The sequence below is a fragment of the Carassius carassius genome, chromosome 24, assembly GCF_963082965.1.
Source record: "Carassius carassius chromosome 24, fCarCar2.1, whole genome shotgun sequence".
NCBI classification, from domain to species: Eukaryota; Metazoa; Chordata; class Actinopteri; order Cypriniformes; family Cyprinidae; genus Carassius; species Carassius carassius.
The window spans coordinates 14,438,750-14,706,570 of NC_081778.1; the positions used below are offsets into that span (position 1 = coordinate 14,438,750).

At 39.4% G+C, this 267,821-nt stretch overlaps 12 protein-coding genes and 1 pseudogene across 20 annotated transcripts; 9 read left to right on the forward strand and 4 right to left on the reverse strand.

Moving 5' to 3' along the window:
• Positions 1-28,883: 28,883 nt before the first annotated feature.
• On the reverse strand, positions 28,884-37,923 carry LOC132102878 (uncharacterized). 2 transcript variants are annotated; one of them, XM_059507580.1, is made up of 7 exons: positions 37,811-37,923; positions 34,306-34,431; positions 34,065-34,167; positions 30,945-31,057; positions 30,692-30,760; positions 30,280-30,411; positions 28,884-29,933 (listed from the first exon to the last, which is right to left on the reverse strand). In XM_059507580.1, the coding sequence occupies exons 4-7, from the start codon at positions 31,002-31,004 to the stop codon at positions 29,574-29,576; spliced, it is 621 nt and encodes a 206-aa protein (XP_059363563.1). In that variant the 5' UTR covers positions 31,005-31,057; positions 34,065-34,167; positions 34,306-34,431; positions 37,811-37,923; the 3' UTR covers positions 28,884-29,573. The 2 variants fall into 2 exon arrangements, with proteins under 2 accessions (XP_059363563.1, XP_059363562.1); XM_059507579.1 differs by lacking the exons at positions 34,065-34,167; positions 34,306-34,431; positions 37,811-37,923 and adding an exon at positions 31,236-32,813.
• On the reverse strand, positions 33,130-41,302 carry LOC132103486 (folliculin-like; annotated as a pseudogene).
• A 1,938-nt stretch (positions 41,303-43,240) lies between these two features.
• Positions 43,241-45,516, forward strand: LOC132103603 (uncharacterized). The gene is made up of 3 exons (XM_059508704.1): positions 43,241-43,357; positions 43,563-43,693; positions 44,440-45,516. Exons 1-3 carry the CDS (start codon positions 43,272-43,274, stop codon positions 45,447-45,449), a joined length of 1,227 nt encoding a protein of 408 aa, XP_059364687.1. The 5' UTR covers positions 43,241-43,271; the 3' UTR covers positions 45,450-45,516.
• Positions 45,517-47,879: 2,363 nt separating this feature from the next.
• On the forward strand, positions 47,880-81,393 carry LOC132102879 (protein tweety homolog 1-like). Of its 4 annotated transcripts, none has more exons than XM_059507582.1 (15): positions 47,880-48,593; positions 52,980-53,130; positions 60,882-61,111; positions 64,886-64,997; positions 65,510-65,850; positions 66,222-66,317; positions 66,572-66,644; positions 68,225-68,300; positions 69,045-69,100; positions 69,893-69,985; positions 70,119-70,211; positions 70,950-71,089; positions 72,429-72,596; positions 74,845-74,923; positions 80,339-81,393. In XM_059507582.1, the coding sequence occupies exons 2-15, from the start codon at positions 52,996-52,998 to the stop codon at positions 80,360-80,362; spliced, it is 1,716 nt and encodes a 571-aa protein (XP_059363565.1). In that variant the 5' UTR covers positions 47,880-48,593; positions 52,980-52,995; the 3' UTR covers positions 80,363-81,393. The 4 variants fall into 4 exon arrangements, with proteins under 4 accessions (XP_059363565.1, XP_059363564.1, XP_059363567.1 ...); XM_059507581.1 differs by having other exon boundaries at positions 80,344-81,393; XM_059507584.1 differs by having other exon boundaries at positions 72,429-72,489.
• A 1,034-nt stretch (positions 81,394-82,427) lies between these two features.
• LOC132102880 (josephin-2-like) lies at positions 82,428-85,506 on the reverse strand. Of its 2 annotated transcripts, none has more exons than XM_059507586.1 (5): positions 85,261-85,506; positions 85,031-85,162; positions 84,411-84,536; positions 84,115-84,309; positions 82,428-83,110 (listed from the first exon to the last, which is right to left on the reverse strand). In XM_059507586.1, exons 2-5 carry the CDS (start codon positions 85,150-85,152, stop codon positions 82,999-83,001), a joined length of 555 nt encoding a protein of 184 aa, XP_059363569.1. In that variant the 5' UTR covers positions 85,153-85,162; positions 85,261-85,506; the 3' UTR covers positions 82,428-82,998. The 2 variants fall into 2 exon arrangements, with proteins under 2 accessions (XP_059363569.1, XP_059363568.1); XM_059507585.1 differs by having other exon boundaries at positions 85,031-85,159; positions 85,261-85,504.
• A 1,459-nt stretch (positions 85,507-86,965) lies between these two features.
• On the forward strand, positions 86,966-91,586 carry LOC132102881 (ubiquitin-conjugating enzyme E2 S-like). Its single transcript, XM_059507587.1, has 4 exons — positions 86,966-87,449; positions 87,872-88,019; positions 88,108-88,298; positions 90,045-91,586. Exons 1-4 carry the CDS (start codon positions 87,447-87,449, stop codon positions 90,390-90,392), a joined length of 690 nt encoding a protein of 229 aa, XP_059363570.1. The 5' UTR covers positions 86,966-87,446; the 3' UTR covers positions 90,393-91,586.
• A 655-nt stretch (positions 91,587-92,241) lies between these two features.
• On the forward strand, positions 92,242-108,638 carry LOC132102882 (protein shisa-7-like). The gene is made up of 6 exons (XM_059507588.1): positions 92,242-94,140; positions 99,740-102,039; positions 102,132-102,283; positions 103,317-103,382; positions 103,464-103,652; positions 104,948-108,638. Exons 2-6 carry the CDS (start codon positions 101,306-101,308, stop codon positions 105,865-105,867), a joined length of 2,061 nt encoding a protein of 686 aa, XP_059363571.1. The 5' UTR covers positions 92,242-94,140; positions 99,740-101,305; the 3' UTR covers positions 105,868-108,638.
• A 2,959-nt stretch (positions 108,639-111,597) lies between these two features.
• Positions 111,598-119,076, forward strand: LOC132102883 (zinc finger protein 865-like). Of its 2 annotated transcripts, XR_009423301.1 has the most exons (3): positions 111,598-113,801; positions 113,901-117,312; positions 118,360-119,076. XR_009423301.1 is itself a non-coding variant. In XM_059507589.1 (2 exons), the coding sequence occupies exons 1-2, from the start codon at positions 111,737-111,739 to the stop codon at positions 116,300-116,302; spliced, it is 4,455 nt and encodes a 1,484-aa protein (XP_059363572.1). In that variant the 5' UTR covers positions 111,598-111,736; the 3' UTR covers positions 116,303-116,512. The 2 variants fall into 2 exon arrangements, 1 of the variants encoding a protein (XP_059363572.1); XM_059507589.1 differs by lacking the exon at positions 118,360-119,076 and having other exon boundaries at positions 113,913-116,512.
• A 1,974-nt stretch (positions 119,077-121,050) lies between these two features.
• On the forward strand, positions 121,051-130,425 carry LOC132102884 (hepatic leukemia factor-like). The gene is made up of 5 exons (XM_059507590.1): positions 121,051-121,711; positions 121,976-122,226; positions 123,707-124,162; positions 126,321-126,574; positions 128,317-130,425. Exons 2-5 carry the CDS (start codon positions 122,034-122,036, stop codon positions 128,530-128,532), a joined length of 1,119 nt encoding a protein of 372 aa, XP_059363573.1. The 5' UTR covers positions 121,051-121,711; positions 121,976-122,033; the 3' UTR covers positions 128,533-130,425.
• Positions 130,426-137,574: 7,149 nt separating this feature from the next.
• Positions 137,575-153,450, forward strand: LOC132102885 (beta-2-glycoprotein 1-like). The gene is made up of 8 exons (XM_059507591.1): positions 137,575-137,710; positions 138,801-138,947; positions 139,064-139,255; positions 150,589-150,727; positions 150,820-150,896; positions 152,089-152,268; positions 152,468-152,665; positions 152,761-153,450. The coding sequence occupies exons 1-8, from the start codon at positions 137,644-137,646 to the stop codon at positions 152,841-152,843; spliced, it is 1,083 nt and encodes a 360-aa protein (XP_059363574.1). The 5' UTR covers positions 137,575-137,643; the 3' UTR covers positions 152,844-153,450.
• Positions 153,451-153,762: 312 nt separating this feature from the next.
• On the forward strand, positions 153,763-158,890 carry LOC132102886 (transcriptional regulator Kaiso). The gene is made up of 2 exons (XM_059507592.1): positions 153,763-153,847; positions 155,819-158,890. The coding sequence occupies exon 2, from the start codon at positions 156,058-156,060 to the stop codon at positions 158,716-158,718; it is 2,661 nt and encodes an 886-aa protein (XP_059363575.1). The 5' UTR covers positions 153,763-153,847; positions 155,819-156,057; the 3' UTR covers positions 158,719-158,890.
• Positions 158,891-164,461: 5,571 nt separating this feature from the next.
• On the forward strand, positions 164,462-182,333 carry LOC132102887 (myocardin-related transcription factor A-like). 3 transcript variants are annotated; one of them, XM_059507593.1, is made up of 14 exons: positions 164,462-164,785; positions 165,984-166,131; positions 174,293-174,349; positions 174,580-174,635; positions 175,240-175,306; positions 176,891-177,069; positions 177,420-177,563; positions 177,704-178,008; positions 179,128-179,266; positions 180,181-180,618; positions 180,775-180,888; positions 181,059-181,196; positions 181,336-181,390; positions 181,592-182,333. In XM_059507593.1, the coding sequence occupies exons 2-14, from the start codon at positions 166,077-166,079 to the stop codon at positions 182,014-182,016; spliced, it is 2,172 nt and encodes a 723-aa protein (XP_059363576.1). In that variant the 5' UTR covers positions 164,462-164,785; positions 165,984-166,076; the 3' UTR covers positions 182,017-182,333. The 3 variants fall into 3 exon arrangements, with proteins under 3 accessions (XP_059363576.1, XP_059363577.1, XP_059363578.1); XM_059507594.1 differs by having other exon boundaries at positions 164,463-164,785; positions 177,423-177,563; XM_059507595.1 differs by lacking the exons at positions 164,462-164,785; positions 174,580-174,635 and having other exon boundaries at positions 165,991-166,131.
• Positions 182,334-216,265: 33,932 nt separating this feature from the next.
• On the reverse strand, positions 216,266-227,949 carry LOC132102888 (cytoplasmic phosphatidylinositol transfer protein 1-like). The gene is made up of 10 exons (XM_059507596.1): positions 227,518-227,949; positions 225,547-225,695; positions 223,866-223,954; positions 223,689-223,696; positions 223,492-223,563; positions 220,747-220,839; positions 218,211-218,366; positions 218,053-218,116; positions 217,805-217,891; positions 216,266-217,212 (listed from the first exon to the last, which is right to left on the reverse strand). Exons 1-10 carry the CDS (start codon positions 227,563-227,565, stop codon positions 217,052-217,054), a joined length of 927 nt encoding a protein of 308 aa, XP_059363579.1. The 5' UTR covers positions 227,566-227,949; the 3' UTR covers positions 216,266-217,051.
• Positions 227,950-267,821: the final 39,872 nt, after the last annotated feature.

Below are 267,821 nucleotides of genomic sequence, written 5' to 3' on the forward strand. Positions count from 1 at the left end.
AAAATATATAATCATGTATTTTAGAAAGAAAGAAAAAAAACACTGCCAAACACCAATAGCACTAGGTTTTGCCTTATTAATCTGTGCTGTTGTACATTCACAGGGTACTATTTTAAGAAGACTATTGATCCAACAATGTTTTCCCATACATGCGTGGTGTAAACCAGTTCTGTATTTTTGTCTTTTTTTTTTGCAAATAACTAACAAATAACTGAAAAATACCTCTGCTATATTAGCAATCCAAAAAAAAAAACCAGCTCTCACAAACTTACGAAAACTAACTAACTAAAGATATCTGTATCTTTAGTTTCCTTCCTCATCCTCATTTTCCTCTTCATCCTGTTTTTCTTCCTCATCCTCCTTGTTTGCCCATCTATATTTTGCTGTAGAGCTGATCTTTCCCAGCAGTTTTTTGTTGCTTAACAAATAAGAATGAAAGTCTTTGCAAGAAGTGTTTTTGAAGTTGTACTGCACACGGTGCACGCAGCCTGCACTTGTCCCGACCGGGAGAGTAAGTGGGGAATTTCTTCTGTTACTCATAGGTAAATGTGCTTTTGCTCTTCGACATGTTGCAGGCAGAATTGCTCAGATGGCTGTCTGCTTGCTTGTTGTGAGTGTGGAGTGTGCCCTATTGCCAGTCCATTAAATGGCCCAATAAAAAAACAATGAAAACCATCATCACTTTCATCACTTTATAAAAAACAACCAGGATGGCCAGGACAGGACGTGAAAACAGGACATGTCCTGGGAAAACAGGACGTTTGGTCACCCTAGGATAAAGCAAAGTTTACATGTGTCCACTGATTATTGACAATAGACACTCCCAAAACATATGAAGAAAAGTACCTGATGGTATTACAGATATGGCAGTTGTAATTTGGTTGTAATTTCATTTTGAATCTTTTTTAAGGAGTTATATATGCTCTATGAATAACTTTGAAATGTATAAGACGATGAGCCAAGTTTCTAGAGGTTAAACTGAGGTTAGACTTCACCCTCTCCCAGTCGACAGATAAATTAAGGTCAGATAGTTCCCGATTCCAAACATATTTGATAGAAAGAGATTCCTCTTCAGGAAGTCGAGCTGCGTCGAGAACGTTTGGGGAACGCGTCCAGCGTGACGTCTCTGAATAATGTGTATAATCAAAAAAAAAAAAAGGTAGGGACACATGCAGCTCGTGTGTTGTCTGCTTAAGTGTGAAGCGCGCAGTGTCCGCTCTCGAGGGAGTTGACGGCTGCGATGCGAGCCTTTGCTTCACCCTCAGAAGGCTCTCTTTGAGGAGAGAGCTTTCACTGGCATTTCTCGCGGTGCCAGCCCCGCTTTTGTCGATGAAAAAACGGAGCGGTGGTTGTGCTCGCGGGATTTGCTTTCGGATCTGCTGGAAGGAATGTAAGACGGGCAGCAGTCCCTATCTTCTTTCTTAGCCACCAGATCCGGCGCCGCTCTCGGGGGTTCGGAAGCCCGCGTTTGCGGTACTTTCTCCCTGATGAGAGGGCGCGACGCACTGCCTGTCTTTCTCAGAGGAGATTGATATGGAAAGGCGTCGATGAGCTCGTCAGTTGTTCAAGCACCACTCACACAAGCACCAGTAACACACACATATTATGCCTAATATTATAATAAGCAGCATTAATGAAGAGTGGAGCTCGCGCAGTCGGCTCTCGGGGGGCTGATTGTGCTTTTCTCGCTGTTAAGCGCTCCGCTCTTGCCGGGCACGCTCGGAGGAGTGTGTCCGTGCATGCGATCTTGCAGTTGCGGTCTCGCTGGGGCTGATACACAGCGGCGACCGCGATAGCAGGAATCGCACATGATCTGGTGAACGGGTTGGAGACGGCTCGTCCTATCTCCACCCGTGTTTACTAGATCTAGAGCCCGTTCTCGAGGCTTGGAAACCAGCGCTGCGGTTTCTTCGCCCTCTGAGACAGCTCGCTGCTGCTGCTGCATGCTCTCTCGCCGGACACGCTCTGAGGAGTGTGTCCGTGCATGCGATCTTGCGGTTGCGGTCTCGCTGGGGCTGATACACAGCGGCGACCGCGATAGCGGGAATCGCACATGATCTGGTGAACGGGTTGGAGACGGCTCGTCCTATCTCCATCTGTGTTCACTAGATCTAGAGCTCGGTCTCGAGGCTTGGAAACCCGTGCTGTGGTTTCTTCGTCCTCGGAGGCAGAGCTCGCTGCAGCATTCATCTTTTCTGAGGAGATTAATGTTGTCTGTGTGACTGAGTAGCATATATAAAAGAAAAAAAAAATAGACATGCATGATGCCGAGGCAACGCATGTATTACATTGTTTCATCTTTATGTGAGTTTTTTTTCTGCACCAGACCGTGTTGACTCGTCTGGTTGTTGACTACTATATATTAATATTTATCTGACTATGTGAAGTTAGATGTGCAGGGGCTCTAGGGATGTAATTTCTTATGTGAGAACACGTGTGTACCACTCTTCCTCTGAGGAGGTTGAGGCGGTCAGGGGCTGCTGGGCGGAGCAGTCCCAACCATGTTCCAGTCCCTCGTGCCGGGGGTGTCACTTTTGTACTGCGCAGATGCTAGAGTCAGAGTGGCGCTCCCAGGCCGAAGGCTTCTAGTGGAAAGCAGTTCTACGGACCGTTGTTTTCGCTGGATAGCCTTCATCATAACGTCCTGACGCTTAAGGCCTAGGACGTTTTGAGGGCCAGCTCCCTCTGGGGAAGAGTGGTGTACACCGCATTACACGGTGCCCGTCTCTCCTCAGTGCCCTCAGGAGATCGATCTGCCAACCCTGCCGGTGTTCCAGGGCACAGCGGTCTCCAGCGAGCGCTTCTCTCAGTTACCGCCCGGAAACGTAGCGGTGCTGAGAGGCTCGCCACCTCTACGGAGGTCTCTAGAGCAGCTAGTATGGTCGTCCCCTGCCGGTCCGCTGCTTCAGGACACCGAGCTAGTGACTCTAGGCACACCAGAGGCCAGTCTCGCGAGACTGGTTCCCTTAGGAGGTCACATGGCGGTGTGGGAGCCCCTGCCAAGTGTACTTCACGGGGTCCTGCCTCGAGCAGGCTCTGGTCTAGTTTTCCTAGCAGACGACGTGGGTCTGAGGACCGTCGTTTTAGGAGACTTCAGCTACGAGAGTCCTGATGCTGCGGCTCAGGACCTCAGAGGGCAGGCCCCTCTGGGGAAGAGCGGTATACACTGCATTACACGGTGCCCATCTCTCCTCAGCGCCCTCAGGAGATCGATCTGCCAACCCTGCCGGTGTTCCAGGGCACAGCGGTCTCCAGCGAGCGCTTCTCTCAGTTACCGCCCGGAAACGTAGCGGTGCTAAGAGGCTCGCGACCTCCTGGGAGGTTTCCAGAGCAACTAGTTTGGCTGTCTCAGTGGGTCCTGCACACAGTAGTGAGAGGCCACAGAATCCAGTTCTGGTGGGCCCCAAGCAGGCTATGGTAATGGAACAGAACTAGACTCTCTCTGAGGACGGAGACCATCGATGTGGTCCCTCCTTGGGTTGCAAAGTCTGGGTCCTACAGCCGGTACTTCACTGTTCCAAGGAAGGATGAGGTGTTGTGTCCTTTTCTAGATCTGTGCTTTTTGAACCTCTCAGTCAGGGGACTGAAGTTTAGCACGCCTGCACAGGCCAAGTCCGAGGACTGGTGTGTCACGATCTATCAAAAGATGCACTTATCTCCATCCTTCTTCATCGGAAGTTCCTGAGGTTTGCTTTTGGGGGCAAAAACCTACCAATACGGATCATCCACTGGCCTTGCAGTCTCACCCCACACTTTCACGACTCAACCACATTGACGATTGGTTGATATCAGCTCAATCTGAGCAGATGACGGTTCTGCACCGAGATGCCATTCTCGCTCACATGAAAGAGCTGGGGTTAAAACTTAACGCCAAGAAAAGTGTGCTTTCTCCAGTTCAGAGAACCACTTATCTGGGCATGGTGTGGGATTCGACCACGATGCAGGCACGTATGTCACCTGCTCGGATCGAGTCGATCCTCACTGCAGTCGCGAGAGTGAGAGAAGGCCGGTCACTCACTGTCAAGCAGTCACGGAGATTGCTGGGTCTGATGGCAGCTGCGTCCAACGTGAATACTATTGGCCTGCTGTACATGAGACCCCTGCAGTGGTGGCTCAAGACCAAGGGGTTCTCCCTGAAGGGAAACCCACTTCGCATGCTAAAGGTCACGCGGCGCTGCCTACGTGCCCTGGATATGTGGAGGAAGCCTTGGTTCTTGTCTCAGGGCCCGGTGCTGGGAGCTCCTTGTCGCCGCGGAATGCTAGCGACAGAAGCGTCCCTCACTGGCTGGGGTGCGGTCATGAGATTGCCACCCTGCCCGCGGTCTGTGGAGTGGTCGCCATCCGACATGGCACATCAACTGCCTGGAGATGCTGGCCGTGCTTCGTGCACTTCGTTATTTTCTCCCAGACCTAAGAGGTCCCCATGTGTTGGTGCGCACCGACAACACAGCGGTGGTCTCTTACATCAACCACCAAGGAGGTCTGCACTCACGCCGTTTATACAAATAGCGTACCAGATCCTTGTGTGGGCCAAGGACAAATTCCTCTCGCTCAGAGCAGTTCACATTCCTGGGTATCTTAATATGGGAGCAGACATCCTGTTGAAGCAGGGGCCAAGGCCCGGGGAATGGCGGCTTCACACCAAGGTGATGAAGCAGAGTTAGAGAGTTGGGCCAGACTCGGGTGGATCTGTTTGCGACCCGAGACACATCGCACTGTCCCCTCTGGCTTCCTCTGACTCATCCAGCTCCACTGGGGCTGGACGCCATGGTACAGACGTGGCCGAGGCTTCATCTTCATTTTTTCCCCCGATTGCTCTGCTCTCTAAAGTTCTGGAGAGAGTGCGCCGGGACGGAGCCAGCTGCTGTTAGTAGCCCCGTTCTGACCGGGCCGGGAATGGTTCCTGGGCCTGATTTCTCTTTTTGACGGCACTCCATGGGAGGTTCCCGTCAGGAGAGATCTCCTCTCGCAGGCGGAGGGTGCGCCCCCGCATGGAGCTTAGAGACTGTAGGTGTGGTCTCTGAAGAGGCACAACTCTTAGCTTCCCGTCTCTCAACCAGGTTGTAAGACCGTTCTCCAATCCAGAGCTCCCTCAATGAGGAAACTGTATGCCTTGAAGTGGAAGCTTTTCACTTCTTGGTGCGGAGACCGCCAGCTCGACCCAGTTAACTGCCCGTATAGTACAGTGCTGGAGTTTCTGCAGGCTCTCCGCAGGGTTGACCCACTCCACCCTGAAGGTCTACGTGGTGGCCATGGTGGCCTACCGGGCCCCTCTCGGTGGCCAGTCAGTGGGCAGAAACCCTCTGGTTACATGTTTCCTCCATGGTGCGCTGAGGCTGAGGCCTCCGGCCAGAAGAAGCTTATGCTAAGCGGTGATCAGGATGTTATCCTAAGCCTCGAGATCCTCTGATCTCCCCTCTCCTGGGGGTCAAGACTCACTTGTCCCCGAATTCTGTCAGGCTCCTTCTCTTGCTTTAGCTGTGCTCTTCCACACTAGGCAGAGATTTGAAAGTCTGGCGGCGTGGGCATTCTCGTTCCCCAAATGTTCTCGACGCAGCTCGAGTTCCTGAAGAGGAACGTCTGGGGTTACGTATATAACCCTGATTCCTCGAAGGAACGAGACGCTGCGTCGCAGTGCCACACTTCCGGCATCTCTGGCTGGCGCTTGCTTCATCCTTTGAGGCTGGTTTCCGGCTTCGCCGCTCATGCTTTATGCTTCCTGGTCTCTGACGTCACCCGGCTATGACGTCTCGCCCTTCCTTTTGACTGATTATACACATTATTCAGAGACGTCACGCTGGACGCGTTCCCCAAATGTTCTCGACGCAGCGTCTCATTCCTTCGAGGAACCAGGGTTACATACGTAACCCCAGACGTTTTGTAATGGGATCAATTATTTTACTAAATATTAAGGAAACAGATGATAGACCAGGAAATGGTGCAATCCAATCTCACATAGGATGAAAGGAAATAGGACATGTCCAAGGAACTCCATATGCTCTGAGAGCAGAACGTAACTGAAAAATATAAAATATGATGATGCTGGTAAAAAAACTAAACAAATAGGTGAAAGAATTCTTAATAGGAATAAATGGTGGAATAGAAGGATTAAACATAACATTGGTAATTGACATTAAACCATATTTGGTCCAAATAATCTTGATAAATCACTAAAATGATCCAATTCCTTAATTATATCAGAAAATTAAATATCAAAGTGATCTAAATACAAAACATGGATCTTAATCAATGCTACTTCAGACTTCCTGATGGCTTGTGCTAGTAGTTCAAGAGACAAACAAAACAATAAAGGGCAAAGTGGAAATCCCTACCTCGTTCCCCATTGTTTCTAATAATAGAAATTAAATGTTGACCGAAGCCAAAATATTGCAGAACTGCCCACATACAGTTCCACTCTAGGCTGTCAAAGGCTTTTTCTGCATCAAGTGAAAAAAACGCACATGGGTTCTTGATGAGAGTCTGCAAAATCTAGTAAACAGTCAGCACATATGTGACCTTGAACCACAAAACCAGTCTTAATTTGCTGGGGTATATCTTTAGCAATAGCCAAAAAAAAACATTATATGGGTCAACATGATAAATTTGTCTTTTATACCAAAAATCATTAGGATATTAAGTAAAGATCATGTTCCATGAAGATATTTTGTAAATTTCCTACTGTAAATATATCAAAACTTTATTTTTTATTAGTAATATGCATTGCTAAGAATTCATTTGAACAACTTCAAAGGCGATTTTCTTAGTATTTAGATTTTTTTGCACCCTCAGATTCCAGATTTTCAAATAGTTGTATCTTGGCCAAATATTGTCATATCTTTAACTATACATTAATTTAAAGCATATTTATTTCAGATGATGTATAAATCTCAATTTCGAAAAACTGACACTTAAGACTGGTTCTACCAGAAAGACTCGGGAGATAAAACGTACGAAGCATACATTTATTGACAACTCAGCAAGCATAATTATAAATTTCTTTGGCGGAAGGCCCCGTCCATGGTTCGTAATCCGAGGGTAGCGGACCTGCATTTCCTGCCTGAAGACGAAGGCAGGGGCGCAGCCGACCCCCCCCCTGGAAGGTAAGGACAGGACCATCCTGGTGGTGGTGGGGAGGGTGGAGGTTGTTATCAAGTCTGCATCTGTGAACTCAAACATGTGTAAGTACGATCTTTTATACCAAAGTATAAAGACGTGATTGGATAATGAGGAAGGTAATTAGTGACGAAGTAATTGAGTCTTCCTGGCAGAACTTAGGCTAAAGCTTTCATTTCTACCAGAAAGACTCGGGAGATAAAACGTACGAAGCATACATTTATTGACAACTCAGCAAGCATAATTATAAATTTCTTTGGCGGAAGGCCCCGTCCATGGTTCATAATCCAAGGGTAGTGGACCTGCATTTCCTGCCTGAAGACGAAGGCAGGGGCGCAGCCGGCCCCCAAAAATAGGTGGATTATGAAACCACCAGACGGGCCGGCCTTCCCCCCAAAATAATAGATGAAAGTATACAAACCAGTTGTGAATCCTAAGGTTACTGGAAGATAAGGAGAGAGCGTTAGCATGATCAGTATGATAACCTATGTCTAAATGAATTTTTTTTATTATTATTATAAATGTATATTATATAGGTTTTATTTCAGACATGTACAGGCCTTGATAGACCATACAGAATAGCCACAATAGGCAGACACAGACAGGCCTCGATAGACCATACCAAAAAAATAGCCATGATAGCCAGACACGGACCTCGATAGACCATACAGAAATAGCCACGATAGGCAGACATGGACAGGCCTCAATAGACCGTACAGAAAAATAGCCATGATAGCCAGACACAGACAGCTACGATAGGCAGACATGGACAGGCCTCGATAGACCGTACAGAAAAATAGCCATGATAGCCAGACACAGACAGGCCTCGATAGACCATACAGAAATAGCCATGATAGGCCAGATGCAGACAGCCACGATAGGCAGACACAGACAGGCCTCGATAGATTGTACAGAAATAGCCACGATAGGCCAGACGTAGACAGCCACGATAGGCAGACACAGACAGGCTTCGATAGACCGTACAGAAATAGCCATGATAGGCCAGACACAGACAGCCACGATAGGCAGACACAGACAGGCCTCGATAGATTGTACAGAAATAGCCACGATAGGCCAGACGCAGACAGCCACGATAGGCAGACACAGACAGGCTTCGATAGACCGTACAGAAATAGCCACGATAGGTCAGACGCAGACAGCCACGATAGGCAGACACAGACAGGCCTCGAAAGATTGTACAGAAATAGCCACGATAGGCCAGACACAGACAGGCCACGATAGGCAGACACAGACAGGCCTCGATAGACCTTACAGAAATAGCCACGATAGGCAGACACAGACAGGCCTCGATAAACCGTACAGAAATAGCCACGATAGGCAGACACAGACGGGCCTCGATAGACCCTACAGATATAGTAACACCACCACCAGTAATTGCATGAATTTACTTGATTTGTTACTGGAGAGCTTGCTGAGCTTCAAGAATGGTTTTAGAATCAGGTCTGATGTATGATTCGAACGCTGAGGAAGACCATCTGCCCATGATCTTAATAGCTGACGTAGAGATTCCTCGTTCAGCTGCTGAAGTAACTGGCCCAATTCTGAATGAATGGCTGGTATAGAGAGAGGGGGATAGACTGAAGCTTTTGAGAACAGTGGTTAAGGGAGTTCTAAAACAGGCCTTGGAAAGGGGTGCTCCAATAGGTAAAATAAGAGCGGTGCGTTTTTTAGAAGTTCTAGGCCGGATTTTAAGGAATTTCACCATGGCTGAGAAGGGACAGAAATTATAGATTTTTGAAATTTTTAAGGTAGCACCAGAACCTTGCGCATCGGTTTTTGAGTGCTTAAGGAAGAGTGTGAAGAATTTAGGTCCGAATCGTAGATCTGAAAAGGAAATGCCACGAGCAGGATCAAATTGATTAGTTTCTGAAGTGAATTCCCCTGGACGCATAAACCTGTAGAAGGCAGATAAAAACACTGCCTCGAGAAGAATATTGAGGTACTTGGAAAGAAGGCCATGGCGGACGGAAGTAATTAATTTTTGCAATATAGGCAGGATAATAGGCAGACGTTTGCCTTTAATTTTGTTGGAAGATTTAGCTAACCCTTTAAGTAGTAATCGAACGGAATATTCAGAAAAAGGGCTTTGAAAATTAGGATTATAAAATTTAGTGTAGAATTGGATGCCGGCGAGGAGTCTGCAAATAGAAGAAATTTTAAGATTGCGATTTTCAAAATTAAAGACGAGAAGGAGCAAACGGTCGAAATTAGAATAGGAAAAACTGAATTTTGGAAGGAAAACGAAACATTAGAAAAGCAGACCATGCTGACGTGTAGACTTTGCGTGCAGAGGGAGCGACGCCTTTAGAAATGTAATTTCTAGCTGACGTAAGCAGGTTGTTTAGTTTAGTATTATGTCTGCTAACGGAGGGCAGAATGAAGGATCCAGGTTGGCTGAGGGGCACAGCTGTCTTAAAGTTTGAAATCGAAATTGAGAGAGCGCATCAGCAATAACATTGGAGTGACCAGGTATGTTTTCAGCTTTGATAATAAAACAACGGCCTCTTGAGGATTGACCACGAGTTCTCAATGGAATTAAGATCTAGGGAGTTTCCAGGCCATTGACCCAGAATTTCAACATTCTGGTCCCCGAGCCACTTAGTTATCACTTTTGCCTTATGGCACGGTGCTCCATCGTGCTGGAAAATGCATTGTTCTTCACCAAACTGTTGTTGGATTGTTGGAAGTTGTTGCTGTTGGAGGGTGAATTGTTATCATAAAAACCTAAGCAGCAACTTTACCAATTTCCAACATCCATGCAACTCCCAAAACTCCCGGCCGCGACCGTAGATGACCACGATAGGCCATTGTATGTGAAGACCGTGATTGACTTAACATGAGGAGCATGTGAAAAGGACCACCACCCTTAGTTTGCGAAGAGTATTACCTGTACCTTGAGTTTTATGTGAAATAGTTAAGAGACTAATCTTGACAGAAATATGGTGGGGACGATCATGTACATAGCAATTGATGCGGATTGTGATAATTTGAACCACCGCATTGAGTGAGAGAGGCCATTAGTTTAGGTAAAATGATAGAGGTAGAATTAGGATCCTAACAGTGACTTAAGAGCATATACGATACATAACATTCCTTAGGCTAGACTCCTGTGCACGCTTGATAGAACTCCATCTAACTGAGAGAATCTGCAGAAGAAATGGATCCCCTCCCAAAAATAGAAAATTAGCCAGATCAGCAAGACCATAAAAAAAAACAAAAAAAACTCAATGTTAAGCGAAGACCTCGATAGACTATAATATGTGAAGGCCAGATAAGCCGAATTTCATGAACCATAATTGGAAAAACTTACCTGATAGACCACATGGTAGGAGTTATACAAGGTGCCACAACAGTGCGTGTAATGTGAAGCCGCAACAGTAGTAAGACTGAAGTCGATGGGTATGAGAGACAGAATGAACCAACACCAGTAGATGCGCGAAATAAACAAGCCTTGATTGTAGCTTAAAGTCCTTATAAAATCGAAATTGACTTAAACTTACTAGCACACATTGCTAATCTTGATGTAAACAATTAATCATTGTTTGTCTTCGTAATCTTTGTCGAAATCTGAACATTCCACTCTGTAATGCATAGTTTTTCTGATGACGTCAGTTTGACAGCATGTGCAGACCTCCTTAACACACCCCTCCAGCCGTTAGTTTGCTATGAGTGAGACTGAGAACAGGAGCGCAAACAAAACATGCCCGCTGATTAATATTCGGTTTAAACTGGAGATATGTCACTACTCTGAAATAAAGTCAGCAGCAACTCCGTGTCACATGGACTTGAGATGCATAATGAGCATTGAGCCGAATCTTACCTACGACTCAAATGAAAGGGTCCATATACACATCAGCTTGATAGATCCAGTGTTCATAATAGCGCTAGTCCAAGAGTAAGCCGTGTAAAGATGAGGTGAGAGCACCGGTTCTCTGCATCTGCAGCCATAGAATCCCATTCCAGAACGAAGCATCCAGGAATAGACGAAAATGAAACAATGACTGAATAAACAAAGATAGCATAGGATTAAAACCACAATTTTAAGTGTGCTAGACATAGCATATTTTTACAGAAATGCGAACGATCCTTATCAGTATAAAAGATTGTAGCTTTTATTACAAGCCTTAAAATGTCTCATTACGAAGGAGTTATTCGAAACATTGCATGCACTATGATCAACATCTTAATTATGCAGTGCGAGTCTGCTAGATAAACAAGCACGAAACGCCCAGTGCTTTATCTTGAACGTGTGAGTATAAAGCCTTGCAGAGAATAAAATGAATGCCCAAACGCCGCAAGTGCATAGAACAAAATGATACTTATAATGTTGTAGATTGATGAAGTAATGGAGGCGAGATGCCGAAGAGACCGGCAGCCTTGATTCTGTCTGCTGGTCCGGAGAGACTTCATTCGTGCAGGTTCACGTGCATACGGATGAAATATTTGTTGATTGAGACCAAAATCCTTTCAGGTGTTGAGACCCAAGCAGCACTGACGCGACATCTCGGAAAGCACCGGCGTTGCCAAGACCGGTGTTTTTTTTTTTTTTTTTGCTGTGGGTTGCTATTCTGGTCCGGGATTTGAGATGACCCCAATAATGTCATACATAACCCCTAGAATGTGAATTCTTTCGAGAAACCCCTTTTTGAACGCGATTGGGCTATTTTTAGTAGTAACTGACGGTTTTGAGAAAACCTGGCAACCCTGGAAGCACACGAAACTCCGCCGAATGTTTCACATCCTCTGCCGAGAAAAGCCAAAGCTTGTATATCATCCGACACGAACGATAATCACCGCGACACGGAGCAAAGCCAACGATCTCGTGTGCATCTTAGAGGAACGTCGAACTCGCTATAGTTTGCAGGACACAAACTTAACTATAGCGAGTAAATCAATAATGCGACGGTTTGAGCAAGGAACAATCGTGTCGGAATCTGCGGTTGTTATCACGTCGGCATCTGTGAACTCAAACATGTGTAAGTACGATCTTTTATACCAAAGTATAAAGACGTGATTGGATAATGAGGAAGGTAATTAGTGACGAAGTAATTGAGTCTTCCTGGCAGAACTTAGGCCTAGTCCACACGGACACGGGTATTTTTATAACCGGAGTTTTTCCTCCTGCGTTTAAAAAAAAATCCCGTCCACATGAAAACGCCATAACATGCGATCAAGCGCTGTCAAGAGCATGCCACACCAGCAGGCGGCGATATAACCCAAATTGTAAAGTCACCTTGGCCAATCAGAAGCAGTCAGCAGCGCACAATCTGACATCAAACACAGCGGATAACGGCGCACACTCTGACGTCGCAAGGCAAAAACCCCGGTTATACTGTCCACACGACAACACTGCAACCGGCGTTTCAGAAAATGCTCACCCTGGCCGTAGTTTTCAAAAATGTTCGGTTTCGGTGCCCTGAAACTGCGTTTTTGTGTGGACGAAAGGCCGAACCGCGTAAAAAAAGTGTGGACAGGGCCTTAGGCTAAAGCTTTCATTTCTGTGGTCCAGGGTCACATATTGTCAGATGTGTGGAACCCCTTTATAAAACCAGTTTTATCCTCCTTAATCAAACCATGAATTACATTCTCCTTGCAAGAACTTTAACATAAACTTTTAGATCACCTGGGATAAGTGATATTGGTCTGTAGCTGGAACAGTCTAACAGATATTTTTTCTGTTTTTAAGAAGTAATAATATCAGCCATGTGTTTTGATCTCCATGAAATACACCATGTTAAATTGCAAAATTAAATGAGTTAACCATGAGTGTCCCTACCTACTCCCAGATTTCTAAATATAATTCAGGGGGAAGACTATTGACTGTCTAGGCCCAGCGATTTGCCATTTGTAGACTTTTTAGTGGTTTATAGAGCTCCTCTAAACTTAATGGGGCTTCCAAATAATCTTTATTGATCTGAGAGATCTGAGGTTATTCTAACTTAGCTAAATACTGTTTACAAACTGATTCCTCAGTCCTCCCTGTTACAGCTTTATAAAAATTTATATAAAAATCTTTGAATATGTCGTTGATCATAGTAGGGTTCATGTTGACCTGACCATCTGATGATTTTATAGTGCTGAAATATGCTTTGGACTCACATTCCCTCAGCCTAAGAACCAGTAAGTGGCTAGGTCTGTCCGATTCAAAATAATATTTTTGCTTAGTCCTATGCAAAATAAATGCCGCCTTTGAATGTAAAAGTAAATCATATTCTTCTGTCAAGGAGGACAACTGTGTGGCCCATTGATCAGTAAAATTTTGTTTTTGAAGGTTTTGTAATGATTGGATTTTACATTCTAATTGTGTAAGCTGATGATTTTTTTCTTTTGCAAAAGTGAAAGAAAAAGCTATACAGAATCCTTGTGTTGTACACTTAGTTGTTTCCCACAATATTTGATGATCACATTTTGTATTTATTTCAAGAAATTCCTTTATATGTTTTCTTAGGGGAAGTCGTGGCCTAGTGGTAAGAGAGTTTGACTCCTTACTCTAGGGTTGTGGGTTCGGATCTTGGGCCAGCAATACCACGACTTAGGTGCCCTTGAGCAAGGCACTTGAACAAGGCACCCCCAGCTGCTCCCCTGGCGCCGCAGCATAAATGGCTGCCCACTGCTCCGGGTGTGTGTTCACTGCTGTGTGTGTGCACTTTTTATGGTTTAAATGAAGAGCATGAATTCTGAGTATGGGTCACCATACTTGGCTGATTGTCACGTCACTTTTTTTAGCAAATTGATGAAAGTCTGATTGCTTATTAATAAAATGCCATCTAGGGGCTTTGGCTTTAATATTGTAAAGATTAATTTTACACAACACAGAAGAATGATCAGACAATAAGATTGGTAATATAGAGATGGAGGAATTAGACTAAATTAGAAATGGACTGAGAAATATGTTATCTAAGAGAAACTATTATGCCTGTTAGTAAAAAAAGTAAAGTCCTTATAGGAGGTATTCTGAATTCTCCAATGATTGATTATATTGAGTTCAGTGATAAATTTATTAAGCAACTTAGAAGATGGATTGGCTTTTTATATCAAAGTGAAATTTATCCAATCAGGATTTAAAACAGCAGTAAAATCATCACCCACCACTTACAAGCAATCAGTCTGCTCAAACAATGTATTGGAAATTTGGTCTGCCTCATTCGGACCATAAATAGAAACCAATGCTATATTGTAGTTATGTATTTTGCAACAGATATAAACAAATCTACCCTAATCACTTCTGGTTTGTTCAACTGTTATCTCCTGTAACTTCCTGTTAACGAAGATAAGCACATCCTTAGTTTTATTAGATTGCAGGAAATAGTTGAATACTTGTTCTGGAAACGTGCCACGTCAGATTGTTTTAGATGCGTCTATTGTATCAGTGCACAAGAAATCAATTTACGGTGTAAATATTCTAATATACGGGTATCTGTCACTCATATAATGGAGGTCTATGGTCACCACCACAAAGAGCATGCAAAGAGAAGTCCAAATTAAACAATTCCCCATCGTAAGTACACATTGATGGTCTAAGACATGAAACGAGCGGTTTGTGTGAGAAAACGAACAGTATTTATATAGTTTTTACCTCTTATACACAAACACGTCCAACTGATCTGAGGGTGCACGTGCTTCCTGATGTGACATGTGCGCGCATTCTGGCTTAGTCTGCGCAAGCACCGGAAAGCGCCGGAAGTGATCTCTTGCGCGTGTACGTCACTGATTGTTTACACAGAGATTTTGGAGATCTCTGAATAACGTTACACAGATCAAGAACTCAGAGTGATGGAGGTATATTTTTAGCAATAGCCAAAAAAACATTGTCAAAATTATTTTTGACCTATAAAGTCTTAGCCGGCAACGGTGAATTGCACAGTGGATTGTGTTCACCGACAATGTTTTCTGGAAGTATTCCTGAGCCCATGTTGTGATTTCCATTACAGTAGTATTCCTGTATGTGATGCAGTGCAATCTAAGGGCCCGAAGATCACAGGCATCTAGTATGGTTTTCTGGCCTTGACCCTTATGCACAGAGATTGTTCCAGAGTCTCTGAATCTTAGGATGATGTAGATGATGATAGCTTCAAACTCTTTGCAATTTTTCTCTGAGAAACTCCTTTCTGATATTGCTCCACTATTTTTCACCACAGCATTGGGAGAATTGGTGATCCTCTGCCTATCTTGATTTCTGAGAGACACTGCCACTCTGAGAGGGTCTTTTTATACCCAATCATGTTGCCAATTGACCTAATAAGTTGCAAATTAGTCCTCCAGCTGTTCCTTATATGCACATATAACTTTTCCGGCCTCTTATTGCTACCTGTCCCAACGTTTTTGGAATATGTAACTCTCATAAAATCCAAAATGAGCCAATATTTGGCATGACATTTCAAAATGTCTCACTTTCAACATTTGATTTGTTTCCTATTCTATTGTGAATAAAATATAAGTTTATGAGATTTGTAAATTATTCCATTACTTTTTTGCTCACAATTTGTACAGTGTCCCAACTTTTTTGTAATATGCATTGCTAAAAATTCATTTGGACAACTTAGAAAGGCGATTTTCTCAGTATTTAGATTTTCTGCACCCTCAGATTCAAGATTTTTAAATAGTTGTTAAAAAAAAGATGGAGAATCAGAAACTACAGTCTACAGTTTTAAACATGCATCGAGAAATGAGAGGCGATACTGCGGTTCCATTGCACCATAGGTCAGTGCCACCATCACATGACAGAGCCCCTTCTCAATCATGGCGGCTACCTCGTGCCAACCTGCCATACTCGGAGCAACCAACTGATAGTTTCCAAATTCAGCCTCACAGTAAATAGACATGGGATGTTAGTAGAGCCCCTATACCACACAAAGAAAAGGATTGGCCACCCCCACCTCTACCAGTAGCTGATGATGTCCCACTTCCTCGAACTGCAGTGAATAAATCACTACCTCCACCTCCAACAGCAGCTATCCCAGACTTAGTAGGGGAATCAACTGCATGTTTGCATAGACTAGGCAGGACATCACTCCCACATTCGTGTCAAGCAACGCCTGAGTACTTTGAAGTTACCTCAGGACCTGCAAGCTGATTTCAAGAGCTACATGTATCCCCTGGGAGTCTGCATCCCCACACCTCTGAACTTTGTAGAGTAGCAGGAATACGAACTGACAATTCAAGAAAGTTGTCACGGAGTGACTTTGTAAGGGCGGAACTAAAAGAACGGAGATTGGTTCCGCCCAGACCATAATCCTCAAACACCGGTTACTTCCGGGAACTCCGGGGAAGGAAATTAGGGTTTCATTGATCGCAGGTGGCTAGATGAACGGGGCGATCGCGGATTGGGCAGTGTGGAGAGAGGGAGGAGTATAAAGAGGGCCTCAGAAACTGCAGAGAGGAGTTGTTTTTATTCCAGCCGATACGGCGAGTTAGTTGGAGTGTTTGGGCAAGGGCAGCGGAAGGAAGGCGGAGGAATATTGTTGGCTGGGCGAAGACGGAGACAAGGGTTTGGCAGAAACAGAAACCGGGCTGAGTATATTGGGATGTCTATCTAACTGTGAAATGCTCTATGGACATGTGTAACGAATTCTGAGTGGTTGAGAACAGGAAGACTCACCGGAAATATCGCTGAAGGAGGCCCTTTTTGGACAGGTCACGTGGCAGCAGGAGAAGTATCCAGGAGCTGGAAAGAAGAGGGAAAAGAGACCTCGTGTTAGTAACGGTGTGAGTACTCCAAACCATCGTACAGCAGCATAATTATCTGGAGTGAACTATCTGTGAGCCTTTTTGTGAGTTTTTGGCATAGTAAGTGAGCGGCCCCACCTTGGAGGAGGATTGTGGGTGAGCCGGGACCAGGAGTGAGAGATGTTGGTGTCGTGGTGGCGACGTTTAAATCTGAATATTCTTTGCATCGGTGTTCTCACGATTTCCAGGACGAGTCTTTGGTCAGACGGGGGGGTTTGACCCTAAATTCACCAAGAGTGTGTGGAGTGCAGTGGGTGAGCCTTTGTCCTTTGCTGTGAGTGTATACACTTGAAAATTTGCAGTGTTGTGCTGTATTTGTGTCGTCAAAAACCACCCTTTCAGGCCCGACGAAATCCTGTGGAGGAAGTGAGTACTGAGGCGGGCGAAGAAAACAACATCTCTAATTAGAGGCCATCAATGACATCCTGACCCTTCTACCCCACGTAACGGAGGTGGGAAACAAATTCAAGTAAGAACAGTGTGGATATAGTGGGAAGTATTAATGGTGAGGAGTTGGCTGCTGGAGGAGGAAATCAGCTGTGTGTGTATTATTACCTGCTGTGGAGTTCTTCAAACGTTCGCCCCTGTCTAGAAGACTCCCTCTGTTGGTTGGCAGAAAGGAGAGGGAAGCGTTCGACCTACCCAGTGTAGCACACCCTGGGTGTAACAACTTACCTGTGTGTGACATCAGCGGAGGCCGTGTTCGGCCCAACGCAGCAGCTTTCGACTCTCATCCCTATCAGCAGTTGGTAAACCTCAGAAAAGGAAGGCCTGACGTCTATTTCCCCAAAAGGTGTGAGTAACATCCCTTTCTGCTTCCCTGTATATTCACCGTAAGCTATTGCCCGAAGCTAAAGCCAGCATATTGACTTGTACATTTGCCTGAATGCCCAGAGTGAAGTCCCAGTTACCTTTGATGTACTTACCTTATGCCTAAAGCTAAAGCCAGCATATTGTGTTGTACATTCGCCTGTATGCCCAGAGTGAAGTCCCAGCTACCTTTGATGTACTTACCTTATGCCCAAAGCTAAAGCCAGCATATTGTGTTGTACGTTCGCCTGTATGCCCAAGTGAAGCCTCAGTTGTCTTTCCTACGGACTTACCTGTGCCCCGAGCGAAGAGCCAGTGGCCCCTCTGTCCACCGTCCATGTCCAGTCCTGTCATACTGACTTGTATGTTCTTGTGCAGATCTAGCAGGTCCCTTTGAAGTGTATACCTGCACGTCGACCCGTTACTCAGGATACAGAAACTGCGAACACCTCCCGTACACTTACCAGTACGGTCTCAGTCGGGTCCCGACAGCCATTGTGCAGCTCCACCAGCATCTGGACGACTGGGAGTCCAACCCGCTGGGCCGCCTTGGAGTTCGCCACGGGAAGCAGCAGGTATACACCGTGCATTCAAACTCTAAATACTTACCACTTGTATCTGATACGTCCAGGAAAAGGAGAGGGCCCTGGGCAGCTGTCCTGCAAGCTAGACCAAAGGGGCACTTGTGAATAAGCCGATTGTCGTCACATAGCCAGAAGGAAAGAGGAGTGAAGGACTTACCGAGATCTCCCGTGACGGAGTCTAAGAGATTTGAGATTGATACTCTCCCAATTGGAGAGTTGGATTTTAGCTTCCCTCCCTTCCTTATACCTTTTTTAGTAATTTAATAAAGCTGTTTTAATACTTACCGTCTCTCGTGTGTCTGGTCATTGGGGTGTTCTTGGGACCTCCTCGAGGTGGAAATTAGGGAGGGGCGTGACTCACGACATCTGTGGTCCGCTCCGACTTGTGACAAAGTGGTTTTGAGTTTATTGGAGAAAGAAGGGAATGCCTTGATCAAAGGAAGGACAGACACAAGGACGTCAAGTCCAGTAAGACAATTTCCATATTTCACAGCTCAGACCCATCCCCCACTAATCCACCAACAGGGTTGTCTTTCTTGGGTTGTCACTTGTGAAAAAAAATCTTGTTTGATTTGAGTGACAAGTGTTCATTGAATCGATTGTAAAATTGATTTAGCATGTCTAGATGCATTTTATACAACAAATAACACCAAATATAGGTTAATCCATGGACAACAGGCAGGACGAATGTAAAGATTCAATATATTGGTGAAGACCAATATTTCTGATGATTTATTGGCGTTAAGTTACGTGCACTATGACAAACAGGAGTGCAACATTCTCAAAAAACAATAAGCAGAGTGGACTGCCATAATGCAAAACATTTACTGCAGGCTTCAACATGGCTGTGTTTATGATTAGAAATTTCTACAACAAAAAAATCGCATACGTAGGCGATTCTAGCCCGAATCTGTATGCATGAGACTGTCTGAATACTGGCAGGATTCACATTTCTGTTGTAAAAAGAGAAACATTGTGCAGAAGTATTATTTGCCGTTATGCGTGTGTGTCCAAAGCTGCAGTTGCAGCTGACGCGCACCCCCCCCCCCCCCCAAAAAAACCTAGCGCGCTCCGAGAGAAGGTCATTAAAATCAATTTACTATTTTCGTTTTCGAAACTTGTGTTTATTGTTCCAATCGTTTCATGCAATAGATTTTCAAACATAAAGTGACAGTCGACACGGTCATGGTTTTAGACTAGACGGGAGAAGGGATGGGAAAAGATCTGGGCACAGTTTTTCCAGAACTTCGTGCGAAGTTAAAGCGGTGTCGAGCTGTTTTAATGAATGTTTTAGATGTATTATGGTGCCCGAACCTGTATGACTTTGAACAGTGACCATGAACATTTTGCTTACTGCAGCCGCAGCCATCATTACCAAGCAAGAACCGTTGACTCTGACAGAGAATGAGAGGAGACGAAGCGAACGCACAGGCCCTAGTGTGACATCCGTGTAAACATAGATGACGTCACAGGGTTTTTTTTTTTTAAAGAAAGAACGTTGCCTTCGTTTGTATGTAGGCCTAGGCAATTTATAAATAAGTAATTTTACAATACTTACTAAAATATAATTAATACTATTTTATTGCTTTTTTATTAGTTGTTTGAAGCGTAAAAAATTTTTTGTCGGTCTTAACGCAGATGTACAACCGGCAAGCCGGTCGTTTTTTTTAACAGGGTCGGTCGGGTTACGGCAAACAAGAATATTTTTAAGGATGGCCCAACTGTGGCAACTGGATGTATTGCCTTACATGAATGAGAAGCTTATCACTAGATCTAAGCAAGATCAGGATGCAGTTAACCTGTTAGAGACAAAGTCCAAACGGATTGACATCAATGAGATCCAGCGCTATGCCACTCCTCTTCTCAGGGTAAAGCATATGCCAAAACTACAAGCCACAAAGGAAGCGGTAATGGCCAACCTCCGCAGCATAGAGAATCACTTAATGAGAGACACTCAAAAGGCAGAAGACTATCATGCTGAAATTAGGAGGCTAGAACAAGCTGGCTATGCAGTCAAAGTACAAGAGCAGATACTGAGTGAGTCTGATGAATCTTGGTTCATCCCTCGTCATATGGTGTCACAATGGGAAGAACAGAGTTGTCTTTAACTGCTCATTTTCCTACAAAGGAAAAAACTTAAATGATCTACTCCTGCCGGGACCCAATTTGGGGTCTTCTTTACTTGGTGTACTGCTGAGATTCAGGGAGCACTCTGTCGTTATCAGTAGAGACATAAAGGGAATGTTTCACCAAGTTGAGAGAGGTTGCTGCCGGAAGACAAGCCACTCCTCCGTTTCTTATGCCGCAATTTAGACAGAGAGAAACAACCCAATATCTATGAGTGGCAAGTGATCCCATTAGGGACAACATGTAGTCCGTGCTGTGCTACATACGCTTTGCAGAGGCATGTATTCGACCACAGCCAACAAGGAGACCAGGTACGAAACTCTATTGAAAGATCTTTCTATGTAGACAACTGTCTACAGAGCTTTGCTTCATTGGATGAAGCATAATTGCTTGTGGATTCATTGAGAGACAAGCTGGCTACAGGTGGATTTGAGTTACGGCAATGGGCAAGCAAACTTCCTGAGGTCATTTGTCATTTACCAAAGGAAGCCAGGTCAGAGAGCAGTGAGCTTGGGCACAATCAGACTGGGGGAGATCCTCAAGAATTTGCACTGGGGCTACGTTGGCTATGCCATTCAGACACTCTAAAGTACAAGTGCCTTCTTCTAGACTGCCCGAAACCAACAATGAGAAACATATCCAAAGTGGTAGCAAGTCAATATGATCCTCTCGGGTTCATTGTTCCCTACACAGCTAGGCCCAAAATCCTCATTCAGCATATTTAGGCAAAATACAGAGAATGGGAAGATCCGCTACTGCCAGAAGATCTCCTTCAAACTTGGAACTCTTGGCAGAGGGAATTGCAACACCTCTCCCAGATCAACTTAAACTGCTGCTATGTAAGTGCAAAAATGGATGTTCCTGACTGAATTTGGCAAATCTATGTGTTCTGCGATGCCTTCAGAAAAAGCTTATGGTTCTGTTGCGTATCTATGAACAGAAAACCCTGAGGGAGGTGCTGAAGTGTCATTTCTCACTGCTAGATCAAGAGTGGCCCCTAAGCGACAGCTATCCATGCCTAGGTTAGAAGCCAAGGAGAGCTTACATTAGACATCTGTTCCTGTTTCCTCTGGACTGACTCCACCACAGTCCTAACATGGCTACAGTCCATATCCTGTCTCTTTAAGGTTTTCGTGGGCACACAAGTTTCCGAGATTCAGGAATTAAACAGTGATCACACCTGGCGTTATGCTGATTCTACCAATAATCTTGCAGACAACATCACCCATGGAAAAACTGGTAGAATTAGCAACAGATAATCGGTGGAGACAAGGATGAACATTCCTCTGGCAGCCACAGGACCACTGGCCCATTACCCCAGGCCAAGGTATCATTGATAGTTGTGAACTGAGAAAATCTATCTGCTGCAATCATGTAGCTGTCGCTGAAGATCATTTGTTCCCAGATCCAAATCAGTACAACAGTTTTAAATATTTAATTGAAGCAGCTGAACTCTTACGCCATGGGGTGGCTGGGAAACAGGGAAATCCAAAAGGTGATGACTACAAATTGGCAGAAACAGATCTCCTAAGAAAATCTCAACAAGATAGCTTCCATGAAAACTTTGACTGTCTAGCAATGGGCAGACCAGTATAGCGATCTAGCGGTTTGATCACCCTCGCACCTGAATATGACCCTGTATTCAAACGTATACGAGTCGGAGGGCGACTCCGCCGCAGTAAACAGCTAGATCCAGATACTATCCACCCATTGGTTCTAGACCCAGCTCACAAAGTAACACAACTCCTTATTCAGGATATGGACAACCAACTCTGTCACCCAGGTTCTGAACGATTTTTCGCAGAGCTTCGCCGCCAATACCGGATTCTGCGAGGTAGAGCAGCTGTTAAAAAACAACAACACTCTTGATTTGATTCCCAAAAATGGAGAGCCAAGCCAGTTGTGCCCCTAATGGCAGACATACCCCAAGCTAGGCTGCAACTGTTTAAGCCTGCCTTCTTTTCTATTGGTATGGACTGTTTTGGTCCCTTTACAGTGAAAATAGGAAGACGCAATGAAAGGCGATGGGGCATCCTTTTCCAGTGCCTAACAACTGGTGCCATCCACATAGACTTCCTACACAGGATACAGACTCCTTTCTGATGGCACTGCGTCATTTTATTTCTCGTAGAGGTAAGCCTTCTGAGCTACTTTCAGATCAAGGCACTAATTTCAAAGGTAGGGAAAGAGAACTCCAGGAAGCCTTTAAAGTTTTGAATCCTTCGTTGCAAGCACAAATGGCGAAAGAACAATTCGGTTTAAATTCAACGCCCCCAGTAGTCCACACTTTGGAGGAGCTTGGGAACGAGAAATATGATCCATCAAGTCTGCACTATATGCCACTTTGCAAAGTCAAAGCATGACAGAGGAGGTATTAAGGACAGTGCTGATAGAAGTGGAAGGAATCTTAAACTCAGCTGATGTTGCAGACCCCAATCCCATCACACCCAATCTTCTTCCCATTGGGCGGCTCGATCCATCGCTCCCCCAGGCTGTTTACCATGAATCAGAACTTTTAAGTTGTCGCAGATGGAGGCACACACAAGTCCTTGCGGATCAGTTTTGGAGATAATTCATCAAGTATTACCTTCCTAACATACAGACCCGTTCCAAGTGGCAGAAAGACACTGATTCCTTACAGCCTGGCATGATTGTGATGATCCTAGACCCTCAACTACCCAGACCTGTCTGGCTAGTAGGACAGATCACCAATGTCTTTCCTGGAGCTGATGGACGGATTAGGACAGCAAAGGTCAAAATAAAAGACAAAGTATACACCAGACCAGCAGCTCATCTTATTCAATTACCATCCATCCATAACGCTTACAAAAAAACAGATACAAGTCCTTCTACATAAGGACGAATTTGACTGTGCAAATTCTGGGGTGGCTGTTGTAAAGGACTGTGATAACAAACAATGGACAGTGAATGCTATTGGTGGGTTTTTTAATTGACAGTTGCAACTACAAATCAGTACAGCTTTAGCGTCATCTGAAAGTAGTTCCGCCAAAGGAAAAAGAAGTGCGTTGCATCAGAAAGTTTAGTGCGGAGCTAATGAGTGTTCTCTACAAATTTATTTCAAGTTTGTGCGTACAACTAGATGTTAAAATGTTCTAATCTTTGTTATTAATAAATTTTTGTATTGTTGCTGTTTAAGTTAACCACAGATTTCAGATGTTAATGTTAATACTGTATGCTTCTGTACAAAGATTCAGCAATTGCTATTCCTTTATGTGAATTAATGTGATTATGATAGTTTCCGACAGCTGTTTACATGCTTATTAGACCCGTTATGTGGATTATATACTTACTTGCATTCGTACCTATAAATGCCTCAAGATTAACGTTCTAAAATTGCACCGTCATTTGTTTACATAAGACCGCCGGAATGGCGCTAATGATGTTACGGCCGCGGGTTCAAGTCCCGCTCAGAGCAAGGCTGTACATAATGTTGATTATGATTATTGAAATTATATAGTGGATACAGTTAATCATAGAAATATTTCAACTCCTTTGTAACTCCTTAATTTTGTTGTAAATGTTTATTTTTGTTATAATTATTATTGTGTACCCTTTATTTACCATTATTGTATGTATACTTTCAGAACCACACATATCCACAGATCTAAAGTGGAGAATAAAAGCTGAAGAAACATTATTGTCCTTGCATTCTAACCGTATGTGCCATAGTGATTGCAAACCTTTACTAACCACCTCCACCTCCTAAACAATTCCCTTAAGTCAAAAAGAACGTAAACAAACTAAAAAACATCATTAACATTAAACAAAGATACTCAAATGATTCTAAACAGCTCAGTTTCTGCTCAAAAACAAAACAAAGTCCTGAGTTCACTTACTCAGACCTAGCCCAACCAGAATCAAACAACTAGTGAATCTGGTGAATCAGGATAGCCCTGGCCGAAAGAGGGCTCTCTCTGGTGTCTCCACAGATCCACCACTTCTTATTCCCTACTCCTTCCCGTCATCATCCAATCACCCCTGGCAACCAGATTGAACACAGCTCATGACGAGAGAGAGAGAGAAAGCAAGCAAACAACCACATCCAACACACACGTAAATGGACTGCATTTATATAATGCTTTCAACAGACCCATGGTCATCAAAAAGCGCTTTACAAGTTGCCTCACATTCACCCATTAACACACTCATTCATACACCGACGGCGACATGTCAGCCATGCAAGGCGCCATCCAGCTTGTCGGGAGCAGCTGGGGTTAGGTGTCTTGCTCAAGGAGCCAGGGACTGAACCACCAACCTTTCGGTTTTGTAGACAACCTACATGAACCACTGAGCCACTGCTGCCCATGATTATAATACATCCTTGGACGTAACATTTGTAAATGGTGCTTTGCATGTAATGTCACGTCTTTGTATGCAATATTGACATTCTCTGTACTTTTATCTTTGGCACCTTGGCATTAAAAATATAGAAAAATGAACTAATCAATTATCTTTCCGGTTTAGACTGCATTGGTTTCACTTATGGGTGTGTCACAGGATTAAGGAATGACACGAAAACCCAAAAGACTCATGAGATGAACTAATCAATTCTCTAAACTGCACTGGTAACGCTTATGGGTGTGTCACATGATTAAGGAACGACTCGAAAAGCTGAAAGACTCATGAGATTAACTAATCAAAACTCTTTCTGGCTCATACTGCATTGGTTACACTTATGGGTGTGTCACGTGATTAATAAACAACTCGAAAACCCAAAAGATTCATGAGATGAACTAATCCATTCTCTTTCTGGCTCAAACTGGATTGGTTTTGCTTATGGGTGTGTCACGGGATTAAGGAAACGACACAAAAACCCAAAAGACTCATGAGATTAACTAATCAATTCTCTAGACTGCACAGGTAATGTTTATAGGTTTTGATTTTGATGATTTTCCGGCTCAGACTGCATTGACTGAAACAGGTGAACTAGACTAATTCCAGAACGGAACCTATAGAATTTTGCGCTTGCGCGACTGAACGATTCACTCCCCGAGACGACTCGTTCTTCCCGAGTCACATTAAATATTTGTTTAAAATGAACGAATCGTTCAAGAACAACCCATCACTAATCCTCATTTTCAGCTGCCTGAGCGGAATCTACCTGGTTGCGAGTCTGTTTCTTCATGCTAGCTAACTTTTCATGTTCTGCTCTTAGCACTTTAACAGAATTGTTCACCACCTGTATGTCCATATGTACAGTGGGTACGGAAATTCAGAATCCCTTAAATTTTTCACTCTTTGTTATATTGCAGCCATTTGCTACCTTTTTTTGTGCATTTTTTTCCTAATTAATGTACACACAGCACCCCATATTCACAGAAAAACACAGAATTGTTGTCATTTTTGCATATTAAAAAAGAAAAACTTAAATATCACATGGTCTTAAGTATTCAGACCCTTTGTCTTTTTGGGAAAGATGCAACAAGTTTTCCACACCTGGATTTGGGGGTCATCCTCGCCATTCCTCCTTGCAGATCCTCTTCAGTTCTGTCAGGTTGGATGGTAAACGTTGGTGGACAGCCATTTTCAGGTCTCTCCAGAGATGCTCAATTGGGTTAAAGTTAGGGCTCTGGCTGGGCCATTCAAGAACAGTCACGGAGTTGTTGTGACGCCACTAGGGTCATTGTCTTGTTGGAAGGTGAACCTTTGGCCCAGTCTGAGGTCCTCTGGAAAAGGTTCTTTGTCCAGGATATCCCTGGTACTTGGCCGCATTCATCTTTCCCTCGATTGCAAGCACTCGTCCTGTCCCTGCAGCACCCCCACAGCATGATGCTGCCACCACCAAGCAGTGCCTGGTTTTCTCCACACATACCGCTTAGAATTAAGGCCAAAAAGTTCTATCTTGGTCTCATCAGACCAGAGTCCTTCAGGTGTTTTTTTTAGCAATCTCCATGCGGGCTTTCATGTGTCTTGCACTGAGGAGAGGCTTCCGTCAGGCCACTCTGCCATAAAGCCCAGACTGGTGCAGGGCTGCAGTGATGGTTGACTTTCTACAACTTTCTCCCATCTCCCGACTGCATCTCTGGAGCTCAGCCAGTGATCTTTGGGTTCTTCTTTACCTCTCTCACCAAGGCTCTTCTCCTCTTCTTCTGATAGCTCAGTTTGTCCAGACAGCCAGCTCTAGGAAGGGTTCTGGTCCTCCCAAACGTCTTCCATTTAAGGATTATGGAGGCCACTGTGCTTTTAGGAACCTTAAGTGCAGCAGAATGTTTTTGTAACCTTGGCCAGATCTGTGCCTTGCCACAATTCTGTCTCTGAGCTCTTCCTTTGACCTCATGATTCTCATTTGCTCTGATATGCACTGTGAGCTGTAAGCTTGATTTTAGCAAATGGCTGCAATATAACAAAGAGTGAAACATTTAAGGGGGTCTGAATACTTTCCGTACCCACTGTAGGTCACGCAATGCTGGGGTCAGTACAGAGTCTATCGCATCTCTTACTGTTGAGGCCAAAACCGAATCCAAAGTGCTCTGTTGTTCTTTAAATGCTAGTTTGATACCGTTAGCGATGGCGCCGTCAAGGTCCTCTTGGGAAATGGTGGAATCTTTGAATTTTTTCTTTATTGGTGATAGCTAAATCTCTTTTTTACAATTGTCCTTGACCGTTGAAGTACTCATGATGGGTAAAATAGAGAGTGGGTCAAAATTTACTATAAGGATTATAGAATATTTAACAAAGTGAGCAGAGCAAAAGACTGTGTGTGCATCGCCGTTGAAGGGTCACATGATCCTCCCTCAGTTTTGTTACGTCTTGAATTTAGACTGTAAAAATCTGGGCATATTTTGTTGCCTGAAATATACTGTATTACCAGCCTAACCTGACTAGATGGTCTCGATAACACACTTTACAATATATTCCATTTGTTAGCATTAGTTAACTACATTGCATAAATTCACAATACATATAAAGCATTTATTAATCTTAGTTAATGTTAGTAGCAGCCTTTAATAATATTTAAATCTTAAGTTGTGTCTGTTAATATAGACAGTTGTTTTTAACTTACTTATAGTAAATGTTGTAACAGATGTTTTGCTAATTGTTAGTTAATGTTGGTTAATGCGTTAACTAACTTTACCTAGTGGGACATTACCTCTTGGTTTAGGGAGGTTTTCCAAGATGTGTGCTGGTTTGCATGGACTTTGGCTCAGTTGTGCATAATCCAAACAAAATTTCTTATATTAACAAGGTAAAATCCTACAACGTTATGAACAATATCCTTCAACAATATGTTGCTAAAATGTAATTTATTGCATGTGGACTTGTTAATTGTGTTATTATGTGTGTTTTCGAGATGTGCCAGCTGCAGGCTATATTTTGGTAGAACAGCAAAAGTGTGTGAACAAAAGGTCTCTGTGGTGCTCTGTTGTTGTTTGTGCCATCATCTGCAAGTCTCTCCATCCAGCTGATACTAGAGAAAGTCCTCATACTCATACACACACTCTGACAAACAAAAGAGTATAGTCAGTTCAAGGGATATACCGGTATCAAATTTTCATGTTGCGATTAATTGCTAATGCTTTTATCACGGTACACAATATTATCACAATAATGAAATTTAGTTTTAAAAAAGTGGCAATAATACAGTATAACAGGTTTAATAACTTTTTTCTTATATCAAAAATAACTATACAATAAAGTAATAAAGAAAAAATACATAAAGTTAAAAGCTTTACATAGATTAAAGTGCAAAGAACTATAAAGACCTATAGGTATCACTTTTTCAATAAGATCTCATTAGTTAACCTTAGTTAATGCATTTACATTTACCATGAGCAATAGTTACATTTGCTACATAAGTTATTAAGATTTGTTAAAACAAATACAACTCTTAGTTCATGTTAAATCATTAAATGACACAGTTGACATTTTTGATTTTAACAACGTGTTATATATTGGAATACCTAAGATTAATGAATGTCCAGAAGAACTTTTCATTGGAAGTTTATGTTAAGTAACGAATTAACTAATGTTAACTAATGAAGCCCTAATCTAAAGTGTGAACAATAAAGAATCAAAACACTTTCTAACAATATCTAGGGTATGTTGTAGTCCAGATTAAAATGTAAAAAAAAGTTTGAAAATAAATAGCCTAAGTCCAAATATTTAAGTATTTGGCACTGTTGACGAACAACACAGTAAATCCACAAATCTCAATAGCTATTTAAATACGTTTTTAGAAAGTAAAGCAGCTGCTTTATTTTATGGGGTTTCCAGGGTAAGGGCTGCATTTTCTGCAGTTTAGCGCCATCTGCTGTCAGTGAGTGAATGTGCTTTCATTCTGCGCCTCTCTCACACATTCCCCCATGTTTTTTTTTTTACCAGTTGATGGGAAAATTATTTTTAAAATGCATTCCGAATTCTGAATAATTTGTAATATATAATTTAGAAGTGCCCATGATAACAATATCGTGCATATTCATTACCGTGATATATCGCATTACCGAATACTGGTATGTCTAGTCAGTTCATACAAACACTGAATTATTTTAAGAAGGATTTATTTATATATAAAAATCTACACTTAAAAATAGACATCATATGTACACCAAAAACAGAAAGATTGTTAAATTCATTTTAGTAAAACATTGCATGTAGTAACATTCTCTAAGGTGAGACAACAATACTTATGACTTATGTAATCCATTAGCAAATGTCTTAAGCTTAAACTGGTTCCTCCGCTACAGTGTTATTTAATATGGCTTGAATTTACTGTAGCTATATGAGTGTAGTCGTTTCCTCTTGAACACCGAGTGATAAGTGGAGACTTTTGGCTTCATGTATTCTTTACTTTTTCACTACATTCAATGTTAAAACGTTCAGTCAACAGGTTAAACCTGAATTATAATGGATGACACATAATTCATTGTATAAGATGATAGAAACACTGGACAATCAGTGCAAAGACAAGATGCACAAAAAAACTCATACACATTCATAAAAGAGAACATCATATTGGCCATGTGTCTGTTTCCAAAACATCCCTTTTTTCCAACATGTGGATCCATAACTGCATCTAGAAATCTTGAACCATATCCAGAGAGCAACTTCTCTGAAATCTCATACAAATGCTAATCAGTGTAAAACAAAAGTGAACTACAGTAGCTGTCCTTTCAGAGGGAAGCCTCATTTTGGCCAAGTTTCGTGGCATATTTAAAACAGATCTCTCAGCTTTCACCAGATCAAACTCGATGTTATCCATAGAAAAGAAAAAGTCCAGTGAGACCAACCTGGGAAAAGTGACTCTCTATAGCCATTAGTCGGACCTGGGTCAAGCTGACTTTTACCTGTCTCTCCTTCTATCTCAGGCTGCTGCTCATCCACAGGTTCATGGTTCTCCACATTCTGTTCCTCGTTTAAAGGTGGATTTTCTTGATCCTCTTCACTTGGTGTGGGGAAGATGCAGTGATGCTCTCCAAAAGCACAATCCAGATCGAGCCATCGTGTGAAGAGGGATGAGGTGAAGGAGAGAAGACCTTCAGGCGACGACTGAACAGATGGGAAAGCAGAGATATCTAGACGTTCTGGAATTTTCTGTTTACAAAAAGACAGAAATAACACTAACCACAAGAGATAAATCTATCAAACCTACAATTAAGAAATGTGTTGATAGAACATCTGAGAAGTAGCAAGTATAGTATAGTAACAGTATAGTAGCAAGAAGTATGGTATGAAAAAACCTTGTTACAAACATTTTATATACAAAGGTATACATTCTGTCACTGTATGTTTCTTTTCTTTTTTCCCAAATGAACCATTTAGGTAACAATATGTATACTTTAGGTAGGCCTACTGATGTGTACCATTAAGGTTGTAATATGCACACATTAAATGTAAATAAGGTACAAAAGTCTTTTTCTAAACGTGTATGACAATATACCTCTTTTGCTATGTCATCCAGTGTGCCAATCAGCTCCCTGATGAACCTGAATTTGAGGTGAACTTGACTGAGGTGCTGGAAGAGCTGACTCCAGGAATTAGACAAGAAAGCAGCAGCACTGAACACACAGCACTAATGTCACACACAGAGAGAGACACAAGACACATTTTTAAGTTTAGCTACTAGGAGAAAATTAGTTACTAAATGTATTGGTATTTGGGTCAGTGACAAAGGATGGCTGAGATGATAAACCTGAAGAAAATGTTTAGTTACACGTAATTTAGTTCTTAGAAATGCAATCTATCTAATCTTGGTGTTTTCATCTGGGGAAAAGGTTTAGGTTTATTTAATTTAAAAAGGATCAGAAGAAAGAGCCTCACACCACACTGACCCGCTGAACTGTCAGTCTTACCGGCTCATTGCACAGCGCGCTGTCGTTGAAATAGTGGGACACGACGTAGTTCTTCGGAAACACTTGTGGCTGCAACAGAGAGATATTACATCGTCAAATTTAACAGCTTAAATTTAAGATGCACGGGCTTCTCCCACGTTATCAAAATGGCTAAACAACAATAAGGTCAGTACAAAATTTACACGGGACAGATAAATGCTAAAGCAGGCTTCTTAATCGCGAAGTAAAAAAATAAATAAATAAAAAAACTCACGAATCCGGACGTTTTTTCGATGTGTATAGAGTCTAGCAGATTTCTGACTGTCGTCTTCATAAAATCATCGCACCCACTTCCTTGAACAGTCAATGTTGATAGGAGTAAGAGAACTGAAAGGCAAAGGTAAACAATGTGGTTTCAGAGCATTAAAAGCCGTGACATTTTCAACACACCCACGCGGTGCATTCTCTTAATGTCGCAAACACCACACACACACACACACCCAAATACAACTGTTTAATCATTCATTGATAGACCTTCGTCAGTGCTGGACGTCTATAACGTTACCTGTTGGTGTCATGCTTCTACCGGTCAATGTGGGACAAATTCCCCATGTTCTTCTTAATCAAGTCGTTTTGCATGACAGATTGCTGCAGAAGGGTTATGGAAGAATCTCAGCCTCAGTGGGTTTCCCAGCTGTTTCTTTCAGAATCTACTAAACAACGTGTTCCTCTCACTGCTGCACTTTCTCCTTGATCCCACGGCTGCTCCCCATTCTGACCCTCTGGCTCAATCCTAGGCTGACAGTTGGAAACTCCCAGCCTTCTGATGGACAACAAGATATTCCTCTATTTACAGTGATTTTAGTGTCCTGTGTCTTTCCCTCTAACTTTCCTTCTTCCTTTTCAGTCAGTTTGTTTTGAAGCTTTCCAGCTGGCATGCAAGTGAGCAAGACATTTGATCTTTTGTAGGCTTCTTCTGAAGGATCAAATAGTGTGGAGGCAGTTTGATCACTGAAAGTGAAAGTCCTGGCGGTTCAATCTCTTTCTCCTCTCTTTAAAGCTCCCCACCCTCTTCTCCTCTCTTTATCAGTACTCTATGCACAACCTTTTCCGGGCTTAGTCATGCAATCTGGCAGTGTTTTAATTTTATTTTTAAATTCATTGTTCTTATAGTGCATATCACTTTTAAAAACTTTTTTTTGTACTGAGAAAGTGTAGTAAACAAATTTGGAGAAGCTATATGATGAATAAAAATTTATTGGGTAAGAGAGGCTTATGGTGGAGGTACATATAGCACAGTATTAATTGCATTATTTTAAGTCTTGTAGCGCATTGAAACAAACTATAAATCTGTTATGGGTTTAAGAGGATTTCTACATAATCCAGAAACACTCCCACGACAACAATTACAGGGAAGATCTGTCAAAAAACGATTTCTTTACTAACAGATGATCCTGATAGTGGTCAGTAGCTGGTATAATCATCTTTCTTTTTTTATGGTTTACAAAAAGCAGACAGACTTTATTTAGAATGTGTGAAATTAAAGTAAAAGTCATTTATTTAAAATAAGGATAAATAAAATGACAAATTCAGATGGAAAGAAAAAAGTAATGATGAATTTTAATAGACATATAACAGGCAAGTCTCAAACAGTATAATATCAACTGATACTTGGCCTCGTTCCATTGAAGTCAATGGACCATGTGCTCTATTAGACACATAGTGAAAGGCAGAAAATGGACATGTCTAGTCATGATGGTAAAACAACGTTCCATTTAAATGCATGTGTGTAAGTAAACGTTTTTAGGCTCCAATCTAGACATGTGTCGGTATTCGGTAATGCGATATATCATGGTAATGAATATACACGATATTGTTATAGTGGGCACTTCTAAATACCGTGAATAATTATATATGACAAATTATTGAGTATTTGGAATGGTTTTTAAGAATACTTTTCCCATCAACTGGTCAAAATGCACAACACCGCTGTATGCTGCTTGAAAGACATGTGTGCCGCTCTGATGTAAACAAGTACGCATGATTAATAACGTCTGTAGCAAATGTAGCTATTGCTCATTGTGAATGTTAATGATTAACTAAAGAGGTCTTTTTGTAAAGTGATACCTATGGGTCTTTATAGTTCTTTTGCACTTTAATCTGTGTAAAACTTTTAAGTTTATATATTTTTCTGTATTGATTTATTGTATTCAAATGTTCAGTTATTTTTGTTATAAGAAAAAAGTTAATTAACCTGTTATACTGTATTATGAACTAAATATAAATACTGTGATAATATTGTATACCATGATAAAAGCAATAGCAATTAATTGCAACAGGAAAATTTGAATATCCCTACTCCAATAACAAAGATAGCTTTTACTTTCTCTCTTTGTAATGCAGAAAAACCCATTCTCAGACCAGATCCCTTTTCCCGTAATTAACACACATGCACTCACTCACACATTCCTTTCATCTAACTCTGGCAATGAGTCCATTGTCCCTTTTTTCTCACTCTCTCTCACTGGCTCAGAGTTCTCTCTCCTCCTCTGATTGCTGTTATTAGATGGCTCTTGCTGTAACAGAAAGAACAAAAAGATCATGTGAGAGGAAGCACAGAGTTTTAGCAAAGAAACAATAAACGGACGAGAGGAAATCAGGACAAAGGGACAATTTGGGAGAAATGAGTGATAGAATTATGGGAAAACAGGCAAAATATTTGACTTTCATGACTGCTGCAGGACTTTCCTAAACTGTCTGAAATAACTATAACAGCAAATTCAAGGAATTCTGTATATTTCGGTGTCTTCTTGCATTTCTAGATTTTGGATCCTCAGATATATTAAAAGCTAATTAAAATTATACATCATTTTGACACAATCTATTAACTTTCTATTATTCATTGAAGTACAAACTATGTTTAAATAATTTTAACCACCAATAATTTAGTATTTATCAGTGTTCCCAGAGTCCCGAATTTATGACAGCGTTGCAAAAATGGCTAACCTCATGCACAATAAAGAACAGAAAAAAATACAGTACTAATATAATATTTTTCATATAATAATCTTCTGAGGGTTGATGGTCAGCATTTACTGAAAGTTAAAAAAATATTACTTCTAATTAAAATTTGTTTTTGGGTCCTGAATTTTACGGCCATTTGTGGAAAGCACCTTATATGGTCACTGTAACAATAGTTCATATATTATTCATAGTTATTCAGCATAGTTTAAACTGTAGTTTTCATTTTATAATACCATTACAAAACATTTTTTTTTCCTGCTATCCAGCCAGGATGCGTTAAATTGATCAGAAGAGACAGTAAAGACATTTGCAATGTTACAAAAGGGGTCTAGTTAAGATTTTCTATTCTAAAGACAAAATGCAAACTTACTTTATCCACTCTTCTTTCAGACAGAGCAAGCAGAGAGAGACCACCTCCACTGACAGATTCTCATAAGAAAGAGCCACTTCAATCTTATTCAACAGAGTTGGACCTGAGAGAAAGACAGACCATGAGAAAGGCACATTATGGAAGAATTCACTGTGTACAAATGCAAAATTCAATAAATAGTGTGTGTTTGAAAAGTGGTATAAATCTTCAGTCACTACAGAGTTCTGTTTCCATGCGTTACCTTTATCTGTTGGCTGTGTGTTTGCTCTGCTAATGTTGAACTGATAAAGTGAGAGAATGTCATCATCCGAAACAGGATTTACACAACCGTGTTCAACATTAACTACATCCACCAGCATGGAGATCTCTGGAAGTTAGATTGAGAAATAGAGAAAAAGAGGGAGAGGGGGTTACACTATGTATATATACAATGAGTGTTGAACTTTGAGATGAACCTGACACTGAGTTTTGAAACAATTTCACTGTTTAGAAAGAAAACAGTCACACATAAGTTGCGAAATAAGATGTAAATCATACTATGACAAAGAACACCCCAAAAAACTCTGAGGCCTCTGTTAAATCTATGTGTTTGTCTCGGCATGTTATAAAAACAATATGTTCCCTTAAATTTCTGAATAAAGATTATGAGATCACTGCTGTCATTTCTAAATGTGACTTATTTAGAGTGTTAATGTTAGTATATTTGACCCAAAGCATTCTCAGCTACAGCAACACCGCATGTGATCACAGGGGTTAAAGCAAAAAAAAAAAAAAAAATAATAATAATCATTTTGATTTAAACTGTTTCCTCAGCCAAACCCCATTCCACAGCCATACCTTTTTCACACACCCAGTTTAAGAGCAGTATTTTCTTGTAATTAGGAACGCATGTCCTCCTAATGTAAAAAATGTAGGAGCACCTTCTGATTAATAATAGAAAAAATTCTGATAAAAAATTATTTCCTCATAACATGAGTTGACATTTGACTCAAAATGATTAATCCGGCATTTTCTTTTTAACATTGTAATGGCATTTTTCTCATTTTATTAAATGTATGCAGCGTTTCTTAGGATGTTTTTCCGGCTGTGGTGGCAGGACTATTTCCCATGGACCCATTGGAAGAATCACATGCAATCGGAATTTAAATTATTTTAACAAAAAAGATAAGTAAATAGTAAATGAATGAATGACAATCAATAGCACAAACAAAAACAATAACAAGATACAAATTAAATTAACTACTTTATTTTTTATAAACTATTTTTTATTAACTATAATCTCTTCAACTGTAAAATAACACTGGAAGAGGTTAATTTAGGACGCTGTCTCTTTAAGACCTCATGGACAAATCTAATATACTGTTACACATGGCTGTATGTTACTTTTCTTTTTAGAAGCACTTGTCCTCCTAATTAAAAAAAAAAAAAGAGAAGTACCTTCTGATCAATAATCAAAGACTCCTTAAAGTGACTTACAGGGGTATTTTCTTTTTTACCTTTACCTTTGGTTCCCAGCAGTCAGCAGAAGTGAGAAAAAAAGGGTTTATTATGAAATCTGGATATCTTACAGAAATACATACATCTACAATTAGACAATAAACCAAGAGGAGTATGAATTAATTGTAGCAAAACTAATGCGGTAAAACCAATCAGAGGCAGAGTTGTCATTTTTTGGTTGAAAAGACTGATAAGAACGAGGTATAAATATGGGTGCCCGGACAGACAAAGACTCAGATGCGACAGCTGTCATCTCTGCTTGGTTGCTATGTATAGTTTCTGTCAGAGGCAACTCACATATATTTCAGTTCATAATATGCACTATACAGTTAAAAGGTTAATAAATGATTAAAGTGTTCAGAATAAACATTAGAGTACATAAGTAATATATTTTTTATAAATACATGTCAATGAATTTCATATTATTCAGCTAAAACCATAGAAAACATTTTTTTTGTTCAGTTTGGGAACTATTTAATTGTTGCTATCAGGATAGTTTTACCGGTGCACTACAAGTAGAAGAGCCACACGAGGTGCTGCACTAGTTACATGTCTTTAAGAGTTACTGTACGCCTGTAAGACGTGCTAAGAGGTTATTATATTGTCTTTTTGTTTAAGAAGAAGAAACTGTTACCCTCCAAGTTCATTCCTCTTGAGTTAGAGAGGCCAATGAGGTATGTGTTTTATCATGTTAACTGCTTTGCCGTATGTGAACATGTGTAAGTTACATGGCCGTATGTAATGTATAATTAGCCAATTAAGTGTATTTTCTTTTGTGTTGAATGTGCACTTTATTTATTTGTTTTGTATGCATTTTTTTGTTTATTATTATGTGTAAAACACCACTTTTAGAGGGTTAATTTAAGTTTTATGTATTTCCTTTCGTATGTCTGACGGCATTGTTGGGGCATAAAAGGGCTACAAGACTAGCATGTACAAGACACGTTGAAGACTCGTGTCCAACAAAGAATGACCTGAGCCTTTGTTTCAACTCGAGTGGAGTAACACTATGTTCAATAAAGAAATATTTTTGCATTTGGAACTCAGTTTCTGGAGTTTTATTTTACGACTTTGAGAAGACCATTGTTTGTTCTACAACAAAATCCATTGTAGACTTGCTGCAATTAACAGAAATCTGTCGTAGCGACTGAGAACTTTAATCCCTGGGATCAGAATGCGTTAATTAGATTAATTAATGAATGTTGAACCATTGGCCATAGTCGCGTTGGATTTGAAGTGCGCTGGACAGACCGATTGGTGTATGACATCAAAGTACCGCGAGAGCGATTCAAAAGCACAAGGAGTCGTCGGCTCTCTAAAGGAGGACACAGAAAAGCATACACACCACGGTGATATGATGTGACAAAGGAGACTGTTGACGAAGCAATTATTGAATAACGGTGTCATTTTTGTTTCCTTTGCTTACAAAACGTGATTAATAACAAAATTTTCATTTTAGGGTGAAGTATCCCTTTAAATGTCAAATTTTTTTAATTTTTTAATTTATATTTATACATCATCAGAAAGCTGAATAAATAAGCTCTCCATTGATGTATGGAGATATATATATTTGGCCGAGACTTGGCTGAGGTTAAAAAACCTAAATACTCAGAAAATCCCCTTTAAAATCATCAAAATGAAGTTCTTAGCAATGGATATTACTAATCAGAAATTTTGTTGAAGTTTTGATATACTTACTGTAGGAAATGTACAAAATGTTTACATGGAACATGTTCTTTATTCAATATCCTAATGATTATTGGCATTAAAGAAAAAATTATAATTTTGCCCCATACAATGTATTGTTGGCTATTGCTACAAATATACCCAAGCAATTTAAGCCTTTATATTATATTATATTATATTATATTATATTATATTATATTATATTATATTATATTATATTATATTATATTATATTATATTATATTATATTATATTATAACAAAGAGTACATATTTGTTTAACATGTAAAAAAATTTTTTTTAATATATATATTTTTAATGTTTTATTAAATAGTATATAAAAAATAAACAACATCTTAAATTAATATTTAAACAAAATTTATATTTTTCTAAAAAACTATTTTTGCCCAAGCATTTAAGCGCAGGCATAATCAAAATCTTCAGAAGATCAGGAGAAACAAATTCAATCAAGTTTGTCCAAACTTTTGAAATGTAGTTTGTAACACAGATGTGCTTTTATGATGTAGACCCGCATCATATTGTATACACAGATTTTCAGCTGACCTTCAGCACATTGAAAACTGACTGGATAAGACCAGGGTCTGCACCTCTCCATATGACTTGATTTCCCATGAGAACATGCCATACCAGCTGTTGGAAATCAATGGCACCCAGGACCTGTCATTAAACATATATAACATTGTTAAATTTATATTTTTTAAACAAAATCTGCTGTTTGCAACAGAGAAAAAAATATTGATTTACTTGTCTTAAATGTCTAAGAGTAATTTGAACTGTGGCCCAAGAAGGTCTTGTCTTCCATCATCAAATTGAAAATCTGATTGGCTGGGCTGTGGGTTAGACCCACCCCCTTCAGCACCATCCCAACCACTCATCTCTTTCTCTTGCTCTATGAGAGAATCATACATAATGTTGCTGTGAAAGTTTTTTTCATGCTGAACTATACAGTATAACATTACAGTGTAACCTCTGTTTATGGCAAGTTATTGTTAATTCCGATAATAAAAGCTGAACAAAGTTGAAAAATCACTGGAGAGATGTTTGTTTGTCAGTATCATGAGCAGAACCTTGGGAAAGGTCAATTTGTAAGCAGACACAATAATTAAAATATTCCCACTGAATCAATAGTATCTCATGATTGAAAAAACATTTCAGTTTAACTCGTTTCATCTGGCTGTATGCATAAAATCTAATTTTAGCACATTTTAACACAACAAAATGTAAATCTTTATTATTTTACTCATAAGATTGATTTTGCCAGTTTGTCTTTCAATGAGAACGAGTGTGTCTTCTGTGGGTGCCCCCTTTAAAAGCTTCTCGGTCAACTGACTGCCACAAGCTTTCAGCAACCTAAAATAAAGATAATTAACAAGATGAGAGGAAGTATAATGATTTTTAAAAAAGCAGCTAGGCCTATACTGTAAGTGTGTTGCTTTGCAGTTTGCCAAGAAAAGTATCACTATTACTTTTGCTCAGTTGAGACAAAGTCACAATTATGAGATATAAAGTTTTAAATTGTGAGATATAAATATCAATTATGAGATAGTCCCAATATAAGTTACAAAGTCATAATGAGTTACAAAGTTATATTAATGAGAAATATAGATGCAATTATGAGAAAAATAGTCACAGCTGTCTCAAGGTCACAACACTGCACAAGGTCATAATTGCGAGATAAAAAGTTCCAATTGAGACAAAGTAGCAATTGTAAGACATAGTCACAATTATGAGATCTTAATTAGCTAAATATGAAAAATAAAGTCACTAATGTGAGATATAGTTTCCATTGTGAGATATAAAGTTGCAATTGTGAGATAAATCCACAGTATAAGTTATAAAAATTATAATATGCATTATAAAGTCACAGTTATGAGAAATAAGGTCACGACTACGAGATAACAAGTTCCAGTTATTAGAAATAAAGTCACACTGTGAGATATAAAGTCACAATATGAGTTAAAAAGTCAAAAATGATCAGAATACTGCTTTTTCTAACTGTGTTTTACATACCAGCTGAATGAGGAGTGCAGACTAGCCCACAGGTTGGGGTGCTGGGTTAGGGACGTGAGAGAGCGGGCTGCATTGCCGCTTCGCTGGTGAGGGAACACTGCCGAGAGAAGGTGCTGTTCATATGCAAAGCCCTCTGAGGACACACACACTTTTCATTGTCAAACACCTGCAAGGCAATAAACAGGGCAAACCGTAATATTATCAGCACTACAAGGAACTCCAAGAGGTACTCTGTTAATCACGGTACAAAAGTGGTGCATGCAGTCCAGTACCTTGAGTGCTGTGTTCTGTAGACTCTGAATGGTTAGCAGCAGGTGGCGCAGTAGGAATGGCCAGGAGTTGATGAGGTAGATCCTGTCCATGGCTACCATGAAAATGTGTCTTAGATGAAAAACGAATGAAAAAAAACAAATCTGTGCTGTTCATCTCCAAAAAAGATGGGCCCCTCTCAACCAGGACAAACCGGCAATAGCAGATAATACATAAGCATAACATGTTAATGCAGTTTTAATCAAGTTTAGATTAATGCAAACATAAACGTTTACATACCTCACAGCTGAGGTTGGGCACACATGCTTGTCGCACCACACTGAAGAGCTGTGGCTGGTCTGGATGTTGGTGGCTCAAATAGCGGATTCCCTTCTCACTGTCCACACTCACAAAGCCTGGGTGGGACGCGGGGAAAGAGCGACAGCCCTGGAGAGAGAAAGACAGATATTAAATAAGACATCAAAGAGAAGAACTTCTTGGATTTGGGATTTGAACATACATTTGGGATATGACAAGATTACTTTCTCACTTACTTCATACATGTCAGCTCTCTGTGTGGCAGAGCTGTTGGCTCTCATGGTGAGCCCTTCACCCTCTCTGTCCGCCTTTCGGTCCCTTTCCCCAGGAAAGGCTGGACCAGGCTGCGGAGGAGATGGGGACGGAGGGTGGACGGCCTCTGTACAGAACAGCATCAGCGGGCCATGGAGTTCACAGAAGTGGCAAAGGACAAGTAAAGCGTTCATCTGGAGGTAATTAAAAGGTTATATGAGAATATGCAAGATTATTGCACTTTTTTTTTTACATTTCAAAAGAATGAGGGTGAGTTTTAGAGATGGTTTAAACCAGAACAGGCATTCAATGTATTGTGCTAAACAAACTTAAGGGACATTATAGTTGACTCTGTCAGTAATTATTACTGGTATGTAGTCAATTTAAATATAATGGGCTACTTTGGATCTTTTTTTTAGACTAGAGGAAAGAAAACTACCGAAATACAAGTCTTTGTTATATTTCAATTATTATATTATGTGTAGATTTCAACTGCAGTGCATTAATTTAAAGGCTGTTTTCTCCAAAGGCGTTTCAGTACAACCACTTCAGTAGCATTTACAGAAACCAAACTTTCCAGTTTTATTCTTATCTATGTTTTGAAGGTTTTCACGGAGGGGTTTCTTAAAAACACAATATGTTTACCTTTATCAGCTGGGTACCGCTGACTGGTACTGCCAGTAAACTAACAAGAACAAGACATTGCGATGGAGTATTGATAACGTTACAGGTTCTGCACTGTTGTCGTTGTTGTTAACGATGTCATTTTTTTCAAGTCAGCATAAATGGTACACTATCCTCACCGATGTGATTTACTAATACCATCGTAATTATTATTTTGTACTTTGTTTACATTGTTCGGGTAACCCTTTTCGGTCTTTTTAATCATGTGTCGTGTCATGGGGAAGTCAGGCGCTTAGATCACAACAACATGTGCGTGACTCACAGCTGCTCTTGTCTTTCACGCCGAAAAGCCATCGATACAGTCGAAATAATCCATTAATATGTTTTTCTTTTGGTGTACGCACTATGTAAATATTTGCAATTTAATTTATTTAGATTCTTTCGTAATCCGCTGCATGCCTTTAGCGACCACTGATGTATGAACGAATCTTCTTAAGAGTCGAATCCTTTCGATGATTCGATCGAAATATATAGGTCTATATTTATAAATATAGATCATGAATCCGGTCTAAGTGAATCAGACACGAATCACGACTCGGTCCAAGCGGTTCTCACCCTAACTGCCGCTCACTGTAAAATATTTAAAAGCCTTTCTCAGGCGAGATATGTCAAACAATTTAAGTTAATTGTTCATTGTAAATGCAAATGACATGTAACAAGCTATGCTTGTACTTAAGAGACCACGTGAATACATTGAACCAAGCTGTTTGAAAGATCCGATTCGCGGAAATGACTCTAAATCGGACTTCCTCTTCCCCGAAAACTACTGTTTTTTTTTTCTTCTTTAGAGTGTGTAATGTATTTGGTTCTCCATTATTCGCGCAGTTTGTAGTCATTTGAACCAGACGATGTCATCTTGTACATGTTTACCATTAACAGTAAAGGGACTTGGACAGTAACCAGTCAAGTTCGAAGCTAACTTAGTTGTCTGATTGTGACTTGAGGTAGATTGATGCTCTGACGTTACCGTGTTATACCAAAATGGTTTTTACATAATATTTCTTTTGTTTTAGCGATTACAAGTATACACAGTATAACAAAATGAATGTGGCAAAGATGGTTTATAAATGACTCTAAATGGGACATGTTTGTTTCAACTGAAGCTCTTGAAGCTGTCAAATATGGCATGCGAGGAAGACAGAACTCAGGAAAACCTGACGGACTCTGACGGACAAATCCACATAGGTAAGACATCAGTGACTATATCTATTTACAAGTAAATTAGTTGTTAACGAAAAATTAATTTGGTAAAATACAAAAAGCTGTATTTTAATTCTAAAGCTTATTCTTCACAGCTTATGAGTTGTAGGCCTATTGCTAGTTTAAATTGTTTGTTTATTTCGTAATTTTAAGTAGTTTGAAATACATAACTTGAAAATTAGCTGCAATTTACAAAATTATCTACTTTGATAAGAAATGTTTTTGGTCACCGCCTTTAACAAGGACTGTAGCGCTGGAGGCTATAATGCAAATGACCTGAAGATGGCAGTGAAAATCCTTTTCATAAAATTGTCCATAATTTCTGGCCTAGTATAGGTTCGTTTTGTTCAAAACTGTAAGTGCAGGGTAGAGAATATAAAATTAACAAAAAGAGGTCTGCGTCCACACCAATAGTCCTTAGAGCACTTACAAGCCATTATTGTGCTTTTTTTTAGTTAAAACCTCCTCGTCCAAGAGCTTTCTACAGGGACTTTTGTTAAGTGTTGAGACCCCCAAACTGTCATTTGTTGTTACATTGGGAGATATAATATGTACCTACCTTTCAGGGAAAGGATCCCTTCGTATAGATTACATGTAGCTATACTACCATTCAAATATTGGAGTTGAAAAAAGATTTTTTTTTATATTTGAAGTCTCTTATGCTCACCAAAGGTGCATTTATTTGATCAGAAGTATAGTGGAATACAATTATGAAATATTATTACAATTTAAAATAACAGTTTTCTATTTAAAGGAAATCATTTTAATATGCTGATTTGATGCGCAAGAAGCATTTCTTATTTTAAACTTTGTGGTGTTTAATATATTTGTGGAAACTGTGATACATTTTTTCCAGGAATCTATGATGAATAGTAAGTTCAAAAGATCAGCATTTATTTGAAACAGAAATCTTTTTTAGGGTTGTAAAAGTGTGTAAAGTTATTTATTTTTACAACTTACCCCAACCTTTTGAATGGTATTATAAGTTGGTTTATTATGCCACAGCAGATACGTAAATGTGTAGGTGGTGAGTGCAATTGAAGACATGAGTTGAAATGTTCTGCACTGAAACAGATATTTGCCTCAGACCTTTATTTTGTCCATCGTAAATGTACCTGTTTTGAATACCTCCATTTACATCTTCACACTATGCTACATCACGTCTGCCATAACCGATCTGGGAGGACTTTACTTTTACTGTCCCAGTAGTTGTAGATTAACTTTGTCTTGTGTTAACAGTCAGTGCATGAATGCTGTTGTTTTTCTTCCCTTTCCCTTTGTACCAGATGAGATGAAACCAGAAACTAGCCAAAACATTTGCCAGGACTTCCTCTTGGGCAGATGTGGTTTTGGAGATAGATGTCGACTGTCTCACAGGTCTGTCATCACTCTGGATGGTAGAGACTCAACTAGCGAACTAACCTCATGGCAGACATGATTTATTATCTGGATATTTTCATTTCAACAGCAGTTGGCACAGTGTTTTGTAGTTGCTGTAAAAGATGGGAAATTTGTTAGATCTTGGGTATGTTCATTGAAGCTTAGTGGATAAATAATACATTGCTCTTTTCTGACTTCACAGTGTGCTTGACGTCCCTCAAACCACACACTCAGAGGAAGATGATACAGCCGTCACAGAAAAGCAGAGCAAGACCCGAAAAGATGGAAAAAAGACTCATTCTGAAAAGCAGCCTCTAGAGACTGAGAAGGACGGTATGTTCATAGATTTATTGCAGAGGCACTTTACCTTCCAGATTTACTAACTTTTGGCAGTGAGGAATCGCAACAAGGAGAACGACTGACAGTATTATTTTGGCCCAGTAAAACTTTTGTTCTGTAGTCATTGTGAATAATTATAATTGTAAGTGTAAATTATAATGAAATAAATAATCCTAAATAAATAATTCATAAATATCATTAAGGTTTTTCGGAATTGTGAAGGGCTGGGTGTGGGGGGTTGTTTCCTAGGGTATCATTTACACTTTCTTTTACTTCAATGTGTTCAATGTTCAATACGGTAATGGTAATAAAAATAATAATAATAATAATAATAATAATAATAATACAAATATAATAAAATAGTGTAATAATAAAAGAGTATGTCAAACTAATTAATAATGTTTTATTTTCAAGATTTTCTAATGAGGCTTTTTTTCTTCATCAATATATCAGGACTTATGCCTCCAAAGTATACATCCAAATTAACTTTAATACAGAAATTAAAAACACCAGAACACTCGTCAGAAGAGGCATATTCGAGATGCATATATGAATTACATATTTTATGTATTGTTTATAACTACACAACAAAAAATAGCATCATGCCATTGATCTGTAAATGCATTTCAATATTCTTTAAATGTTATTTTATTATATTATGTAATGATTATAATGTATTATTAATACAGTATTACATTATTTCTTTTAATCTTAATATGCTGGAATTATTCAATTCTCAGACAATTTAACAACTGCCACTGGACAACATGAAGAGTCCATCAACACAGGAGATGTTTCAAATGACCTAGAGCAAGTGACAGAGTTTTCTGAAGAACAGGATGATTTTGTAACTTCAGGTATAGCAACAAAAAACAAACAAGAGCTAGGAGATGGTGTAGATCGTTCCTTTACCGAAAATGCTGAGAAAGGACCCAGAGACAGCATCTTACTTTTGCAAAAACAATCTGCACCAGAAGACAAAAAGATGGCAGCTTCTAAAGAACTGAGTTTGAATCAGTTGGCAAAGGAGTTATCTGTCACTCCAAAAAAAGAACAGACTGAAATAGTGGAAGAATGGAAGGACAGCTGGAATGGAGTGAGTGGTTCAAAAGCAGAGCTGGTATCATTCCATCTGCCAAAACCACTTTTAAGACATCCACCATCAAACAGACCCACACACTTCATCTGCTTCCGCGTGGACTCTCCCGCTGCTCTCCAGGCTTTCCAGCGCATTCAGAGAAAGGTTCTCTCTCTCCTCCCTCAGTCAGAGCCGCTATGGGTGGACCCCGCAACTTTACACGTAACTCTTTCCTTACTTGTCCTGAAGTGCCCAGAGGAAGTCAGCGCTGCTGCTCAGCTCATGCGTACCACAATCAGAAACGCCCACAAACCCGCTATTTCTGTGTCTTTCACTCCAAAACTAAGGCACTTTAATGGGACTGTTCTCCATGTGACCCCACAACCCCTGTTCCATGTCCAGTGCCTGAATTCCCCTCTTCAAGAAGCCTTCAAGGAGAAGGGCTGGCTACACCGTCATTCCCGATGCCCAACGTACCATCTCACCCTGGCCAAATCACGGGGGCCCATGACAGAGAAGATGTTTGAAAGGATAGAGACTGTTAAACTGGCCAAAGATATCAACTTCGGCAAGCTGGAAGTAAATAAACTCTATCTATGTGTGATCGGTCATACAAACCCAGAGAATGGTTTCTATCAGGTTGTTGGTGCTGTGCAGCTGCCCAATGTGTAAAAGTGAACTCATCTGAACTCGGCGATGATGGTTATTAATTACATCCAATACCTGATGTATTTTAAATCAAGGATTTGCGTCTGCGTCATGTTTCAGGGTGTGGAAATGTCGTGTGTTAAACTCTCAGAAGTATTTTAAAGATTCTGTGCTGCCAACTTTAAATATTTGATATACTTTTGAATATCCAGCATTTAGTTGATCGTGATAAGCGATCGTCATCACAGTTGTAAACTTGACGTCTTTTGGCGCCACAGCATTTTTGTTTCCAGGCGGAACGTTAAAGAACACGACACACATGTCTCTCTGAAATCTTGTATCATTCAACCATTCCGATGATGACTTCATCGCACCTGAAGTGTTTCCACTTTTGTGTCCCGTGTGCATCAGACCTTCCGTGGGCGTGACATCTGAGGCTGGGACTAACCAAAGCATGACTGCTTATTTTAGATTGAATAGTTGCAAAGACAATGGATTAAAGCATTTTCTAAATGTTTACAATCACTTTTAATTCTATATTATTTCTGTTGTAAAAAAAACCATTTTATATTATTTTTATATTTTTATATTCTCTTTTTACAAATGCAGTCAAATTTTGATAACACAAATATAAGTGACACTGAAAGTTCTTTATATGTATTCATTTGTTAATATCTCAAACCCACCACTAAAAAGAAATGCATGGTTGCGAGTTAAAAACTCTGATTTATTTTGATGAGTTCACAATTTAACATTTTGTTTAACTTAAACAGATTTTTTTATAATTTTTTTTTTCTTAATTGTCGTAAAATTGTCTTAAACTGGAAGTGGATTTCTAGTTCTCAGCATGCTTTGCTTTGGACAAGATAAGGTGAATAGTTTTTTTTTTGTGGACGTTTTTTTTTACCATTTGAATAATGCTCATTGTTAGTTGGTATCAGGGGTTTGAACTTATTAGTTAGGAATCAACTTGTGTAAACAAATTTGTGTTTATGCTGCTTATCATCAAAACCCAATTTAGTTTTATGATTGAACATAATTTTACTAAAAGCTGTCATAACTAGTTTTTTCATATTTCATTTTGATTTTAGTTTAATTTTATTTTATTTCAGTTTAATTTAGTTTTTATTTTATTGTAAATTTCTGATGACAATAGAAAAAAGTCAGCACTCCTGGGCTCCAAAACGACAAATATTTTATAACAGACTATTAAATTATTACGAGCACACAAGCTCTTCATCAGACCTTCATTAGAGACTGTGTATTTTTGGAGCCTAGGTGTGCCGACTTTTTTCTATTTTCATTATCAATTTTTTTTTTTTTTGTTGAGCACCACATCCAGTGATGAGTGTGCTTTTGTTTTGATTTTGTTTTGTTTGTGTGCATTTGCTGACCCTCACTTAGTTAAAGACATACAACATTCACCTTAAATGACCTGGTAATTTCTTCATTTCCTGTTCAGTCACACATTGCAAGATGTTGTTAATTGACTAAGTGCAAGGGAGTATTTTTGGATCGCTTATTGAAATGGATGTTAGGATGTAATTTTTTTCATTGAAAGTGGTCTACATAAATAAGTAATTTACCATGTGTTTCAGTTATGTTTTTATAGCACAAGCTCTCAATTATTCAACATCAAACAAACAACTCTGAACAGCTGTACATTTAGTCACTGGAATATCTTGAGACCAATGAAATTAAATCAAACAAAATGACTCATTTTATGAATATATTTTTCATGCATGTGTGTGTGTGTGTGTGTGTGTTACAGTAACAGCTCTGAGATGTGTGCAAGGAAGTCTTGCATACATAACATAATTTTCTCTTTCCTCCTGGAAACATGTCATGCACACTATACGAATGCTTGTGCGGTCTCTTTCACTCCATCCCTCCCTCCTGTGCTTCTCCATCTAGCACCCCTCCCCCATTCTCGCTCGCTTTCTCTTTCAGTGACACAGAAAAATCAACACCACCCTCCCTCTCTCATGCATTCATATCCCCCCACCCCATACTCTCTTGGCACACAAATACCCATCTCTCCATCCCTCACTTGTTCTGTTGTTTTCATTGTATATATATTTTTTAATCCCCCTATCTTAGTTAAACCTCCTGGGCCACCGAGAGTCTAGCATCCCTTCATCCCTTTCTTTCACCGCCCATCACCTACTTTATTTGTGGGTAAAGAGTGCATTAAATAATCATAATAAGCATTTATGGGAATCCCCTACTCCAAACTGCATGGGTTGCATTTGGAAAACCTAGTGACCTGCCATTATTATTATTTTTTTTACTCATTAATTTGATAAAAGAGCTTCCTGTATGTGGAGTATATGTGTGGTTTTCTCACAATCTTTCAATCTATCATTATGTGTTGTCATGCACGCTGTATTAATACAGTAGACATGTGTAGATCCTCCATCCCTTTTTGTCTCCTGCACACAATCACCCAGAGAGAGAGAGAGAGAGAGAGAAGTTCAGTCCTGATCACTGGGACCCTCAGGACCACACCAATTTAAATCTGCCTTTCACTTACTTAAATTAAGACTCTAATGTGTTTGAAAATGGGACAATTAAAATAAATGTGCCGATTTTTATCCCCACAATACACAGCCTTTTTTTTATTAGCCACAGTTGTTAGTATTTTATAAAAACACACTGCACTGGAAGGATTTCATTTGCCCTGGATGTTATGGATTTGCTATTTCTTCAGACTGGACATTTATTGTGTGTGGAAACGACATCGACGACATAGTTGTGGATTTTTCACACTGAGAACAATTAATTTCGGAAGTTTTTCGTTTCAGTGACTCTATAGCGTCCCTTCGTGCGACTGTGGACGATGAATCGAGATCTCGGAGGATTTTAAATCAAGAATGAAGCTGACTGATAGGCGTCGGGATTTGAAGGAGTCGTTCCTCTCTTAAAACATCCCTCAGGGACTCTGTCCTCTCTCTGAAGACCTGTTTCCCATCATCCATCAGCGAGCACAAAGACCGGGCGCACATTCTCCTGAAGCCCTAAACAACAGATTTCATCACAGGATGCAACCCGTTTTAACGGTCAACGGTCTCAGTAAACGCATCTAACGTTAATCGCAAACAAATTTACACGAGCGCGAGAGACGTGGAAGCACTCACATTAGGCTGCTGCAAATTAAGGTGGGCAACCGTTTTTAATTGTGCCATATAACATTTTATAGCCTTCTGTGCGGCTCATTTGCCTTGTCAATTGGTCTGTGTGCTTAACGTTTGGCAGTTCGTTATACGAGACCATTAAAACAAAAGATCATCGTGGTGTATCCAAACGCCAAGACAAAGCGCTGTGAGTGTGGCTGAATATGATGCCATAAACAATCATAGGTTATCAAGTCTGCCACGAGAATGAGATCGATTGGTCTCGCGACGGGTCAACTCACAAGCGCATTCAGCAATCAATTCTGTCCTGTTTTCGTTTCTAGTCATTTTTTCATCGATTAGATTAGCACCAGTCCTGTTGTGTGGATGACTGTCTTTATAAATACCTTCATATTGAGCTCATTTTATACATTTAAACTAAACACACCTACATACAAATAAAAATAATGCCCCCTCAGTGACCTTTATGAACTTATTTTGGACCATCGGAACAACAGCAGCATGTCTCTGTCAACGGTGTGATTTGGATACTGTCTACATATTTTATGTAATTCTGTAACTCAGATGTGTAGAGCAAGTTTTAGTCAGTTGTTTGAGAGCAGACAGTTTATTTCAACAGAGAATTATAATTTATAATAGCCCTTTTAATTTTTAATGCTGTATGGCTAACTATATCATATCCTCAACACTGATATTTTATTGGACTTTGCACTGGATTTATTACTTTCAAAAGGCATTTTAGGCTTCGAATATTAATGGAAGTTATTATAATTATAATTAGGGAATAATGTTTTTATTTATTGCAGTAATTTACTGTTTACTTATTTATTTGTTTTTAGCACAGTTCAGTCCTAGTGTGAGTGGAAGGATATTCTGGACAGTTTTCAAAAGGAATTGCAAATTGTGTTTTCCATATGTGGGCGCATACATTGTGACATAATCCAAATGCAATTGCAAATCTTGCATTATTTTTTGCTTTAGGACCAGCCCACGCCTTTATGGGGCCCTAAGCAGAATTTTACATGGGGACCCCTCAGTGCCGCCAATACGACTGATGCTTTTCTTCACACACTATAAATCTAACACACCCATTATTAATTTTATTTGTTGAAGCTGTGTTGCTTACTGTCTACTTGGCATGTTTTTACCCTTCTTAGATTTTTAATTGTAACAGTAGCAAACCCACAAGGGTGGTTAGGTGTTAATTTGCACTTTAAAAGTCTTACAGTACTCAGTGGCATTCTTAATGTGGTGTACTGAAAAGTAGTTAAATAAACCAGCAGGCAATGTATTTTTTTAGCAACATACATTTTTACAACTCTTAATCTGTAGCTAGCTAAATTGAGGCATAATGATATTGGAATGTAGCAAAGACCCCAAGGTAAATCATGTTAAGCTGTTATCAGCACCAAGTTTATGAAACCAAAATTTACACAGAAGACAAGAAGATTTGATTAGGCAGGCTAATAAGACTAGAAGGAAAGGTGGGATGCACTGTCTGTTTGCTCAGGTGCATGAAACAGCTAGAGACCTTGAGACATGTGATCTTGAGCCTTTACCAATTAACTCCATTGTTCAAAGCATTCAGCACAATAGTCTGTGAGTGATGTCACCTCCCAATATAAACAAGCCCATTAGTAAAGTCCCACCCCTGACACTGATTGGCAGCTTTTCGTGTAAGGCATCGGAAATTCAAATGCAGTTGCAAATAGACTTTGCTTTTCCATTTGAAATTTGTCAGTCTCTGTGCGTTCACAAAATTTGCAGTTGTGTTCGGATTGTCACAATTTATGCATCCACATATGGAAAATGCAATTTGCAATTGCTTTTAAAAATAGTCTGGAATATTCTTCCATACTAGTGACCAATGATAAGTTCATTCTCCTTATTATATCGAGCTGGTGAATTAACATCACTGACTATAATATGCATATCCATATATTCTGAATTTGGAAACCCTACTTCTGGTGTTATTATATTTTTTGTAAAAAAGAAAAAAAAAGAAAAAAAGAAGAAGAACAAATATTACAAGGAAATGGCATCATGTTAGGATACACATAATAATATATCAGTATCATACTCATGTCACTATGTGAAGATTTCATTTTATATAGTTTATTGCTCATTAAACGAGCTAAGCCACAAATTAATGTTTTCTCAAAGTATCATAATTGGCAATTCCCCAAAAATCTAATGAGATTTCTGTGATCTTAAAATGGTTTATTTTGGAAGGCATCCCTCTTGATGACATCATTAGTCATCCTGGAAACCTTTTTTTTTTTAGCATACTTCTGTTGCGGATAATTATAGTGATGCTAAGCATTATTCGGGTCCAGAACAGAAAAGAAAGAAAACAAGGAAACTGTTTTGTCCCTCTATTGTTCTGCACAGCATTTTTCTTCCTTGCTTCATTTCCAAAGTCACATTATTGCCTTTCCGTTATGCAATGCGAACCATCCTTATAACAGGCTGACAGAATGCATCATGTTCAGATGTGCTGTAGCGTTCCAGTCTGAGTCACAGTCTGCATGTCTGTTCCATAACACTGTTTTACATTAATCTGGCTTTTATTCACATTTGCATTTGAAAAGATGACACTTAGTTTGATAATACTGCACCAACTATATCACAGTTTGCTAGATTATTGTCCTGACCCACTGCATGCTGGTTATGTTCTCTGACAGTAAATGAATAGCCTTCAGACATCATTATGAACAAAACACATCAGACACTATTGTAAGGGTTACTTGTGATGGAGCCTGCAGGTTCGTGTTAGTTAAACTGTTTTGGTAGGATTAAGTGGTCAGATTACATATCCAGATCTTAGAAATTAAACTTGAGCCAGTGACTTGGGCCGGTGCCAATGCAAGACAGGGTGTGGTTTTTGGTTGGCCTGATTTGAAACAATAATAATTTCTACATATTTAGTCTGTTTTATGTAAATTACACAAAGAATGTTACTGTATCAGTTATCGGTTATCAGTGAATTATATTCTCAAATGAAGAAAAAAATTGAGTCAGATATTTTTTGACTATAGCTTACAGTCAGTTCATAAATTACAATGTAAAGGCCAACCTTTATGTCATAGTGATGTCAGAAAGCATAAACCCTAATACGTTGAGTTATTACTGAAATTTGTATAAAAAGAATGTGATGAGATGTGATGTAGGATCATGAGCTCATAGTTATCTAATTTATAGCCTGATGATGTCATAACGTGTCCCATCCTGAGGACATGATGATTTCGGAAAGATGAGGTCATAATTATTTAGTGAAGTATGTGTCATTAAACAATCATGATATGAGAAGGTGCAGCCCTTTTTTTGGAGTGCATACTTTTTTAAATGTACCGAGTTCTCATGAGATCTAATCGTTGGTCAGGGTGTGGCTGTCTTAGAAACCTCTTCTCTTAACATTGATGATCTAATCACTTAATCCATGTTGTTTTCCCAGTGGACCTCAGTCCTGATAATGAAAATGTGTGCGTGTGTGTCTCTACTTAACCTACTTTAAACCCATTCCTTGTCTGTCCTGTTATTTCTGCATTTTTAACCCATTTTTTGCTACATTCTCCCACTCCTTGCTCTTGTTTGTTTTTGGTGGTGTGAAATAATTTTCCCCTCCTTTTTCCACATCAAAAGATTTGATTTCATTAAAAAAATCTACATATATATATATATATATATATATATATATATATATATATATATATATATATATATATATATATATATATAAATATATATATATACATATATATATATATCTTAAGGTGTTTTTGACCTGTAGCGGACCTGTAAGTGTATGATATCAAAGTACAGCGAGAGTGATTTGAAAGCATACGATAGGATACAATACCTTTTTGAGATGAGCATAATCTGCACAGAACTGATCACCTCGAGATGCTGGTTCATGCCAAATTTCCTAAACCTAAACCTACCAAGACTAGGTGGGTAATAATCTGGGGGGAGTCAAAATTGGGCACAAGTTAGAACTGTGTCCAAGATTGTTCCACCTTGCTTTATTGTCATGCCGATGTATGTCAAAAAACTTTTGCAACAGCGAGGCGGCCGTGAAATCGAGTGCAGTTGCTTTCCCCAAACTGTGCTGACCAAAAGCATGATGGATGGGAAACAACTTGCTTATGATGCAACTTAATGCTAATTATGAATATTCCGCAACACTATGACAGTGCGATCTCTGTGTGAGATATGTGATTGTTGTCATATATATAAAAAAAAAAAAACAACACATTCTAAAATACATGTTTATATTAAAGTAAAAATAGATTAATAATATGCCTTTCGAAGGAAATTAAATAGCAAGTATTTTGGGTATCTTCTTGAGTATCCAATCTTGGTGTGTTCTCTTTATAATTACATGTTTCAATCATTTCAGACACCTGAAAAAAAGACAGAGGTGGTTTAGAGCAGTCATGGCAGCCATAGCAACTGTCCCCAACTACACCCCATCGCTATGGGTCCGGTTGTGCCATGCCATTCCTCGCCTGGACTTGACCCTGCAGACCCGAAACAGCGTGTTCACTCCAGACAGCTGGGAGTACCAGCAGGTAACCCTCTCGCTCATCCTCGCTCACTATTCTCCTGTCCTCTCCTTGTTTCTCACCTTCAGAAACAATTTTCACACCTGACAGCTGGGGGTGGGTGCGCTCATCATTTGAAGCGGCGCTCTCTATTTTCTCTCCTTTGTGTACACCCTCTCATTTTGTCTAAATTATATTACATAATATAGCGTATGAACAGTCAGAAATGTCTTTTTCTTGCTGTCAGAAATATTTTTACTTTGACTTGCGCAATATACTCTAATTCACAACACTCATCTGCTGTAGGACTCTTAGACTAAACTGGAGAGTTATGGTCAAAACCATTAAAAGCACTTTTCTGTGTGCAGTTTAAAGATGTATTGACTCAAAAATGAGTTTGTATCTCACATTCTCTTATGTTCAGTAGCTAAGGAACCTTTCTGATTGACTTCCAGTATCAGAGACTCAAAGCATGATGGACTGATATAAAAATTATAACTCCATTATGACAGATACATTTACTTAAGTGTGTTTCCACACCAGTAAGACATTGATAGAAGATATGACTATAAATGTCCAGCACATTAGGACAGGAACTATGATGCAGTAACTGTAGCTTAAGTAAGGGTACATTTCCATTTTTATTCAGAAAGCATTATATATATATAAACAATGTATAAATATGTAATTATATTTTATATACTATAAGGTTTGTTCTGGTCATCAAATTTGTTTGTATCATACTTGTCCATGATTGCACGTCCCAGAAAGGCTCTAAGGAGATGATATTACAGTTACAGGTTATGTAGGTAACAATATTATGCCAAGTAATTAATGAGTTATTAACTGATCAATTTATTCAACCATACCGATTAATTCAGGAGCTAAACAAGTCTTGATGCAAACTTTTATGCAAACCTTGGCAATAGAATTGCCATTGGCTAGTAAATTATTTTGTTTACTCGCCAGACTGATATACTATAATACATACTATATATATATATATATATATATATATATATATTAGTGGTGGGCATAGATTAATTTCTTTAATCTAGATTAATCTCACTGTGATCTTGAAATTAAACTAGATTAATCTAGATTAAAATGGCTCATTCGAATTCTGCCGAAGGCATTCAGAATGTGTGTGTTACCCAAATAAAATTGACAAACAGTAAGTCTTTGAGAAGGGGTTTATCAAGCTAGGTGGTGCATTAGAAAAGGGCCTCATCTCCTGTTTCCAAAATGCATCACAAAGTGCTTGAAAAAGCTGTAAACTAATTCCACATTGCACAAGGTGTAATAAATAATTAAATGTAAAATAGCACTGGATAGTCTTTAATGTAAAAATGAAATATACAATCAAACCTACATTTATTCAGACACCTTCAACATTTCTCACATTATTACAGTTTTGCTATATATATCAAAAATTATATCTGGTATCTGAATAATTTTTGGTTTGACTGTTAAAACTACAAAGTAATTCAGTCAAGAGCAGTGAGTGATTTTTATTTTCATTTTCTTGGATTAACATTAAAGCAGCCAGTAGATAAATTAGGCGAGGTCACTTTAAGAGACGATGAATGCATCCAATATGATACACATCCCATTTTTTTCCTCAACTGTTTACTTTCACTTAAGAAATAACTGACAGTTTTTTCGAGCATAATTTTCAAGGTATTTTGACATATTTTGTATGTATTTGTCGGCACAAGAGCAAAAATAAGCAAATTCGATGTTCAAGTGTTTTGAGACGCCTTTCTCTGCGTGAGCCCTGAACACCAGAACACAGCGGTACTGAATTGGGCTCTTTCACATCTTTTTGTTTGTTCAAACTGAGATTTGTATTTGTTCGTTCAGGTGCAGGAGGGACTTCGAGGAGAACTTCGCAGAAGAGAGCTCGGTTCAGTGTCACTGTCTGTGAAACGCGGCTCTCGATCTCTCTCTCGTGCGCACCGTACACAGCACGCGAGTAACCAGCTACTCTGTTCAGCTTTTCCGCGTCTTGTTTTTGGATGCTTTAATGTTTAAATTGACAAGCGATAAGGCTTAAAAACACGTGAAAAAGATAAGCTTTCGTGAGCATGCGCAACAGTGGCCCGTCAACTGTCCTGAGCATTTTTTTATGCTGGCCTCAGCCAGTCGGTTATATAAAATATCAAGGTGAAAGTCATCATAGCTTGCTTAGTATAGACCCAGCTCCCAACCCAACTTTGAGAATAGATTAACGGCGATATTTTTTTTATCGCCCGATAAGACTCTCACGTTAACGCCGATAACGGCCCACCACTAATATATATATATATATATATATATATATATATATATACAGTACAGACCAAAAGTTTGGACACACCTTCTCATTCAAAGAGTTTTCTTTATTTTCATGACTATGAAAATTCTAGATTCACACTGAAGGCATCAAAACTATGAATTAACACATGTGGAATTATATATGGTCCGGTGACTGTGGAGGCCAGGTCATCTGGCGCAGCACCCCATCACTCTCCTTCTTGGTCAAATAGCCCTTGATGCCTTCAGTGTGACTATACAAGTTTCATAGTCATGAAAATAAAGAAAACTCTTTGAATGAGAAGGTGTGTCCAAACTTTTGGTCTGTACTGTATATATATATATATATATATATATGCATTTAGCAGACGCTTTTATCCAAAGCGACTTACAGTGCATTCAGGCTATCAATTTTTACCTATCATGTGTTCCCGGGGTATCGAATCCCCAACCTTGTGCTTCATACCGCAATGCTCTACCACTTGAGCTACAGGAACACACATATATATATATATATATATATATATGTGTGTCTGTGTGTGTGTGTGTGTGTGTGTGTATTAAGCTTATGTTTGTAAAACTGCACAATAATACTGATAAGATAATTATAATACTATGAATTATACTACTAATAACAATTTAAAATGCAGTATTAATGAGCTGCTCGGTTCATGAAAATTAATCATGTTGTTTGCATTTGCTTGACCTGATTTGCTAAAATCAAAGCAGGGACGATAACAGGTGAGCGCCAGCCAATGAGTTTGCCTTTTACGCATTAGTTCCGCCCATTACCAGAGAAACCGGCAGAATCTTATGGTTGTTCTATAAAAGCTGAATTATACCAAATTAACTCCATTATTTTGACAGGAAAATATAACAAAGAATATTGTTAACATGTAGTGCGTCAATTCTATATGGTATGTAAGACTCTCTCGCTTGCTCTCTCTCGCTCTCTCTTTTGTTGCATGTGTGTGAGAAACAGTGCTCTCAGCAAAGCAATGGCAAGTCATGTGCCTTCACTCTAGAGTTTATGTTACGTCAAATACAGGTGCGCTGCACATCTATTCAGATGAACTGAAAAAATAGCAGAGATCGCTTGACTGAGAGTGAAAACTCTGAAGCGAGTGTTCGGCGAGTGAAAATATACAGTATCTATGCTAAACTTATATTTAGCCTCCAACTCACACACTGGCAAGTAAAATGACATTTTTAGTAAAGAATAAAGAAATGATTAGCCAATGGCCAATCTTAGACATCATTTAGTTGCCCAGAGTGAAGATTTAGTAGCATATGCGAATGATTCACTGTCATTGTAGAGGGTTGTTATGAATAAGTCATTGAATTGTTCACTCAATGGATTTGTTCAAAACACTGAATTATTCCACATTCAGGAATGAAACACAAGGTCTGTGTGTTGTGCAATATTTTGTCTAAAATACTAAATATTAACTTCTTGTTCTTTAATCTTCTGTTTAAAAGCCATCTTCTTCTCAGTAACAGTCCAAGCCACCAGTGCTAGTTCTAACGTGGCATATGAGCATAACTAATAATAAGAACATATCTGTTTTAGACACATCTTAGACACATCTTCACTAGCATATATAAATATATTTCAACTAAGCATCAAATAGAAACATAAATTACATGCCCCTTGATGCAAGTATTTCTCCTATCCCAACTTTACAATTTACAATTATGCAGACTTATAAGTCTCACCTAACAATAAAAACAATGCATATGTGGCAAAATCAAATAATCACAACGAGCCTGACAGTGCAACATCAACTTGTTATGTTTTCCATATGTTTGTCTGACCAGTAAAGGACAAACCTGTTTATAAACAGTCATTGTAGAGTGCAACAGTGCCCAGCCAGTTTTTCAGTGGCCTTGGTTCCAGAAGTATTTTGCTCATGCTTTTGCCCATAGGAATGTTTATAAAAAGTCTATTAAAGAGGTATAGGCCATTAAAATAAAAGTTTGTGTTTGTAATGCTGTGATTGACCTCAAAGATGCTTGAAGCATTTAGAGCAAAAAAGGTTCAAGACTGTGTACTTAACATCTTTAATGAAGGAATTCCGCATTACAAAGAATTTAGGCTATTGATTTAAAATATTTTATTATACGTATGCCAGTATAGAAAACATTTAGTTTACTTTTATTACAAAATAAAAAGATTTACACACATATTACTAGTTTACAAGTGTAGGGAGACTGTCTCGATATCTTTTGGAGTGCTCATGGAAGTGGCCAATCACTGCAGAGCTTCTTTAGCACAAGTTGTTTCCCACGATTCTGATTGGTGGATATTTCTCTGCAGGATTATGGTTAGTGCATTTCTTCAGCAGGGACTGCACTGTTAAACATGATTGTTTTAAATTAAGATAAAACAACTTTGAATGTAATTGATAAACAACCTCTTCACTCATGGTAGATCTTAATTAACATTAGAAGTCAATACCTCTACGAAGAAAATTAATGGGATTTTTACTTCTGGAATCCGACTGTTGCACTGTATTTTGTTCAGTTCCATTTGATGATGCCAGCAAAGAAATTAAACAGCCATTATGAGGTTACTCTAAGAAAAAGAAATAGCTTCAGCACAGATTGATTAAGTTGGAAGAGATGAAGCCAGATTATGCTGATGCCTGAATGGGTTTACAGGATAAGACACAGATGATAAGAGAAAGATGTTAAATAACAGACTGTGAGAGAGCAAGAGAGATGGAAGAGAGGAGAAACGAGAGAGTGAGATCCTTGTGGATATTAGTGGGAATTGGGAAGAGAGTGGAAATCAACGAAGAGGAGAGGGAGCAGGAGATGAAAAACAAGAAAGAGAATCAGAGGGAAAAGCAGTGAATGTATTTAAGTAGGTCACAGATTATTAATAGAGATCCAGTGGCGTGGATAAAAAGAAAGAAAGGGGTAGAACAGTTAGGGATGAGTGAACGGAAGAGAAAGCATAGAGAGAAACCATGAGGAAAAGAGAATGAGAGATTGATAAAGAGAGAAACTGAGGAAGATGGATTGGGATCAGATTGAAGATGTACAGTTGTGGCCAAAAGTTTTGAGAATTACATAAATATTAGTTTTTAAAAAGTTTGCTGGTAAACTGCTTTTAGATCTTAGTTTCAGTTGTTTCTGTGATGTACTGAAATATAATTACAAGCACTTCATACGTTTCAAAGGCTTTTATCGACTATTACATGACATTTATGCAAAGAGTCAATATTTGCAGTGTTGGCCCTTCTTTTTCAGGACCTCTGCAATTCGACTGGGCATGCTCTCAATCAACTTCTGGGCCAAATCCTGACTGATAGCAACCCATTCTTTCACAATCACTTCTTGGAGTTAGTCAGAATTAGTGGGTTTTTGTTTGTCCACCCGCCTCTTGAGGATTGACCACAAGTTCTCAATGGGATTAAGATCTAGGGCAGGGATCCTCAAATCTGGACCTCAAGATCCACTTTCCTGCAGAGTTTAGCTCTAACCCTAATCAAACACACCTTAGCAGGGTAATCAATGCCAATCAATGACTTTTGGATCATTCGAAAATCGCAAACAGGTGACTTTGATCAGGGTTGGAGCTAAACTCGGCAGTGCATTGGACCTCCAGGGCAAGATTTGAGGAAGGGGGATCTAGGGAGTTTCCAAGCCATGGACCCAAAATTTCAACATTCTGGTCCCCGAGCCACTTTGTTATCACTTTTGCCTTATGGCACGGTGCTCCATCGTGCTGGAAAATGCATTGTTCTTCACCAAACTGTTGTTGGATTGTTGGAAGAAGTTGCTGTTGGAGGGTGTTTTGGTACCATTCTTTATTCATGGCTGTGTTTTTGGGCAGAATTGTGAGTGAGCCCACTCCCTTGGATGAGAAGCAACCCCACACATGAATGGTGTCAGGATGCTTTACTGTTGGCATGACACAGGACTGATGGTAGCGCTCACCTTTTCTTCTCCGGACAAGCCTTTTTCCAGATGCCCCAAACAATCGGAAAGGGGCTTCATCGGAGAATATGACTTTGCCCCAGTCCTCAGCAGTCCATTCACTATACTTTCTGCAGAAGATCAATCTGTCCCTGATGTTTTTTTTGGAGGGAAGTGGCTTCTTTGCTGCCCTTCTTGACAACAGGCCATCTTCCAAAAGTCTTGGCCTCACTGTGCGTGCAGATGCGCTCACACCTGCCTGCTGCCATTCCTGAGCAAGCTCTGCACTGGTGGCACTCCGATCCCGCAGCTGAATCCACTTTAGGAGACGATCCTGGCGCTTGCTGGACTTTCTTGGACGCCCTGAAGCCTTCTTTACAAGAATTTAACCTCTTTCCTTGAAGTTCTTGATGATCCTATAAATTGTTGATTTAGGTGCAATCTTAGTAGCCACAATATCCTTGCCTGTGAAGCCATTTTTATGCAACGCAATGATAGCTGCACGCGTTTCTTTGCAGGTCACCATGGTTAACAATGGAAGAACAGTGATTTCAAGCATCACCCTCCTTTTAACATGTCAAGTCTGCCATTCTAACCCAATCAGCCTGACATAATGATCTCCAGCCTTGTGCTCGTCAACATTCTCACCTGAGTTAACAAGACGATTACTGAAATGATCTCAGCAGGTCTTTAATGACAGCAATGAAATGCAGTGGAAAGGTTTTTTTGGGATTAAGTTAATTTTCTTGGCAAAGAAGGACTATGCAATTCATCTGATCACTCTTCATAACATTCTGGAGTATATGCAAATTGCTATTATAAAAACTTAAGCAGCAACTTTTCCAATTTCCAATATTTATGTAATTCTCAAAACTTTTGGCTACGACTGTGCAGTCTATGAAACCTGAATGCACAATGTGTTTGAATCCAATGGAAAGCTTTAATTAAACCTCCTCTTTCTCTCTCTGTGAGTGGAGCATTCATTAGCCAATCAGATTAAAGAGACATCCTCCATTTTATGTGTCTATAGAATACCTGCATGTGCTTGAATGGTATGCAGCTATATTAATTCTGTGCTCATTTTTACAATGAAAAAAAAAATTGTTGTAAGATATTCTTTGAAATAATTAAATAACTCATACATTTCCATATGCAAATGCAATCTTCATGTATTCAATCTCCTCGGGCTGTCACTGCATCATATTGTCATCTATTACATTTCTGTTTGGGTTGCTGTTAAATTTTACAAATAATTACAAAGAAAAGGCAAGTAACGCACTGAATTAAACATGACATTTTGAAGTAGAAAGGCTGAAATAGTGTTTTCTTGTAAAACGCATTATTTACAGCTTTGAAAAATCTTTCAGTCCTACCTAAAATTAAGAAAGTAGTTTATTTTTATTAGTTAATTTTTAAGTTTAATGAGATTCAATACTTGATTTAAATCATCTACAAACGGATGTTATGTGCTCGGCTGACTAATATTCAGTATAAAAATGAAGTCTTGAGTGTTTGGAAGTCTTTTCTTCTTACTCATGTTCCATCTTCTCTTTCCACAGACTCTCCTGGTCCTCTCCAGCTTCTCCGCCATTGCCCTCGTCCTCTCGTTACTTGTCATTCTCTCCTTCCTCATCTACTACTGCTGCTGCCGTCGTGGTGAGGGGGGCCGGGATGCAGAGGAAGAAGAGGAAGATGATGATGCCAGTGGTGGCCAAGGATACAGCGGCAGAAAGGGGCGGGGCATCTGCTGTGTCACCTGGGTATCAGTCACAGCCGTCACCTTGTGCTGGTAATGCCTCTTAATGACAGTCACTTTTAAGATGGCAGTGATTACTATCTGTTGAGCAGATGTTCTTAATTCAAAATACAGTAGAGACTATTATGAAGTGAAGAGAAAATATATTATGAAATATATTTAAAAACAAAGAGATGTATAATAATTTTCCAAAGTTTAGTGTGACGACATATTGAAAGCGGTCAAGAATAGCTGACAGTCCTTTTAGAAAAATCACTGAAAGTCATTTTCCTTAATATAAAATAATTCTCCATAATTTCTTTGTGCATTGTTATATTTTTAAGTGCAACCTCTAAAGTTTGAGGAATTCATCATCTGTGTCTTGTTCATGACTTCTTCAATGATCAAGCAATTTGCATCATTTAGAGAGCAAATGACATTTATCACCTGACATCATCCATTTAGTTCCTGTGGGAAAGTACTATTGAGAGAAAAAGAAAAATGTTCCCAACTGCATTTAACTCGCACCATGATGTGCTTTCACACATATGACCAGTGTTGGGGGTATTACAAGTTCCATGAGTTACGTAATCAGATTACTTTTTCAGGTAACTAGTAAAGTAATGCATTACTTTTTAATTTACAAGAAAATATCTGAGTTACTTTTTCAAAAAGTAATGCCAGTTACTTTGTTTTCCCATTTATTGACTGACAAGTGTCCTGTCCCCATATTGGGAGAAATCGGAAGTACAGAGGTGTTGTGTGCGCTGTGTGAACATTATATATTTCAAGACTAAATGTGAATGTTCATCACCCCCCCCCCCCAAAAAAAGCTTTTCCCACTTCTAGACTAGCATTATAAAGATATCACGCTTTGTTCTAAATAAAGCTCTGTTTCATTTGCACATTTGCAAGGGATGGTTTACTTCAATTATGTTCTCTCAGAGCACATACAGTATATTAGCAGAACACCAACCCGTTTTAATATATTTAGCGCTATGAATGTGAAACCCAATGCTTTTTCATGCCTCATTTGTTACGTTCGGAGACCAAGGGAAAAACAGGAGACGAGAGATCCAAACGCAGTGTGGGTTTTATTGGGTAATCCAAATCAGAATCCAACAACAACAAGAACAAGAACAAGTTAAGGGTGGCCTCCGTGGCCACGACAGGCCCAGTCGAGTGCTCAGAGAGTTCGGCTGAGACGTGACGAGGCTCTGGAAGTTCCGCAGAGATGAGGAGAGGCTCTGGTAGTTCAGCCGAGACGAGGAGAGGCTCTGGTAGTTCAGCAGAGATGTGGGGAGGTTCTGGTAGTTCCGCAGAGGCGTGGAGAGACTCTGGTAATTCCGTGGTGTTTAGACTGGATTCAGGAAGATCAATGGTGACTTGCCTTTGTCCATGAAAATAGTCGGTGACTTGACCCTGCTCATGAAGAACACTGGTGACTGGACTTTGCCCATGAAGATCATTGGTGACTTGCCCTTGCCCATGAAGATCACCGGTGACTTGACTCCGGAGTGTTCACGGTGACTTGCCCTGACTCTGGAGAGTCAACGGTGACTTGCCCTGACTCTGGAGTGTCAACGGTGACTTGACCTGACTCTGGAGTGTCAATGGTGACCTGACCCGACTCTGGAGGGTCAACGGGAACCTGACTCGACTCTGGAGGGTCAACTGTGGCTGTCATCTTGTGCAGAGGAGCTGGACAAGCGGCCATCTTGTGCCATGACTCTAGACCGGCGACCATCTTGGGCAGTGGCGCTGGGCCGGCGGCCATCATGGGCAGTGGCGCTGGGCCGGTGGCCACCTTGTGCTGTGGTGCTGGGCTTGCGGCCATCTTTTGCTGTGGCGCTGGGCTTGCGGCCATCTTGTGCTGTGGCGCTGGGCTGGCGGCCATCTTGCGCCGTGACGCTGGGCTGGCGACCACCTTGTGCTGTGGCGCTGGGCTGGCAGCCATCTTGTGCAGTGGCGCTGGGCTGGCGGTCCTCCTATTTGTAGACCCCAGTCTAGAATCGGCCATCCCACCGGGAGAGACAGGAGTGGCTGGGGTATTCCACGGAGACCTATGTTGTGGGTAGAACACAAACTCCCAGAAATTAAAAGCGTCCAACTGGTCCATTTCCCTTCGAGGCACCGGGTCATCCAGACCAGTGTTGAAAATGTCCTTTAGGGCCGCATCATTGTATCCCATACCATCCGCCAGGGTCCAGAACACATGTGCCATAGCACCCACCTCATTCCCCTCTTGGCGGAGGGTGGTTAATCTTAAGAATTTCACCCTCCGCTCCACCATACTGGCTGGGGAACGGGAATGAAGTCCCTCACCGCTGGATCTCGACATGGATGGAGTCCTTCTGTTACGTTCGGAGACCCAGGGAAACACAGGAGACGAGAGATCCAAACACAGTGTGGGTTTTATTGGATAATCCAAATCAGAATCCAACAAGCAGGGGTCAAAACCATAAATCCATCCAAACAATAACAAACAGGGAAGGAACAGGAACTGGAACAGGAAACTTGGAATATGAGGAAACCCGGAAGGCGAGGAAACTGGGTGACGGAATGAAAGGACTCCATGAAGACAAACAGAAAAAGACCAGTAATATAGGCAGGGTAATGACTATCAAGTGAAGACACCTGAGTGCAATTAACAGGAGTGCAATTACTGTGATGAAGGGACAAGGCTTTGTGGGAATTGTAGTGCCTATGGTGAGGTGCCTATGGGGAGGTGAGACCACTAGTGGAGACTCAGGGAAACAGAGACCAGACAGCATGACATCATTGATCTGAACCATCACCATGATGTATTAATGTTCTTGATGTCACACAATAATTGTTTTTTGTAAATTAGCATTGTTTTTATGAGAACAGGTTTGGTTTGCTCAGTGCATGATGCAATCAGTCTAATGCAGCACGTGTTTCATCGCAGGCCCGCCCCCATGACATCACCCCCTTCCCATCCACGTTGACCTCTTTTTCTGAAGCATTCAAAAACTAAACACAGATTTACAGATGACTGCATATAGGCATGTGCACACATTTGCTGCTTGCGACTATAATTTCTGTGTGAAACACGTAAACACACATTTCTGCTTTCTTTGTCCTAATCTGGGTCAAACAGCTAGTGAGAGATTGAGATTTGCTATTTTTGGCAGGTTGGAAAGGATTGGCCAAGCATCTGGCCCATGCATTATTCTGAATATTTGAATGTGAAATAGATATGTAAATGAGCGGATTTTCAGTGTTGATGATTTGGATTGCAAGGATTTTTTAAAGAAATGCATACTTTTATTCAGCAAGGATTCAATAAATTGGCCAAATGTGACAGTAAAGAGATGTAAATATTGTTACAACTTACAAAAGATTAAGTAAATGCTGTTCTTTTGATTTTTTTCTTTAACAAAGAATCCTGAAATCCTGTTTCCCAAAACATTTTTCAACATTGCAATGATTTCTGAAGGATCATGTGACACTGAAGACTGGAGTAATGACTGCTGAAAATTCAGCTTTGTCATCACATGAATAAATTATATTTTAAAATATGTTAAAATTGAAAAGTTTTTGAAAATGAAAACTGTTTTTAATAATTTTTTTATAAAAAAAAAAATGCAGCCATGTTGAGTATAAGAGACTTATTTCAAAAGCATTAAAAAAAGTACAGATCCCAAAACTTTAATGAATAAATGTACATTAACTAGCTTAAATATTTCTCATTTTGTTTTCCTCTCTCCTTTTTTCATTCCCTATTTATGTTCTCTTTCCTCCCTCTCACTTTCTTTTTCTTTGTCATCTCTCCTTGTCTACTTTTCATATTTCTGCATTTTGTAGTGTTGCCATTGGCATCGGCTTCTACGGCAACAGTGAGGCGAACGATGGGATGTATCAGTTGACCTCATCCTTCCTCACTGCCAATTACACACTGGCTTCCATCAATCTTCTGGTGAGAACTCAAAGGCACACACGCACGCTCATACATACACAAAAGCTTATTCCATCAATCTCCTTAAGCATCAGGGGACAAAAAGAAATACAGGATGTTCAGAAAACACACTAAATGGTTTTATTACACTGTGATTACAAGTAAGCAATCTGGGAATTCAGATGTTTGTTTGAGAGCGAGAGACTGTTTGAATGCATTTGTGTGTGAACGAGTGAGATAAAATCCACTCTGGGTATTGATTTAGCTGGTTGCTCATATGGTCAATCAATGAATGCATGATAATCTGATTAATGACCTACTTTACTTCTACTGTACTCTTAAGACCCTTCATTCCAGCTTTTTCCATTCAATTCCATTGTCCTTTTTATCTCCCACATATCTTTTCAACTAGTCTTTTCTTTTGTTTCCATGCTAATCTGTTCATATGTCAGATGATCAGGATACAAATGCATTGGGTTCATGCCATTCAAAGCAAAGTATTCCAGCATAATCTTCTCCTCTCACTAACCCAGGTTTCAGACACCGTGGCCGGGCTGCAGCAGTCTGTCTCAGGGCCCTTGACCTCCATGGAGGAAGTATTTGGCGGACATAAGCCGGCCCTCGTGCCAACGCGCTCCTGCAGGCGTCTGTCAGAGCGGGTCGTGTCTCTCCTCTCCAACCTGACACTGGGAAGAGGTCTGATCCCCATCACAGATGGATTTTACAGGGCAAATGGAAGTGAAAGCATAGTGGGAGCCCTCACCCCAGCACCTCCTTCTGTAGCCCCCACTCTCAGTCCGTCCGCCAACAACATCCCTGCTCCTTTCTCCCCTGGCTGGGCTGCAAACACACTCATGGTGAATGAAGACTACAGGTGAGGAGACATCAAAGACACGAGTACCAAAACAGTTAAGAAAAAAAAAATCCTGATTTGTGATTTCAGTGTTTATAAAGGGCTGAAAACAGAGCTCAATTTGACAGGGTAAAAAGGGTGTTTTTTACACTACCATTGAGAAATTTCAACCCAAGTATTTCATAGACTTTTCATTGAGACACATGTTAGACTGCACCCCATAAACACAATCAAGCCTAGAAAAAAAACAGTGAACCACCCCTTTAATTTGGCGACACATTCTTTTCATTATGCAAATGAAAATGTGAATAAATGATGAATGAGAAGGAAAAAAGAATTCTCAATTCATCTGCCACTTTATTGAAGATTTCTTGTTTGTGTCTGTTGTTTAGGTGGCTGTCGTATGTGCTGCTGCTTTTACTGGATCTGGTAGTGTGCTTTTTTATTCTTCTGGGTTTAGCCAAACAAGCCCGCTGGCTGCTTATTCTGTGAGTAACAATCATTGCTGGCCTGCTTTATATAAGTAGGTATTAAGTAGTTTTGACATGCACACAACATTCTTGCATGATATAAAACTAACTTAAACATTTATAGTAGTGTGATTGTTATGTATATCATGTATCAGAAATCCCCAAGATAGAAAATGCTTGCAGAAAATGGGTTTTATTTTTGCTTACTGACACCCACTCTGGCACAGAGAGGCAGATGGTGTAAATGTGTATGTGTGTGCACTCATTTGCAGGATGACAGTGCTGGCCTGGTTGGCTCTGTTTCTGAGTTGGGGCTCTCTCGGCCTGGAGACAGCCACAGTGGTGGTGAGTATTCAGGCAACGTCTAGCCTGACAGAAAAACAACAGCTCTCCGCAAGCGGACATCCAGCACAGAACACAGCCATCTGTGTGTGAATGAGTATGTGGGAGAGTGTCAGCGCGCTTTGCAGAGACATTTGTGTTCACTGAAAAAAATCCAGCCAAAACTTAGTGAATATGACTTTTTAAGTTTTAAAAGGTCATACCAGCCAAGATGCAGTCACTTATTGTGTGCTTATGTGAGAGAGGAAGAGAGGAATAGAGTGTGTTTGTGCGCATTATAATGAAAAAGGTTTTCCACTCTGGGAACTCAGGAGTCATGGCACAATTCCAAAAAAGCAGGAAAATAGGGCAGAGATTAAACATTCAATGTGTGTGTGTATCTGAGTACGTGTGTGTTTCTTTGTAAAAAAAAGAGAAAAATATCGATGCTGCGTTGAAGATGAGCATAAGAGGCCTTAAAAGCAACAGAAAAAAAGAAGAGTGACAGAGTGATGCTGAGGGTTTCAGAGAGGAATACAGCAATAATAGACTTCAACAGAAAAAAAAAATTATTCAGAAGAGATGCATTAAAATCAAAAGTGCCAGTAAAGACAATTATATTCATATTTACACAAACATATTAAGACTTGATTATATGAAATGTTTCTTGAGCATCATATTAGACTGATTTCTGAAGAAGTAAAATTATTCTGAAGACTGGAGTAATGGCTGTTGAAAATTCATCTATTAAAATAGAAAAGTTAATTTAAAATGTGTTAATATTTTATAATATCACTGTATTTTTTATCAAATAAATGCAGCCTTGGTGTGCATAAAAGAATAAATAAATAAAAAAGACCAAGTCCACACTTATATTAGTGTAAATATGAAGGATAAATGCGATGCGTCATCATTGTAAACCAAACTCAAATTATTAATGGCACTGCTGATGGAGAAAGAAAGAAAGAAAGAAAGAAAGAAAGAAAGAAAGAAAGAAAGAAAGAAAGAAAGAAAGAGGTAGTGACAGGAAGAGATGGCAGTTGCTGGCCTTCAAAACAAGAGTGTCATTGTCCAATTCCAGCCAGCAGGAACAATTGCCTACTGCTCCCTCTTTATAACACACACACACACACACACACACACACACACACACACACACACACACACACACACACACACACACACACCCACACCATGTTTTCAGTCCTCTTTTGTCACTCTCTTTCTCTCTTTCTCCTGACCCTCTTTAGCCCTCTTGTGAAGCTCTCTGTAATATTGAGTCCTATTCACTTTGATTAATCACCCACATTCCTTAAGGGAAAGTAATAAGTGTGTGTTAAAGAGGCAGCTGCAGAGTGGACAAGAGTAAAGGTGGAAAACTGGTTGAGGGATGAGACAGAAAAAAAATGAGGTTATGGGGGCAGCTTGCATGCATGTCAGTGAATACTGCAGATCAATAGCAGTCAGAGCTGTGGGACGGAGAGACTGAGAGAAGTATGTCACTTGGTCACTGTGCCACACTGTTAACATCTCTCTTCTGTATTTGCTTTTGCTCAATTCCCTTTCTTGTTCTCTTTTTCTCTCTCTCTCTCTTTCTCTCTCAGGCCCTGAGTGATTTTTGCTTTGACCCGAACACTTTTGTGCTTAACTCCACTCACTTCAACTCTAGGACAAGCACAGGTGCTGTAAAGCTTTTTCATACGCACTTGCTCTGTTTCAAAACCTATTGAGCTGCCTACATAGGCATCAGTTACACTCCTAATGTGAAGCTGTAGAGAAAGACAGGTTAATGAAGAGCAGTCAAATTAGCAAAGTGTAGTGTAGTGATATACAAAGCACTGCTTACACAGAAGTCTCTTTCAAACCAAGACACTTTCTGTAGATCAAAACGGCAAATCGACTGTGGTGTACATGTGGAGAAATAATTTGCCCTCACACAAAATTCCAGATTGCTATGAATAACATTGTGTTTTTGAAAGGTTTTGGATACAGATGATCGCCATTCACATGGATCCGCAAAAATGACTAAAATTGCTGAATTATGCATGGCGATGTCACTTTGTAAAGAAACACTTTGCCTATAGACTGAACAAATTTACACACAGATGAAAACGGTATCATTTACAAAAGCATGAACTTAACAAATTAAAAATTAAACATTAAACATTTTCAAAAATGCATTTTCAGGCCCTAAAACACCATTGTCATGTAAATCATCTGACAAAACACATGTAAAGTTTTTGATAATGGAATGAAAAAAACAAAAACAAAAAAACGAGTGTATAAAAACTTTAACTTTTTAACACTGTCATGGACATATCAGGGTTTACACGGAAAAAAATGGAGAAGCAGAACAGTGGGACAAGCAGTGTTACCCACGTTTTCAATCTTATTTTTCTCACTCTTTCTCTTCCCTCTAAATAGAAGTCCTGGATTATTACCTGACCTGTGACAGGAAAATGAGCAGCCCTTTTCAACAGGTGCGCAATCTTGTTACATGATGCTGCAGACGGTGATGTCATAGAGATTACTAGAGCAGGAAAAAAAATTGAATGTTAATGTTGTCACAAAGCAGAATTCCCCAAATATGGGGAATTATAATGATGTCACAAAGCACAGATTAAAATGAGAAAGCAATGCCATTTATGTCACGGTGGGGATGAACAGAATAAAGAGGATTATGACATTGTAATCAAGATTTTGTAATCAAGACCAAGACTGACAAGTGTTTTAGATGGGCTGATAAATGAAGAACTGAATTTGATGCTATTAAAGGAAATTATAAGGATAGTGAAATAACAATATTAAGAAAGAAAGAACGGCCGTTTCACACTGATGACTTTTCTGCTGCATAATAGAACTGCTGCTCTTGAGTGTATTGAATAATTCCTTTTATAAGGCCCACAAATAATAGAACGGTAACTGAGCCATGGAGAATTATTATATTGTTTCATAGAAGCAATTTTTACTATATTTTCTTCTTCAAAAGTAAGATCAGTGTTGAAATGCATGCAGTGTGAAACAGTGTTATTTTAGTATCACTGATATACTGTGGTTAATATTTTGAATTAAAATGTTATATTTTAACTCAAATATTATTTAAAGCTTTAGTCTTTTTGTTTTGTGTTTTTGTCATTTTTATTATTTTCTATATAACATGTCTTTTTTTATTAATTTCTCATGTATTACTTTTAGTTAAAAATGCAATTACACTTTTTAGCTTGTGAAATTTAGTTAAATCAGCTAAATTCTGTTTGTTGACCTGCCGTAAGATACTGACCCAGTCTCAGAGAGCGCTTTCCAGCATCCACTCTCACCTCTCCAGTCTGGAGAGAGACGCCCTCCCACGCTTTCCAAAGGCGGAGGTATGTTAGCACTGCTTTCATTGCCATCAATAATACCACAGTATATCCGCCGCTGACAGGAAAGATCAGTAGCAGCTGTATAGTAAAGTGGATGCGACATGCTGCTTAGCTACTGTGTTATTTTCTCTTTAAGAAGTCACTCAGGGAGGTGCAGCAGATCCTCAATGCCACTGAGGGCAACTTCCACCAACTGGTAGCACTTCTCAACTGTCGAGGGCTGAACAAGGTAACCTTCTTCTCAGAAGAAACCTGCTTTCCACCTCAACCTGACTGCAAGAGGAAGTAATATATATATATATACACAGTACAGACCAAAAGTTTGGACACACCTTCTCATTCAATGACTTTTCTTTATTTTCATGACTATGAAACTTGTATAGTCACACTGAAGGCATCAAAACTATGAATTAACACATGTGGAATTATATATGGAATTATATACATAACAAAAAAGTGTGAAACAACTGAAAATCTGTCATATTGTAGGTTCTTCAAAGTAGCCACCTTTTGCTTTGATTACTGCTTTGCACACTCTTGGCATTCTCTTGATGAGCTTCAAGAGGTAGTCACCTAAAATGGTCTTCCAACAGTCTTGAAGGAGTTCCCCGTGAGATGCTTAGCACTTGTTGGCCCTTTTGCCTTCAGTCTGTGGTCCAGCTCACCCCTAAACCATCTCGATTGGGTTCAGGTCCGGTGACTGTGGAGGCCAGGCGCAGCACCCCATCACTCTCCTTCTTGGTCAAATAGCCCTTGATGCCTTCAGTGTGACTCTACAATTTTCATAGTCATGAAAATAAAGAAAACTCTTTGAATGAGAAGGTGTGTCCAAACTTTTGGTCTGTACTGTACAGTGTATATATATATATATATATATATATATATATATATATATATATATATATATACTGTATATATTATAGCAAACTGTCTCAATCTACTCTCTGTTTTCATGTCACTCTCTCAGGATTATGTGGACTCTCTAAAAGGCTTGTGCTATGATGGGATGGAGGGGTTGCTCTTTCTTTCCCTGTACTCGTTTCTCTCAGCTTTTGCGTTCACAGCTATCCTTTGCTCCCTCCCTGGAGCCTGGAGGACTTTCCACAGGTTAGATGTACTTCATCCCTTCACCCCGTCCAACGTCCCATTTGCTGTTGTTTTCAGAAATGGCATTATATTCATGCCGTTACTTATTTTGATTTGTTAAGATGGATGAGGTACTTAAAAAGTTGTGTTGGTTTAGAAGTAAATATTATTATATAATATTATGTAGTTATATCATACGGTAAATACGTTTTTTTAATAAAATAATATCATATATAAAATATAAAGAAAATATATCTATATATGTAAATCATGTACCATTTACAAATTGTAAATAAAAAAGACGACTTCTATTTAGCATTGTTTTTTTTTTCTCCATAACATTTTATTAGAATAAAAAAAAGTGGAAAATTATTTTAATTTTACATTTTATGATTTAAATTATTATTATTCATATTTTTATTTCATTTTAAATATTTTAGTGTTTTGTGATTTAAATAATTATTATCTTCATCAGCTCATGAAGCCTTTGCAGATCCCTCAAAAAATCAGATTTTGATTGTTACATTTCATTGTTTATATTTTTTACCCTAAAGCATTTTTTTGCAGTTTTAATTCCATTAGATTGAATAACAACATTTTTATGTCTCCGACGTTTGCTCTCCACTGTTGTTATAAATGCAGAAGGCACGTATTGCTTTGAATGCTTTTTTAATTATAGGGAAATACCCAAGACAGAGGAATGTCATCTTAAAATCTGTAACATGAATAAATACATTTGTAATGCAAAACAAGTTACATAATTCCACCATCCTCAGCAACAAATGTAGCCAACTGTTAGTAGAGGTGGGCTGGGTCTGCTAAACTCTACTGTAGTTTATCATAAATGGGTCTGTGGTAACAACCGCACTCATCAGCAATGCACAGATGAGAGAAATGTGATCTCAATTTAGGGGCATTAGTGCTTAATGCACTTTACTCCTTATATCTGGATATGGTATTAATGTCGCTATAACATTAGTTCAGAAAGCTCAGTCACTTACTATTGATTCAGCCCGACTTGGTTCACTCCCCTCAGAGTGCCTGATGTTGGCAAATCCATCAGAGATGGCTGCAGTGTTTAATTGCTGTAAAACTTTGTTCAGAGCACCAACTCCATTTGCACAGACAGTAGATGGCAGATGCATAGATTACTGAAATGGCAGAACAGATTAAAGGATTACCTTCTAGACTGAGATTATTTGATTTCATGACAATATCTACATGTATGATATGACAGATTTTTCAATAAATGTCTTTAAGCCTTTGTTTTGCATATAACAAATAGCAGATAAAATGTATACCTATTTCATTCAGGTTTTTTTCACTTTCTTTCTTGCATAATTCTTATTGGATGGCATAGCGATTCAGAGGAATATGAGGACTCCGACAGCGAAAGCGAGGACCCCTTCACTTCTCATCAGGCACGTAGACAGACGGCCACGGGCTCCCAGCGAGGGGCCTTGCCCCACTTCTATAGTTACCAGGGGGCCGGCTGGACTCCCCCCTTTTCTAGCGCGCCTCCGTTACCGTGAGTAACACATACACAGACACACAGACAGACAGACAGAATGACCCTAACCATATACCACCATCAACTTGTGTAGACCTCCCACACAGATGAACAGTCTGGAGTACTAGGAGTGGCACTTAAAAATTTAATGAAGAAATCAAATATCAGTTTATTAATTGAACATTAAAATGTTAATTTAAAAAAATGTAAACACATTTGTATCTTTTTTTAATTAATAAAAAATGTAGTTAAATGTAACAATAATAATAATAATCAGTTTTCAAACTGAAAATTAAATATTTATATCAAAAACTTAAAAAATTAAAGATTGTCAAATTTAGTTAAACAGGTTAGCTAAATGTAACAATAAAATAATACAATTATTATTTTTCAAATAAAATTTTAAAGCATTTAAAATGTATTTATCAATTTTTTATTTCTTACTACAATATGGTTTTAAATTTTGGGACCGTTTTTTATTTTTATTAAAAAAAAAAAAGAATATTTATTTTCAAGGTAAAAGCGAAGACATTTATAATGTTACAAAAGATTTCTATTTTAAATAAATGCTTTTCTTTTGTTTTGTTCTATTCATCAAAGAATCCTGAAAATAATATGTCATGGTTTCCACAAAATGTACATATTAAAATATATATTAAAAAAATATAAATAAACATTTTCAATTATAGGAATTAACAATATTAAGGTTTTTAATGTACGTTTGGTCAAATAAATTCAGCATTTATTGTTAAACATTACAGACTTCTTTAAAAAACACTTTAGAACGGTAATGTACATTTACATTAAATAAACAATATCAAATATGTATGTTTTTTGTCAGTTTTGTACATTTGTTTTTTTAATTCATAAATAGATGATTCATTTCTTTTTAAGTGGCACTTCTAGTCATCCATATAAGTTTAGGAATTAGAAATTCACAGATTCTAGTTCATTGTTTGAGCAGCTATGCATCAAGGTTGCTTTATGAATGACCTTTGCACTATAAAACATATGTATAGGCATATTAACATAAAAATACAGAAACAAGTGTCATGCATATTCAAGAAAAACACATAAAGCTCCAGTCACACACAGACAGCTAGATATGCAGGTGTTAGATGGAGCGCACAGACAGACAGACAAACACATGCACACACAGACAGACACACAGACAGGTCTATATGTCAAGCACAGTCTAGCCAAAAAACAGACATTAGTCCAGAGGTCTGTCTGTCTGTGTGTCTGTCTATCGGTCTGTCCGTCATTGCAAGACAGACATAGATCCTCCAATAAGAGACGATGTACAATATAGGTAAAGTCCCGCCCCCTCCGATATTTCTGTCCGCTGCCAATCATGCTGTCCAAACTACGTCACTCTTTCAAATCTACTGCAGTTTGCCTTGCTGTTTCTTTCTCCCTGCTTTTTAACATCCCCCGTTTCTCTCTCTTTCTATTATTCTGTTTGGAATGATCATATTTGCTGTTTTCATAAAATAACAGCTGACATGAACACTTCTTCTCGCTTCATTCACATTTCCTTGAGCTTTAAAATTCATGTTTTTTTTTGTTGTTCATTTTTTATTACAATAAATCCTAATTCTATATTCTAAATGTATATATATGTACCGTATTTTCCGGACTATAAGTCACACTTTTTTATAGTTTGGCTGGTCCTGCGACTTATAGTCAGGTGCGACTTATTTATCAAAATTAATTTGACATGAACCAAGAGAAATAAACCAAGAGAAAACATTACCATCTAAGCTGCTCAGTGCTCCTGTAGTCTACACTGAAAACATAGTGCGCCCTCTCGTGGCTGTAGACGGTAATGTTTTCTCTTGGTGCTTGGTTCTAAATAAATGCGACTTATAGTCCAGTGCGACTTATATATGTTTTTTTTCCTCGTCATGACGTCATTTTTGACTGATGCGACTTATACTTAGGTGCGACTTATAGTCTGAAAAATACGGTATATATTGCATAATCATAGAACTTCACTTCTTCATTTAAATATCCTTCTGTGTTCTCTTAGATTCTTTCAGAAAAAAAGATAAAAAAAATTCTCAAAGTGAAAATGTCACATCTCTCTAACTCTCTTTTCTCTCCCTGTTTCCACCCTGGATCCTGGTTCTCATCCTTCTCTATGTCCCCTTTGGTGTGGCATGTTATTCTTCCGTCTCTTTGCTGTCCACTTCCTCCACCTCCATTGCCCCCTTCACCTTGTTCCTCTCTGCGCCTCTCTCTCTCTCTCTCTCTCTCTATGCAGGACTCCAAACGTTTCCTCCAATGGCAGCCCTGGTTATGAGAACCTGCCTTTGAGTGACAGGCAGTCCCCACCCCCCTCTGTGAGTTCCCTTGTCTTTGTCACATCACTGCAATCTGTGGCTGTCTCGTGATTCATTTTGTTTAGATTCAAACAGACTGACACAAATATCAGACTAGTATTGTCAAAAGACCCGGTACTTCGGTACTAAGTCGGTATAAAAATAAAAAAGAAAATGTGACGGTAGCAGGTTTCTTGAGTACCCGGTCAACCCGGTTCTTGACGCTTACAGCGCTATGATTTCCCCGAAGCAGAAAACACGGACGAAATCTCAAAATCCAGTCATGATAATGAAACTTACATTTTAATATTGTCGTTGCTAGGAAACACTTGTTTGTTTACTGTGTTGAGACGTGCTGCGTTTGGTCCCGTACTCTATCGCATACGTTGTCAGTGTTGTGCGCTTGCTTAGACCTTTGTTGTGATAAACAGTAAAGTACGTTCAGCTGAATTCAATTTCCGTTTTGTCGGGTTTAAAAAAGATTATTATACCGCGGCAACGGTCGCGGCAGCCCTCCAGTTAAGCCCTCCTCGTGTGAAGACTTAAGAGTGTAAAGACCATCGACTCTACCGCGCGACTCCACCGGGCAGGGACACTGGCAAGGGATATAAGTATTGTTTCGATTAAGCTCTTTTTCCTTCTCCTTGTTTCATTTCTGTTTCAGTTGTTTTTTTTTTTTTTGTTTATAACCAAATCTTACTATGTGTTTCCAGATCCCTACTATCATTACCACTCGCAAACCACACATCACACAATGTAGACAGCGCAATCTTAACAACCTGCACACTTTGCCTATATCTGCTAATACACTACTTTCTTTTTCTATTGGTCTCTGGAATTGCCAGTCTGCTGTAAACAAAGCCGATTTCATTACTTCTATTATTAGTCATTCAAAGCTTAATCTCGTGGCCCTAACAGAGACCTGGATCAAACCAGAGGACACTGCTACACCTGCAGCACTCTCCAATAATTTCTCATTTTCCCACTCCCCCCGTTTGACTGGAAGAGGTGGAAGTACTGGTCTGCTCATCTCTAATGATTGGAAATTTAATCCTTTACCATCTTTGGGTAGAACAGCTCGTTTGAATCTCATTCAGTTACTGTTACCTACCCTTTAAAAATTCATTTTGTAGTTGTCTATCGACCCCCAGGACCACTGGGTAACTTGTTAAATGAGTTAGATGTATTGCTCTCAACCTTTTCTGAGGATGGTACTCCCCTAGTTATGCTTGGAGATTTCAACATCCATCTAGATAAACCTCTGTATGCTGATTTCCACACTCTGCTTGCCTCTTTTGATCTCAACTGAGTGTCAACTACTGCTACTCACAAAACAGGCGACCAACTGGACCTTACTTATACACGACACTGCTCTACTGATCATGTTCTGGTTACTCCACTGCACACGTCAGATCACTTCCTCCTCACTCTTAACCTCAACATGGTCCCTGACACTTCACTTACCCCTCCACATGTCATCTTTCGACGTAACCTACGCACAATTTCACCTTCCCGGCTTTCTGCAATGGTTTTATCTTCACTTCCTTCCCCTAAACTGTTTGCATGTTTGGATGCTAACAGTGCTACTGATACTTTCTGCTCCACTCTTACATCTTGTATAGACACTGTTTGCCCCTTATCTTCCAGGCCAGCCCGTAACACCCCTTCTGCCCCTTGGTTATCTGATGTTCTACACGAACTCCATTCTAAGCTTAGAGCTGCTGTAAGGGTGTGGCGCAAATCCAGAAATACTACTGACCTTAATATGTATCAGTCACTCCTATCTTCTTTCTCTGCTAATGTCTCCACTGCTAAAATGACATACTACCATAACAAAATTAACATTTCGTCTAACTCTCGCATGCTTTTTAAAACATTTTCCTCACTTCTTTGTCCTCCTCTTCCCCCTCCTGCTTCATCTCTAATAGCTGACGACTTTGCAACGTTTTTCATTAATAAAATTAAACACATTAGTGCACAATTTTCCACACCACAATCAGTCAAGCTCATATCACCAGCAAACCTACACTCATTTACATCCTTCTCTTCACTCTCTGAGGCAGAAGTCTCAAAACTCATCCTTTCTAATCACCCTACAACTTGCCCGCTTGATCCTATTCCATCTCATCTCCTTCAAGCCATTTGTCCTGCAGTTGTACCTGCACTCACTCACATCATCAACATATCCCTCCACACTGGTGTTTTTCCCTCAACATTTAGACAGGCACGTATGACTCCACTACTTAAAAAACCCAACCTCAATCCATCTCTTTTAGAAAACTACAGACCAGTTTCCCTTCTTCCTTTCATTGCAAAAACACTTAAACGAGCTGTGTTCAACCAAGTCTCTACATTTCTCACACACAACAACCTCCTTGACAGCAACCAATCTGGCTTCAGAAGTGGACATTCAACTGAGATTGCCTTGCTCTCAGTTGTTGAAGCTCTAAGACTGGCAAGAGCGGAATCCAAATCTTCAGTACTTATCCTGCTTGATCTGTCCGCTGCTTTTGACACGGTTAACCACCAGATCCTCCTATCAACCCTACTGGCAAAAGGCATCTCAGGAACCACACTTCAATGGTTTGAGTCTTACCTATCAGATAGGTCCTTCAAAGTATCTTGGAGAGGTGAGGTGTCCAAGTCACAACATCTAACTACTGGGGTGCCTCAGGGCTCAGTTCTTGGACCACTTCTCTTCTCTGTCTACATGGCATCATTAGGTTCTGTCATTCAGAAACATGGCTTTTCATACCACTGCTATGCTGATGACACTCAACTCTACCTCACTATTGCAATGCCCTATTGGCAGGTCTTCCAGCCAATTCTGTCAAACCTTTACAATTAATTTAGAACGCGGCAGCAAGATTAATTTTTGATGAGCTAAAAAGAATATATGTCACACCTCTGTTTATCAATTTGCACTGGCTTCCAATAGCTGCTCGCATAAAATTCAAGGCATTGATGTTTGCCTACAAAACTACCACTGGCTCTGAACCCATTTACCCAAATTTGTTACTTCAGACTTATGTGTCCTCTAGAAGCTTGCGTTCTGCAAGTGAACGTCGCTTGATTGTGCCATCCCAAAGAAGCACAAAGTCACTTTTACGGACATTTAAATTAAATGTTCCCTCCTGGTGGAATGACCTCCCCAACTCTATCAGCTGAGTCCTTAGCCATCTTCAAGAATCGGCTTAAAACACATCTCTTCCATCTTTATTTGACCCTCTAACTTAAACACTCACTATTCTAATTCTTTTCTTTAAAAAAATCTAACTACCTTTCTAATCTTTTTAATTAATTAATTATTAATTAATTATGCAATTGTATGTGTGTGTGTGTGTGTGTGTATGTGTAAAGACCTCTAACACTAGCTTGCTCCATTCTTTTTTTATTCTATCTGTTTTCTTTATATTATATTATTTAAAATCCCATGCTAGGTGTACTTTGTTAACCTAACTGAGACTTGTTATAGCACTTATATATCATTGCTCTTTTTGTTGTTTTTGATTGCTTCCACTGTCCTCATCTGTAAGTCGCTTTGGATAAAAGCATCTGCTAAATGAGTAAATGTAAATGTAATATGGACAGTCACGGAATTTGTCAAAGTTAGCATAAATGAATCAAATAAAATCTCCATATGGACCATTATCTTTAAATGTTAAGCCACAAAAGTTGGTTGAAATATGAATCCTGCATGTTCTGCACTCACTATTCTCTGTGTGAATGAATGAATGGCTGAGACGTGCAGGTTTGTTTACTACACAGACTGAAGCGCGTGACGCTAGCAGTAATTTCAGCATCTGCCATCTCAATGAGGACATAAATACATAAACAACATCACCAGAACTGTTCTGAGTCACTTTACAAGCATTTTACCGTTTCATTTGAGTAAAAGCAGTGTCAATTTAAAGGTATTCACCGCAACCCGTCAAAATAAAAGTTCATTTTTACATAAAGGCATTGTGCTACAAAATATTACTGTTTATTTAGTAGAATGTATGTGATATTTCTACTACTGTTGAAAAAATTAATAAAACTTTATTTTTTATAGAAATAAATCACACAATATTTCTTCCATGTTTTAATTTGAATAACAAATCCCCTTTATTTACCAAAAAAATAAAATGTGTTTAAATTTCATTAATTAAAAGACAAATTAAATTTGGGTGAAACTTGTTTACTGTTTTTCATAAATATATTAATTGTAGAATAACTTTAAACACAATTGTTAATAAGAATAAAGATTGGCATTGGTTTTATTTTTAGTGATAAAAAGCGTGGTTTTTTTTTTTATTAGCATATTTTTGTGTTTTGCTTTGGTACCGAAATTGGTACTGAGAACCGTGGATTTCCACTGGTATCGGTACCGAATACTGAAATGTTGGTACCGTGACAAAAGTAGAACAGACTAAATGATCATTCGCTAAGCTCCGCCTTAAAATGTTACTGACCAATCACCAACCGTCATGTTATGAGACAAGCTTTCTCTTCTTATAATTTTATAGGAGTCCTGTTTGTTTACATGATGTTTAGTGAAATGTGTACTATTGTACAAAGTTTGGGGTTCAGTAAGATTTTTTAAAATTGTTTTTAAACAAATTTCTTATGCTCACCGAAGCTGCATTTATTTGACCAAAAATACAGTAAAAACCATAATATATTTAAATATTACATTCAAGTAACTGCTTTCTATTTTAATATGTTTTAAAATGTAATTTAGCCCTGTAATGACAAAACTGAATTTTTAGCAGCCATTACTCCAATCTTCAGTGTCACATGATCTTTGAGAAATCATTCTAATATGGTTTTTATTTCTTATTATTGACAGTGTTGGAAATAGAGGCACTACTTAGTTTTTGGTGGAAACCATGATACATCTTTTCAGTATTCTTTGATGAATAAAAGGTTAAAGAGAACATGATTTATTTTGAATAGAAATATTTTATAGCATTTTTAATTTTTCACATCTTTACTGTCACTTTTGATCAATTTAATGCGTTGTTCCTAAATAAAAGTATTATAAAAAATGTATATATATAATGTATTGACCCTAATCTTTTCAAAAGTAGTGTATTTTATAAGATAATATATTTTTATATTTTATAAAAATAAAAAAAAAATTACAGAAAAATTTGCATTGATATATTTTAATGATCCGTTAACATTTTATAGAAGAATAAGTCGTCTCCAGTTCATTACAGTGAGGCTTTCTAAAAAGCTTGCACGAGTTAGCAACAGTAACTAAGGGGGGTGGAGCTTAGTGAATGGTATATATAGTGAGAAAACAAAAGTATGATAAATAAGTTTAAATAGTTTTTTATGCATATGAGAATGCATTTATGATTTAATTTATAAATTAATGTCTTTTTCCTTCTCCTCCACCTGCGGATCTGTCTTCTCTTGGGACTCCTCTTCCGTGTGGTGTTCTGAAAGTACAGTACTCTCCCAGCATGCTGACTGCCTACGGCGGCAGTCAATCACATTCCAACCCGTCCCATTCAAGACACCTGTACTCACACTAATTATTTTTCTGTATAGTAGAAAAGAAAGATGTATAGCAAGGTTTAGTTTTCTTATGGATGGACACTTTATGAGATGAAAGACTAATTTAAAACTCTAGATGTTAAATATCTGTGTGTAACGTCAGTACCATTGAGTCTTTTGGGTGTGACAGAAGTACAAGTTGAATGACAGAAAAAGCCATGTGCTTCATTTAGCCGTCCCATCCTATCACGTCCTCTTCTGCAAGTGTCATGCTGTACATAGCTGGTGGAAACAAGATGGTATTGACGTGACAAGTAGTCATCTATTTTTAAATGTATAACCACTTTATTTTGAAGTTTTTATATTGATATATGTAGTCACAGATATATAGTAGCGATGGCACAATTTCTTTGTACAATTATGCAGTTTTTTCTTTTTTAATATTTGACAGACCCCTATTTTATAAGTGGCAATTCTGTATTACCTTGCATACCCTATGATACTATATGATTATTTATTTATATAATATAAATATTTGAATATATTCAATGTATAAACATTTGATTGTTAATGCATTTTGATGATCAAAGAAAAAAAAAAAGAAATCTGTAAAACATTGTTGAGGGCTAGTGTCCATATCCTCTACTGGCTCTGAGCAATGTGATTGCATTTTGCCAATTGCGATACAATGGCCACAATGCAAGCAGCAATAATCATCAGGACGTCTTGAAAACACCATCTGTGTCTGTATGTGTCAGAGGCCTTCATGACATGTTCAGTATATACTGTATATATATATATATATATATATATATATATATATATATATATATATATATATATAATATGTATACACACATTTAAAATTGAATTGGTCTCTTTTCTTGGCTATCAACCTGTCAGTCCTTAAAAAAATATGTTTCTATGGTTTAATGCTCCTTTTGAATGGCATCCTTTTTCACTACAGAGTCTAATATAAATTAAATAAAAATACAATAACAAAAGTGGAGTGTCTGAAAATGTTTGTTTTACCTCTTTACAGCTGCTGATGCAAAGCACTACAAGCATCCTGCTAAATAAACCTATATTGGGTTATTACCTAGAGTAGGTCAGAAATATTTCCCCATATATTATTGTTTTTAAAATGATTTATCATATTAAGTAATATTTATTTACATTTTAAATATGACATAAAATGTTACTTGAACTTTTTGACCCAAGCATATAAAACGCAGCATGTTGTCCATTTATGTCCAGTACTAATGGAAACTATTAACTGAAATAAATTATTAAAATTACAGCTTTTACCTATAAAATTAAGTACACTTATGCAGAAGTGTTATTAACTAATTATTACTATTACTAATATAAAAAAAATACTAAAACAAAATATTTAAGTACTAAAATTATTAAAACTAAAAGATAAAAATAAACTAAAGCTAAATATAATTATTATTAACATAATTACTAAAACCTAAACTGAAAATTTAATATAAAAATCAAAACAAGCTCAAAATAAGAATGAATACTATAATAAAATATAAATAATAATAATAATAAACACTGTTTTCCAGTCCCTTTGTTAGATTATACCACTTCACATTCTGTGCTTTCAGAGTTCTACATTTGTTTCTTCACTAAAACCCACAATTCTTTTTTTTTTTTTACACAACTTCAACAATAGCTATCTGACAGCTATAGTGCTGTACAGTGTCTACAGGGGCACTTAATTCATAATTAAGCCTAGAAAAAAAATTCAAAGAAATTTTTCGAATGTTAGATTACAGATATAAAATTTCCAATTTTATTTTATGAATTTTGGGCTCTTTTATGGCTTATTGGCCCGAAGTAGTGGTTAATTTCAGACCCTGCTCTGAATTAAATATAATTTCTATGATATTAAAGTCCAGCTCTGACAACAGAACAAACAGAAAGCAACAACTCAACAAAAAAACACTGTTTGTAGTCCTAATGACAATTTCAAACAGCTCTTCCTCAAGCTCTGCATGAGCAAAGACAGTACAAATAGAAATGCAAATAAATAACACAAATCAAATTTATTCAGTTTCCCTCCATTCGGTGGAGTCGATGTAAATGAGGCAGTTTGCAAGACAGCTTTAAAGAGTAAAAGACGTGACTATGAGATAGAGCTTCAATTTCTTATCTCCTTTGATTATGCATAGTAAGATGTACACATGTCTAAAAGGCATTGAACAATACATACTTGAACTCTAAAGTACCATTTCTGTGCATAGTTGTTACAAAGACACACAAATCTTGGATCTACTTCAGCAGTGGAGGGCATAGATAGAGATAAAGTGAGAGACGGTAGTTCCTGAGAGGATAGAAAGAGAGAAGAGGAGAGTGGTGTGGCTGGCACAGCTATAGTAGTGTCTCCCACAAACACAGTCCGTGTGACTTCAGATAAACGCCTCCTTCATATGAGGCAACACAAGATCATTCTCTCCGTGTGTGAGTGTCTGTGGATGAATGTGAGCATCTTCTTGTAGTGCTGCTCTCCATTAAGCTTTTCGGCGCTCCAGTGTTTCTCTCTTTCTCCGTCATCACTCCACATTGAGAGAGAAGGAGAGAGAGAATGTTCTGTTTCATCACTTCCTGGTGTCGTCCGCTTTCAGCCACATCCCATTGTCGTCTACTTCCTTTTGGACGACAAGGAGCATTTCTGCAATATCTTGAGAAAGCTGCTCAGTGAGAAATGACCTGTGAGGAGGAAGAATGAAGAATCGATAAAAACAAAGATCCTGATTTACTGGGTTTCATTCACTTATAATTGCACGGCATTCTCAAAACCAGTTATTGAATTTCTCATGTTAAAATCATTTAAACATAAGCAGTTATGCAAGTTTCACTTGTATTTATCATGGTCTTTAAAGAAAGGCTACATAACAAGAAAAAAAAATATTAGTAATTATGAACAAATGACTCTTATGAACCAGTTTTTTATTCATTCTAATGAATCGTTTAAAAAGACAAACTCGTAAGGAATCATTTAATCAGTCTGATGAATCTTTCACTGAATTAACAGTTTTACAGTTTGTGTTAATGTTTTAATTCATGTTCCGTCTTTTATTTTGATATTTTCAGTCTTTATTTTAATTTTTAGTACTTCTGTGAAGTGCTTTTGCCATTCGTCTTTACCTTTTTTTTTTCATTTTGTAATATTTCTAGTTTTAACTATTTCAGTAAGTTGTCAAGGCAACATTTCTAATTTTCATTCAGTTTATGATTTTATCTAATATTTATATTTGATTTGAGCTTTATTTCAATACAGATTTAGGTTTGGTTAACAATAAAAAAACAATACAAGAACAGTTCAAGGGTTATTACTTTTCAGGAGTTTTATCAAAGGTAAGACGATTCTCTGTATAATTGTATTTTTTTCTCTTCACATAACTAATGAATCAAATCAAACTGAATCTGAACAGAATCAGGAGATGTGTGTTGATACCCAGATCATGTGATCCATCTTGACCTTATGTCTGTTGTTTCCAGTGATACAAACAACTATCTGGCAGTACAGTCCTGCTCTTGTTCTCATTCAATTAGCTTGTTCTGCGTCATTATAATTGTGTCTGGGCAACATTGCACTGATTATCAGTAACATTTGGAAAAGTGTGGGTCTCATTTATTTCATTTGACTGTGTACACACCTGGAAGGAAAAAACTGTATTAAATATTTACAAGTAATTCTTAGTAAGTCTTACCGGAGTTCTGTTTCTCCTCCAATACAGGCAGGCCCTTTTAATTTGGAGTCTAGGTTATAAAAGTGTCCGTTGACGTCCCGTACCGCCAGCCAGTGTCTGCGTCTCAGCGGGAGAGACACAATTCCCAGAGACACCCTTGACGGGACATTCAAAATGAAGCCCTGAATTTTGTCCAGACACAAATTCTGTACTGACCTACAGTGAACGAGAGATATTGGGAAAAAGTTAGCCCACCTTTTACGATCATCACAAAGCCTGTGAATTATAAAGTGACAGTGTGCTGCTTTCACACTCGCCTGCGTTTGTCCCACCAAACAGCAGCGAGCCCCCGACTCTGCAAAGCTGCCATGATGACATTGACATCATAGTTTCCCGTGCCCAACACTGAGCGGTGTGGATTCATCACAGACTGTGGGGCAAGTCTGCAAAGAAATAAAGCAGAAAACTTTGGCTTTGAGAATACAGAATAAGACATTGAGGCATTCAACTCTCTCTCTCTGTGTGTGTGTGTGTGTGTGTGTGTGTGAAACGCTTACAGATGTCATCTGCTGTCTCTTTGGTAAAGACTCTCTCTCTCTCTGTGGGTGTGTATTTGTGCGTGTGTGTGTGTTTGTGTGTGTGCTCTTGTTTTTGTGACATATCAGGACACAACTCTGTATAATGACATGGGTATGACACAGGTATTACAAGGAGAGGGTTATGAGGACATAACCCATGTTCCCATTTTTCAAAACGCTTATAAATCATACAGAATGAGTTTTTTTGAGAAAGTAAAAATGCACAAAGTTTCCTGTGAGGGGTAGGGTTGGTGAAGGCCGATAGAATATACGGTTTGTACAGTATAAAAACCATTACGCTTATGGGATGTCCCCACTTTTCACAAAAACAAACGTGTGTGTGTGTGTGAAACGCTCACCGCTTGCAGATATCATCAGCTGTCTCTCTGGTAAAGACTCTCTCTTGAAGCACGTTGTTCAAGGCATGGATAGCGCACAGCTCCAGTCTCTGTTTCTCATGAAACACCTCGCCCTCGCTCATACTCACCCTGCCGTCACAAGTACATTCAGTCCATTGATCAGCATTTCAGTCCGCCCAACAGTACATGATGTACTGACAGCAAATGATACATCATAATCCTCAACATACCTTCTGGAAGACAGAATCCGCAGAGCAATGATTTATTCACAGTAAGAAAACAAACGCTGCTTCAGACGAGCCGTGACTCGAATCTTTATTGTTTGATTACACCTTAAGAACTAAACCTACAAGGATCTCTGGAAAGAGGACGCTGTTACCGTTTCTGTTTCTCGTCCGTGAGGATCGGATCGGCCGGAAGTTGTGTTGTTGTTGCGTTGAGGTAACGCCTCGTGCGGTCATCCAGAAGCACACATGTGAGCTCCACATGGGGCGCTATAATAATCAAAATCCTAGCGTCTACAAGTGATGTCATTCTTAATGTGGGATAAGGAAATTCATATATTATTAAATATTTATAATTTATAATTGATTCCCGGCTGTCAACAATACTGCAATTATATGATAATTAGCATAAATGTAAAATATTATTTAAGCATGTTATATTATTATTATTATTATAAAAACATATTATGTAGTAAAACACTTTCCCTATTTTATAACCGTGCACCTTTTAAATGTTCGGTAGTTTTTGTTGTATAATTTAACTAGTTGTTGTATAATTTAACAGTTTTTATGTTTAAGATTTATATATTATAATGTGAACACAATCTGCAAGCTTTTTTACTACTAAACATGTAAACCTAAAATATACTAAAGACATGGATTGGAGTGCACTCTAGCGGTTGTTTGTGGGTTCAGTCAATATCAGATTTGTTTTCAGTCATTTTTCGGGCTTGCCTTAATTAAATCAGTAATAACGACGATCTAATTTACGGATTAAGGGATAAAACAACTAGATTTTACTCATGTTATAGTGAAAAAACTGCATAGGCCTATGACAAACTGATAACGTAAGAGATAAATATAAAGCACTTATGACTATATATATATATATATATATATATATATATATATATATATATATATATATAAATTTGCAATTTTAATGTACAGTGTATTCTATACAATTATTTATTATTATAATTAATTAAAAAATGATAAATACAAATAGCAAATAGTCAATAAAACAATTTGTTGCTTTTTACTATTTTGTTTGTTATTGTTTTGTAACACAGCGACCCTGCAAATGCTATGGCAATACAAATGTAAACAACAACAATAATAATAAACAGGGATCTCCAGAGGGTCTCAATACTTTTTTGGCGTTTGAGTTGTCAGTACAGATTTTACTGGCATGGAGGTCTTTATAGGAAACAACAACAGCAACAACAATAACAAAAGAAGCTATGTGGCCAATGCTTCCTCCAGATTGTAATGTCACAGGAAACAGTTGCTGTGAGTAAATCTATGACCATATGATTCACAAGTTATTTTAAATATAAGTAATGGCTCACCATAACGAGATAGATTTACAAATGATTTAGATTAAAACAAAACGTAGTCTATTACTTTGAATAAATAACAGTGCAGAGTGACACCAAACGCTTCCAAAAAAGTCTTGTCATTGCAACTTGAATTGAAACAACATTTGTCCCTGCCTTTGGGAGGGCATGAGTTATTCAAACGCACCTATTGCCAAAGAGCATTTTTCGCATTCTCCACTTTCTGTGGTCCGTGAGGTTTCCAAGGGCTTCTACGTCAGCTTAACCCAAGCTTCTGATTGGCTAGAGGGATTTAATTGTTGAGCACGTGCAGTGCTTCTCAGACGCTGATTGGTTAAACCTCTTTCGAACGGCTTCTTAGACAAATTGTATTTTTGTTCCTGTGTCAAAAAAGACTGCTAGCTGATAACAGGCTACAGGAGCCGTCGGTGGCATTCAGCTATCGAGCAAACCAACTGTATCAGATGAAACTGACAACACATTGGACTTTAAAACCTTTAAACGGCACGTTTCAACTGAGGACCTCATCGGATAGCAGTTTCACAAGGGAAAGCTCTGAAGAATAGCTAGATATCGATATTGCTCACCAAGCCCACCGCTAGCTTAGCCTTGTTTGGTAGCAACACTAGCAAGTCGACCGACACTACAGTGAGAAATAGGTTTTGATAACTTGTAAATTCTTTAAACGTCTTAATATATTTAGCAGTCGTGATTGATTGCAACTTTTAGATCCGTTATCGGTGGTTTCCGTCGGTCTCGTTGTGGATCACCGGATCGGTTGGGTAGCACTTAGCCAAGTTTTCTCATCTGAGACTAATTTGCTGGCTATTAAAAACCCCCACACAGCTGGAAATGGTACGTTTAAGTTGAAAATCGATGAACGATGCTTCAAACTGTTTGGTTAATGTAAGAAAATAGGTTTTCTGTTTATTCTCGTTACTTTTTTAGCTATTTAGTTCGTACATTACAAGACTGTGCAAGCTGTAACTTATTAATTTAAACCTAAGACTTTATCGTTCACATGTAGTTGATTTCATTTATTCCCCCTTTTTTACTTTAATTTGTGTCTTTTCACTGTCTTGAGCTAATACATCAGATTCCACTGCTTTAGTGTGAAACTAGCAGTCAAAACTACCATGAAACGAGACTGATAACGTTACATTTGTATATTTATTGTTTGTCAAGAACGTGCGCAGGTTTACCATCAAATATGCGTTTGTAGGAATTGATGCTGTACATGCTTGACACCTTTTAATTTTCTTTCTTTATTTTTGGAGAATTCAAACGTGGAGAACTTGCCCCCTCAAGTGTTGAGACTGGTCTATAAAGAGGTTTCTGCCTTGGCAGCAGACCCTCCGGAGGGAATCAAGATCTACCCCAGTGAAGAGGACATCACAGAGCTGCACACTTCCATTGAGGGCCCAGGTAAATAGTGCATGATATTAGTTGTTGTTTCTCCTTTCTTTTACGCACCATGTCTTAACAATTGACCTTTTCCCCTGTCTCTCAACAGAAGGAACTCCGTATGCGGGAGGGGTTTTCCGGATGCGACTGGTCCTTGGAAAAGATTTTCCTGCTGCACCTCCCAGGGGCTACTTCCTCACGAAGATTTTCCATCCTAATGTTGGGCACAAGGGTGAGATCTGTGTCAATGTGCTGAAAAGAGACTGGAAGGCAGAGCTGGGTCTGAGACATGTGTTGCTAGTAAGTAGCATTTTACTCTTTCTCTTGTCCTGTGAAACCTAGATTAAAAATGCCTAAATATACAAGCATTTATATAGTTTTTTTTAATGCAGTAATGCACTACTGTAAAACACTACTCAACTTTTGTACTTTAGTTGAGTAATTGAATGACCAATGACAAAGCAGAATCCCAGTAAAAGAGATGAATTTGAAAGGCAAATGTATTTGATGACTTATACAGGCATATGAGTATTTGTATATTTAATTGTCTATTTGTGATCAGCAAAAAATCCTAGGATGTCTTTCGAAAAGAGTAGAGGTGTAACCTCGGCATCCTGTTCAAAATCGCCTATTGGCCTCTGACCTTCATGGCCTCCTAACAATCCCCATATCTCTTGATTTGGCTTAATCACTCTCTCCTCCCCACCAGTAAGCTCGTGTGTGGTGGGTGTTCTGGCACAATATGGCTGCCGTCGCATCATCCAGGTGGATGCTACACACTGGTGGTGGATGAGGAGATACCCCCTGACAATTTAAAGCACTTTGAGTGCCTAGAAAAGCGCTATATAAATGTAAGGAAATATTATTATTAAAAAAAGGTCTTGAGTCTTAAATTTGAGCTTAAAAATCCTGCAGAAACCCTGAGAGCTTGAAAAAAATTATGAGCATGCAAAGTCGTAGCTGTAATGTCGTTAGTTATGAAGTTACCAGGAAGGCAATTAAAGCTGCGTTAAAACTGTGCATGCATGTTATTATTTGTTATGAGTTACATTTAAGAACATGTCTCTGAAATGGTTTTCAAAAAAAATGTCCTGGAACACACACAGCATCCCTCATCTAACACACCTGATTCAAGTCTGATTAGTAGAGACTTTAAGACCTGAAGCGGGTCAGAAAAGAAAGAGGTGAGAGAAAATACGATGCATATATGATCCCGTCATGTTCGGCAGTGGCAGGTCTTAAAGCAGCTAAAATAGCCAGCTGCTTTGACGTCTGTTAATCAAAGAACAAAAGAAAAGAAAAAAAAGAGGAAATCAGTAGCTTTAAGGATTCATCTTGATTTAAATTAGATTTTAGTGTTTGATAACTTTATTCCGTTTCTGTATATTTCCTGCTTTCTGAAGGGGACAGGTTGCTAAATGACATTTATTATAATAGGTTTATATGAAAATTAAGTTCACTTAAATTAGAATTCTTTCTTTTTTAAATGTTCTTAATTATACTGTAATGTTGAATGGCTAAAGTCAATGGTTAAATATTAGGGGGAAAAAACTATTTCACAGAGACATCAGTAGTATTTGTATCAGTGATGCATGTCTTTAGTCATACAAAATATGCCATTAAACAAATATTAAAAATATACTGTCTATGTTGTTTGTACATCATTAATTTGAAGATAGAATGTGAAATTATTGCAGTATAAAAGTACATTTAACAATTCTAATGTTAGATGGGATTAATCGCGATAATTTTCAGAAAAAAGTATGGTTAATTAGTAATTTTTTTATTATTATTGATAGACAGCACAAACAAATATATATAAATTTTGACTCTACAAACTTAAAAATATTGTCCGCTAATTTTGCAATAACAAATAGACACAACTTTGATAAATCTAAAACAATACAATATCTGTGATTACGTGTGACTCGTGACCATCAGATCTTTTATTAAAACATTCAGAGCTTCCAAAATAATACCCTTTCTTCATTACTGGATTATGTAACTTATTTATCATCCACACAATTCTAATTCTTTCTTTCACAGACCATCAAGTGCCTTCTGATCCATCCTAACCCAGAGTCGGCTCTGAACGAAGAGGCTGGGAGGTTACTTTTGGAGGACTATAAGGAGTATGCATCTCGCGCTCACCTTCTAACAGAGATCCATGCTATGGGAGGCACGTCAGGGGCCCTTCAAGAGCCTGCTGATGGACCCCAACCCAAGAAGCATGCAGGAGACCCAAACAAACGTGTAGCTGGGGCTGGTTTGGCAACAAATGGTGTTGCCACCAACAATTTAAGTAACAGCAGCTCCAGCGGCACAAGCAGTAGCAACACTAATATAGTTGCGAAGAAGAAAACGGATAAAAAACGAGCTCTGAGGAGGCTATAAAAGAGAATGAATCTGTGCTTTTTGTGTACATATAAATATTGATGTGTGCAGACCACCTTTTCTCCTCCTCAAACTGTCTTTCCATTTTCAGGATGTCACATTCGTTTTGTCATGCTCCTACCAGATCACTCTTCTCATTTTTGTTCCCTTGTCTCTTTCAACTTATTCTCAGGACTTGAACTGTCCTTGTGACAATTTTCTCTGTTTCGTTCACAAAAGGGGTTTGCTTCTGTGTTTCAGAAGGTTTACGATTGTTTAGAGTATGAAAACAGTAGTAAAACTTTTGACAGTTCATTTGTGGCCTCCACAATTATGTCATGACCATAAGCAAGATTTTGGTGTGTACTGTCTGCACAGAATTTATAATATTTAGATTCCAGGTGTGATGGGACAGTTAACTGTAATTCTGTCCTACTGTAGTTGGACTGCACCCATAAAGATTTTCATGAAGAATAGTACATTGCACAGGATATGATCGTTGTGTGTGTTGTGTGGTGAAAGATACAAGATCAGGAATAACAGACCGGGAGTTAAAATGTGGTCTAAATATTACTCGTGAATATTATGTTTTTGTTTGAATGTTTTTTTGTGAGTGCATATTTGTGTGGTATTATTTTTGTTTAAAGTTTTTACTACATTTTTCTGCTTATTTCTGTTTTGTAGTTCACTTTTTAAAAGGTCTTTTTCCATTTTTAAGGGAATGGCTACATTTACCTGACACTGCTTGAGATTGAGTCCTAAAGCCTTTGGGTCAGTTGGGATAGAGCATTGGGGCTGGTGGTTGATCATGAAATATGAGCCAGTGGTGTTCAATATCATCTTTGAAATTAAGTAGTTTGGTTATGCTTTTCAATAAGAACATTTAGCCCTTTTTATATGACCACAGCTGCAATTTTCTCTGGCTGTCTTGATCTCTCAATCGAAAGGCTGTTAAGGAATCTCTGGTGGTCTGTTGTTGCCCGTTGTTACATTTAAATGGGGTCTTCAGTTCCCAAAGATCCTCTCTTACAAAGCGATATGAAATTTGGACAAGATGCATTTGCAGAAACCATTGGCAAACATATTTAAAATTTTGTGGATAAACTATAGTGCATTTTGTGGCCATTTTTAAGTTATTTAAATGAATTCGAAATACATTTTAGAGAGCAGTTTGAGTTTTCCTTTTATTTATTAAAGAAAAACTGTATTAGTCTATATTTGTCGTATTCCTCTCTGTTTTTTGGACAGTTGAACCTGGGCAAGGACTAGGAGTTCTCTTCGACAATATTGAGTGTTGGGAAATATTTTTTTTAATTTACAAGTTAGAGGAATAGTTTACCCAGAAGTGAAAATTTACTCCCTAGATATGGATGAGTTTATTTCTTCAGATGGATTTCTTCTGAACAGATTTTGAGAAATTTAGCATTACATTACTTGCTCACCAATGGTTAATGTGGAGTGAATGGGTGCCATCGGAATGAAAGTCCAAATAGCTGATAATAATCAAAACATCAATTAATCCAAAAGCAGAAAAGGCTGTATTTGGAATAAATTCATTATTAAGACTTAAACTTAAAATCATTGCTTTTGGCTGATATATGCGTTCTCCAGTTAAAGTCATCTCGTCTGAATTAGGAAGGAAATATGCACTGATCAAGTGAAAATGGTTCTAGACAAATTATTTTGGATTATTTTGATGCTTTTATCAGCTATTTGGACTCTCATTCTGATGGCACCCATTCACTGCAGAGGATTCATTGGTGAGCAAGTGATGATAAAATGCTACATATCTCCAAATCTGTCCCAAAAAAAAAAAACTACATCTTTGATACCCTGAAGGTGAGAACATTTTCAGCAAATCTTCATGTATGGGTGAGCTATTCTTTTAAGTGTTTTGTAGAAATGTACTTGTTCTCTAAGAGGTCTTTTTACCAGTTAGACCCATTGGAGTCTTACAGATCAGGCTGCTTTCACCCAGCATTCAGTAATATTTGCTTTTAGAGACATTGCATGATGATGGAGACCTGCAGATGGTTAAAAACAAGCTGTTCAGTACGTTTCGCCCCTTTGAACATGTATGCCATCCTCAGGTTTTCCCCATATTCAGCGAGCTCATTGCGGGCTGTAATTTGTGCGGGTTATGAACGGATGACCGGTTCTCGTCTCAGGTTGACTCTGTGGCCCACCCACCTGCATAGGAATAGCTAAGTGCACAACGGCTAATTGATGTCTGTAGGAAGCCGATGAGGGGGAAGATATGAGCCTGAAGTACATATACAATATTTGGAAAAAAAATCAAAAGTGTTTATTTAAATCAATGAAGCTTCAAATCTCTGTGGTTTGCACAATAGGCCCTAAAGTCTGCAAAACCGTTCGCCCTTTTTACCTGTGAGAGTCAAAATATCAAGAAAAACACAAATGAACTGCTCTACTGGCACAGACGGGTTAATATTTAAAGCCCTCGGTGGATTGAGATTGCGTCGCTCTCCGTGGTGCTGAAGCGGTGATTGACGGCCGTCGAGGACAGAGGCTCAGCACTGGGCTGCATGCGTCTGTGTCGATGTGTGATTATCAACCCGAGCTGTTTGACGAGTGTTTGACGTTAGAGTTGGTGCAGATTAATTAAGCGAAATATTTATCGTCGATTTAATCAAGCATTCAATTGCCTAGATGATTAATCTTAGAAAGACTTCTTGTAACTAAAGTTGTATTGCAAACAAGAGTATTTTTATGCGGGCGTGGATCAGATTAACAGTTTGAGTAAATGATTTTTTTTTTATTTAGATGTAGGTCGTGCACTACGTAATCCATTTGACATGTTTATCTTGTATGTATTTATGTGAATGTTCGGCTTTTACCATAGGATGTGCCCAAGAACAGGCAACGGCTGTGTCATCATGCAGGTTTGCCTTTTCTTTTATTTGCATTTTGTTTGCTAAACCCCTCACTGCCACATTTAGCCAGCGCTACACGTCTTTATTTCGATGCACTGCAGTTTCTTGCAACCCATTCTTGTAATCTTTAAGGGCAGGGGATCAAGATTATTAGAGTCATAAACAAAATGACATCGTTGCCATGGCAATCGATCAGTGTGTCTCCCCTCAACACACAGACACACACACCGTATTGCTTAGCCAGCCATATTCGTGGCAAGGAAGAGAAGTAATTTGAGAAACGAAACACTTGAGGCGGTCGGGAATCAACGTATCAAACCCTCATCAACACCGTCTCGCGAAACCAAGAGACGCACTATTCAGCGCAGCGGACCTCTGTGAGAACACCCGACTCATTCCACCGGTGTTTCGTGACAGGGTTGAAATGTTCCTGTGTGCACACTTTGCAGGCGGCGTTGATTAACGGCAACGTTAAGGAGCAACGGAGGAAAAAATGCATGGCATCGGTGCCGTCCGTTATTGAAAATATATGAGGGACTTAGAAGGTTATCTCACCTGGAATACTTTCACAGTACAGAACGGTAACACGCAAACAAGTTTGTGCACGACCAGTTGCCTATCGCTAAAAACCGATGCTTTATCTGTAGTACGAACATGGAAAGAAACGGCGTAGGTGAGAGAAAAACGTGGAAAGATATTAGTGACTAAAACTGTTGTTTTGTTACCAAAAGACGAGACTAGACTATCAGCAGTAGCCTAGGAAAGTGCTGCAACAGTTTGTGGAAATAACAGGATTTGTCAGCCATCGTCGTCGCTCAGGGTTAAGTGAGATGTGAGACTGGGGGTCTTGTGAGGAGCCGGAGGATGCAGTACAGGTAAGTCAAGTTGAACTATATTTCTGCAAGTCATCTGATTGTCTGATCAAACGTTCACGCGCTTGTGTTTGTTTCTGTAAGTTTCATGATTTGCGCGCCGGGTCAAAATGTCACATTTTATGTGTTCGATCAAGGGACTGGAGGAAGATGCTCACACACATATGTAAGTGAAAGGTGGCTCCATGTCACCCTCCGTGCAAAGATGCAGACGGCTATTCATTGCGCTCGCGCTGTTTGCCATTTCCACCCACTCACCCGCGTGCGAATTACAGGTCCACCATCCGCAAGAGACACGTCGATATAAGATAGTTTCACCTCCAGCTATCAGAAATGTATCAAACCCTGTTGTTATTGGGGAATATGACTGTAACGAGAGCGACAAAAGTCCGATTTGTTTGGTTGGTTGCGCAGAGGACATTCCGTACGGTGTGTCTCTCTACAGGTATGACGCTTTTGTTAGCTTATGTTATGCTAAGTTGACAGAATTAACGGAACTCACCCTAGTGGCATTTTTTGGGCTTACACATACACGTATAAGGCTACCAACTTATAAATAATTGTGCGTCATTTATTATTTATTTTTATTACTTAATAACTGAACTTGCAAAGCGCAGATGTATTAAAGATGGCTCCGATGTAGGAATTGTTATGAAAAATCTGAGGTTTATGCTTGTGAATAATTTTATATACAGCTCCTTCTGGTTAGAAAATAATAGAAAAACGGCCAAGGCCCTGTCAAACAGAGTTGCAGAAGTCTTGCCGAACAAAGTTCAGTAATGAGGTGAAACTTAAAGTAAAGAAGACCTGCTATCCCATGTTGATCATTTAAATAACTATACATTCATGCAACAACATTTGTTGTCAAAGTATGGTTTGTATATTCAAACTGGTTTCATTTTTCCAGCTTACGAATAAAGCTGGTTTTCATGTTTACAAGTGAAATTTGCTGTCAAGAGGCGCCAAGTAGAATTTGTGCTTTCCAAATGGCACACTTTGTAACACATTTTATAGGTCTTTTATTTTTTGGGGGGGGGGGGGGGTGCTGCACATATGACAGAAGCTTTAGTCTCTATCATTCTGTCCTATGTTGTATACTCATCTCATTCCTTTAGATCTAAACATGCACACAAAGTGGCTTTTTTGTCTTTCACCAAAAAAAAAAATACACATTTTTAAAATGATTTTATACTATAGATGCAAAGGCTTTAGGACTAATGGACTGCTAAGGTCAAGTCCACGAATAGCCTGGATTGTGACAGGGGTACGAAGGAAAAGGGTAAACTATTTTTCCATCACAAGAACAGCAGGTTTAGAGGGGAGAAGAATCATTCTCTTTCTCCTTCTCTCCTTCTCTACAAGTCTGAACTGCTGCAGTGCTATTCTGAGAGAGAGAGAGCTGCCTCAACCCACGCAATAAATATCACAGAGAGAGATAGAGAGAGAGGGAGGGAGATAAAGAGAAGTTGAGAGAACATCCAAAACAGACATGTTTTGCAACAGTAATACAATGAAATAAAAGGAGAATAGCACGATTTTCCAAAATCAGATTAAAAGCGGATGAATCGTAAAGTTCACATTCTAGAAACTGTTTTCTGAATGCGCCACATCTTCAGTGTCACATCTCTTAGAAGTCGCCCACAGTGCCTTGCTCATTGGGTGCTGTGTTCAGCAAAAGCTAATCCAGTTTGCAAAAGCGCATACTGTTTCACATAGACGAGAAGGTGTCGAAATAGCCTATACTATATATATTATAAATATGCAAATGAGAGGTGGCTGTTTTTAATGTTATGGGCTGTTCTTAGGTTCGCTCCTGTGAAAACTGTACATGGCCCATATGAATCATTTAAAGCCACACCTGTTCAGATCGGCGTTCCGTGTCTAAAATGTCTTCTGTCATTGCTTCCAGCAGAACTTCTCACAGGTGTGCGCAAATATAAAGGTGAAAAAAGGAAGAACATTCTTCCCACGTAGGTCGGTTGTTGCGCTGTTTGTACCAAATCCATAATTGCATCTGTCAATGCAAAGTCCTTTCTAAAAGCACTTTAGCTATTTAATGCTTCCGTATTAATTATGCACCAAATGGTGGAAAAACCACAAGCAGGTTATGATCTGCTAATTATGAAAGCATTATCAGCAGTTGTCATTAAGAGAGGTGTTGAATTCATTTCGCATAAATAAAAGAATATAGTCTGACCAAATAATTTTTTTGTCCTGAAATGTTGTATTATATTTCACGGTTATTCTAGAATATGATCACGGTTATAGAATATTTATGAATATATGTAGAATATATGATCAAATTCAGTCATAGCTAATTTTACATTAAAACTTTTTTGCCACACATCTTTGAAATGTATTGTCCCTTAATAATATAATATAATATAATATAATATAATATAATATAATATAATATAATACACTGAAAAACAATAGTGTAGAAACAGGTTTCTTAGAAACTGCTAGTAAATTTTACAAACAATTACAAAGAAATGTCAAGTAGCACAATGAATTACATGTAAAATTGTGAAGTATAGAAAAAAATATAATTGTATACATAACTGAATCAATATATAATATAAATTGTATTTTTTAATCATACTCCAATAATCATTGATTTGTTCAAAAAGTAAAAAAAACATTTATAGTGTATATAATATATTATTATATAATATATTTTATACATGATTTGCATTGCTTGTATCCAGATTTATGGTCTTAATATTATGTTCATTACTTTCAAAATATTTCAAAGAATGATTCGCCAATATTTTTATATTTGTTGTTTAGCATTTTAATTATTTAATAGTTTTTCTTTATTTTTTTTCTTTAGTTTTTCTAAATTTGAGCCTGTATTCCGATGTATTTTGAAATAATACCTACAGGTTTTCTAGTATTTTCTTGTAAATCATACTCAAATAAATAATGTTTTATTTACAACTTCTCTCTCTCTCTCTCTCTCTTTTTACAGTGTCTTAGCACTGCTTGTACACATATTTAAGGTTTTCATATTTTTGTCATGACTTTCAAAGTATTTCAAACAATAGTTAACCAATATCTTTTATATTTATTTAGCATTTAAACTATTTAATAGTTTTTTCCCTAGTTACTTTTTACCCCTATGCATTTTTAAATATATATATACATTTCTAAAATCAGTCAATATTCCACTTTAGCCGCTATAGCTAAGATGAGAGTGCAGCCTGCAGTAGAGTGTATTTTAGAGTGTATTTTCCTGGCTAACACTGTATTTCCTGCAGATTTTTGTGTGGCTCCTCTCTGTGCAGTTTTTCTTGGTGATATCTGTGCCTCATTACATCAAAGACACATACAAGCTGGTGTCTCTTATGGCATTAACTTGTTGATCTGTGACAATAGATTTCCTATACTCTCTCTTTCGGAGGACTATACACATTTTCTGCACAGTGCATTTTTGCGGATTTAGTACATGTTAGTATTCCTGTGGGAGCCAGCGATGCTGTCTGCATGTGTGGAAGTCTCAGTGTTTGGCATTAGCACTGTATGTTCCCGGTGTTGTGTATAGTGTGTACTGTGTGCGTATGTGTGTTAGTAAGTGGTGTCACTGAACGCTCTCCATTCTCTCCCACCCACACACTGCACTCCCACATACACACACACACACACACACACACACACACAAAGCACCTCTCCTCTGTTATACCTCTGGCTCTGCACTTCTGCTATGCTGTGCTCATATTTAAATCTCTACCCTGCATTTATCTTGTTTCTTTTCGTATTTTACCCAACCTTCTTTTATCTGCTTGACAGTTTTCCACAGGCCCCTACAATTGTGAAAAATAAAGCATATAGGTATTGATAACAGTAAAATGTTTAGCACAACATTGTCTCTTTTACTTCCTCAAAAACATTCTGACACATAGACCTACAGTGTCACAAAATAAGCTTCTCTCTCTCTCTCTCGCTCACCCACTCCTTCATGTCATGCATCATGCTATGCTCTCTGAAAAGGACTGATCACTATTTGTTCAGATCATTGCTACCATTCACTTCTTTCAATGCTTCTGATTCATACTGACTTATTGTAACACATTAGACAAACGGTCATCACATCAGCTCTTCTTTCTCAGCGTCATGAGCTGGTATCTGCAGCTTTACTGCTAATACTTAGTACAAATGTTAGATTTAAGTAAGTTCAGATTTAAAGGATACATATTAAAGTATTCCCTCTTGCCTACATCTAAATATTTATAGAAATGTTAAATATATAATGTATATATTATTGTGTTTTTCAAGGATCAGCACTTAATATTTTACTTCACTACATGTCACTGCTTAATATCTTACTTTTTACTTCATCACACTGCAGAAAACATGCCATTCATTGCTATTTTAAGGTAAAGAAATTGCTTGTGTTCTGAAACATGGTGATGAGGTCCAATTCACGTTCTTCTGAATGAATCACTCTCCTGAGCCAATTCTTTATTTTTTAAAGAACATTTGTAAACTGATTCACAAATTGCAAGGAAGAATTCATTCCTGAACCTGGAATCATCCAACTGCAATGGTTTTGAAATCTCATCGGTGGGAACGTATATATATATATATATATATATATATATTTACAAGTATATAACTTTTAAATTTTATTATTATTTACATTTTTGTAAAATTGTATAACACGAGACAGGGAACATACAACAATGTAAGGCACATCCAACAAGACGAACACAAAATAAGTTAGCACAAATAAAATGAAAAAGAAGACAAGGAGCAAAAATCAAGGCAAACAGGCAGCAGTTAAAGACATCAAAGAAGAATTCACTAAGATAAGAAATATTTTGACATAGAGAAACATAAAGGTTAAGACTTTCTATTTTGTTTAGTTTTTTAATATTTGAAGAACTGGAACTAATATGATCATCAGAGCATGTGCGTCGATGATTTTATCACCAAGGTGAAAAAAGTTAGCTATTGTAATGATGAGTTTAGCTTATTATTTATTGCGAACAGAAATCATATTTAGGTTTTACACGACTATACAATGTTTATTTGATAAAACAATCGGTTTATAGGTGAGTTGAGTTCATGTTAATGTTCAAAAGTCATTTCATTGTCATATTTTGCAGTTGTTTTCATTTGTTTCACACACTTCACAGTAACTTTGATTGATATTAAAAGTTTAATATTTTGATTGTGTGCAGCAACTTCTTTAAAAAAATGAATGTTTGCTTACTTGCAGATATGTGTATTTAATGTCTGTATTCACTTATATTTCTTATGAACAAAGCACTGGCTAGTTAATGCATGAATAAATTTATAAAAAAGATTTTGGTAGATATAATGTGTATAGACATACAGCCCAACCCCATGCAAATGTCTTTTGTGTTGAATTCTGTGGATTCTATATTGATCGCATTAGTTTTGCTGCATACCTTATTTGCCTGTCACATGCCATATGTGTCACAATGAAAATAATAGGCTGCCAAGCAGATGACAAGCTAACTATGATCTTTCAAAAACTTTCACAGATGTCTGTGTGTGTGTGTGTGTGTGTGTGTGTGTGTGTGTGTGTGTGTGTGTGCATGTAGGATTTAACATCAATGTGTTGATTTATTTTCAGAGGCACATCGCTTGATAACTGAACACTTCATAACCGCCAGTGGATTCCAAGATCGACCCTGCAAAACAGTGAGGAAACAGCCATGTCCACACCATGGGATTTAAAATCATTTCACCAAGAGCTTCAGCAAACCCTTTCAAATGTTTCTCGTTCTCAATGAAAACTAAGCTTATCTTAAAAGCAAATCTGTTGAGTGAACCTTAAGAAACTGAAAAGCGACTAGAAGGTTTATACATAGTCTCTCTCCTTGGAAATTTCTATTGTGAAGACAATCAGCTTTGAAAACGTTTTACGTCTTTTCTACTATCATCAGTTTGTGTGTGTGTGTGTGTGTGTGTGTGTGTCTGTGCCAACGGTTTATTATATATTCTGAATACACATCTTAAATGCATGTAGATAGGACAACCATTTTATATTCAATGTGACTTCTGTATTCATATCCGATTTCTTTTAACTATTTTAAATTTGCACACGGATTATCCATTTGGTAATTTTTCTCATGCTTAATGAGGAAACGCACACTCATTTTTGTTCATTAATGGAAAGGCCATGAATGAGATACTGAACAAAATCAAAATGATTCCTCACCATACTGCCCTCAAACCCTCAAAGGAGTTCAACATCCGGAGTAGTCCTGTTAACACGTAATACAGATTACAAGTGCAGTAGAACAAGATTCATTTCTGAGTTGTTGTTGTTGTTTTTTTCACCAAGTGTATGAAAATTGTTTATACTTGTCAATAATAGCAAACATTCAGGGAGCATTACAGGTCAGGGAAATCTGCTCAAAGACTTAAGTGCCATTGCTGAACATAAAGAGTGCCCAAATAAAAAAAATAAAAATAATAATAATTATGATCAGCAAAACATTCGTTTACATTTTAAAGATGTTTACAGTTGCCCCTTTCTCTTAAACAAATCTTTCATCCTGATAAGTGCCAAAACTGGGAATTAAACCTAAACACTTTTATTATATACAGTATTGCCTTCATTTTTTCAATGCTGAATATAGACACTAGATATTGAAGTAATAGAAGGACAGTAACGAGAAGCAATTTTGTTTGTCTGTGGATATCTGAAAATGTATATTTTTGAAGAAAGGGAATACCTCAAAAGGAAATATTTACCTTGTTAATACATTCAAAACTGACAGTTTATTAAATAGTCTTTCATTTCCTGTTTATACAACAACTAGCCGATTGTGTGTTGCCTGCACAGAATATTGTCGGCGTTTTGATTGTTTTCCAGCTATGTGCTGGACGGAAGCACTGCATGATGAGAGAATGTATGTTGTGTAACTCACCTTGAAGCTGAAAGCACATCAGAATAGTTCTTTTTCTCTCACGCTGTCTTGGAGTGTGACCGTTCACAGCGCACACTTTTAACAGACTTTGAAAGCAGATTTTTCTTTCAAGACTGTTTTCATATAGACCCAGATTTCATACGTCGGAGGGCTGCTACAAGAATATTTTACATACGGCGCAAGGCAAGACTGTTTTTACAAAATTCAGCATTGTGCGGTGGGTTGAGTCAGTGAGAGAAAATTTCAGCGTTAGTCATGTAAAGATGATGCCCACCTTGGAAGCTCGAGTGCGTGTCATCATTCTCTTTCTGCTAGTCGCTTTCCCACTTAACGCTTCTTCGGCGAGCGTCCCGCGCCCGACCAGAAACACACCAAATGGGCCTATCATCATTACCCCTACACCCAACCCCAGATCTCAGGGTAGGGGTTTTCTGTACCCCCTTTCTAAAAACGGTGGGGGCATGCGAGGGAAGTCGATTAATCATCGGCCAAAGGAACCAGCTGGAGTGGCAGAAATGCCCCTCAGGCCACTGCCTCAGATAATGCTGCCAAAGAATGCAACGACTGATGCACTGAAGGGACCTTTTAGAGCGGTGAAGGTACCTCCGCCTCCTCGCAAACTGGTGGAAGTGGATGTTTGTCGGGGTTATTATGATGTCATGGGCCAGTATGACATCACCTTTAACTGCTCCAAGGATGACTTCATCTACTGCTGTGGGACCTGCCATTACAGATTTTGTTGTCCGGACCGCTCTCGAAGGCTGGACCAGAACAGCTGCCACAACTACCATTCCCCTGTGTGGGCCAATACGGCCCCACCTGTGACCAGGCCCCAGCTGCCTGCCCACCCGGACCTCAGTCGCATCGAACAAAGCAACAACACGGTCTATGTCATCGGTGGAGTCATCTCGTTTACAGTGGCGGTGGCAGTGGCCATTAAAGTGGCATTTCACAAGGCGTCACGGCAGCCTAGGAACAGGGAACTCAACATGCCCAGGTTAGAGTTCATGCGTCTCGATCAAAACGGACTTCTGATATACCTAAACCTGTATTTTCTTAACTAATCATTTCTACATCCTTTCCTGTCAGGGCTCTTGTGGAAATGCTGCGTCACCAGTCGAGTCCAGTTCAAGAGGGAGAGAGAAACAACAGTGTTGCCTTGGGAACTGGAGGAGGAGAGGGGACTCTTGGACGACCCCTGAAAAATCTCTATCCAACGCTACAGAGTAAAGATAACCGACGTGAGTGGAAAACTTCATAATCTCCATATAGAACAGCGTGCATTTAATTAAGCAAGATGAGATTAGCATGTTTAAGATTGTATTAATATTTAAAATATTATTATTAAGGTAATGTTGTTAATAATGACGTATTATAATATATTAATGGAAACATTAATTGTTAGCACAAAATTGATAATCATGAAAGGTTATGAAAGAAATCCCTTTCTACTGAGGTGCAATGAACTCCTCCCTTGGGCTGTTTTTAAATGTGTTTGTTTTTGAAATGGCAAAAATACTAAATTAAATATTCTATGTGCATTTTGAGTGACAAAACATAGTGAATAACGACAAAACAAATCAGAATACAGAATCCCTGTTGAAGAGATTTGAATTACACAAGAATTCAGATATTATTCAGTTTAATGATGAATAATGAAGATATTTGAAATGCACATCTAATTTATGATATTCTGAAATAATAAGTGCATGAATAACAATTATTCAGTTAAAAAATAAAGATATTGTAGAAGCAGCAGCATGCCACTGTGGACCCTCTGCCCCATTTCTCTGTCCCATCTCACTTTAACTTTTCACTTCAAAGTAAAAATGAAAATTAATATTTGTTATCAATTCATCATAATGATTTTGTGTGTCTACAAAAAAAAACACATAGAAACTGGGTTGCAGTTGGCTGGTATTTTTGCTTTATATGTCATACAGAGTTCCTTTCATATTTCCATGTCAGCTTGAATCTTGTGAACGGCCAACTGTATAAATTCAGGACAAGGAAAGAACACAGGGAAAAAGCAATAGCCAAATGATGAAAGGGCATTTATGAATTATTTAACATAGAGCTGTATATGATGGCATTAAAATGAACAGACGGTGTAAAATGTTCGACACATTGTAGAGCAAGAAAGAGCTTAGTAGGGCAACATCTACAGTAGAAGATGATTAAATGTACTTCATAAATTCATACTAAATGTAATTTATTGCAAAGGCATGAAGGCAGAAATCTCTAAAACACACATGCCTTCGTTGTGTTTCACAGTGGGGAATCTACAGCATAACTTCATCCATACAACAGGTTCCAGTCCCAAACATACAGCCACCATTGGTAGGTAAAACCCACAGTTCTACAGCTGTTTATTCTGTAGAGTTTGAAATAAGCTTAACGTCCATCATTGTGTGTTTAAAGAGCGTGGACTACATATGAATAACATGCAGCTGGCCACCGGTGGCACATTGAAGCCCAGTAAACATACTAATGCCATGAAGCCCCAGCCGTCCTTCCATCACTCTCTACATAACCTGGCTCAGCTGCCGCCCTCGTATGAAGCTGCCATGAAGCCTGAGATCAACAGATACTCATCTCTCAAGCGTCTGGGTGAGTGCTTTATTACCAGTGGAGAGGAAAATTCTAATCTTAAGGACATTATGTTTTGTAGAAATTACATAAAAGGTTGGCATGACTGCTTTCTTATTATAGACCACATAATTTCGAAGGCATAAAGCAAATTTATAAGCAATAAGAAGAAAAAGATGGACTGATATCAAAAACAGTGTGATATTTAGTACTGTTCTGTTTAGAAGTGAAATTACCTGATTGATGATGAGGACATGAGTCTCATGTGGAGCTCAAAGCATTGCGTATAAATATCTGTAAGCTTGGGTTTTTATTTAAAGCAGTTTTAGTGTTTCACTGGAACACTTGGGTCATCTTAATGAGGGCAAACCAGTGCAAAGCACTCACAATCGTGTACAGACGTATACAGCCTTAAGGTTTCTCTCTCAGCTAGACATCAAACCTCCAGGGAAGTGTGAGTTACAGTTGGAGGACAAGAAAGTTCTGCACAGGCAAAGGCTGATACAATGACTCAGACTTAATCAGCCAAAAGATGAAATGGCTTAGGTCAAGGAGAAAACAGGATTGTATTGTATTAATATTGATATATTAATGAAATACAGATTTTAGGCATTAACAAAATCAAGCATTAATGAAATCAAGCATTAAACATAGCTCTGGATTGGAGGTTGAAGAATTTATTTTTAAGTGTTAAGTAGATTGTGATGAAAGTTTGAATTAATTTCTAGCTTGTAGCTCAAAGTATGCACAAATTTTTAGTTGTGCATCCACATTTATTAGGGATGCACAGTATATTGGTACTATATTGGTTGTTAGATTAATAATCTGTATTGGTAATATACAGATTTTCCATCTAGATAATACGTGCTATAATTACATGTAATTATAAATAAAACCCAAAATTAATAGTGATTTTTATACTGTACAAGACATTATAATGTTGTGATGTCTAAATTCACTTTAAAATGATTGCTTTTTAGTGTTTTATTGTTAATTTATTTAGATCAGATTGTATCGAGATGTAATGTCGGCCATATTTTTATTCATTGGCCATAGATAGATAGAAACAAGAAAGAAAAAAAAACAAAGTATTATTGGTATTGAACAGAATTTGGATCTTGTCATTTGTCGGTTGTTAACCATACCAAGAAAAATGTATTATCTTTTATAAATATATTGCATTTAAAAAATAATAATAATAAATAAAAATAAAACTTTCAAATTGGGCCGATTTTTTATATCTGTGCATCTCTAATTGGTTTATTCTTCTCTCTCAATTTTCTGATCTTTCCAAACCGATTTTACTCCACCTATAGAGAAAGGAGGATTGGAGGAATATTCAGGTTACTGTACCACCAAACGGAGGCCCAACAACGCCCCTCCTTCCTTTCATTCCTCCCAGCATCACCTTCCCTGGGGTGGCGACTACACGATGGGGGGAAGAGGCACGCTTCCCAACCGTGCTACTCGTCCTCGAATACCTCATCCACAGTCTGCCCCAAGCCACACCCCGAATCCTTACCCTCTGGATCCACCGGAGTCGAAACAAAACCAGAACTATGATACGCTTTCCAAACCACCACGTCGTGTCAAATCAACAGACCAGCTCCTTGCCCTCTGTGACGGCAACACCTTATCAAGGATGTCGAAGAACCAGCAGCACCAATACTACAAAGCCATGGCCAATTCATCGAAGAATTCCAATACGAACACCCTGAAGAAGTCCAAGGAGAGGCTGCTGATGTCCCCAGACCATCTAGAGGAGGAGGCAGGTGGGGATGAGTACGATGGAAGCACGATGGGTATGGGAATTAGCGACTACACGGCCCACACTGGTGGAGGTGGAATGGTACCCACCTTGCCCCGTGTTAGCCACCAGAAAGCTCAATCACAGCAGAATGTTTGCGCCACACCGTCCCTCGACCGGCACCACATGATCAAGATGAACTCACACCCGACCTCGGGGCGAGAGCAGGAGCGGAATTCGGCAGCGATGTCAGGTCACCTGGGAGGAGGCGGGGCTGGAGGAGTGGGATGGGGCGACATGCCTGGAACAGGAGTTGTCATGGGAACAGGGACTCTTGGTGGACACAGTGCCAGGAGGCTTGCATTTGCAGCTAAAAGGCAAAATACCATTGAACAACTTCACTTCATCCCTGGTGGAGGGGGAAGTGGAGGAGGAGTGGCATCAAACCAAGGGGTTAGAACAGGAAGCAAGAATGAGGTTACTGTGTGAGCAAGAAGCTGGAGAGGGAAGGAGGGAATGGAGAAGATGGGTGAGTGATAGACTGTGTGAAGAGTTGGAGGATGGTAGAGGGACTGTGGGAGAGAGAGAGTGGGAGGAATAGGGAGAGAAATACCAAGAGAAGAGAGAAAAGGAGTAGGAGGATGGTAAAGGAATAAGAGAAACAGAGTTTGAAGTAGGGGGCCACGAAGTGGCTCCATATTTTTTACAGATATATATTGTGTATATAGTGGCAAATTCACAAGATAAGATTAGATACGTTTTAAGTCAGGTTTGATAGAGCTTCAAAGTTGTTGTGCTTTTTATGTTTATGAAATTGCCGCTATAATTATGATCAAAGCTTATTATTATTTACTTATTTATTTGCGAAAAGTTTGCCTATAATCTACTGCATAGAATATCAATAGAGTGTAATATAAATTCCACATGATGTGACAGATGAACAGAAACATTTTTCCTATCTTTGTCATGTTTTTATCCGGAGATATTTTACATTATTACACTTTACAGATATAGCTGCTATGGAGAAATATATTTCAGAGAATGGCTTTCATATTATAACTAAAATGGAACTACTGGGAGACTAATATAATAATTAACGTCTGCATTAAGAGGAACCAGATGAATATGAGTTGAGCGCTTATCCCAACTGATGAATTGTAAAGCTACTTACAGTTGGACAAACGTAATGCTGGATCTTATCTCTTTTTAAACCCTAATCCACTTCAACATAATGAGGAAGTGTGGCAGGGTTTTCGCAGCGTATGTCAAAATGAATGAAGATGGAACAATTTGAGGAGCATATCCATAAACTCATTTTGAATACTGCGAGACAGAGAAAGCAAGCCTCACCACTGTTTCACCTGCATCTTATTCAGTGTGAATTTAACATGGATGTACCAAGTGAGTTTCTGTTAATTTTTTTTTTGGGGGGGGGGGGGGGGGGGGTTGAATACTGAAAATAGTACACAAGTTTTAAATTATCAAATCTGCCCTTCAGTACATAACTGGAGATCGCTTTGAACTATCGAGGAAAGCCATTCTGGGACACAATTGAGCAGAAAAGCCCAGTAGAATACCAAGAGAAATGTCTGACAATCATCTTTTTTTCACTTAAAAAGACTCATTAATGATCATTGGCACTTTGTTTGGATACTGAGCCACCACTTTCTACAATGTCCAAGTGCTGGGATTTGTAAGGAAGATTCATCATAAAGGACGCTGGACTACCAAAAGCACAAGAATAATACATTAGATTCCTGTAACACTGGGTACTTACCCGTTTATGCTCCTCTTAGGTATACTGTGTCAAACGGTTCACCTCAAGCTATTAACTATGGATCTGAGATGAAGAGAATGACTCAAGAGTAAGAGCACTCATCAATGTATTTCTATGTTATGGTATTCTGGCATAAAATTAGTGCATAACATAGCAGTATCATTATCTCGCTCAGGTGTGGGTTGACATTTGCATAAAGACAAACCTTCTGGACTGCTTTTTAAATCTCCATATTGAAGCCATGTGTATATGCTGTTAAAACTGAGACTCTGCGAATAGTTCGAGTATATGGGCATGCCAGAACAGCTAACCTGTATTTTTCAATCTGATGTTACTGAGATATGAACATAACACGTCATACCTGATATCTTCATAACCAATAATGCTTATCAATATTAAGGGCTATACAACACACATGCGTTAGTGGTACAGATGTTACGCACAGCTTACTCATTATTCATTGATAATCTCATTATTTACCAAAAGATATTAACGTAGTAAGTAAATATTACAATGAAAAATATCAATATCAGATTGTTCGCAAACAAGCTAGATATCATTTACTGTACGATTCTGATCTCTGAGAAATAGCACAGGTGTCAGGAACTCATTTGACCAATGAAAACTAAACAATTTACATTGTAAAACCACCAAGTGGTCATTTTTTGTCATTGACTTTATATCTCTTGGTTAATTTTCAGTGTAATGAAACTGAACGTTATAAGTTACAGCCTCCCAGTAAAAGTGTTAAGGAGTAGTTTATATCACATCAGCATCAGGGGCATTGGTGGTAACCCATTCATTTAACTTTTCACTGGAACTAGTGTGTATCTTAATGAGTTATGAATACAACTTAAAGACAATCTTCCTAACAGCTCTGTAATACATTGGTGTTTGTTATTGTCGTTACTATGACAGTTAATATTATGGTTATTGGTGAACTTTCTTCTTGTTGTTATGGTTATATTATGATTATGATGGTGATTTTTTTTCCTCTGTGGTTTTAGTGTTAACTTGTTTTAGATATATTTCTCATGAAATTCTTTTGAAATTATGAGTAGAAAACTTTAAAGCCACATTGTTTGCCAATTCTTCATGCATTCCTAATGATGAGGAGTGCCTTCAAAAATTTCTCAATGTGATGTCACATAGTAATTGTTCTAAGCCTGCAAATGCCATTACTTGTTGCAGAGACATCACAATGGGTTTATAAATGATGTCATGGGATGTATGTTTTATATGTGTAACCAAATGTCGTCTTTTGGTTAAGTGAAATTTCAACTTTTTAATGTTTCTTTCAGGGACAATTAGAACAGCTGAATCGATTTCATATTTTCCTTGTCATAACAAGTCTGTAGCAATGTCTGTTTTGTATCCACAAGCCATAATTATGAAAATGTTTATGGAATTTATCCACAACGCATATTACTGCAGAAAATAACAAACATTGGATGTGCAAATAAAGCCCTTAAGCATTTTAAAAGGTTGGTAGCCTACAATGGGATGTGCATTGGTTGCACACGCAAAACAAGACTGAAACCCTGGGAACACAGCAACGAGCTCATGTCTTGCAATATCTAAGCACAGATACAGAATGAATGTTTGGGTAAATTACTTTAAATCAAGCATTACTCTAAATATTTTACTTTCATAACAAATGCTCTCAAACCAGGTGTGTGTGTGATATATATATATATATAAAGAGAGAGAGAGCATTCTTCCATAAAGGTTAAATGTCACTTTTGTAAAATAAAATCAACTGATGAAATTTGCCTCGAATGTCTGGTGACACACACAGAAGAAGAGACAGAAACTTAGTAATTATTAACAATGTCGGCATATACTATACATTGTTTACAATTATGTTTACAACATCTAATCTTCCATGAAGCATCAGACTAGAAATAAGACCAGACCAATTCCAAGGCAGCCATTTTGATAAGGACCTGCCCTTGAATTTGAGCTGTCAGTATTGTAATAAAATGGCCACTATAAAACTTTCTAAGATAAAAACATAATGCTAAAAGAATCCTGCAATAAATGGATAGCACATTTAGTATATTATGTCAGAATTATATTCGGCGAGTTGTACTTTGGAATCACGTAAGAATTGCCTATTGCAAGCTCGCTAACATGTCAAATTTGACTGCACAACAACAACAACGCTAAAAACACTTGAAAGCTAACGGTATATACAACGTAGTAGTAACGTAACTTTTTCATTAAAGACGATAATATTCGGAGTACAGTAGTTTCACAGGAACGCTGTCTCGACCACAAATAAATAAACATAACGGACAGATAACGGGTAGCCGGAAGTGTTCCAAGTTCCGGAAACGACCAATGTTAAAATCTCACACGTCACTCGTTCTTTCTAAACCACCACAGACCTTCCAAAATATTTTAGCCGATAAAAAAAAGGCAAACGCAAAATAAAAAGTCATCGGTCGTAATGCGATAACTTCATCTGTTTTATAATATAAGGGACACTCGGTCTCATGCTATAGCAGCTCGGTTGCAGTGAAAACACAGTCTGCTAACTAGCTGTAGCTTAGGAGGCTAACCACTGGAAAACAGAGCAGAGCTGCCGGGGAACATGCACAAGGGGGGCAGGGTGGGAGAGAGTGTAGCAGGCCCTGTTCATCTTGACCAGGCTAAAAGATGGATGCGTAGGTAAAAAGGCCTATTTTATTGTCTCGACTGTGATTTCATTATGTGATTCATGCACAATAAGACAGTTTTGCTCCTGCATTATCTGGCTTGCTGTTGTTAAATCGCGCATCATGACGGCAAGCTAAGCTGTGTGTCCATTTGCTGAATTTGTAGTATTAGCCAGCTGTTTTGCATGCTAACATGTTACACATAGTCCCAGCGCTAAAAGATTTCGCGTCCATTAATACTCTGAAGAGCGTTTTAATGCGCTATTTAATATCGAAGTGCATTTCCCCCATCCTACACTGTTTTATCTTCCACTACTCCGGATTCCGTCGAAATTGACATTTTCTTTTCTTTAGTGAGACGCGATGCAATCGGAAGATGTAATAATTGCATGAAATTCACCTCTAACCCTGACGATTCACACCGCGCTCAGCATCTTTTCAGCACAATGCCAACTGCTCAGGATGTAAGATAAAGTGATAGAAAACACTCGCTACGTGTAAATATAAGAAAAAATGTAAACATTTGGAAATGTGTATTATCTTACTGTTTTCATTTCACAAAAAACGTCCGACAACGTATTTCACACTAATTTTGTTTAGTATATGTTGTGATTGTAAAATAACGTTCGTTAAATTAATCTGTGCACTCTACATCGAGTATCAGTTTGATATATCTGTTAATTTCTGTAATTTATATGATGTTGATAACATTAATTGATGTTATAAATTTATTTAATACGATGTAGTATTTCAAAGTGAATTGTGAATGCCACAGTTATTATTTGTTTTAAGATGAGATATATATGGATCACTAGAAATAATAGAAACTCAGTTTTTTTAAATTGTTTCTGTTATTGTGAGTTATTTAATTTTGCTATTTAAGAATACACATGAGCACAAATAAAATCATGGAAATGCCATGAGATGTTCAAGTGATGCACTTGGAACATTTTCAGAGATGTGCCAAAACTCCCATAACTATTCACACACATAAGTTACATTTTCTGTCTATTAAACAAACAAACATTAAAATGCCTGCTGTAATAAACAGTCTGTTGTTGTTGTTTTTAATTTTTAATTTGAAATGTTTTGATGCTTTTTTTGAAGAATTGTACCAGAGTTTTTGTTTAAAATCCATAATTTAACATGTTGCTCCTTTTTTCCTCTCACAGTAAGAAGAGGAGTGGCAGAAAGAACATTTTCACTGCCCCCAAGAATGGTAGTTGAGGATTTTGCTTCCAGCTATAGAAAAAAAGAAATATATATTAATTGAAACTTGGAAACAGAGATGTAAGCCACTTTTGCTAGAGTGGATTAAGAATGAATAGATATTGGATGTATTGAAACCAGCATACAAGTCCTGTTGGATGGTCATGAACTAAAAAATGTAACGAAGCAAGTGATAAGTTTTCAATGAACTCTGACAACATTAAGCACTTTTAGTGCATTTCCCAAAATGTGAAAACATTGCATCTGATGCAGTTGTGGCATTTTTTTATTTTTTTTTACCAGTCCATATGTCTCTGCACACTTATGGAACATTCAGACTGAAATATTGATATCAAACTTCAACTAAGATAACTATGATTATATGGAATCTTATGTGAACCCAAAAGGGGAGTCGACTTTTGGTCATCTCGTAAATCCCATTGAAAAACAGCTTTTTGCAGGAATTACAAATTCATGTAACAAACAATACAAAATGTCCTCATCGATTACTTCCCTGAAGAGTGAGAATGTGGGTACCCACTTTAAATAAAACGACACCAGAAGCACAAAGAAAATGTGAGGTTGCACTATTTTTGAAAATGCTTCTGCTGCTTCTGGCCACAACTCGGTAGAAAAGCATCATAGAAATATTGTTGCTGCTCAGAGAGCAGAAGGTGTTGCCATTGCGCACCCATGTTTCAGTAACTGGGAGATGTTCCAGTTTGGAAAATACAATGTGGACATCATAGAGATGCTGAGTGGACACCAATCCCATCAGTTCAAAAGTCTTGGATTAGAGCGACAACTTCAACACCAACAGCAAGTGCAACTTCACCAACACCAGTTACAGCAGCAGCAACAGCAGCAAGGTGAGACATCTGGGTCAATTTTGTCTGGACTTGGCTTAGGCTCACTACAAGCATCTAGAGGCAGTGCCTTTACAGATTCTGCATCAATTTTTGCAAAAATGAGTGCACCTCCTCCATCTCTGCCGCAGCAATCCCTCTCTTCATCCTCTCAAAGTTTGAGGAAATCCAGCAAAATGTCTGGAAGCAGCAGTAGTAGTGGTGGAGGTCATGTGAGTGGATATCCCCAGTTTTTGCGCTCATTTCACCCTTCTGAGGCAACCCTTGCACAAGAGCAGTTACATTCAGGAGTAGGGCGATTTGATCATTTTGCCAGCAATAGTGGAAGTGGAGGTACTGGAGGGGCAATTGGAGGACTGGTTTCATCTGTTCCACCACCACCACCCCCATTGCATCCTGGCCTGTCAGTACCTCAGGCCTCCCCTGGACAACCGTCTTCCTCCCCATCTCCTTCAAGTTCTGTTTCAACATCCAATAACCCTCCCAGCAGTAGTGCAGTAACTACCTTTAGTCATCAATTAGCAGGATCTCAGTCTGACGCCCGAAGCCTACATCAACAGTTTAGCTGTATGTTAGCCGCAAATCAGTATTTTCTTTCCGGAGTACCAGCCAATTCCAGTCTAGAACAATTTTTAGTTCAGCAAGGCAGTCATAACCATCTTGGTCTTGGTCTGGGCCAAGCTGCAGGAGAAACAAGTTCAGCCCTTGCGCCACCCCCCGCTCTTCATTCTTCACACACTCATGGTCACTCAACTACTCTATCACAGCCTCAACAGCCACCATCACAACAGCAGCAACTGCCACCTCACACTTTGTCTCACCCTCACCCATATCCACACCATCCACTGCACTCCTCATCGCAACCTTCTTCGCTCGGAGGTTTTGACTTTCAAGGAATTCCAGTACTCTCTTCAAACCAGCTAGCATCTCTAATGCAGCAGGAAGCTGGTTTGCCGCTTCCACTTCCTCTACACCTGTCTTTAACAAAAGAGGAGAGTAAAGGTGATAGTGCTTTCGGAGGAAGTGCTGGTGGAAGGAGAAAGAAAGCCATGGCTGGCTACCTGCCACAGAGAAAGACTGAAAGCAGCAACAACAACAGCAGCAGCCCTACAAACCCCAACAGTAGTACTTCAGGGGGACTCAACCAAGAGAACTCACCAGGCTTGGATGGAGGTGGGGGTGTTAGTTTGTCAGGTATTGGCAGAGACCCTTCTTCTCACCTAACCTCATCGTCCTCTACTTCTGTTGTCTTATCATCTTCTGCATCCTCTTCTACATCAGCATCAGTCTTGGTGACAAATGGCTCCAAAACAGGCAGCCATGGTACCATACCACCTCATTCTCAGCCTGAACAAGAACCCCTTTATCATTGTGGTGAGTGTGGCAAAACTTTCACACATCTCTCTAGTCTGCGAAGGCACCTACGTAGTCATGAGCTAACCACAGCTGGCACAAGTGGCACGAGAAGTAACATTTTAAACCCAGTTCTGCATCCTTCCGATCCAAGTATTCCCCACTCTACTCAAGAGGGCACAGCCTCATCTTCGTGTGGCAGTCCTGACAAGACCTTTCATTGTTCTGAGTGTGGAAAAGGTTTTAAGAAAAAGGGGCACTTACTTCAACATGGTGTCATCCACTCTGGCGCACGGCCCTATGCCTGCACTACTTGTAGTCGTGCTTTCAATCGTCGTGAGTCACTCACCCGCCATGAAAAAATACATGAAGAGAAACCATTCCGCTGTCCAGCTTGTGGTCGCTGTTTTCGGGAAAGTACATCCCTTTTGAACCATGCAGCCTCGGGCACCTGTGGCAAGTCAGGGCGTACACCAAGACCTAAGCATGAAAGTAATATAGAAAACAGGAGCAATAAAGCTGGGGGCTCCCAAGATGGAATAGCAACTAATGCAGTGGGTGAGTAACGTCTAGTGTAGTGTATATTTTTGGTTAACCCAAGTCACAATTTTTCATAGGCAATGTGAAATTTGTGTGCATAGCATTATTACTGTTTAGTCTGTTATGCAGGTTCTTACCGGAGTGATGATTTCAGAGATGACTACAAGGACCAGCGCTCTCAAAGTAACTTGTATTCTGGAATAACCCCATGTGGTGGTGGCAGCATGACAGGGCCTCCACTTAGAAAGGCACCTTTAGCTCCTACTCTGCATCCACACCCACAAAACCAAAGTCAGCATCATCATCAAGAGCCACATCTCCCGCTTTCTTCCCTGTTAGAGGATTCTGAAGATGATGTAACTAGCTCTGTCAACAGTGCCATTTCTGCTATTACTGCTGCAGCTGCAAATTCTATGAGTGGTGATCTCCATAGTGGAGGTAGAGGAGATGATCGAAGAGATATCATTGGTGGATTGCTTGGAGGTCTGGGTCTAGGGCCTCTTGCCTCACCTAGTGGTCCGTTATTAACATCTGTCCTGGAAAAGTCCTATAGAGGAACTACTGACTCAGGTGCAGTGACCCTCAACCAGCAAACAAATCTGCATGCACCTGGTGGAAAGCCCAAGCGCCCTCGTAAGCCTCGCAAGAAGAATGAACCTGGGGTGGTTGGTGCTGAGCCTCCTAAAAGGAGGCAGCCCTCTCACAGACCAAGAGTTCCTGTTGGTGATGTTAGACCGTATTTGTGTAGCATCTGTGGTCGAAGATTTGCAAGAAAAGAGACCTTGCGGAGGCATGACAGAGTACACACAGGAGAAAAGTCTCACCATTGTACTGTGTGTGGCAAGTACTTCAGAGAGGCATTTCATCTTAGCAAGCACCACACAGTGCATTCTGGAGAGAAGAACTACAAGTGTATTCTATGTGGGAAGGAGTTTGGATATGCTCAGAGCCTTAAAAGACATGGCAAGCTACACCAAAAAGGAGAAATTGAAGAAGTGCCAACAACGCCAGGTGGGGAAAACCTTAACAGCTATCCATCCTCAATCCATCCATCCTCTGGTGGCAGCTTGATTCAAGGGGGTCAAAACAGCTCTTCTTCATTTTATTCATACACTCAAGATGTCAAACAACAGACAACAACCACTCAGCCACCTCCTAGACTGTACACATGTGCTATATGCTGGAAATCATTCCGCCATCACTTTCACTTAACGGCACATCACCAAACTGTTCATGAGGGTGGTGGAGAAAAGCTGTTTTCTTGTGAGGTTTGTGGTAAGGCTTTTGCGTACTCTAACAGCCTTACACGACACAGGCTTTCACAGCATGGCTTAACACGGACTGGCCAACCAGTCCCTCAGAGGAGTACAGGGGAAGACAACAGTGTTGGTGGTTCAATATCTGAAAGTGAAGCTGCTACAAATGCTTTGCTTCATATTGCGCCACCTTGTGAAACACATGCTGAACAACATGGAGTTCTTCATAGCCAGCAGGCTCCTCCCCAAACACAAGCTGGCTACTCCCCTCTGTTCTATATACCCAATACCAATGTTGCACACACTTCTTCATCTAATGCCTCCTCTTATTCTCATTCTCTGCCGTCAACTTCCTCAGGGCCTCTTCTTTGTAACCATCAGCAACAACACATTGGGATAAAGGGTGAACCCATTTATCACACTGGTCATGGGCATACTCTTACTCCAAACATACCTGTGCGTTCTCTCATGTTGCCTCCATCAGATCCACATCAGCAACACCACAACTCCCAGCAGCATTCAGATGAGATTCAATCTACACAACACCACACTTTTCAAAGCCAAGAGGAGTCGAGGAGACGGAAGAAAAAAAAAAAAAGAATGCAAGAGAGAGAGGAGATAGGCTACAAATGGACCCCTGCGCAAAAAGTAGAGAAAGACCAGGTGGAGATCTCCCTTGGGGAAAGGCAGAGAAATAAGAGAAGAAAACTTAAGAGAAAAAGGAGAGCCATTCACAGGACGCAACATAAAATTAAGAATTGCATGGCTGTGCTCCTGAGAATCAGACATGGAAGTGGAGGAAGTGCAGTGTATGAACTGGGCCTTCCAGGTGGGCTGAAGTTTAACAGGCTTCGGTCCCTCAAAGTTCCTCAAAAACGACAGCCCTGTCCCCTTTGCCTTGGTGTTACCTTTTCTCAACAGGTAGCCCTTAAAATTCATATAGCAGCTAGACATTGTCCTAAAGTGAAAGGCCTTCAGCATCGTTTGAAATGTCCAGTTTGTGGAAAACAGTCTCGCAAGTTCCTTTCAGCTCTCATTCACAGAAGCTCTCATTTAGCCAACAGAGCTTTTTCTTGTAAACATTGTCCATGTCGTTTCTGGAATGCAATGCTCCTCACACGGCACAAGAAGGTGTGTCGAGGGACGTTGGCAAAGTTTCAACGAAATAGGGCTCTTTGTGTTAAATTAGTCATGGGATCAACATACAGAAGGTCTGAGTGTAAAAGGAACTCCTCTTCCTTGCATATGGAATATAGTAACTAAGTTTTGCCATTAAACTCATTTTCATATGCACTTTGAGAACAGAAGTGTTGCGATTTTCATGAGAAGAACTGAAAATTTTAACTGAATACATCTTAGGCTCATGTAGGCATTGACTTGTATTTTATGAGAGCATTTTCATTTCTCTCTCATTCATATTATATTTCCTCTTGTAACTTTGACCCCTGAAAATGAACACCTTCAACAAACTCACAGATGTATCAAAAACATTTGTTTTAATGAAATGCTTAGCCTGCCCATCTATCCAATACTCCACTGGTCTTCTAAGAGGAAACTCTTGTTCATATTGAAATGATCCTTGGCTGGCAGTAGATTAAGTTTCTGTGATTTGGCGAATATTGTACTGTGCCCTTAAAGTAGGCTATTGCTCACCTCAACAGATGCTCTGTAGAATAATTCTGTCTATGATATATATTGTGTTGTTGGTATTCACTTAGAGCAAGTGTGGAGATGTGATTTTGTTAATGTAAAAAGTGCATTCAGTATCAGAAGGAGAAAAAATGGTCCTGCTAGGAGTATGTGTATTTTATTTTAAGGAGTATTTAAATTACTGCATGTTGGACATTACTGTCCATGCGTTGAACAGTCAACATGTGTGATGAGTCTGTGGACTCTGATAGTAACATGACAAATCCAATTGAAGATTTATCTTAACTCTTAATAGAGGAAACATAATAAATGAATGCATAATAATGATACATGCTCAGGGCTCCAGACTATTTGAGAGTAAAGCACTGAGCTTGAGTTGGCAAGCATACAACATTTACTTTTATTAACGACAGTTATGTGCAAAATTAAATATTTTATGGAAAATGTATATATTCCATTCTTATTATGGTTATCAAAGGAGAGCTCTTTACTTGCTTTGTGTGATTCAGTAGCAAATTTAAGAAAAGTTTGTTTTTCATATACAAAAGAAAATGCAAAAGAGTAGAAATCAATAACTAATGAGCAAAAAAGTGATTATCTTCTGCCATCTACTGGTTACAATGGTAATTTGATGTTTTTTGATTTTAAAGTGTAACTAAACCCCTGCTCAGAGCCTGACTCCACCCACTGACAATATTTGAAAAATGCTGAAAAGTGGGCAGATCACAGCGGAGATAGAGGGGACGAACTAGGGCGGGGCTGAGCGAGTGCGGCGTGATCCTGAGACTCGCAGTGACGGATTGATTGACAGCTGCTGTCAGAGTCGCTAAAATGGAGAGTGACTGTAATGACGCAAGTAGCTTTGCAACAGAGCGATCATTTGAAGTAGAGGACTTTTCTCCCCCACTTTTACCTGAAGTGGAGGGTGTCGAGGTGTCTGTTGATATCAATTCGAGCCGCTGGCTCAAACTGCGGTCTTACCTCCCGCACCGCGTCGATTTTCAGCGCGAGCTGTGTGGAGAAGCCCATTTCCACCTCCATTGCGTTGGAGAAGCAATCCCGTGTAAAACGCAGTTTTCACACTCAAGCTCTAGGCGGGAACTTGCGGTCTTCCAGGCCAAATGCATGCAACCACTGGCGCTTAATTTTAAAGTCTGCTGGTAAACTATGCAGTCCAGCAGTGCTGTAGCAACCAGAAACACACCTCCGTACCATCCTGACCACTGTACTAAATACAGATAAATCTACACTAACTTGAAGATCTAAATAACTATATAATTGCTATGCTAAATAGATGCTATATTAGTCTATCCTGGTCGTTACCAATACTCGCAATTCCAGCTCCTGACCCACTACAGTGATTTTGGTTTGGCTACAGTATATGGTTTTATACTGTCAAGGGCAAGGGCGTGGTAGCTCGTACCAAGGGGCGTGGTGAGCTGGAAACCGCTTACGTCACCGGCCACCACTTACGTCACTTGCCACCGCAACATCCAATAGGAAAAATCAACTGCAGTAGCCACCGTTCAACCTGAAGAGGGCAGCACTCACACGTTTTTACACCATATATTGTAGAATTAAAACACTTTATACTCATGTCAAAAAAGTTACTCGAATCATTCAACAGCACTAATAAAGCCCCATTCTTATAGATCATTAACTAAAAAAAGTTGGTTTTGGGTTTAGTTACTCTATAATAATCGTTTGTTTATCACAAAGTAAAATGTGGACATCCCATTAAAATCAAATTTAAATTGGATCATTTTTAGAGCTTTAAAGTGCTGTAAATTGTTGTGTTAAATACTTGAAAGTCATTGAAAAGTGCTTGAACTCTCTCTCAAAAGGTTGTACAAACCTTACAATTGATAATAAAAATAACATTTGACTGCCTGCCACAACACCATGGTTATAGTTAGAGTTACTACTTCTGATTTTCAATGTCAGCACTGTTTGATCACTTTATAACAAACGCTTCTCATTGGATCTCGCAGTGCTGTGCATATAAATTCTGGTTCCCGAGTAAACCTCTGAGCTTCTGAGTTTGTGTAGCGCTCAGTTTTTGGTCCGAGCTGATAAACGTTTTGTTATGCATTTGCCGTTTGATGTTTCTCATATGCAACAGAAATGGCAGTTGAGCAACGCCGTGGTCGCACCAGTGGTCAAAAATGGTCGCAGTCTGGAGCCCTGATGCTGGTGGACAATTCTTAATATCAAATGTGAGCCCTGTTTTGATTTATTTACTGTTCTTAAAGAAAACCATCATAAAGAAGGTAATGCCAGAATTTAACAAAAAAATGTTTTCCCTACATAGCCAGTCAAAGAACAAAAAATTTAATACTGTCAGATTATTTAATTATCTCAGATTGTTACAGTTAAAACACATTTATGAGTAATAAAATGTAGCTTAAGGGTGGAATGTAAAGAAATATGTGTATTGTAATGTAAATTGTGTAATTGTTCGTTCCCATTGTGTAATTATGTAAATTGTCAATATTTTATTCTGGTTTTTTTTCAAGCAAAAGTCAATTATCTTTTTATCATAGCTACACTTCAGGTAGTTGGAAGAGTGATTGTAAGAGTTATCACTTTAGATCAGGTTTTGATTAAGTGTATTAATGTGTGACAGTCTTTTCACTTGCCAACTATATATCCCATGTACTTTTCTCACCTTTTATGTAGAGATGCCAATCTACTTATAGCCTCTCGTTTTCTTTTTTAAAAGAAGAAAAGTAATTCCTATTGTTTTTATCACTTTATTAACACATTATAAGCTGGTTGCTGAAGATACCCAAACATTTAATAAAATGTAAAAATGTTATCCTCATTAATTCCATGTAAATATTTGTTACCTAAGTATTTCATATTTATTTGCATTTGTATTAAAATAAGCTAAATATGCATTTTGCATACAACTGTATTGCATGATTTAATGTTATTTATTTTATTTAACATGTATTATTTATTGCTTCAGTTAAATCTTTGTTGCAATGTTTAAATGTTTATCATCATATTATTCTGTTGCTGTAAGATCATCATTGTACCATGTAGTAGTGTGATCTTACATTTTTTTGTTGTAGTTAATATCTTAAGGGAATAGGTGCGTGAGTATTAAATGTTAGGATGTATAAGGATGTTACTCTAGATGGTGCCAGACAGAAAATGGCTTTTTGATTGGCAAATGTCATATAGGCCTATTGCTAGAATACACACTGCCCATGAAGACATGATAAAAAATAAAAATGTAGTACAATTCTAATTTTATTCATCAATTTCTATATGAATCATGTATTGATCGACCTTCTTTCCACCATTTGACCAACACTGGTCAGTTTCTGTCTGGACACGATATATAATATACAGTACAACGGAATAATGTTATGGCTGTGAAACTTACTAAACAAAAGGTATTAGAATATTTGAGAGTGCTGTTTTCCATGTTGATCAGTTGGTGGCAGCAAGGATCCTACAACCTACAAGCATGAAGCTGGGAGCACAACTGTCACATGGATTTAAACGCTGGAAGTGGGTGGAAAACAAGTATCGAGAGATAGCGTGTGAGTGTGTGTGACTTAGATGTGTGTGGCAGAGAGACAGGGACGGTGTATTCGCGTTGTGTGTGTATGTATATGAGGGAAAAAAGGAAAAACAAGGAAGAAGAGTGCGGGGGAAAATGTCGACCATATATTTGCATTATACTATCCTCATTAATTAGTTTTGTTATATCTTTGAAAGAATATATAATAGTTTGAGTTTTGAGAAATCGTAAGACCTGAATTGAGCATTGCAACACTTTTGATACTCTTGTGAGGTTGGGTTCCTTTTCATTGGAAGTATTACCTTTATTTCTGAATCTTATGTGTGTGTGCGCGCGCCACTCTTCTTCTGGATTCACGCAGTTTTTGTTCTCACGCGGCTGTAGCATGGGTGGATAAGTGGGCGGGGCGCAGTTCTCCACTGTAGCCAGTGGCTGAGCGCGCAGGGAGGAGTCTCTTTCCTGTCAGCCAATGGCGGTAAAAAGGACAGACAGTCTCAGCCGTGTCTCCGCGTGCGGACACCATGTGCAGAAGAGAGCGCGTCTGTGTTTCTGGGACACAACGTGTAGATGCCATCTCCTCTCATATGCTCACGTTTCCCGCGGATTACTAGTGAAGTGAAAAAGTGTGTCCATTCGCTTTATAGCCCCCCCCCCCCCCCCCCAAAAAAGAAGCGCTCTGTTAGGACTGAATGTAAATACTTGAACGGTTTTTAAACCCGCATTTAATTGCCCTATTTGTTCAATCATAATTCGGATGCATTTTAAAGCTGCCCAACTTAGAAAGTGGTCAAATGTTCATGCGCTTACTGGGTGCCCACTGCCTAACATAGGTGTCATAGGGACAGCTGGGAGTGAAATTTTCGACCAATTTGTTTTTAATCAGTGCAACCATGTCCCGACGAGCGTGCCTGTCGCGAGGGGGCGTGCCTCATTAATATTAAACAGCGCCGTGGATGTACTCTGGGAGGTGTGACGTCACGTGAGCGGCCCGTGTTCGTTCCAGCTGAGCGAAAAGCTCGAACGGCTTCAGCTCAAAGTGTGCGGTTACACACATGCAGAGAGAACTGAACAGAAGGGCTGACCACAAGGGGAAAGAACGATTGAGCGACTGAACGGAAAAAAACGTCAACATCCCACCAATCGCACTACGCAGCAGAAATTGACTCAGCAACACTTTCTTCGTTTTGTTTTCATTTGTTATTTTGGAGACGACGCAAGTTGCACGCATTCAAGAGTTGAGCGCGCATTATTTCATTTCTACTGAAACCGTTGTATTCGGTTAATTTGTTGCGTTTTTTCCCGCATATGTCTTGGACATAACGTCGTTATTTTTGACATCCGTCTCTATTTATAAGTTCCAGCAGAAGATAAGCTGTCAACATTTCTCTGGAATTACTGGGAATGTATATTTCTATCCACTCGGACAACCTACAATCAAATGCAACCAGAATGGCTCAATTTGCTTAAAACCATATTTTCAAATAAAGGTAATTTTAAAATGAGTTCTTTGACATCAGATGTTCTGGTGCACGTGAGCCGCAGGTCTCTCCTCCTCTTGTCTCTGAAGTAAACGCGGTCTCGTGCTGCAGGACTTGACAACTTTGTTTACTTTAATTTTACTCGAATGATTCGAATTTAATCCATATACACCATATATTAGTATATGTGCTGATTTACCACAAACTAATGCTTTTGTTGTTGTTGTTTCCACTATGAATCCTGATGTGATTAATTTCACGGCTACACAACAGTATTGAATCACCTAAACATCTAGCGGTCAAGGGAGCTCAATCCGGCTGACGTTGGAGGATGGCCAGGCCGCTTTCACAGCTCCTACCCCCGGACCTTCCCTCCGCCGGTGCCAGTCCTCAGTTTGGCAACAGTAGCCAGGCTGTAGGCTCACTTAACGGAGGACACTTAAACTCCACTGCAAACTTAAAGTCGCTCCTGCAGCTCCCAGTGAAGGGCGACCAGCGCGTCAAAGACTGTAGTGAAATGAAGGGTGAGGAAACGCACCTGCTTCCCTGACACCCAGTGTTAATTATAACGCACTCCCTCTCTCAACCTCTTGTTTGTTCCCCTTTGGAAACTCAAAATATTGTTAATATGATTTTGAAGATTAGTGGTTGAACATGTCAAATAACAGGGTCATGTGCAACTGTGCATACATCGCAGTGAGCCACAGACAGGACATCTCATGGGACTTAGTTTAAGAGATAAACAAGGCCAGGCCATTCAGCCACAGCTCACTAGTTAGGTGCTTTAAGGTCAGCTGTTGGCTAAGCCGTTTGGTTTACAGGCGTGTGCAATGCACAGTGTAACCACACAGATGGAAGTTTTCCACTGCCTGTGAATACAACATTGTGAATATTGGAAAAGATTCTTTATGGATTGCTGTCAGTGGCATTGTTTTGTACTGATTATCTGGTCAACATTAATTGAAAGAGAAAAACACCCTCTTACACAAGTGCCAATCCACTTTTTGTGCACACAACTTTTGAATCATTGTTAAAATGACTGGAGTTACTTTTGAACACCGTTATTATTTAAAAGGTATTCAAATGATTCAAGAACAGTTTTTGTGCTTTTGGTGTGGTTAATTGTTTTTAAGCTTGAGGAAGGTTTTTTTTTTTTTTTGTAGAGAAGAGAATTCAAAGTTAAAACATGTTGCAGTTACATTTTTATGGTTTGTTTTTATACAATATAGCTAAACCAGAAATGTCTCATTTTAAACTCTCTTTTCTGGTTCTAGTTTCCTCGCCAATGCACCATAAAATGCCTGATTTAGCCTAAGTAATGTTGTTAAGATTTTAGACCCCATTTTTGAGTGTCTCAGACCCCATCTAAATTCTTTAAGACGGAAATATTTAAGACCTTCAGATTTAAGACATTCAGACCGCAGTTTTCACATTATTTTTAGCATTGCTTCACTATATTATATTCAGAGCAATGCATTATTGAAATGTTGCTATGTTACACTAGTGTAATATTGTGTTAAACAACACAACTGTTGCCTTTGGCATCATTGCTTTGGTTCAGCCATAATACCATAGTTCTGTAACGTTTAGCCATTATTCAGCTGTATGGTTGCTGAATCACAAAGTTAAGCAGTTTCTCTGCAGTGTAACATTGTAGTTTCTTTACCATGGTTCTACAGGAGTATCAAAAAACCAGCAATCTTTTACACGTTTAAAGCAAAGTGTTTCAAAGGTTCTTCATTTTGCACTGATGCACTGGGAGCTATTCACATTTGTTGACATTGCAGAGGTAGTTCTCCCAGAGGGATGTGAAAGTTACTTGGAAGTGGTATTCTGTCCCTAACTACGTATTCTGAGTGCATCAGAAATATTGTTCTCTTGAAGTCTATAAAAGTCTATACGTGTTCATAAGAACAACTAGAAAGTCTTTTTAGATGGTTTGAGAGTTTTAAATTATGAGAGTAAAGTTATATGGAGATTAAGTTGGATTTCACTTTCTCATAGGTAAGGACAGGTTGGATATCGATGAAGACTCTCTCAGTCGCTGTCCTCTGCGCAACGGCTGCAGCAATGGACTAGTCACTGACAGCAACGGTGCAGGCACGGGCAACTTCTCTAACGGCAACAACAGTTCCTTCCTGGGCCCGTTGCTATGGGAACGAACATTGCCATGTGATGGCGGTCTGTTCCAGTTGCAGTACATGGACCTCGAGGAGTTTCTGACGGAGAACGGGATGAGCAACATGCACAGTACCTCAAACTCCACGTCGGCTCAGATACCCTCACAAAGCTCTCAGTCCGCTGTCCCTAACCAGGGTTCCCAATGCCCCCCCACCTCGCCCCCACATTGCTCCTCATCCTCCTCACCGACATCCACCACCGCCTCTTCCTCGCCCTCTCTGCTCGGGCTGGACATGCACACGCCGCAAAGCATGATGGGAGCTGCAGACTGCTTGCATGGTGAGTTTGCATTGGCAGTTCAGAGATATCTCACTAGCTGTGAAACATAAGCTAGACATGATGTTAGAAACCTGCGAGATGAGCGGTCTGGAGGTAAGCCATCGAGCTGAAGAAAGGAAGCACTGTGAGCCGAAAATGAGGTCTACTCCGTTCAAACACTTACCTCATTTTGCTTAAAAGAAATTCCCCTGGACTTCGGTCTGTTTGCAAGTTGTAAAAAGTACCAGGCTGTCCCTTGGGTGTGTGTTACTGTGTAGTTTCAGAGTATTAATGGTTTGGGTGTGTGTGTGTGTGTTGTTGAGTGTGTATAGATGCATATGGTGCGTGTTGTAGGTTTCACTGTCAAGAGGTTTGGGTGGTTTTTGGGAGTGAGTGTTACAGGGTGTGCGGCTTGTTTGTGTTACGGCGAAGGAGTGAGTTTTGTTTTATAGGTACGTGTTAACATTGCATATTTTTTGTGTCATCAAAATTAATTAGCTGAGTAATGGGCTGTTTAGAAGGTGAGTGGGAAGTTTGCGTGCATTTTATTAAAAAAAGAATGGGCTGGTTAGAAAAAAAAGAAAACTGAAGCATGACTTGCAGGATTGACAAAAGGGATATACAGAGATAAATGGGGATGACTGCAAGTGAAAAGAGAGGCAAAGATTTTGATATAGACCCGAGAACAAGACCGCGATTGAAAGGCCGGTAAGTAAACAGTGGGAGACACACAGGTGAGCCAGGAGCAAAGAATGAAAGCAGAGACGCTGTGTGTGCGGTTGTGCTCGCATGTTTTTAAATCTCCTCCTCTTCTCACACGCTTGGTCCATGTGCGCTCGCTCAATCACGTGCAGAGGCAGGCAGAGTGAGAGCGAGGATGGGGGAGGAGCAGAGGACAGAGAGGAGGTAGGCTGTGTGTGTGTGTGTGAGTAACAGACAGGGAGAGATTGAAAGATTGAGATGGAATGACTTAGTGCATGTTGATACTGTAACTGTACTTCCGATTAGATGTTTGTTTACATTTCTGGAGTGGCTGAGAAAAGAGAGAGAGAGATTAAAAGTGCTACTGGTAAATATTTGGAATGTTCTGTGTGATTAAAAAGCACATGCAGAAAACACCACATCACACATTTGCACAGGTTTTATGAAGCCATCTTATAAAAAAAAAAAAAAATGGTGCATGTGCTTCAGTGGACAGTAAAGAGAGGCTCGTTGCCAAATGGGGTTAAACTTACCCTTAAGGGCACTTCATAGACTTAGATTAGGTTTATGGCTCAAAACATAGCAACAGTAGTTCAGTTGTGCTATCATGACAGGGTTCACCGTTCACCGTGTGCAGAAATAATGCATTGTATGAAATTATTATTTTTTTCAGTATGTTATATCCATTTTAAATATATATCTTTTTTATGATTTTCTAATACCACTGACAAATTGTGTATATTGGTCTCAGAGAATGTTTTTATACACAATTATTAAGAAATGTATATATTTGTTTTACCCCTTTTTCTCATTTAATCATAAAATAAAATTAGTGAGGTTTAAAATTGGCTAATGTAGAAAAATAAACATAATTAAGATATATATTCTTTGAAAACCAGTCTTAATAGCTATCTTTGCTATATCTATGATATATCTTTGATATATATTTGTGTGTTTGTGTGTTTGTGTGTGTGTGTGTGTGTGTGTGTATGTATATGTATGTATATGTGTGTGTGTGTGTATATATATATATATATATATATATATATATATATGTTACTGTTCAGCTCTTGCTTAAATTATTTCATTGTAGTCGTTTGTCTGTACATGGGTGTAAGTTACTTTTTCTTTTCTTTTTTAAATATGGGAAAAATAACTAAAATATAAGTAAAAAATTCATACAAACATGAATGAATGAATAAATAAATGAAGTTTGGTTGCGTTAGCATAAATTCACAATCAAATTGTTGGAGGAATGAAGCAACCAGTTAAAATATTCTGAAATACGGAGTTTAGGGTACAAATGTTGGCATATGGAAAAACAAGTGAAGGATTAATGGATTGAGTTGTTGTCTGCTGCCTGTTACTGCCCCCTTGTGGGTCCTTTGGGTAGTGTTTTGAGAGTCCTATCATTCTGAGTGCATGCACAAAGCAGCGTGACTTAATCAAAGCATCCACTTTGTGTTTCTACCATCAGGCACTCCGCCAGGCAACTTGGAGCCAACGGCCTCACCTTCTTCCACCACATGTCCACCACTCCCTACTCCACCAATCGCTAATTGCAATGAAATGATGGCGCCCTTTGACCCTGATCCTGCGGACGTTGCACTGTCAAGTGTACCTGGACAGGAGGCGTTTGACCCCCGTAGCCATCGGTTCAGTGAGGAAGAGCTCAAACCTCAGCCCATGATTAAAAAGGCTCGCAAGATGCTGGTCCCTGATGACCTGAAGGTGAGAAGCTCAATGCAGCAGCATACTATGGACTTATATAATCCATTATAAACACTTGGCATGGTGAAATGAAAAGGAGATCCTAATATAATTATAAGTGGAGCATGTACCTTCAGCATATGAACATGTAGATTTTGTGAAACGTGTACAATTTGTTTATAGACTTAATAGCGTACAGTCAATGTTATTGTGCAGCTGTCTTTCTAAGCATCAGTAGTCATCAATCAGTGTGAAGAATTTTCTTACTGATTATTCGGCAAAGATTTACAAATAGGTTTTTCTTTATTTAAATTTTTTTGTGCTCCACATTGATCGATATCGGCTGGAAAATTCCACCCTCATTTTGTTCAACAGGTCTGACATTCTTAATGCTTCTATGCAAATTCAGTAATCCAGATAGCAGGCATGTCTGTATCAGTACAGACAGTGACACTGTGACTGCCATTTATTAATATCTGTTGATTTCAAAATGAAGATATCTAAAACTAAAGCCATAATTGGCTTCCAAGGCCCATCACTAGCATAGTTTTAGAATTATGTAGTAACCGGCAGTGATTTATAAAGCATGTCACATTGACTTCATTGGGAAATGGATGGTAGCATATCTTATCGTATCTCAAGACTAAGGCAGATGTCTTGGAAACCAGGGTTCTCCGATACGTCAGCTTTTTTGTTCAGCAGTCAAAAGGGGAAATTCCTTTGTAATCAGAATGACCTCTTCTATGGGAACAAATGGATGTTTTGAATACTTGAAAAGGAAGCTACATTCTGACTGATTTTATATATTTTTTTTAATATCAGAGTTAAAGGGATAGTTCACCCAGAAACCAAATCTGTCATTTACTCACCCTGATGTCAAATTGAATTGGATCCGTGAAACACAAAAGATTATTATTATCCACTATTTTTGTCCACGATTGAGTCCAAACTTTTTTTTATATATATACTTGTATTTATATGTTGAATTATATTTTATTTTTATATTTTCAGTTTTCATTTTAACTTAAATATATATATTTGTTTGTTTTTTTTATTTATTTTTTACTTCAGTTGCAGTGATATTAGCGCTCATTTTATTTAAAATTTTTCTAATTTAAGTTTTCCATCTAATCTTTATATGTTAAGTCAGCTTTATAGTGAATGATTTTTTTAATGAATGAAAACAAATTTTAGGTGTTAACACTGATTCAAAACAACACTGGACCCCATTGAGTTGCATTGTATGGACCTAAAACGGAGTAAATGAGGACAGAATTTTCATTTTTGTGTGAACTGTCCCTTTAAATAATGGAGGCTTGTAAAAAGTAAATGCACTAGATTATATGAAGTGAATAGATGAACTGATGAATTATATTTTAATCAATTTCTAATCTATAAATAATTATTTGGATTTTGAAAAACTGACAGAAAGAAATTATATCATGGAAACTGCCAGTCAGACTTATGAGAATGTATATAGTGTTTTAAACCCATGATTTGCTACTGGTTTTCTCATGACATTTAATTTACGGTTTCTCACAACTATACTGACAGAGCCATTGCAGCACTTTGTGTGTAGTCAAATCTCAGACGTTTCTCACTGCAATGTCATTTAAGGTTGCTAAAAAGACACAAACAGTCTTTGCAAACAATTACATATGAACACACAAATCCCAGTCACACATCTGGCAAAGCTTCTGACCTACAACTGTTGGCAACCTATGTGTTCTAATGTGTTCTTTTATATCTTTTTTTTTTTTAAGGATGAGAAGTATTGGAGTCGTCGTTGTAAGAACAACGAAGCCGCAAAACGTTCTCGTGATGCGCGACGACTGAAGGAGAACCAGATCTCAGTGCGCGCGGCCTTTCTTGAACGTGAGAACGCTGCACTCAGACAGGAAGTAGCGGACATGCGCAAAGAGCTCGGCCGGTGCCGTAACATCCTGAACAAATATGAGAGCCATCACTTGGATCAATAAGGAGTCGAAGAAAGTGTTATGAGATGATGGATTGAGAAGACAATGAATGTCCTTTATGATAACTAAAAGACAGACGAAAGTGCATCAGAAATATGGCATGATGTATGAAGAAGGCACAAGAGCTCGAGTTTTAAACTGGAGTGAGAGAGCATGTCACCTCTCTTAAATGTTTTTTCAGGAGGTACCATGGCGAGATTTTAATTACGGAGGTAATTGTATATTTTTATATGATAGAAATATGCTCAGTGGGGAGAGAAAATTTTGAAAATAATTTTTGTATATTTTCTATATCTTTTGGAGGGCTGTAAAGTAGTGGCAGAGGGAACTGGTTAAGGTATCATTGTAACATAAAATCAGGTTCATGTGGTATTTTTTTTTTTTTTTTTTTGAAGCGATCAACTCCTTAGTTATTGAAGACTTTCGATCTTGTGAAGGATATAAATGAGGGGCAGAATTAAGCCTAGGCCGTAACATCAGAAAAATTTGAGAAAATAACTTTCTAGAAAAATGTAACTGTAAAATACTGAAAAAAATATATATATACATTTGAAATTTGTATAGAAATGTTAATTTAGATTTATTCAAGCACTTCAACCTGTGCGTATTATTTAGCAAAGGTGACAGAACAACCACGGATGAGGGGAATGACCGGTGCATCTCAACTCTTTGGGGAAGAATATTGTTTATCAGTCTACTGCTGATATTTATTTGTCATTCTCAAAGGAAAACGGAATATGTAATGATGGCAAAGAAAGACATGCATTAATTATCATATTTTAACTGCATTTATTGTGTTTATTCATTTAATGGTGAACTCCGTATGATTCTTTCTCTTCTTAAAGTTGGTATCTCTTCTCTACAATGTACTTATCTTTTTATAGGAATCTACACTCACAGTTGCAAACAAAAAAACAGCTTACATCCACAATGTGCAGATCTTAAGTGAACTTGTAGAGGCTGTTCTTGCTGTGCAAAAACACAATTTGGACCTCTATGGATTGAATATATGGGACATGACTCATCTGATTGCATAGAATGATTCCTTGTATCGGATGCACAGTAAACTGCATTTGAAAAAACAGGTTGATATGTAGACACACGTCTGCACTTTTGCACCTGTATATGCACTTACTTTTGTTGGAACAATATTGCATTTTTACAACCTGATTACCAGTGTCAGTACAAATGTTTCAAAATCTATTAGTTTTGTGGTTCCATGTTATTTCTCCAGTCATGTCTTTTTCTTTCCTTAACGACCATTAAAGTAACTTCACTTATTATGAATTATTATTGATCTGATCATTATTACTATTGTTGTTAATAATACAAATGATTTGTTTTTGTTTGTTTTATTTCCTTGATATTGTCTTTTTGAATGCAAGTCTCCTCTCAGCTGTGGAGATTGTCACTTCCTGTTTGTTATAGCATTCATTGTCAACACCAGCTGAAAAGTGTTGCCATGACAGCCAGGTCAATTTGTGCATCAGAGGAATGCTATAACAACAACAAAAAAAACTCTGCTTCCCCAAAATTAATAGATTTTTTTTCTCTTTATTTCTGTACACTAGCATTATAAAGACCCATCATAATATTTGCGCTGTCTTTCTCTTTTTTGTGCATGTAGGTGTTAAAGCTAACTGCCTTTTTTTGCCCAGTAATTTGCCGCCTCAGAAACCATATACTTTTGCAGATGGATTTTGGGTAATGTAGTCCTTACTTTTCTGCACTTCCACATGTGGATGACTATGAACATTTTGTGTTGTGACTTGTTTTTTGATGTACAAATGCTCTAATGCACCAGTGGTACCCACACTGCACCTAGCCAAAGTAATGCAGGGGAATGTAGTCTTTTTCTCCAAGACCACAAATAAACTATTGTTCTTACTCACAAAACACTAAGGTTGTTTATTTTGCATGTCATGTGTGTGCTACCACACGTAGTATCTTCCACTTCCGTACTAAATACATTTTCACAAATAAAGTGGCGACCAGGATGATGCATGTTCTCCTTGTATTTTACGCAGGATGAAGGAAGCACAGCAGTCTGTCAAACACAGATGGTATTTGTAGAAAACCTCTAAACTATCCAGATGTTGTCATGGACTACAGTTCATAAAAGGCTATGTCCTTAAATACAAACATTTATAAATGGAGAAAATAAATGACATTTGGAATGCAATACAATTGAATATTATATATTTATATTGTAGATAGAATGTGACTCGGTGGAAAAGCGATTTATTGAATAAGTGTAACATAAAGGAATAACGTCTCAGGCTGCATCTCTCTTGCAGACTGCGGCTGGAGCACCAGTAGATGTTTGGGATTGTTTATGATAGACAATATTCTCCTTTCATTCAAAGGAATATAATGTGCCTACATTTTTTTACAGAATGTTTGTGGTTCAAACTACTCTGTAAAAATGAAAAAACATGCTCAAGGCACTATTTTGATTCCTTCAATTTCCGCAGAAGAACCCAGTGATCCAACCAGGGACTACTGAGTCACACAAGAGGCTACAAGATGGCTTAAAGGGATCATATGATGCAATTTCAACTTTTCCTTTCTCTTTGAAGTGTTTTTGTGCATAAAGAAGATCTGTAAGTTGCAGAGACTAAAGACTCAAACCCAAAGAGATATATAAAAATTAGGAGTCAACCACACCTACCTAAAATGGCTCATTCTATCACGCCCCCACATGTCTACATCACAATGTGGGAAGATTTGCATGACGCTGCTCAAACAAAGAAAGAAGGCGTAACTTTGATTCTTTCTGTTGCTGCCGCCGCCTACTTTCTTTGGTCTTCCAAAAGAGGATATAACTAGAAATCGGTGGTTAAGTTGTATTTACAACACTGTTCCAGAGCAGTTCAACTCAAATATTCAGATGTGTGCAGCACATTTTATGGAGGACTGTTTACTGATCCTAGGAGAGAAGACTACAATGCCGGCTGTTCTGACTCACAGTCTGTAAGTATGTTTACATATGTAACGGATTTGCCACTGATGATTCAAACGCGAGTTTTGACAGTAAAAAGACAGTCAGCGGTACACCAAATACACAAAATAATGTTTTTTTTTGCAACATCAAATGACCCATTTAAAATTATTTAAAGGTGATGTATGTAGAATTGACACCGAGTGGTTTAATTGTAGTCCAAATTCAAAATATTGGAGAGGGTTTTTTCACCCTGCCTCTCCTCCTCAGACTTGCCATATTGACGACAACAGCAGGAACGAGCGCACTTGACGATGAATGACTGAAATATGCTGTGTTTTCCACCAACTGGCAACCAGTTTTTGATAGAAACGTTTGCAAGCAGGAGCATTGTCTTGAGATAGAGGCTGATTGTAGTGGCTCAAAAGGGGGGCATGTCATGGCGTTGGTGGTGGTGGTGGTGGGGGGGTTGAACCGCCTCGCGCTGCGGAGAAATGTAATCACTAAATCGTTCTTGCCAACTGACTTCCTGTCAATACCTTTATGGAAGACTGAATTTTCCGCAGTGTATACTATGAGCATGGAAGGCATGTGGCTGTCACCTAAGCACTCTTGTAAAAAGGACAGAATGAATGAGATTGAACAGGTTGCTGGATTTATATTCTTTGAGTTGCACCAATTCGTGAAAACCTTCCATTTATGAGCATACAGGCACCTGGTGGATGGTGCTCTTGATCCAGATATGGTTCTCATCACTTGCTGAGGTAATGATGCTGAAGAGTGCAGTCTCCGTTGAGCGGCCAAACATGTGAGTCCCATAGCACCAGATTGGGGTGCCAGACTGAGCCATTTATTTGGGAGAGGGGCTCCCTCCTCAGAGGAATAGGCCAAGGAGGGCTCAATAACATTTTGAGAAGGTCGAGGAACCAGGGTTGGGTGAGCCAATTCGGTGCAGATAGCAGAACTGGTTCCTTCTCCTGTCTGATTCTGCACAGTACCTGATGTAGGATATTCACTGGGGAAAAGCATACTTGTGATCTCTTGGGCAAGAGTGGGCAAGCGCCTCCACTCCAAGAGTGGAGGGCTCGGTCATGGAAAAAATTATTGTACAATGAGTGTCCTCTGCTGATGCAAAAATGTCCACCTCTTCTCGTCCGAATACTTTCCAGATCATTTTCATGGTCTGGGGGTGGAATCTCCATTCCCCCTGAGTCACTCCTTCTCACACTCACGAATTGACAAGAGATGGTGATTAGACCAGGCTTGTCACGAGCCAGAACAGATGCCTCCTTGGTGATTTATATATATGCTACCACTGACATGTTGTCCAAGCAAATGAAGACATGTGTGTGAGAAACTTGAGCATAAAAACTCTTGAGCACCAGGTGAACTGCTTTAAGCTCCAGGCAGTTTATGTGCCATTTTTCTCCTTGGGTGTCCAAATGCCGGACACTGGGTGGCCATTGCAGAGGTTCTCCCCAGCCAGTGCAAGAAACATTTGTTGTGATATCATTCCTCTTGCAAATCTGACCAGGTGGGACACTTTGTGTGTAGAGAGCTGTATTAATCCAAGGGGTCAGGGTCTCTAAACATGTGTCATTAATATACGTATTGAACCGTCTCCAGTTATAGTCAAAACGGCCGCATCTGAAGCAGTGCCAAATGGCACACTGCTGAGGCAGCTGACATCAGCCCCAGTACTCTCTAAAAGCATTTCAGGGGGCATGACTTGCCTTCTTTGAACACTGCTTTAAATTAGAGAATCACTCTGGCACGGATTTAGCTGAGCTGGGAAAAAGGCCTGAGGGACTGATAGGGGCATTCAAAAGGATGGCCTTCTCTGTATCCTTCATGTCCGTTATTGTTAGTCATAGGTGCTCGTCCAGCACAACCAGGCTACCCATGGCATGACCAAGTTGACTGCGGCATCATCTTAGTGGCTAGCAGGGCAAGATCAGTAATGAACCAGGCTTCAGTATTCTAAGGAGAAAGGTGTTTCGTCTATGTGTCAGCGTAACTGCACGCAACGTCGAGAGACATCTCGGAAGAGAACCAGATTTCTGCCAATGACCCTGCATCACTGTGGAAAGGACTGAAAGACAACTACAAAACACCATACCCCAGCACTGTGGACAACATAGGACTGCATTATTTCCTACAACATCTGGACAGACCATGGACTTATGTGAGGATCCTGTTTGTGGACTTCAGTGTCTTCAACACTATCATCCCAAACCTCCTCCTGTCCAAATTAACTCTCTGTGCCCACCTCTATCTGTCAGTGGATCACCAGCTTCCTGACAGACAGGCAGCAACTTGTAAGGGCTGGGAAAATTCATATCCAGCACCTGCTCCTTAAGCACTGGTGCCCACCAGGGGTGTGTTCTCTCCCTACTGCTCTTCTCTTCACAGATGACACCACACTTATTGGCCTCATCCGACACAGAGACAAGTCTCTTACAGAAAGGAGGTTAAAAAGCTGGCTGTCTAGTGCAGTTATAACAACCTGGAGCTAAACATTCTCAAAACAGTGGAGATGTGAGTGGACTTCACTCAGAGTTATGCTTATGATACTCAGCTCTATATTTGTTCACGGCCCGGCGAAACATACCAATTTGGAAAACTAACCGAATACATAGTCGATATAAAAAACTGGATGACAAGTCATTTCTTACTGCTAAATTCTGAAAAAAACAGAGGTATTGATTATAGGACCTAAAAAATCTGCATGTAATAACCTAGAACACTGTCTAAGAATTGATGGTTGCTCTGTCAATTCTTCGTCATCAGTTAGGAACCTAGGTGTGCTATTTGATAGCAATCTTTCCTTAGAAAGCCACATTTCTAGCATTTGTAAAACTGCATTTTTCCATCTCAAAAATATATCTAAATTATGGCCTATGCTCTCAATGTCAAATGCAGAAATGTTAATGCGTTTATGACCTCAGTTTAGATTATTGTAATGCTTTATTGGGTGGTTGTTCTGCACACTTAATAAACAAACTCCAGTTAGTCCAAAATGCAGCAGCTAGAGTTCTTACTAGAACCAGGAAGTATGACCATATTAGCCCGGTCCTGTCAACACTGCACTGGCTCCCTATCAAACATCGTATAGATTTTAAAATATTGCTTATTACTTATAAAGCCCTGAATAGTTTAGCACCTCAGTATTTGAACGAGCTCTTGTTACATTATAATCTTCCACATCCACTGCGTTCTCAAAACTCAGGCAATGGCGGTGTCAACTCTGGAATAACCTACCTAACATTGTTCGGGAGGCAGACACACTCTTGCAGTTCAAATCTAGATTAAAGACCCATCTCTTTAACCTGGCTTACACATAACACACTAATATGCTTCTAATATCCAAATCCGTTAAATTATTTTTAGGCTGCATTAATTAGGTAAACCGGAACCTGAACCACTTTCCATTACACCTACTTGCTATATCATTAGAAGAATGGCATCTACGCTAATATTACTCTGTTTCTCTCTTATAGCCACCAGATCCAGTCTGTATCTAGATCAGAGGGTCACTGCAGTCACCCGGATCCAGAACGTATCCAGACCAGATGGTGGATCAGCACCTAGAAAGGACCTCTACAGCCCTGAAAGACAGCGGAGACCAGGACAACTAGAGCCCCAGATACAGATCCCCTGTAAAGACCTTGTCTCAGACAACCACTGGGACAAGACCACAGGAAACAGATGATTCTTCTGTCTTTGCTGCAGCCTGGAATTGAACCGCTGGTTTCGTGTGGTCAGAAGAGAACTGGCCCCCCAACTGAGCCTGGTTTCTCCCAAGGTTTTTTCTCCATTCTGTCACCGATGGAGTTTTGGTTCCTTGCCGCTGTCACCTCTGGCTTGCTTGGTTGGGGTCACTTCATTTACAGCAATACCGTTGACTTGATTGCAAATGATTGCACAGATGCTATTTAAACTAAACTGAGATGATGACATCACTGAATTCAATGATGAACTGCCATTTAAGGCCCGTTCACACCAAGCATGATAACTATAAAGATAAAGATAAAGATATAGTTCTAAAAATCATTCTCAATTTTAAAGAATAGCGAAGTCCACACCACAACTATAACGATAAAGGCACAGAGAAATGATATCATTGGAATAACTTCTGCTGTAATGAGCTCGAGAATTAAAAGCAGCAGATGCACATCCGCTTACAATACACAGACAGTATCGTTCGCTGGTGTGGACGCTAATATCGTTATCTTTATAGTTATCGTTCTTGGTGTGAACGGGCCTTAACTGTCATTTTGCATTAATGTTGTTCTTTTGTTTTGACACAATCTTTTTTATTTAAAGCGCTATATAAATAGCCTTTGAGGCTGTACTTGCCAGATGAGGAAGTTAACCTGCCACAGAAGCTGCTAATACTGCTCTACTCTGCAGTCAATGAATCCATCCTTTGCACTTCTATAACTGCATGGTTCAGCTCAGGTACCAGATCAGACCTTAGAAGATTGCAGCAGATAGTCCAAACTGCTGAGCGAATCACTGCTACAACACCCCCCCCCCCCATTTTCAAGAACGGCACTCTGGCAAAATCACTCTGGACTCCTCACACCCAGCCTACTTTCTATTTGATCTGTTGCCATCTGTTCAGCACTACAGAGCACTGAGCACCAGAATGGCTAGGCATACGAATAGTTTCTACCCTCAGGTGATCCATTTTATGAACAGTTAACTTGGCAATAAACGTGTTATACACAACACTGCTTATACATTTATTTATTTAACACACATACCTCTTTTACATTTCCTTGCATTTGTACACAACACATCTGTACAGACAAATACCATCAATTGTCTACTTTGTATACTTTGTAGGTCACACTAAAGTAATTAATTGGGTAGAAATTTATATATATATATATATATATATATATATATATATATATATATATATATATATATATATATATATATATATGTATGTAAAAAAACCCTGAATAATGTTCAGATAGTGAAACCTTCAGAATTAAAGAATTTAATTATTTTCATTATTTATTATTATTATTATATTATTGTATTATTTTAGCTAATTTTTTATAATATTTCTATAAATATTTAATTGATTAAACTGTAAATGAAAAGTTTGACAGTGAATTCAAGAATTCAGATATTGTTGTTGACAATGGCAGGCCTCACAGTTAGACCGTTTGAAAACCACTGCTCTCAAATCCATTGCATGGGTATCTGAAAGATCATATTTGTACTCAAGGAAAGTCAACTAATATTTCAAGTGCCACAAAACCATTTTCCTGTGATGAGTTACATTAGGAAGTTTTTAGTTTAGACGGAGAGCTTAGAAGATATAGCATGAAATCATGACTCCCTTTTTGTTTGTTTTACAAATAACTCTTTTCTGAAAAGGTGCCTCAAAGGACCCCCATCCAGCCCCCACAAATCCCCCCTCCCCCCGATCTGTATCATCTCAGTTTCCTTACCTTGGACATGAAACCAGGAACAGGAAATCAACATACAGTACATTTATGAAGGCCTCAATAAGGTGTTTCCAAAGTGACCCCCTCCTATCTTCCAAAGACAACACAGATTGTCCCATATGCTCTTCAAAGTACTTCCATTCTTAGTTTTGAGTTCACTCTTACTCAGTTTCTAGAAAGTTAAGGGAGAGATATCTTGAGAGATAGGGTGAGATAAAGAGGTATGTTTCTCTCAATGAGTGTGACATTCATCAAAAAGGTGAGATCTAGAAACACATCTGTGAATGTAACTTGAATGTGATTATTTGTTGGTTTAGCTGGTTGCTCGGTGTGGAAGCGCTGTCACATTTATCTGTCAAAGTGTGTGTTTACTCTTGCTAAAGGAAGCAGATCTTGGAATGGTCTGTGTGTATTTGGAGAAGAGTGTATCCATGTGGCCTGTCATTTGATGTGGGGGTGAGTGTTTGCGCTCATTTGGCATCAGTGGAATTGGGTGAAAGGTCTTTTTTCTGTGGAATTCCAACCAGCATTCAAAAAAACTCAATACGATCCAGATGTGTGTGTTCTTGCATGTATGGTGACTTCACTCCTCCCTCGCCATCACACCCTCCCAAAACCCCCTCCTTCAGACTCTCCCCGATCTTTATACCCCCTCTCCTGTCCCGCTACCTCTTTCATAACCTCTGCTGTGAGTGTCAAGGAAAGATGGAGCGATCTCTGCTTGTGGCTCTTCTGTGTGTGTGGGCCCTCAGCAGTCTGTCTGCAGCATCAGGTGAGCGTGTTTGTGTGCGTGGGTGAGAGAAAATGAAAGGATTATGGGAAGCTTTCAAAATACAACTTAAACATTTTTTTTAATAATGAATGAATGACAGCTCATGTGAGGGATTTTTGCCTTGTTGGACTAGCAAAAAATTCAAAATATATATTTTTTTATGTAAAGAATATATCATTTTTATTTTATTTAAAATGCATTATGGTCTCCATTTCGTTACTTATACAATTTCTGTTCACCAAAAAAAAAAAAAAAAACTGTTACACAAAGACCTGTTAAGTTTTGGAATGAGATAAGTCTAAGTAAATGATGACAGAATTTTCATTTTTGAGTATACTGACATTGATTTTGTCAATTACTACTAATATCCCCTCCCTTTCACATATTGCCTTGAGAATCTATTTCTTAGAGCTGAAATTTGGAATGTTCACAGATACATATGCAGTGGATCATTTTCTGTTTTAAGTTAAAAATCATTGCATAAATCAGCAATGCATCTTTCATTCTACTACCAACATTCTGTTCTGTTATGAGCTTGTAACATTTAAATGCTACATCCTGTTTATGGGTGGGCTACATTTATCACTGACTGGTTTATGTGGATTTATTGTGTTAAACACCTGGTTCAGTTCAGAGAACAGTGTCTTGGGCAGACAGCCAGACATTTAACAGCCTGCTATTTTATGGCACAGATTAAATAGTTAGACGGATACATTTTGCTTGCAAAATGTATGTTGCTTGCATGTACACTCCTACACAGGTCAAAGGTTACGAATAATTCAGATTTTTTAAATGTTTTCAAAAGATTTATGCTTACCAAAGCTGCATTAATTTGAATAAAAAAATAAAAATAAAACAGTGATAGTGTGATGTGTTGTTACAAATTGAAAGAAGGATCATGTAACACTGAAAATTGCAATAATGTCTGCTTAAAATTCAGCTTTGCTATCACAGTAATAAATTACATTTATTATTACAAACCTTTGACTGGTAGTGTATGTTTGTCAGCCCACTTCTATGTGAAACTGATCTATGTGCATTGTCTCATTTCTGCACATTTTTAATGTTTCTGTGTATGCTTATCTTAAAGTGGATGCAACAGAACAGTGTCCAGAGAGAATACTGGGTAACGAGAGAAGACAAACATGTCCAAAAAAGTGTCAGCAAGATAAAGACTGTGGAAACAAACGTCAGTGTCTCTGCGACGGCCAGTGCGGACTCAGCTGTGTGGCACCTGGTCAGAGCTAGAAACATAATGATATGAAACTTAAAAAAAAGCAAAAAACCAACACAATTACTAATGATATTAAAGGCAATGTTCACAGTTTTCATGTGATTCTTCTCTGTGAACAGGTCGTACATGTCCATGGCCTCTCCCACCTGGAAACAATTTTGATTTAGCTCTCCTTTCCCCTTCACCCTCTTTCTCGGCTCTGCTTGAGGTTCGCTGTAAGTCTGGGTTCACCATGCAGAATGGGCTGGACACTACAATACGCCGTTGCCAAGGTGACCGGCAGTGGAGTGGAGATGAACCTGTTTGTACAGGTAAGAAAGAGAAAATATTTAAACTGTTATGGATTTTTTTTTTCAGTACTTTACAGTTTATCTATCTATCTATCTATCCATCTATCTATCTATCTATCTATCTATCTATCTATCTATCTATCTATCTATCTATCTATCTATCTATCTATCTATCTATCTATCTATCTATCTATCACTTAATCGTTCTGTCTTTGGAATATATATAATACATCTTAAAGTTTCTCTAATGGTTTTTGTTGCACCTTTGGTTTAGCAAGGAACCCTCCTCTTCTACTTACAGTTTTTCTCAAATCAGAAATGAAATTCTCAAAACTACTTGTACAACCTCCACATGATCTAGTCATTTGTAGACATCATAAAACCAGTTTCTCATTCTATTTAACAAGCTGTGATGGCTTTGGTACATTCATGCAATTATGTACATTTGTCTGCATATTCCTACATTATCAGTTACTAATGTCTAATGTATAGTTCTCTGTGCAATAGTCTTACCTCTCAAAATATCTAGGCATTAGTTCATCGTATAAGTCATTAAATGCAAAATTGCTGATGTAGTTGTCATAAACTGTCAAGCGCATTTTCTACACTTTTCTATTAGATTTTTTGTACATTTTCAATTACAGTTTTTCTCAGTTGCTTTGGTACATTACTCAAATCATCCTTGACATTTGCAAAACAGTAAGTGCAAAACAACTCATACAAATAGAAAACACCATGGATTACCTGCAAAAGCCAGTCTCTTGCTCAAAATCCTTAGTTCATCTCTCAAAAATAAATATCTGTGTCAATGAACATGTCAGTGCCATCAGAATGACAAGTCCTTGTGTCATAGTTTACGGAAAAGACAGTCAAATTGCTTAGTCATGTTGTCAATATAACAGAGGGATGTTCCGATGTAAACTATGACAACATTTTGGATGACAGTCATTGTGCTGAACAGTATGCCATATGCTTATGTATGTCATATATCCATTTCAAAAATAAAAATGTACACATTACTGTATGTGGGATATTGATCGAAAGAGACTGGATAGAATTTTCAGTTACACTTTTACTAGTGGTCTGACCAAAAAAACAAACCAAAAAAAAACCTTAACAATGTCAATGTGATATAGAAAAGGGAAAAAGAAATATGGGCACAAAGATGTAAATAAGTCAATTTTCTGAATTTGTAACTCTTGTGTTGTCCTCTGTCTATACATTATATACTTTCTAACTGAAGATTCATGAGATGAAAACCTTTGAGCTATTTCAGAGAAATGGTTTATCATTGGTTTATCTACATTCTCTTCATTAGTCAAGATTCGCTTGCACAATTCATGGCAAATTGACAAAAAGTCTAATAATAATGAGTAAAAATAAAAATAAAACATGTTCTTGGCAGTTTATGACAAATAGATTAACCATTTTGCATTTAATGACCTATACGATGAACTAAAGGCTAGATGTTTTGAGGGGTAAGACTAACTGTATAATACATTTTGAGTAACATGACATTAGCAACTGATAATGTAGGAAACCGCAGATAAATGTGCATAATCAATTGCATGAATGTACAAAAGCAATCGCAACTTGTTCAAAAGAATGAGAAACTGGTTTTATGATGTGTATAAATGACTAGATGATGTGGAGGTTGTACAAGTAATTTTTGAGAATTTCATTTCTGATTTGAGAAATGCACCAACGTGACTGAGAAAAACTGTAATGAAGTGCAGGTAAATCTTGACTTTCACTAATGAAGAGAATCTTCATCAACTAATGATAAACCAATTCTCTGAAATTGCTCAAATGTGCATCTCATAAACCTTCAATTGTAAAGCATACAGACAGACCTCTCTGCTGGCCTGGCAAATCAACAATAGCTCTGTGGCCGATGACATTTCGACCACAACTTCTACTTTTGGTCAAGTTGAAGCTAGCCCCATTTACATATATGAAGTTGTGAGATGGTTCACTTGACTCCAATTCCACATTGGATTGCAAGAGAAGATTTTCGTTTTGATGTAGATGAGAATCTGTGGGCCGACTGACTGGCACATCAGGAGGTGTAGACAGACTGCACTACAATTTCTCTACAATTGCCTTTATAATTTTGTATATTTGCCTTTGTGCCCTTATTTCTTTTCTATATCACAATGACGTTGTGTTTTTCTTTCCGAACCACTAGCAAAGTGTAACTGTGAATCCTATCCAGTTTCTTTTAATCAATATCCCACACAGTAATGTGTATTTTTTCTGGATTTCAATACAGTAAATGTCATCCATACTGTTATATAGTTTACACCAGAGTTTACACCAGTTTACACTGTAGTATTGACAACATGACTGGCATTTTGACTGTATTGTTTGTGAACAAAGCCTCAAGGACTTTTCATTCTGATGGCACTGATATGTTTACTGACATAAATACTTACTTTTGAGAGATTAACTAAACATTTTTAGGAAGTTACAGGCTTTTGCAGGTAATCCATTGTTTGGTGCGGTTTGTACAAGTTGTTTTGAGAAATGCACATACTACTTTGCAAATAGCAAGGATGATTCGAGAAATGCACCAAAGCGACTAAGAAAAACTGTAAATCCATTTTTCATTATAAAGGGATATGAGCCCTCTATATGTTTCTTTGGAGATCTGGAAAAACCTCTTGTTATTGGATTGTAGGTCTTTTTAGGTATAAACTATAACAGGAGTAAAGTGACGCCCTCCTGGGTTCTTTAAAGCACTGGAACATATATTGTTTCCTAAATAACCATAAAACCCAAAACTGTTCTTCTATGGCCATAATTTCAATTAGAGGTCTGCAGAAGGTCTTGCAGGTGGTCCTAAAATAGATACATATTTGAAATAAATAGGATTATAAACATAAAAATGGCTCAGAGAATTATAGGTGATTTATTTTTTATTTTTTTTTGGTATATGAGTGAACATTTACGGTGCCCGAGGGATGACATGGTCGTTTCACTTTTTGTAATGGCCAAGACATAATAACTCATGGGAACATGATAATATGTTGTGGCCATGAGATATTAATATTAATTGTGGGAACATCATATTAACTCATGGGAACGTCATATTATGCCCTTATATTATGCATTTATGTAACAGTTATTCATGATAAACTTCATTTGAATGCTGACTATTGCACATAATAAAGTCTGGTAGCCAAGGCATATGGTTAATATAATAATTTAATAATATTTTTTCTATAATAAATAATAATAATCAGGGTGCCGGGGAGGATGCGTGGGATTTCCCCTCTTTCTGGTCAAAGTATCCCTGCCGCTGCTTAATTACTTTTATCCCCGGTGGGGATAAAAGTGATCAGTGCTACTACACTATTGGCGAGACGGATCACAAAACTTATCACGGATCCGTGGTTTGATTAAAGTCAATTTGATTTTAAAATGCGCTACTTTGGCTGGTGCGCAGCCTCTCAGTATTCACCACTCTGCAGACTTGCTCAACATCTGATTGGTTACACCTCACGAGTAATAGCCTATCAACACTTGCGAGACGGTTGAAGCCGGGTCTGCTGGGCAGTGGGGTTGCTAACTTGGTGACTTTGTCGCTAGATTTAGCGCCTTTTTTAAAAAAAGCGACTAACAACAAATCTAACGACTTTTTGGACAATCATTATTTAGTCTCTGAGACTCTCTGGTGCTACCGCACGAGCGCGAGGTCTCTCTTTCCCATCGCGAGCCTCTCTCTCTGCATCTGCTGTGTTCAGCGAGTGCAGAGAGGAGCAGCACTTTCAGTAAAAAAAAAAAAAAAAGATATTATGTTGCTTCTAACTCTATTTTACAAGCAAGTATAGCCGACATCAATCACAGCACAACCACTGACTTTATCGTATGTGTTTTTGATTTCATTAGTGAAGATTAATGTTTGAGAGCTGGTTATGTAGTCTTAATGGACCGCGTTTCAGTCATTGTAATATTCATTCCGTTGTCTGACAAAACATCTTAGAAACATTAAAATATAGTAAAAAAACTGTTTTATTGAGAATTTAATTAAATGGCTAAATTAAATTGCAGACTATAGGGAGGCAATACAATACGACGCACTTACGTCATAAATATGCTAATTAGTGCATGACGTTATATAGTTCATGTTCTCATGAATTATTTTTATGAATTAAAATGTTTCAAAACATCCCCCCCTCTGTTTTTTTCACAAATCGCACCCTGATAATAATAATTTCTTAATTCAAAATATAATATTAAAGAATAAATCGCTGATAATCCCGGGGTTGTTATGGTCACGCAGGTTTGTTTATGCATTAAAATCGTGGCCATGAAAAAAACATGTCATTCCCTCAACATAAGAACATAAGGATGTCGTTACCAGAAGTTATTATGACGTTCCCACAAATTAATATCTCGTGGCCACAACATATTATCACGTTCCCACGAGTTATCATGCCATGGCCACGACAAAACTAAGTGAACCCACCATGGCATCTCCTGGGCACCATAATAGACATTACTATAGTGTAACCAAGATAATGTAGCATTTCTAAATTGAAGGACCTTGGGTTGGTTCAGAGTCTAGATAGGGTTCTCTGGATCTGTAACATTAAAAAATCTGATATTGCATAAATACACATTAACAATGGAAAATGACACGAAAACATCAGTTTCGTTACCCTCATCTCATTGGTAAACCATGCAGTTAATTTCAATATTATGCAATTCAGGGATAAGGCTTCAGTAGCAGCAATATTATGGTGGTGATATTGAGTGCAACCGACCACGATCTCAGGAGAAAAAAATCTGAAATATGTGTCAGTGTCTGCATGATGCCTTTTATTTATTATTATTATTTTTCTTTTTGGTTGCATGAGTAATAAAAGCTTAGAGCTTGTGGACCTGGGTCACCACTTGTTTCTGAGCTTTGAGGTTTTAGTCTTTAGACTCCAGCTCTATGGAGAGGAGGTGTGAATCGGCAGAGCTGCAGGCTGCAGCATTCCCAGTATCACCCCCTCTGTAACACATGCATATATTCACACACACACATTTCCGGAGTAACATGAGAGGTATTTCTAGGAATGAGCTGTCAAAAGACCCGAAGTGTGGGCGTTTGGGGTCTGTGAGAACCATCATGCAGAACTATATTATCTGCAGATCAGTAACATGGAATATTTAACAAGCAGAGACAGGCATGTAGACACGCTGGATTCACACACAAAGTTCAAGCTCATTCAAAGCTGAATTGATGTACAATGGAAATTTGGTATGTATGCATGCTGACTGTGTGATTTCCTCCCTCTTCTTTAAACGGTCATCCTCACAAAATGGGGAGAGATTTGATACATAACTGCATGAGTCAACTGCTCAAGAGGGAATGTGAGAACAGCTTGTTCCAGATGGATTTTTTTCTGATAAACCTCAAAATGAAGCTGCACATTCTGTCCATCCATCATCTGGGTACCCGCTCAGCCACACGTTGACCTGTGAATCCATTTGTCATCCCTACATATCCATCTGTCCATTCACCAAATCATGTATTTATACTAACGCTACCTCATCTAATGCAGTAGATAAAAGCTCCAGGCCAACATCCACAGGGTCATCCATTTGAATTCCTATCATGACCATGCTTTTAGTTGTAATATCTCTGGTCTTAAGGCCCTTTTACACCAAGAACGATAACTGTAAAGATTACTGTATCAGTGTCTAGACCAATGGACAATAACATTCTGTTTATTTTAAAAGTGTACTGCAGTTTTGTCATCTTTTGTCATCACCTCATTCTCTTTAAAATGGGGTAGATTCAGATTGGCTGTCAATGTTTTTATCGTTCGTCAAGTTCTGAAAGTGATTCCAACAATAATTTTTCTCTGTGTAGTTATTGTTATAGTTGTGGTCTGAACTTCCCTATTCTCATAGAATTAGAACGAATATTGCTATCATTAAATGTATTGTTCTTAGTGTGAATGGGCGTTGATACATTTTAATGTGACACTCATTTTTATCTACTTATTCAGAAATACATAAAATGCAGTGCAATGACCTCAATATACTTCTAATTTCTAAAACTTTTGTGTTGCAAAACTTTTGCATTCACTTGCCAAACATTTTCTTTAGGTATTGCTTTTCACAAAGAAACTTTTTTTTCCATCACTGTGTCTTCATAGGGGCTCCTGTAGTTTTTATATGTCAAAAAAAGAAAAAAACATAAAAAAAAAAAAAACTGAATGTTCTGTTTCCTTTTGCTCCAGACCACCAGAGGCAGTGCTGAAAGCACTAGTGGAAAATCACTCATGCTCGCGATTGACTGAGAACAGAATAACAAAGCTGTCAGCTCATGACATGTCTTGAGCTATAATAACCCTGTAACACATAATCTCAACCTCTTTCTCACTCTCGCTTGTTTGTGCAGCTAGCTGCTGAAGAGTTCTTCAGGATATCCGCGAACTGTCTCATCCTTGCCTACATTGCTATCTTTATTTGTCATTGCCTACATCTCTATCACTATATACTACATCGCTATTACTCTCCTCCAGTGTCACTGCAGTCAACTGTAAGCGCAAACAGACATTTCAAAGTAAAAAAAAAAAAGATTTAGAACACAAAATTGACCAGCTGTCTTCTGCAGTAGAGATGTTATTGTTACTGATTCTTCTGGCTCACCCTAATATGGAGGTACAAGAGAAGGTTCAGCTTGAATCATGCATCACACCATAACAACCGATGCATACAGGGCTGGAATTAGATGTGATGTCAGTGGCTGTCTCTGACTCACTTTTTGAAGCTACTCCAATAATGTCTGTAGCTGAAGAAAATTTGCCTGCAGATAAATCACTCTGGCAGTGAGACCAGAAAGAAAGTTGGCTTGCACTCTTGCTGTGACCCAGACATAGTGAGACTTGGTAGCATGCCACCTATATAATCTAGTGTGGCAGCTCTCATTTAATCTCCTGATGAGGCACTTCATGAAAATGTGCACTGTCCTAATGTCGAGTGCAGACACACAGATGAGCTACTGTCCCATGGATACAATTCTACAGCAAGCCTTAGCCATTAGTTTCCAATTCCTTGGCACACGTGCTTGTAACTTTACATTCCTCTCTGAGAGAAGCTTCTTCTGACCCATTAGTGACAGAACTAACTGAACCCTCTTTACAAGCTATGGGTGTTATTGCCAGTCACAGTGGCACTGCTTTAGGCACTCTCGTGCAAGCTTGATGGGAAGGTTTGGTTGCCTCCCTCTTCTTTGCCAGAGGTTTGTCAAAACAATTTGAGATGACTGCCATAAGTTTCAGGTCAATCCGGCCATCGTCTGCTGTTGGTAGCTTCACATTTGCCTTCAGATTCTTCTCTTACTGACAGTAGGACAACATTAGCCGAGTTGCACTGTTGGGCTAAAAGCGAGCATGCTAGTGTGTGCCAGGGCCAGTCGCGTTTCCACTGTCACTTCCGGGGCTTGATCGTGCCTCGTCTGGGCTTCCTCGGGGCCAACGGCCAGGTTTTTTTGGCCTGATGAAAACCTTGGGCCAAAGCGGGCCAGCTGGGGCTAAATGAGTGGTTATGAACAAAGGCAGAGTTTCTTCGCATCTGGAGAGCGTCAGCGCTGCAGATCATTTCATAAAGATAACAGCTATAACACCAGCATTAAAAACTTCTTAAAATAAGTTGAGCTCAAAACTCACTTTCAGTCAGCAGCGAGTGTTTGAAATAATATTTATAAATGTTGAAAAAGACTATGCACGCTAGGTATTAACATAGTAAACATGGTAAATATGACCGCTTGAAGAAATCAGACATCAGCTTCTTATTCTCTATCACAATCATGTATTTATTTAGTAACATGTTTTATCTGTAATAAGTCTTGTCTCGAGAGTTTAGCTCCACGTAGCCTATCATAAAAATATAATAATGTTTTTTGATCGGGAGCTTTTATAAAAATAGAGAAATTATCATTAATTCTAAATGTGATCTATGTGGCTACAAATAAACAGAAACAGTCTCGACTGAATAAGCAGGCTATTTTCATAACGCTTTAGCGTTAAAAAATAAATAAATAAATAAATACATTTATCTCTGTGACAAATTTTCAAGTCTGATAAATTTATTAATCATGCTCAGTGTGTCACTTATAGTAAAACATTTATGCTTTTGAATTTAAATATTTAACAAAAAATGCAAACAAAATTCCGCTGTTATCGTGTTCGTTTTGTGATAACACACGTTCCAGTGATTTATTTCTTATTTTTATGATAACTTCTCTTTGTTGGTGAAATGATGGGGTTGCATGACGTTGTTCCTGAGAGGCGTGTAAAGGGCGGGTTTTAGTGAAGCACAGTGGAGCTTCTGGCTCGACAGTGGAAATGCAGCACTATTCTGGCCTCGGTGCTACTGGCCAAAGGCTATTAGCCCGGTCGTTTAAGCCCTGGCTCGCACTGGCCTGACAGTGGAAAAGTGGCTATTATCATTTGCCAAGCAGGCCAGACCTACAGAGTCAGTAAGGAGGGAAAGTTTGGTACACAAAACCAGACCAATTGAAACTGTGGGTGTGGCCACAGAGACCAAAAGGCTTTTCTTGGAGTGTTCACAGAGGGCCAGCCAACACTGTTTTGAATGTTTGTGCTCCGTCCACACAAAAGTTGTATGCTTGTAAGTGGAAAGTGTTTTGTGACTGGTGTTCTACTAGCAGTGTTGATCCATTACACTGTCCAGTGGGATGCATTTTAGATTTTTTGCAGCACTTTGATGTTGGCTCAAATGTGGTCTGACTCAAGGATTTGAGAACAATATTCAAATCCCACATCGGACTCCGTACACCACATAGAGGAAATAAAATATTAGCTCCTATCAGGAGGGCAAAAATGAACCTGTCAGACCCAAGAGAAGAAGTACTAAACTCCGATTGATGAGCCGCTAATATGCCACATACACCTTCTGTATATCATTTAAGACCACATTTCTCTTGGCCATTACAACAAAATTCATAAATCAGAGATTTCTCTCTGTTTGAGGAGTACTTGATTGTATTGGCTGCACTGCCAGCAGACTGAACTGACAGACGATTGGAGCTATGTCCAGTTAGATCTTTAAGAGCTTACATTGTTAAGACAGCAGCTTGGCATAAGACAGACCAATTGTTTGATCGTTTTAGCAATGTGCGCAGGAGTGCTGCGCTTTCCAAACAGAGAATGGCACACTGGGTGAGTCAGGTAATTTCTCATGCATATGAATGAGTCTATGGGACAGTCTGTGCCTTCATCTATACACAGTCACTCTACTCATGCTTTGGCAATGTCTTGGGCAGCGTTCAAAGTAGTGTCACTCTCTGAGATTTGTACTGCAGTAACTTGTAGTTCAGATTGCACATTTTCTTGTTTTTACAGATTAAATGTGACTCCCTTTTAAGTGGTGTGTGCTGCAGTGCTAATAGTCTATACATATGTTTCACATGGGGACTCTTTGTGACTTAATAGGTATTTGTCTTCCACTAGTGCTTTCAGCACTGCCTCTGGTGGTCTGGAGCAAAAGGAAATAGAACACAGTTACAAACGTACAGTCGTGGCCAAAAGTTTTGAGAATTACATAAATATTAGTTTTCAAAAAGTTTGCTGCTAAACTGCTTTTAGATCTTTGTTTCAGTTGTTTCTGTGATGTACTGAAATATAATTACAAGCACTTCATACGTTTCAAAGGCTTTTATTGACAATTACATGACATTTATGCAAAGAGTCAATATTTGCAGTGTTGGCCCTTCTTTTTCAGGACCTCTGCAATTCGACTGGGCATGCTCTCAATCAACTTCTGGGCCAAATCCTGACTGATAGCAACCCATTCTTTCATAATCACTTCTTGGAGTTTGTCAGAATTAGTGGGTTTTTGTTTGTCCACCCGCCTCTTGAGGATTGACCACAAGTTCTCAATGGGATTAAGATCTGGGGAGTTTCCAGGCCATGGACCCAAAATATCAACATTCTGGTCCCCCACTTTTGCCTTATGGCACGGTGCTCCATCGTGCTGGAAAACACATTGTTCTTCACCAAACTGTTGTTGGATTGTTGGGAGAAGTTGCTGTTGGAGGGTGTTTTGGTACCATTCTTTATTCATGGCTGTGTTTTAAAGCAGAATTGTGAGTGAGCCCACTCCCTTGGATGAGAAGCAACCCCACACATGAATGGTGTCAGGATGCTTTACTGTTGGCATGACACAGGACTGATGGTAGCGCTCACCTTTTCTTCCTCGGACAAGCCTTTTTCCAGATGCCCCAAACAATCGGAAAGGGGCAATGATGGCTGCACGCGTTTCTTTGCAGGTCACCATGGTTAACAATGGAAGAACAATGATTTCAAGCATCACCCTCCTTTTAACATGTCAAGTCTGCCATTCTAACCCAATAAGCCTGAAATAATGATCTCCAGCCTTGTGCTCGTCAACATTCTCACCTGAGTTAACAAGACGATTACTGAAATGATCTCAGCAGGTCCTTTAATGACAGCAATGAAATGCAGTGGAAAGGTTTTTTTGGGATTAAGTTAATTTTCATGGCAAAGAAGGACTATGCAATTTATCTGATCACTCTTCATAACATTCTGGATTATATGCAAATTGCTATTATAAAAACTTAAGCAGCAACTTTTCCAATTTCCAATATTTATGTAATTCTCAAAACTTTTGGCCACGACTGTACTTGTGGTTCTATGATCAAGTGGAAGACTGTGACTAGAGTTTCTGGTCACTTGGTATCATGAGAATGATGTAGAGGTCAAGATGACGTGTTAGCGGGTTATTATAGCTCAAAACACATCATGAGTCACAAAGTGACAACTTTGTTATTCTGTTCTTGATCAAGCTCAAGCATGAAGGATTTTCACTAGTGCTTTTAGCACTGCTTCTGGAGGTCTTCCGGTTGTAACATGCAAATCACTGGTACTTAGTAGTAGCATAATCTTTTATTATTATTTCTAAACAAACAAAACTGCTTATTTGTAAAAATTTAAAAAAAAGTTTGTCAGTTTAATAAAGTCATGTGGTAAAACTAACATGCAGGGGGGGAAAACACCAAACAGGAAATTATAAAACAGAGAGGACTCCTGCAGACCCTCATGACTGTGTGTCCAGGTCCAGTCAATTGAAATATCTTTTTTTATGTCAAAATATGTTACAACTTTTTCCTTTTTAACTGATTTTCACTAGTCTACATTTTTAGATTAAAATTGAAAAGGTTTTTCCAAAACAATAAGAAACATGAATACAAACATTACAATTCTTAAAATTTTGCACGTGTTTTCAATTAAATGTCTACGAAATCAACCAAGCATTTTAATGCATACTCAAGTCAAGAGATAAATAAGCTATTTTGATTTTTCCATCAGCCTCCCAAGGAGGAGGTCTTGCAGCAGAGCCAGTTCTGATGCCTGAGGTGTCCTGTTCTTTGCCTGATGATGATGATCTGCTCTCCGTGCAGGGCAATGCCACCGTAGGATCCACCATCCAGTACCAATGTGCACCTGGGTGAGACTGAAGTGAAAAAACTGTGGCTGATATAAACAGAATACCTAGTTTTATCATGCTAATCTACAGACCTCACCCTCTTTCCCATACAGATCTGTGCTGATTGGAAATAGTGAGAATATCTGTCATGAGAATCAGATGTGGCAATACCCTCACCCCTTTTGTCGCCGTAAGTATTTGTATGCATAGGCCTGTGTGTGTGTCTACATGTACTCCTCCACGTGGGAATGACTGAGACATTGATCCTGCTAAAAGGAAATAACAGGTGTATTAGTATGTCCTTGAGGAAGATGTTAATCCAAACTGCTAAAGAGAACTCAGTTTGTATGCTCTTGCACAACAAAGCAATGAGAGAGAAATGAGAGGACAGCGGGAGAGAGAAGAGCAATGAAGACTGTGTGGGTTTGTGTGTAGGTGGATAGGGCACTGTGTGTAATGTGCAGAGCTAGTGAAGCCGATGCGGTTTTGACTAATATATGCTGGCTGGGGCAATGCTGCCCCCTGTTGGATCAACCTAGGCTTGTTTTAAAAGCATATTCCGGATTCAGTACAAGTTAAAGGGATACTTTGCCCAAAAATGAAAACTGTCATAATTTACCCATCCCTCAAGTTGTTCCAAACTTGTATGAATTTATTTCTGCTAAACATAAAAAAGATATGAAGAATGTTGGTAACCGATGATGGTAGCCAATGAGTCCCATAATATTTTTCAGGCTACTTACGGAGTCAGTGGCTACTGTCTACTTTTTCGTTACCAAACATGCTTCATAGTATCTTCTTTTGTGTTTAACAGCAGAAAAAATTCATTCAGGTTTGGAACAACTTGTGGGTGAGTAAATGATGACAGAATTGTATTTCTGGGTTAACTATCCTTTTTAAGCATCAAAAGCATTTATAGGGCAAAAGATTAATTTCAACTGGTCTTTTCTTTCTTTCTTTTTAAATTTCTTTCTAATTTTCTTTCTAGTTTCTAATTAATTAATTAATTAATTAAAATGTGCCTAACCCTGAGGCACATGAAGTGAAGGCCAGTTTTTACACAATAAAATACTTATTGTTTCAAAAGTCAAAAAGTTATAAAATAAATATGTATGTTTACACAAATTTTGTGACAAAAATGTATGAATTTTTTTTTTGGTAAAGTTATATTACATTTTTATAACTCCTTTGGTTTGAAAAACTAGCCCCCCGTTAATAGCTCCCTGCTATTAAAACATTAACACATTAAAATTGTTTGCTATTCATGTGCTGTCAGTTGAGTCTGGGAATATGCCTTTATATTTATTCCTTAATAAGGTTTTATTTATAATTCTGTAGTAACTTACATGTGTATGTAAGTGTGTGCATTTATATTTTATCAGGTGTGGTTTGTCCTCCTCCTAAGGAAGTTGAGCGTGGACATCTGGTGGCCGTCCAGAGAACTGAATATGAAGTTGGAGGTACAATCTATTACCTCTGCAAAAAGAACTTCTTGTTGGATGGACCAAATCAAGTGACTTGTCTACCTAATGGGACATGGAGTGCAGAGCCTGCCTGCCGGGGTAAATACAGTTGGCAACGAAACAATAGGCATTTAATCATCATGAATGTGTTGAATATTAGCATTGAAAATTTAAGGTGTATAAATATAAGGTCTGGAATGTTTTGGTTTCCAGCCGTGAATCCTAAACCTCCTTTCCTTTTTGTCATGACAAATAGCATCATTCTCTTCATCATTTCTTCCCTTGTCTTTCCGATCAGCCCGCTGTCCAGTCCCTGCTCAACGTAGCAGGGTGATCGTGGGAGGAGTAAAGCGCTGGCCATATGATCTGACGGATGGAGTGGTTGCTCATGGAGAGAATGTGACATTTTTCTGTAAACATCCAGAAAAACTGTGCAGCTTCACTGCCACAGAGGTCTGTGTGGATGGACAGCTCATGCAACCTAGCTGCTATCTTGGTAGGCTACATAATTCAACCCACATTTATGCACATAATATAATAACATTATAAAAACAACCCTGAATTACCTTCGTCTCCCTTTTTTCTCTTTAGACCCTACCTGGCTGCAGTTCAAGCTCTTTCCTCATCGTCTGGTTTCAGAGATTAATCCATGTGATCCTGCTGACCTTCAGTAAACTCATCAAATTTTGACAACACATATTGCATGTTGGCACACACAGCTCTCTCTTCACTCTGACACCATGACCTGGAGTCTGGATCAACATAAATTGCCTTATTAATATGCCAACTATATTTGTTTTGGATTTGATATCTGTAGGATCTCACAGTTATGCCTCACTTAACTCTTCTCTTTTCTGTGTTGTATGCTGCATTGACAAAGTTATATATGCAAACATCCTCATACTTGCTTGAGGTCTTGTTTTCCATTAACTGCTCTCTTTTCTTGTGTTTTGTTGTCATACAAAGTGATTTTTTTAGAGGCAGTATTTGTGTTGATTTTATTATAATATTTTATTTCTTTGTTTATTTTGGCTAACTAATATGTTTGTCAAACCAACAACCACGAATGCACAAAAGCAGATATGTTTAGAGTTAACTGATCTTTCACTGGACTGCTTGATTGGATTACATAAAGAATAGTCTACTTGGGAATGTTATAGCATAAAAGAATTATTGCCGTTACACAGATTCAGTTTTGCATTGTGTGAACACAGGGAATCATCTCTGAATGTATATTCCTCTTGTAATGTCATGATTCTTCAATAAAGAATCTGGAAAGTTTGTTGTCATTAAGAACACTGAATTATATTACCTGGTTAGTCTGTATAAACGATTTCTGTAGCGCACAAATATTTGTTTAAGTGCTGCATTCAGTCTATATATATATATATATATATATATATATATTGAATGATGTGCCACAATTTAATGTACATATTAATGCGTTATTTATAATGAAAATAATGTGAACATATTGCACACCACAACTGAAGTTTTGCTCCAAATTTCAGCGCTAAAGCGTGTCCAGATCGGACGCAGAAAACTGCAACACCACGACATCCCCCCCCCCCCCTTTCGCTCGCGCTCAACCTCTCCGCCCAGTCATTCATTCATATTTGGTCTTCCGGAAGTATCCCAGGGTCGGGCCAGTCAGTGCCTGCGCGAGATGACTCGTGGGGTGAGAACAGTTTCGTATTCAATTTTTCAGTTATAAAGAAGCAATGTGCGCGAATGGTTGTAAGCGTTTGAGGAGAAATGTGCGTTCTTTTGAGTAGTAGTTACAGAGCGTTGGTTGTCTTAAAAAGTTTGAAATAAGGTCTCCAAGGCAGTAGTGTGTCTGAGCGCTGTCACCGGCTCGAACCCTCGGTACGCATAAAATGGCTGGTCGCAGGTTCGAGCGCAGTCAGTGTTTTGACCAAAATATATGAATAATTAAAGTGTAATTGTAGTACACAGATTATGGGGAGGGTGTATCCTTCAGACAGAGACTTTTGGTCATGTAATGGCACGGGTTCGACCCGCTGTCTGGACCCTACATCATCAAACGCGATGTTTGGTTTTATATTTGTCTTCTTTAAACGGTCCTCCGGCGCGTAATGGCGTCGAATGTCCCCGTGTTGATCTCTAACTCTCCCACAGTGCTGCATAGCTGAGTGTACGGACAAAGGCATTGGTGTCAAACCTTGAGCCATGCGCGTTGACAGTTTATTTGTGATGAAAACCACGGGAAGGAGGAGTGGACCTGCTACCATGACAGCCTCAGTTCAAGCCCATTGCGTTGCACTCCGACTAACTGCATGGCACTTGTGTACTTTTGGAAATATTACATAGACATCGAATGGTGGTGAAATTGTAGCTCCGAATTCCAAAAAATCTTCCATAGCGTGATTAAGTATTTATTATTGTATTGTTAAATGTGAGAACCTAACTAAATACAGTTAGATTGTGTTTATGGAACACAATTAATATATTTTATAATTTGCAGTCATATTGTGGTATTCATAAAAAAGTACTGGTAGGTTTCTTGTTTGAAATATACAGTTTATGAAAAAGTATGCCATAATAATGCTGTTTAGAAAATATAAAATGTTTTATTGTTTTGAGTTATTGTCAAAAGCATTATATGTGAATGCTTTTTATTTTAGATTGTTAACATAAAGAGATTATACTTTCTGATACAAATGAAAACAACTGCTAAAATGTGAACTGACAACAGTATCCAGCAGACTCCTCTGAAGTGTGTTCTAAGGTTTTAAAATATATCAAGAGTAGTTTTGTTGACCTATCGGACCATAACAACACATCTAGAGAAAGTTGATAATGACAATATTTGTACTAAGAATGAGCCTGAGAAATTAATAAGTAATTGTTAAATTCTCTATGGTAAATAGTGTACCAAGATTTTTTACTTTTTTTTAATTATAGTGCTTCTGACATGTATGCAGGTAATAAACAGGCTTTTAAAATAATATCCTATCAAAAAGGTTATGTTCTTGTATTTAATTCTTTTCTGTGAGGAGCTTCTCATGGATGTCATCAGATCCTACTGTTGAAATGTTTTTGGTAGTCATCAATATTAAATGAAAATAACCTGAAATGTAATCATGTTGTTTACAAAGAGGCAAATGGCTTTATTATTTTTTAGATTACTATTACATTATTAGTGCTGATCCCTAAATGAAATTTAATTTATTAGTCAAGGCACTCTATATTGCCTCCTCTGTCTGTTGTGTTTAACTGCAGTATCTGTTATGATTCAGTTAGTTATGCTTGTCAAAATAAATACTTAACAAATGCTTGTAAACAAATCCCTTGGTTCAGAAAATTAACAAATTATAGTACAATTTAGTTTTTCAAGCCAGATCAAAACTTCCTCAGCATCCATTTTTATGTACTATATGATGCCTTTTTAATAATAATTCAATATAGTATTAAATGTAATAATTTATTAAGAGTATACAAAGTGACTGTTTTAAAAGTTGTATTTAATTTGTACGTTTTGACAGCATTAATGTTTTATAAAGTATTGTTACCTTAAATAATAGATCATTTGAGATTTGTCTTCATAAGTTGAGTTCTGTTATTTCTTTTACAGAATGTAGAATCTTGTTTTTGTCTTATGTTTTTTGTTTGTTTGTTTTTGTTTTAGATGGATGCCTTAGATGAGTAGACCATCCTGGCTGATGGCACTGGCAGAGACATGGTGAAAATCAGCAGTTACATCAGATGGAAAAGGAGCTGGCAATGGTGCCATTACATGGATTATGCAAGATTGCGTGGCACTGTCAGGCAATATTTCAGTGTTCTCTCAGGTTATAATGAACTGATTACTCCATGAGTACTGAATAATATGATTTCTTCTCTACTGCTGAATGTACAGAAGTTGCTATGCGCAAACAACAAACATTGGACAGGATAGGTGAGACCATTCCACATATTAAGTGGATTGATCTTACTTCCACCAAAGATAGCCAAATGTCTCTGGGTCAGGAGGGTGAGTTATCAGATGAGGGACTCTCATTGAGGACTGAATCTAAGGACAATGTGACCCCAGATGTGCATCTTGTTCCACCACAAGATCAGGCAGAAGTTGTAAAGGATTACAGTATGCAGAACTCGCCAAAAAATGAATCAGACTCCTACCAGATAAGTCCTCTTGAAAATCAGACCGTTGAATATAAATTAGTTACTTTTGATGCGAACACAAGGAGTCTACCAATAAACATGCAGCTGATACCCAAGATGGAGTCTGATAATGCTAGGACAGAAGCTTGTGAGGTAACAACCAAAGCTACAAACACTGCTAACATCTCAACCAATGATTTACTAGAGATTAAGGTTCAACGACAATCTATTTTAAATATAAGTTTCCATAATGACAAACTACCGTCACCTGATGGAGGCAACCAAATAAGCAAGGAGTGTATTGAGAATAAAACGCAGGTTGTTGATATGGCTCATGTAAGAAAGAGTACACCTGCAATGGATACAAATGCAAACAAAGAAAGATTAGAATATAGTAAAGACTGCAGTGAAGATAATAAAACACAAATTTTATGTAATGTAAGAGAGGAGAGACTTGATATTGGAAGGAACATGGCAGTGACAAGTTCTTTGGTACAATGTGAAGAAGACATGGTATTAGATTTAAGCCTACCAAAAAAGAAAGACCGAAATAAGGAGAGGAAGTGTGAATGGGTTGTAGACCCTGAATATGAAGGTTCACTTCATATGGAAGTTGATGAAATTGAGGATGAGCCTCAACATGTAGAAGTGGAGCAAGAGGATGATAATGAAATTAGCTGGATTGCATCAGTAACTGGCGCTCATACATACCTGCCACAGCATTGGGATGGACATATGTCCTCCTCTTCGCTTGAAGCCATGCCAACTGCATCGTACCCCAACATTATAACCCCAGATCCAATGGATACACTACTTATAGATGACCAGGGCGTTCCTTACATGCTCACCGCAGATGGACAGAAAGTCCCACAAATTGATAATATACAACACACTGAGGGACTAACTGAACAAACAGCTCTAAGTGCAAGGCAAGCTGAAGATAAGCCCTCTTCCATTGCTGATACACAGGATATTGCAGAATCCAGACTACAGACACTACCCAATTCACTATGTCCAAATATGTCTATAGGTCATGTCTCAGTGGAAACCTCACAGGTTGCCTCAAACCTGGACCCAAGTTCTGTAGTTCATGCTCAACCCCCCATCATACCTGCCATGTCTGACTTGGCATCAGTTCCCATTCAGATTGTGGCTAATACTACAGGGTCAAACACCCCCATTCTTCTTCTTCCTCCATCTCAGCTTCAGTCTCTTTCCTCACCAGCCTCTAAAAGTAATGCAGGGCTAATTACCCTTTCCTTACCGGTTCCTCTTAGTCCAAACACTCAGTCCTCCCCCATGTTCCTAGTTTTGTCATCTCCTCAGGTGTCCTCAACTCAGAGTTCGTCCTCGCCTGGGCAATTATCTCAGTTTTCTTCCTCTTCAAATGTTGCACTTCCCTTGGCTACATGTCCACTTGATTTGGGATCTTCATTAAGTTCATGTCCGTCACTTCTCAGCCTCAGCACGATTTCCTCTGACACAGCAAAGGACATCTCAGGACTGAATAACCCTTCTAAACTTTCTGCTAGCCCTACCTCATCAACTGCTTTCTCTAGCACTTCCACAGTGACCTCTACTAGTCCAACCAAGCAATTCAGCACTGATGCCTACTCTGACACACCAGTGCCCACTTCCTTTCGGGAGGCCCTTCTCAGATTAGCTGTGTCTGTGGAGAAGAAGCAAGAAAACCAGCCTGCTGAGACGCATTCGGTCACTACTCCTTCCTCATGTTCTGAAGCCACCAAGCCAGATTCTTCTGCCACAGTCCATGAAAGTAAAAATAATGAGACAGAGATAAACTGTGATGGTGAGACAGAGTCTACCTTGGTAGACCAAATAGACTCATTAGATACCACCTCTTCCACCTCACCCATTCATCCTGAATCACCCGTAATTTCAATCAGTGACCCAAAGAACCAAGCGTTAGGCCCTCGTCGCATTCTTTACTGTCAGTATTGTTCACGGGTCTTCTACTATCTTTCAGACCTTGAGCGCCATTCCATCACACACTCCCAAAGCAAACCCCATGTATGTCACCTTTGTGGCAAGGCATTCAAAAGATCAAGCCATCTTGAGCGACACAAACACATCCATACAGGTCAGAGAAACTTTGTGTGCCAGCTTTGCCCAAGGCGTTTTCGTGAATCAGGGGAACTAATGAGGCACCAGAGAGTACACACCGGAGAGAAACCCTTTCAGTGCTTAATATGCCACATGCGTTTTGCAGAGCGCAACACGCTGCGACGTCACATGAAGCGCAAACACCAGGGCCAGCAGCTTGAGGTGATTGACATAAAGGCAAAGCCAGAAAGTGGAGGGATTTCCCTTGCTGGCATACAAGAAGAGCCAGAAGAGAACGCCGAGTGGTACAGTTCAACAGTTCCTGAAATGGAGTCTGACAGTGACACAGGGGGAGAATGAACTACATAAGGGCATGAACAAATAGATTTTCTTTCTTTTTTAAGTTTTAAAATAAGCAAAGTTGTAAATACATTTTAATTTATTTTGTATTGATATAATAATTCCTTATTTCTCATTAGTTTCATATTATTGCCTATATTTCATTCTGTTAATTCTTAAGACCTTTACTGGTGATGACTGAACTCAAGCTCAAGCTCAGATTCTTTCTAATAAGCTTCAGTTATTGAGTTAGATCTCTTGGTGGAATACATTTGCTTTAAATCTCTATCATGAATAACTTTGAATTACACTTATTTGATACTTATTTATTGTTCTCATTTCAGTTTTTCGAATATAAAGCATCTTCAAGGGTGTGATGTAGTTACTGTAAAAGACTAAGAGGGTCATTATTGTTATTTATAATTATATATTATGATCTCTTGAAGTCAAGTAATTGCCTAGAATAGTGCATCAGTATATCTCTATAACTCTAGGCCCACTAATGACTTGACCACATGAAAAACTCAGCAGATATCCACAGAATTGGAACAGACATCATTCTCAAAGCTCTATATATGTTTCACTTCCATCATTGTAATACTTCACCTTACCTACAGAGAGAACAGTATGGAGTTTTATCCCTTTTAAACTCTTTCAAACAGGGGGTGTGGTTGGATCCAGATCCAACTCCTCCCACCTTACATATACCCTTCTCCACCCCCTGATCCCTAAACCCACCCATCTCCATCCCCTAGACGTGGATCCAACCATGCCCCCTGGATCTTGTGTTTTGCAGTGAGGGGCTACTGTTGCATTGTACAGATGTTCTGACCTGGCATATTCATTATTGTCATTTACACCTTTGTTTTCTGTAAAAAACAATTTTTTTTTCATTATTTTTCATCTGGTTATGGAGTTTACAGGTTAACTTATGGTCTTGTTTACATCTGTTCTGTAAAATGCTCCAGATTCCCTCCAAAATGCAGAAGAAGAAGAAGAACAAAAAAACTGCTTATCTGGGCTTTCTCCTTACTCAGCTTTTATATTTCCGAACATGTTCAGATATTATGAATTATGGGTCACCATGATTATGCCAAGTAAGACATGTTCCTGGATCAACATCTTTTGTTGATCCTGGATCAACATTCCTGTCCAAAAATACAGACTTAACCCAATCCCTACCCATAAACCTAACCTTACCCATAATTTATTCCTAAAATCAGAAGGAAATAATAGCTGATTAACAAGGGTGTAGGAGAATCTAACCCTGATTGTAAGCCTAAAACCATAGACTGTATAAAAACATGGACGTAGTGTCCGTGACGTCACCTGTAGACTCGTTGTTTGTTTTTGAAGCTTAAAGTGTGCAGAGCGGGCCGTCGCCATCTCGGCAGCTCGTCACCGCACGACTCTCCCTGATAATCGAAAAATGGGCAAAAAGGCGGGAGCTAGTTGCTGAAGTCACGCCCACCTAGCGCGATGAAGGGCAAAATTAGCTATATTGACAAAAATTATTTTTGCACCAGGCTGTAAACATGTTTTTTCCTGCTGTAAAGTTGGCCATTTTAACATGGGGAGTCTATGGGATTGACTCCATTTTGCAGCCAGCCTTAAGCAGTCAGTCGATGAATTGCTGTTTTAGTCACTTCCTTGTTGGCTTCATGCGAGAGAGTGGGAAGTTGGCACTCACCTAAAACTGACATTTCCTGAAAAGTTATCTCTCAGTTCTGATTGGTTGATTGGAACGATGTCACATGATCAGCAAGGAACATGTTTTACTTGGTCAAATCACACTATTTTTATAATGTATAATATAATATTTTTATAATGTTTTATGCATTATAAAACATCTTGCTCTGTGTTCATTTTGTTTTGTCTTCTTGGCTATTTTTTTTTTTTTTTTCACAAAAGTGAGTAGTATAGTCACCTTCATATTTTTTTTCTTTTAAATGCTCTGCTTTGTTCTTTTTAAATATTGAACCTGAACTATTTGGTTTATATAAAACCCTTGCCTTCAAGGGCCTTCTTCAGTTTATTAGTGTGAAACGATGCTTTTATCTGGACAAAGAAGGTTTTACTTCTCTTGATCGCTTGTCAGACTGCTGTTACAAATCATTGCAGAGTGTTTGAATAAGATTTCACTTTCATAGGTACAGTGATACAATTGACTGGTGCTCTTGCACAATTCAAATTGATCTTGAAGATCTAACATTTCAAGGATTAAACTTTACATTTTGATTAGCTGAATGCCTAATTTATTAGTTTATGAGTTATGAGTTTGAAAAAAAAAAAAACCTTGCTTGAAAAAAGGTTCAGGTCCAGCTGATTAATTCTATTTATATAATTTGCCACGTAAATAACCAAACATCATGCATTGACTGAACACCTTGGGCTAATCTAAAGTTCTTTTGGTTAAATTTCAGATTTGATTAAGAATCTGAATATTTGCACACACTAATTAAAGCTTGTCAAGCCCTTCTGTTTTCCTTTGGTTCTCATGCTTAATTAACTTTGCATCAGGCTCACGGCTGCCCATATTCTGCATGCAGTGGAAGTGTGTCCAGCTGCTGAACGGTATCACTAAATTTGGTTTGCTTAGTTGTTTACATATTACTTCATTCATATACAGATTGGTTTAGTGTTTTTAGTAAGCTCATTTCACAATAGATTGAAAACACATAAAAAAACAGTTCCTTCTTACAATTCATTCAATTCTTACAACTAACTAAACAATCTCACACTAATAAAAAATATTTATTTATTGTGGAAATGTATTTGAAATGGCGTGCTATGTCACAGAACACTTATATATTTAATACATAATTTAAAAAACAAGACTGCAGATATTTAAACAGCCTAATTTCTGTAACCTATCACAGGTTTTTGTATAAAATTAATCAAATTCAAATGCTTCCGAGCCATCAATCTTTCAATTTTTTTTAACATAAAGAAAATAAAACTATTATGAAAAGTCTTAACAGTGTGTGAATGAATTAATGAACATCATTCATTCTATACATCATTTAGTCTGTATGTGTGTGTATGTCTGTACACATACACAATATACTGAAATAAATAATATAGGCCTGTAATATGTAGACTGTGTCATTCATTAATTCATTCAGTGTTACATTGCTAAATAAATTAATGAAATGCTCAGTATGAATGGTTCATATAGTAATGATAATACAGATTAAAAGTGTTTATCTATGGATTAGCTTTACCTCTTACAAGCTGTGCTAGACGGGTGTTTGTGTGTGTGTGTCTGAGTGACAGCTCAGATGTGCTCAGAGGGTCGCTGTTCCATTTGGTAGCATCAAGGAGAGTGGCTTCCAATCAAGCTGACAGCAGATGTCTATAAGTGTTGTGTGTGTGAGCGAGAAAGAGAAAAACTAAGAAGTGTCAGAGACTTGCTCTTTTCTGTGAGAAAAGTGCAAAATTATGTGCAAAATAACCAGTTTCGGTGTAAACCTGCTACAGTCTCTTGAAATGAATTCTCAGGCAGTATAATGTGAAAGAATTTACAGAAAATAAAATGTTTGGACATTTGGCAGATGGTTTGTTGGAAAGAAGAGGCTTGCTTTAGTGTGGTTATGAAATGCTTATGGAAGGGTGTAGTTATTATAATGGGCATGTATGTTTTCTGAGATGCAGATGGGTTTCTGAGGCATGATGGGTAAGGAGATCTGCAGTTGAGTTTTGTTAGTGGCCTGAGAAGCCACATGATTGGATGAGTGACCTAAATGACATGCTGTTCCTGGATATGATTAGTGATTCAATCACTGACACTTCTGGACCTGCAGTAACGTTGGAAATTAATGTGTGTGAGCATTTTTACATGTTGGAAAGCTCAATGTATGATAGACACTAGCATAGGATGTTGTTACTAATTTATGCCACCAGAGGACAAACTCACTCCAAGGTATGCATGGCCTCATCAACCTCAATTCAATAAATTGGAATGTGTACAGTACAGTACAGTGTCATCTGAAGTTGTTTTGATGAACAAACATTATAAAATGCAACTTGATCGTGTATGTAGTTAGCTTGTTTATACTCCTATTGCTAATACAATATTTGACACATTTTTAAAAATCCTATTCAGCCTAAGTCATGTACATTGCCGATTTTTAATAAATGTGAATGTTTTATAAACATGTCCCTGTTTTAAAATATGTGCAATATACAATTCTGATAATGTGTATTTGATATTGATTGGGAAAAAAGGGTCCTGAAGTGAAACCTGCTGGGAACCACTGTCCTATATTTGCGCTGATTTTGTAAAGGTTAATATTTAGGATTAGCAGTTTTAACCTATTTTCTGCATATTTATATATATTGCCTGAGGAATGGCATGAGATAAAATAGACGTTCCCACCTTGTGTGCACAGATATTTGTCATTTTGACATTCTTTTCTAGAATCCATCATTAGAATGTATAGAATGTATTGTTTCAGTGAAGCTTCTCATGCTGTGACACAAAATGAAACAAGCTAATAGAGGTGAGAAGATAGCGATGACAAGAGAGAGAGAATGATGGACAGTAACAGGTGCTAATTGCAGAGGGATTCCTGAAAGTAGGGCTCAGTGGAAGCAAGGGTGATTACATCACTTTTCCCCCAATAGTACATCATGACATAAATTGCAAATGTGTCACATCTTCTTCCTGTTTGTCCCAGGCATACTGTTGTGAACTCAACATGTAACTCTTGATTGGGACTATTTAGCCTTTTTTTTCCCTTCTTGTATCTCTCTCTCTTACTCGCTGGCTGTCTCTGACCTGCTGATACAGCAGCACACACCGGCCTGTCCGTCAAAGCAACCAAACAGGTGGTGCAGTAATGATCTCCCTTTCCCAACCCCCTCTTCTCCCCCCAGACCCTGTCTCTTACTCATAAATAAATATATTTGCATGTTTGTGGACTTAAATTGAATTTATTGGCTACCACGGCAATCATATCATATGTATCTTTATAGATAAATTTATCGTCTATATCTTTACAGATAAATGTAGAGAACTTTTATAGTACATTTAAATGGATAGTTCACTCAAAAATTCTAATTGTATCATTATTTACTCACCGTCATGTTGTTCCGTCCCTGTTGGTTTCTTCTGTGGAACACATTTTGAAGAACACTGGGGTCAAAACAACACTGGATCCCACCGACTTTCATTATGGAAAAAAGCACTTTTTTTTAACAAATATCTTTAAGAAATAAGAAGAAAATCATAAAGGTTTGGAATGACATGAGAGTGAGAGAATGACAGAATTGAAATGTTGGGGTTAACTGTCCCTTTAAGACCTCATGTCTGCATTATGTATTTAGTTTTTTCATCAACACATAAGAAGTATTTTCGATTCTGTGCTAATGCATTCTGTCCCTCACCTTAATACAAGAAACACATTTCAAACACAGTTCAAAAAGCCATCCCAATAAAAGACTTAATAAAAAAATTAAATAAAAATTGAAGGCAGTGAAATACAGTTCCTTTTTCTCCATCATTTTCTGATCCTGCAGTGTTCTACATCTGTTTGCAGCTTTTATACAGTATATAATGTGCCACTGAAGGTCACCAACTTTTACAAGCTCCTTCGTATACCTGTGGAGGAAGGTCTGGCCTTGTCACCCGCGAGAGAGAAAGAGGAGATAGGGAACACCGCAAGTTACCCACCCAGTAGTGTCACCCCCCAATGAATCTTTCAGCAGACATGTGTGTGTGAGAAGGTTTTGAGGGGGCAGGGGCAAAGCGTCAGGGTGCTCTTTTGATAGCCCAACACAGTTGGCTCAACCCCTCTGTGTGGGGGTAGAGAGAGAGAGAACGAGGTGTACAGGGTGAATTCTGCGTGTAGGAAAAGAGAAAGAAACAGAGGGCCCTTTTCTCTAGATTTACCTGTGGAAGGGAATGAACAAACAGACGAAAAAGAAGATAAGGAACAACCTTGCCATTGAGAATTGCCTCGATTAAATGTGCCTCAAGTTCTGCCCTTGTTCTCCACCTCAATAACAAGAATCTCTTTCTCTCTCTCCATTTTTAATCTCTGTTCAACGCCACTCTGACAAAAACTCAAGGGAGTTCAGTCTGACTGTGAGTATTCATTTCCATTCATCCTATTGTGTTTATACATTTATTTATGAAAATATATGTTCTTTTGTGAAGGCATCCGGGTGCTTGTGTCTGTAAAGACTACAAGTTTTTGTGATCTTCATCTAAGGCCATTTTATTGCTTCAGTACTTGAAGTCTGTGGGTCGTGCAGTTCTGATTATCACTGAAGAGAGATGTACAGTGAAAAGAAAACTTGAAATCCAGCTCTAGGGCACATAAATAAAACCAATTATTTCTGTAACTCAAGCCTCTGTACACGCACTCGCTCTCAAGCGCTCCAACAGGTAATTTTATCCTTGGCTAGCTGAGCAAAAATCCCTCCCAGTGGAACAGTTTAAAAAGACAGTTCATCCAAAAATGAAAACTCTTGTCATTATTTCCTTACCCTCATGACGTTCAAACCTGTGTGACTAACTTTCTTCAGTGGAACACTAAAAGAGAAACTGTATTTTTAATATACTAGTCAATCTTTCTTTAAGTGAATGTGATAGAAGCTTTAAAATGCTCATAAAGGCACCGTAAATGTTATCCGTATGAATAAGGTAAACTCCAGTGAATATTGGAGATTTAAAATTTTGGGGTGAACTAACCCTTTAAAACCCTAAAAAGCTCCATAGAAGTGTTGCATTATGTTCTACAGTATGAACTATATTTCATGTCTTGTGAAAGCCATATGACAGCTTTGTTTGAGGAACTGACTGAAAGGGCCATTATTCAATCCACTGAGATGTTAATCGCTGCAAATCAGTCCGCTGAACTCTCATTCATGAGCAATGATTTGCTTACAAATCTGTACTTCTTTCATAAACGTGCCATGAACTGCTAAGATAGATGTCATTTTCTTGATTAACAACTTTGTCCTTTTTCTTGCTTAAATTGCTTAAAAAGACTTAAAATGCAGTGTGAAAGTTGTATGGACCACTTTTATGGTTCTTTTGCATCCTTCTTGAGGCTTAAAAGCTCTAGTCAATATTCAGTACATACCATAGAAAGAAGGAAATCTGTTGTGTTTTATTAAGTGATGCTGTGTAATGTCTCTTAGAATAACAGAATATCTTCTGGTTCCTCCTGTTTCTGTCAGTCATACGCAGACTACACCATTTACTCCTGTGCTTTTCCCTCGCTGTCTTGATGGCAGCTAGGCCTGCTGTGATGCTCCTTTGCTTTCTTTTGCTTCAGGGAGAGGAAAGAAATCATCATAACTATCTGCCCTGCAGGAGGAAGACGTATCTTTAAAGCCCCCACCCCTTCTTCCCCTGCCGTCTCTCCATTATGACCTTGCTGGCATCTGAGAGGTCACTGCTCATACGCAATAAGTTTCGCTCAGGTAAGAACAAAGGAAGGATCACAAGACTCTATTTAAGTTAAGCTGGTTTTGAAAGCCCAAGTGTGAAGCTGTCTGTCTGCTCTGGTTGGTGATGTGAGGTCTGATGAGCAGCTCCTATAGTGGATGGGATTGATGATGGGAGTCTGAAAATCCAAAAGATTTGGAGATTTACCTGGTCTTACAGAGCAGCTGGCATAAAATGAGGGTGGGCTTGCTTGAATATTCAGGGTAAAATGCAGCTTTATGTAACAAAAAAATTTGAGTCACTAATACTACACTACTAAATCATTTGAGTTCCACAATCAGAATACTTTTTTAAGTAACTAGTAAAGTAACACATTACTTTTAAATTTACGAGAAAATATCTGAGTTACTTTTTCAAATGAGTAATGAAAGTTTTCCCAATTAGTCACTTGACACCTCTCCTGTCCCTGTGTTGAGAGAAATTGGGAGTGAGGTGCAGAGGCCGAGGGACTTCTTTCAGGCTTATTAATTTCACTTTTGGTGCGAAAGGGCCTTTACAGTCGCCAAAAATAGAACTTTTGTGTTTTTTGTTATTAAGAATGAATAAGCAAGCCCAGCTAAGGTGACAAAAAGTAATGTAAAAGTAATTCCTGTCAGGACCACTATCGTCAAAGATAATTGACAGTTAGCATACAGTTTGGGTTGGCGGGAATGGTTCTGTTCTGGGCAAGAACTCCCTGCGCATCCATGCAGCCTAGCATTGATAAGAGCAGGGAGAGCAGAGATAACCCCCATAGGGTAAACAGAACAGAACCAACATAAATGTATTACAGATTTTCTTAATGTTCAATAATTGAATGTACACATTTTAGAAATTAGTCTGATTCAAAGGGGAATCAGAAGGCCGAGTCCTGACAGGACGAGAGGAGGAGTTGGGGATAGAGGAGGGTAATTAGCTATTGAGCAATGCGAAAGCTACTGATAGTAAAGGACATTATATAAAGATGCTGTGCTGTTGTATCCCTAGGTAGATGTGGATCAGCTGATAGTGAGCTGATATGAGCTTGACTAGCGTGACCTGCCAGGAATAATGCTATGCTTGATGTAATACATTACTTTCCATAAAATGCAATAATTGAATGCAGTAATAGAAATGCTAGCTTTTTATGGAGTAGAACAATATTGTAATGCATTACTTTTTAAAGTAACTATCCCCAACAGAGGTCAACACCTTTAAAGGCTTTGAACTTTGAACAATGCTTTCAAGCAATCATTCAGTTCCCTTTCAAGGGAACTTCGAACTGCGTCCTCTGAGGGGACACTATGGGGAACACCTCGTCGTGACCCGTGTCTGAAGCATACTTTGAAAAACGCCAACGTGTTGGCCGGCGACAGCCTCTGACGTCACTACCAGTGCGACTATAAATACGCGCCCGTAGGACCCGTCACTTATCTTCTTCGTCTTCAGTTGACTGTTTTGTTTGAAGCGTGCATCTGAGAAACGACCAAAACGGTAAGAGCGATCTATTACTGTTTTCATCATGGCTTCCACTAGCAAGGCGTTTAGACGGTGTGTGCATCCGTGTCAGCGTTATATGACACCCGATGACACACACACTCTTTGCGTCTCTTGTTTGGGCGAAGAGCATGCGCGCGATGTCCTTGAGGGGGCGGTCTGCGTGCACTGCGAGCGTTTCTCTCTGAGAAAGCTCCACTCTCGTTTGTCTCTCTTTTCGAGGAAAGAGGGACAGCCATCTGGATACCGCGGCTCAGGTCCCGCCGTTGCCGAGGCACGGAGGAGAATGAGCTCGTTGGAATCACAAATGGATCTCGCTGAGGAGTGTAGAGAGGGACCTTCCCTTTCACACTCTCCGGCGGCGAACGAGAGCGAACTTCGGGAGGCAGATGTGGTATCATTAACCCATTCTGACACTGAAGTTAGTGCTCTGTTGGGTTCTACCCAGGAAGAGCAGGAGATGTCTGAGAGTGGTGAAGAAGCTGAGGCTGAGCCTTCTCAATCCTCCTGTCCCGCGTATGAGGAGATGTTAGAGGTTATGGATCGCGCCACGGCAAAATTAGATTTGCCATGGAAGCGTGCCAGTAAGGTGGCGCCACGAGGTCGCCTCGCTGAGCGGTACTTGTCTGACCATAGCCCTCCAGCCCAGGTGAGCCTTCCATTCTTGCCTGACTTACATGCAGAAGTCGAAAAGGAATGGAAGAGGCCGTTTTCCTCTCGCATCCACCGGTTTCAGCATACGAGCTATGCTAATATCGAGGGCTTGCATGAGAACGGCTATGAAAGGATGCCCCCTGTAGAAGAGACGCTGGCTTGCTATCTCTCTGTGGGGCAAACGTCCTCTCTTAAATCTCCCGCTTTGCCATCTAAGCCCCTCCAAGATACATCCCGCTTAAATGGCAGGTCATACGCGGCAGCTGGTCAGGCTGTGGCTTCACTGCACATGATGGCGGTGCTCCAGGCCTACCAGGCTGACCTGCTGAAGGACCTGGATACAGGTGAGGGCCTTTCACCTGACCAGGTAGCCGAGCTGCGCCGCACCACAGACCTCTCTCTCCGAGCTACCAAGCAGGCCGCCTCCTCCATGGGCAGGTCTATGGCGGCCATGGTGGAGATGGAGAGACATCTGAAATCCACGTAAAGTGGTAAGTGTGCACGCAAGACTTTGCGCACTTTCTGAAATCCACGTAAAGTGGTAAGTGTGCACGCAAGACTTTGCGCACTTTCTGAAATCCACGTAAAGTGGTAAGTGTGCACGCATGACTTTGCGCACTTTCTAAAATCCTGTACGGTAGGGGTTACGCGCTTCGCTTCGTTCCCTTTCTTCTTTCTTATGATGATTAGCCCTGGGTTCCATGGGCTTCATTCAACCAGTGTGTATTTGTTATACACCTCAAGCATCGCTTCCCTCAACATGAGGGGCTGGGTGGACTCCCACGTATTGTGGTTATCAGGTGGTAGGCTTCATCAGGCCTCCCTGATGGTGAGCTCCCACATACTGTGGTTGCCAGGTAGTAGGCCTCACCAGGCCTCCCTGGAGATTTAGCTCCCACATACTGTGCGTCTCCACTAAATAGCATATTGTGGTCTTTTCAGATAGTAGGCTTCACCAGGTCTCTCTGAAGGTGAGCTCCCACGTTCTGTGGTTGCCAGGTAGTAGGCCTCACCAGGCCTCCCTGGAGATTTAGCTCCCACATACTATGCGTTTCCACGGGGTAGCATATTGTGTTTTTTTCAGATAGTAGGCTTCATCAGGTCTCTCTGAAGATGAGCTCCCACTTACTGTGGTTGCCAGGTAGTAGGCCTCACCAGGCCTCCCTGGAGATTTAGCTCCCACATACTGTGCGTCTCCTCTCTATAGCATATTGTGGTTTTCAGATAGTAGGCTTCACCAGGTCTGTCTGAAGGTGAGCTCCCACGTTCGGTTGTCGCCAGGTAGTAGGCCTCACCAGGCCTCCCTGGAGATTTAGCTCACACATACTATACGTTGCCACGGAATAGCATATTGTGGTTTTTTCAGATAGTAGGCTTCACCAGGTCTCTCTGTTGACGAGCTCCCACATACTGTGGTTGCCAGGTAGTAGGCCTCACCAGGCCTCCCTGGAGATTTAGCTCCCACATACTATGCGTTTCCACGGAATAACATATTGTGGTTTTTTCAGATAGTAGGCTTCATCAGGTCTCTGTGAAGGCGAGCTCCCACATACTGTGGTTGCCAGGTAGTAGGCCTCACCAGGCCTCCCTGGAGATTTAGCTCCCACATTTTGTGCGTTCCACTAAATAGCACATTGTGGTTTTCAGATAGTAGGCTTCATCAGGTCTCTCTTCAGACGAGCTCCCACATACTGTGGTCGCCAGGTAGTAGGCCTCACCAGGCCTCCCTGGAGATTTAGCTCCCACATACTGTGCGTTTCCTAAAAAGCAAGCTCCCGCGATTTGTGGTTGTCAGGTAGTAGGCCTCACCAGGCCTCCCTGGAGTCGAGGGCTTTCAGTTTCCACTGAGGTGGTTATCTGGTAACAGATAGTAGGCCTCTCTAGGCCTCTCTGTAGGTGAACTCCCACATATTGTGGTTATCAGGTAGCAGGCTTCACAGGCCTCTCTGAATGTGAGCTCCCACATACTGTGGTTGTCAGGTAACCTTTCAGTACACACGCTAAGCCTGTGTACTTTCTCAAATCCACATGGTAGTCAGTGTGCACGTTAACGCTTTGCGCACTGTCTGAAATCCACGTAAAGTGGTAAGTGTGCACGCAAGACTCTGCGCACTTTCTGAAATCCACGTAAAGTGGTAAGTGTGCACGCAAGACTCTGCGCACTTTCTAAAATCCTGTATGGTAAGGGTTACGCGCTCCGCTTCGTTCCCTTTCTTGGGATGATTCGCCCCGGTGTTCCTTGGGCTTCATCCAACCGGTGTGTACTGATTGTACACCCCAAGCCCCCTCAACTTGGGGGGGGCTGTGTGGGCAATTCTCGGGTAGTTCAGCAGCGCTCCCCTTTTCTGAAAGGGTCACCTATGAGCATGCTGCTCGGAGCTCGGAGTCTTCCTCTCTTGGGAGACTGATTCCTGGTTCTTCAGAGCGCTCCAGTACCACATACTGTTTGAGACGCTCTGTGAGAGCAGGCATCCTGCTGAGGCAGGGGCTGAGGCCTCCAATTGCTCTGCTCCCGGGCCATTCTTCTACGAGCTGCTCTGACAGAGTTCCACGAGAGCCCCTCCTTAGAACAGTATTTGTTAATCCATGTTATGGTAAGTGTGCACGTGAAGTCTTTGCACACTTTCTGAAATCCACATTGTGGTTAGTTCGCACGCTAGTCTCTGCGTTCTTTCTAAAAACCCTAGATGGTAAGGGCTTCGCGCTGCTGCTTCGTGCCCTTTCTTGAGTTGGTTTAAGCCCCGTTCATCTTGGGCACCACTCCACCTAGGTATCCTCGGATACCTATCTAGAACAGGGCGCCGTTACTAGAGTGCTGTGGGGACAGCCCTTTCGGCAAGTTTTGCGAAAGCTAGCAGTAGCCCCTGTGTGACAGGCAAAGACTTGGTAGAGGAAAGTGCCAGGCTCTTAGCCGTATCCCTTTAAAGGAATCTCTGTGATTCCAAGCCTTTAGCTCTACCCCGGGCCAGGGCCCTAAAGGATAAGTTGGGTATGTAGCTTAGGCCTTTGGCCGTAAGGGATAATGTCATAAGGCAGCCGTCAGACCGTCCCAGGGGCGACTCCCGGTGAAGAGAAAAGCGGTAGAGTTGGTACTTAGTGTTTGCCATGATTCTGGTCTGCACTCCCCTCAGCATGGCGGCGTGGGTATACTGTTTCCCATAGTGTCCCCTCAGAGGACGCAGTTCGAAGTTCCCTTGAAAGGGAACGTCTCAGGTTACGAATGTAACCATGGTTCCCTGAGAGGGAACAAGACACTGCGTCCTCTAGCTCCCTGCCATGCTTCGGACGCAAGCTTCACGAAGAAGATAAGTGACGGGTCCTACGGGCGCGTATTTATAGTCGCGCTGGTAGTGACATCAGAGGCTGTCGCCGGCCAACACGTTGGCGTTTTTCAAAGTATGCTTCAGACACGGGTCACGACGAGGTGTTCCCCATAGTGTCCCCTCAGAGGACGCAGTGTCTCGTTCCCTCTCAGGGAACCATGGTTACATTCGTAACCTGAGACGTTTATCTTCATTTTCTGTATAATAGAATCATAATTTCAACTCATTATCATTGGAATATAAAAGCATTCTCAAATGAGTTCTGAATGGCTGATATGATGTGGACCTCCAAAGTTTACCTACCAACCCATCTTCACGAGGTTCCATGATCTCTCATACTTCCCCATATTGTACAAATGTGGCCAGCACAACTGGTCCTCCCTGAAGGACATGTGGACAGTGGACAGATTGTCTTTGTTGTCCCATCTGTGGTTGGAACCCCTTCAAAAGCGGTGCCCTCTCTTCTTGGGTTCCATATCTTGCTGGCAAGATTCTCAGACAAATGTCCAACAGCACTCTTTGGTCATTTTGACTCTGCCGTCAAAAAATGCATTCAATTGACACTTTTTAAACAGTTTAGCTAGTATTCAAAAAGGGACTGTCATTTTTAAAAGGAAGACTACATTCATGGAAAGCAAGGAGAATGAAATGCAATCAAAACCTCATTCTGCTCTGGTACTGACCCTTCAGTGAGCTGTGACCCTGGATATGTTGTGTTATGTTGTGAGAAAGACAGCTGCCTATCTGAAAAAAAAAAAAAAACCTGGTCCATGGTGTAAAAACAAGGGTAAATGTATAAAATGGAGTTTGGAAAACAATGTTGGAATGTTTAATTTTAACAAAAGTTTATATGGGCTATTTAAATGAAAGTCTTAATGCCTAAACAATTCATGATCATGAACAAATAAGTAATTTGTATAGTGTTAGGATGAATATAAGGTTATTTGCCAGTATTGGTATTTATAAATCTATGTTTATGAAATTGACATTTAAATTATTACATATCCAACAATAATGTATTTTTTTCATTATTTCATTACAGTCTACCAGGCAATTGATTATAGTCTTCTTCTTCTTCTTCTTTTTTTTTTTAATTAGGTGTTGATTTTAGCAAAATATGATGTATCAGCTATGGAGGGGTCTTGTATTATTCTGAAGAGATTAATATATTATATTTGAATAAATACCAGCAGTTTTTTAGCAGAATTTTTAGAAAATCTGATTTCAGAGAGTTCGTTGAATATAATTATACTGAAGTATACTTGTTAATTTTTCAGTCAAGAGTTCAGTACCTGAGAACAGAGTAAAAGTGCTCCAATCAACCACAACAGAAGGGCTGCTTAATGCACAGAAATACTGCAACAGGAACTGCTGAAAGATGCTAGGACTTAAACTAGGGTAGTACAAACTTACCCCAAATTACTTATTAATACTTTTATTCTTACCCACAATGGCTTTACACAATATTAACATTTTGGGGTCAAATGCTGATTAACAGTTAATGGTTTAAGTGAAAAGCTAAATTGAACTTCAGAATGTCTTAGTATTGGGTTTGTCCTTCTTGATTTTAGCAATATTTTACTGTAAAACCTAATGATAATGTTCTCCAGCATAATTTGAGAATGAGCCCAAGATCTGACCATCTGTACAAAGCAGTTCACATAATATGCTGAATATTTCTTAGTCGTTTGACAATAACTGGTCTTTGTTGTACATGTTTGGAAATCCTAAAACTTTAGGAATTAGAAGGGAAGTAACACGAGAAGTGCTAGCAATAAAAGTTTCAAACATGGTCAAGAACAGTACAAGCTACAGCAAGGGATATAAAAGAAATACAAAACTAATTTAACTGAAAAGTTTAATCATACATTTGGATGTTTTTATTATGTATTGATTTTCAGGCATTTAAATAGTAATATAACAGGTGGTATAGTTAGTATCATAAAACTTGAACTATCATTATGCATCAATGCCATTATGCATCAGAGCACAGTAGTCATTACTATAAGCTGCCATGACACTCAGGGAATTTTTAATCCCAGTATTCCAACCTGATTTGGCTTGATGCCACTCAGCATGTCATTCTCTTCCAGAGTGAAGTAAAATCAGGAAGAATTTACTCAGCATGAATCACAGCGAGACAGGGGGTAATAGACGGAGAGAGAGAGAGAGAGAGAGAGAGAGAGAGAGCGGGACAGCTGGATGGGGGATGGGAAGGACGACATAAATAGACATTCAGAGGGATAAATAGTTACCCCCTTCCTCTCACGTCCACTCTTAGATCTCAAAACTCAGCACAGACAGAGGCATCATGGGACAAGCCACCATACCTCATGACTCCTCCCACCTCTGAACTAGCTGTAATTCACCTGCTGGTTCAAGCATGCGTTTGTTTGTGAACAAGTATAGAATTTCTTTTATGTGCCACAAACAGGGTTTGACTAAGTTAGTGAACAATGTATGTCTGCAGTGCCTAATTCATATCGAACTCATTTATGATCATCCGAGTGGTGCAGTTTTCTTGTAACATGCTGGGCTTACAGATAAAAATTAAGATATATAATTCACAGAGAAAACCTGCACTTTCCTTAAGGTGGGAAACTCAGGCTTGAGAGTTTTCTGCAATACAAAGACTGTGTATATTAGATAAGGTATTGTAAATATTGTTTTTACTGCATAATAATAAATATACTATATTTTTCAGTTCTGCAGTTGAGAATACAGAACCGCAGACAGCAGAATGAACTTAATGCAGAGTCTGGTGAGTCTCTCTCTCTCTCTCTCTCTCTCTCTCTCTGTGAGTCGGTGTTTATTTTTTATTGTACTTAGCCCACAGGAACTCTAAGAAATCTCCCCTTATGGGGCAGGAAAATCATGATATATTTGATTCACAGATTTCAAACCAGATGGACTGCTCTCTTTATGCATTGCAACATACTAGCTTTATAACAACTTTTCTGCACCGTTCTGTTCATTCTCTGTCCTCTATAGGTACAAAGGCTTCTGTCCCTGATAAAGTTGGGGAGAAAGAAGCCAGCAGTAGTTTGGTGAGCCATTATTTGTCGATGTCTTAGGAGAAATAGTAAAACATAGAGCTAGCAGCAACCAAAAAAAAAAAAAAAAAGTGGCTCCATGAAACAGCTAATTAATTTGAGGGAGACGTTTCAAACTAAAACATACCATGGTTGGATCTAATAGCCCCCGTGCTTGACACACTCCTGTTACAGTATGTGTGTGCCTTTGGTTTATATGAAAACAGACTGACGTGAAACAGGATGCCAGTGTAGATAAGCAAACTACCTTCTGATGCCAAAACAGTCTGATAATTGACATGAGTTTGTCTTCAACCTCTTTAGCATAATTTAATGTTTGTAATTGCATGTCTAGTTACTGTCGCAAACTATTGGTATTAGTCGTGAGGCACTGTTAGAACAGTTAATTATGTTTAGTAAGACAGTAAACAGCAGCTGGTTCAAGATAATTACTGTCAGGAGGGGAAAATGTAGTCTTACAGGAGAATGTTACCATCCAGAGCAAACAATTAGTTCTTTTTTGCATCTTCACCAATGTGATATATTTCAGTAACTATTGGAGAAATAAAGATTTATAGTATTTGTTGATGTTGTTTTGACTGGATGTTTCTCAATGCAGTGTCAGAGTGAAGATGGTGCCACTCAGAAGTCGCCCCCGGGTGGTCTGACTGCTCAAACTGCACCAGGTGATACATCATCCACGGCCATTTAGAGTTTGTCAATAGTTCCTGACCTTCAGTCATAAAAGAATATCCCAATAACAGTACTGAAAAGATCTGTAAACTTGAAGCTGGAATGAACAGTTTGTCCATTATTCATTCACACATACATCTGTCCCCGACTCTCCATTCATCAACAGCTCTTTGTGTTTGCAAGTCATCCATGCACTTATTATCAGTAGCTTTCTGAATGTCTGAATTGGATTACCTCAACAACTTTTGTGAAAAATCATTCATATCTGTCTTTATAATATTCCTCCTCTTCTCCTCTCTTATTATAAAGCAGAGCGATTGATCTGCCTTCACATTGCCCATCTTTCAATATTCATTTTGTTCTCTCTCTGATTCTCGTTTCGTGTTCTCTCTTTCTCTTTCCGTATGTCTCTCGCTCCCAGAGAGGAGTTATAGCAGAGCTCACAGGCAAAAGAAAGCCCGTCTGGTTGAGGATCTGAGAGAGAAAATCCAGAGTCAGCCTTTACCACTTGAACTCCTGCAGAACAGTGAGTCATTGAAAATAACTGAAGAAAAAAACAATCCTTACAAACTGAGCATAAACTCAAGCGAAATATTTTATCTACACAGACAAACACACACATATGCTTATATTATAGTATTATACTAACATTTAATTTGCGTCATATAATTTATTGTAATTGTAACATGGTTTACACGTTAACACATTCAGTTGCTTTTTAAAGACAGAAAACTTAATATAGTATGTTTAAACAATTATTGAGTTGAATGACATTGACATAGTAAAAATGTGCATATACAGTAAAGACACTAGACAGAGGTAAATGAACAATAACAAACAGTCATAAAGACACAGATGTATTTTTATATGTAACATCTATCTATGTTATCATAATTTAATGGTCACAATTAAATAGTTCAGATGGCACACATCATAAAGCAATTTTAAAGGGCGTCTAATCGTTAAATTAAATAAAAGAGCAATTAAAAGTTGTTGTTTTTTGTGTTTTTTTAGCCAAAGGAATTCAATATCTTTCATTTTTCTTCATGATATCGTCCTTGATCAGATCCAGTCAACTTAAAAGATTCCAAACATTTTTTTTTTTAGAAATCACGCTGCACAGAATTAAATGCAACATCTTAATTTGTTAAAACAGTTAGAATATATAGATTGTATCAAATATAATTGTAATGCATATTGTTCATTGCTATTAGAGGTGAAGTTTCAATTATTTTCCCACTTTTATATGGTTATAATACCTTAGTGTACCTAGTGCATTAACACTTATTATATTCACTGGCGCTGATAGCCTTGTCAGCAGTGTTCCGGCACCCAGTGTGGTTGTTCTTTGGGTGACCCAAGTTCGAATCCCAGTGTGTGGACATTTCCAATCCCCTCACTTTCTCCCACTTTGCTTCCTGTCAACTCTCCAACTTATAAATTAATAATTCTCACAAGGTATAGACATGTAAACAAACATTATATTACAGCTGCGCATTTCCACATATAGCAGCATTTGACTTATACAGAGAATTGTTCAGAAAAGCTTACATTTGCTCACATTTCCTTTGCCTCAGCTTCTACATTGCCATCAGATGTCTTTGAAGATGACAACTCCTCTTCTGCCTCTGCATCTCCCGAGCAACTCGGGATGCACCAATCTCCTGGCTTATCATCATCACCTGGGCAAGGAGGTGACCAATCGCTGAGTGATGTGTCATCTGTTGCTACGCCCATCAGCCCAAACAGTGTACAGGTATAAGAGGCATAAAACACCTACACAATATTAGACTACATTACCTGACAAAGTACTTTTTGCCTTGCATCCTTTTCCTCAGTTTAAAAGAGAAGTGAGCAATTTTGTGAGCAATGTGGTATTATCTAAATAATTCTCTGTTTAAATAAGCATTGCTACCAGCCAAACATAGCAGCACTGGGTCGACCAATGATATAAGAATGGGTACCAGCTGTTTGCAGTGTTTGGATTTTTTTTCCCCCATCCTACTAGTGGTGCAGAAATTACACATTACACCTTTACATTCAGGTTAAAAAGTTGGAAGATGGTTGTTTAGAATTTTCAACACTATCAACTTCACCTTTTCAAAGCAGTGCAGACTGGCGTTGCTCCCGGCAACTGAGTGCATCAGCCAACCAATGACCATGACAGTAATGGGGTCAAACTCCATATCAACAACTGGGAGATCCAAAGGGTTGTATGTGCCCTCCCAGACACCACCACTGCTGCCAAAGGTATGCACTCACACAGAGATTTGAATTAATAATTTGTTTAACTCCTCGCCCCGTTTCATTCTTCATTATTTCTCTCATCCACTTGCTTATGTCATTTTTCCAAATTATATTGCTCACATTCTCTCTTTGTATGCCTCAAGACAGCACAGCCTTCAGCTCCATCTTCTCATTCCATTCTGGGTGGGTCCTTAACTTCATCCCGCCCTCCACGGCCACGAAAGCCTCGTGATTCAAAACCTAAAATGAGGAAGTTGAAATACCATCAATACATTCCCCCAGATCAAAGGACTGGGACTGGAAGCGGAGCTGGAAGTGCTTCACAAAAGCAAAATAGCAGTCAGGCTCCATCCACTGATTCATCTTACTCCAACCTCTTGCAACAACAGCAGGTGTACTTACAACTACAAATTCTTAACCAGCAACAACAGCTACCTGTGACAAACAGGTAAGCCTTCAAACAAAGCACTAATGAAATAACCATGATTTAACTAAAGCTGGGTCCATGTGTACAATTATTATTATTTTTTTTTACGGATTCCAGATTATAGAATATTATGACATCTTAAGTAAAAGCCATGGCAGACTGTGCAACATCATTCTTTTATGTCACTCAAAACTTTCGCCAGGTAGACGAGATGGTGCCCCCTTGATAGTTGGTGCCCTATGTGGGCCGTGTAATCCTTGTATAGGAAGCATGGTACTGTGATCAATAAACATTGCAGCCGAGAGAACTGTTGACAGTTCAACAGCAGTCACAATCGAGGAAGCAGAGATTTATCACAAAGCATTTAAAAATATTATGCATCACTTACCAAATTTGTAAATGCACCAATAAAATCAAATAAATCTAGGCATCACACACTAAAGTGTGAAGATTACACAAGTTATTCCAACCACAACAACCTCACACTGAAACACATGCCTCCCAGTGCTATAGATTCACATCAGGTGTGAATAAACATGGATGTACAGGAGCTGGCTAGTGGATGGTGCTACTCTGTGCTCTGGGTTATGAAAAACACAAGCCAAGCTTATTTGGATGTGTTCTTGGGCGGGTAGAGGTAGTTAGTAAGGCCTCAATAGACTGCAACAGGAGTCGAAAGTGAGTACAGTTTAAAGTCTTCCTTGAGAGCATCAAACACTCCAACATATGTAATATCCACTAACTAGATGGCATCATAGCCTGACTTTAAAATATCAGGGTCTGTAGCTATCATACACAACATAAAAACAAATTTGAGCCCCCAGTATTCCATTCTGGCTCTGATTCGAGGCATCTAACACAGACTTGCCTCAACTGTAAATCGGGGCAAAAGCCAGGGTTATAATAATGTAGTGTCATCCGGTCCTGTACAATGAAAGATGAAGAAGATTTTATGATATGATGATAAATCTTTTGGGATCCTTGAAATTGATCCCAGACAGTAAAATCATAGCTAAAATCATACAGTGCTAACCTGGCATAAAAGATGCTACTATGTGATCTGAATGGTAAAAATTTACTTCAGAATAGCGTTATCATAAATACTTATTTATATACCTATATTATACATCCAAACAATAGTGAGAACCATTCGAAGATTTCTGGAACTACACCTCGAACTTCCCCTCAGTCTGGAACGCCATCAACAAACCCCTCTACTCCTGATACAAGTCCCACCCACCAGGCAGAGTTACTTCCCTTAAACCTTGATGACTTAACGGTAAGAATCTTATTGGTTAAAGGGTTACTCCACCCAAAAATGAAAATGTCCAGGTCCAGGAAAGAATGAAAACCATCGTCGGAATAGTCCATCTGCCATCAGTGATTCAACCGTGATGTTGTGGAGCGACGAGAGTACTTTTTGTACACAAAGAAAACAAAAATAACTTTTCTTCGTGTACAAAAAGTATTGTGGTCGCTTCATAACGTCACGGTTGAATCACTGATGGAAGATGGACTATTCTGACGATGCTTTTCATTCTTTCCTGAACCTGGACAGTGTTATTTATTTGGCAGTCTATGGGACAGTCTCAAGTCTACCTGTTTTCATCCAAAAAATCTTAAATTGTGTTCTGAAGACGAACAAAGATTTAACGGGTTTGGAACGACATGGGGGTAAGTGACAAAATTTTTTGGTAGAGTAACCCTTCAAGATAACTCACTCTAGATCAGGGGTGTCAAATCCTGCTCTTGGAAGGTTACTTTCCTGAAGACTTCAATTCCAATCCTGCTCCAACACACCTGCATGTTACTTTTCAGTAGGCTACATACGAAAGCTTAGGCAACTGACTTGCCACAGTGTGCTATCAGACAATGACTTCACAGGCAGCGTTTGCACATCAAAATACCTGTTAAAACTGAAGGCATTGCAGTAGACAGGATGTCACAATAAATTGTTTTCGGATGTGTCTTTTTGCCTTCCTTATTTTTCAGCTTTCAAACACAACTATAATCTTGAACACCTTGATTACCTAGTTCAAGTGTGTTTGATTATGGTTGGAACTAAACTCTGCAGGACAGTGTCATTCAAGGAGTAGGTTTGAACACCCCTGCTTTAGATGATCTGGTTTTCATAAACTGTTTGTAGAAACAAGCTTTGTATAGAACATTGAATGTATTTCTTCTCATTCTCAGGTGTCAGTTCTTCGGCAGCAGTTGCGGAAACGTGGACTCCCAGTTTCTGGCACGAAGCCTGCACTATTAGAGAGACTCCGTCCTTTCCAGATGCCTCATCCCCCATTAACACCTGCGTCGCTTTGCCAGCTTGGGGCCACGCAGGAGCCCTCCCAACCTGCCAGCCTCAACCGAATCCCTACCAGCTTAGACACCTCTGCCAACCCTGCTCCAGTGTACATCAACCCTTCGGGTTTAGCAGAGCAAAGCTTAGGTAGTGATAGTTACCACACTTCTCCTTCTTCTGCTGGCTCCAGCCCCACCTTACATAGATCCTCCCCTCCAATGTCCTCTTGTTCTACATGGAGGCCAGGCCAGGCAGTAGATGAGCTAAGTGTGGAGCTGGAAATGAGAGAGAGGATGAGGAGCAGACCCAGAGAAGGAGCAAAGGACAATCACGTGAGTTTGAATACTTGACTAGGAGGTGAATCCTTTGGAAATTTGTAGCATTTTGTGGCACTTTTTTAATCTCTTTATTTGTGGTGAATCTATTTAGTTACAAACACTTTAAGTATTTAATGTATAATTTAATTCCTTTTTTTTTCTTTTTCTCAGCTGTGTGAAAGTTCCCTTCATCCGTTCCTGCAACAGGAGCCAGGATGCACCAGAGGGAAACCAGACACAGGTGGACAGGAACTGCTCTTTACGTACTGCACTGGTGATGGAAAAGTATGTACTTTCAGTATTTAGTAAGACAGAATGCGAACATATTACTGCATTATTTAATTGCATTAAGCTATCTTGTTGTTCAGGAAACTATGGGGAATATTAGGCCAAATACAAGAACTAATTTCACATCATACAATAAAGTAATTCTTAGGAATTATTCCTAATCTTAGGTGAACTGCTGCCAGCTTTGTGATGCGATTGGTCAAGACTTCGATTTGCCAATGCAAATCACTGCCAGTCCAGCACAAGCATCACCTACTGTCCGGAGTCTGGAAGAGGAACTACAGGAGGCCATTCAAAGAGTGCAGGTTAGTGTATTTGAGTTTGCGTGTTGTCTGCTGTCTGACAATTACCATGTTATGCAGCTATTGATGTATTGACTGTTGTTCATCAACAATGAGCACTGAGCGTTCGACTTACTGACCACTCTTTCTTTCACCATGTTAGATGGACCCAAATCAATCCATAGATGACATTTTGGATGAGACTATTGGTTGTTCAGGTGAGTGAAATTTGACTAGTGGCGACTGAAGTTTTTAAGGACAGGGGAAGTAAATATATTGCTTACCAACTGCAAAAAATTTACTAAGATAAAATTTTTGGCTGGGCAGAAATGTTTACATGCTTATGCTGGTCACAGTTCACAAATAGGTTATACACGACAAACATTTCAAACACCATGAATCATGTCTTTATCTTTCAGATAACTCTTTACTGATCACAGATGTCCAGTCAGCCACTAATGTCCTTTCAGGCTCTTCCCCTGACCCACAGCCTGACCAATCACAGTCCACCAAGCGCCAAATAGATGACAACTTCCTGTCCTCTCCTCTGTGCTCTTCGCTTCTTTTAGAGCTTCCTCCCTCACCTAACAATGCTCCACCCCTCAGTTCAACCCCAGCTCCCCTTCCTCCTCCCCCCATCTGCACCACTCCACCATCTAGGTCAATGTCCAGGAAAAGAAGGTCAGAGGTTTCTCCTTTTGACCCTGCTGATTGGCTGGAGTCCTTGACCTCTGGCCTACACCCATTGACCACCCCCATCGCCCCATTTCTAGAGAGCGATTTTGGCCTTGACTCAGACCTGAACATCAACAGAGTCCTCGACCTGATGGTGGAGCAATGGTGAGGAAGGGGACGTAGTGTGTGTCTGTATGTGCGTATGGCTAATTGGATGCATGATTGGAAATTAAACACCTTTCAAATCGTGTACTCTCGAGGGAAGACCCCTAATCCTTTCATTTGTTTCTCTGTTTTTGCATCCATTCATCTCTGTCAACTAATGTGACCAAACAGACCTGACTAGTGTTGACTGCTAACCTCTACTCCACGCAATGTCGAGAGAAAGAGGGAAATAGAAAAGGAGATATGCTTTGGTAACTCGTACAGAAAGATCCACAAAGAGCATGTGCACATACGTCACACTTTCACAATGACTTGTATTTTTTTATAAAAGCTTTAAAAAAAAAGTGGCTTTCTCCATTGATTTGCCTCTTGCTTCAGTGCCAGACAAACTGTCGGCATGTGGCAAGTGTGTGAAGCAGCGGGAGCTTCAAACAATCTGTGTGTATTTGCAGGGAAGTGTATATGCTCCCTGTATGTGTGAGCACGCTTCTCTTGGCGGCTTTATCTGCGTGTGTGTTTGTGTTGCTGCATACACGCTGGCCAGCATGTTCTGTATCTACAATTTCAATGCACCATAAATGAGGTGCCTAAAGCATCCACTTGTTTCTGTTTACACTGGTGTACATTTTTCCATTTAGTTTCAAGTTATGTTATGCTTTGTCTGGACTAGTGCATCATGGGACTGATGTTAACCCAAAAGCATTGGCCCAACAACAGAAAAAAATGCTGGTCTGAGGCCAGTATGCACCTTCAGCGGGATTGAAACCACAAATTAGGTTAGGACCTTACAAGAAATGTGTTTTAAAAAAGCCTACTGTAATTAAATAAGAAAGTATATAGGTATTTGAGCTGATTGATCAGCCTGCCCAGAAAACACTGTGTAAAGTTAAAGTGATCTTTCAACCGCTACAATTTAAATTTCCTTAATGGGACCTATATAACATCATCTTCCATTGTTGTTTACAGACATTTGACCTTTTGACTGGCCATTATTCATTTCTCTGGACAATGCAGTACATTACTCAGTGCAATATGCTTCCAAGAAAGGGCACAGGAAAACAACACATTTAAATGTCCAAAGAAAGTGAAACATGAACTGTTTATCCTGTTCCAGTCTTATATGTGAAAGTGTATGTGTAAATAGGACAATGTATTTGATAATCAAATGTATTGCCCTGAGTGCAGTATGCAGACAGGTGCTGGAGAATCACAGCATTTGTGCAGCTGGACTTAGTTCTCAAATGAATTTTTTTTTTTTTTAATGTAACCCTACAAAACACAACTATTGTTTCTTTTAAGCCACGTCTAAGTAAATCAGTGACCAACCAACCAAAATGCAAACATGTCAAGTGTTTGATCTGACATATTCACTGATATATTTATTGAGTAATTTATTAAAACTCTGCCAACTATCCATGTAAAGGAAATACAATAAACTCAAAATAGTAAAATTAAAGTCTTAATTGATTTTCCCATCTGTGTCTGTCTCATTTTTCTTTTATGTTTCCAGCAATAGAAGAATTTAAGATATCTGATGAACTCGGCATCCACAGAAAGTGTGAAAGTTTTATTATTAAATATCTTTGGTAAATTTAGTACATGTGAAATTACTCTTAAGAAGTCATGGTGATCACTAAGCTTTCATTTTATTTTAAATGTCCCTTAGGCTGCCTCAGTGAATCATTTCACTGCCCATAATGTTTTTCTAGTATGGTGTCAGCAATAAAGTCCTGTTACCCAGTTTCAGTCTAGCCACCTTTGCTGGAAATGCACTGAGCCTCTGTGAAATTCATTTAACACAAGTCTACATTTGTAGATAGTTTAAACTTAGCAGGAGCTTGATTGCTTTTCTACCTACATCATTGTTAGTGTTAAACTGCACTGTAAATCATCTGAGCAGGGACGGCTATTGAAGATGCTGGTTGGTAAAAAGAAACACAGGCCTACATCAGGCAAGCCTTTTGAAAATGTCTTCTCATAGATTTGAAACACTTCACACCAATCATATTAATTCACACCAACTGATTAACTATTCAGTGATCCTAATAAACAGGGTTTTCACATGCATTATTCATGTTTGTTACCTTTTGCAAAGCAGAATTTCAGCTTCTCTGTGATTTAATTAGTTGAATGTGTTAATTAGATCGCTCAGAATGTTTGACACAGTGTGTGAGCTCACTAACACAACATGATAAATCATCTTGATCAAAGAAAATATGTCAGATTGGAGGAAGCTTATAAGGAGCATTGACTCATAATATTATGATTTATTATAGTTAAGGATAAGTGTCCTCTTTTGGTAGGACTCTACCAATTCCAATTTTAATTCATGGTTTAATACGCATTACTTTGCAGAATATTGCATATACTGTATGTATATATATATATATATATATATATATATATATATATATATAACTATAAGTATAGTTGAATATAAGTATTTTCTTACACAGCTTTCTGGAATTCTTGAATTTGTTTGGTCATTGAGCTGTTTTATTTTACTTTAATTACTGCTAATTAGATTTCACTCCACGGTCTCTCTCTTTCATAATTATGGTCAATGCGGATTAATATGGATAAACAGTATTTTGGAAATGATAAGCATTTTGCTTATGAACTGTCAAATGGCGAGAATGGAGTAAAAAGCTGCAGTGTTTGACCTCTAGGTAGATATATTTTTTTCTCTGTTGCAACTGACTATTTTCCTTAGCAGAAGCATTAGGTCTACAAGTAAGATATCAAATCATGATTTCATGTTCACAAGTAGCCATTGTGGACACCATCTCTTACTCAAACATTAAGAAACACTGATACACATATCTGATGTGTGTCTATGATTGTGACTTTACAAATGAGTGATGAAGGAATAGGCTTTCTGCAAACTTCAAAGCATGGAAACACATCAAATTCAGTCTGACATACTCAGGCAAATTAAGATGAATAACGTAGTACATGGATATTTTAGTTTGAGCTGCATTTGAAAAGTAGAATCTTCAGAGGGATGAAAGGTTCTTAAACACGTGAACTGTGTTAAACGAAGATAACCATCAAATAAGCAGCCTGATCCAACATAAATCAAGCATGCATTCACCCGTCTCCAAACTGAAGGCCTCGCTTGAGCCTATCCAGCGATTTAATGCTCTGCTCACGTGAACGGTATGTAATGAGTTTCCGAATAATGACTTCTGCTGTCACGGATAACCAGCTTTCTTCCTTGGTGCTGAGTTTTACTCCCGCTTCATGGAAATTAATCACTAAAAGGGACATTTCATGTGTAAAGCAGCCAAGCAGAGTCGAGGTCGGGTCTGTGCGTGCGTTTTGTATCAATGTTCTTCCTCAGCGCGGACATGCCGGGACGCACTGTGGGTTATTAGATCACTGGAAGAAGGTCAGTTTGGTTCGATCGCACACAACCGACCCTGATCAAACCCCCATCGGGTGCACGAGCGGAAGGAGCATTTAATTGCTTGGATTTGGAGCAACAGTGCGTGATCAGACACTTGTAATGTGGTTTTCAAATGTCCAGTAAAGTGCAGCAGGGGTCCATGGAATGTTATGTAAAACAAACAGAAATGTAATAAAATATATACATTAGCTGGCAGACAAATGCTCTCCAAGGCTGCATTAATTTGATCAGAAATAAAGTTAAAACCGTAATGTTGTGAAATATTATTATTAAAGATTATTAGATTTTCTACTTGAATATTTTAACATGTATAAATAATTAAATAATTACTCACCACAGCTGTTTTCAGCATCGATAATGAGAACAAATGTTATTTGTGCAGCAAATTAGCATATTATAATGATTTCTGAGGGATCATTTGAGACTGGTGTAATTGCTGCTGAAAATTGAGCAAATTATATTAAGTATATCTCTCTAATCAGCCAATCACATGCATGTAGACATGGTCTAGACGATCTGCTGAAGTTCAAACTGAGCAACAGAATGGGAAGAAAGGTGATTTAAATGTGGCATGGTTTTTGGTGCCAGTAGGGCTGGTCTGAGTATTTCAGACATGGCTGATCTTCTGGGATTTTCACACACAACCGTCTATTTGAATGGCCCAAAAAAATCCAGTGAGCAGCAGTTCTGTGGGCGAGAATGCCTTGTGGTCAGAGGAGAATGGACAGACTGGTTCGAACTGAGAAAAAGGCAACAGTAACTCAAATAGCCACTCATACAAATGAAGTACGCAGAAGAGCATCTATGAACACACGACAAGCCTTGAAGCAGATGGACTACAGGAGCAGAAGACCACATTGAGTGCAACTCCTGTCAGTTAAGAACAGAAAACTAAGGCTACAATTTGCATGGGCTCACCAAGACTGGACGGTAGAAGATTTGAAAAAGGTTTCCTGGTCTGATGATTCTTGATTTCTACTGAGACCTTCGAATGGTAGGGCAGAATTTGGCATACACAACGTCCTGTCTTTTATCAATGATTCAGGCTGCAGCTGGTGGTGTAATGGTGTGGGGGATATTTTCTTGCCACACTTTGAGCTACTTAGTACCAGTTGAGCATCATTTAAATGCCACAGCCTTCCTCAGTATTGTTGCTGACCATGTCCATCCCTTTATGACCACAATGTACCATTTTGTTATGGCTTCTTCCAGCTGGATAACACGCCATGTCACAAAGCTCAAACAGGAGATTCGCTTCATGTATGTGAAGCCGACAAATCTGCAGTAACTGTGTGATGCTATCATGTCAACAATGTTTATAGCTCTTACCATCTATACCATAGCATCTATACCATGATTAAAGCAGTATTAAAGCCATACGTGTGAGTGTGTGTGTGTGTGTGTGTGAGAGAGAGAGAGAGAGAGAGAGAGAGAGAAAGTGAGAAACCATGAGGAGCTCATGATCCATGCTGCCTGCCTGAGCTTTTATCGATCCCGTTAGATTCTCTTACCTTGACCGATCATAATTTTTACAACTTGAGTCGTATTCACTCCATTACACACTGAAGACAGACCACACATCAGTGCTATGTGAGAGCCCTGCTGGGAACTGGAAACTTTTATATATTGCTCAGTGGTCTTGTGTGATTTTGATGATATTTTTGTTACAATGTTTCTTTTTTCGACCAAATATAAGTTGCCTTCTAGTATCTTTGAAAGGTCTGGAGGGTTTTGAAATTTACTTCAATTCCTCCCAATAGCATGTCCGCATGTCCCCTTTATTACAGAACAGTTAATTCAAATGTCAAATCAAGGAATGTCAGTGTGCATATAAAAAAAAAAACCCACTTATATAGTATGATTTTCTAAATTTTTAACATTGAGCATGTCCACATTCAGGTCAGCCTCCTTCTACTGACTGACTCCTATATGAAACTGTGGTAAAATTATTGTGTTTCTGGATAGGGTTATCAAATTATGACCATACAGGCTGCATTCCAGGAGATAAATAGAAACATTTATATATTCAAGGTCTCATCATGCATGTATTATGTAAATGAAAGTTGCCACCTGATCAGCCAGCATCTTACATTTTCTTACATTTTTCGTTTTCAGAGAAAATGCAATAATGGTTAGTCGTCATGTTAAACAGCAATTGTTTTCAACTGTGCTCAAGCCATGTTTGGGTTTACTGTGTCTCCATCTTTCCTTAATGGTCAATAGTCCCAGAGAGTCCATTTATAAATCAGCCACTAAAGATGAAAGAATTGATGGGTTAGTTATAATAACCAATTAGCACAAGTGCTGGAAAACCCAAAGCAATTACACTCTTAATCAGCTGCTCTCGCTGACCCTCAGTTCCTCTCAGGCTGATGAGTCATCAGCACCATTATAAAGAAGCAGCCCATGGGGGAATGAGCCACCCTGACCTCCTCTGACTCTGATAAACACACATTGACAAACTGGAGACTAGTTCAAAACATTTTGTTTCTATGTTTGTAACTCTGTGGGGGGTTTTCCCCATTGCGTGACTCATATTTGCTTATATCTGATTTATATCTGCTAATAAGTTGTTTAGAAATTGACTGTACTTTGGATGGAATGTATTTAATTGTTTTAAATAAAAGCATTTGACAAATGTATAATATAAATGTGAAATGTGAATGTAATACTTTTTTAACTTTAATTTATTATAGTAATTTACTGGTACAACATCACTGCCAAATCCCTAACAACCCCAGTCCTCACAATTTCTTTTTAATGACACATGGTAAACATACAGAAAACGTTTTGACTCAAAATATTTTTCTGAAAGAAGAATGCTCAATAATAATAATAATAATAATAATAATAATAATAATAATAAATAATTTCTTGATGATTAGAGTAAAAAAAAAAGCGCATTTATTTGACTAAAATCTTAAACCCAAAGAGATGTTCTTTATAAAAGTTAAAACTGGTCCATGCCCTCATAAAACACCTTGTTTAAACACCCCCCCACATGTCTACGTCAAAATTTACATAACACCGCCCAAATGTTCATGCAATGAAATAATGCTTAACTTTGATTCTCGCTGTAGTATTGTTGCCGCCGTTGATGTCTTGAAGATGCTGTGTGTTTCTTTGTTTGGTCTTCCAAAAGAGGACACAACTAGAAATCAGTGGTTAAGTACAACACTGTTCCAAAACAGTTCAACCAAAATATTCAGATGTGTGCAGCGCATTTTATGGAGGACTGCTGCTGTTCAATAAAAAATATTAAAAATGTAAAAATATTTTTATTATTATTATTTTTTTTTTGTCTCATCGCGCTGGAAAATGTGGAAAATAATGTGGTTTTTAACCACATTGTATTACATTAAATACACCAAATAATGTTCTTTTTAGCAACATCATACAAACCCTTTAATATGATTATCGTTTAAATCAAATTACAGAAACCCATATGCTGTCAAAATAAGAGGAAATGAAGCACTTGCAAGTGTTGCTTGGGGAAAAAAACACATAGGAGATACAGTATCATCACTGGCCAGAAAGCAATATCAAGCTCTACTCTTTCCCCTAGCGTCTCACTTTTAGTTTTCATCATCCTGCTTTCCAAATTTAAACAAAATGTATTATAGTCAGTTAGTGATAAGTTATAAGAGATTTATATTACACGTTTTAAAACACATTTGAGAATGAGCTTATAGAAATCAAACTTAACTCATTTAAATGGGTTTATTTTGACATCTCTTGTTTGCTGTATTGTTACATAGCAACTTGTCATGTAAATTGAAACTTCTACAGTGCCATTAAACATTCAAATGAATCAAACATAGTTTGCTCTTGATATTCCATGCCATTTATGTTGAAGTATAAGTGCACTTATAAGTGTATAAGTATAACAATGCCATGGAATCTACGATATAAACATAAGAGCTCATTTGTTCTTTCATAGTGACCTAAAAAAATAAAAAAAACAAAACAAGACATTGCTATATTAGTGTGACACTGAATCTGGAAACAAATGAGAGTAGAATCACCTACAAGTGGTTGCAGCTGTGGGACAGCAGGGTGCACCTGACCTGTCCTTCCCACTTCCACTTTGTCCTTTTTTTTTTGTCTTAACATGGTGAATCATAGAGCAGAGGTCAGCTTATGAAGCAGACACAAGCACGCGAGCCGTGTGACAGTGTTTGAACATTAGCTGAGTAGAAACACATTGTGGTGGATCTGTTGTCCCTGCTGGATGCCTATTTGAACAGGTGGAACCGTGGGGGCCAAATGACCCCTGAGAAAATGATTACATAATGACCAACACATCATTACCTTACATATGTCAACACCGCCAAGCATACAAGGTCAATACAGCTTTGAATCTCTCCTTCTGTCCACCCGATCAGTTCTATTCAGCACGAGTTGTTGTTTTCAGTCTGCGCCATTTCAGCTGAAGTTTTCTGATCCACGGTCAAGGACTTAACGCTCAGTTAAACGCTCAGTCATGTTTAATATGATTACGCTGTTTTAAGTTCTGAAATGATGTAATGGATGGTGTTTGAATGCAACAAAATGCAGCAGAGACAGGGTGTGAATTTGTAGGTCAGTCGGAGGGGAATGGAGGGATAGAGTCGAGAGATTCTAGAGGTATAAAAGATTCTTTAGAGTAGAGAGGGGAGGAGAGAAAGCGAGAGGGCTCTTTAAGTCTCAGGAGCTGTGACTCTTGAGTCAGTGATTATGACCTCTTTCAGTATGTAGATAACAGTCTGAACAGCATGGTTAGGAGTTTGTGTGAGAGAGAGTAATTACAACCTCAATTAAACAAGAGAATCTGCTATTAGGGTCAAGAGCCCTATCACACTAAATCACTGATACAACTCCGCCGCTTCATCTCTCCCTTTGTCTTTTCTGTCTGTTTTTCAGACTGTTTCTGTTTTCCCCTTTGTCCATGTTCTCCACTTTTGCTGTCTCTGGTTTTTGTTGCTAGTAATTTTTAGTTTCATAGTAATGGAACTTTTGATATGAGCTGTAGAATTAAGTCTGCTTGGAGATCACCCCTCCCGGCAAATAAATATTCATGAGCGCACAGTCAACCATTTCCCCCATCTACTGAAGGTCAGTCTTTCTGTGTTGTCCACTTGGGCCTTGAGTTATTTGAGAATCTGTACATTGGAAAAGCGCTTCAGGGCCCTTTGTATCCTATGGGGGGGGTTTCAAGATTATAAAAACAGCAATGCATTACCTGTTACAATTTGCAACCAGGTTTACTCAATATTTTCCATAAAGTGTGTTCCATATTTTGTATTTTTGGAAAATGGGATTTTTTTCTCCCATTGTAATTATTTCAGTTAACTGCGGTAGGCCTAATTGAACTGTGGACTAATTATTGAATAATTTTTATGTTTCTTTAAGCTGCTGTAAGCAATTTTTATGGAATGGCACTTAAAATATCACCTGAGAGATCGCACTGAATATCACAAATACATAAATAAATAAAAGTGACTGCGATCCATCTAATATATCAGTGGCCGCACTACCTGTCAATCATTCTGCACGTTCACGGTAATAGAGAAGGGTATTCCTGCACAACCGGAGGCTGGAGTTTCAGGACCGCAGTTCTTGGACCGCAGCTTTAGGACCCTAGTTTTTTTGTGACAGCGCCACCTACCGTACTGGATCAACACTAATTAAAGATGGACGACGTGGACAGCAATCAGACGGTGAGTACCGATATTTAATTAAGTTTTATTTTATAACGTTTTAACGGTGCGAAGATTACATAGTGAGAACTGCTAACTATGAATTAATGATTAATTCCCACCAAATTAAGAATTTGTGAGCTAGTTTTATTAATTACTACGACGTTAATTCGTGGCCATGATTTCATAAATCCTTGTTGAGTTTTAATGACGAAGTATTATAAGTGAACCTAGCCTGCACATTAATTAAACTTATCAGATGACAAGAGTATGGTTGATGTAAGGTTTGTAAGATTTACCTGCAGCTTAATGTATGAGTGTGAATACTGGCTTAATAGTCGTTGTTTTACCATATTTATGTATAAAATATCTTTCATAATTAAACTGCACTGACTGCCTAGTTGCAGTATGTGTTTGCCTGTTGTTTTGGCATTGTTTTGCAATGATGAATGAGGCGTTTGGCAATTTTAATAGCTTGTTACAATTTGGCTTAATCTGCAGGTCTACTCCACATACAGTCCATTGATATCATGTGTTAGTTTCTGTCATGTTCTGCATGGCCAATATGAAGTGATTTTATGGATTTGGTTAGGCTCATTGTAGGACAGATGATTAAAAAAGGCACTAGGGATATTTTCATGATCTCAAAATATTCTAACAAGTAGGCTCTCTCTCTTTCAAAATACATATAACAATCCAAAAAGGGAGATCCCTGCCCGAATTGAAGAGATGCACCACATGCTGCAAGGACTTTCACTTTTCATATATATATATATATATATATATATGTATTTCTTATTTTTCTCTCTCTGTCTCTCGCTCTCTCTTTCTCTAGAGTTCAAGCCTACAGCCATTCTATCCATGCAGCAACTGACGGGAAAAGGGGTTCACTTTGGTGCTGTTGTGATGTTGTCGCAAAAATGACATATATATATATATAAATAAACATTCTTGAATCATTCTTGTGTCTTGTCTTGCCTCTCAACAACTTTTAAAATATTGGCTGTAATTTAGTGACTCCATAGGCTGATTCCAACTTTAACTTACCTGATAATGAGCTAATTCACCTTAAGGAGGTTAATCAATATACTGTATAATTCAAGAGACTAAGACTTTTAAGGTTCTTCATTTTTTACAATTGTTTTAAAATTGATATACATCAGTTTTACAAAATTGATATTTATATTTTGTGTAAATTCATGTTTAAATTTAAAATTGTGACTCAAAGCACACTTAGTAACTAACCTCTGCTGCATTTTGAATCAAAAATCACATTTAAAAACAAATACTACTGAGATTAATATATTGATGCTATATACAAAGTAACGTGACTGCAAACTAAACCAACAGGGTACTAAAACTGCGGTCCTGAAACTGCCAAGTAGGGGTAACTGCAGCCATCGCTATATCGTCCAGTACGGTAGGTGGCGCTGTCACGAAAAACTAGGATCCTAGAACTGCGGTCCTAGATCTGCGGTCCTGAATCTGCAGCCTCCGGTTGTGCAGGATAATACTATTGCGGTAATAGGCTAGTAGTTCAAACAGCGATATGATGCGACATTAAAACTGGACATTATTAATTTTTTTATTACAGGTGGCGTTTCCCTCGGCCTCCAGTGGTTTTACTCCAGCTGTCATCATTCTCACAGGTATTTTTAAGGGCTTATTTATTTATTACATTTTTTAACAGTAGGTGTGTCTAATTCAGCGTCTATTTTTCGGCTGAAGTTCCAAAACTGCTAATGGTTTACTGCTCTTTTAATTATTAATTTATGAATAACTGATATTGATTAGTCAAACCTCTCAAATCACAAAGAGATGTCCTGTTGATAAAGTAATGACGAATATGTGTGTGTGTGTGTGTTTATTTTGATCAATTTGTATCCAGAAGTGACCTAAATCCATCCATCAGCTCACCTTTTGGGGATATCCACATTTGTGCTATAAAAGTGCTATAAAATAAAGTAGATAAAATTAATTAATTATTCATTCATTGTAAAAATGCAGATAGTTTCTGTTAGGGTTAGGTTATAGTTTGTAGTTGTATTAGTTGTGCATTAAAACCAATAGAAGGCTATGCAATGCCCCTATTTCCCTCAGGGAAATAACCTATATAAACATATATGTTTTAATATAGGTTTTGATATAGGTTTTGTGTACATATATGTATATTATATGTAGGCATATAATATAGGAAAACGTCCAATTTTTTATATGTCACATATGGTGGACTTTTCTTTAATGGAGTGCCGAACCTCAGAGTTGCTGTAATCAAATGTGTTCTAAACGCAATAAACAAATTACACAATACTAGAATGCAAAACAAAAGCACCCCAAAACAGAAACTCAGAGAAATTAAAGACTTTGACTTAACACAAGGAAAACTTTAGATTTTCTTACCTGACTGGTACTTATTGCTCTGACTGACGCCATTATGTGGCATATATACGCATATATGCAGCATAAATGTGCATATAAACTGCATATATATGTTTCATATATGCGCATATATCCTCATATAAGTTCTTTCCATGTGGGTTAGATAGCTAAGTAAATGTGTGTATGTTTATGTGTGCATAAACTTATGGCTTTTGTCATTTTATTGTTTTGCTTCTGCAGGAAAACGATATGTATATATGGTATGAAGACATACTATCGGATAGACTTCTGGCTTTCTATCATTTTATTATTGTGAATTTTCAGGAAACCTGAAAATATAAAGATATATATGTATGTATGTATACACATACACAAAAAGGAAAATGATAATGAATGAAAAGAGTAAAAAAGGAATGAGGAAAAAGAAGCCATAGGGATGAAAAAAGAAGTTATAGGCAGAGTTTCCTGTGTTTTATTAAAAGCTAAATGGATGAAAATTTCATTTCCTGGTTTTATCGATAGGATCTCATTACTTTAATCATTACAGGGTCATGTTTAAGGTGGAGAGGCTTTTGGGCTGCTTGATGGTGATGTCTCATTATTTAATGACATATTTCGACTCTTGTATGCCATGTCCAGTGTGTTCATATGTGTGAATCCACATAATGCTCATATAATGACCATACTAGCAATTTTCTACCCATGTTTGTCTCCATGACAACATGCAAGTGTATATGTGTGTAAACTTATGTTTATATTTGTGAGTATATAGTTATATTAGTGTGCACTTTGGGTTCTCTGCTTATATGGAAAAGTTTAAATCCACCTTTGTGAATCAATAATACATCTCTATTAAGATCCGTTGGGCTTTATTAGGGAACATATGCTGTGTTGCAGTGCCGTTCTGGCAATGTAATTAATGGGCTGGGTGGGCCAATTAAATTTGGGTCCTTTATGGGTGTGCTGATTGCTATGTTTAGGGCCTGAATTTCAATGAATGCCTCCCAAACATTCCTACCTTCTTATGGGAGTATGTGCATGCCTGCGTAACATTTGCTTGCATGAGGGAGATGCTTGTGCTTGTTCCCGTGTGTCGGCTGGAGGTGGCTTCAGCAATATAATTACTGCTCATAAATTACCCTTGAGATCTTTTTAACCCACCTATACTTTATTGTGATAATAATGATTAGAGACATACAAAAAGGCACTGGTATGAGGGTTAGTTCACAGGGCTCGGGTCAGCCTTCTGTCTTTAAATCAGCACATCTGCTCTGTGGTAAGATCCAGTTTCAGTTTACAGTGATTTCTGTGTGAAACTGTGATTTTTGTTCTCAGGTATGTCTAGTGTTAAATATGTATTGTCTGTTGACATTTAATGGAATACAGTGCAGATGGATGTTCTGAATCTCAGTGCAGTTTATCAATTTGAGATAATATAGGTGGTCAGATATTAATGACATTAATGAAGCTAGGTATGTTTATGTTGATATGTTTAGATTTATTTTGAAATATATGTAGATGTTATGAATAACTGCGATTAACTTTCCTGGTAGAGCTCACTGTTTGATTATAGATTGATATCCACAATATACAGCCTTGGCCAAAAGTTTTGAGAATGACACAAAATATGTATGTATGTATATATATATATATATATATATATATATATATATATACAGTGTTGGGGAGTAACTAGTTACATGTAACGGCGTTATGTAATTTAATTACAAAATTATTGTAACTGTAATTAGTTACAGTTACTAAGAAAAGATGAGTAATAAAATTACAGTTACTTATGAAATTTTTTACGATTACAAAGGGGATTACATTTGAATATTTACACACATCCACATACAGATTTAACTGATTTATTTCCCAAATTGCACTGACTATTCTGAGACATACCGCCCTAATAATTTCCGGGATGCGGAAACACAGTCTGGTTGGTAGAATCCAGTCATAAAAACGAAATGCCTAACGCGGACGGAATATGCCACATTTTGGATGACTAAATCAAAAGTAGGTCAGTACACTTGAATCAAAACATGACATCGACTAGTGTCTGTGAATATAAATCCCCAAAAATGCAATATATGACTTGCACATTCTGCGTGTCTGTGGAAATCAGGCGCAGACTGGACACCGGGAGATCCGGGACAATTCCCGGTGGCGTGGCAGCCGATTTTGCCCCACTATTTAATATCATTATTGTATAATTGCCTGCCGAATGTACTAAAGCGATCATTTGCGAATCCGCCATTTGATAATTAAATCTCTAATAAGTCATGAATTGTTAGTCATGACTCGCGCGCTCTCCGCGCCTCCGCCAAACGGTTTGGATCAGACTCAGAGTAATCAATGCGAGAGAGAGAGAGAGAGAGAGAGAGAGAGAGAGAGAGAGAGAGAGAGAGAGAGAGAGAGAGAGAGAGAGAGAGAGAGAGAGAGAGAGAGAGAGAGAGAGAGAGAGAGAGAGAGAGAGAGAGAGAGAGAGAGAGAGAGAGAGAGAGAGAGAGAGAGAGAGAGAGAGAGAGAGAGAGAGAGGGAGAGGGAGAGGGAGAGGGAGGGGACTGCTGGAGCAGAGAAGCAGAACTCCTGTTCAGGGTTTCAGGTCAGTTTCATCTGTAAAGATGCTTTTTTGTCTTTGTTTTTTATTTATTTAATCAAGCAGCAGCACGTTGCTCATCAGTCATCACTCAAAATACTATATAAAGGACATCATTATTATCTGTTGTAATGTTACAGTAGTAATTTAGCTGAAAAAAAATTCCGATTTTTTTTTAGGGGGAGCTACGACAGACAACAACACAACCCTTACGAAGATTAACATTTTAATATTTAACTATAAATCCAGAGAAAATGGTTACTATTGTTTAACTGTGATAACCAAAAATGTAAAATTATTTTACAAATGTATTTATTTAAAAATAAATACAAATCCATTTGCAAAAAAAAAACAAGGTTATTTTACTTTTATATAGGCTAATAAAAGCATGGTAATTTTTTGTAAGGGAAAAACATGACTCGTGTACAGTATTAGGAATTTTCTATAAAGATATTGTAGTATTGTAGAGTATTGTATTGTAAAGTATAGTTTTGTTAAATTTTGAGTATTAAAGTCATGAGAGAGATGGATAACAGGGCAAAATAAAGAGACTGAAGAGAAAAATGGAAGTGAAGGTGCAGTTCAGGAGAGAACTTTTAATTATTTTGCATGTCCCCAAATTAAAGATTTAAACCTTTTTTATGTCAGGTCCATACAAAAAATAGTTCTGTACATGAATTTGTTTGTATGAGTTTGAATTTTCCAGTCTGAATTTTTTTCCCAGTCCGCCCCTCCTGTAAATTAATGGCATTTACTACACATAGGCCTACTGAAGCTCACAGTGTTTTCAACCTCTGCCCCCTCAGTATAGGAGTACACGAGCACATAAACACAATTTCTAGAACTGCTTTGTGTCACTTAATGTGCATTTTACTTATTTTGAGAATTATTTCATCATATACAGAGACAGCAGTTTCAAAAAAACACCAATGTTTCAGGAGTTTATTACACAGAATACGTCACATGCTTATTAGATAACTGTATTTAAGTTGATGTATATGCTTTTATTTATTATTCTTTAATTTTCACAAATTTAGAAAAGTAATCAAAAAGTACTCAAAAGTAATTAGTTACATTACTTTAATAAAGTAATTGAAAAAGTTACACTACTATTACATTTTAAACAGGGTAACTTGTAATCTGTAACCTATTACATTTCCAAAGTAACCTTCCCAACACTGTATATATATATATTTTTTTACAAAGTCTGCTGCCTCAGTTTTTATGATGGCAATTTGCATATACTCCAGAATTTTTTACGAAGAGTGATCAGATGAATTGCAATTAACTGCAAAGTTCCTCTTCGCCATAAAAAACATTTCCACTGCATTTCAGCCCTGCCACAAAAGGACCAGCTGACATCATGTCAGTGATTCTCTTATTAACACAGGTGAGAGTGTTGATGAGGACAAGGCTAGAGATCACTCTGTCATGTTGACTGAGTTAGAATAAAAGACTGGAAGCTTTAAAATGAGGGTGGTGCTTGAAATCATTGTTCTTCCTTTGTTAACTAAGGCTGCCTGCAAGGAAACACATGCAGTTATCATTGCTTTGTACAAAAAGGGATTCACAGGCAAGGATAATGCTGCTAGTAAGGTTGCACCCAAATCAATCATTTATCGGATCATCAAAAACTTCAAGGGGAGAGGTTCAATTGCTGTGAAAAGAAGGCTTCAGGGCACCCAAGAAAGTCCAGCAAGCACCAGGACCGTCTCCTAAAGTTGATTGCTCAGGATTGGCAGCAGGCAGGTGTGAGTGGGCTCACTCAGAATTTTGCCTGAGAACACAGCCATAAATAAAGAATGGTACAAAAACATCCTCAAGAGCAACTACTCCCAACCATCCAAGAACAGTTTGGTAAAGAACAATGCCTTTTCCAGCATGATGGAGCGCCTTTTCCAGCATGATGGAGCACCTTTCCATAAGAGAATTATGTGGCTCAGGGCAGGGGCGTCATGCATTCATGATTTTTGAGGGGGCACATTTTTTTTTTTGGGGGGGGGGGGGATGTCGGGGGTATAAGTCATTCTACGAAAGCACTGTATAACTGATATAGGCTTATTTTTTTTTTTTTTTTTTTCCTTTTTATTCAAAACAATTCCAAACATGCTTAATATATCAGGAAATATCTCGTTTCTCAAATATGTGTAGGTAAACGCGTTTTGCACCTTTATAGATTGCTATTTGATCAATATATGGAAATGTAGTGTAATCTATTAACTACACATAAAAACCTGACTTTTTACTTAAGTGCCATATCATGCCATAAAATATTTTTAATACGACTGAATTTGCATTTAATGTAAATTTTAATAACAATATTGTAAGATACTTATTTTGACACTTTCATTTTACAGAGAGTAAAGAACATTTACATTATCAAAAAACATTTTCATTCAGTCTAGCCAGAGTTCAGGCACTCTCAAAAACTCCCATTAAAATCACTGAAGCACTTTACATTATGAAACGAATATCTTACTTACATTCGTACGCACATCTGCACTTTTTGTTGTTTCTGATGAGAGAATTCGCTAAATAATTCAGTCAGCGAGCAAGTGAACAAAACACTGCGTTTCAGTGATGACTCTTCTGGACGTCTCTGATTGGCCATTGCATCCATAAGCGCAACAGAATAGTTTCTGATTGGTTATCATGAAGCGTTGTACGAACGCGTCTGTCTCTGGCTCAGCGCCAGCCAGCGAACGCAGATTTGAATTTAGCAGCTGTTGCTGTGCACTGAACGATCTAATCACACCGCTGTGATTGTATCAAATATATAAAAAATATTATTCTGCAATTTTTTCGTTTGGAAGCTGCATTTAAAATCCACTTGGCTCAGAAATCTGAGGGGGCACGTGCCCCCTCACTTCGAATGGGCACGACGCCTCTGGCTCAGGGAACAAAACATAAACATTCTGGGTTCATGGCCAGGAAACTCCCCAGACCTTAAACCCATTGAGAACTTACGGTGAATCCTCAAGAGGGGGGTGGAAAAACAAAAACCCACACATTCTGAAAAACTTCAAGAATTGAATATACAAGAATGGGCTGCCATCAGTCAGGATATGGCCCTGAAGTTGATCGACAGCATGCCAGGACAAATTGCAGAGGTCTTGAAAAAGAAGGGTCAACACTGAAAATAGTATTTGCATAAACTTATTGTAATTATCAATAAAAGCCTTTGACACTTATGAAATTCTTGTATTTATACTTCAGTATACCATAGTAACATCTGACAAATAGATCTAAAAACACTGAAGCAGCAGATTTTGTGAAAATGAATATTTGTGTCATTCTCAAAACTTTTGGCTACGGCTGTATGCTCAAGTAGAGGTTTCATCTTTCAAAGTAAAGTTTTTGTCATACAGTGTAATGCAAATTCTCTGTTATTCTGTCATCCATTATATTACAGTATCACTGTGTAGATAGCAATTTGTTGTTTGCTTTTTTGTTTATTTTTTTCTTATAAAAATAAAATTCCCCAGGACACATTCTAATTTGGAAAATGTACTCGGTTACTAATGTAACCTTGGTTCCCTGAAATACGGGAACGAGTACTGCGTCGAAGATGCTTATGGGAAAAACTCCTTTTTTCTCCTGAACTGAAGCCTTATTCAATCACGCAGTGAAACTGCTTGGCCATTGGTTCGTGCAGTGTTATTAAAACAAACCAATGGCCCGCCAAAGCCCGCTAAAATGGGTGGGGATCTGGCTATATATTGGCCGCTTCGCCACAGGATTTCAGGTTACTTCGACTGAAGCGACGACTGAGTCGTGCAGCCTTTTAGCATGGCAAGGAACGCAGTACTCGTTCCCGTATTTCAGGGAACCGAGGTTACGTTAGTAACCGAGTACGTTCCCTTTCAATACTTCACTCGTACTGTGTCGAAGACGCTTATGGGAACCCAGTTCAATCACGCCATGCTAGGAAGGGGGGACAACCAACACAATCATACTTGATCTGTGATACCAAGATATGACAATAGCAACTAGGAGCAGAATAAGCTCAATGAGGTTACGTCTGGCCTAGCCTGATCATCCCGGGTTCGTATCGCCTCAGTACCAAAGGGACCGAGTGCATACGAGCAGAGTTTGAGTCTTGGGCAAAGAATGGCCAAGAGCATGCAAATGAGGAACAAAAAGGTGACCTTTACACAGAAAGTACCCTAGAATAAAGTGCCGGGACGTCTAGATTATAAAATCTAGCAAATGTGGACGGCGGGTTCCAACCAGCCGCCGCACAAATTTCTGCGATAGTCACACCACTAGACCATTCCCAGGACGAAGACACTGCTCTCGTCAAATGGGCTCTTACTCCAATTGGGCTTTGCAGGCCCAAAGAAGAGTAGGCTGCGTCCACAATCCACTTCGAAAGCCTTTGCTTTGAGACCGGTAACCCTCTTGCGCGGTTTCCAAAGCATATGAAGTGCTGCTCTGATCGCCTTATCGGCGCAGAACGCTCTATGTAGACTTTTAGTGCCCTCACTGGGCAAAGCAGATTCAGCTCTCAATCGTCCTCTGTGTTTTGTAATGCAGAGAGAGTGACCACTTGTGCTCTGAAAGGTGTGGAGAGCACCTTTGGTACATAGCCATGCCTTGGTTTCAGGATGACCTTCGAGTCGTTAGGCCCGAATTCTAGGCAATTAGGGCTTATCGAGAGTGCTTGCTAATCGCCCACTGACGCTAGTGCCAACAGCAGAACGGTCTTTAGCGACAGGGCCTTAAGGCCTATGGACTGTAGTGGTTCAAAGGGGGCCCTCTTTAGGGCTCTCAGTACCGTGGGCAGGTCCCATGAAGGGACAGTGGGAGGGCAAGGCGGGTGAAGCCTTCTGGCACCTCTCATAAACCGGACGACTAAGTCGTTTCTGCCCACCGACTGGCCTGCTATAAGGGCGTGTGACGCTGTTATAGTCGCTACGTAGACCTTGAGCGTGGAGGGGGATCGTCCCTTCTCCAAGAGCTCATGTAAAAATGACAGTATCACTGTCACAGGAGGTCGGGTTTTCGCCATGGTCTGAGCACCATGTAGAGAACACAGACCATTTGGAGGCATAGATGCATCGTGTAGATGGAGCTCTAGCCTGTGAAATGTGTGTTTAGCACACGCTCAGGGAGTCCCGTGCTCTGGGTCCATTCCAGCAGTCGTGACGTTAGTCTGAAGAGACACGTCGATGACAGCCCACCTTGGTAATTTATGTAAGAGACCACTGTCATGCTGTCGATCTGACCAGCACGTGGTGGCTCTTTAGGTCTGACAGGAAGCTCTGGCAGGCTCGTTGAACTGCAGTCATCTCGAGGCAGTTGATGTGAAGCCTGCTCTCCTCTTTCGACCATCGGCCGAAAGCGGGTTTCCCTTCGCACAGCGCGCCCCATTCTTTGTTGGACGCATCTGTGGAGATCACTTTCCTTCTGCAGACCATACCAAGCGGTGCACCCCGTTCCATCCATTGCAAGTTCCTCCAAGGGGTCAGGGCCGAATGCAGTCCTGACTCACCTTGATATTCAGGCGTCCGTGACACCACACATGAGGTGGAACATGTGGTTTCAGCCAAAATTGGAGGGGGCGCATACATAGCAGCCCGAGCTCCGGCGATGCTGCTGCCATAAGGCCCAGCAACTTCTGGAATGTTTAAGGGACGAGAAGCCCTTATTTTGAAAGAGGCCGCGAGTCGCTGTGGAGCCGCGGCGCACTCATTCACCATTGTTACCCTCATCGTAACTGAGTCTAACACTGTTCCAGAAACGATATCCGTTGGCTGGGGGATAGAGCTGCACGATTAATCGTTAAAAGATCGCGATCTCGATTCAGACGCCCTCTCGATCTCATTTCTAAAGGAAAACGATTCCCCGAGTCTGTTAAACCTTTGACAAAGTCTTACCGGATCATTCAAATCCGTGCTCGCTCTGCCGCTGACACAGAGAGAGCTCTTACCATGTGTGGTTAAAAAAAACATCTTCACAAACGGTCTTTTCAACTACACAGTAATATTTCTGTCTTACAGTCATTTATATGATCACAGAAATACTGGGATAAAGTTTATAGTTCAGAAAGTACTGCGCTTCAAATAACGTTTGTGTCGATTGCATGGTTTCACCACTAGGTGGCGACAAGTGGCTTTAAAATGTATTTGACAATTAATTCATTTTCTGTTCAAAAAAACATTTATTATTATTATTATTGTTGAAAACAGATGAGTAGATTTTTGTTCAGGTTTGTTTGATAGAAAGTTCAGAAGAACAAAATATATGTGAAATAGAAATCTTGTTATAAATGTATTTGTCACACTTGATCTATTTAAAGAATCCTTGCTAAATGAAAGCATTAATTTATATACTTGTGATAATTATAATAGTAATAATAATAATAATAATAAAAGCAGCAAATCAGCATATCAGAATATTTTCTGAAGGATCATGTGACACTGAAGACTGGAGTAATGATGCTGAAAATTCAGCTTTGACCACAGAAATAAATTACATTTTAAAATATATTCCAATAGAAAGCAGTTTTTTTTATTGTAAAAATGTATCGCAACATTACTACTTTTGCTGTATTTTGGATAAAATAAATGTAGGCTCTGTGAGCAGAAGACAATTATATATATTTAAAAAATCTTACCATTCAAAGACTTTTGGACTGGTAGTGTATATTAAAATGTTTAATAATTCATTCAGATTAATTAGACACTTTTAATTGGACTGCAGCAATAACATTTTGTCACACATTATTTTATTTACTTCAGAATCGTAGGAGAATCATGATCTCTATATGAGACCAAAAAAATTGTGATTCTCAATTTATCCAGAATCGTGCAGCCCTACTGGGGGACAGCGAACTCTTGGCAAAAATTCACCCTGAGCCCCAGGCATTCCAGATGGCTGAGGAGCAAAGTTCTGTAACTCAATGCCTCCCCCTCTGACTGAGCTAGTGTCACAAGGTGACGATCTTTAGGGGCGGAACCAAAATTCGGGAAGTTTGGTTCCGCCCGGAAGCGTTTCCGCCCGGACCGGAAAAAATAGAACACCGGAACTTCCGGTAGCGCCGTAAGAAGGAAAATCAGGGAATTCGATGCACCTGTGCCTAGTTAGGGACAGCGGTTGGTGATTGGAGGATACGCTGGACAAGGCAGTACTTAAGGCCAAGTTATTTCACAGTCTGGGAAGCTCTTTTTGGTGTGTGTGAAGCACTGGGTTGTGCCCGTCTTGGTACGCTGCTGGTAGCTGTCTAACTCTCTCTCTCCCTCAGGCTGGAATTGTATGATTGTGAAGACATCGCGAACCTTAAAGGTTGAGAAGTGAACAGATTATACGGCGAACTGAGACGACGTGAAAAAGGGGATTGGAAGTGGCATTGATGTGAGTACTAAGAGCCAGTCGAAAGTGCCCTGTATATTGACCTGGCGTTGTGTAGATCTCTCCAGGAGGAGGAGGGCGGCCCTACCCCTAATATAGTGTGGTGGGAGAGCCGAAGGAATACTTATTGAAGTAGTCACAACGACGACATCACTAGCTAGGCCGCATATTCCATCGCCAGATCCGAACCAAGCGAAGTGAAGGAAGACGGGTGTCCTTTCCGTACACTGAGTGTGGTGGGTGAGTCTTCGTGCTGTGAAAACCTATAATTTTGACGTGGTGCTGTATATTGCTGTGGGCTGCTGTGTATTGCCGTGTGTCTTGTCAGATAAACCCCCGCCTTCACGCACTTCGGCGTGGGAGGACAAGGAGATTGCTGGTCCTAGCCTAGTTCAGTACAGTATATGTTGTGAGCGTGCTTCAGATCTCCGGAGATAGCACGGTACGCTGTGTCCAGCCCAGAGGTGAAAGCCATCCAAAGCAGAGTAACTGTGTTTTGTGTCCAAGTTGATACCTGTGGAGAGGAAAGGAAAGAGAGTGAGTAACACAAGGAGAAACAGAGGAAACCTGTACTTACAGTGCGCTGTGTTCAGCCCAGAGGTGAGAGCCATTCAAAGCAAACTAACTGTGCTATTGTGCCCAAGTTGATACCTGTGGAGAGAAAAGGAGAGAGAGAGTGAATAACACGAGGAGGAATAGAGCGAACCCTGTACTTACAGTACGCTGTGTCCAGCCCAGAGGTGAAAGCCATCCAAAGCAGAGTAACTGTGTTTTGTGTCCAAGTTGATACCTGTGGAGAGGAAAGGAAAGAGAGTGAGTAACACAAGGAGAAACAGAGGAAACCTGTACTTACAGTGCGCTGTGTTCAGCCCAGAGGTGAGAGCCATTCAAAGCAAACTAACGGTGCTATTGTGCCCAAGTTGATATCTGTGGAGAGAAAAGGAGAGAGAGGGAATAACACGAGGAGGAATAGAGCGAACCCTGTACTTACAGTACGCTGTGTCCAGCCCAGAGGTGAGAGCCATTTAAAGCAAACTAACTGTGCTATTGTGCCCAAGTTGATACCTGTGGAGAGAAAAGGAGAGAGAGGTGAATAACACGAGGAGGAATAGAGCGAACCCTGTACTTACAGTACGCTGTGTCCAGCCCAGAGGTGAGAGCCATTCAAAGCAAACTAACTGTGCTATTGTGCCCAAGTTGATACCTGTGGAGAGAAAAGGAGAGAGAGAGTGAATAACACGAGGAGGAATAGAGCGAACCCTGTACTTACAGTACGCTGTGTCCAGCCCAGAGGTGAGAGCCATTCAAAGCAAACTAACTGTGCTATTGTGCCCAAGTTGATACCTGTGGAGAGAAAAGGAGAGAGAGAGTGAATAACACGAGGAGGAATAGAGCGAACCCTGTACTTACAGTACGCTGTGTCCAGCCCAGAGGTGAGAGCCATTCAAAGCAAACTAACTGTGCTATTGTGCCCAAGTTGATACCTGTGGAGAGAAAAGGAGAGAGAGTGGGTAACACGAGGAGAGACTGAGGAAACCTGTACTTACGCCGCTGCCTGTGGAGAAAGAGAAAGCGAGTGAGCACCCAAGGAACGAACTGTGTGAACCAGTACTTACTGTGAGCTGTAATCAGCGAAGAGGTGAGAGCAGAACCAAGCTGAACTAACTGTGCCTGTGTGTCCCAGCCGTTGCCTGTGGAGAAAGAGAAAGAGCCCGTTGCCTGTGGAGGAAGAGAAAGAGAGTGAGCACCTCGAGAACGAACTGTGTGAACCAGTACTTACCGTGAGCTGTATTCAGCGAAGAGGAGGAAGAAGGAGGGCGCTACGGATACCTAAGACTCAGGCCGGGGCCCGAGTCCTACGCCCCGGATCCCCGTGGCCCCCTTGCTCCCTGACCTCTTCCCGGCCATAGCCCATCTGGAGGGTCGAGTCAGAGTTTAGTTTTAATTGCCCTTTCCCTATTCCCCAAGCTATTTTTAAATATTTAAATAAAGATTGTTTTATCACTTACTTGTTCTCGTGTTGTTTGGCCATTGGGTCGGGTTTGGGGACCTCCTCGAGGTGGAAGTTGAGAAGGGGTGTGGCTTAGTTAAAGCATAGCCAGCCCCTGGGTGTGACAGATTTGGCGTAGTCGGCAGGATGGAGTTGAGAGGGTCATCGCGTACGCCAGCCGGAGCCTCCACCCAGCCGAGAGGAACGATGCGAACTATAGTTCTTTCAAATTGGAGCTGCTGGCGTTGAAGTGGGCCCTAAGTGAGAAATTTAAAGACTACCTCTGGGGTGCCAAGGTGACGATCATTACAGACAATAACCCCTTAGTACACTTGCAGACGGCGAAGCTGGGAGCCGTGGAGCAGCGGTGGGTGGCCCAACTGGCCAACTTTGACTATCAACTACAGTACCGACCAGGGCGTGAACACACGAACGCGGACGCCCTCTCAAGGCTGCCCGAAGCGGAAAGCCCCGGAGGGGCCAGCCCGGAGGAGGGCTATATGGTAGGAGCAGTAGAGGCACCAGGCAGCAGACAAGAGGCCGTGCCTGAGAACTGGGGATGGGATCCCCGTCGGTGGAGGGAGAGACAGGCCAGGGATCAAGATGTGCGGCTGGTAAGAGAATGGCTGGAACAGGGCCGACGGCTGACGCCAGCGGAGAGGTTAGCCCAGACGGATACTGGGAGGAGGCTGCTGGGGCAATGGGACAGGCTGGAGCTGAGAGATGGCGTTTTGTGCAGAAGGGTCAGTGACCCGAAGTTGGGCGAAGAAGTACGCCAGATCGTGGTACCCGCAGATGAGGTAACGGCTTTAGTTTCGGCGTACCACAACCAGTTGGGGCATCAGGGACAGGAGAGGACCGTGTCCCTGCTTAGGAGATTCTTCTTTTGGCCCGGGCTAGAGGCATCGGTGCACGCCCTAATTCAAGCTTGCCCGAGATGCATATTGTTTAAGTCCAGACGGGAGGTCCGAGCGCCAATGGTACCCATCCATGCGAAGGCCCCCCTTCATATCATGGCTATGGACTTCTTGACACTGGGCCGACCACGAGATCGCTACCAGAACATCTTGGTAATAACGGATTTGTTCACAAAGTACGCTTGGGCTATCCCCACCCTCGACCAGACTGCAACCACCACCGCTACAGTTTTATGGCGGGCCGTCTTCCAGACGTTCGGATGCCCGGAGTTTCTGCACTCCGATCAAGGAGCCAACTTTGAGTCCAGGGTAATTAGAGAGCTATGCCAGTTGTACGGTTGCACGAAAACTCACACCACTTCGTATCATCCTCAGGGGAACGGCGGCTGTGAGAGATTCAATCAGACCCTATTGGGGCTGCTGGGGACCTTGGACCAACAACGGCAGGACGATTGGGTGAGTGCCTTGCCAAACCTCCTACAGGCCTATAACAACAGTATACATAGTACTACGGGTTACGCTCCCACTTACCTGATGTTTGGCAGACACATACGAATGCCTACTGACCTGGTCCTAGGAGTGATAGCCGACCAAGAGGAAGCAAGTGTAACGGAGTGGGTGGGGCGCCATCACCAGCGCTTGCATTTCGCCTACGAGCAGGTGTCGAAAAGGATACAGACGGCAGGAGAGAAAAGTAAGCGGTTGTATGATCGGACTGCTAGAGAAGCCCCTCTACTGCCAGGAGAGAGGGTGTTGGTGAGAGATAATCGGCGGCAGGGGAAGGGGAAACTGAGTGACCGTTGGGAGGCCACCCCTTATGTAGTCTGCCGGCAGCAGAGGCCGGGGCAGCCGGTCTATACCATCCGGCCAGAAGGGAAGTCAGGCCCCGACCGTGTGGTGCACCGGAACATGATTCGCCCATGCCCTAACTACCCTGAAGCCGTGGAAGAAGTCCCCACGGAACCTGTACCAGCGGCCCCCTGGATTGAAGGTTGGGCTGTGGTACCAGGGAGACCCGTGGTGGCACCACCCCCGATCGCCCCGAGAGAACCAGAAGCAGCCCCTGAACAAGCTGAGCCCGATTCACTAGTGAGACGATCCCAGCGAGAGAACCGAGGCCGACCCCCTGCCCGCTATGGGGAGTGGACAGCCCGAGGACGTTCTAGGGACTAGAACGGATTGGCGGGGGAGGATGTCACAAGGTGACGATCTTTAGGGGCGGAACCAAAATTCGGGAAGTTTGGTTCCGCCCGGAAGCGTTTCCGCCCGGACCGGAAAAAATAGAACACCGGAACTTCCGGTAGCGCCGTAAGAAGGAAAATCAGGGAATTCGATGCACCTGTGCCTAGTTAGGGACAGCGGTTGGTGATTGGAGGATACGCTGGACAAGGCAGTACTTAAGGCCAAGTTATTTCACAGTCTGGGAAGCTCTTTTTGGTGTGTGTGAAGCACTGGGTTGTGCCCGTCTTGGTACGCTGCTGGTAGCTGTCTAACTCTCTCTCTCCCTCAGGCTGGAATTGTATGATTGTGAAGACATCGCGAACCTTAAAGGTTGAGAAGTGAACAGATTATACGGCGAACTGAGACGACGTGAAAAAGGGGATTGGAAGTGGCATTGATGTGAGTACTAAGAGCCAGTCGAAAGTGCCCTGTATATTGACCTGGCGTTGTGTAGATCTCTCCAGGAGGAGGAGGGCGGCCCTACCCCTAATATAGTGTGGTGGGAGAGCCGAAGGAATACTTATTGAAGTAGTCACAACGACGACATCACTAGCTAGGCCGCATATTCCATCGCCAGATCCGAACCAAGCGAAGTGAAGGAAGACGGGTGTCCTTTCCGTACACTGAGTGTGGTGGGTGAGTCTTCGTGCTGTGAAAACCTATAATTTTGACGTGGTGCTGTATATTGCTGTGGGCTGCTGTGTATTGCCGTGTGTCTTGTCAGATAAACCCCCGCCTTCACGCACTTCGGCGTGGGAGGACAAGGAGATTGCTGGTCCTAGCCTAGTTCAGTACAGTATATGTTGTGAGCGTGCTTCAGATCTCCGGAGATAGCACGGTACGCTGTGTCCAGCCCAGAGGTGAAAGCCATCCAAAGCAGAGTAACTGTGTTTTGTGTCCAAGTTGATACCTGTGGAGAGGAAAGGAAAGAGAGTGAGTAACACAAGGAGAAACAGAGGAAACCTGTACTTACAGTGCGCTGTGTTCAGCCCAGAGGTGAGAGCCATTCAAAGCAAACTAACTGTGCTATTGTGCCCAAGTTGATACCTGTGGAGAGAAAAGGAGAGAGAGAGTGAATAACACGAGGAGGAATAGAGCGAACCCTGTACTTACAGTACGCTGTGTCCAGCCCAGAGGTGAAAGCCATCCAAAGCAGAGTAACTGTGTTTTGTGTCCAAGTTGATACCTGTGGAGAGGAAAGGAAAGAGAGTGAGTAACACAAGGAGAAACAGAGGAAACCTGTACTTACAGTGCGCTGTGTTCAGCCCAGAGGTGAGAGCCATTCAAAGCAAACTAACGGTGCTATTGTGCCCAAGTTGATATCTGTGGAGAGAAAAGGAGAGAGAGGGAATAACACGAGGAGGAATAGAGCGAACCCTGTACTTACAGTACGCTGTGTCCAGCCCAGAGGTGAGAGCCATTTAAAGCAAACTAACTGTGCTATTGTGCCCAAGTTGATACCTGTGGAGAGAAAAGGAGAGAGAGGTGAATAACACGAGGAGGAATAGAGCGAACCCTGTACTTACAGTACGCTGTGTCCAGCCCAGAGGTGAGAGCCATTCAAAGCAAACTAACTGTGCTATTGTGCCCAAGTTGATACCTGTGGAGAGAAAAGGAGAGAGAGAGTGAATAACACGAGGAGGAATAGAGCGAACCCTGTACTTACAGTACGCTGTGTCCAGCCCAGAGGTGAGAGCCATTCAAAGCAAACTAACTGTGCTATTGTGCCCAAGTTGATACCTGTGGAGAGAAAAGGAGAGAGAGAGTGAATAACACGAGGAGGAATAGAGCGAACCCTGTACTTACAGTACGCTGTGTCCAGCCCAGAGGTGAGAGCCATTCAAAGCAAACTAACTGTGCTATTGTGCCCAAGTTGATACCTGTGGAGAGAAAAGGAGAGAGAGTGGGTAACACGAGGAGAGACTGAGGAAACCTGTACTTACGCCGCTGCCTGTGGAGAAAGAGAAAGCGAGTGAGCACCCAAGGAACGAACTGTGTGAACCAGTACTTACTGTGAGCTGTAATCAGCGAAGAGGTGAGAGCAGAACCAAGCTGAACTAACTGTGCCTGTGTGTCCCAGCCGTTGCCTGTGGAGAAAGAGAAAGCGAGTGAGCACCCAAGGAACGAACTGTGTGAACCAGTACTTACTGTGAGCTGTAATCAGCGAAGAGGTGAGAGCAAAACCAAGCTGAATTAACTGTGCCTGTGTGTCCCAGCCGTTGCCTGTGGAGAAAGAGAAAGAGCCCGTTGCCTGTGGAGGAAGAGAAAGAGAGTGAGCACCTCGAGAACGAACTGTGTGAACCAGTACTTACCGTGAGCTGTATTCAGCGAAGAGGAGGAAGAAGGAGGGCGCTACGGATACCTAAGACTCAGGCCGGGGCCCGAGTCCTACGCCCCGGATCCCCGTGGCCCCCTTGCTCCCTGACCTCTTCCCGGCCATAGCCCATCTGGAGGGTCGAGTCAGAGTTTAGTTTTAATTGCCCTTTCCCTATTCCCCAAGCTATTTTTAAATATTTAAATAAAGATTGTTTTATCACTTACTTGTTCTCGTGTTGTTTGGCCATTGGGTCGGGTTTGGGGACCTCCTCGAGGTGGAAGTTGAGAAGGGGTGTGGCTTAGTTAAAGCATAGCCAGCCCCTGGGTGTGACACTAGAACTAGCCAGTCGTCGAGGTAACGGAGAATGCGGATTCCCTTCTGCCTGAGAGGGAGAGAGCCGCATCCATGCACTTTGTAAACGTGCGAGATGCAGAGACAGCCCAAAGGGGAGGACCTTGTATTGGTAAGCCACACCCTCAAAGGCAAATCTCAAGAACGGCCTGTGACGGGGGGGCTATCTGGATGTGAAAGTAAGCGTCTTTCAGATCCAGCGAAAAGAACCAATCCCCTGAGCATATTTGTGAGAGGATTTGTTTCAATGTGATCATTCTGAAGCGCCGTCTCATGAGGGCACGGTTCAGATGTCTTAAATCGAGGATGGGGCGCAGCCCGCCATCCTTCTTGGGAACTAGAAGTAAATGCTGTAAAACCCTGAGTCGCGGTGCACTGGGGGAACGACTTCTATAGTTCCCTTCACCAGCAGATTTTCTACTTTGGCACGAAGAACGTGAGCGTTTTCATTGTGCACCAATATGGTGACCATCCTGCGAAAGCGTGGTGGTCATCGTGAACTGAAGGAAATAGCCGTGTTTTATTATTCCCATGACCCAATCTGATACCCCGGGAATGGCTTGCCATTGTGAGGCCCGGATGGACAGAGGTTGGTTTAACTTGTGTTTGTGCAGCACTAACTTGGGCCGGGGTCCCATGCGTTTAGGGAACTGAAACCGTCTGGTGGCCGAGCGAGAACGGTGTCGGGGCTCGGATTCCACAGGCTGGGCAGCGGCGGTAGCAGTGGGCACTTGCTTGGGAGGCTGACGAGTCGGCACCTGTCTGGGGCGACTGGCAGTGGCAGATGAAGCGCGCTTTGGCAAGAAGTGTCGCATCGCCTGGGACGACTTCTGTGCCTCCGTGAAGAGTTCAGCGAAGCCTTCAATCGCTGGACCGAAGAGGCCGCTGGGGGAGATCGGCACATCCAGGAACTGGGCTCTGTCAGCATCCTTGATCTCCGTGAGGTTAAGCCACAAGTGGCGCTCCAGGACGACCAGGTTAGCCATCGAGCGCCCTATAGCCTGTGCAGTGCTCTTGGTAGCACGCAGTGCCAAGTCCGTTGCACTTCTCAGCTCCCTGAGCGTGGCGACATCCGGGCCAGACTCATCAGTGGTGGCGAGAAGTTTGTCCTGGAAGACTTGTAGCACTGCCATGGAGTCGAGCAACGCGGCTGCTTGCCCTGCCGATGAATAAGCACCCCCGGCGAGCACAGACGTCGTACGGCAGGGTTTCGATGGATGGTTGGCCTTGGCTTTCCATCCAATAGCCGTAGGTGGGCAGAGATGCGCTACCACAGACTCGTCCAGCTGCGGCAATCACTTGTATCCTCTCTCTTCAGCGCCGTCAATCGAGGTGAGGGCAGATGAAGATGAAGTACGCAAGCGCGCTGAGTAGGGGGCGCGCCATGATTTTGTAAGCTCGTCGTGGACCTCTGGGAAGAATGGGGCGGTTCTCTGACGAGGGGCTTGCTGGCGCCCGGCAGAAACCATTCATCCAGACGGCTACGAGATGGTTCCTTTGGAGGAGACCATTCCAGACCCAGCTCATCCACTGCCCTGGAGAGAACGCGGATAAGTTTGGCATCCATCCTGCGTTTCATGCAGCTGGGTTCAGATAACAACGAGGGGTGGGGTCCAGCGAGCCTGACAGTTCCTCAGCATCTGAAGCAGCTAGAGACATGCTGTCCTCTAGCAGTTCCTCCTCAGTCCCTCCAAACATGACCAGATCACTCACGGCAGCTGAGGGACGTTGGTCTGGCTGAATAAAGACTGGGGAATCCCCTCTGGGCGGAGAAAACGAGGCACGTGGGGGCTGAGCCGGCGTGAGCTCGCCTTCATCCTGTTGCTTTAATCCACTGCCACGCCTTTTCTTCCTTGCCGGCTCGCGGGAGGAAGAAAACGGGAGGGCGCGAGAAGCGAGATCACTCTCTGAAAATAAAGCGATTCTCGAGCACAGAGAGGCGATATTCATGTTCTCACAATGAGAAAAGGAATTCCCTGCGAGTGCTGCGTCAGCGTGGGGTTTCCCCAAGCACGCGACACACTCGCTGTGCATCAGCGTGCAGAGGGGCTCTGCACGAGCTGCAATGATGAGACGGCATTTGAAACAACGCCGTAGAAAAGGCTCTTTTAGAGAAATTTGCTCTTTCAATATATCTCACCGGATGGCCGCAGGGAAGCGATGTATCTGCAGCGGGGACCGGCAGTCGCATTCCAGTGCGAGGCATGTCAACGGCAAGCAGTTCAGCGGAGATCAGCGAAGCGATGTGACGTCGTCGCTGAAGGAGAAGAAATCTGAATTCCTGTGGCGAAGCAGCCAATATTTAGCCAGATCCCCCGCCCATTTTGGCGGGCTTTGGCGGGCTTCGCTGCCATAGGTTCATGCTGCCGGGCAATTGGTTTGTTTTTATAACACTGCACAAACCATTGGCCGTGCAGTTTCACTGCGTGATTGAATAAGGCTTCAGTTCAGGAGAAAAAAGGAGTTTTTCCCATAAGCATCTTCGACGCAGTACGAGTGAAGTATTGAAAGGGAACCAAAATTTAAAATGTAATACAAAATATTTAAAGGTGCCATAGAATGCAAAAATCACTTTTATAACGTGTTTGAACACAGTTGGCCGCAGTGTGTGAAAATAACCATCCTATAATGGTAAAAATCCACCCACTCATTGTTTTATAATTCCAAAGAAATCATAAACACTCTCTACACAAGCTCTCTGCCCTATTAGCATATATGCAGCCCAGAGTGAGAAGCTGCGGTCCGCCATTACTGGTCTCTTGCTGTAGCTGCTGGAGATAATATACTATACTATACTTTGTTCTAACATTTTACCCCAGACTGCCTCACAAACGAGGGTCAGTTCACTGCTGGAGTTGTGCAAAGATTGCTTCAGAAAGAGGGATCGATACCAACACTTCATGCGCAAATGTCCAGACAAAGTAAGAATCACGCATCATATTTTGATTTCCAAAAAAGCTTCTTGGCTCTCTGTAAGGCTTCTGTTGCTAAAGTTATCATTGTCTCTGCCTGTTTGCACTAATGCTGCCTTTATGTGCTACGAGAATGATCGTGTGAATAGGAATGTGATAGTTAGTGATAGATAGTGTTTGGAAGCAATGTGTGAGGTCAGTAACACAATCACAGTAACACCTGTCTGCCGCGAGCATGAACTTGAAGCTCCACACTAGGGGTGGGCGGATCAATCTAAATATCGATAGTATCGATGTCAACACTGGTATTGGTATCGGATCAATACAATTGTAATTGAATCGATATTTTAATTTAAATATCTTGCATCTACGTTCATTATACTTGTGTCTTCTACCTCTACAATCCTGAACAAACGCTGCTTTCACATCCGGGCCCACTTTGCTGCTACTCCCCCTCCTGCTGCTCTGCTGTGAGTCGTTGTTGTGTCGTCACGTGACTCACTGACACAACGAACAGAGTGAGAGCGAAGCTGATAGCACATTGAAGTCCAGAAGGGGGGCTCAGGGAATGTAATTGCACAGGTATATTTGTTTTGTTTGTTCTTCAGTAATAATTGTGTGCAATTTATTTGATTTGCTTTTAAAACCAGAAAAAAGGGAGAGATTTTTGTCATTCTTTATTATTATTATATTTTTTTAAAGGCTGTAAAGAAGTCATTCTACAGTGCCTATTAACTTATAATTTTGTGGACCTCAATACATTAATAAAAAAATATTGCCTAAATAATTGATCATTCATTCACCTCAAACATAATGACAGACCTACTGCTCTCCCCTACACAAAGTAAAAAGTATCGTATTGGTATCGGTATCAGCAATACTGACCCTATATGTATTTGGTATCGGATCGATACCAAATTTTGCAGTATCGCCCACCACTACTACACACTCATCTGAGAAGGGAGCAGCAGGGTTGCCAGCTCACAATAAAACCCTCCCACGGACATGAAAAGCAACCCGTGGCAAAAGTATTAAAGTAGCCTAAGTCCGCAGGAAATCTATGGACTTGGCAACAGTGGAAGGGAGGCGGGAGCACCAGCTTATTTTCATTTAAAGGGGACATACACATAAACAGAGCGTTTTGGCTCATACCCTAAAAGTGGCAATTTCAAGAAGCTATAAAAATTATCTGTGTTGTATTTTGAGACAAAACTTAACAAACACACCTTAGGGATATCAGAGAACAATTTAAAATATTGAATCAATGAATTCTATGGCACATTTAAAGTGTAATATAATTAATGCATGAATACCTTATTTCATCTTTCACCCAGATTCATGGAATATAAAAGGTGCATTTTTGATGAATATACTAGCTACTCTTTTCAAAATAATGAAAGTGGATGAGGATTTTTTTATGCTTTAAAGTGATACAAAACCCCCATAAAAATATAATAAAGAGGTCAAATCATGCACAATATTAGGTACTATAATTTAAGGCATTTTATTCAATTATGCTGTATATATTTTTTTCTGATAGAGAGAGCTAATCTTTTCCTCTGCTTGCACTAGTAGTACTGCCGTAACCTTTTTTCTAATTAAATTTATACATCAGAAATGTTCTCCTGAGAGAGAGAGAAACTGGGATATGAAGGAGGGGCAGCAAGGGAAAGGAAGAGAGAATGCTGAAGATAGTGAGAAATAGAAAGAAAGAAAGAAAGAAAGAAAGAAAGAGAGAGCCAGAGCTGTAACAGAACAGCCTGGAGTCATTTGAGCGCTACTAGAAGACATCAGGAAACATGGATTTAATCTTTGCTTTCCACATCCCTTCACTAGAAAGATAAAAAGAAGGAAATAAAACACTAGGAATGAAATGAATATAGGAATAGCCACAGGAGAAAGCAGCAAGGATCTTTGCAATTATATGTGAAAAGAAAAGGTGAATATGACAGAAAAAATGCAGTTCCTAGAACGCTTAAAGCTTACAACATGCCTAAGCTCAGACTTTTGTTTACAAAGTAACTTTTTATTGATGCTTTTTTTGGGTCTTTTACTCTTCCAAAAAAAAAGGAAATATTGAATTATAATGTAGTAATCCCTAAATTCCCTACATATATGTGTGTGTATATACAATACACACATTAAAAACAATATTTGAAATATAAAAGTATTTAAAAATGTACTGTAAATGCAATTTATTGCCTTCAGTGTCACAGGATCCTTCAAAAATCAATATGTTAAAGGGATTTTAATATTTTGAATATGGATATTCTTCTTACAAATACACACTGATTCGCTACAGGAGGCCTTTGTTCACCCACCGGAGCCATGTGATGCACTTTTTTTCTTTTTATGAATGGGCGTTTCTTATTTAACTTCTTTTGGACTGATGCATGCAACACCTGCTGAGTGGCATTAAACAGCTTGAAAGATCAAAGACAATTCTTAATAATAAAACTCCAACTGGATTAGTCTAAGAGAAGAAAGTCATATACACCTAGGATAACTTGAGGGTGAGAAATGTATGGGCTTTTCATTTCTAGGTGAACTAACCCTTTAAGTCAGCATTAGATGATGGTAAAGATAATAATGTAAAAGTGCAAAGTGAAAGTGAAGTGACATTCAGCCAAGTATGGTGACCCATACTCAGAATTCGTGCTCTGCTTTTAACCCATCCAAAGTGCACACACACAGAGCAGTGATAACACACACACACTGTGAACACACACCCAGAGCAGTGGGCAGCCATTTATGCTGCGGCGCCCGGGGAGCAGTTGGGGGTTCAGTGCCTTGCTCAAGGGCACATAAGACGTGGTATTGCAGGTGGAGAAAGAACTGTACATGCACTCCCCCCACCCACAATTCCTGCCAGCCCGAGGCTCAAACTCACAACCTTTCGATTGGGAGTCCGACTCTCTAACCATTAGGCCATGACTTCCCAAATGAGCATTACATACAGTATATCTGATGACTGAAAAAAACAGTGTGGAACCAGAGCATCATGCATCCCTTAGAAAGTTTATTATAAAAAAATGTGATGATATGGCACTTTCAACATTCCTCTGTTTTTATGAATGGTTTGACATATGAACTAATGATGTGAAAGAGTTTGGGGTGGAAAATATGTGATGATATGGCACTTTCAACATTCCTCTGTTTGTATGAATGGTTTGACATGAACTAATGATGTGAGTGAGTTTGGGGTGGGGCTACTTGTTTTTTCAACTAATGGCAGAAATGACAAACTTCCCCTTTAATGTGAATAACCAGAGACAAACACAGAATATCACCAATGGCATCCTACAAAGACAGATGTTATATAAATATCAAATAACACATAATGCTTAGTCCATGGTAGTCTTTAGTCTTATCACATTAAGTATATTGATAATGTTCTTGCTATGTGCTGCACGACTAAACAATCAATTGCGTTACGCCAATCTATTGATACAGGGTCAAAGGTTATAACCTGTAAACCACTAGAAATTCCAGCTAGTCACTCACGATTGCCATAATCCATATGATCGGGTTTCACTGAATCAGTCTATTGATTATGTCAATAGAGGCTTTTCATCTGTGTTCAGGTGCGTCTGTGGTCCCCTTCATGTTTATAGGCAGTGAATAGGAATAGACCATTTGTTCAAAGCATTTTGGTGAGGTCTGTGTGAAATGTTAACTAAGGCACAATGGTTTCACTTCATTAGAAGCCAGAGTCTTTTACATAATATTTACAATGTCGAATGCCAGCCTCTGCATGGAACACAAGCACATCCAGTTGGAATGTTGAGCAAGAGAGTGACAATGCTGAAAGTCTTTTTAGTTTTGATTAGAAGAGAAAGTCCAAGTCCAGAATATTGCTAAATGTTGGCACTGGCAGTGGTCGATGCAGTCTGAGGATGGAGAATGGGTGTTATTCCGGGGTCGAGTTTAATCTCACAGGACTTTTGAGGGAGGAAGGGCAGGATGGAGAGTCTGCAATGTCTACAGTATTTACCCCCATCTTTTTCAGTGACGATTCATCCGTGACAGAGATGGAGCGAGTGTAGCTGGGTCGCTTTGGAGGAGCAGAGTCTGGGAAGCAGAGAAGAAAATCAGTTTTTGTCACAAGTGCTTCTGATTTACCATACCATGTTTCAAAAGTGTTGTTAGATGAGTCATGATGACTTCCATATTAATAATGAAGTAGCATCTGCTGATTAAACTGTAACAGTTGTGATGCAGTATACAACGTTCACCAACAGAGGGCAGTGTGGACACTGAGAGAGGACAGTGAGTTCACATTGTTAAATCTACATTACATTTACATTTATTCATTTGGCAGACACTTTTATCCAACGCGTGTATTCAAGCGGTACATTTTATCAATTGCTCTATTTTTCTTGGGAATCGAACCCATGACCATGGCGTTGCTAGTGCCACACTCTAGTTTAAGTTACAGGAAAGCTTAAATCTGTTCACACTCAAATTTGAATATGGACATGTTATAATGAAAACGAATTAAAAATACTTTTGGTTCTACAATATTTCTAGGCCATTAATGAAACAACCAAATTTTTTGATACATTCTGTTGATTTTGCCATGAATATAGCCATTGCTGCTGATATGATTTTAAATCATAAATAAGTAAATAAGTTCATTGCTAGTATTATAATTTCAGCATACCTGTGCAGGTAATGTCACTATTGAGTTTACTGTTGGTTTCCTCCTGCTGTTTTTTCTCGTACTCTCTCACTTGCTCGAGTGTCATTCCTGCATGCACAAATATTGGTTATGCATTTACTGTGTATTTGTGAAGAATTAAGATAGATGACGTACATGTCGAGTACCAAACAAGGGATCAGGATTCTTGTGTGTATAACAGAGCATGTGGTTAATTATGGTAATGAAGCATTGCAATACATCTCATTTACCATGCCACTCGTCAATCCATGCCACCGCCTGTCTGTGTCCCACCAACAGAATGTCACGAATGTTCTATGATGAATCATAAACATGCCACAATATGACAGATGATGGGATTACATGACTAAAAAGCATGATGTAATGCATGGGATGTTATGGTCAGTACCCTGTGAATGAAGTCCTCTGTTCGCCCCTGGAAGCCATAGACCTCAAAGCTACAGGAGACTCTCTTGTAGGAGCACATGATGGGTTTAGTGGTGTCCCTCCAGCCTTCCCCTAGGGGTCCCCGGCCTGTTTTCTGTGACACCCAGTTGCTCAAATCCTGTTTGTTTTAAGAACATACACATTACCTGCTGAGAGAGCGGATCATTGTTTGTTCTTGCATGTGTGTGTGTGTGTGTGTGTGTGTGTGTGCATAAATTACTATCCGGGGTGACATTACATTTCACAGTGGATCATGTGGTGACCCATTTTTAAAGCGTTAGAGGCACAAATCTCATTCTTTTGGTAGTGAGACCGTTTAGATATGTTTGATTAAGTATTATCTTAAATGAACATGAATAGGGGGCAGTATTATATTTTGGTATCAGAACTGTTTTAAATGAGTGGTTCTGTTTTTAACAATGAAAATCTTTTACTACATGAGCTGGAATTGATATTCAGTTAATTGTCATACAAGCTGTTATGAATAATTAACTCATTTTAATTAGCAGAAATGTAATATTTAGATGTTTCACTGTTGGTGCATGCATGATTGTCTCCTGTTACAACAAGTGTAAAATTTCCTTAAAATTGTGACATAAGAATTAACATAATTTGGACCCTTTTAAAGCTTGACAAGTGAATAATTTGACCCCCCCCCCCTCAATATTTATGCAAATTGTAATGTTGATTTAATTTATCAAGTTTAGACATTTAACTTATATTGTAACAATTGTCAAAAAGTAAAAAAAAAAAAAAAATGTTTCTATTATTAAGAAATAAACGCTTAGTAACTAAAAACCAACTTTTGGTCATTAACTAGCTAGCTACTACTTTTACCTAATTAGCATTGATTTATTATTTTAGCAATTTGTAATAATATAATATAATATAATATAATATAATATAATATAATATAATATAATATAATATAATATAATATAATATAATATAATATAATATAATATAATATAATATAATATAATATAATATAATATAATATATCCCTACTTGGTGTATCTCAGCTTTCTTTTCACTGAAAACTATTCCTACTTTTACCTAATTAGCATTGATGTATTATTTTAGCAATTTGTAATATAATATAATATAATATAATATAATATAATATAATATAATATAATATAATATAATATAATATAATATAATATAATATAATATAATATAATATAATATAATATAATATAATATATCCCTACTTGGTGTATCTCAGCTATTTTTTCACTGAAAACTGTAATCCTTTGGATTTGTCTTATTCCTAACTTGGCATATGACAGCAATGGATCTGAGGCTGCGGATGACTGAATATAAGAGTGTAACATGGAAACATGCTTTCCTCTGATGTATTGTTTTGTCCACTGTAAAAGCAGCAGATTCAAACGAACTGTGTCTCTAAGTAGAGCACACTTAGGAATGAGGTTTTTATCTGATGCTTGTCTTGTGGTTTTTGCTTCTGTACTTGTGTGCACTGACTCATATCTCTGTTGTGTCATTTAAATGCTAGCTTTGAAGACATTTGCACTGCTGAAGGGCGTAAAGACCAGAACACAGTACACTCAATGCTTATTTGTGAGTCAAATTTGTTCACCATTCTGATCTGAACTGGGAATTTAATTCCAATTCAAACCTTGATCGATGTTGTTTTTAATAAAATGCATAATTCATAATAATTTAAATTATAATTTATATTTAAATTAATAATAATACCATTTCATTCATAATAATTAAAAATATATTATAAATAATTTAAAACATTAAATTATATTAACAATGCTACTTACATTGTTTTCTGAAAACAGTGCGACTGAACATTTTTTTTTAAACAAAACAAAAAACAAGAAAACAAGTCCAGTGTGGAAAGATTTAAAAATTTTTACTGTTTGATTCTGCCTTTTATATGTAAGTAAACCAGATAAATCACAACTACTTTTCTGTTGATTTTAATACACTAACGATATAAAGCCTGTTAAATAATTTAGATAAAACAACACGATGTCTTTAATGTCACCTTTAATATTTATCTCAAAAATATAATTTGGTCTTTATACTTATAAATATATAATTGCTTTATATTTTAGGAAGGGAGTCTCTCTCAAGGGGATCATTATATTTAGTGCATACTTTGCATCATAAACTTTGAAAACCCCTGTTGTATGTAAAAAATAAAACATGTTTTAATGTTTGTTTTAATACGACATGTATTTTTTTTGCCTACATACAGGGAGATAAACAGGCCTAATTAGTCAAAATGTATTATTTATTTATGTTTTGATGAAACTTGTGTTGTACTAATGAAATTCCTCTAATGTAGATTGCTGTTCCATACATTCTTCTTCCTGCCATTCCAATTCAAATCCCAATTTAGTGTTCTATGGCATGTTGGCAATTCAACATTCTAACTCATGAAATGAAAATGAGCCCATTTTGACCCAACCCAGATTTTGTTTTGCAATGTATTTATGCTTATATGAATGTATATTTACCTCAGCCTTCTTATAATGCTTGTCAGGGATTGGATCACTCAAAATATCTAAAAAGCAGACACTGTCCTTTGGAGTGAGGTCATCACCAAACACCTGCACAGGAAACATCAGACATAATGGTCAGACAAATCCAACGATATCCCAAAGAACACGCTGCTTTCTTATTCCAGCGAGTCCGTAATGTCCAAGTGAAAAATGACACTGCAACTTAAAGTTTTGTTAACAGAAAAATACAAATGCACCAACTTCTGCAACTGATTGAAGACAAGGCGAAGTTGTTTCAGTGCTCTGAGCGATCTTCATATAAAATACCACACAATGCAACCGGTTAAACATTCTGTAGCCCATTACAGAACCTTGACACAGTACATAACAGAAGACCGTAGGGTGTAAGCAGAGACTCTGAACTAATGCAAAAAAAACGAGAGTGCAAAATCAAGCCTACTATAGGCAGAAGTACTAAATTATGCAAACTACTGCAGGCCAGCAGAGAAAGAAAGCAGATAACAAGTCTTAACTTAAACAAAGGTTTCCTTGACTGTGCAGCATTGCAGGTGCTTTTTGCACCTGCTGGAATCTAAGAGAATGATAAAAAAATAAGCAATTAAGAAAATAAGAGGGGTTCTCTATTTTGTTTCTCTGTTTTAAACACTATTTTTAGTCTTTTTAAGTTGTTTCGGTTAAAAAATAATGTAAGTAATTTACAAATTCCTGCTATTTTTCTCCTCTTCTTTCTTGTTTGTATTTTTTATCTGCAGTCTCCTCGTGAGATGTTGTAATGTTTACTGTTCCTCTCGTCTGATGTGATGAGTTGCACCAGTATTATTTTCATTTGCTTGATTGTGCTGGAGTTTCTGTGTGAATGTGCCTGTATGCAAAACGGATATCTTGTTGTTCATTTAGTGTTTGTGTAATACACTCTCTGAAAAAAAAGGTACAAAAGCTGTAACTTTTTCAAAAGGTACCTCTTTGTACAGTGTTATTTACCCCTAAAGCGTGCACTTTAGTACCTCAAAGGTACATGTTAATACCTTTTGAAAGGGTACTGTCCCAGTGAGTTTTTTTTTTTTTACTTAGAGTGTAGTATAAATTTAAGTGTAAAGTATGCGAATGAGGGTGTGTCTGCTGCTATATGTGGTGAGAAAGTTGGGTAAGTTGGAGGAAACCGTATCAATTACAAAGTATCAATAACAAAACTCTCCCACCATCTCCCTCACACTTTCTTTTTCACAGGCAGACTTGGTCGTAAATCTTTGAGCCGCTTTGTGGCAAGTTGGATCTTGTTTAAGTTGTATTTTTCATTTTTTAATAACAGAGAGCACTCCGGGGCACAATTGCCTCTCTCTCTTTCATTCGGTGCATGCAGACAAACACACTGCAAACCAGTAATAACTCAACTCATCACAGTAAGTACTAAGTAAAAACTCTGAATGACAACACGGCTAAATAAATTGTCTGTTTGTTCAGGAGTCTCTCATTACCTAAAGGACAGCTGGAAAAAAAAGTTTTTACAATCTAAAACTTATGCAGTTATTAGTGCACTTTTGTGGTTATTGATGTATGGAATGACCTTGGTGCGACTCATGAGAGTGTATTTCCTGAGAACTGCAATTTTCCCCATTAAGCCCCATTAAGAAACCAGAAACATTTGATGTCATGGTAAGAAGATATTTCAAAACAGATGCACAGTTTTAAAAGTCTGGCTGGTACTGATAAGATGAAGATTATTTTAAGGGTAGTGGCTTATGGCCGACATAAAAAATTCAGCAGTTTTGTCAAAATGAATACAATATAAAAGACTTCAAACTCAAATAATTTAAATTCTAAATTAATTAACAAAATAATATTGAACAGTACGAAAAATGGATATTATTATTAGTTTTTTAAATTTGCTAGATTACGGTGTTTAAAATTAAATAAAATAATTTTTAAATAATTGTTTAATTATTTGTGTTTTTAAAGATTAACATTGAGTGTAAAAATGTCATCTAAATGTAGAAACCTGAGAAATGTCTACTCTAATATCTAACTGTATCTCTAATATTGTCCATTATCAGATATTGATACCAATATATTTTGCATTACTATATATATGATATTAAGACCACAAATAAAAATAATCCAATTTGCATACTTGTTAATGAAATAATTTCGTTTCAGAAGGGCAAAATAAATTGCCGTTTTTGAAAGAAGTTTCTTATGATCACTAAGACTGCATTTAATTAAATAAAATACAGTAAAAACAGTTCGGAATATTTGTACAATTAAAAATATATTTTAAAATGTAATATATTCCTGTGATAGCAAAACTGAATTTGAGTCTTGACCCCAATCTTCTGAATTGTAGAGTAGCTGCACTGAGCACCAAAAATACTAAATGTGGTATTCATTAACTGAAGGCACATAACAGTGAGTTCTGGTTTAAACTGCCCTCTTGATTTAAATACAAGAGTCCTAGTTTTGCTACACATGTCTGAACAAAATGACCTATACCAGTTTGAGGCCCTGCTTTAGAAGCATTTGTGTCTTATGTCACAGGAGGAAGGTGGAGTGTTTGGATCTTGCCTGAATGTTACTACTGAGTGATTCAGAGACAGACACAAGTACAATGACTGTTTACAAGGGCACGGGAGCTACGTGTGCTGCTGATGAATCGTCCTCCTTTAAGAGGATTATCTCCTGTAAGAACACACACTGTGTCTGAGTGTGAGTGTGTGTGCATGTGTGTTGCCATCTCTCACTCACATTTTCACTGCAACCGTTGTCATTCTTAAAGCTCGTCTCAATCCTGACATTGAACCTCGGTAGGAAGGAACACTTTTGGAAAGAGTAAAGGGAAAAGGGGAAAAACGAGAAGGAGAGAGAGAGAAGTGATTATGTTGTATGCTCAGTGAGCCCAGAGCAAACTGCATGAGTTTGAGCTGACATCTGAGAATACTTACCGTGTACTCTATAGTAAAACACCAGTGGACGGAGAAGGAGAGAGGAATGCAGAGAAGAAATATGGTGTTATGTCACAGCTGGTGCATTGAACAGACAAGATGGATGTACGTGCCATGTGATGGTACGTTAATATTCAAACACTGGTGTATTTATTATAACATAATGCTTAAACTGACCTGTTATGGTGTAAGGGTAGAAGTTCCAGGCAGTTTCCGTGATATAAAAAACCATGGGAACAAACTTTCTTATCCAGGTTGGCAGTTTGCTGAACAGAGACAAAAAGGGAAACATGAGAACATTCTTTGACACAAGAGACATATTAAACAAAGACATAAACGGCGCGGGCTTAATGGATTTCCATGTGGGTATATGCTAGTTAGTGCTAATTTGGCTAGTATAATGCAGTAATGCACCATGCAGTGTAACAGTTGAACTTAGCTTGTGATCACAAGGAAAACTCTTAAAATTGATCATCCTTTGAAATCTTTCTTTTGAAGTTGGTTGTCAAAAAAAAAATCTTAGTAGTTTCAAAGACTAGAGCAGTGTTTTATATTTCTCTATGCAGTGTATTTGGACACTTCTGTTAAAGGCCTACTTATTAAAGATGTGCGTTATAAATTATGTTCAATTTGTTACCATTAGTTAATGTTTTACTCTACAACTGGTATCACGAACTCACAATGAACAATACTTTTACAGCATTTATCAACCTAGATTAATGTTAATTTCTACATTATATTGATTGATGTTAAATTCTACTATAAATTTTCAGCATTTCAAGTTGTACGGAGCAGTCGTGGCATAACGGTTAGAGAGTCTGACTTGTATTACGTTAAGATGTCAAACTGCTGTCACAATAGCTATACGGCTCACTTCCAGAGGTGTCTGGTGCCATCTGTCCCTTACAAAAACACAGTCAGAGTCCAAAAGAAACCCCACTACAGAGAGAGAGAGAGAGAGAGAGAGAGAGAGAGAGAGAGAGAGAGAGAGAGAGAGAGAGAGAGAGCGAGAGAGATAATGAACTCAGAACTGTAAGATAAGGCAGCACAGACAGCGCTTCAGATTTACAGCCTGAGGAACTGAGTGATGGATGGATGGACAGAGGATGAGCAGAGAGGGGTGGAGAAGAGAAGAAGTAGATCATTCACGGTCAGCTAGTTGTGTCAAGCACCACGCGTTCTCACACTCTCTCTTTCCCATTCCTAAAGTGACAGACTTTTCCACAGCGTGTCCCGCAGAACAGCACATTCCCACCAAACAACTGCCATTACATTACAATCCTTGGACGGTCGTTTCTTGACAATACAAGTTAAATTATTCTTAATTACAATGCAGCAGTTCTGCATGATGTACTTGTAAACAGCATATAATGATCTCGTCTGTGGTAATATCAGCATTTGAATTAGACTCACATGCTCCACGATAAGATTTATTTGACCATTAGGAACTAATGCTCTGCCCTTTTGGTCTTTGCTAACACATTAATGGCTTGAAAAATTTGTTTTACTGCTAGAGGTGCAGTAATTCATATTCACAACAGCATCTAATGACTGAGTGGCAATTACTATAAGTGTGTGTGCATGTTAACGGCGTGGGATGATATCAGACTGAATGTGTGCATGATCTTCTGTCGGACGGTTATGCTGATGTGTGTTTCTGCTTGAAGCCCGACAGGAAGAGAGAAGGTGTTTTTGGAGGGATAGTGAGTGATGGACGGAGCTCCTCTGAATGTGTAAAGGTGTTAGCTGCAGTCATCAATAATACCTGATCGCTGGCACGATGGAAGATGGGTGATGTCAACCATGAAAGAAACATGATTGCTTATGCATGCGTGTGTGTGTGTGCGTGCGATCTCACCTGTTGAGGTAGATACGTTTCTCTGTCATCTGTCCGGCTCCATGTTTGGGGTCTGTGCAGGGTTCATTACGGACGACCTCCACCCCTTCGCCTCCCCCGCTCTGCTCACTGCTGTGCTTGCTGATCATGTATAACTGGCCGATCTTGTACTTTGGAAGAGAGAAAGAAACTGCTGACCTCTGTTTGTGACCTCACATGTTTCAGTTATCTTTTTTTTTTTTACTTGTTTTATAGCTGGGTTGAGCAAAATTCTAAGAAATGACTAAATCGGCCATATGAATGTTAAATTAGAATTTAAATCAGAATAACAGGAAGTTGAATTCTCATAATTCAAAGAAATGTATCCAGTGTAAGTTTTGAAACAAAACATAATATATAATAGATATATATTTCTGGGTTCAAAGCTGTCAAATTAACACAGTAAGCCAAATTGTTTATATATATACAGTACAGGCCAAAAGTTTGGACACACGTTCTCATTCAAAGAGGTTTCTTTATTTTCATGACTATGAAAATTGTAGATTCACACTGAAGGCATCAAAATCAGTCATGAAAATAAAGAAAACTCTTTGAATGAGAAGGTGTGTCCAAACTTTTGGTCTGTACTGTATATATATATATATATATATATATATATATATATATATATATATATATATATATATATATATATATATATATATATATATATAATTATTTATTTAAATTTAATGTGTTATTAAGTAAATTGGAGCTTAATAGGAAATTGTTCTTCAATATTGATTCATTGAATGTAATATATAAATATAACATCTATAAATTAATAAGTAATTAAATGAAATTGCATAAAATTTCCATATGTGCTGTTTTGCTGTAAGGCTTTGATTATTAGTGTAAAATAACATTTAGTTGTATGTTATAATATGTGCTAACATGAAAATGCAAAAATGGTTACGGGTATTTTTTTCTGAAGTAATACTAACTTAAAATGTCATGTTTTTGAAGCTTTTGAGAATGTCTTCCATGATCCATGATATGAAATACAATATTAATGTATAATATTAAAATATACATAATGCAAAATATTATGAGCAATTTGTAATAACATATTTTTTAAAATACATTCAATTCACATATTTAAAAAGGATTATTAACACAATTCTGAACTTAATGAGTTTCAAACGCCCATAAATACCAAACACTTCCACTGAAACGTCACTCTTTGTCATAGAGTCTCATCTGCCATATGTTTTGTTTTGTTCTCTAAGACTAAAGTGTACTGGATACATAATGTTTCCCGTATTTTCTCCTGCAAATCTGAGATGGCAGCACTGACAAGGTTCCCGCTCTTTTCAGACTAATTCTTTTGAAATCTGTTAAAGTGAAAACTCACTCCAACAATCATTGTCACCGATGATGATGACAGACAGAGACCTTGTGAGGCTTGGAGAAAAAAGCTGTCTGTACGCAAAACAGAGCTACTCCAGAAAAAGGGGGTGGTGCTCCTGTCTGGAAACTATGCGATGTAGTGCTGATGTAGACCATAGACAAATTCTGAGGCAGACTTTAGGTCAGGTGTGCTTGTGTGGACTTGTCTGATCCGAACGAGCACAAGTTGGCTACTCAAAGGTGAAACATAGACAGCCTAAACTGCCCCTGACCCCCTTGTAGAATTTCCAAGCTGTTCGTGGTTAAAGGCCTTTGTGTTTTGTTCCTAGCCTTGAGGTGAACAACTCACTCCTGCCTTCAAAATGAAAGGACGTAACTGGTCAGACCCGTTTAGGTAAAGAAAACGGCTGAAATGGAGACATCAATAATACAAAACAACCCAGAGACATGTACACAGAACTACATTAAGGTTTCATCTGCGTAAACAGAGTGGAATAAAAATCTTTTTATGGTTTGCTTTCATACACACTAATCATAGGGACAGCTGCTGCACATGCAAACATATGGACGCACACGCAAACATGTTAAAAGTTACAAACTTACCTCATCAACAGTGAGCGGCATGCATATCCGGTATTCTTTCATCAACATGGTTTGGTTTAAATGGGCTTTGTTTTATCCTTTTGTCTTTCTTTTTTTCTGTTTCTCTTAAGTGTCTGTTTCCTATTTTCAAACTGTGTCAGCGTATGAAACTGTCAAGCGGTTTCCGTAAAGTGGTGTTGCACCCTTCTTCCTCTCTCACTTTACTGATGTCAGAGCTGGTCCTGTGAAACGCTGTGTTTATTTTATTGTGCTCATAGTCTCTCTGTCTTTTGTCTGTCTTTCCTTCTTTCCTGGCTCTCTGTGTCATGAATGTACGCGCTTCCTTGGCATTCAGTTGTTCCGTTCTGTTTTTAATTTATGTTTTAATGTGATATTGCAGAAAAAAACTGAAGCTTCCTCTCTCTACTTCTGTCAGAGAAGAAAACAGACTGCAGTTTTTATGTGTAACCTTGCCATGTTCTTAGCCCCGCCTTCTTCCCCTCCCCGCTTCTCTGTTCTGTGTGCAGTCTTTTCTTGTGTACTTATCTTTATTCTTTCTCTCCTCCCTCCTCTACATGATTTTACTTTACTCAGCTGATTTTCCAGCACAATACAAGCTCTCCATCTGTTTCATTTACTGTACTCACAATCCTAGTTTCATTTCCTCTCTCTAGTTTTTGTCCTGCTCTCTTTATATCTCAGTATAAATTCACTTTGGCCCAGAATAAACAATCACACTCTGTTTACAATACAAAATGCACTGATCTGTAGTCTGTAGTGTCCTTTCTGCCAGACAGAAAGTCTGTGTGCGTGTGAGAGGTTTACACTAATGTTCCAAAGTCAATGAGCTTTGTTTATAGAATGAAACTAATACTTTTATTCAGCAAGGATGAATTAAACTGATAAAAGTGGACAGTAAAGACTTTTATATTGTTAGAAAAGATTTCTATTTCAAATAATTCTGTTCTTTTTAACTTTCTATTCATCGAAAAATCTGGAAAAAATGTTGAAAAGAGAAATAATAATAAAATAAAATAATTATCAATCATCATAAATATTAATAAGAAATGTTTATTTTATGTTTCTGATTGGTCAGATGACACTAAGAACTTGATTAATGGCAAATGAAAATTCAGCTTTCAAATCACAGGAATAAATTACATTGTAAAATATTTTCAAGTAGAAAGTGGTTATTTTAAATTGTAATAATATTTCACAATATTAGTGTTTTTACTCTGTTTTTTTTTTTTTGATCAAATAAATGTAGTCATTATTTACATAAGATACTTCTTTCAAGAACATTTACAAAATCTTACAGACCCCAAACAGTTGATACTAAATGCATGAAATGACATAAAGTTGTGAATGTCAGTGTGGTACAAATTTAATGATATTGTAATGAAGAAAAGTATATTAAAGAACTAGATTTGAAAGTAAAAAGAAAGTACTTTGGCATGATAATTTGTTTTTCAAGAAACCGCATCACTGCATATTAATTGAAATAGATTTGTCTTCATAATCCAAGTCATGTGGTGCGACTGACATTTAAAAACATGCATGAAAAAATAAAACAGGAAATCACACAGAGGATGTAATTGTCAAGGTCAGTAAGTCTCTTAAAATACCAGACCATTTGACCTTTAAATGACAAGACAAGGTAGATTAGTTTGTTAAGTATCATGTGGTGTGACTCCTAAAAAACAATTATATTTATTAACATAATATTTAAAGATACTTTTTGTGTTGAAAAATAAATGTGAAATCATTTTTGTGCATACTCCCATATATTTGTGATATGAGGACATGGTTGTATAACTTTTTACTTGATGCATATTGTCCACATGACATTTTAGACTCATTACAGTTATTAATTTTATAATTTATAATTTATAATTTTTTCTGGAGAATAGTATAAAAGTTGAGGGTTGGGTTTAGAGGTAGTGGATAGGGAATCAGAAATATCATTAGCTCAGGATAAAAACAGTAGAAGTCTATAGAGTTTCCACACTATGTGAATTTTATCAGCGGTGGTTGCAGGGCAGAGCGGTAATTAAGCATTACAGGAGGAAGTCTATGAAATTCCTCATCTCCCCCATACTCTCACTCAGCAGATCCAGCCTCCATTTGTATATTGAATGCCCTCAGCAATGCATAATAGTTTTCTGCTCTGGTGATTTTGGTTTCACTGTGAACTGTCCTGTTTTCTTTTCTTGGCATAACTGTATTTTCTTCTCAAAGCACAATAGTTTTACACCTTCAATCCTCAAACAAAAGGAACCGGCTCAGCTTCTTAGCGAATGGTAATGCCTTTTGGTTTCTGTTCTGTTCAGTTGTTTTATCAGCTTACCCGGATCAGGCTAAAATAAACCTTGTCATCTTGTAGGCAGCAGAGTCAATATGTCTTCTTTTCCGTACAGATACAACAGTTGCCTGTGTGCAGTAGCTGGTATTAGTGTAGAATAGAAGCCATGAAAAAGAAACCTGAGGGGGAACGAAGGAGAACGGAACACAAACTAGCCCGCTGTGTTTTGAATTAATCTGTGTGAGCTGGTTGAACATCTGTGTCAGTGGAGTGTGCAGATATTTTTGATCTTTATTTATAATGTATTTTTTAAACCTATGACACTGCAACGTCTCCACATCTGCTGCTCTCGATCTTGGGATTTTATAGGGCAAAGGATTGATTAATAGATCCAAGATCGGCAAGACACAGTCAGTCTGGGCATATTGGTCCATTGACAGTTTGTTTTACTATAAAATACCAAAATTGCTGTCTATGTTTATTAGGAGGACCATGTTGGTCTGCATTCCAGCACTGGATTGCCATTACAACACAAACCTGTTTGACACCGGTAGTTTTTGGTTTGTAATGCATACACATCTGTGTGAATACAAAGGAGCATCCAGAACTGTCATTTCTCCCCTTTCCAATATATTGTGGCTAAACAGGTTTTTTTTCTACCTCACAATTGGCCAATCATAGTTTAGAACTGAGGAACAGGATCTTGAGTGGCCTAATGTGTTTTTTTTTTTTAGAAGCTACTGATCTTTTGAAAGGAAGGTGGGGCATTTAGTTCTATGCGTCGGTTCAGATGTTAATTGCATTTTGAGATGCGGGTGTTGCAAAAGAATGCAGATTAACGGGTGTTCTGGGTTAAATGCAAGTTAAGCTTAATCAACTCATCCCCCCTCCGCACACTCTTAAATTATATTAACACACATATTGTTCTGTTCATGTGTTTTTGAAACATTCGGTATTTTAAGTTATTTATTTTAGGCATTTTTGCCTCAATTATGATAGGACAGTACGTTGATTGGAAGCAAAGTGGGACAGAGAGAGGGGGGTGAGATCAGAAAAGGTCTGTGAGCTGGGACTCCCACTCGGGACACCCAAAGCGCAACGATCCCATGTCGACTTGCTGCCCGCGAGGCTATTGGCACTGACTGTGGGCATTTTAATGTTTACACATTTGCCTCATTCACTTCCATTGTAAGCCAGATTTGTATATTAAAGAAAAGTTGGGACAAGTGGAAATTCTTTTTTGTGGAAATCAGCGTTATGCTATACAGTAAATGCTATGGATTGAGCTTAACTAGTACTGAACCCTGAATACCAGAACAATGTACACTTCATAAAGGCTGGAGTGCTACATCTTTAGCCAGCTGAGAGCACTGATTGGTTGGGCCTTTTAACTGATATATCTGAGAACTTAGCACACACTGGGTTAAGGCGCAAACCCCTGGTGTTCTGGATGATGAAGGGCTTTTCAGTCTTCTCATTGAATCTCTATCCAACCCTGTCGAATACCTCCCGAGAAAGAGGGGTCTTGAAACATGTGGCATCATGCCATCATTAGCCGTGGATGAAGCTGTTCGGTGAGAGTAGTACTGTATAAACAGAATCATACAGTAAGTGATCAGAGAAATGACCTCAGGGACTGAAGGCTCTCATGGCTTCCATCAGCTCTGTCGGAACCCTCTGACTATACTGTACAAGCCAGGAGCCTTAAAAAAAGAATTATTCATACAAAGACTTAAATATTCACAAATGCAGATCCTCGAAAATGGCCATGTGACTTTGCGCTAGTTACGTTAATTAGCTCAGGATTAAAATGCCCATCCTTTTATTGCTCATGAAAACAAATGTGACTGTATGCTTTTTCTTTCTTTGCTGAAATATATCTATATCGCAAGCCCAGTCAGAGACAGGGTTCAGTTTCACTGGAAGGAAAAAAAAAATTAAGAGGAAGAAAATTTATTCAAGACATGAAATGTAGCGGATTTGAATGGAGATGTTCTGCAAGGGCACCATAAAGGATTAGCCCTATTCTTCTCAGAAGGTCGCTGACAGCTATTGCGCAAAAGTACTTGGTTATTTTCTATTACAGCTTGGACCAAGAAAAAATTCAATCGTCGTCGAGGTCTCCCAGTGCGAAAAGATAGTCTGTGTGGCACTGCTGAATAGGGCTTTCACTCTCTCCATCTTCCCTCGGGCAGTCTCTCTCTTTAGTTCTCCTATTAGCTTCTTCTGCACTTCCCTCGTGTCTGCTTGTTTTATCCAACACTAATGCCAGATGCCATGTCATAGTCCGTATTATTATCCCAAGGCCTGTACGAACCTTCAGTATGATTCCTTTAAGGCCCTGCTTGTGCCTCTGGGGCTGCTGCTCGATTCCTCCGTCTACTATTTACTTGATTAAATGGGATTTTTCTTTATCAACCCTAATCAATCTTGGGGAGCAGATGAAAAGAGAAGGAAAGAAACCCCAACAGAGAGAGAAAAAGAGAAATTGAGAGCGAGGGCAGGAGGGAGCATAGCCTCTGCATTCCCCAATCTGATTTGATGGGATTTACTTGTGACTATCAATGTTTACTCATCTGTTGTGCTCTGAGCTATAACTCAAATAACAGGACACATATTCAAAGAGAGAGAGAGAGAGGGTGCAAAGGGTGTGAACATAAATTCCACTGAATGAAACTTGTTAACATGCCCTCACTTCAAATTCACACTCATTCGTTTTGACAGTTTATGTGACAAACCGTTCACCTGACATCTGTCGCTGCCCAATGGGAATCAGACTGATGAATGATATGTGGGTATGTGCAACCTGACAACTAGAACACTGGTCCCCTTGCTTTCTCACAAAAAAACATTGTGGTGATTAGGTAGGTTGCACCAGCCTATTTAAATGGCCTAAATGGACAGTTAACCCCCCCCCCCCCCCCCTTTCCTAAACCACACCATGCTGGTTTTGTCTGGATAGAGTAGAACTGACTTTTTCTCCAATTCAGTCACCGATGGAGTTTTGGTTCCTTGCCATTGTGACCTTTGGCCTGCTTAGTTGAGGACGCTTAATTTCTGGTAATATTGTCGGCTTGATTACACAGACACTATGGAAGTGAGCTGAACTGGATAATGGCATCACTGAATCATCAATGAACTGACGTTAACTGAAAAATGTACTGTCTTTTATTGTTCTCTTGCATTATTGATAAACTATTTTCCTGTTTGAAATTGTATAAAGAAAGAACTTTTATAAAGAATGTATAAAGAACTATACAAATAAAGGTGACTTGACTGTTATTTATTTATTTTTTTATTTATTTTAAACTGCATATTCAAAACAATGTTTGACCCCGTTTACTTTCATTGTATAGAATTTTTTTCAAAATTGTTGTTTTTTTCCACAGAAGAACACATTTTTTGGGGTGAACACTCCTTTTTAAATTGGGACGTAAACATTTGTCACTATGACTGTTTCATGGCAACAAAAATTAAAATTTTTATCATCATTTGTACTGTTTCTGTAGAACATAAAAAAATATATTTTGAGAAATGTCTCAGTTTTTTTGTCTATGAAGTAGAACTAAAAACTGTTCAGTTTCCATCATTTTTAACTTCTATTAACTTCTACTAAGAGTAACTTCTATTCCACAGAAGAAAGTCGAACTGGTTTGCAGTAACATGACCCTTTCATATTGTTAAAAATCCACATGACTTTCTTTTTTAATTATCCCAGTATTTCAGTTTTTTATTTTGGGTACTGTATTAAGTGAAGACATGTCTGCTGTCCGTAAAGTAATATTATACTGCAAAATATGACACTAATGTTTGTCTATAAGCAACTTTAAAATTTGTAATCATAATTTTGAAAAGCTTTGCAAGTGAGTTAATGTGGTTATGGTTGATGTTTCAAAATACTTTAGCCACAACTGTAACTGTAACTAAACTGTAATAAATTGAATTTCCTTTAAAATAAGGTACATATTAAAAAACTCATTTGTAAACTTCAATGTTTAAATGAATATTGGAAAACAGTATTTAAATTGGAAATGTATCATTAAGTTGTAACCTAGTGCTCATTTATCCTATAACTCAACACTGCCTCTGTCCTATTAAGGGCCTGATAAAACTAATAAGTATGAAATAAATCTGAATGAACTTGCATCGTATTACACTGAGGCATTGAAGGCTAAGTGTTTGGACTGTTATATACATACACCCGCATGAACATGTTGCTGGAAGGAGATGAGGAAACGGATCAGTAGTTTATGCTTAGTTTAAAACACAGGTTTCAAACCTTTTCCTGGAGGGCCCCCAGCAGTACTCAATTTGGATGTCTCCCAAATCAAACACAGCTGATTAAACTCGTCAGCTCATTAGTAGAGTACTCCATGACTTTAAATGGGTATGAGGGAGACAACCAAAATGTGAACTGTTGGGCCTCCAGGAACAGGGTTGGAAATGACTGCGCTTTAATGGCTGAATGGTATTTCATCAATAGCGCTGCGTCACGCTGGGAAGGACTGACCTTCTGCAAAAAAACACTGACCATTTATCATCTGAGCTCACTAAATGAAACACACAGTGTCAGTATTAATCACGGGCCATTGAGTTATTGGTTTGTTAATCGATTGACCAGTCACCACATCTACAGGGCCAAACAGCTGAATAAACACTTAAACATACAAAATCATTTATTATGCGCATTTATTTTTTTAAAGAAATGAAATAAAACGCTTGAATAAACAAAGTGAATAATTACAAGCATCTATTAAAACGTTGATTCTCCATTGATAGCGTACTGCAGCTCAAGCTACTTCATCCACCGATCATTTTCCCGTCATAAGGCTAACTCACGCTCCAAAACGCGCGCGCACGCACACGGTCGGTGCGCATTTCCCCCCGTCTTTGCTGTATGGATACACGCGTGTCTAGTGTCACGGACGGACAGCGTGACGGATGCACACCTCTCCGTTTTGCTCGGAGGAGCAGAAGTGGCGGTACGACACCATTGATTCGCAGTACGGGATGATGGGTGGGTGGGTGGATCATGCAACAGAGGACGCTCTTGTAAATATTTATATTGCATTATGATATGCGCGAGCAAAAGGAGGAGGTGTGTTTGCGCGAGTGTGTGTGAGGGTAGGAAGACGGCTGAGAGAGACGAGAGGAAGAGACCTCGAGCCACCCAGTTATTAATATTATTCCACACCGCTAAGTTTAGCATTCAACACGTGTCGCTAGTGATGGAGAGAGGGCGCGCGAGAGAAAAGCGTCCGGCGCGCCCGCGCGTGCGAGAGAGGAAGGTTGAGGGTTGACGGTTGCTAGGTGACGAAGCGCATATACTGAATTTTAACAAAAGAGCGGAGAAAAAAAGGAGAGAGAGAGGAGCGAGAGAGAGAGAGAGAGAGAGAGGAGGGAGCGGGAGATTGGTGGAGAGAGGGAGAGAGAGAGAGCTCGCGAAGATTGAATACATGTAGGATATATATTTCTAGGTGGTTGGAGAAGCTGCAAAAAGGATACATCGAGGGGAATGATGTGAAAAGAATGGAGGGACAAAAGGAGAGAGGGGGGACAGGCGCGTGAAAACACAGTAAGTAACAGTTTAATGAATGCTGCTGTGTTTCTGCACGGACTTGACTGTGTGGAGCGAGGAGACATGGCACTGACAGTGCACCGCCGGCTCCGGGTGAGGGGACTTTGATGCGCTGCATCAGAGAGATGGAGACGGCCGGCGCGCGCGGGGGTTTGACCCTTCTGTCATTGCTGCACGCGCGCACATATGCCAGTGCTTATAAGGCTACTTGTTCCTCTGTGAAACGGCACATACTTAGACTTTTCTTGCACTCTCACTGCACAAGTACGCGCAGGGGTTACAGCGAAACGCGAAGACGCACGCGCCTGTAAACGACACTGAGACACGCGCAGTCTGCGGGCACAATTAGTGATTTTCATAAAAACAACAACTGTGAAGCCACTGAATATTGAAACACGTTTCAAATGCTGCTTCGGTGCGGCTAATGATCATGATCGCATCGCTGTGCCGCGCTGTCAGGCTGTTTATGTAAACTGCGGATTTATCAGTTTTCCTAAGCACAGTTATCAGTGTCTCGTAGTGTATGTGTGTTTGATACTCCTGTTGTTTCAGTGCTATGCGAGCTTATTCAAATAGCATAGCTTGTTCATTTTCCAGTATTTTTTTATATATACATTTATAAACATTTAAACGAGAAGAAGGAGACTTTAAATATCTAGATACAACAATTGCTGTCATTTCTCAAAGTCTGGCCATTTGCTTTTTAATAGTTGGGTAAGAAATCAGCGAGATTTATGAGCAGCGCTCATTATGTTAATTTCATATGAGCCCATCATGGGCCCACAGTTTTCCTCTTGCGATATGAATCAAACCGTTGGCGTTTAGATGAAGTAAAATCATTTATATGGGGCTTCTGCTTCATATTCCGTAATAAGTTTTACTCCCTCTTTGCGCCAAACTTATTAAAGCTGTTATGATGGAGCCTGGAGTCCTGCAGAGGGAATGTGAGGTCTTAATGTCCACCAAGACAGGCCTTAGATCAGTTCAGGCATACATCATACATTTTAGTTCATTTATATGTGTTAGTGCACTAATGGCATGTTGTGACCTTTCATAAGCTTCACACTGTACTGATTTGCTGTCTTGAGATTGATATACACATCTGGTCCTGCAGGTAAAAAGAGAGAGGGGAGAAAAGATAATGACCTCCAAAAAAGCACATTTACGGAACAAGGCATGTTGTGGATACTGGGCACACAAATCACCAAGCACTGCGCGCACACACACACATACTGCAGTAATGTAATGTGCATAGTAATGTTAACGTGTCAATATAGCTTCACTCAAGTGGTCGGTCTTACAGCTGCTTTCCAGGGTTTACTGTAGAGGGAGGGGGAGTGCACTTATAAAGAAGGAATGAGAGTGAAAGAGTATAAAATGAAAGCAGGTGAAAAGCTGGATGGAAAGAGAAATGCATAGACATAGAAATGCAGTGAAGGATGGGGAAAAGAGAAATACAGTGCAAACAGAATGAGGGAGCAAGAGGAGGAAATGAAGGAGAGTAAAAAAGCGAAAAAAAAAAAAGGAATTGAATATCTGAGACTGAACATGGTTGGAGGGCTCAGACAGAGATGAGAGCAGCCTGAATCAACATTTGCTTGACTTTTTTACTCTTTTTCTTTTTCCTTTTTGCGCATTGATTCTTTATCTTCTCCTTTACCTTTGCTCTCCGTCCTCTCTATCGTTCCCTCCCTTGGGCTTTCAGACTCTAGAGTATTGCTGCTTTTTTAACATCTCTTTTTTTTTTTACTGAATCCCTCTCTTCAGCATTTTTGTATCAGTCCCCTCATCTGATTACTTCCCTCACTCTTATTTTTGTTCGCATAGCTGTGTTGATGAGTCCAGCATGCCCAAAACTGCATCCAACTCTCCTCTCAGTATCCCCGTTCACTTAAATGTGACTAATTAAGGTAAAGCTCGTTAACACAGAACATCAATTAGTCTTTAACGAGATCATAGGCTGGTGTTTGAAAGAGATTACATTGCTCCTTTCTCCCTCTGCTCCCCAGCAGTTAGACTGGCTCACTATTGATAAAGGCCACGCTAATTTACATTAGACCTCAGACGCAGTTTGGGTGCTCGGGGTCAGATGGAGACACTGGAAGCACATGGGACCCCACAGGCACTCTGACATTCTGACCCACATACAGCAGCCCACCCTGTCTCACATAGAGCTGCTGCTACTTTACAGGCCATTCACACAGGATGCGTTTTTGTGTTTATGAACGGGACATTGAGCAGTAAAATAAATAAAAAAATAATAATTTTGAGGTCTGGAGACATGCTTTTTAAAAATTACACTTCTTTTAACTTGTTGAAGCCCTTTTCTGCCACATAAAAAAACAATCCTGCTTCGGTCAATCATAATTATTAGATAATAAAATGTGAAATAATGACATTCTATGGCATAAATATGAAATGGAAAAAAATGAATTATAATTAAGTGTTATAATTAAGATAGAAAAAACATCACAATTCTGAGATAAGTCAAAACTTTGGTATACAATTTCATAATTATGAGATTAAAAAGTTTAAATTATGAAAGTGTCATATTTTTGAGACAAATAAAAAAAAAATTGACCGTAAATTGTCACAAGTCATAAAATTATTGCAGACTAAATTATGGCAAAAGTCTAAACTGCCATAAAATGTCAAACTGATTGCATACAAAATTGTAATTTTATATTTTTGCCGATTTTATTGGGCGATATGAGACTGTGTGACATGAATGGGAAAGTGTGTCCAAACTTTTGACTGGTACTGTACTATAATATGCACATAGAGAATATCGTCTGATATATCGATATCAGACTTTTTTTACTCCCTAATATTGGTATCGCCGATATTACTTTCTAGAAACATGTTTTGTGTGAACATCACCTTATTGTTACACAGCTGAGGTCAAATGGTAGTAAAGGAGCAATGGAAAAAGAGGAGGAGGAGGAGGGAAAAAAGGAAGAGAGTGTTTCTATGATCCATTGTGGCAATGAAGAAGTTCTAAAAACAGAAACCTAAGTGTTTTTTAACAAGAAGCCGGAAATGTTAGCATATCAAGAGGAAACAGTACCACAGAAAGTGTGGCTCTCACTGGCATCCTGTTCTAATCAGCCATGAGTTTCCACAGGAAGCTGAGTCCTCCTTTTCAGTCATCTCCACGGTTACCGTAACCACGGATATTTTAGTCTAACTACAACTGCGGTCCTGTACAGTTCCCACGGAAATCCCTGCAAGACTTCCCTCGCTTCCGTACACAATTCACCTGACAGCTTAACGTGGGCTTGCTGACACTCTGTAGACTCGCAGCGTCTCTGATTCATTCGTCTCCAAAATCCAATCAAAGACCAGTCCATAAAATGCTATTGACAGATGTAAACTAACAAAGGCTGAAGATCAAGCCAGTGAGGCCGTGTTTTCCCCTGGGGAGGTTTCTAGTGATAAGACAGGCTTTGAGATGCTGCTTCTGTGAAGTGGAGAGGTGCAGACATCTGTACAGCAACTGTTGGATGAACCAAGATGAGAGGGGCAGTGAAATGACAGGGATAATGGTGGACCAGAGTGAGGAGACATTGATTTTAGGCTGTATGTAATTCAAGGTGCCGATTGATCATACTGACAGATTTCTGTCCAGTATGTTAATAAACAAAAAGGAGAAAATGAAAGAGGGCATGCTTTTACCCCAACACAGGTTTAGTTAGATCAAAGCAAGAACAGAAATGGTTCTTTGGTAACTTTTAGTTTCACAGATGTTTTTGATATGGAGTACATATCAGGCCCGGTTCTATGGGGGTGCTCAAATGAAATCAATAGCACACTCACTTAAAGCTGAATTAATGGCATTTCAATGCAGATTTGACATTTGCCAGTATGCTATGGTTTGCGCTCTGGAGATTGGTTTCCATTTCAATGTGTTTTTGCAATGTTCAGCAATGTAGCCAATCATTTTTGAATCACTTTGAATCATTTTTGAAGTTAGAATCCACTCACCGCTAAAATCGTCAGAGATTTTTGTTCAGCTATTGTGTTCAGCACAAATTACAAGTTTAGACGCAATGTAAATAAGAGATTCGTTGTGCAGCTTAGAGAACTTCATTGATTATAACGTATCTTTGTGAGATCGTGATGAATTCAGATGAGTGACAGTTTTAGTTATTATACGGAGCGCTCTTTGCACCATAGCGCATGGATATGTTAAAGCACCCTAACTAATTTAAGAAACACCCTCAGTGATTTTGTTCTGGAGCCGGGCCTGGTACATACTGGTGCATTTTTTTTCTCAATATTCCTACTTTTCACCAGAAGTATTCCTTAGGGATTTTTAAAAGTTTTCCTTTTCCATTTCCTTTTCATGCTTTTTTGAAGCTTTGATTGTGTTTACAGTGTGCAATATAACATGTGTTCATGTTTTGCGTGTAAAAAAAAACAGTATTTTTCACACAATTCACCTTCTTAATACCGCTGTTTTCACTGTCATAAAAACGGGCTGATGTCTTCCTTGTTCTATAAAGCCCCTCCTTCAGAAATACGTAACGAGTTCTGAATGTGCCAGCGGTTGTGGGCGGAGGTTTACTGGAAAAATAAGCTTATAGAAATATTTAAGTTTGAGAGCGTAAGGGAAGGGAGACTGACTTTGTTATATCATTCATAGTTGGCAGGCTCTAAAGTGGTTTTGTAGCACTGTTTTCTTGTTATGATTCTCTGATTGGTGGAGATGTGAATCAAGAATAGTGTAGTGTTTCACCAGGAGTTCCACGGTTAAATATGATTATCTAAAATATATGTTGAAATAATATGCACTGACTGCTTCAAAAAAGCATATACCATGGATTAACAACCTCATAGCTCTCTTAAAGGTCCCGTTTTTCGCGCTTTTTTGAAGCTTTGATTGTGTTTACAGTGTGCAATATAACATGTGTTCATGTTTCGCGTGTAAAAAAACAGTATTTTTCACACAATTCACCTATCTGTATACCGCTGTTTTCACTGTCATAAAAACGGGCTGATGACTTCCTTGTTCTATAAAGTCCCTCCTTCAGAAATACGTAACGAGTTCTGATTTGGCCAGCGGTTCCTGTGTTGTGACTCGACAGCAGCTTAGCGCACGCTGCCCTCCTGGAAATGCTATTGGGCTAGTTTTGAGGAGCAAGTGGGCAGGAGCATGTGCTGGAGATGTACTTATAATCACAGGAGCGTTTTTACTGACGAGATGCGCATGAAAATCGCATTCGATTTTTTTGCACCGCCCTAACATCTAGTTAGCAAAGCTAAACAGCATTGCCGTTTGTGTAATAAGTTACAGAAACTGTTCAACGCACCAACTTAAATAATAAAATAAACTTACCGGTTGTGGTACATAAACAACGCCTTCTCCAGACAAAGAGGGAACTGCTCCATCTTTCAGGAATAATCTTTGTGCGAATCCGGCATTAAACTGATTGAGATTGAGGAAGCTGTCCTCAGCAAAATGTGCTGCACATAGTTTTACATGTGGATTATAATTTTCGGGAACCGAGTTAAACAAATTGTAACCATTAATCTCCAAGTACAGCGTCCCTGGGAAGCCCAAGCAAAGGTGATTGGACTCCGAGATGAAAATAACAGCGTTTCGACGACATGGCGACAAACACAAACGCAACTCTTCCTCTTCTCCGTCGGAGCACAACAATACCACGCCCCCTTTTTTGTGTATTCATGTGGGCGGAGGTTAGTCAAAAAACTGTTTTAGTGACGTCATTACTGCAGGAACTAGAGGGATGTAGTCCAAAAGGGGCGTTCGTTTATACTCTAACAACAACATTACACACTAATTAAAGTTTAAAACATGGGATCACGAAGAACGGGACCTTTAAAGTCTGGTGGTGATCCTCAGTCATTTAGTGTATGATGGTCCATTTTTTCCTCTGTGACTATTACAAAGTCAGTAAATGTATGATGCCCAGTTTTTGTAAAATCTGTTCTGATTTTAAGGTGAGACACTGCAGGCAAAAACACTGTTTTTTCAAGCACCTGTCAATTTTGAGATTTTGGGCTTTTTGGTTTTTCATAAAGTGCTTTTTCAAACTAGTGGAAGGAAAACATCCAAAAGACACTGTTAAGTGTTTCTTTTATAGCACTTTATCTGTTTGTGTCAATAGATTTCAATTACAATACATATTTTTAAAGGCCGTTTTCTCAAAATGAGTTTTTTCTTCAACACTGAGCCATAAATCTCCACTTCAGTAGTACTTACACACACCAAACTTGACATTTTTATTCCTGTCTATATTCTGAAGGTCTTTACAGAGGGATTTGTTCATATATATTTTCCTTGATTATATACAACATTTTATTCCCCCCAAAATTGTGAAAATATATTGTTTTCTGGCTGTTCAAAGTATTTTCTGAATTATGGAGTGACAAAAAAAGATAACCAGAATTCCCTCTGTAAAAACATTTGACTCTAATATGTCAAAAAAATTAAACAAAAAATTTGAAACTGACTTCATCTAGTGTTCAGATTTTTGTACTAGACATTTATGCAAATTAGCACATATTTCATTAAATAATGCCTCATTTGCATATTTAAACATAACATTTTTGAAAACTTGTAATACAAAAAATGTTTGCAATAATCAATGTAATCAATCAACTGGGTAAGTAAGGTGATAACTATTAGTTATTTTTTTTGCCCTATTCACCTGCAGTGTCTCGCCTTAAAAGTCCAGCCGTTATGGATATAATGAATGGGATTTTTTTAAACCTGGCTGTTGCGCTCTCTAAGTGTCTGTCTGTTTGAGTGTCTTTGTACTTACAAAAGCTCTTCAGTAACGGTTGATGAGATAGTGATCCAATGTGCTGTACTGCAAACATTTGTAACCTAAATGTCCATTCATTGTCCAGTAATTTATGAGCCTATATAAGTTACATTGTGTCAGTCATCTTGATGTTTTTTTAAGAGAGAGATAATTTTATCATTCATTTTCATAGTCACTTACAAAGTAATGCTAGAATAAAACTGCTAACAAATTACATTTCCACATTTTGTTACAATGAAATACATTTGGAGAGTATATAGCTTGTTTACTTGTGTTTTTTTATCCTCTGTGATGTATTAAATGTTGATTCAAATTCTCCTGATTTTAATATGACATCAAGATAACATTATCTAGCTAGCTGATATGAGGTTTTGTTGACTTGTAATGGTCTTACAAGCATCAGTTAGAACAGGTTTAAAATAAACAAATCACTACATACAACAATTTTTGTGTTAGCTGTCTGGAGTTATACATACCTGCATAGTTGTAATCCTCAGATTTTTACTGTAATCCTCATTTTTATTGTTTTCAAAATGTGATAAATGTAGTTATGAAGTACATATATTCATTTTGTATAGATTGCTTGTTCAAAGTATTCATCTTCAGTCCAGTTGTGTGTTTGTGAGAGAGAGAGAATGAGAATGAGAGATGGGCAAAGACAGGAAGATTGTAAGTGTAATCAAGCATGTGATGCACAGGTGCATGTTGGTGCGTCAGTAATATTTCTGTAGAAATATGAGCAGTTCTGTTACATCCAAGTTTTTACAGTATCTGTGCATCTCCATCTGATTGTAACAACTGTTTGCCTTGTAGTTCTCCTTAATTATTAATATCTGAAATATGATATGGGGTTTTAGTGTCCAGCATACCTATCCTGTTTATTTTTTTTTTATAGGTGTGTTTAGGAATACTCACTGTTTTTAGTTTTTTAAATATCTATAGATACACTGTCTCGATGATTGAAGAGAGGAGGGTGTTGTTGTGTTATTACTGCCATAATTTGCTAGTTAACTCAACTGTCTCATTGGGCAACAACTGTCATCTGTTTCAAAGAAATAGGAAAACACAAGGCTGCATTTATGAAATGATACATTGATTTAAACTGTGCTACTCTGACACTAAGCATTTTTTGCTAGGTTGCCTCAGTAAAGTTTTTCCAACAACTTTCGTTAAAAGTACAGGAATTACAGGAAACTCCTTCCATCGCGTTGTCAGACACCTCTCTCTCTCTCTCTCTCTCTCTCTCTCTCTATTATCAGCTCTTTCTTCTTACCGCACACAGTAATTAGGGGCAACTGCACAAAAGGTACCTGGAGAGATTACCTTGAGTCTAATATACATACTAATAGCATAGTATTTTGCATGCTGAATAAGCCAATCCGAAGGGCTCAATATGCAATCTTCAAGCAACATTAAAGCGATGGATGTGGCCTCGCTCGGGATTCTGACCAGTCAGGATTTAACAGTGAAGTGAATTGATAAATATGCTTTCAGATGCTGCATTTAAAAAGAAAGCACACCCAAAAACAAGAAGTCTGTCATCATTTACTCACCCTCTTATTGTGCGAACCCCATAAGACTTTTGGTCATTTTTTAAACCCAAATGAAGGCTTTTTGAATGAAAAAGAGGAATTCCTGTATCTTGTTTGAAAGTCCATGCAACCATAAACTTTCAAGCTTCAAAAAGTTCATAAAGGTGTAAAAGAAATCATTATGAATCGAGCAGTTTAATACGAGTATCTGAAGAGGATCACTTTATATGATGAACAGATTTCATTTATTTAAATAAACAATGATCATCACACATACAAAGCCTTTTGAAAATGAAGTAGGGTGAATTCAGGAAAAGGGCTGTTTAAAATTGATTGTACTGTGCTCAATGGGTTTAATGGTCTTTAATTAAAGGGACACTTGATGACGTTGATAACTTGACATTTGACACTAAATGATAAAATAGTTTTGGCTGATGCAATATGATCCTGGTGTTTGTGGCTACACCTCAAAGGAGAACTTCCTCTTCATGAAAAGTAGTAAGACCTGCTTTGACATTTAGAATTTCATTTATAGATGGCAAGGTTACTCACAAAATGTACAAAATTGCTGGCCCATTGCTGACTTTTTAACGGAAATGGATGTGCGGTCAGGAAATTCAAGTCAGATATGCAAGGAAGAAAAGAGAGAGCAGAAAAGGTTAGGCATGAAGTTGAATCTGCAGTAAAAAAAAAAAAAAAAAAGATGAGAGGAGCGTATAAAGCTTTAAATTTATTTCTTATTTTTTTACAATATTACATTTCAAATGTTCCTTTTATTCAAACATTTTTATATCTTACTCCTATTTGTTGTTGCACGTCACATTTTTTAAATATTTTGTAGTGTTTTAATCAATATTCCATTTGGAATACTTTAATATTATAAAGTATACTTTAAAGATTTAAAGAACACTAAAACTGTACATACTGTACAATGCAATTAAGGGTAGAGCACATCAATTAAATTGAAGCTCAAAGGTGACTTCAACAAGAACCAGTTAGGTTTGTTCTCTTGTTATGAAAAAAGTATGGTTGAGTTTCCTTGTTTACCATATTTGGTCCTAATCTTTTTTTTTTATTTAACTTTTTTAAGCGTCAGCATTTGGTATAATGGACTTTCACTGGAGAAACAGATATCACTTGTGTTTCTAAGATAAATGAATGTTGACATGAGGGTGAGCAATTGATGAAAGAATAGGCATTTTAGGGTGAACTATACCAACATCAGTATTCCTTTGCCATTTCCCCTTTTATTCGATGAAATTGTGATGATTTTTTAATTCTTACCAGTTCCCATGTCTCCCTGTTCTTTCATTAATTATGTTTCGCAACACACTGTGACATGCAAGCGAACAGACATTACCACAACAGCACAGATAACATAAAGCAGGAGTCACCTGTAAAACAATCTTTTTTGTCATGTTAACAGCAATTCCCATTGACCTTAAATAATGACCATGTCAAACAAAGAGTCATGGCTTGTTCAGCGGAGGGCAGATGAGGCCAGTAACGCCACCATTTCCGATTACATTTACATTTATTTTCTTGGCAATGCTCTCCTAAAGAAAGAGGCTGTGTGCATTGCATCGGTGCTAACGGCAGCATGTTTGTGTGCCATCTGACTATGCAGCAGAGTGCTGGGGTGCACATGAGTGTAAGTGTCATTAAAAATGCTATGTGAGCACATGCCCTCTCTATAACTGATTTTATGGTGTGTGTGTGTGTGTGTGTGTGTGTGTGTTTGGTCACCCTGCGCATCTGTGCCTAAAATTACACATTAGTGGGTAAAGCCACGTGTCCACTTGCAAGCGTATGTCAGAGTATGTGTGTTAAGGCAGGCGCAGGAGGAAGCTGACAGCTGGGAGAGTGTAAGATTGTCCATGAAGATTGTGTTGATGTGCACAGTGTGTATCCGGCTTATTTTTTGGCACCCAGTGTGTGAGGACTGACCAGATGTGGTGTGAAAGCATGTGTGTGTGACTGATTGAGAGAGTTTATTTTGATGTGTGTCATTGTTTCCAGTCCAAGTTGTCAATGCGAATATAGAAGAAACTATAGGAATTGTTCTGTTTTAAGAGTGCAAGTTTGTTCCTGAGCGTCTCTCTCTTTTTGGATTAGTTCACATTGAAAAAAGTAAAATTACATTTTTTTTCATTTAGTGCATTTTTATATTGGTCTAATTGAAAATTGTGGTTTCTGGTTTAAATTGGTTTTATTCAGTTTGTCTAAGAACAAATAACACTTCACACAGAGAAAATTAAAAGAAGCAAGTTTGTTTTAATAGTATTTTCGCTTGACACCTGCAGAATGTTGATGTTTACTGGCTAGTTCCCTTTCAGTTGGTCACTCTCGACGCCACGTCGGGGGATATCGCTTCGATAGACCAATCTACTTCGAGTGTAAACTAAACGAGCCAATGCACATTGGCATGCAATTATTGCATCCAGCTGCCACTGATCACTGCGTGAGTATAAGAAGGTAGCAGGTGCAATGCATACCAGCTTTTCGCTTCGGAGCCGAGCGTTAGTATCGCTCTGCTCAACTGTGTCTGCTGTGAACTACGAGTTCAGCACGCTCTCGGAAGCTTTGTGTGTTGGCGAGACGGCGCTTCAGCGGCGGTCGTTCCTGTGTCGAGTGGATTGCACACTTCAGGCTGCACTACCCCTGTCGTGTTGCAAGCAGCCAATTCCCCTGTGCACCTCAGCACTAAAAGAGCATTTCCTAAAGAGCAAATTTCTCTAAAAGAGCTTCACTGGTGCGTCTTTGTAAAGACGACGGATCGTCCTTATAAGGATGCCGTTTCACCCGTGCGTTTCTGGGTGCGGTCGTTACCTGGCAACGGGTGATGGTCACGATCCCGAGGTGGGCGAGGAAGCGCTGCACTCCAAGTTACACCTGCCTGTCGCCAAACCCTCACTCTGTGGTCAGATCTTGGATTTCTTTGGGCAGGGGTGCCCCTAGAGCAGATCTCCAGGCCTGCTGTGGTTTACACGGATGCCTCCACCACCGGCTGGGGGGCCAAGTACAACGGGCATGCAGTCTCAGGGGTTTGGACGGGCCCGCAGTGGCACATCAATTGCCTAGAGTTGTTAGCAGCACACCTTGCCTTGAACAGTCTCAAAGGTCTCTTATGAGGCAAGCATGTGCTGGCCCGAATGGACAACACTGCGACCGTTGCGTACATCAACCGACAAGGTGGTCTGCGCTCTCGTTGCATGTTGCAACTCGCCCGCCACCTCCTCCTTTGGAGTCAGAGGTCACTTCGTGCCGTTCACATTCCAGGCCTGCTCAGTCGTACAGCCGACGAGCTGTCTCGAGCAATGCTCCTGGGAGAATGAGAAGTGCTCCTTGCGACAGCCCCTCCTTGGCCAATTCCTCTGAGGAAGGATCTACTGACTCTGAGATGGGGCACCATTTGGCACCCGCGTCCAGACCTTTGGAAACTCCATGTCTGGTCCCTGGATGGGACGCGGAAGTTCTAGGTGACCTACCCCAAGCGGTAGCGAACACCATCACTTCGGCAAGAGCACCGTCTATGAGACACGCTTATGCCTTGAAGTGGAACCTGTTCATCGAGTAGTGTTCTTCTCGCCGAGAAGACCCCCGAAGATGCCCGATTGCGGTTGTGCTGTCCTTTCTGCTGCAAGGGCTGGAGCGAAGGCTGTCTTCCTCCACCCTCGAAGTCCAGGTTGCTGCTATTGCTGCATACCATGACCCCGTGAATGGGAAGTCTTTGGGTAAGCATGAACTCATCGTCAGGTTCCTCAGAGGGGCCAGGAGGTTAAATCCTTCCCGGCCCCCCTGTATACCCTCTTGGGACCTGTCTCTACTGCTTAAATCACTACAGCAGGGCCCATTCGAGCCTTTGCATTCAGTTGAGCTAAAGTTTCTTTCATTGAAAACTCTGCTCCTGCTTGCACTGGCCTCCATCAAGAGGGTAGAGGACCTTCATGCATTTTCGGTCGGCGATTCGTGCCTAGAGTTCGGGCCGGCTGACTCCCAGGTAATCCTGAGGCCCCGGCCTGGCTACATGCCCAAGGTTCCCACTACACCCTTCAAAGACCAAGTGGTGAACCTGCAAGCGCTGCCCCTGGAGGAGGCAGACCCAGCCCTGGCTTTGCTTTGTCCCGTCCGAGCATTAAGATGCTATGTAGACCGGACACAAAGCTTCAGGACCTCAGACCAGCTCTTTATATGTTATGGAGGCCGGCAGAAGGGGAGTGCCGTCTCTAAGCAGAGGATGGCCCACTGGATTGTGGATGCCATAACGCTGACTTATCAGGCTCAGGACGTGCCCTGCCCGTTCAGGTTGCGAGCTCACGCAACTAGAAGTATTGCATCCTCCTGGGCGCTGGTTCGTGGCGCCTCGCTGACAGATATTTGTAGAGCTGCGGGCTGGGCGACCCCTAACATGTTTGCTAGGTTCTATTGCCTTCGTGTAGAGCCGGTATACTCCTGTGTTCTCACCTCAAACGGGTAGTGGCACTGAGAGGCCCCGGTGAGTGTCGGCTTGCTTAAACTGCTCCAGAGTGTCCGTACTGTAGACCCTGTTGAGATCCTCCATCACCCTAAGCAGCTGGACGCGGCGGAACGTCCGGCGCCAGGCCTTCATGATGTATCCATGAGAACCATGGAAGGGTGGGTTCCATATTGCGACCTAAGCTTTACTCGTATGTGTATAGTCCAACACATTGGAATTTGCCAAATGTTGAATGAATTAATCAAAAGTAGGTCAGTAAACTTAAATCAAAACACGATATAGACTAGTGTCTGTGAATATTAAGCCGCAAAACATTATTTAAATATGAATCATGTTCTGTATAAATGAATGCCGCAGTTTCTTTTACACGCCACTGTGCTTTCAGCATCTGTCGCCTCACCAGCACATGAACACATGAATATAATTACTTGAACCGTCTCATTTTACCATCATAACACATACAAACAGCAACTCAGAGGTCTTCAGAGCAACCCGTCAAAATAAAAGTTCAGTTTTACTTTAAGAAACTGTGACAGAAATATATTGCTGATTGTAATGATAGTACTACCTAAAAAAAATATTAAAACAGTATTTTTAAGGAAGATTTACTATAAGTCTTTGCGAAAATAAAAATGTTCAATTAATATTAAATCAAAATGTAAGGTTTGAACCAAACCATATAGTTTGAGAAAATCAAATAGGCTACATTTGGTTTTGAAAAATTAGAGTTGGTCCACAGTATCTTTTTTTTTTCTTCAGTGCACACACTGTGTTATATATGTGTGTTTTGAGTGTTATTATGCAGCTCTTGTCAGTGAAGCTCACTCCTCACAGTTGTGTGTCTGCGAGGTGTGAGGAGGGATGCTGTAATCGTGCTGTGTTTCAGCTCTACCTCTCCTCCTCCTTCATCTCCTCTCATCAGCACCTCCCCACTCATCCTGTGCCACTCCACTGGCTCCCAATCTATTCACTCCCCACCACACTGAACTGATAGGAGCACTACATTCACTTTTGCTCATGTAGAACTGTAACCGCTTTTCAGTTTTGGATGCTCATCAGATGCTTCATTAGGTTTTTTGAAAGGCTTCATTCTCGATTTGCCAGAAATGTAAAACAGTACACTTGTTTGGGCTGCCCGCTGAAGAAAACCCACATAGCGTGACATGACGATCATTCCTTCATCTGTGACAAAAAACACTTTAGCTGCGTCATACTGTAGATGACACGACTGAGTCAATGACATAATTGAGTGTCCAAGATATAGAATGAATAATCTCTTAAAAATGTATTTGGCATTTTTGCATGTGCCAATGTAGTCTTTATATTCTTGTTGGTTTTATATGGTTTTGAATAAGTGTTTATAGCATTTTCAATAATAAATTTATTGACCTTAAAAACATCATGCGGTGTATCAAATAAAATAGCATGTTTTTATATAACATTTTTCTTTTTTTTAAGTGTTTACTGTAAATAAATTTTTAGTTTATATATATATATATATATATATATATATATATATATATATATATATATATATATATATATATATATATATATAATTATTCATTCATAAATGTTACGTTTTTGGTGAGTTCCACCAAGGACATTTTACAACTAGAACTTTCCTTGCCATAAAAAGGTAAAATCATTATAAAATGCTTATTGACCTTGAAATACAATCCTGAGGGTCTTCAGGGGTCCATAAATATTATAATTTTTACACGTTTTCTTTTTTTTCTGCATGTTTTTTTGCATCACATGTTGCTTGATCACACTGATATGTAGGGAAAAGGATGTTTAAATACTCCTAAGCACTGAAGAGGTTTTACTTTTTTTTCAAGTCTTTCAAGTCTTTTCACACATGAATAGCATTTTTAATGTATACTGTTTGAGTCAATAAAAAAAAGGGAGTATTGCTTTGTTGACCCGACTGTTGTGTTATCATTGCATCTAAATCAGTGTATTTTTGCTGGATAATTGTAGTGCTCAGTGAGCAGGCCATTCTCTCTGATGGATTGCATCTCTTGGCTTGCTTATTTTCCCTTCTCTCTGGAAGTCAGGTCTCTTTCTTATTAAACCACCAACCAAGTTGATGAGGTTAAGGTTTTTTTTTTTTTTAATGAGAATGTGTAATTAATCTAGGCAACCAATGAATAACTAATGCTCATGGTGGGCAGTCAGTTATCTGTGGATGGAGGCAGGAGTAGGCCATTCCTGGTCATTTATAATTAAATTTTAGTTAAAAGTCAGTTTGAGCGCTCGGTAGCTGTTGATGAGCTTTGATTCAACAGCTGAAGCTTGACTTGCACACATCATTTACCACTGTTGTTCAGTGCTTACATTCTTTTGGAGCTGCAATAAATTAGCTCCTCTAGTTAAATCCAACTGTTCAATAAAAAAAGGAAATGCCGAGGCCCACATTGGTTAAAGAAATCTATTACCAGCCTTGAGGTGCTCTGATGTTTTATGCATTATACAGAAGCTCAGATCTTCTGAGGACTGGTGGTGTTATTGAGGATGAAGGCGGAGCTTAGGGCAGACACTGCCCAGGGGTTCATATATTTTGGGTGGTTTATGATTCAAGTTGACTCAAGGCATTTCCCCCGATGTGTCCTTAGAATGGCTCTAATCCTTAAAACACTCCATTGTGCTTGACAGAAAGCAGGATTTAGGGTCTCAGTGGGGCCTGGAAGCTTAAGGGATGTGATGGTTGAGCCAACCCCAGGCAGGGCATCATGTAGAGACCCCCATCTAGGTTCATGGTGCTGAACTTCTACTCAAGGGTCCTCGGAGCCAACTGCTGGCTGGTAAGAGTTTCCAGGAGCCCATTCATCAATGCACAGCCTCTGAATAGCAGCCAGATATTCAACCTAGGCTCTTTGGAAAAACCTGAATATTACTATATTTTTGCAAAATGTACATACAACTATAGTTTCAAGCTGAAATGACAGCTAGTGGCAGTAAAAGTCCAACAACTTTTCAAAGCAATCATGATCAAAGGGGCAGATTATCAAGTAATAAAGACTTATTTTCATGCAGTTCCTTGCACAATACTGTGTTATAATCTCAAAACACTTACCATAGTGCATGATTTGTAAACTAATACATTTTGACATTTGATTTGTCATACAACCAGCCTCATATGTTTGGCTTTTCTGACATAGCTCACCTGGTACAGTTTGTGCTTACAATAAAAGAGTTCAGAGACTTCTAAAAGCAAGTTAAAATGGCATGGTTGCTACAGCACTGTCCAACACTGTCCATTAGGTTTAGTGTAGGTGGTATGTTATTTTTTAACACAATAAAGCATTAACCTTTTTGGACTCAACGTACATTAAATTTCCAAACTGCAATGATAAGAACAACAACTAACTTAAAAATCATTGGCAGATTAATTTTCAGGAATAAACTGAACATTTTAGCCACTTACTGGACATTTCACTTTAGAATTCCGACATGAAATGTGCAAGAAGCAACTTAATATAATTTTGAATAACTGTCTCTACAGGCATGTTTTTCCAATTAGCCTGGGTTGGAAATATTAAAAAAGGGGAAAAATGTTTGATGCAGTAGTTGGTGACAATAGGTGGATACATGGCATGGTGTTTTAAAAAATCTAGTTTAAGGGAGTCATGATTTCAGATGGGGGAAAAAACGAGGAGAATTAAGGAGAATTAACTGTTCTTTTGTAAATGCAGTGGATGAATTGCAGGGGATCGATTTGATTAGAATGGCTTGTGAAATTGTTCTTTCCTTATGGACAGGATGTTTCTTTTCTCAGCATGGATAAATTGGGTGAATTAATGTCTTAGGCTTAGCTTTTTATGTTAATTGAGGCCATGGGGGTTGTTTTTGGTGAATGGAAGTTATTAGGGTTGTGATTTGTGAATGGGAGGATTCATAGGTGTTTCTTTGTTTTGTGAATGGGAACAGAAGAGTCTGCTGTATTGAATCGACTCAGCATAACTGCAGAAATGTGCACATTTGAGGCAGAGGCACTGTGTGATTGGCTGGCACACTTCACTGTAAAAAATGTTATGTGTATCTACTAATAAAATATGGTAACAATATTACACTTAATATTTTTGAGTATTTTTTAAAGCTTGATTTCTTTAATAAAATTTATCTGAATAAATCGTAAAATCCGCTAAATTATTTAATTTGTGACACAGTAAATTTAATATTATTAGAGAAATTAGCTCTTTTATTTTAATTTAATTAAAATCCAGAGAGTGTTGTACAAACCAAATATTTGAGTGTGTGCAGCGCATTTTACAGATGAAAGTTTCCTGAACCTGATAAGGGGCATAACATTTCCGCCACATGCTTGAAGTATTCGGCCAATCACAACGCACTGGATAGCTGGCTGTGCTTTTTAGAACGATGAGCTTTGTAAAAAATAATGTCGGTCATGTCTAAAATAATGTGGTTTTTTTTTTTACTTCAACCATGTAAACACATTGCATTACACCAAATACACAAAATAATGTTTTTTTTTTAAATTTTCTTATTTTCAAGCATCAAAATTGCTTAAAGGGGTCATCAGATGCAAAATTCACTTTTGTTGTTGTTTGAACATAAATGTGTGTTGGAAGTGTGTGTAAACATCCATCCCATAATGATAAAAAAACTTTTTTAAATCCCTATTTTAAAATCCCCTTTTTCAAATCAGGCTGTTCTGAGATTCCTGTCAGAATGACATAGCCCTTCTCACGATGGTTGATTGACAAGGCTGTCATACCTTAGACCTGAGAGAGCTGTGAGCTGTCCACTAGTGTTGGGCGATATGGTCATTTTTCAAATCGTCATATCGTCAGCCCGTGAGATTAACGATACACAATATTATCGAGCATGGGTGGAGCAAGAGAGAGACTCTTTGTTCTTGTCATAGCATAACTATTTGGTGTTTTAAACCGCGCAGGTGCGCGAGAGAGTGCCTATGGAGTCACCAATAATCAAAAAAAAAAATTACTTTCAAACATACTAACTGATTTAACTAACGTTAAATATAAAAATACTGTATTTAAAACAGCTAGTTCATACATAGTCGGACGCAACTGTCATATCGCACGTCCGCATCTGCGCAGGGAAGTTATCAGTCTAAATGTTCTGCAAAATCAGTCAACGGTGAAAATCCATAGCAGATTTCATTTAAAGTCCAACAGTTAAACACTAATATTGGGCATAAACGAATATTTAAATATAAAGTATTTAAAACAGGTAAGTTGATATATTTGGAGTAAAGTTGAATTGAACTGATGCATCAGTCATACAGCGCTCCGGACCGCGCGCCTCATGACGAGTCTGACGCACCGTCACAGAAACAAGAATGAGATGCATTCTAACATAACTGTGGCATTAAACTCAGTTAGTGAGGGCTCGTTTAATATATTGCACATACAGTACTTAGGCCGTTTAGATTACTTGTTAAAGTGCAATGAAATACCTTATATCTGCAGACGATGTACGTCTGTTTGTGGATGGAGACTTTGTAACTGCCAAAACTATGTATTTTGCATGCATCACATTATAGTGCGGTGTGCATGAAAATAATAACAAGGCGGCAGATTGAACTTATTATCCATAGTGGTTCTCACGTAGTCCTTCTAAGTCATCACCACATAGTGTGTTTTATAAGTTAAGTGATCAGTCTTTAAGAAAAGGACGACGTGAGAACCATGCACTATGGATGATAAATTCGCTCTGCCGCCTTGTTAATTATTTTGTCTTTACTTTATTTGTGACACCAAGAAAGAGTTAATCTCTCATGTATGAGAAGAGCGCGTTGCCGTATACCAGCCATTAAATGTGTGGGACACCAACTCGATGTTTTCTATCTCTTTCATTTCATGGATTTAACGAATTATCCGAGTCAAAGCGTTACAACTTCACCGACTACATGCTCTAATCCTCCTGCGCGTGCGAGGTGTGTGTGTGAAATGCGGGCAGTGAAATTAAGTGAAATAGCTGGGCAGTTTAAAAGCTGAATTATAATAAGCAGCCTAATAAAAATAAAAATAATAGTTATTATTATTATAATCTAATACATTAATAGGAAAATGAGCCTAATATCGTCTTGATTATCGACAGAGAATTCTGCTTATGTCGATATCTCTGACGATCGTCGATACACGATACTATCGTCTATCGGCACAACCCTACTGTCCACCATTGTGCTGACTCTAGTGCGGGGTAAGACAAGAATGACTCAGATTAAGCGATTGAGGTGTTTTGTTGATGGATGTAATAATGAACATAGCAGTCATCATTTACTCCCGACATCTGAGCCACTAAAGACACAGAGGATTAATGTTACTTTCGTTTTGAAGGGAATGTGCCAATCCCTGATCTGCCGAAATGCATCTATGTTCGCACAAATAATTCGTGTTCAAGCTTCATCAACAGAAGAAGATGAATCTTTGCAAATCGCCTTTCCTAATATGTGCTAGTAAGCAAGTTTCGCGACTAAAGTAAACAGTACTGCTCGACACCCCACAGAAAAGAGGGGCGGGGTCAGCATAGCTCATTAGCATTTAAAGCAAAATGGACTAGAATGGCTTGCTAAAAACAGAGCTCATTTTGATGGTAAAAAATGTGTTTTTGTATGACCCGATTATGTTATCACTTGGTTTTATTAGTGAAACACTGTTATTAATTATCGCCTTAATTTTTTTAATGAAAATTGCAAAATTGCAATGCCCATGATTCATTTTTCACAGTATTACACATTGTGCTCTTCAACCTCTAAATCAGTTCAGGGTCTCCAAACAGAAGACAGAAGTAGAGTGGGAAAATGTGAGTGAGTGAGTGAGTAAATGTGAGAGAGAAAGTGAGCAAAACTGCTGCATAGAGGGCTGTGTGGAAAGGCCAGCTCACAGATTTCTCATTTTAGCTCTCAGGTAATACACAGTGAATTGAGAAAATTCACACTGAGAGATTTTTTTTTTCTGTAATGTTGTTCTTGTTTATTTGTTCAGATGTGGCTGCTGTTTCAAACATCTCTGCTTCCTGCCTTCATCAGTGAAATAAATTACGAGATAATGAAAAAGAGGCTGCCATCGAGGACCTGCTATTTCTGACAGTGAATGTTGTGGCGGTGTTGAGCCACAATGAAGGCAAGTGGATTGGTTATTATTTAAGGCCAATATCAACATATAGAAGATTTCTGTTTTTTAAGGCTCTAAAAGAAATGTCCGTTTGTCAGTTGGCTGTTCATTTTTCAGCTGTTTGTATTGCATTTATTTGAATTTAATTCTGTACAAATATAAAAGCTATATGCATTTGTTAACGTACACACTAATGCTGTGTCCAAAAACACATACTGAGCAAGTACTACATTTGATGAAGAACTTACTGTGCAAACATGAAAAAGTTTGTTCTATATAATAGTGTAGAGTAGTATGTATGAATTCAAGATGTACTATATACATGGCTTTGTCATGTGACCTACAGCGTTGTTCATCTGTCATTCATGACTCCAATGCTGTGGCCTCAATGGGATTGTAAAATGTCCATCAAGTACATATTTGGCAGAAATAATTGGTGTACTTCTTATTTTTATTTCTTATATACTATTTATATAGACATACTACTCTTTTGGTATGTAAATACTGTATAGTTACCCTTGTGAAGTGACATTCAGCCAAGTATGGTGACCCATACTCAGAATTTGTGCTCTGCATTTAACCCATCCGAAATGCACACACACACAGAGCAGTGAACACACACACACACACACTGTGAGCACACACCCGGAGCAGTGGGCAGCCATTTATGCTACGGCGCCCGGGGAGCAGTTGGGGGTTCAGTGCCTTGCTCAAGGGCACCTAAGTCGTGGTATTGAAGGTGGAGAGAGAACTGTACATGCACTCCCCCCACCCACAATTCCTGCCGGCCCGGGACTCGAACTCACAACCTTTCGATTGGGAGTCCGACTCTTTAACCATTAGGCCACGACTTCCCTGTGGACTGTTGATTGGTGTTTCTCCCTCTGTGTCCTTATTTGGTTGATCCTGTTCTCATTATTTGTTAATCACCTTCATTGTGCTCACCTGTCTGCCCCTCGTTATCTGTCGTTATTTGTTCCTGTCTCTTGTGTTGTAGTTTGTCAGTTTTTGTGAATGTTACCCTGTGTGTGTGTGTGTGTGTGTGTGTGTGTGTGTGTGTGTGTGTGTGTGTGTGTGTGTGTGTGTGTGTGTGTGTGTGGGTGCGCTTTGTCTTCGTCATCCTGCCTGTTTTCACACGCTAAACTGTGACAGAATTACCGATCTCAAAAACGTTTGCGTTGTGACGCCCCTCCTCTATGGTGGCCGAGAGAGCTCAGTGCGCTGCCACTCCAGAAAACACATGCAAATTGAAAAAGCACCAACAAATCAAGAAAACGTTGACACACGCTGCAAATGCTCACAACGCAACTAAATAAAGAAACACACTGCAAATGCTAAAAACACAACCAAATAATAAAATGCACTGCAAATACCCAGAACACAAGCAAATAAATAAATACATTTTATTTGAAGTGTATTTTGCAGTGCTTTATTTGGTTGTGTTGTGAGCATTTGCTGTGCGTGTTGTCAAATTGAAGTTTTTGTCTTAATTTGCAGGTGTTGTTTTCTATTTGCAGTGCGTTTCTTTTTTGGTTGTGTTGTGAACATTTGCAGTGTGCATGCTGTCAAATTGATGAAGTTGTTTTCTTAATTTGCAGGTGTTTTTTTATTTGCAGTGCGTTGAGCTCTCTCTGCCAACGTAGTCCTCTCTATTTTATTTTCCGCTTTTTCCCAGTATTTTATTTTTCAGTCATGGATTATTTAAAAGGTCTCCTTCCCCTCCTTCAACTCAGCCACCAATCAGATGTCCTCCTCCTGCTGCTGAAGCAGAAGGAGATACGGCCATCCGGAGGTGGACCTCTGGAATTATTTGCCACCTTTGTGGAGTGGGTGCTGGTGAGCAACAAATCACCTATGACCATTAGACCGGCCGAGGAGTATATCACCAGTCCCACTCCATACCCAGAGCCCAGCAAACCATCACCCCACTGCGCGGAGCCTAAGTCAGAGCCCACTGCGACTGATGAGCCATCGTCGAAGAGAGCGACAGAGCTGAGGATTGCCTTGGATCTTGAACTAGACCTGTCTGACCAGGTGCGTGAGCTGGCAAATGAGCGTGTGCCGGTAGCAGCCACAGAACTCTGGGAAATCTATGGACTTTAACATGGAGTTATATGAGTACACTCACAAATCACCACCCACCCACCCTCTCCTGCTTCATTATCACTGATGCCTCAGCCCTGCCATCATCTGCCACTTTGCTGCTGCTTCCTGTCTGTCCCGTTGCTCACCCTCAGCCCACCATCTGTCCGGTGGGATCGCCGCAGGTCTGCCAGTCTCCATCAGCATCTTTGCTGGAGGATCCCTCTTCTCCTCATCCAGCCTCCGAGTCCCTGACTCCGCCTCGGCCCTTTGACCCAGCGACTCCACAGTCAGTAGCTCCTGGTTCCCATGTCTCCACCATGGCCTATCAGTCAACCAGCTCCACCAGGCTCCATCGTCCCTCCGGGTCTGCCTTGGTCCATCTGCTCTGCCTTGGCCCTCCGGATCCTCCCCATTGCCGTGGCTCATCCGCTCTCCGTCTTCACCTCGGGCTCCTTCACCACCTGCTCTGCCGCCATGGGGTCGCCCCCCTGGAGTTTTCAGCCCTTCCTACATCATGGCTCCTCCCTCCGTTGGCTCTACCATGGGCTGCTATCATGGCTGTCTCTTGGGTTTCGCCTGGCTCCTCCTTATGCTCCGGTTCCCTCCTGTCGTCTCCCTGGCTCCTCCTTCCATTATCAAAACCCTGGTCTCTGGTAGTCATCCTCCTGGGAGTCTGTCCACCGCCAGAACCTCCACCTGTCTTGTCTGCCTGCCAGCCCTTTGCTTTCCCCTGTCACCATTGAACATCCACTCCTTTGTCCTCCTCCTAAGTGCCCCTCCATCTCCCCCTTTACCTTAGGACGCGCTTTCCAATAGGGGGGAGATCTGTCACACCCCTGTGGACTGTTGATCGTGGTTTCTCCCTCTGTGTCCATATTTGGTTGTTCCTGTTCTCATTATTAGTTAATCACATTCATTGTACTCCCCTGTCTGCCCCTCGTTATCTGCACTATATTAGTTCCTGTCTCTTGTGTTGTAGTTTGTCAGTTATTGTGAATGTTCCCCTGTGTGTGTGCCCACCCTGTTTGGATGTACCTGTTGTGGAATATTAAAATGTCATTACAATTCTTCTTCTTCGTCATCCTGCCTTTTCTCACACACCAAACTGTGACAATAGTAGATTAAGTACTTTTGACCAAATTCTAAAATGTTCTTCATAGAGAAGGCAATCCCATAATCCACTGGGATAAGCTCCGTGAAATAAATTAAAGATGGCAGAGAAGCATGAGAAAGACAGGTGCTTCTCAATAAATTGGAATGTCGAGGAAAAGTTAATTTATTTCAGTAATTCAACTCAAATTGTGAAACTCATGTATTAAGTAAATTAAATGCACACAGACTGAAGTAGTCTAAGTCTTTGGTTCTTTTAATTGTGATGATTTTGCCATACATTTAACAAAAACCCACCTATTCACGATCTCAAAAAATTATAAGATGACATGCCAATCGGCTAATCAACTCAAAACACCTGCAAAGGTTTACTGAGCCTTCAAAATGGTCTCTGACAATCATTGACACCCTTCACAAGGAGTGTAAGTCACAAAAATTGATTGCCAATAAGCTGGCCGTTAGCATGTAACAGAAAATTGAGTGGAACGAAAAAGATGCACAACCAACCGATATAACCCCAGACTTATGAGGATTGTCACGCAAACTGGTTTTAAATAATTTTAGAGAACTTCAAAAGGAATGGACTGAGGCTGGAGTCAAGGAATCAAGAGCCACCACACACAGAAGTGTCAAGGAATTTGGCTACAGTTGTCGTATTCTTCTTGTTAAGCCACTCCTGTACCACAGACAACATCAGAGGCTTCTTTCCTGTGCTAAGGAGAAGAAGAAATGGACTGCTGCCATTGGTCCAAAGTCCTTTTTTCAGATGATAGCAAGTTTTGTATTTCATTTGGAAACCAAGGTCCTAGAGTCTGGAGGAAGGGTGGAGAAGCTCATAGCCCAAGTTGCTTGAAGTCCAGTGTTAAGTTTCCGCAGTCTGTGATGATTTGGGGTGCAATGTCATCTGCTGGTGTTGGTCCATCGTGTTTTTTGAAAACCAAAGTCACTGCACCCGTTTACCAAGACATCTTGGAGCACTTCATGCTTCCTTCTGCTGAACAGCTTTTTGAATATGCTGATTTAATTTTCCAGCAGGATTTGGCACCTGCAAACACTGTCAAAAGCACCAAAAGTTGGTTAAATGACCATGGTGTTGATGTGCTTGACTGGCCAGCAAACTCACCAGACCTGAATACCATAGAGAATCTATGGGCTATTGTCAAGAGGAAGATGAGAAACAAGAGACCAAACAATGCAAATGAGCTGAAGGCCACTGTCAAAGAAACCTGGGCTTCCATACTACTTCAGCAGTGCCACAAACTGATCACCTCCATGCCATGCTGAATTGAGGCAGTAATTAAAGCCAATGGAGCCCCTACCAAGTGTTGAGTACACATACAGTAAATTAACATACTTTTTTTGGAAGGCCAACAATTTACTAAATGTTTTTTTTTCTTTTCTTTTTTTTTGGTATTGGTTTTATGAAGTATTCTAATTTGTTGAGATATTGAATTGGTAGGTTTTTGTTAAATGTGAGCCAAAATCATCACAATTAAAAGTACTAAAGACTTAAACTACTTCAGACTGTGTGCATTGTATTTATTTTATACATGGGTTTCACAATTTGAGTTAAATTACTGAAATAAATGAACTTTTCCTCGACATTCTAATTTATTGAGAAGCACCTTTATATGCAGTATATAATTTTTTATATTTATATATTAAAATATCAAATTAAAATTTATTTTACTCGTGTGTCATCTATATTAATCCATATTAGGTATAGTTTCACATATTCTGTCCAATGTGGACTTTTTATTTTTCAATATCAGGATTTTAGGGTTAAATTTGTATTCTTTCCTATGAGAAAGTATTTTTATTTTTTAGATAATGTTTTCATTTAGTTTTATTATGTTTTTAATAAACTTTTTGCCTGTATTGGTTCATTTCAAATGGTCCTCTGGTGTGACAAATGAATTTATATGAGAATATTGCATCACTCCTCTCATTCCACCTGTATTGAAACCCGAGTTACATCTCATATGTGTGAAATGCTTTGCAGGGGGCACAGACTTCTCTCAGACATATGCATTATGCTGTGTTAGAAATAAAGATTTTTATAAAGGTGGGAATAAGGCCAAATGAGAACTGCATTTAGTGTATTGCAGAAATGTGAGGTTTTGAAGGTGAAGGCCCAGGAGTGCACTTTCTCATACACCTCTGTCAGGGCCTAATGGTGCTATTTTTGGGGGAAAAAAATTCTGGGAGCACTTTTTGCTTTTATCATTTAGCTGACACTTTTATACAAAGAGTACAATTATTAAAGGACTGCCCCCCTGGAGAAACCTGAGGTTAAGTGTCTTGCCCAAAAGTGCAATTATGATAATTCATGAATTGCTCCTTGTGGGATTCAAACCTACAGCCTTCTATTAATCAGCTTACCATAGATCTGCAACTTTCTGTCTACTTGGTTTACCAGCTAAGTTGCTGAGGATGTAAATGCTTAAACAGCTTACCAATCGGTGGACAGCTCTGTTCTAGGGATGTAATTGTATATATTACTCAGGCTTCAGTTCGGTTCACTGTTTTGGGGACATGGTTTGGTGGGGTTCTGTTTGGTATGTACTATGTTCAGGGAAAAAAGGACTACAATCAAATAAAAATAAAGATAATAGTAACAAATAATCAAACTAAATGCAACAGCACAAATAAATACAATAGAGCAAAGATACAAATAAAATGTATTTTTCAGTTGTTTAACAGTCATTTTACAGAAATAGTACAGAAGTACAGAAATAAAAAAATAAACAAATGTAAAATAATTTCACTGTATAAATTACAAATCAATCCTTGTTGAAATTACAAAAGCTATTCAGTCAAGAAAAGTGAGTGATTTCCTTTTCTTTTGTTTTTTAACATTAAAAACACAGACAGCAGGAATAGAATGCTGATATAATTCACACATCCAATACACTGATACTGATACACATGTGTTGTCTTTCTCAACCGTTTATGTTCACGTAAGACATGGCCAACAATGTTTGCAAGAATACTCACAAAGACAGGCATGTTGACATATTTTCTTCTGTTCGTTTGTCAGTTAAAACGCAAGTCTTGAAAGACAAATCAATATTTGTGTGGCAACCACTGACTGATGAGGCTCTCCGTGTGTGTACGCGCAATGGAGAGGCCCGGATTAAGAATTCAAAGGTCTTGCACAATCTCACAATGTCTTTTCAGGACCCTCCACACCCACAACCATACAATAAATATTTGAATCATATGGTACTATTTGTTGGAAGCATCTCTAGCTTTTACAGGATTTACACTGATAATATCCTCGATAATTAAGATAATTAAAAAAATCGTAATAAATTCCAATCATTAGTAAATAAAGCACGTGTGCACCAAGCGGCAACATTGCCATTTCTCTCGAAACCAACACGGAAGTGAATTAAACTGCAATTCATCGACTGGCCACTAGAGACTGGCTCCAAAAGGGAGTCAATCCCATAGATCAGCCATGTTAAAATGCTCAACTTTACAGGAGAAAAAAATATGTTTACAGCCTTCTATAAAAAGTGGTTGTGGTCTATACAGCTATTTTTGCCCTTCATGACAACTGTGAGGGGGTGAATTTTTTTTATAACTCATCCGTTTAAATTATATTAAGCCTTAAAGTTCTGCATAATTAAGGGCGTGGCCACTTGAGTGACAGTTGGATTGCCCTGCTGTCACCACTGTCGAGCTAGGTGGGCGTGGTTTCAGCAACCAGCTCCACCCACGTCCCGCCTCTTTGCCCATTTTCTATTATTATGACACATAGTGACATGCTGCCAAGATGGTGACGGCCGGCTGTGCCCACTTTGGGCTTTAAAAATTACTCTTTAGAAACCTACAGGTGACGTCACGAACACTACATCCATGTTTTATACAGTATATGGCAGGGATAGGAAACTCCGGTCCTGGAGGGCCCCTATCCTGCAGAGTTTAGCTTCAGCCCTCATAAAAACTCACCTGCCTGTATCTATCTAGTAATCCCGAAAACACCGATTGCCTTGTCCAGGACCGAAGTTGCCTATCCCTGGTCTATGGTGTGCACGCTTATTCACAATTAGCATAATCCCCACCTACGAATTACAGCAAGCTACATAAATTATGTGTTCAGGAACGTAGTGGAATATTCTAGACTCCTTTCTCAGGTTTGTCTCCAGTATGTTTCATAAATGCAAAAAAGACAAATAGGGAAAATGCCGAACAATGAATATTCAATTAAAGTGTGTCTACCAAAGTGTTTTTAGCTAGCTGAAAAATGCCAGGCGCTTTTCTAAAAGCAGCCAAATGGTGGCACTTGAGAAGCTTTGGTGGCATAGTGTTTTTCCAGCTGAGACATTTTGATTGCTATGATTTGGAATATCCATGGACATAACATTACTATTATCTTATTTTGAAGAATATTACTGAATATAAAATTGCAGTAACCCATAATATTAACTCCATTATTGTTCAATCATTGTTCAGTACAATTAGGATAGTTAGTCAGTGTGGTATTTGTCCCGCTCATCCTCCAGTGATTATAAAGGCTGGGTAAAATGTGACAGTGATGAGGGCTGCATTTACCCAAAGTTAAAGAGATATTAACTCTCAGATACAGTAAAATAAAATAATAAGAGCAAACAAACATGTAAAATGTTATGATGGCCGTGCAGTTTGCCAAAAAGAAGACAGAATGTTTTATGCACCATTACACATGGTAGGGAGCAGTTGTACATTGCTTTCGTACCAACTAACATTTTGAAAATAAAATTTTTGAATACATTTGAAAGTTGTCAGCACCACTTTACGAATGATTTAAACAAAAATGTGTTCTGCTTGTGTTTAATAAATGAGGTGCATAGTGTATAAGTGATTATATATAGCTAGGAAAAGGGTGGATTCAAGCCCGGGTCGATTGTGTCAAAAGCCATGTTTGAAAGTCTTAGGTGCTACTACCTACACCACTGAAAACACTGAATTAATTGCGTCTTTTTAAAATCTTGAGTGTCCCAACTAGACATTGGTGGAAAGAGCTAGTGTAAATAGCATTTGCCAGCAAGCGCTCTATTTGACCTGAATGTAAAGACACATTAAAACAAAACATAGAGACTCGCAAAACACACAGACTTCATATTAAAACTCCTTTTTGCGGGTTTGGTATTTGCGGACAATAGTCCATATCACAATTTGATTTATGTGTATAAATCTACTTTGAATTAATTAATCTTAAATTTGCCAAATTATGTGACATTCCACATTATACAGTAATTGTTTATTATTAGATTCTGTGATTCCATTCATGTATTCCACTAGATGTGTTGTACAAACATCCTACAGAATGGAAACATTTGATTTTCTCAATTTTGTCAAGGCAAAATAGCCTGCATGTTGATTAATGCTGATGAGAGAATTAGGGGATACAGCTTGTTTTCTCCTAGCCCGCTGAGATTGAAGGTGAAAATCTGGTAAAGGAGGAAGATAAGGGAGCTATTGTCTTGTGGATAAAATTACTTTGAACTGCACTCTTGAAGTAGAGATCTTAGAGGTGAACTAGATTAGACTCACTCTTTATAGTGATACAGCATCTCTGTTAAGCACTATTAACAAACTCAGGGTAACTAAATAGTGTAGTAATGTTTTATGCAGTGCAGTATGGGCTTTGTTGTTGTGACGAGGATCTGTGCCTGTGTGGAAAGATGATGGATGACGTGATCATTTGTCAGCTAAAGTGCTTTCGATAGCGTTAGTCATTACGGTGCATTCGAAGCATTTTACGAGCTGTGTTTACAGCCATGCAGTATAGAGGAGTGCACTCTCTGCCAGTACAGTGCAGGGAATGCAGCCTTGAGCTCAGCCATAATGATCACGAGCTGTCAGTGCATAAGGCCTCCTGCCGGCATGTGTGAATGTAGTCCATCTCTCGTCTGGGGCATTTTGTTGTCCATTAGTTGGGTTTGTTTGTTTCTTCACGAAGTGAGGGGCAGGGAACTGTTGGTAAGTTGCTTATACTGTTGTAATATACAGGCATAAACTATATAAGCCTGATTTAAAAAAAAAAAAATAAATAAATAAATATTGGTGTCATGTTTATGCTATATCCAGGTTGATACTCCAACAGAGTAGGTGGCTATATATTGCACCTTAAAGCGATAGTTCACTCCAAAATGAAAATGATGTCATAATTTACTCATCCTCATGTCGGTCCAGACTTTCATTCATCTTCAAAACACAAATAAAGATATTTTTAATAAAACCTGAGAGGTTTCTGTCCCTTTATTGAAAGTCCAGGTGACCAAAATGTAGAAGTCCAAAAAGGTCATAAAGTCGTTGTAAAATGTATACAAATGTTTTGAGTGGTTTAATCCAAGCCTTGTGGAAGAGATATGCTCTCTGTATGTGTGATGATCATTGTTAATTTGTGAATAAACCCATAAATTAAAACTTTTTTTTTTATCACTTAAAGTGGTTGTATCTTCTCAGGTTCCATTAGAAATATCTTAATTTGTTTTTAAGATAACTAATGTTTATTGTGTTTGAAATGACATGAGGGTCAGTAAATGATGAGAAGCTTCATTTTTGGGTGAATTATATCTTAAAATCTGGTTGTCACTGTCACGTTAATGAACTTTTGTTCCCTTATTTGGTCACTTTCCTCTTCTTGTTTTAGTTAATTGATTGATCCCCACCTGTCTCCAGTTCCCTCTTTACCATCTGTGTGTTTAAATACCCGGTCTGTTCAGTTCTCCCCTGTCCATGTTTAAATGTGTCTAACCTGTATGTAAGTGTTAATCTGAATGTATACTAAATGTGACTTTTATGTGAATTTGTATTGTATCCTTACCTCATGCCAGTAAACTCCTCATTTGTTCCTTATTCTCCTCGAGCACTTTAGTCTTTCGTTTTAACACTACCTCAATTGTAACAGAATCACGGACCAAAACAGTATAGTTTATTTTAGCGGCGTTTTTCTTTCTTTTTGTTTTTTTATTTTTGTTTTCCTCCCTCTCCCGGAATGGCCATCCCAGCAGTCCGACTCCTGTGCCTGGAGCAACTGGACCGTTCGCTGGAGGACCATACCAGGGACTTTTTAGATCTGGCGTGCCTTACCCCCTCCCCGACCGCTCGCTCTCAAACTTCTTCCTCACCGGCCTGAGCGAGCGAAGTAAGGCACGCATATCAGCGAACGGTCCCCGAGAGGATTTCGCCGCTTTTGTGGAGTGGGTGCTGGAGAAAAATGGATCTTCATTTACCATCAGCACCGCTGAAGAGGATATCTCCAGCCCCACTCCCGACCCAGAGACCAGCCAGCAAACATCAAACCACACGGAGCCAGAGCCCACCGCAGCCGCAGAGCCCGAGCCAATTCAGGACGTCGAGAGCGCGACTGACCAGGTGTGTGAGCCGGCAACACCGTGCATTGTGGGAGTCTTCGTGGAGATCGAGGGCGTGGAGGAAAGCCCTACCCACACTTCCGCGACTGAGGGTGAGCTGTATTCAGTCTCGGGAAAGGATATGGAGCAACTTCTGGATCTTATGGACTGGTCTATGGAGGTAATTCCTGTATCCCCTGTTTTTCCGCTGGTTCCATCCAGCCCTGATCCCCTTGTATACCCTCTCAGTCTCCCACTCCTACCTCCTCCAGTCAGCTCCTCTGCTCCATTTCCGCTGGTTCCGTCCAGCCCTGAATTTTCTGTTTCTCCGCTGGTTCCGCCCAGCCCTGAATTTTCTGTTTCTCCGCTGGTTCCGCCCAGCTCTGAACTTCTTGTGTCTCCACTGGTTCCACCCAGCTCTGAACTTCCTTTGTCTCCGCTGGTTCCGCCCAGCTCTGAATTTCCTGTGTCTCCGCTGGTTCCGCCCAGCTCTGAATTTTCTGTGTCTCCTGTACTCCCTCCCAGCCTCCCTCTCCCACCTCCTCCTAGACCTGCCAATTCCCCTGCTCCACTTCCGCTGGTTCCGTCCAGCCCTGATCCTCCTGTGTTTCCTCCCATCCTTCCTCTCTCTCCTCCTCCTAGACCAGCCCGTTCATCGACCTCATCTCTGCTGGTGCCAGTCAGTCCCACAGCTCACCCTCAGTCCGCGCCATCTGGGTGCGATGGTTCGCCGCTGGACCGCCAGTCTCAAGCTCCGCCTTGGCATGTTAAGGCCCTGTCTCCGCCTCCAGCCTCCGAGCCCTGGACTCCTCCTCGGTCCTTCGACCCAGCGGCTCTGCCTTGGCTCTTAGCTCCCTCGTCTCCGCCGTGGCCTGGCATCCCACCTGCTCCACCGGGCTCCCTCGTCCCTCCGGCTCCACATCCACTCCGCCCTGGTCCCTACCTCTTTGCCTGCTCCTCGCCCGCCTCCAGAACCCCCACCCTCCCTCCGCTGGTATTCCTCTTGCGGTGCGAGGACGCACCGTTCCGGGAGGGGGCGAACTGTCACGTTAATGAACTTTTGTTCCCTTATTTGGTCACCTTCCTCTTCTTGTTTTAGTTAATTGATTGATCCCCACCTGTCTCCAGTTCCCTCTTTACCATCTGTGTGTTTAAATACCCGGTCTGTTCAGTTCTCCCCTGTCTGTGATTAAATGTGTCTAAGCTGTATGTAAGTGTTAATCTGAATGTATACTAAATGTGACTTGTATGTGAATTTGTATTGTATCCTTACCTCATGTCAGTAAACTCCTCATTTGTTCCTTATTCTCCTCGAGCACTTCAGTCTTTCGTTTTAACACTACCTCAATTGTAACAGTCACATGTCATAAAATGAAAAAAAAAACATAATTTGTAGCTACCACTACCACACAAAATAATTTACATTACTACATGCATTATATCAATAAAATTATTCATAACTGGATTAGGACCGTGCATGTAAACATGATCAAGTCAATCTACTTTGGACTGGATGTAAAGAAGTGCATAAATATGCTTTTTTTTATTGTTTTAAAGAAATAGTTCACCCAAAAGTGAAATGAGAATTGTCATTATTTACACAACCACATATCATTCCAAGCTGTATGATTTTGTTTTTTTCTGTGGAACACAAAAGGTGGTTTATTTATATATTCATTGAATTTCTGAATGTCTTCAACTTCCTGTAGCAAGCTGTTAACTGCTGCATTGTTTCATTGAATTTACCCAGAGAACCAAACAAGCATGATGCATAAACAAATTATTCAGACCGTTTTTGTGAAATGGATCAACAGTTCAAAAAGATCTCTCTTAAAATACTGATACATTCATGAATCGAACATCGCCAGTGAATAATGTAAGAAACGCTAGAATGAATATCGAGATTTTCAGTCTAAAAAAAGTACTTAAATTCAGACTGTAAATATGCCTTAATTTATATTTGGAAATTTTACCCGCATTTGTCTTGTAGGCCTATAT

Bases quoted from the DNA above. Each gene is read 5' to 3' on its own strand.
- LOC132103603 (XM_059508704.1), top strand. From the start codon at position 43,272: ATGAAACCAGAAACTAGCCAAAACATTTGCCAGGACTTCCTCTTGGGC. The intron at 43,358-43,562 runs GTCTGTCATCAC...CTGACTTCACAG, and splicing joins AGATGTCGACTGTCTCACAG to TGTGCTTGACGTCCCTCAAA. The intron at 43,694-44,439 runs GTATGTTCATAG...TTCAATTCTCAG, and splicing joins TCTAGAGACTGAGAAGGACG to ACAATTTAACAACTGCCACT.
- LOC132102887 (XM_059507593.1), top strand. From the start codon at position 166,077: ATGACCTTGCTGGCATCTGAGAGGTCACTGCTCATACGCAATAAGTTT. The intron at 174,350-174,579 runs GTGAGTCTCTCT...TGTCCTCTATAG, and splicing joins TGAACTTAATGCAGAGTCTG to GTACAAAGGCTTCTGTCCCT. The intron at 174,636-175,239 runs GTGAGCCATTAT...TTCTCAATGCAG, and splicing joins AAGAAGCCAGCAGTAGTTTG to TGTCAGAGTGAAGATGGTGC.
- LOC132102882 (XM_059507588.1), top strand. From the start codon at position 101,306: ATGATGCCCACCTTGGAAGCTCGAGTGCGTGTCATCATTCTCTTTCTG. The intron at 102,040-102,131 runs GTTAGAGTTCAT...CTTTCCTGTCAG, and splicing joins AGGGAACTCAACATGCCCAG to GGCTCTTGTGGAAATGCTGC. The intron at 103,653-104,947 runs GTGAGTGCTTTA...CTCCACCTATAG, and splicing joins CTCATCTCTCAAGCGTCTGG to AGAAAGGAGGATTGGAGGAA.
- LOC132102886 (XM_059507592.1), top strand. From the start codon at position 156,058: ATGCGCAAACAACAAACATTGGACAGGATAGGTGAGACCATTCCACAT.
- LOC132102885 (XM_059507591.1), top strand. From the start codon at position 137,644: ATGGAGCGATCTCTGCTTGTGGCTCTTCTGTGTGTGTGGGCCCTCAGC. The intron at 138,948-139,063 runs GTCAGAGCTAGA...CTCTGTGAACAG, and splicing joins ACTCAGCTGTGTGGCACCTG to GTCGTACATGTCCATGGCCT. The intron at 150,728-150,819 runs GTGAGACTGAAG...TTTCCCATACAG, and splicing joins CAGTACCAATGTGCACCTGG to ATCTGTGCTGATTGGAAATA.
- LOC132102878 (XM_059507579.1), bottom strand. The intron at 30,761-30,944 runs GTGAGTTTTTTT...TCTCTGTTGCAG, and splicing joins TCGAAAAAACGTCCGGATTC to CCACAAGTGTTTCCGAAGAA. The intron at 30,412-30,691 runs GTAAGACTGACA...GTGTGACATTAG, and splicing joins GCGCGCTGTGCAATGAGCCG to TGCTGTGTGTTCAGTGCTGC.
- LOC132102879 (XM_059507581.1), top strand. From the start codon at position 52,996: ATGGCAGCCATAGCAACTGTCCCCAACTACACCCCATCGCTATGGGTC. The intron at 69,986-70,118 runs GTATGTTAGCAC...TTTCTCTTTAAG, and splicing joins CACGCTTTCCAAAGGCGGAG to AAGTCACTCAGGGAGGTGCA. The intron at 74,924-80,343 runs GTGAGTTCCCTT...CTGAAAGTACAG, and splicing joins GGCAGTCCCCACCCCCCTCT to TACTCTCCCAGCATGCTGAC.
- LOC132102884 (XM_059507590.1), top strand. From the start codon at position 122,034: ATGGCCAGGCCGCTTTCACAGCTCCTACCCCCGGACCTTCCCTCCGCC. The intron at 122,227-123,706 runs GTGAGGAAACGC...ACTTTCTCATAG, and splicing joins AGACTGTAGTGAAATGAAGG to GTAAGGACAGGTTGGATATC. The intron at 126,575-128,316 runs GTGAGAAGCTCA...TTTTTTTTTAAG, and splicing joins TGGTCCCTGATGACCTGAAG to GATGAGAAGTATTGGAGTCG.
- LOC132102881 (XM_059507587.1), top strand. The intron at 88,020-88,107 runs GTAAATAGTGCA...GTCTCTCAACAG, and splicing joins CACTTCCATTGAGGGCCCAG to AAGGAACTCCGTATGCGGGA. The intron at 88,299-90,044 runs GTAAGTAGCATT...TTTCTTTCACAG, and splicing joins GTCTGAGACATGTGTTGCTA to ACCATCAAGTGCCTTCTGAT.
- LOC132102880 (XM_059507586.1), bottom strand. From the start codon at position 85,152: ATGAGCGAGGGCGAGGTGTTTCATGAGAAACAGAGACTGGAGCTGTGC. The intron at 84,310-84,410 runs GCGAGTGTGAAA...CGTTCACTGTAG, and splicing joins GTTTGGTGGGACAAACGCAG to GTCAGTACAGAATTTGTGTC. The intron at 83,111-84,114 runs GTAAGACTTACT...TCCTCCTCACAG, and splicing joins GGAGGAGAAACAGAACTCCG to GTCATTTCTCACTGAGCAGC.
- LOC132102888 (XM_059507596.1), bottom strand. From the start codon at position 227,565: ATGTTGATGAAAGAATACCGGATATGCATGCCGCTCACTGTTGATGAG. The intron at 218,117-218,210 runs GTACTGACCATA...GATTCATCATAG, and splicing joins CAGAGGACTTCATTCACAGG to AACATTCGTGACATTCTGTT. The intron at 217,213-217,804 runs GTATGCTGAAAT...TCTGCTTCCCAG, and splicing joins TAGTGACATTACCTGCACAG to ACTCTGCTCCTCCAAAGCGA.
- LOC132102883 (XM_059507589.1), top strand. From the start codon at position 111,737: ATGTTCCAGTTTGGAAAATACAATGTGGACATCATAGAGATGCTGAGT. The intron at 113,802-113,912 runs GTGAGTAACGTC...TCTGTTATGCAG, and splicing joins AATAGCAACTAATGCAGTGG to GTTCTTACCGGAGTGATGAT.